Source organism: Heloderma suspectum, chromosome 3 (assembly GCF_057233095.1).
Source record: "Heloderma suspectum isolate Gila_16-S chromosome 3, 16-S_ref, whole genome shotgun sequence".
NCBI classification, from domain to species: Eukaryota; Metazoa; Chordata; class Lepidosauria; order Squamata; family Helodermatidae; genus Heloderma; species Heloderma suspectum.
In genome coordinates this window covers 260,550,310-260,790,422 of record NC_139460.1, presented here as the reverse complement: position 1 = coordinate 260,790,422, position 240,113 = coordinate 260,550,310, and the positions used below count along the sequence as shown (strand labels likewise).

At 43.7% G+C, this 240,113-nt stretch overlaps 4 protein-coding genes across 10 annotated transcripts; 3 read left to right on the top strand and 1 right to left on the bottom strand.

Moving 5' to 3' along the window:
* Positions 1 to 31,093: 31,093 nt before the first annotated feature.
* Positions 31,094 to 51,228, top strand: FGF8 (fibroblast growth factor 8). The gene is made up of 5 exons (XM_084846504.1): positions 31,094 to 31,125; positions 31,298 to 31,334; positions 33,491 to 33,671; positions 45,611 to 45,717; positions 49,694 to 51,228. The coding sequence occupies exons 1-5, from the start codon at positions 31,094 to 31,096 to the stop codon at positions 49,979 to 49,981; spliced, it is 645 nt and encodes a 214-aa protein (XP_084702630.1). The 3' UTR covers positions 49,982 to 51,228.
* A 58,221-nt stretch (positions 51,229 to 109,449) lies between these two features.
* On the top strand, positions 109,450 to 206,623 carry FBXW4 (F-box and WD repeat domain containing 4). Of its 2 annotated transcripts, XM_084846498.1 has the most exons (9): positions 109,450 to 109,782; positions 129,819 to 129,914; positions 131,394 to 131,579; positions 134,587 to 134,719; positions 140,114 to 140,208; positions 182,531 to 182,596; positions 204,816 to 204,956; positions 205,073 to 205,214; positions 205,930 to 206,623. In XM_084846498.1, exons 1-9 carry the CDS (start codon positions 109,559 to 109,561, stop codon positions 206,044 to 206,046), a joined length of 1,200 nt encoding a protein of 399 aa, XP_084702624.1. In that variant the 5' UTR covers positions 109,450 to 109,558; the 3' UTR covers positions 206,047 to 206,623. The 2 variants fall into 2 exon arrangements, with proteins under 2 accessions (XP_084702624.1, XP_084702625.1); XM_084846499.1 differs by lacking the exon at positions 129,819 to 129,914.
* A 1,979-nt stretch (positions 206,624 to 208,602) lies between these two features.
* Positions 208,603 to 217,514, bottom strand: DPCD (deleted in primary ciliary dyskinesia homolog (mouse)). Of its 6 annotated transcripts, XM_084846501.1 has the most exons (7): positions 217,430 to 217,514; positions 216,368 to 216,448; positions 214,590 to 214,714; positions 213,256 to 213,389; positions 210,828 to 210,854; positions 209,472 to 209,574; positions 208,609 to 208,782 (listed from the first exon to the last, which is right to left on the bottom strand). In XM_084846501.1, the coding sequence occupies exons 1-7, from the start codon at positions 217,491 to 217,493 to the stop codon at positions 208,678 to 208,680; spliced, it is 639 nt and encodes a 212-aa protein (XP_084702627.1). In that variant the 5' UTR covers positions 217,494 to 217,514; the 3' UTR covers positions 208,609 to 208,677. The 6 variants fall into 6 exon arrangements, 4 of the variants coding, with proteins under 4 accessions (XP_084702628.1, XP_084702627.1, XP_084702629.1 ...); XM_084846502.1 differs by lacking the exon at positions 210,828 to 210,854 and having other exon boundaries at positions 208,603 to 208,782; XR_014789515.1 differs by lacking the exon at positions 217,430 to 217,514 and having other exon boundaries at positions 213,256 to 213,385; positions 216,368 to 216,656.
* POLL (DNA polymerase lambda) lies at positions 217,225 to 233,647 on the top strand. Its single transcript, XM_084846496.1, has 9 exons — positions 217,225 to 217,629; positions 221,079 to 221,226; positions 221,523 to 221,820; positions 223,413 to 223,590; positions 224,746 to 225,054; positions 225,650 to 225,823; positions 227,159 to 227,287; positions 230,121 to 230,289; positions 230,984 to 233,647. Exons 1-9 carry the CDS (start codon positions 217,492 to 217,494, stop codon positions 231,346 to 231,348), a joined length of 1,908 nt encoding a protein of 635 aa, XP_084702622.1. The 5' UTR covers positions 217,225 to 217,491; the 3' UTR covers positions 231,349 to 233,647.
* The last annotated feature ends 6,466 nt before the right edge of the window (positions 233,648 to 240,113 follow it).

The window sequence follows — 240,113 nt, the reverse complement described above, 5'->3', positions numbered from 1 at the left end:
CCTGTCCACCACCACCCCACCACCACAAAAACAATATTGCTTGCACATAATATTGAGCCTCCAGAGATGAATGTAGTCCAGATGACAGCTGTCATGTGCACAAAGCAAGAACTGAAAGTGCATGCTGAGCAGATAGCTCAAGCAGGTGAGTTCAGATGCGGACTACACATTAAGGCTATGCAGCATGTTATGGAATTAAGTATGTAGAAGATGCTGGAAAACATTCACTTTACAGATGAGCAACTGAGCCAAGACTCCCTGTATCTGTGGCAGAGAATTCTGTGCAAGCAGTGCAGGTATTGCAAGTGAGTAAAACCATAGGCTGCAGTACCAGTGTCACACAGATGCATCATATCTGGTTAAAAAAACAGTTCTGCAAGCCCCTTTTACACACGCACTCGCATGAGACAGCAAACAAGATCCAGGGATGATGACATACACATTTTCTTAGGCAAGAAACCAACTAAATGTGACCTATATTTATTCATTTATTTACAATACTTCTATTCTTCTTAGGGAGCAATCCTATGTGGATCGACGGTTGCCTCCAACCCCAGGGGCGACCGCCTATCCAGTGTAGGGTGGGAGGAGTGTTGAGGAGCAAATCTCCTCACTCCCCCTGCCCTGCTTTCACGGCTAGACAGCCGATTTTGGCTGACTAGCCACGGGACTGTGGAAAGCGGTGGCTGGACAACACATAGGATGTGTTGTACCAGCACTTCCAACCTCCCCCGCCCACCCCCAGGAACGCCCCATTTCCCCCGCTCCATGCTGCTCTTCTGAGCACAGAGCGCAGGGCTGATCCACACTGCCTATGAGGCGGTGCAGGAGGGGGGTGGAGGTCGGCTCTCCAGGAACCAACCTTGGAGTGCGGGCTCTGAGGTTGGTTCCCGGGAACTGACCTATCCTATGGCCGTCTAGCCGCTGACTAGCGGCCATAGGAATGTGCCCTTCATGTACTAAAATCCCTCAGCAGTTTACATTAAAATACAACATAACAAGATAAAAATAATAAACATAGTTAAGAACATTTTTTAAAATTACATCATAACAATGTGGTTGTAACAGGGTGGTAACAAAGTCTCACTGGACAGGGAACGCCTGTGTAAACAGCTGTGTTTTCAAGAGGCATTTAAAACTTGCCACTGTTTCTGCCTACAAGATCACATGTGGGAGAGTGTTCCAAAGGGTGCGTGCCACCACTGAGAAGGCCTGCTTGCCACTATCAGGTGACATTCTATCTATATGGTGATTGTAGGAGATTGTTGTAAACTGCTTTGGAATTTTTAAACTGGGAAGGATATAATAATTCACAAATTCACTACCCACCAATCTCCACCAATCTTTCCTATGTTTGGTGGCCTCCACAGCAGTCAAAAGAGGTGCGCTGGCAGGTAAGTGGATGTGCTTATTTTCTCCCTAGCCCTGAACAGATACAGTATTCAGCCTTCCCCAACCTTCCAGAAGTGTTATACTACAGCTCCTATCATCCTCAACCAGTATGGCTACCAGAGTTGTAAAATAACGCATCTGAAGTACGGCAAGTTCGAGAGGGCTGCTATATGGCTAAAGTATCAAGAGTCCTTAATGGGTGGTTTGGGGTGGCCATCTTGTTAATCAGTAGCTTTGCTCTCTGGTTCCTTTAAAGACACAAGCCTTGAGAGTATTTCATTGCAGGCAGGGGCCAAGCCTTTTGATGAGAAATAGGTACTCCAGTACAATACCTCCTCCCACCTCCCCAGTGTAAGTCTTTTGGTCAATATATTTCCTGAGTCAATATATTTCCTGTTCAGCGACAAGACATAAGTCCCCATCCCACCAAAATCAAACGTCAAGCCTTGTTGATTTGGTGGCTGTATGTACTATTCCCTTAAACTGGAAACGCTGTATGTGGGAATGCAATGAAATGTTGTTGGGGTGTATTTTTAACATGGGGTGTCGCTTGTTTTCAAGCGATGACTTCTTGATCAGTCTTAAGCAGCCTTCCCGGCCAAGCTGGCTGGGAATGATGGGAGGTGCAGTCCAACACATCTGGAGGGGACAGGTTGGGGAACGCTGCACTAAAGTGCCAGAAATCACTGTGGGCACTTCCCCTGTTTCTAGAAGACTGAAGATGTTGCTATGATGAACAGCATCTAGAATTACCTCCTGCTTCATTAATATAAAGACTGCATAATTTCTCTCTGTGACTGACTGGCAAAAGGAACCTTCTTCAGCCAGGATGGAGAACACTCCTGAGAATAGCTGGGCTTTGTATTTCCCAGAATGGAGGGTGCAACATTTTTCCCCACCCTCCTTCTTCCCAGTGTAACCAGGAGCAGCAGAGCTCTCCTGTAACCATCACATGACCTGCAGACTCCTCCTCCCACACTACACCGGGGACTAGCTAGTCTGGACTTGCAGTCAAAGTCACTTCCCTATCTAGTCACTTTCTTCCCTCCCCATCCCCCCATCCCAAGCCTTTTTAACATCTTGCCTGAAGAAGAGATTTGGGGAGCTTGAAAACTCACACAATCTTTTGCGTGTGATCTTTTGGTTGGCCCAATAAAGAGCAACATGGATTTTGGTGTTTTTCTTATGGTCAACATGGCTACCTTGGCTAAATGGCACCATTCGCGCATGCGCATGCGCACGTACACACACACACACACCATTTTCAAATACTGCCCAGGGCTTTGATCAGCTAAGCTATAGCAGTTTGTCCCACCTTTGAAAATTGCTCGAAATAGAGCACGAAAGTGTCCAACTTTTTGTGTGTGAAATCAGTGAAGTTAGGACCCAGCGTATGGGGAGCTGCAAGTTTCTTAGTGCATCAGCCAGTTATGTCCATGCACACACTTTGCCTCCAGCTGGACTTGGTGTATTCAGGATGGAAGAGGTAATAGTTAATTAAAGCATCTATGTTGAGACTGTCGGGGTTGGGGGGAGTGAGTGTGTGTGAGTGTGTGAAAGAGAGAGATCACACATATAGACTGTGTCTAAGGGGGAAGAATAGGATTAGAGGGTCAGGCTAGGGCAATGGGTACTCCTCTGGAGATGATGCTATCAAAACGGATCCAAATACCTTGTGCAAACAAACAGGATTGTCTAGGGAGAAGAGAGCTTGCTGTCACCATTTCTTTTGGTAAGCCTTTCCAAGACAAGGGCTGTTAGTTTGTTTTTCCCAGGCAGAGGGGCAAGGTGCATATGTGTGTCTGCCTTTTACTGAGATTTTTTTTTTTAAGGGGAACCAAAATAATTTTTTCACGAGCATGTACAGATACCTTGCAGAAATACTATATGGCACAAACAGTGAATGCAACCCCTGATGTGTTAGCAGGCTCATGCGAAGGGCTTGTGTGCCCCCTGTTTGGAAAGATGCTTCTGGGATTCTGGTACCAGTAACCACATGTTTAAAGCAATGTTGACATCTTGGTGAGGATGGATGCAAAGGCTAGAAGAATAAACTGGAAGCTGGGAAATACATATTGGCAGCAAGAGATCTGAGAAACGCCCTCTGACACTTTATCATCTTTAAGTGGTAGAAATTTAAACTTTTCAGAGGTAGGTAGAATAAGAAACAAGTGTTACAATTTTGCATTAGGAATAAGGACTCTTTTCTGTATGTATCACAGAAAAGTATTAGCAAAATCTTTTAGCAATGGGCACAGCAAAATGTATTAGGAATTTGGCATGGATGGGAAGGGCTGAATTTTTCAGCACTTGTGACTTGCAAAGCAAGGCTGGAAAGGATAGGGGTTACAGTCCAACACATTTGGGGAAGTCTGATATAAGTGAACATCCAAGGGCTGATGGACCCATACATGCACATTACTTGATTTCTCATCACATCATGGTTGTGTGAACTGAATCCAGTGAAAAGCCTTGCATTCGAGGTGACCTCCAATGATATGTGAGTTCTGTCTGCTTTAGATCTGTGATGGTCTGTTCACACATGTACATCATTATGTTGGAAGGAAGGAAGATGCATGTGGAAACCTGCCCCAAAAGGTGCTGCTTCAGGGTCTGAAGGGTAACACCTGGAAATTACAAACCTTTGTCGAGATTCTTTGACTTGGAATCATGTAAAGAAGCCCTTGAGTGTATTTGTATCGTGTTGCCCAGAGTCTTAAGCACTTGGAGCCACAAATTCGTCTGCCAAAGAACTAGCAAGAGGACCAGCTATAGTGTGCCACACTCCAAGAGGGGAGAACTCTTGACCTTTGGTGCTAAGACTGGCATCCCTTAATTTTGTTATTGTCCGTAGCAGGATTACACATGTTTGCCGTGAGTTCCAATAAGACTCCATCTTCCTGCTTAGGGAGCTGTTGTTGATAAGCTGCTGTTTTGTCTTTTGTTTGGGTGTCGATAAAGTCTATCATAAGTCAGTGGGAATGGTATAACCTCAAATATGAATGGTCTGATAAGTTTAAAGTAATTTAACGTACTAAAATGTAATAAAATGAATGACAACTGCTTGTCATTCATCCTAGTGCTTTGCATTTTCACTATAACAGCAAAGTAGAACACTGAACTTGAATGTACGCTCAACATAAGACTTATATCTGCATTACAAACTCATGGGGTAGCCACTTATGCAATGTCAAAAAAGAGGAACCACATAACCAAAAAAGAGGGCACTCATTTTCATACAGTTCAAATATGCCAATGAATGTATATAAGTAAAAAATTTTTTTGGGGGGGAATTAGGCTTTAAATAGAAATACAAAACATCTCACCACAGTTGGGAAGACTGACCAGGTGACCTGTGTGCTGTCCAGGTGCTAACTCTTGAGGGGCAATGTCAAGGCCCCTGTGCTCCCTTCTTAGGATTATCCTTACATTGGACTTGGACCAAGCAGCCCTTCAAATACAGGTCAGCTTCCAATAGAGGACTGTCCTCTGACAGCCCTTCAAATAGAGGACTGTCCTCTGTAAAGTAGGACACATGGCCACCTACAAACTGATTTAAAGGAAAGCTGATTTAAGCTTTGTATTGCAAGTCCATTTAAGAGAGATGCTCTACCAAATCAACAGTACCAGCCAAAACAAGCACCCCTCTCATACAGATTCCATGAACTCTGTTATAGATATCCTTCTCCTCCTCACTGCTCCCTCCTTCAAAAACACACAGTGTTAGCTAGTCAGCTTTAGTTAAAATGGGGCTGTGTCTGGGCTCCTTGGGACCCTGCCCTGCCCCCATCAGCATTTTCCTGATTTGGTGTGAGGCAATAGATGTAAGCACCATGAATTGGGCTTGGCAATGGGGTATTTCCTTGAGAAGCAGTATCACCTCAAGGCTAGGATGTCAAGAGTGCAACCTCAGTGTTTTGCCAACTCCTCAGGGTCAGTAGTTCAACTGCTGCTGTGGCAAGAGCCCCGAAGGCCATGTGGTAAAGGTTGCTTAGGCCTACTGGTAAGTAAACAAACATATCTAAAGTTACAGCCTCCCCTGCTCTGAAGTTTGCCTGAGCCACCCTCCATTCCAGGTTTGATGACCTATACATTCCCAAACACTGTCACCCCAATACAGTGACCTCCATGCAGGGTCTTCAATTGCAGTAAATATGGCTGATTCAGGCTGAATCTACACATAGGAGTTATACCATCATCATACCGTTAGCATAACTATTGGTACACATGACACCAATGGGCACCAATAGTTACGATAATGCTATGATAATGGTATAACTGCTATGTGTAGATTCAGCCTCTGTGAGATGGATTTGAACCAGTTCAAAATGCTCATACCTCAAAAATGTCCCTAAACGAGTTCCAGACTGTACTGAAATGGGTGTGAAGACAGCAAGAACATGGTCATTCTACTTGCTATTATGTTTCGTAATCAATCCAGGATTCAGAGGAGGGGCGTAGTTTAGTTAGCCTTATGGGCATGTCAATGAAATCTCAAAATCCCCCAATTCCCCATGTACTTGCATAGATTGCTTACTTGCTTTTTGTAACATCTTGCATGGTGAAGAGATCTGGAGAGCTCGAAAGCTTGCACATATTTTGTGACCTTGAGTGGGCCTAATAAAGGTATTACCCTAATACATTTTTTGGCATTTTTTTTATGGCTAACACAGCTATCTTTGCTTTTGATAATAACATGGCGTTCCTGGCTCTGTAGAGCCTCCATTATTGACACAATTCAACATAGAACAGGGTGGAGAGTAGCAAGGCAACTCTACCATTTCAGGCAGCTGATGCCTTACCTGGGAATCGCGGCTCTTGTGTTCTCCTACTGATAATCAAAGAGCGTAAGCAAGACCTGCACCCATGGATGGCTGCTACTGCTGCCCCAGGCCAGATTTGTGCTGTGGGTATAAACAACAAAGTCATTCCCATGGAACATGCCCTGGAAGGCTGGGTGAGGCAGGTCTCTGAGCCTGGGAGAGAAGGGATGTTAATTGGGTCCCACAGTCTTGCCTGGGGCAAGCTGGAGCCACCCAGCTGTGGCAAAGGTGCTCTTGTCACTTAAATGCTGCATTAATATGGATTGGGGGGGGGCTCCACCTGTGCTGTGAACTCTGAGATTGTTGTTTTCCTTCCTCAAGTCCCATTGCCAGCTCAAGTACCTTCCTTGCCCAAGGTATAAATCTGCCTTGGTTTGCCATTGTCACACCCTCTGGCTTTTTATGGGAGAGGTGTGTGGGAAGAGGGGGGGAAGGTGAAGGCCGCAGTGTTGTAACACCAGGACTGACACCCATCTCCCTGAGAGGTCTAGGGTGCAATCCTATGCATGTTTAGACAAAGAAAAGGCCTACAACTCACAAGAGGGGAAATACAATCACCAGCGGTGGCTGTTCTGCTGGTGGAACTACACTGTTGGATGCAACCCATAGCAAGAGACTACTCACGAACCACACATTTTTTATAGGTTTACTGGGAGTAACTGTCAGAGAATTTGACACTTTTTAAGGAAATTTAGTTTTTACTGAGGTATAACTGGTGTTGTGTCTAGCATAAACAGACAAAAATCCCCATCCCTGTAAATGTATCCCCCTCCCCAAGTGAACTTCTCTAGGGGAAATTATCTGGGTATGACTGTTTTGGGTAAAGACGGAGAGTCCTGCAATATCTTTTCTAGTGAATGCTAAGTTTCAGGATATACTTGAACAGGGCAGGGAAGGTTTAGACTAGATGAATATGGTCCATCTCAATTGTCTCAAAAGTGGAAAGTGTAGTATTTATCTATCTAAAATATTTATTGGCCTCCTTTCAGGGCAAAAGCCCTCCCAAGCTGGCTTACAGAACAGAATACATAAAAACAGTAAAATATTAAAAGCGATAACAACAAACACAATAAAATAGCAATAAAAACAACAATAAAACCAGCAGCAACAACGGCAATAGCAGCAACAATGGAAATCGTATAAAGAAAAGGCCAAGGTAAAATAATATGCTTTCAAGGCCTTCTTAAAAGCCTGCAATGACAGAGCATGGTGGACCCCCAATGGCAACTTGTTCCAAAGGTGTGGGCCTCTGCAGAGAAGGCCCTCTAATGTGTGGTCACCCACTTAACTGCTCTCACAGGTGGGCAAATGAGAAGGGCCTCTCTTTCTGATCTTAAAGTGTAGGCAGGCTGATTTGGATGAAGGCAGTCCTTCAAATAACTTGGTCCCAAATCGTTTAAGGCTGTAAAGGTCAAAACCAGCACTTTAAAACAGTCTCAGAAACACACCGGTAACCAGTGCAGCTGGTGCAGTGTAGGCACTGTATGATCAAAGCGCCTCGCCCCCACCAACACTCAGGCGGCCGCATTCTGCAGTAGCTGAAATTTCTGAACTTTCTTCAAAGGCAGCCCCATGTACAGCGCATTACATTAGTCCAGCCTGGACATCACTAGTGCATGGATAACTGAGACAAGGTCCATTCTCTCCAGATAGGACCGCAGCTGGCGTACCAGCCTAAGCTGGTAAAATGCACTCATGGACACCACAGCCACCTGGGCTTCCCCAGTTAGCGCAGAGTCCAGGAGGACTCCCAGACTATGTACTTGGTCTTTTAGGAGGAGTGCAGTTGTAAACCTCCATCCAAAGTAGTTGGTTTCCCAACCCACAGTACCTTCATCTTGTCTGGATTAAGTTTCAGCTTGTTCACCCTCATCCATCCCAAAACAGCCTCCAGACCCTGGTTCAAGATTTCCACAGCCTCCCTGGGATGTGCAGATGGAAACGAGAGGTAGAGCTGAGTATCATCCACATACTGGTGACATTTCAGCCCAAACCTCCTGATGACTTCCCCCAGCAGTTTCATGTAGATGTTAAAAAGCATGGGGGACAAGATAGAACTTTGCGGCACCCCACAGGCTAACAGCCATAGGGTGGGACAGAAGTCCCCCAGCACCACCTTCTGAGACCACTCCTCCAGGAACGACTGAAACCACTTTAAAACCATGCCTCCCAAATAAATAATCTAGAAGGATACCATGGTACTCTAGCACCTTGCTCAGGAATGGCAAATTTGATACTGGACAGTAGATATCCAAAACCATAGGATCTAGATTTTGGTTTCTTCAACAAGGTTTCTTCTTTCAAAGCAGTGGGAACTTCACCATCCCTCAAGGAGGGATTTACCACCTTGGAGGTCCAGATACTCAGCCCAGCTCTGACAGATTTCGTAAGCCAGGATGGACAAGGATCTAAAAGGCAAGCAGTAGGCCTCAGTCCTCCAAGCGGTTTGTCTGCATCCTCAGGTTGCACAAGCCAAAAGGTATCCATAACATGACTAGATGGTGCACTAGCCTGTCCATCTCGGACTCTGTCAAAACAATGGCATCCAAGTCAGCATGAATACAGCAGTTCCTGAACACTGCTGGTATGCCCAAAGTCCATTCTGAGAAAAGATTGGCCATGATAACTGGGAATTATGTTGCAGTCCAACACATCTGGAGGACACCAGGTTGGGGAAGGCTGAGTGAAATGCTACTACAAGATAATGGAACTAAATGTTCTGTAAGAGGGGAAAAAACACTTCTGAGCATCATTTTGAGCTTTTGCTTTTCCACTGTTTTCGGTTCGTTATGTGGAATTTTTTTTATAGTAGAGAAAGTTATACAATTGTAAGGTGAGTAAGCCATAGGTGCATGGAAAGAAAGCACCCTGTGTTGTGTGGTGAATATACCAGCTAGGCACATTGTAAGAATCCATCTTGGGATATAGCTTTGTCCATATAGCTTTGTGTTTGTTAAACAATTTTGGTCTTGAAATTCTAAATAAAGTCCTTGACAGAGCGAAAATATATTGTCAAAACAGAGAAGAACTAGAAATTTGCCCTGGATGTATCAGCTGAACGTTGTTGTTAGATGGTGCCAGAAACAGAAACCCATTCAACATTACGGAGTGCAAGGTTAAACATTTTCACTGCGGCAAGTGCATCATTTTGCTACACACTCAGATCCTGTAATTGCAAAATGGGAGCTAAAGGAATCCATTCTGCCTCTGAGCTATCCAACATCATGGGTGACCATAAAACCCATACAGGCATGCAGCTCTTGGCCACATCCTGTGCTGCCTGCGGAGCTCTGGGGTGCCCTGCCCAAATTCCCCACTACCCAGTTGATCAGCCACCAGCTGGTGGGTGCAGAGCAGGTCACTGTTCCCCTGCTGCTAACAGCAGCAGGGAAAGAGCGATCTGGGTCAGGATCATGGGCAGGAGGAGAAGCTTTAACCCCCAACCTCAGCTTTGAACCTCCCATTCCCTGCACACTGAGATGTGGGGGGAAGGGCATGTGTGTGCTTGCACACATGTGTGCCCTTCCACATGTGTGGCCTCCAACCCATCACTCAGCACCCTGTACAGCCCCCAGGGCGGAACAGGGTTGCTCACCCTTGCCATAAAATGAATTTCCAGTATAGACCAAAAGGCCTTGATAGTACAGTATGAAGCACTGGAAAGGATATTGTATCCACTGCACACTTTATTGCCTCACATCTTCCATTTGTTTGAATTTCTAACATGATGTTTTACCTAACTGCATCCTTAATATAACTTACAACATAAAATATCGAACAATATGACTAGATAGAGTTGTATGCAACAAGGTGTTGTGTTTACATATAGCTAGCAGCCGATGATATTAAGTAAGATTATGCTTTCCCATTTGCCTTGCCAATGTATCCCTGTTCACATGGTGCAGTATCACACTTGGTAACTCACCTCTGGATTTGCAGCTGATTTGTATGCGTGGATATAATCCAGTAAAGCAATGTCCTTTACTGGACTGGGGTGGTTCTAACTTCCCTTGCCCATTTGTTGCTTGTTGCTCTTTTGTTCCTCTAGCCTTCTAAACTAGCAGCTAGGTAGTGGGCTCTCCCACACCGGAGGCATTCAGGATGAAGCTGGACAGCCATCTGTCAGGAATGCTTTGACTTGGATTCCTGCACTGAGCAAGGGGTTGGACTCGATGGCCTATAAGGCCCCTTCCAACCCTACTGTTCTATGATTCTATGAAAATAGTAAAGTGCTTAACTGGAGGGAGATTCATTCTAATTTCAGGGGTATTTGGATATCAGACATAGCAAGTTTGAGTGGGCCCTGCAGGGCTGTTGTCAAGGGCACCTGCCAAGGCCCATACTCCAGCAGGGGTCCACTGATCAGAAGAGCCCCCTGGAGTGGCTCCTCTTCAACATTGCAATATGCTTGTTCACGTGCCTCTCGTTCCGGCCCAGACAACAATGGTGGTGAGAAGGCGGAGCAGTAGATGCCCCTACCTACTTGCTCATGGGCTCTCTGCCTATCAAGCAAGCAAGTGGTAGCAGTGATGAGAAACAGAATGAGGAGCAAAAGCAGCTGGTGACAGTGGCAGTGAAAAGGTAGATGCACTGGGCAAGGGGGCCCATTGAGGGTGCCTTGCCCAAGGCCCTCAAAAACCTGGAGCTGACACTGAGCCCCTGGTAAAATGCCTTCTGCTGGACCCCCTCCAACATCAGTGTCGCCTTCCCCAGTGGGCTGTGAATTGCCTGCCATTTTAATCACCCACAGTGCCCCAGCGGTAGATTCACTCCAGAGCATTGTGGGAAATTTAAATGGCAGCACCTTACAAATCTTGGACCCAGGACCGGTGTCAAGAGGCAGGCTCTGCCAGGATGCTGATTCCAGTCCTGCTTATCATGAAAATAACTGTGATTTCTTAAAAATAGAATGAACTTCTGCTGGTGACCACACCAAAAACAAGGGTTTGCTCAAAATGAAATCATTTATCTTGAGACTTGCAGATGGAAGGCTACTACAAGCTATAAGTAAGCTGTGCGCGTATGTTGAACAGGATAGGTTCGAGGAAGAAGAACATTTATTATGCTAAAAGAAAACTGAAGTAAAAGAACAAATGGCTACAAAACTGGCTTTGGATAAATGTAATCTAGAAACAGGAATAAGGCATTTGATCACTGAACTGGCCTTGTGGAACATATCCCAAAGACAATAAAAAGAGCTTAAAACACGTTGTTTGCTTTTGTGGCTCTGCTTTGGCTTACATGATTTCTTTAGAGAGATGTGAGCACCACCTCGTGGACATAGGCTGAATGAATTACGAGAGTGCCTTGCGCACTGTAGATATTGCAGAAAACCCCTGCTCTGCATGTGCTAGGAAAGTGACCTAGTCTGTGAAGGGTCATGCGCATTGATGGTGGTGTTTATATAAAATAAATGTGGCTACATTTCCTGGAAAGATCTCTTGAAAGCAGATCCACTGAAAGAGCTAAAGAGACATGTCTGATTTCCTAGGGACCATCTCTCCAGGGGATCCAGCAAGTCGCATACCTGGAGATTTTAATTGAGCTTAGGTGGGAGAGCAAAACAGGTGGGGGGCTGTCTCTTCTTGCTAGGTTATGTCCCAGGGAGCCACAGTCCAGCAGTCAGGAACTACAGTATCCTCTCCTTTCCCTGCAGAGCCCGATGGTGGGGGGGGGAGCTGGAACAGGGGAGGCCTTTGCTGCCAGCTAAACATTAGGACCCCTTCATGGATCACTGCCTTGTTGTGGCGAAGGGGCTTGCGTAACTCAGTGAAACCATAAGCTATGCCGTGCAGGACCACCCAAGACGGACAGGTCAGTAGCACTCATAGTCAATAAAAGGGTGGGAAAAGCAGTACTGGGGTACAATCTCAAAAACGACAGAAAGATCTCAGTACGAATCCAAGGCAAACCATTCAACATCACAGTAATTCAAGTCTATGCCCCAACCACCGAGGCCGAAGAAGCTGAGGTTGATCAGTTCTATGAAGACCTACAACACCTTCTAGAACTAACACCAAAAAAAAGATGTCTTTTTCATCATAGGGGATTGGAATGCTAAAGTAGGAAGTCAAGAAATCACCAGGATAACAGGCAAGCATGGCCTTGGTGTACAAAATGAAACAGGACAAAGGCTAATAGAGTTTTGCCAAGAGAATACGCTGATCATAGCAAACACGCTTTTCCAACAGCACAAGAGGCGACTCTACACATGGACATCACCAGATGGTCAATATCGAAATCAGATTGATTATGTCCTTTGCAGCCAAAGATGGAGAAGCTCTATACAGTCAGTAAAAACAAGATGTGGAGCTGACTGTGGCTCAGATCATGAGCTGCTTCTTGCAAAATTTCGGCTTAAATTGAAGAACGTCGGGAAAACCACTAAACCATTCAGGTATGACCTAAATCATATCCCTTATGAATATACACCCCTTCATGGATCACTGCCTTGTTGTGGCGAAGGGGCTTGCGTAACTCAGTGAAGCCATAAGCTATGCCGTGCAGGGCCACCCAAGACGGACAGGTCATGGCAGAGAGTTCTGACAAAATGTGGTCCACTGGAGAAGGAAATGGCAACCCACTCCAGTATTCTTGCCAAGAAAACCCCATGGAACGTATCACAAGGCTAAAAGAGATGACGCCGGAAGATGAGCCCCTCAGGTCGGAAGGTGTCCAATATGCTACTGGGGAAGAGCAGAGGGTATTTCCAAGTAGCGCCAGAAAGAGTGAAGCGGCTGGGCCAAACCCGAAAGGACACTCAGCTGTGGATGTGTCTGGTGGTGAAAAGAAAATCCGATGCTGTAAAGAACAATATTGTTTAGGAACCTGGAATGTCAGATCAATGAATCAAGGTAAGCTGGAGGTGGTCAAACATGAGATGGCAAGATTGAACATCGACATCTTGGGAATCAGCGAACTAAAATGGACAGGCATGGGCGAATTTAACTCAGGTGACCATCATATCTACTATTGTGGGCAAGAATCCCTTAGAAGAAATGGAGTAGCACTCATAGTCAACAAAAAGGTGGGAAAAGCAGTACTGGGGTACAATCTTAAAAATGATAGAATGATCTCAGTACGAATCCAAGGCAAACCATTCAGCATCACAGTAATTCAAGTCTATGCCCCAACCACTGAGGCCGAAGAAGCTGAGGTTGATGGGTTCTATGAAGACCTACAACACCTTCTAGAACTAACACCAAAAAAAGACGTCCTCTTCATCATAGGGGATTGGAATGCTAAAGTAGGAAGTCAAGAAATCACCGGGATAACAGGCAGGCATGGCCTTGGTGTACAAAATGAAGCAGGACAAAAGCTAATAGAGTTTTGCCAAGAGAACATGCTGATCATAGCAAACACTCTTTACCAACAGCACAAGAGGCGACTCTACACATGGACATCACCAGATGGTCAATATCGAAATCAGATTGATTATGTCCTTTGCAGCCAAAGATGGAGAAGCTCCATACAGTCAGTAAAAACATGACCTAGAGCTGACTGTGGCTCAGATCATGAGCTGCTTCTTGCAAAATTTCGGCTTAAATTGAAGAACGTCGGGAAAACCACTAAACCGTTCAGGTATGACCTAAATCATATCCCTGATGAATATACAGTGGAGGTGAGGAATAGCTTTCAGGGATTAGACCTGATAGACAGAGTGCCTGAGGAACTATGGACGGAGGTCCGTAACATTGTTCAGGAGGCAGCAACTCAATCCATCCCAAAGAAAAAGAAATGCAAGAAAGCAAAGTGGCTGTCTGATGAGGCTTTACAAGTAGCTCACAAAAGAAGGGAAGCGAAAAGCAAGGGAGAAAGGGGAAGATATACCCAACTGAATGCAGAGTTCCAGAGAATAGCAAGGAGAGACAAGAAGGCCTTCTTAAGTGAACAATGCAAAGAAATCAAGGAAAACAACAGAATGGGAAAGACTAGAGATCTCTTCAAGAAAATCGGAGATCTCAAGGGAACGTTTTGTGCAAAGATGGGCATGATAAAGGACAAAGAAGGCAGGGACCTAACAGAAGCAGATGAGATTAAGAAGAGGTGGCAAGAATACACAGAAGAACTATACAGGAAAGATCTGAATGTCCCTGATAGCCATGATAGTGCGGTCACTGAACTTGAGCCGGACATCCTCGAGAGTGAAGTCAAGTGGGCCTTAGGAAGCATTAGTAACAATAAAGCTAGCGGAGATGACAGTATTCCAGCCGAGCTATTTAAAATCCTAAAAGATGATGCTGTTAAAGTGCTGCATTCAATATGCCAACAAATCTGGAACACTCAACAGTGGCCACAAGACTGGAAAAGGTCAGTTTACATTCCAATTCCAAAGAAGGGCAATGCCAAAGAGTGTTCAAACTACCGCACCATTGCGCTCATTTCACATGCCAGCAAGGTGATGCTCAAAATCCTACAAGCTAGGCTTCAGCAGTATGCGAACCGAGAACTACCGGAAGTACAAGCTGGGTTTAGAAGAGGCAGAGGAACTAGAGATCAAATCGCCAACATTCGCTGCATCGTGGAGAAAGCAAGAGAATTCCAGAAAAACGTCTATTTCTGCTTCATTGACTACGCTAAAGCCTTTGATTGTGTGGATCACAACAAACTGTGGCAAATTCTTAAAGTGATGGGAGTACCAGACCACCTTACCTGTCTCCTGAGTAACCTGTACGAGGGTCAAGAAGCAACAGTAAGAACCAGACATGGAACAACCGAGTGGTTCAAAATTGGGAAAGGAGTACGACAAGGCTGCATATTGTCACCCTGCTTATTTAACTTATATGCAGAGTACATCATGAGAAATGCCGGGTTGGATGAATCAGAGGTCGGAATTAAGATTGCTGGGAGAATTATCAACAACCTCTGATATGCAGACGATACCACCCTAATGGCAGAAAGCGAAGAGGATCTAAAGAGCCCCTTGTTGAGGGTGAAAGAGGAGAGTGCAAAAGCTGGTTTGAAACTCAACATTAAAAAAACTAAGATCATGGCATCTGGCCCCATCACTTCCTGGCATATAGAAGGGGAAGAAATGGGAGCAATGACAGATTTTACTTTCTTGGGCTCCAAGATCACCGCAGACGGTGACTGTAGCCATGAAATTAAAAGACGCTTGTTCCTTGGGAGAAAAGCTATGGCCAACCTAGACAGCATAGTAAGAAGCAGAGACATCACCTTGCCGACAAAGGTCCTCATAATCAAAGCTATGGTTTTCCCAGTAGTAATGTATGGATGTGAGAGCTGGACTATAAGGAAGGCTGAGCGCCGAAGAATTGATGCTTTCGAACTGTGGTGCTGGAGAAGACTCTTACGAGTCCCCTGGACTGCAAGGAGGTCAAATCAGTCCATCCTCAAGGAAATCAACCCTGAGTGCTCATTGGAAGGACAGATAATGAAGGAGAAGCTCCAATATTTTGGCCACCTAATGCGAAGAGAAAACTCCCTGGAAAAGACCCTGATGCTGGGAAAGACTGAAGGCAAAAGGAGAAGGGGACGGCAGAGGATGAGATGGCTAGATAGCATCACCGATGCAATGAATATGAACTTGAGCATGCTCCGGGAGAGAGCGCAGGACAGGAAGGCCTGGCGTGCTATGGTCCATGGGGTCACGAAGAGTCGGACACGACTGAACGACTGAACAACAACAACAATGAATATACAGTGGAGGTGAGGAATAGCTTTCAGGGATTAGACCTGATAGACAGAGTGCCTGAGGAACTATGGACGGAGGTCCGTAACATTGTTCAGGAGGCAGCAACTCAATCCATCCCAAAGAAAAAGAAATGCAAGAAAGCAAAGTGGCTGTCTGATGAGGCTTTACAAGTAGCTCACAAAAGAAGGGAAGCGAAAAGCAAGGGAGAAAGGGGAAGATATACCCAACTGAATGCAGAGTTCCAGAGAATAGCAAGGAGAGACAAGAAGGCCTTCTTAAGTGAACAATGCAAAGAAATCGAGGAAAACAACAGAATGGGAAAGACTAGAGATCTCTTCAAGAAAATCGGAGATCTCAAGGGAACGTTTTGTGCAAAGATGGGCATGATAAAGGACAAAGAAGGCAGGGACCTAACAGAAGCAGATGAGATTAAGAAGAGGTGGCAAGAATACACAGAAGAACTATACAGGAAAGATCTGAATGTCCCTGATAGCCATGATAGTGTGGTCACTGAACTTGAGCCAGACATCCTAGAGAGTGAAGTCAAGTGGGCCTTAGGAAGCATTACTAACAACAAAGCTAGCGGAGATGACAGTATTCCAGCTGAGCTATTTAAAATCCTAAAAGATGATGCTGTTAAAGTGCTGCATTCAATATGCCAACAAATCTGGAACACTCAACAGTGGCCACAAGACTGGAAAAGGTCAGTTTACATTCCAATTCCAAAGAAGGGCAATGCCAAAGAGCGTCCAAGCTACCGTACAATTGCGCTCATTTCACATGCCAGCAAGGTGATGCTCAAAATCCTACAAGCTAGGCTTCAGCAGTATGTGAACCGAGAACTACCGGAAGTACAAGCTGGGTTTTGAAGAGGCAGAGGAACTAGAGATCAAATCGCCAACATTCGCTAGATCATGGAGAAAGCAAGAGAATTCCAGAAAAACGTCTATTGCTGCTTCATTGATTATGCTAAAGCCTTTGATTGTGTGGATCACAACAAACTCTGGCAAATTCTTAAAGAGATGGGAGTACCAGACCACCTTAGCTGTCTCCTGAGAAACCTGTACAAGGGTCAAGAAGCAACAGTAAGAACCAGACATGGAACAACCGATTGGTTCAAAATTGGGAAAGGAGTACAACAAGGCTGTATATTGTTGCCCTGCTTATTTAACTTATATGCAGGGTACATCATGAGAAACGCCAGGTTGGATGAATCACAGGTTGGAATTAAGATTGCTGGGAGAATTATCAACAACCTCAGATACGCAGACGATACCACCCTAATGGCAGAAAGCGAAGAGGATCTAAAGAGCCTCTTGTTGAGGGTGAAAGTGGAGAGTGCAAAAGCTGGTTTGAAACTCAACATTAAAAAAAACGAATATCATGGCATCTGGCCCCATCACGTCTTGGCATATAGAAGGGGAAGAAATGGGAGCAGTGACAGATTTTACTTTCTTGGGCTCCAAGATCACGAAGATACAGCTTCGTGACTGTAGCCATGAAATTAAAAGACGCTTGCTCCTTGGGAGGAAAGCTATGGCAAACCTAGACAGCATAGTAAGAAGCAGAGACATCACCTTGCCGACAAAGGTCCTCATAATCAAAGCTATGGTTTTCCCAGTAGTAACGTATGGCTGTGAGAGCTGGACTATAAGGAAGGCTGAGCGCCGAAGAATTGATGCTTTCGAATTGCGGTGCTGGAGAAGACTCTTACGAGTCCCCTGGACTGCAAGGAGGTCAAATCAGTCCATCCTCAAGGAAATCAACCCTGAGTGCTCATTGGAAGGACAGATACTGAAGCTGAAGCTCAAATATTTTGGCCACCAAATGCGAAGAGAAAACTCCCTGGAAAAGACCCTGATGCTGGGAAGGATTGAAGGCAAAAGGAGAAGGGGACGGCAGAGGATGAGATGGCTAGACAGCATCACCGATGCAATGAATATGGATTTGAGCACGCTCCGGGAGAGAGTGCAGGACAGGAAGGCCTGGCATGCTATGGTCCATGGGGTCACGAAAAGCCAGACACGACTTAACGACTGAACAACAACAACATCAGGAAGTGGATCAGATGCGTCTGAGTTGTCACCGTTCTCTTCTGCCAGGCTCCTGTGCTTTGAACAGGTGCCTGGTGAGCAGAAATTCTCCACATGAAGCGCATCTCCATGCCTAAACAAGGATTGCTTGTTGCATACGGCTTGTTACAAGGCTGTTAAAATCACAGGAAACCTGCAAAAAGAGAAGAGCCAAGGCTGGCATGCCTAGTTTGACTTTTGACTTTTGTAGATCCTAAAATGTATATTAAAAGACTTGCCTGTGGGAATTCAGAGATCCTTCAGCAAATCACTTGCAGTAATTTAATCTGAACATCGTATACAGACACTGAGTGATATGGCTCAGTGCCAGTGCCAGTGTGGTGTAGTGGCGAGAGTGTTGGACTGGGAGCCAAGAAATCGGGGTTCTAGTCCCCACTCGGCCATGGATGCTCACCGGGGTGACTTTTGGCCAGTCACAGCCTCTCAGCCCAACCTACCTCACAGGGTTGTTGTTGTGAGGATAAAATGGAGAGGAGGAGGACAATGTAAGCTGCCTTGGGTTCCTGGCAAGAGGAAAAAGGCGGGATATAAATGCAATTAAAAAATGGCTGGGAATGTGATGCATAACAATACATATATGAATGCAGGAGCTCAGACTGCACAACCAAACTCAGAAGACATGATGCTATGCTAGGAGGAGGAGAACACCAAAGCCATGAGGAGTACAAGCAATCCTTGGCCTTAGCCACTCTAGAGGGGCAGGTACGAGGACATTCCTCAGCAACCGTTAATATTTTCTTCATTTCTGCATCTGCCATGCAACACTTTGCTTTCGCTTCTCCTATGGATCATGTCAGCGAATCTATGAATGACTGTTATGTCTACACACACAAAGTCTGGCAAATAAGGATCCTGACCAGTAAAAGTTCACATCTTTGGCAACATAACCAATTTTTTTCAGTCTGTTGTTTCAGTTACTTATGTGTAGGACTTCCGCTGGAACAACGGGACGTCTGTGTCCTCTCCCCCCCGCCCCGCTGCCTCCCCATGGGCCCGAAAACAGCTCCTGGGGTCCCCAATTCTCCAGAGAAGATTTTTGGGGTAGGGGACATGCAGGGGGCTGCAGGTGGAGGGGAAATCCAATCCATTACCAGTTTCCATTTTGTTAGTGGATGACCAGCATTGGATCCAACACTTGGAGTCTAGTTTAAAAATAACTGCTTACTCAGTCAAAAATATTACACATGATGTGCACTTTTGGGGGTCAGCTTTTATTTGCCACATTCAGACCCGTTAACTGTAGCGTACACACTCAGTAGTTCACTTAGATTTTACCCAATACTAATATTCTGCTTGGAATGTTTTCCTATTTATTATGATGTTTTGCCAGGATATTGTTGCATTTTTTTTACTATATATTCTGATGGTTGTCATTTATTTCTTGCTGTGTTATTTGTAGTCCAAAACACCTAGAAGGCACCAAGTTAGGAAATGCTGCTTCAAGATGAAATCAGGTACATTTCCTAAATAAATAAACAGAAAATAAATAGCAAGGAAAGGACAACGTGGACAAGCATCTGTCTGTGCATTCCCTGTCAGCAGGGAACAGCACCACTCTCGCTTCTGGGTCCATTTCTTATCTGTGTCTCTATGAGCAGGAAACTCAGCACCCTTCTCATTTCCATAGCCATTTCTCCAGATCTCTAAGTTTTTCGGGAGAAATGGAAAATCTGCCATTTGGTAAGGAGCAGCAATATCAGCGCCAGCGTCAGTATCATCAGGCAGCTGCCAAGGCAATGGTGTTCCAGGAGGGGCCACTGCCAACTCCTGACCTCTTCCACCCACGCACCCACGAGCCCTTTCTTTTTCCCTTTGGGTGGTAGGGGAATTGTGCCCCTCTCCCAGCCTCCCCTTTGTGCCATGCCACTGCCTGTGATGGCATGTCTCCGACTCCTCCTGCCTGGCAGAGGAGATCTTGTGGCAACAGTTACTGCTACCGCTGCCATCCAGTCTGCTTTGCCGCTGCCTCTCCCATCCCCAAATGGGAGATCACCGTAGAGCAGCCTTCCCCAACCCAGTGCCCTCCAAGTGTGTTGGACTACAACTCCCAGCATCCCTCAGCCAGCATATACCTGGATGCAGCCCAACACATCTGGAGGGCACCAGATTGGGGACGGCTGCGCGGGAGTCCTCTACCTTGCCACAGTCTGGGGGGTAATTTCTCACTTTCCAATCAGGGGGGCAGAGGTGAGAGTGGAGCTCTCATGCTGGGTAGCCAAATGAACAGAATATGCCAATAGGCAGATCTTCCATGCACCCCTGGCTCTGTGTCTGTACATTTTCTTCTAGACAGACAGACTGTGATGCAGAAATAAATCATGCACGCCTTCAAATGTTTAGACTCATCAGTTTTGTAGTTGGTGGTGGTGGTGTGAAATGGGAAAAAATACGTTATCTGTAATCACAATAAGCAATAATAATAATCTTTAGGATTTGCTTAGTCCAAGTGGTCAAAGTACTTTACATAAAGTGTTTCAGTAATAGCAGTCCTGTAAGGAGGGATAGCATTCTCCCCATATTATGGGTGGGACGGCCTGAGGAAACAAAGTTTTGCCAAGGTAAGATTTGAGATGGGGACTTCCCAGGTAGATTCAAAAGTATAGAAAATGTTTGTTAATCTAAGACATTTTTCTTTCAGACTGACAAGCTAAGGGGAAGATGTGGATCACTTTTTATTTGGTGGTGGAGGAAAACAACAAAGCAATGGTGAAGGGGTGTGTGTGTGAGGGGGGGGCACAGTCGCTTTAATCTGTCGCTCATGGCTCAGGCTGACAGGGGCTGTTCTGGTGGCAAAAAGCACTGATTGCTGATTTGAGGAAACAAAATAGCAATTGTAATTATGGGCTTTGATAAGATAAGGTTTTGTGTGTTTTGTGGAGGGAGTCCTGAGCAATCACTAACCATTTACACTGAATTAGCAGCTGTCACTCATTCTGGACTCAGGCAGGGGTGGCAGTGGTGGGAACATTCTTTACTGGATAATTTATCTGTAAAGCAGAAGGGCTAGGGGGCATTCTGACCACAACAAGCTTCCTTACATCCCCTCCTTCTGACCCCTCTGTGTTTGGGCTTATTGTACAAATGTGAAGGGCCCCACACCTGATCTGTGATAGGTAGGTAGATAGACTGTGCTTACTTGTGCGTGTTCTCTGTCTGTCTGTCTGCGTCTCTGTCTCTCTCTGGGAATAGTGGCATGCCCTTACGTGATTTTTCACTGGTTCACCCACACCCATGCTGCTGCCTTCTGTTCAGTGATACTGCCTGCATGTCTTCATGAAAGGTAAGCTATCCTCTGTCTTTTAAAAAATGTGTGAGAAAGACCTCCTTCTCTATGGACTTCTAGGTAAGCTGGCAAGTGGGAGCTGATTTTTTTTTTAAGTTTTATGCAATACGTGCTGGAGGCTTTGCAAAATCAAATCTGCTGTGTGTATTGTGTGGGTCCCCTTTAAATTACCTTCTTGCTCTCATTTCAATACTTATTGTTATGTTACATCAGTGCTAAACATATTCTAGTGGGTATTTTATTTTTCTTCTCTGAGCTTTGAAATTATTGTTCTACGGTTATAAAAAACTTTGATTCAAGGACTAGAGAAAAGGTTCTTATCTGATTTGATAAAAGTAGTTGCAGAGGTGGCTTCTCTTGAGTTCCACAGAAGAGTTGCAAATATAGGTGCCCAGATGGTTGCTTGAGTTCTCTTTTCCCCTTTCCCTTTGCATTCCAGCCCACCTCAGTTCAGCAGATGAATGGCCTTTCTTTTGCTGCTTTTGCTGTCTTCTTCTCCATTTTTTTTGGTATGTAGCCTGCTGCACAACGCCATCACTTGCTTGCAAAACCAGGTAATAAAATTTATTTTGTTTTAAAAAATACAAACAACCAAATCTTCAGCTGCAATCCTATGAGGGCCAGCCCTGTCATTAGGCAGAGTGAGGCAGCTGCCTCAGGTGGCTGATTTTGTCATGAAAGGGCAGCAAATTGGTGGTGATATGGCCAGGGAGGGGCTGCCCAAATCCTTGCTTGTGAAATTTTCTGCCTCAAGTGGCAAAATTACTTGGCTGGCCTTGGGTACTATGCACCTTGACTGGGTTGTGTCTGTGGGGATTGTTGCTTCACCACAGGCAGCAAAATGTCTTCTAGGGGCAGACCTGAATCCTATACTCAAATTACCTAGGAGTAAGTCCCATTGCTTCTGCCAACCTAGCAGTTCGAAAGCAAGAAATTGCAAGTAGATAAATAGGTACCGCCTCGGCGGGAAAGGTAACAGCGTTCCGTGCACCTCGGTGTTCAGTCATGCCGGCCACATGACCACGGAAGCGTCTTCGCACAGCGCTGGCTCTTCGGTTTAGAAACGGGGATGAGCACCGCACCCTAGAGTCGGACACGACTGGTGGGGACACCTTTACCTTTTACTTAAGTCCCATTGAGTTTTTCTGAGTAGACATATATAGGATTATGCTGTTAGTCTGTTTGACAACAGAAGAAGATAATGTTTTTTAAAGGAAATATTTCTTTAAGGAATTTTTTGTGTGCAGTTGCGTTTTCCCTATGCAGTGAGTATAGGGAAACCGATATACCATGCCCAGCAGATGATTCCTTGTGTGGCCTGAGGTTGAGTGCAGAAAACATTCACTCTCTAAGCAAAGAAGGAACTCAGCCTGCCATTTAAGCAGCTTACACTTGCCTTGCTTTACAGCCTACTGAAAAACAGGCTTGAGATGCACCAAGCTTAGCTTAGTGCAGAATGCCACCTGCTCTGATAACCTGGCTCCCACCATGTGCCAATTCATTTCTGAGTGAAATTGAAGGTGCTGGTTATCACCTGTCAAGCCCTAAACCACTTGGGACCCAGCTACTCTAAGGACCATTCCCTCCCATGTGAACCCACCCATCCTTTAAGATCAACTGCTGTGCACCTCCTCCATGTACCCATTGCCTTCAGAGGCATGGCTGGAGGCAACCCACAAGAGGGTTCTTCAGTGACAGCACCCAGCTGGTGGAACTCCTTGCCCCAGGAGGGCAGGCATGCTGGCTGGGGCATGCTGGGAGTTGTAGTCCAACACACTTGGGGGCACCAGATTGGGGAAGGTTGAGTTAGGTCATCTTCCTCTTTATCTGTGTTCTGCCGATAAGTGAAGACATTTCCCTTTAAATAAGCATTTGCTTCTGCTGTTGCTTAATTCTGTTTGTTCACTGTTAGTTTTGGCTTTTTCTGTTTTTGCTGTTGCTTTTAGCTCAGTAATGTGTCTTAATTATTAGGTATTTTTTATATGTTGTAAGCTGCTTTAAGCATCACCTTTTCTGGAGGAGAAAAGCAGGTATTCCTTAAATAAATAAAATAATAATGTGGTCTTTTTATACTGGATGCATTGGTGTCCATTTATTTGTCCTAGTGTAAAGTTTATTTTTTATCTACCACAGCAAAGCTCTCTGAGTCATCTACAATGAGTTGAAGTTAAGCACAATACATTACTATATGCACCATTTTTTATTTCTTTACAGTGGGTTGGATCCAGAATTAAGCACGTGCAACTGGGCTGATGGAAGTGGACTTCCCCACCCCTTCCTCCCCATGGTAGCCCCTCCATCCCTCTGAAAATGCTAGGTACCCTGCTGAATGGGATGAGCTGGCATGCAGAGGGAGGGGGGATCTCTGAAAACTGGCCAGAGGCATCTTCCATGAGTGGGGCCCTTCTGTTCATGGAAGATAGATTCTAGTAACAACTCCATATTTATATGCTGCCCAATAACCAATGTTCTCTGAGCAGTTTCCAATAAAAATTAAGACCATAAAATGAAGGAAAGCACACTTATAAAATCTTAAAACAAGTGAAAACAAATGGCATATCACCAGAGTGTAGACAGCAGCAGCATGTAGCCTTTGTGTCAGGTCTAAAAAGCAATGAAATGATTTTAAGATCGAAAAGCCTGGGAAAACAAAAAGGTCTTCATCTGGCACTGAAAGGATCTCCATGTAGGCACCAAGTAAGCCTCTCTTGGGTGGATGTACTACCGCTGGGGTATCACCACTGAAAAGGCCCTCTTTGCAAACATACCAAAAAATATTAAAAACCAAGGAAAAGAATAAAAAAGAAGGCTGCAGCTTACAACAACTCTAAGGGTGCAATCCTATGCATATTTAGACAGAAAAAATCTTACAGCTCTCAGCATTTGCCAGCCAGCCATGCTGGCTGGGGAATGTTGGGAGTTGTAAGACTTTTTTCTGTCTAAATATGCATAGGATTGTGCCCTAATTCAATTACAAGCTCTTGGAAATAAAAAGTGATTCATCTGTTGCCAGAAAGATGGTTAAGGAGGGTACCAAGCAAACCTCCTTGGATTGTTCAAGCAATAATCTTACTCACTGGTCTCTATAAAAAACAGTCCCAATAGAGGTAGTTGTGTGAGGTATATAGCCACATGAAGCTGCTCCATTGTATGATAGAGACCTTAAGGCATGTAATGAAACCAACTCACCAGTGGAATAGCAGTGCTTATTGAAGAAGCTACTCTAATGTCATGATTTCATTTTCAATCCGTATTGTTGCTCTAATTCCCTGGTGCCTCTTTCTCTAGAGAGACAACTGGTTAAAACCCTATCCCGATGTAAATTGGAAACAGAAAGCTAGGAGGCTGAAATTACATTGCATTTTTTTTAAGTATATGGGTTGCCTTCTTACAATATCTCTACTGGGAGTTCATTGAGAATTTATGATCAAATGTTTTAACTAGGGTCCAAGGTGTCCCTAAATCTTAAGGAGCGACAAGCAAAGGATGTCTCTGATGGCCCTGTGGCTTCTCATAGATTTTTTTCTCAAAAGTGTCAGTGTATACCACTGGAGACAGAATACTTGGTGTTGAGTGCTTTGAACTCACCTGGCAGGAAATATTTCCTTTTAAAAGGGTCTTGGCTTTGAAAACAAAAGAGAATAGTGAAAACACAACTTCCAATGTCAAATACAACACTGACTAATTTATCCAACTGGCCAGAGGATACCCAACGAAAGCATTCATATGATCAGATTTGGACAAAAGGGAGTGCTATTCACAGAGTGTTATATCGGTGAAGAGAAAATAATACAGTATTGTGGCACCTTAAAGCCTAACAGATTTACTGTGGCATAAGCTTTTGTGGGCTAGAGCATATACCACAATAAATCAGTTAGGGCACAATCCTATGCATGTTTAGACAGAAAAAAGTTCTACAACTCCCAGTATTCCCCAGCCAGCATGCCTGGCTGGAGAATGCTGGAAATTGTAGGCCTTTTTTCTGTCTAAACATGTATAAGATTGCACCCTTAGAGTCTTTAAGGTGCCACAAGACTTTTAGGTGGTGGCAGCAAAAACAGCAAACATGGCTCCTCCTCTGGAAGTTGGCAAAGAGCTACATGGAAGAGATTAATAAGTTTAGATAAATAGTTTTTAATAACGTAGGACTGGATCTATATCAGATCTGGGAGGTGTATGTTTTTGCTACTAGGCAAAAAGAAAAAAGGTTACAGTTGCTAGCAAACACAAAGCTACATAGAAGACAACCTCCTATATTTCTATGTACTCCCCTACCTTCCTCTGTTTCCAGTGGAGTGAGGCTGCAACATTTGGCCTTATCAGTATACAGAGCAGATAGAGTTACCTCTCAAACAGAAGGTGTCCGGCTTCCGAACCGTCCTGGGGCTTTCACCTCACTAGCTGACCCGCTCTGTTGCTTGGGCTTGGCTACAGAGAGCAGCAGGCCAGAAGGAGAATTACTTTGGGGAACTTTAGTGGCTTTGTGGGTGTTTGTGCCACCAGTGTTCTTTCTCCACCCCCACCCCCCAAATGGCTTAGTTTGCTTGAAAGTGGAGGGAGAGAGGAAGGTAAGCAGATAATGGGACTTAGTGAAGATAATTGGCATGGTGGCTTATTTATTTGTTTAGTGGTGTGTTTTTCCCCTCCTGAAACTCTTGTTCTTTACTCTAATCCTTTTAATGTCTCTCACTTGCTGTAGTTAGCTTGCACTGTGCCTGTCCCAATCCACAAAATCAGATTTCTGCAACTCCATGCATAATAAGGTGCCCTTCAGATGTGCTGGACTGCAATTCCTATCATATGGGAGTTGTAGTCCAATAAATCTGGAGTGCACCAGCTGGGGGAAGGCTGCAGTAGAATGACAGGCCACACACACACACACACACACACACACACAGCGGTTATTGCTTGTAAGTGAGCGGGCATCCCACTTTGGATGGGGATTGCTCATTATATTCTCTTTGTGGGCACATGAACACCCCTCCCCAGGACACTTGGCTGCTGGCCTTACCAGAAAAATAAATTGCACTTGGACAGCAAAATGAAGCAACAACTGCACCTGAAATCACATGGGGCTGCAATCCAAAGTGCAGAAGCTGTGCAATAGGTTCTTAAACTCATCCTGGAAAAATTATGCCTGAATTTATTATCCTACCTATCCTGTGAATGGGCTCTTGCATTCTTAATAGATGTTGTTTGTGGGATTGTCACTGGGGAAAGTTTCCTGGCCCTTTCTGATGTAATGTTGGGGTGCGTGTGTGTGTTTTCACAGGATGATCTCAAAAAGTGAGCACTGGCTGCCAGGCCAGGAGAACCTCACAAAACATGGCCTTTGGGGCTGATCCATAACAAATGTCCATACCTCTAGCAACCAGGGTGTTGATATGGGGCAACCACTGGCTTCTGAGTCCTGTCAACAGGACTGTGATTTAGGTGCAAGAGCGCCTGATTTAAGCACAACATGGTTGCTTTCCTGCCAGGGGGGAGGGAATGTAAGCTTCTCCCTGGTCAGCTAAGAATCTGGAATTGTGAGGTTCCTAAAATTCATCCTTGCAAACCTGATCACAGCTCATCTTTGCTCACAAATATGCACTAGCTACACATTTGTTTCTGGGTGCACTTCTTAGCGCTCGGTTTCACCTTTAAAGCCCTAAACCAGGAGTGGGGAACCTGCGGCCCTCTAATGATGTTGGACTCCCATTAGCCCCTGCTAGCATGGCCAATGGTAAGTGATGATAGGAGTTGTAGTCCAATGACATCTGGAAGGCCACAGTTGCTGCCCTACCCCTGCCCTAAACAGTTTGGATCCAATGACTATGAAGAACTACTTGTTCCCATATGGACCTACCTGTGTATTAAGATAATTGAATGCAGCCTTCCCCAACCTGGTGCCCTCCAGATGTGTTGGACTGCAACTCCCAGCATCCACCAGCCAGCCATGCTGTGCGTATTCCCCCCCCCCCTTGCACACGCACACAGAGTTCTGTGGAGAGAATGGTGGCTTCCCTTGGAACATGGCCTTCCCTGTGGTGGCATGCCCATGCTGTGGAACACACCCTACCCAGGCCAATCATCAGGTACTACTTTCCTATCTTTTAGGTCCCAACTAACATTTTTATTTGCCCAAGCTTTAGGTGGCATTTCACTGTTCTTATGCTGTATTACTTTACGCTGTTTCTGGGGGAGTTCTTACATTTTGTTTTTATTGCAGTGTTTTTGTTTGCTGTAAGGTCCTTTGGAGGACAGGATTGGTGGAAAGGCAGCATATAATTGTGTTAAATAGAGAACACCCTTTCCTCCCCTTCCCCTGAACAGCCCTGTCCATTTCTTCAGAGTTTGTTGTATTATCTTTATGTGTTGGAAATGTGTTTTCCTCCTGCTTTTGCCAATATCCCCTGCTGCTTCTATCACCTAAGACCATGGGAAGAGCAGTCTGCTGGATCAGGCTTGAGGTCCATGTAGTCCAGCCTCTTGTTTCCTACATGAACCAACACATCTGCAGGAAGCCCAGCACCAGAGCATGAAGACAGTAGTCCTCTCCAATCATTTGTCCTTACTATCTGGCAGTCAGAGGCATACTGCTCTAGCCCATGGAAGTTCCATTTAGTTATTATTATTAGTAGCTATTGACAGACTGTCCTCAGTGTGTGTCTAATTGCTTGCAACTAGGGATGTGGGAGAAACCCAGAATGGATTAAAATGAGTTTGGATTTCTATGAATCCAACCTGTGGATTCCACAGTGGGCTGGCTTTTTCCAAGTCACATGGATTCTCCAGACTTGCAGACTGTTTTACTTTGGGGTGGGGTGGAGGTTGCCCAAAACTGCAAATTCACACTTGTATGAATGTGCATTAGTGCTATTTCACACTTGTGCTAATGCACAATAGCACTAATTTGCATGGGCATGAGGAATGAAAATCTCATACATTCCTAAAAAAGTCTGATTCAATCAATGAACAAACAATGGAAAGAAAGACACCTGACAATCTGTGAAACACAGACAGAAGGATTTTAAACATATGTACACCCCAACCTGCAACTATCACTGCATCTTGTGGCAGTGAAGTCAATGATGCATCCTGTGAAGAAGTACTTCAGTTCTATTTCTCTCCCAAACGCTTTTGGTCTTGATAATTTCAACCCAGGATGGACCAGTTAAGAGAGAAGTAAACTGTTCTTGAGTCACCTAGTACAAGTGTCCACCTTGCCCCACCCCTTTTCCCTTTAGCACTTTCTCCCTTGTATTTCCCTCATCCAGTCTGGAGATCCTTGTGCTTTAGATGGCTTGGCCATTCTTACAATGTCTCTCTTTCAAAGTGGTTCCTCTCTGAAATGAAAGGTGTTAGGCAGGTGTGGGCAACTTGTAGGCCAAAACAGCTGGAGGCCCACAACTCCCATCAGCCCTAGCCTGCATAGTCAGCAGTGAGGGATTCTGAGAGTTGTGGCCAAAACATCTGGGGGACCACAAGTTGCTCATTCCTGTTAGGGCTCAAACATCTCTGAAAGCTGCAGTTTCTGCTCTGACACCCTTGTCTTTTCTCTGTAGTGTAGCTTACATATCACCCTTCCCCAACCTGGTGCCCTGCGGATATGTTTGACAGCAACTGCCATCATGTCCAGCTAGCTTTGGCCCTAGCAGCTGGGAATGATGTGAGTTGCAGTTGAACACATCTAGAGGGCACCAGGTTGGGGAAGGCCATTACACATTGTTGATGGAAAGGAAATCTGTGCTAGCTCAGTGGCGCTCAAGTGCTGCAAATGTTATAGGGCTGAGCTGTGGCATCAAAAACAGGTTCAAGGGTTAAGCACCAGCCTTGGCCCACATGGAGTCCAGAGGAAGAAATCATTAGTCTTTGTGGGTTCGGTATTGCCTTTGCCTCCGTCACACAGACTCACAATTAACAAAGCATCATTGGTTCCTCCTGCACATAATGCATATACCAGCTAATCAGAAGTCATACCACATTGGATCCAGATTTGGCCATATTTAAAGTAGACCCATTGAAATCAATGGGACAAGTAAGTCATGACTAACTTAAGTCCCATTGATTTCAAAGGGTCTAGGAATGACTAAATCTGGACCTGACCCACTGTCACTTTATATATTACTTTCATGATTTAACTATGTCTAAAATGTTATTAAATGTTTTCTTGCTGTGTTAAGTAGTCTCTCTAGCAAAGTGGAATATAACTATATTGGAATATTAAATGCTGGTGCTCATTCTGTACAAGAGCTCTGAATATGCTCAGGGTTAAACACCTTCATCTGCACACACCCCATTTTCCTATGCAAGTTCCAGATTCTTCACCTGCCAACACACCCGCTCCCATCTCTAATGCACACCCCTTTTAGTCTACAATAGGCCGCTGAAACCATCTATGCAGATTTACGATCCCTGGAGGAAGGGCAGGAGAGCAACGTGTATGCTTGAAGATTACATCAGTACCCTCTTCATACCCTCACGTATATGACATAAGGTACTTTTATAGCGCTTACTATGAAAGCATACCCTAACATTGATCCCAGTCTTTACACGCCATCTCTCCCGAGAACATCGATTCCTACACACACACACACACACACACACACACCGGCCACACAAAGCAGATGCTTAGACACACTTCTATCGCTCCACAGCGATTTGACAATTCTAAGGCGAAATCTCACCAGAGGGCTTCACCCCCAAGACGGGCGTACACTTAAGCTTCGTGTTGGGCACCTCTACCATGGGCGCCGGTATTACACACACACACACACACACGTTGCTGGTGTGAAAGCGTAGTGGATATATACGCCAGGGAGACCTACAGCCTCTTGGGACACAGGTACATTCGCTGGCGTCACGATAAGGCAGAGAGATGCGCTTGTATATTCTGCTGTGCGCACACGCGCGCGCGGTAGCTTCTCCAGCGGCCTCCCATTCACACGCGCTTCCCTTGCAAGATGCGTGTGTGAAAGAGAGCGCGCGAGAGAGAAATTCCCCTGAAGGCGCATCTCAGCCAGCCGGCGTGCCTTCCAGCGCTGCCTCCCGGTCCCGCCGGGGGGCGGTGGGGGGGTGAGAAGTGGTCGAGGGCCATCCCCGGACAGATGAGAAGGGGCTGGCACATTGGCGAGCAGCGCACAAGAGGAGGGACCAGGGCCGGGCCGGTGCGTACTGCCCCTCGGGCGCTCCGAGAGCGGCGCGCACACCCACCCACGCTCCCGCCGCCCTCCCCGCCGCAGCGCCAAGCTCTCCGCTCCGCCGCCCGCGATCCGGGGCTGCGCGCGGCCAGCCGCCCCCGAGGCTCGAACCGCCGCTGACCCCGGTTGCTCTCCTGCCGGGCAGGAGCTGTCAGCGCAGCAGTCTGTGCGGGGGTCGCCGGCCTCCTCCCTGCCTCGCCCCCGGCTCCTTCCTGACAGTCAGCGCCCTGCTCCTCCTGTCCGCCCCACAGCCTCACCGGACAGCCACCGGACCCCCCCCCCCCATCTCTGCTCCCTCTCCGCTTCTGCTATCGCCGGCGCGTAAGTTTTTACGCCCGCTGGAGACCGCGGAGCAGTCCCGCGAGGGCTCTCCCCTCCGCCCCCTTCGGACTCTCGAGGGCATGGGCTGGCCACGCAGAGGGAGCCCCTTGTAGCACTACTCAAGAGTCACTGCGGCTTGGGGATCTGCGGGAAGACTTGGCGAGTGGCCACGACGCGCGAGGTAGAGAGGAGGCGACAGCCGCCCAGCCCGGGATCCTGCAAGTTAAAATAAACAAAAGGGGAGGAAAAAAACACCCACCCACCCCGCACTCCAAGCCGGCGGAGCCTCTAGCTCCTGTTTCTGCTCCGGTAACCGATCAAGTTACCCTGTAGAATCGCTCAGGATGAATCTCTTCTCTTCCATATTTAGCTATTTGTAAGTAACCGCTGATTAATTTGTTTGGGTTTCCCGGCTTTCCCTTCCCCGCCCCCGAAAAACAGCTTCCTTGATTTTCCATCTTTATTTCTGCTCCATTTCAAAGGCAAAATCATCTCACCATCTACTTTGTTTTTTTTCCCCTTTCCTCCCTCCTTTTCCATTATTCTAGGCTACTGCACTTGTTTGCTTTCTGCTTGCAGGCACAGGTAAGGAACTACTTTATTATTTTTTAAATTTCTTCTTTGGTTTTGTATGCAGTATATAGCCAAATCTGACTTTTTAAAGCTTTTTTTTTTAAGTGAACATTATAAAAGGAGTTTTATAAAAGTATAGCTAACCAGCTGAAGTGTTTGAGCAATTAAATACATGCAGCAGAGAATGAAATGCAAAATGCTAGATTGAACATTGGTGTTAAAGTAAAAATAGATGCATACTTAGCCAAAACATGGAAAGAGCAGACATGAGGGAAGAGTTGTACAGTGCTGCAGAGTACAAGGCAGGAAATGGATTCTGATTAATTTAAATTGCACTGAAATATTTCTCAAATTTTATATCTTAAATTGTCATCACTTTTGTTCAGGTATTTTGATTTTTTAAAAAAGTTTTAAAGTATTGCAGAAACACACATTCTAATAATGATTTCACAATATAAAAGACTTCCATATTATTAATTCTTCTGTGCTAGAAATTAGGTGTCATTAATATATTAAACAACACAGACTGATACTGTGGAATCTATAACCTTTCTGGTCAGTATTGATTGCAAATCCAGAGAGCAAAAGACAAACGCTTTCAGAAAAATTCCCCCACAAGAAAGAGAGAGAGAGAACAGGTGTAAGCTTTTGCGTTTAAATTACAATTATCCCCTAATTCCCTAATTCCCTAAGCCTAAATTACAAAGATTGTTCTAAATGTGAGGGAGTTCTGTAAAAGCAGTGTTGTAGTATTTTGGGGGTATCAGATGGAAATCAAAGAGCTGTACGGTTGTCCACATGGTCTGCTCATCAGAGCAGGCAAGGGAATCCAGAGGTATTATCAAAAGAACCGTCTATAGGAAACACGCGTGCACACACACACACGCACACACACAAAGGAAAAGTGAGCTAAATTGTCAAGGGAAGACCTCTATAAACTCCCCCTTTGAGAAGGAGGTTGCTTTCCCATTTGTATGGAAGAGCCATAGCGTTTGACATGGGGGCTGAAGGTGAGGAGGAGGAGGGGGAGGAAGAGGTTACTTCATGCACGGCCACCCCATGAGGTTGAAAGGAACAAATCTCCTCAACATTTGCTCAGAATACGTCTTTATAAATGTCAGGGGCAAACTAACCCCCTTCAGACTTAAAAGAGGAATTGGAGATGTAGAGGGGGTGGAAGAATTCTCCTAAGACCAGGCTGCGAGAGGAGAGAAACAGATTTGGGTAGTGGCAAAATCATTGTATAACTAACTGCAGTTACGCGGCCCAAATCATTCCATAACAGGCTTACAATTTACTTTGAATGTGTGTGTGCGGGGGTGAGGGGGTGGGAAACCCACAGCCAGCCTCTGTGTATGGAAGGGCTCATAAATATTAGCTGGAAAGACAATTCCGAACTGCCTCGACTGCTGACACAACTGATCCCTGTTTAAGGGGGATAAAATATGGCTGCCCCCCCCCCCCGGACACTAGTTACTTTGGTCCAGGGCATAGGGGCCCTTGCAGTCCTACAGGGCAAAACTCAAATGGGCCAGTTGAAATAGCGGGAAAGCAAATACTAAAGAAACAGAAACAAGTCCAGTAATTGAAAGCCATAGGATTGTTACCTAGCTAGAGATGTGCATTGCACGGTGTGATTGCACGCAAGTCGTGCCGGCGATTCTAGTGTCTTGCATCAGATGGATCTGCATGATGGAGCACGTTCATTTTTGCGCTTGTTTGTCTGGGTGATCTGGAGTAGTCTCAGCAATTCCTGCTGAGTCTTCCTGGATTTTAATTGGCACAAGCTGGATTGGGACCATGCTTGATACAACTCTATTGTGTTTGCAACCTGGTTTAACAGTGCATAAATCTGGAGAGGTCTGTTTGAAATTTGAGAAGCCATGCTGGTTATAAACCAAGAGCCAAAGGCATCTGATTCTGGCCCAGTGTTCCAGGAACACCTTTGTTCCCTTTATTTCCACACTAGTTTCCCAGTGATCGATGTCTGGGCTGCATTGTAATTTCTCAGTCCCAGATAGAATGCCAGAGTTTCTCATACCACCCCCTGGCTTTGCACTGCACCAGTTCGGTGCCTTCTCAAAACACACCAGGAACATGGCAAGATAGTCTTTCTCAGAGGAGTAGAGATTATAATGGTGTGTTGTATATTTTTTAATTTCCTAAAGGTAACTGTTCAGTCCCCACCTAATTTTACACAGCATGTGAGGGAGCAGAGCCTGGTGACCGACCAACTAAGCCGCCGACTCGTCCGGACCTATCAGCTGTACAGTCGGACCAGTGGGAAACACGTGCAAATCCTGGACAACAAGAAAATCAATGCCATGGCAGAGGATGGAGATGCTCACGGTAAGGCTCTATGCGCGGGCAGCGGGACTGGGGGAGGGCGTTCATGCAGCCCAGTAATTGATGATTTTCGTCCCTTTTGTTAGCCAGAAATCATTACAAGCGTTCAGAAGGCAGGGGGCTTGTGATGGAAGAATGTGGCAATCAATATTTGTAATAATAGTACATTGCTTTCCCTCTGAGAATCAGGATGATGATAGCCCTGCTTATGAGGAGGGATGTGGGTTTTGTTTTTACACCTGATCTTTGACCACTCAAATGCGGGGGAGGCAGGGGAAGGAGGTGCAAATTAAAAAATATATACATCTATTTTGTGTGTGTGTGCGGGAGGGGGGGGCAGGAGAGATACCCAAACTGCTTAGAAGGACTGACCAGTTGGTGTGTTCCTACAATTTAGCCATAGCATCTCAGTATTACAGAAATAAGGCCTTGTGGAAGATGTTTTCATCTCGGGACACAAAACCCTGGAGTTGTGCTGTATCTTAGGCAGAGCTTGTCCCTCCCTAACCATGTTCTGAGTGCAGCCTGGGAGCTGAGCTCTGGCAACATAAACCCTTGGAATGCATGATAGGACCTGGCAGGCAGCGGTTCTCCTTCTTTAGGAGAAATGGGTATGACAGGGGAGTCCTGGGCAGAGGGAAAGCTTTAAGCCCTTTAGTTTTGAGTGTTAGCTATCCTTTCAAATGGTCAAACCATATACAAGAAGACAGAGATGTCAGCGAAACTGGCTGCAATAAAGGCTTTTGGCCTCCTCTGTGTAACATGCCTGACATACATGAGACACTGTACAAAGCTAGGTGAGATGCTAGGAGCTTAGTCTTGCTTTGTTTTCAGTTTATTAGTGAAAATGTGCATCCTTATGTTGCAAGCACATATTTGAACACATCATCATTAGGGTTTTTTGTCTTCCACATCAGTCACAATTTCCTCTTCTCACTTAGAACTATTATGCCAGAAACAGGCTTGATCTCATAGCTTTGGGCTGACTGAAGATTTCATGATGAACTCTAATAGCTGGGGGGATTCCACATGTATATAAATATATTTGAACATTTCAAGCCAAATATCCCAGCCATAAACCAGCTATAATTTGAGGGAGGTTAGTTTGTTTCCATATAGTAAAAAAGTCATCGTCCCCTTAAATACCTTATATAAAAAAGAGAAGTTACTTTAGATTTAAATAACATTAAGAAAGGGTAGAATGAAATGAGGGGAGTGGCTTGACAAAGAAAAGACCTCTATTAAAACATAATCAAAAGGTTAAGGAGCTAAGAAGCAAACTGAGCAATGATCTAAAACAGAAAGAGAACACAAGCAGTTTTTCAGATGTAAAGTTTTAAAAGAGTTGCAAGTCTGTAAATGTTAAAATAGAGGTTCAGGATTGTTCTATATGAATCTCTGGAGAGACCCCCATGTCTGGAAGAGCTATTAAAACTCTTCTTACTTTCACCTTTTTTAACATTTCCTGAATACTTTCTCCTCTTCGCAGTCCAGTTAGGGGATCAAGTGTGCCTCGCTGCATTTTTTCTGCATCTACGTAGCCACTTTCCCTTCAAAGTTTGAGCATGAAACATAATTTTACTGGGATAAATCTGTCACTGAAGTGAAAGAATAGAGTTGAAAATGTTAAGTTTTCCCCCCACCCCAAACAAAATCAACCTTTCACACCATTAACATCTTATATTAAAACCTCAAGTTTTTATAATTTAAAAAAATAGTATTGATTTGGCTTCTTTTTTTTTTGGCTGTAGATTAAAAAAAAAGTGATTTATTTCCACCAATGACCATTTTCTCTGCTGTGACATTTTTACGGCTGACTTAATGTCAGGTCCATTTTTCTTGGTTATCTGTCTTGATTGTCAATACCTGACTCAATTTTCTAATTAGGAGCAAAGCCCCATGGATCATAAAGCTTGGTCCACCTCTGAGTGTTGTTTAGCGATCTATAATCTGGATTAAAATGGTCTTTATCTGTATGAGAGGGAAATTGGTTTGGAAGTGAATGATAATGGCTGTGTTTATTTCTGGTTGTGCCTATTAGGGGATTGAGGGCTAGAATTTGCTACTGTGGAAAGGCTGCCCTACATATTTTGTTACTTTGGGATTGGGATGTGTCTTCCACTGGTATGTCTTTTTGTAGCCAGGTTGTCCTTGCTCTTCGCATTTACTGCCCCACTGTTCATCCACATCTCTGCTCCAGAGCAGAGTTCCAGGCCAGTGGGGCCTGCCAAGCGAGCAGTGATTCAGCGCTGGAGGCCGGTCACCAAAGAGGCTCGTGTGGCAAGGCAAAGCCCACCAACAGGCAATAAATCAGAAAGAGCCTTTGAAAAGGTGGAAGAGAAAAAAGCATGTGTTGTTCTGCCTCTGTTCAGGGCTGCTTTTCTGTGTCTCTCCATCAGTCAGCAGAGGGAGAGCATGGAAATTGATGCTCTTTAAACCTTTTACTGCTCTCTTGATCGACCTCCCTTGCTCGTGCCCCCCAAAGACAGATAAATAAGGGGACCTTGTCTATGTGGCTCAATGAAGAGGAGTCGGGGGTCCAATTGCTGTTTGGCAGGGGGAGTTCTGCAGATGTTAATATTTTATAGGCAGGAGAAGTGCTAAAATTAAAGGGGTTGTAATGGGTCGGAAGTAGTGATGTGATGCTGTAATTCATATATAGCCCAACATGCACATGGGAGAGAGAGAGAGGCAAGATTTGGAGCACCAAGAGATGACAGTGTTATGTAAAGGCTCCAGGCCTACTTGAAAAGGTTTATCTAGGTAGCTGTATTAGCAAAGTACGAATCATCTCGTTATTGCTCTTGTGTCCCAGGCCAATGATATGGTTGTTTTCTAGCCCGTCCTCTTCCACATGTATGGAACAGTTGTTCATGTTGTGTGTGGTGGCCCCTTGCTGAGGGGCAGAGGAGGGGATAAGCCTTGTGGAAGTCAGGCCCTGGCCTTCTACAGGCAGAACATGTTCACTTGAAGAGCTGGAACCGCTGCCTACGTGCAGAAAAGGGCAAGCAAAATAATCTTGGGCCTAGAACAACTCCCCTACGAGGAAAGGTTACAATATTTGAGGCTTTTTTGTTTTAAAAAAAATGTGAGTAAGAGGGGCCTTGATAGAGATGTATAAAATTATGCATGGTGTGGGGAAAGGAGAGCGAGAGAGCAAGATTGAGAGAGATTTTTCTCCTCCTACAACCTGGGGTCATCCCATGAAGACAAAACTTCTTCACACAGCGATTAGTTGAATTATGGAATTTGCTATCACTAATGACCATCAACTTAGGTGGCTTTAAAAAGGGGATTAGAAAATTCATGGAGGATAAAGCTGTCAATAGCTACTAATCATGATGACTATATGCTACCCCCAGGAGCAGCAATTGCTGGCCAACAACAGTTGGAGAAAGCTATTGCCCTTGTGTCCTGCTTGTGGGCTTCCCATAGGTATCTGGTTGGCCACTGTGGAAACAGGATGCTGGACTAGAAAGGCCTTTGGCTGATCCAGCAGGACTGCTCATATGTTCTTATGAGAATGAGGGTGGAATAATACCCTGGTGTTGGATATGAGACAATCTGTGCTTCTGTGGGAAAGAAGGCTTCTACCATGCTCTTTATTTGGGCCAAATCTTCAGGGCCCTTTGCTTTAGGATTCTGTCCAGCCAAGCGTAGCCTTCCTTGTGCCTGGCTGCACTAATATCTCACACCCCGATTCTTACCCAAGGAAAGGACTGTTGCTCTCCACAATCAATCTCAAAGCTTACTCCAGGCCCATTATTGACTTGCTGTATGGCAATATTCAGGGTGGTAGTGGTATGCGCTCTCAGTGCCTGTGAAATAACACACCCCTTGCATAATGTACCTTCCATTAGCTCAAGGACATTTAAGGCAGTAGGCCAAAGATTGTTATCCTATTTTCATCTTGGATTTAATTCTTTATTGAAGGAGCACGGGAGTGCCCCTTTAGTTAAGGTGAGTCACAACCACCACCCACCACCCCATTCTGCCATTATAAGCCTCAACATTCTACTGCTTATAAAAATGACACTGTTTAGCTAATAACATGAAACTGGCATCCATGATCTGTCCAATGAGGTCTACGGTTGTTTTATTTTAGCTCCAATCAAGTGGCAAACCACAGAACAAGCCCTGTAAGCCAGCTCTGGATTGAAAGATGTGATAGAAATCAAACAAACAAACTGCTCCCCTGCAAGCTAAGGGCAAAAGGGAGAGGGTGGGGTTTGATAAAGCTATCAAGTCTTCTTCAAGGATTACTAAGAAAGAAGCATTAAGGAATGTAGTGACCTTTTAAACCAACCATCCCCAACTTGGTGCCCTCCAGATAAGTTGGGCCAGATCTTCACCTCATGTTATATTGTTATGATCCCATCATGATGATGCTATATCCCTCTTGTGCATTTATACCTCGTAGTGCACACAAGGACATCTGTTGCGATATTTTGGATCATACAGAATAAAAAGTGGAAAATAACACTGGAAAAGAGGTAACTGGAATGTATAATGATACCAAAGGTTATCAGTGCACTTCAATACTGATAAAAAGCACTGTGTTCATCTAGCCTTGAACTGCAACTCCCATAATTCCCACCCAGCATGGGAGTTGCAATCCAACACATCTGGATGGCATGAGGTTAGGGAAAGCTGCTTAAAGTATTGACTTCATAGCCAAAGCACTGAAGGATTTCCCACAATCCTAGTCAGATAGGACACACCCCATCCCTTTGTCCTGGCTGAGGACACCAAATCACAGAGCAAAAGGAGAGGTCTGCATACAGCCAAAGTCAAGAGTCAAAAGCCCTGTAAGGGCCAAAAATTATTTTATAAATCAAATAAAAAGATCTACACCTGCAAGTGTCTGGCTGCTCTGTTGAGCTTGAAGCCATAGCTCAGGTGTGGGCAACTTGTGGCCCTCCAGATGTTTTGGCCTATGACTCCCATAATTCCTCACCATTGGCTATGCTGGCTAGGGTTGATGGGAGTTGTAGGCCAAAACATCTGGAGGACCATATGTTGCCAACCCCTGCCATAGGTCAGTAGTAGAGAACATGCTTTGCATGCAAAAGTTCCCAGGTTCAATCCCCAGCATCTCCAAGTAGGGCTGTGAAAACTCCTGCCTGAAACCCTGGAGAACCACTGCTAGTCAGTGCCGGCAATACTGGGCTAGATGGACCAATCATCCTATACTAAGGCAGCTTCCAGTGTTCCTACGCAGACAAAAAACTCTTCTAGAACTTATTTAGGCAATGTTTATACTAGGGTATCAAATGTGCAGTATGTGCTTGGATGGGACCTAAAACATCTTGCCTTCAGGAACACCTTCTGTTTCACTGATAATACACATTTTCCTAGTTTTCAAACATATTGTCACTGGGACGATATACTACTTCCTCCCTGTTAGCAGGACCATTGTGATCTAGAGTGCTGCTGTCTGGAATATGGTTGTGTGTCATGGTTGGCTAGTGGATAATCTCCTCCCACACACAGTCTTACTGATAATGAGTGAGGCAGCCTGAACACAAGTATCCCTTGCCCCATGCGTCAACCATGTGGTGATGTGAACACTAGTGCTCAGTGTGCCACAAGGGGAATTGCATGACAGCTAAAATGAACTGGTATCAAGGCAAAGTGGGACAAAGTCACTTATCAGTTCTATTGTCCATCTGCTCCCCTGGCAGTAAGTTTTCATATTTTGGTCACTGGACACTGGACATTTTCACAACTGATGCTTAAATAATTCCTTTGATTGTTTGCTGTGTCTGAAGTTCAAATGAGAAAGCTTTGTTCACTAAAATGTCTAATCTGTTTAAAAATGGCTCTTTTCCTTTATTATTAGTAGCACAAACAAGTGTCACGTTGGGGAAGAAGTCTGTGTTACCTATACAAATGTGCATTCCTAAACTCACATTTACTAAGGCAAGACAAGTGCAAGGGTGTTGGGGGAGGACTGGTTGGAGGGAGGAAGAAGGGGTTTATCCCTTCCTGCATCCACACTGCCCCCTGCAAATGCCCTTTCCAAGTTTTCCCCCCACCCAGGAGCTTACTTTTAGTATTGGAGACTGGCTGGGGAAATGGTGGGTTAAAATGGCTGGCAAGGGGGGCGGGCAAGGAGAAGGACATTTGCAGGGGGAATTTGTGGGTGGGGTGAGGGTTAAGCATCTCCTGCCAGTTCTCTTCTACACCACCCTCTATTAGCATTATGAGGCAAACATAGGGTTTGAAACCCGTGTTTGTCTCCTTTTGTGTATTTCCGACCTAAGTGTCACTACTGATCATGTCCTTTTGTACTGAAGGCTTCAGGTGGATTTACTGCCTGGGGATGATACTGTCAGTGAGCTTCTCCAAACTTTGCACTGGGTCTAGTCAGTTTCAGTTCTCCTGCAAGCCCCCCCCCCCTTTTGATCAAGATAAGGAGGGCACCAGGTTGGGGGCTGGACTACAACCCTCAACCTGGTGTGTAGTCCAGGTATGTTTGAATACAATTCATTGGCTAAGAATAATGGGGTTTGTAGTCCAACACACCTGGAGGGCACTAGGTGGGGGAAGTCTACTTTTGATCATCTGAATGCTGCTCCTTCTCCTTTACATCAGTGTGCTGTCAACCAGTCTTTAAAAGGGTGTGTGTGTGTGTGTGTGTGTGTGTGTGAAGGGGAAAAAATGATGGCTCCTCCCTGTTGCAAGGCTATTCTGCTCCTTCTCCAGATTCCAGCACAGGTGAATTTTGTGCTACTGCCTTTGACGGGGGACTTGCAGAACTATCCCACAAAGGTTGAGGTGCCATAATCTGGTTGGCTGAGCATGGGGAATAGAGCAGGGGAGTTTGTGTTTAATGATTAGAACAAACTCAGTGAAGTAGGGTCTGCACTTGGGGGGAAAATCACCCAGGCACAAAGGGGATGCACAAGAATGGCTTTTCCTCATCAGTTTTCAAAGCTCTTTAGATCATCCTGTCCCATCCTGGAACCCATGCTGGCTGGGGGATGCTGGGAGTTGGTCCAACACATCTGGAGGGCATCCAGTTGGGAAAGGAAGCTTTAGATCCTCCTTTCAAGTCCTTACAGAGAAACTTTGTATTTGTGGAAATGGTGGAGCACACAATGGCTAGAGGCATGGATGCCACAAACCACATACAGTTTGAGAAGGCATAACCTTGGTGTGAGGAACTCTACAACACCTCTCCCCTAGAGTGGCTTCCTATGCTTCTAGCTGAGCACTTGTCATGTACAGTAGGTCTCGAACTCTGGACTCTAGAATAGGCACTGGCTCACTGTTTCCTCTACTACTGTAGCAGTTGTAAATACTTGCTGCGTCTGGAGACTTTAAGACAGAGAGCTGCTGAGTCAAGGTGGGGTCCACAGGAGTCCCAGAGACTCCAGTAATATGCCACTCCTGTAAAAAAGCACACAACAACAACAGTGTAATTGAATCTCTCCCACTATTCAGTTTGATCAACTTGTCGTGTAGACTTGACCTGAAACCATTTTACTGAGCTCTTGCTACACCCTTCCTAATTCCCAAGGACCTGTCCTTCCTTTCTGACCTACACTCACTCTCATTTTACTAATAGATTATCTACTGTGTTTGAGCTTCATGGCTTACCTTTCAACCTGTCCATCCTATGCTCTATCCATCATATCACCTGTTGGAGCTTATTTCTCCTTTACAATTTCCACCTATAGTAGGGTATGGCCCAGTCTGTAATCATTATCCACTTGGGCCCAAACAAGGCTGGTGCCAAGGGTAGGTATGGTTGGGCACCTGCCAGGGGCCCACACTCCAGCAAGGGCCCACTGACAATAGCCCCTTGGAGTTGCTCATCCTTTTCACCACTGCAACCTGCTTGTTCATCTGCCTCTTGCTCTGGCCAGACAATTATGGCAGAGAGGAGAAGCAATAGATGCCACTGCCTACTTGCTCATTGGCTGTCTGTCTGTCAAGCAAGCAAGTGGTAGGAACAATGATAAAGAGGATGAGGAGCAATAGCAGCTGGTAACAATGGCAGTGAGAAAGTAGACTCGCTGAGGGAGGGGGTCCAATGAGGATGTCTTGCTCAATGGCCCTCAAAAAATTCAGAGCTGGCACTGGGCTCAAATTATGCAGATGCATAATTTAAGTGGTTTAAATCTGGTCTGGCCCCAATAATGTAAGAAGTGGGAGGGGGGCAATTCTAAGAGCAAAAGGGACATGCAACTCAAGGGAAGTGAACCCTCCCCCATCCTGCAGCCTATCTCTCTGTTGTCTGTTGCTAGAATCCATCCCCACCCAGACAGGCTCTGATACTGGGGTGGGGCTGCATCCCTTTTGCTATTATTATTTTTAATAATTAATATTAATATTAATATTAATGTTTATTTATTATGTGATATTATTATTTATTATGTGATAAATATTATTATTTATTACATTTCTATACCTCCCATAGCTGAAGCTCTCTTAAAATTGCTCCCGCCAGCCCTGCTTTCACTATGGATATGGCAGACCTGTGCTTAAACAAAATAGTCAGCCATTTTGGTCAGCCACCATCTGGTGTCCTTTGAATCTCTCCATACCACTGCACCTGGACCCCTGTAAGAGCTTGGTAGCATGAAATCAGAACCTGCCCACATCTAGTCAAAATGTCCTCTCTAACCATGAGGGCTAGGAATAGGGTGGCCACTTGTGAATTGCCAAGAAAGAGGGCATCCCTCACCAAAAAAGAGGACAAAAGAGGACACATGTTTACATAAAATATCCATATGCTAATTTATATGTATAGATGCAGATGTAGAGATTATTATTATAATAAGTTAAATAGAAACACAGAACATCTCGCCATAGTGTGAAACCTGAGACCAGGTGACCTGTGTGCCTTGCTCAGTCTGCTGCTTAGGTGCTGCTGATGGGTGACTGCAAGGCTCAGCTCATCTTTCTGATGGTCCTTTTCCTTTAAACTGGATTTGGACTGGACAGGTCAGAAGCTAAGCAAGGTCAGCCCTGGTTAGTACTTGGATGGGAGACCACCTGGGAATCAGGCTTCCTGCACTGAGCAGGGGGTTGGAGTCGATGGTCTTGTAGGCCCCTTCCAACCCTATGATTCTATGATATTTTCTATGATAGCTCTTCAAACACAGGATGTCTTCAAAATAGAGGACAGTCCTCTGGCAGCCCTTCAAATAGAGGACTGTTCTCTGTAAAAGAGGATGCTTGGCGACCCTATTTTTGTAGGAACTGTAGCTGAGCAAAGTAGCTGGGATTTTGTGCCCCAAAGACAGGAGCAGCAAGTTGGACCTAGCTCAAGCCTTGGTGGAGTCTCCTCCCAGTTCTGGTGTGCATATGTATGAGAGAGAGAGTGACAGACATCAAGATCAAACATGGAAGAGCTGTTCTGTCTGTACCCAAGACATGATGAATTCCATTCACTGACATGGCTAGAATTTAAATTCTCATAACTTGTGCTGCTTCAGCAAAGGGAAACAAGCTCTGCAGTTGTTCAGGCATCAGCAGAAAAATGGCTGCTTGAGTTCCAGCTTAGGAATGCATCCTCCTTTTAAGGTCATAAAAGGGAAAACCAGATTTTCAGTCCTTCATCAGACACCTTAAGTCCACAACCACGAACACGACAAAACTGCTGCACAGAACAAGAATGTTCTGGGGTTGTTATTGTTGTTTTGCCTTTTCTGGGATGGGGTGGGTGAAATGGCCCCCTGGGGCTGGTCGACCAGCCAGCTCCGGCTCTTTGGGGTTCATGCAGCAGCAAGAAGAAGGGGACAACTCATTGATCTGTGATTTGCATAGCTGCTTCGAAAGTCAATCAATGCCTCCATTAAAAAAACTGAGACTAAATCAATATGCCCTCTCAACTCTCACGAAGGTGAAACGCATTAAGGGGCCGGCCTTACCCTTCATGGCTTCCTCTACCAGCTGCAAAGTCAGCATTGATACAGAGCAAGTCAGACCGGGGACTTAAACCAGCACGTGGATCTTCTGACCTACACAGAAGAGAGATGCAATGAGAATAGGAGGGCCAAAGAGAATATCAAATTAGAAAATTATTCTCCCACTGTTACCCAAATCACATTCCTTTCTTGTAAAACAGGAGGTTCCTAGGCTATCACTGACCAGGGCTTTGTGTTCTGTAGCCCAGACTTTCCCAACAGGGTAATCTCCAGACATTTTGGACTTCAACTCCCATTGGCCCCAGCCTGCATGGCCAATGGTCAGGAATCCTGGAAGTTGTAGTCCAAAACATCTGGAGGGTACCAGGTTGGGGAAGGCTGCTGTAGCCTCTCTGAGTTGTGTGCCACAGTCATATGCTTCATTCTTTTGCCACAGCTAGTGGACTGAGGACTGTTTGTTGTAAATAACAGCTGGGAGGCCCTGGGTTTCAGTAGCTGAAGCAATAAGAGAAGCATCCAGTATTGGGAGACTTGCAGGAGTCACCATTTTTGGCTACCTTTTGAAAATAGGTCTGACTCTGACTCTTGTTTGTGTTTAGGACTGTTTTCTGAAGAGGTTTTGTTAACATGTGAATAGAAGTGTGTGCACATGTGTCTGTCTGTCTGTCTTGTTGCTGCTATGGGCAGACCAGCCTTCCCCATCCTGGTGCTCTCCAGAGGTTTTGGACTGCAATTCCCAAGATTGCTGGGGCTGATGGGAGTTGAAGTCCACAACATCTGGAGAGCACCAGGCTAGGGAAGACTGTGGTAGGCAGATCAGGGAGTGAGTACATATAGTGACTTCCCAATCTTTGCATACAGTATTGGAGGGGGAGCAGCATGCAGGGGAATCCACGCTGTTATCTCTGATCTCAGACTGAAGATAACAACGGGATGCAGGTGGTGCTGGGAGAAGTGGTTGCTCTTCCCAGCACTGGCTGAATCTGTTTGCATGATGCTCCCATGGGACTGATGTATGCTGTGTGAAAATGGGGACCCAGCAGACGCTGGGAGTGGCGGTTCTTCCCAGCACCAGCAAAGTCCTTTCATGAAGCATGTGTCTCCCCAGCCCCAAGCTGGGGACTCAGCAGTTGCTGCTCCCGGTACTGGCTGGGTGTGTTTCTCCATGCTGAGAGGCTGGGGATTCCATGCCTCTCTCAGCACGGAGACAGGCAAAATGGGCAGGGCAATGCCAGCAGCAGTGGCCACCACCACTGATATCATCCAACCCACAGAGGGCCTAATGGTGGACAATTCAGCCCGTCACCTAAAACTTGCTCCCCATCCCTGACATGCAGAGTGAAAAAGACACTCAAGTTGCCATTTGTGCCTTCTTCTATTGACTCTGACTAGCATCCATGCCCAAGAAACAAAGTAATGTGTGAAGTGGTTCTGGGTTACCTGTAAAGCATTGTTCTACCTGCCTTTGCTTCCAGTACAGAATCCAAAATGATATCTTCCCCTTAGTTCAGAGTACAAGTTATCCTTGCATTATATAATGGATTGAGTGTACTTTGCACCCACATTCCAACGAACAAACACCTAATGCATAAATTTAACTTGCCATAACATTTTTCATATTTCCATAACATTAGGATTGCACATATTTTGGGTTTTTAAAAAATGGGATAGATGAAGAAGGTGGGTGGTCATGGTGTTGGCCAGGTAATACAGTAAAGGGATGGGCAGGGACCAGAAGCTGCAATCTGTTTGCATGTCCAAGACCTCCTTCAGCATATGCTGCATGCTCGTTATCAAATGTTGCCCCTTATCACAAGAATCATAAGTATCCCACACCTGAACTCCATTGGATTCCTATTCTTGATCCACCCTGATCTCACAGAACACCACTACTGCATCCTTACACAACAATAGTTACACAGCATCCTTGGCCTTCGTTGTGTGAATCTTGCTGCCTCAGAAAGTGCTCATTCTGGGAGACCGCTTTTCCTCTTGGAACTCTGTGTGGTGTCCATCTTGTAACATTCACCTGACTTCTTTTGTCATCTTTTTACCCTCCAGCCAAGCTCATAGTGGAGACAGACACATTTGGGAGCCGAGTGAGAATCAAGGGGGCTGAGACAGGATTCTATATCTGCATGAACAAGAAAGGAAAGCTGATTGGCAAGGTAAGGAGACAAGCAAGTGAAGTTTACAAGGCTTCCTGGGGCATGATAAGAGTGTGGGTAAGATGGCTTGCAGTCAGACAGAAGGAGGAGCTGAATACCCTGGGAGAGCAAAATATGTGGATGGAATGGCAAAGGGGCATACAACTGAGCCTGCAAGTTAGCCCATTTGAATACATTGGTTCAAGTTCCATATCTTTCAATAGCATCTGGAAACGACTGCCACTAGACACAGTCAGTGCCACACACTCAGTAACATTCAAACACATCTCTGTAGATGGGGAGAGGGAATGGGACTAGACCAATGCCAGCTCCAGATCTTGCAGGGCCCTTGGACAAGCCACCCTCAATGGGCCCGCTCCTCCAGTGAGTCCACCTTCTCACTGCCATTGCACCAATTATTATTGCTCCTCATCCTCTTTCTCATCATGGCTACCACTTGCTTGCTTGATAGGCAGAAAGCCAGTGAGTGAGTAGGCATGGCATCTGCTGCTGTTCCTCCTCACCCCCACCCTTGTCTGGGCCAGAGGCAGGTGAACAAGCAGCCCTGGATTAGACATTCATGCATTGTGATTTTGGCTTCTGGCATCCCACAGCAGCATCTGGTGGAGAGGGGGTTGACTGGAATTCTGAGAGCATCTTTAATGTTTAAGTGTTGCCTTTTTTGGCAGGAGGATCGGTTGTTTTCTTTAAAGGACAGCTTTTTTTTTTTACCTCATGATTAAGGAAAGAGAACTGAGACATTGCAAACAGATTTTGCTTTAATGGTTCAGAAACAGGAAGGATTCTAGATGTGGGATTGTGTGACCAAAGGGAACTTTCACAATATTCACTTCTGTTACCATGGTCCCTTCCCACAACATAGCTATTGGCGCTAGTATCGCATGCACTCTATGTCTTCCTGCCTCAGCCTTGATAAAAATGACAAAGGTTGAAGCCTTATGTGTGCTTACTTGGGAATAAGCCCCATTGAACTCAGTGGGATTTATTTCTGAAGAAACATGCACAGGCTTACGCTGCCCATTTTGCCAAAAAGTTTCTAATAAAGTATACAGTACATGTTTGCAAAATGAAGGTTTGCATCTAGATGACATCTTTGCATGGCGTCTCCAATGTGGGGGAAGTCTCATTTTCCCAGCACTTGAACAGCAGCTCTATATTGTGAAGAGACACTGTGCTGCCAGCAAATGCTTCCATTCCCCTTGAGATTACAGCTTTCCCCAACTTGGTGTCCTCCAAAAGCACTGGACTATGACTCCCATCATTCCCATGCTATCTGGAGATGATGGGAGTTGTAGTCCAATACATCTGGAGGGCACTATATTGGGGCAGGCTTTAGTGTGGTTTTGAGACCATCATAAGCACCCATTAGAACTAGTACCTGTGATGTAACAGGTGACAAATGCAGCTTCCCCTGCCTCGTGCCATGCAGTTCTGCACGTTGTTAACTGTACAGTGGTGTAGCGGTAAATTTGGAAGTGCAGGTGCTCATCATGACAATAAGCCCATAAGAACATAAGAAGAGCCCTGCTAGATCAGACCAAGGGTCCATCTAGTCCAGCATTCTGCTCACACAGGGGCCAACCAGCTGTTGACTGGGAACCCACAAGCAAGACATGAGAGCAGCAGCACTCTCCCGCCCATGTTCCTCATAGCTACACCCAGCAAGGAGAGTCCAACAATTCAGGCAACTGTGGATCTACAGCAATACAGCAGTCCTAACAATGTTCATCTCCACCTGGAGCAGAGCTTTTGGGTCTTTGTTACCCATTCAAGACCCAGCCACCCCAAAATACTTTGCTTTACAACAGGGAACAATATATTGTTGCTGGGAGACTTCATTTTCCCCAACTATGGTGAGGATTGCAGCTAAGCTCAGAGGGAACAGGGAAGTCTGAATAGGATGGCAAATGACATCAGCATCCCTGCTAATAAAAAAGTGATGGTGTTGTTTACCTGCAAGCCCTGGCTCCATTGCACCATTGTAACTATACACTGATATTATATGCTCGAATGAAAGAAAATGTAAGAATTGGCATGGAAAACCCTCCACATGAATACAGCTGTCAGCAAGCATCCTCTTTTCCTGTCATCTCCTTATCATCTAGTTCAACCTGCTGGTAGACATGCAGTACTTACTGGTGCAGGATTTCACATCTTGGGCAGAACTGCACAAAATGTTAACTCCCCCCCCCCCCACCGCCCATAAGCCAAGCCAAGCCAAGCCACAAAGTAGGGGAAGCATCACAGCGCAGTGGTGCATATTTGGCATTCAGAAGGTCCCCGCCTTAATCCAAGGGGTCTCTACATAAAGCTGGGGAAGACCCCTGTCTGAAACCTGGGAGAGCTGCTGCCAGTCAGGGTAGAACAGCCTCCCCCAACCTGGTGCCCTTCACATGTTTTGGACTAAACTCACATCAGCCCCAGCCAGCTTGGCCGATAGTCAGGAATTCTGAGAGCTGCAGCCCAAAACATCTGGAGGCCACTGGGTTGGGAAAAGCTGGGGCAGACAATAGCGCGAGATGGACCAATCGTCTGACTCGGGCTGAGGCAGTGTTCTGCATTCCTGTGTAAGCACTGATTTTGCTTTATTAGCAATGACCTTACAGTTTCCCCTCTCTGTAGAATTACTGGCTTACCCACGAGTATTGAGCTGTATGACCTATAATCATTCTTGCTGTCCTGCTCACTTAGATGTCCTCCAATTTCTTTCACTTTTGTCCTGGATGTGCTGTAGGTGTGACTCGTTCCAGACTAGAACCAACCAGGGACAGAGAGGAATGGGTTGCTTGTATTCCGAGGCCTATTTGAGTGCTTGTTGGTTTTGCTTTGTTTCTCAGGGATGGATTGGGGTGGTAGAGCTGATGGGGCTTGTACTTGAGGTGTACACCCAGGAGTCTAAATATCTGGATCAACCAATAGCAGCTACCAGTCCCAACCTGCAGTGAGTAAGCTGCAGTACGTGCTGTCTCCTCAATGGGTCCATGCTGTGCTCATAGCTCCAGAGTTCTTTGCAGTTCCAGGGGGAACATTTTCAGTTAAACTGAACATTCTTCTTTGCACATAATCATACACTTGCTAGCTGTCTTACATTCTCTGTCCTGGTGGAAGGTTGAGGATGTGTGGAAGACTAGGAATTCATGATCCAAGAGGTTTCTCTTGGGTGGGGGTGGCCCTGTGAGTTTGCCAGTTGGTGCAAAGTGTCAGGTTGAGGTTGAATGTGGGGCCCCTAACAGTCCCATTTGAATCTCTAATGAGTTGGGCTGCATTCAAACAAAGTGACACTCATTAGCAACATCCCAGGTCTGCCAGGTTTTCTAATAAGTGCTAAGGATACTTTGCACCTTCAGGAGGTGGTATCTTCTCTATCAGTTTAGGTCTACACATTAAAGCAGTGAAAGATGCACTTTAGCCAGACACAACTTCATCAACTAATAAACAGCTAGAGGAAACAGATAGGTGTGTGTGTGTGTGTGTGTGTGTGTGTGTGTGTGTAGGAGGGAGATCTCAGATGTCCTTCTCAATTTCCAACTATGGAATCAGAGATTTCTGGAAATATATGTTTATTGAGTGTTCAGTTAGCCAAATATGAATTATTAATGCTAGTGGATACCCCTAGTGTTATAATTCATACTTATCGCAAACTTTGGATTTGATGTCTTGATTGTTGTGGCTTGTACAAAATGGAAAATAAACTTTTAAAGAGCGTTATTTAAAAACTGTGCCTTTGGTGCATAATTAGAGAATGCCGGTTGTTGTGTTAAGGGTGGCTGGCACAAGGGCATGCAGTGGATCTAAAGCCAGTTTAGTGGTTTCGTGCCCTTGTACAAAAGGAAGCATGAGACACCTTAAAATGTGTACCAAGAGGCTTAAGCTAGCTTTTGAGCATCGCATTTGAGCTGATGAAGGAAAAGATGAAAGGAGTGGGATCTTCCATTTTTAAATATATTCTATTGTCTGCTGTTGTTTCCATCTGCAGAGCAATGGCAAAGGCAAGGACTGTGTCTTCACTGAGATTGTGCTGGAGAACAACTACACGGCATTGCAGAATGCCAAGTACGAAGGATGGTACATGGCCTTCACCCGAAAGGGGCGTCCCCGCAAGGGCTCGAAGACACGTCAGCATCAGCGTGAGGTGCACTTCATGAAGAGGCTGCCCAAGGGCCACCAAACAACAGAGCCTCACAGACGCTTCGAATTTCTCAATTACCCGTTCAACCGGAGGAGTAAAAGGACTCGGAACTCCAGCCCCAAGCCAACTCCCTGACCCGCCCCTCCTAGTGCCACTCAGGTCCACCTTCCTTTCCCTTTTGCTGGAGGACGTTGTGTAGAGACTTAATTGATGGACAATGACTAGAGACTTACCCATGATGATGATGATGATGATTTTAAAAGGGGATGGAAGAAGAGGAAAAAAAACTTGATCTAGTTGTGTATAATTCTTTGTTTTGTGTTTTTTAAAAAAAAACAAAAAGAGGCTCTATTTTTGTATTCCAACTTTATTGCTTTTTAAAGAAAAAGCAATGTAATGTTCAAAGACTTGTGGAGGGATGCTCTTCACTTAGAAACATTTTGAGTCCGTTGGGAGGGGGGCCGTGTTATGTTTTAATAGACTGCTGTTTTTTTAAATGTGGGGTGGGTGTGGGTAGGAGATAGTTGACCTAGGGGTAAACATAGCATATTCCCTCTTCAATCAAATAAATAGATTTGGGACCAAATTTCTACCTCAGACACAACAAATAATTTAATAGAATGCAATCCATCAGGAGCATTTCTGCAAGTTCCATTTATTTCCATGGGTCAGTGCAGGAGATGTTCCCTGATATTTGCAGACTGCAGTCTTGTGCGGAGTCAAATTTGTACAACTCCCTTTTGAAACCAATGAATCTTGCTGGGACTACCTGGGTGAGACTTGCAGTTGCTGTTCCACTTTTGAATAAAAGAGAGGAGGAGGAGAAAGAATGACTACCCAGTGGTGCAGCTAGGTAATTTTAGACCCTGGACTTAACAGTCTTATGCCCTCCCCCACTTTAGATGGCCCTGTGTATTACTTCAGTTGTGAAACACACAACTAACCTTTCTCTTTCTCCTCCACTGCCATTCCATGTTTTACAACTGCATTTACATTCCTTATATGTTAGAAAGTTTACCAATCCTGACAAAAAAAATACTCTGAGCATGTGCAGCTGTGCATTTTAAGCTCACCTAAATCATAGCATCATCATGAGTACAGGAATAATGCGGAGTTTGCATCTGCTGCCCTCATCACCTGTCGATCTCTGGGTGGTCATTTGCATACACACATGGGGCCCTGGACGTTGACTCCAAGCTGCAGCCCTACCTGCACCACTGTGACTACTACCAATGAGGTGGTACTGAGGTGAGGGCTGCTAGTTTTGCTTTGTTTGTTCTATCAAAGGTAATCATCATGTCTCCAGTGGTCTGCATTTTTTTTTTATTGCTGTGTAGACATTTTTGTATTATTTGTTCTGACAATAAAGTGCCACTGAGTTCAATTTTTCCCCATTACACCTCAGTTTCTAAGGTACTTCTTTGTCCTAAGCCTCCCATCAGGCCAAGTAGAATTCTCATGCAAATTATATTCATGGGGAAGCTGAGGTGTGCTCTCCAGGAAGTCATGAGGAGAACAAGAAAGGAAACTATGCTCCCCTTAGGCTAGGCATTAGCAAGTTGGGAACCTGTGGCCCAGATCTGGTCCCCTGACAGATGCTGCTTGGCCCTCCGCTTACCAACCTACAGTTTGCAACCTTGCCTACAGTCTACACTTTGTCAAAATGACCCTTGAGGAAAACTAGTCACTGACTAGTACAGTGGCCTGATCAGTGATGATCTTGCCCCAGGGGTAGGCAACACGGTGCCCACAAACCTGCTTTTCAGCTCCTGCCAAGGTACCCTACCCTTCCCACTTCAAAGAAAAAAAACAAAACAACTAACACATTTTCTTACCGGTTGCTGTGAAATAAGTTTCTGATAGTCTTGAAAACTGGATTCAAAGGAGTTGTTTAGTGTGTTGGGGCTCAAACCCCTCCTCTCCCTTCTACTCAGCCTTTGGGCAGGTTACTTATTCTTTGTCATGCCCCCCATGGCAGCCATGTGGTGGTGCCCAGGACAGTTCCTTAAATTGCCAAATGTGCCCATGGCCCAAAAAGGCTGCCTACCCCTGCCCTACCCTCTTCTGAACAAGCAAACTGTGGTTACCTTTCTCGCTTCTTTGTAAGGGATGCTGGTGTTGGTCTTTAATCCCACTGAAAATATTGCCTGCCTACTGCCTGCATCCCAGTTTATTTCTCTGCAGGGAGCCAGAATGGGTTCAGCCACACAAGCCTATAATGGGCTGTGATGGCATCTTTTGTCAAAGCAGGAACTTCAGAAGGCTTAACTAATACTTCGAAAGGTGAGAAGGAGGGAGAGATTCTGTGCCAGACTTTTGATTAAAAAGGAGTACTTGCAAAGGATTATTTAAAATAACAATAGGGAAAATACTTTTAACAAGTCAGTGTATGAAAACTGGGAGCTGACTTGCTGTCACAGAACATCTTTTTCTGATAGTTTGCCTTTCATCACCTTGAGGGTTAAAAAAAAAGATTACTGTATACAAATTAAATATGAAATGGCTTGAAATATTTATTTAATATGTGCATTAAAAATTCTACTAGTATAAATGAGGCTTGCTCTCTGGCTGTGTGATTTCCAGCAGGGACAGGAATCTTCCAGGAGTGAACGGTGAGAATTGGGAGGGGAAAATCTGCAAACAGGAGAGGTGAGAAAAAACTCTGGGCTGTGAATCCTTTAAGGATTGGCACCTGGCTTTGACTCTCCAGGGGCAGGTCATCACAGCAGCTGTTTGGAATGGAGTTGTGTTTCTTGTGGACATTTTAACAATGTAACTAATTGTTTGCTTTGAAAAGACTTAGAATGGAAGTATTTCTCAAGGCTTGCTGTGGTATCCAGATTCTTAACAGCTTTTGAAGAGTTGTATGTGTGGTTACTAGAAACTTTGAATGGCTGACTTTGGATAAATTCTTGATTCTGGTTCTTGTTGGAAATGGAAGAAAATGATTTAGAATAGTTTGGTAGTTTAAAAGCATTTTGTTTCAAATTATTGGAGGAGGTTGGTCAGCTTATTTTACAAGCATGTTTAAACTGACAGCATCTGATAGTTTGTACCACAAAAGTATTGGGGTTGTATCCAAGTTAGTCTAACTTGTCCATTAATTTCAATGGGTCTACTCTAAGCAGGACTCACACTGGATACAACCATAGTTTTGGATATTTGTTAATATAAAGTGGTATAAAATATTTTAAATAAAATTAGGCTGCAATTCTATACCAACGTACTTGAGAGTAAGTCCCATTGAGCTCAATGGGGCTTCATTTTGAGTAAACATGTATAGGTTTGCACTGTTAAAGGAGTTGATACTCTTGTGGTATAAGCTATAAGAGATTGGTTGCCTCCAGATGGAGGGCTTCTAGCAATACTAATCAAAAGACATTGTGTAGCTACCCCTCCTTAATGATTTATTTATTTACTATTTTTTTGTGGTAAGAATAAAGACAGAAGAAGTGGTTGGAAAACATGGGAGGGTTACAAATGGAAGATGCTGTCTGGACACCTCCCTCCAATAAAATTCTGTGGATGAGGCAGGGCAATTTGCATAATAAAAGCCTCATCTAGAAGCACCCCTTAATTATGCAGCATCCCTGCATAATTACAGAACTCACTGCCATAAGATGTAATGGCTACTAGCTTAGATGTCTTTGAAAGGGAATTAGACAAATTAATAGAGGGTAGGTCTGCTGGTGGCTATTATGATGCATAGTGCAGAGGTAGCATGCCACTGAATACCAGTTACTGGGCTGGCATCAAGGGTAGGCATGGTTGGGCACCTACTGGGGGCTCACACCCCAGCAGGGGCCCACTGAGAAGAGCCCCCTGGAGTTGCCCCTCCTCTTCACCATTGCAACTAGTTCGTTCCCCTGCCTCTCACTCTGGCCAGGCAATGGTGAAAGTGAAAAGGAGAAGTAGATGCCACTGTCTGCTTGCTCAATGGATCTCTGCCTGTCAAGCAAGCAAATAGTAGCAATAAAGGGAAAGAGGATGAGAAGCAATAGCAGCTGATGACAATGGCAGTGAAGGCCCATTGAGGGTGTCTTGTCTGAGGCCCCTCAAAAACCTGGAGACAGTACTAGTGGGAGAATACTGGGAGGCTGGACTAGTTGGGTCTTTGATTTGATGTAGCAGGGTTCTTAGTAATGAACTCCCTGATTTTTTTTAGTGAGGAGCAGGTGAATTTCCCAGAAGATGTGAACATGCATAATGTTTGTCAGTATAATTAACTGCATGTATTCTTCCACTTTGTTTTTCAGAGAGAACTGGACTGAAGGACTTGGAATTATCATTCTTTTCCCATGGTCTACTTAGGCTGCAATTCTATATACCCACTTACCTGGGAGTAAGTCTCAATGAATAGAATGGAGCTTACTTCTGAGTAAATAGGATTATGCTATTAGTTGGGTTTCTCTGTTTCAAATGTAAGATGTAGACTTTCCAGGCCTTGGTACTGAAATATGGAGGTCATGTGAATATGAAGCTGGCCTGGTAGGGAAACTGCTCTGTGTACACAAAGAACAGGTTGATTTTCAGCTTCCAGGTGAGACATGCTGGGCTCCAAGGTACTGATTTGTGAGTTCTTGGGAGTCTGCACAGGAATTCTACTGGACTGAATTGTCAGGACCCTAGGAATCCAGGGCACAGAGTGCTGGCAGATTTCAGGGCTGACCTGTGATGTGCATTTCAGGGCAGGGGGAGCCTATTGTAGGCTTAAATCACTGATGGACAAGGAAAAGACTGGAGAGTAGGGCTGGTCCAAGACATCTTGTTGCCTGAGGTGAAGGACAAGATGGTACACCCTCCCATTCCATGTACAACAGCTGACTGAACTGGCAGATTAATCTGTCTTCAACACTAATGATGGGGCAACATTCTCCACTGAGCTTGAAGGCAGCAGGCTAACTTAGGAGGTGTAGAGTAGGCTGCGAGGCATTCAGTCCTCTCTTTGAACACCTTGCTGCTGCCTCTCAGCAGCTGCCGCTTGAGGCAACTGCCTCACACCCTTCCTAATGATAGGGCCGGCCCTGCTGGAGAGTCATTTAATTCAGCACATTCTGTTCCAGTTATGTTTGAAGGTCCCTTTCTCCCCTTTTCAATGTCCTCCTGTCTCCACTTAATTCAGTTGCAATTTTTACCCACCATACCCTCCCCTTCACTTGTGCACGGATACTTATGCTACTTGAATGGGTTCTGAACATATAGCATATGTGTGTGTGTCTGTGTGTGTGTGTATGGGGGGGTTTGCCCATCCTCATGCATCCCTCCCCAACCTGGTGCCCTTGAGATATGTTGGGTTGAAACTTCCATCGCTGCCACCGCCCACCAGCATGGCCATTGCATGGCGAACTAGCATCCCTCAATAGCCATGCTGGCTGGGGGATGATGGGAGTTGCAGTCCAGCACATCTGTGGGGCGCCAGGTTGGGGAAGGCTGTTTTAAAGATGCCAGAGACATCTTGTTTGCTTATGATAATCACTTGAAATTATCTACAGTGCACTGTTACTAACAATGTCTTTATTAAAGCTTCATAAGGAGGACAAACCCAGGTGCCTGAAAAAAGATTCTTCACCATCTTGTTTCAAGTCCCCAACAAAACTGGCCTCTTTGACTATCTGCACCTCCTTTCAGAAATTCTAGACCCTTTTTCCTGGACTACATTCAAGAATAAACCCAGATTGCTGTCTGGAGCAAGCACCTCCTATTGGCCACTCCATTCAGACAGTTCAGTTTCTCTCCTCCTCTACCTTGTACAATGACCAGTTGCTCTTAGGGAACTTGTGACCTCACTACTTACTATTTAATTCCATTATCTCATTAATTCTTAAGACAATAGTGCAAGACAGGTCAGTGTTATGGTCCCAATATTACAGATCAAGGGGAAGAACACTGAAAGACAGTGCCTTGCCTAAAGCCACCTACTTGGTTCATAGCCAAGGTGCAATTTGAACTGAGACTTCCCAGCTCGTTCTCCTAGCCACTGTGCTGCACTAGCTCTCCTGCAAAGTTTGCGGGGTGGAGAAGCAGCCCCACAAGCAGACATTATTTTATTTGCTTGTACTCTGCTCATGCTATCATTTTCTACAGTGGCGAAACTATGCTGAGTTCTACTAAAAGTGGCCAACAGAGACATCAGGAAAAGTATAGACATTTTAAAAGTCAGCCAGCAATTCTAAGATGCTGTATGTATGGGCTAAAACTCAGGTGTAGATAATGGCAGCTAGAGTTCCATTTGTTTTCTTTTATTTCTTTTTCTGTAGGATCTGTTGAAGAGCTCAGACACTAACTGAAGAAGTGACGCTTCCATAGGCTTAAGTTTTCTGGCTGCAGTGAGCCTTTGATTAACCACGAGCTTGTTACAGCCACGAGTCTAGTGCTAGTTTTGGATCTGGTGCCCTTGGGCAAGATGCTCTCAGTGGTACCACCACCCTGAATGTGGCAGCCACAATGGCCTTGACACCATTACCACTGACTGTTTGCATGTCATCTCCCCTGGGCCCAAGCCACATCACCTGCCAGAGCTAGAGGGCAAGATGTGTGGAGGTTACTGCTCCTTGTGCTGCTTGCGTGTTTGGTGAGGGCAGATGAAGAACAGGCAGAAAGAGAAAGGAGCAGCAGTAGCAGGGCAAGGAGGCTCCTGTGATCGGCTGTGGGCTCCCTATTGGGAGCAGCTGCCCACGATGCTGACTCTGCACAGATCACCACCTTCTGAAATACAGGTAGGAGATGGTGAGTTTCAATCTTGCTGTGTGGATGTTACTTGGTGGTACATTAAAAAGAGTGATCACTGTCCCAAGTATTATTGCACAGCATCAAATCACACAAATGCCTTTACTACCTCAGCTGTTCATCTAAACCCAGCCTTTGCAGCCATTCTGATGACCGTTAGTTCATCCCCCTGGTACTAAGTGAAATATTGCCCTGTTCTCTCCTCGCCCCAGCATAAGCAGGGCACTCAAGGGAGCAAAGTGCTCTTGATATCTGCAACATGCTTTGAAGATGTGATGTACTGCCATTTGGAAGAGTGTTCTGTGGGAGAATCTATATTTTTAAATTTTATGTATTTAAAAATATTTCTTGGCCGCCTTTCAGGGCAGAAGCCCTCCCAAGGTGGCTTACAGCAATAAAATACATAAAAACTTAAAAGTTAAAGTATTAGAAGTGATAAAAACATAAAAACAATAAAAACAACAAAAGCCAACAATAAAACCAGCAACAATGTTAACAGCAGTAACAACAACAATAGCAGTCATATCAGAGAAGACCAAAGTAAAATAATGTTTTCAAGGCCTTCTTAAAAGTCTGCAGTGATGGAGCATGGTGGACCTCCGATGGCAGCTTGTTCCAAAGGTGTGGGGCCACTGCAGAGAAGGCCCTCTCATATAAATATTTTCCTCTCTAAAGGGCGATTGGGGAGAGGGTAGGTAAGAAGGGTCACTTACTTTTTAAAGTCTGCATGTGAAGATGCTGTAAACACCACTGGAGATGGTTTGGATCTTTGGCCCAACTGTTCCTGTTGGCTTAGTTTTCCATGCCAATGCAGTGAGAACATTCCTGCAATTTGATCTGACAGTCCTGATGTTCTGACACTACATTCGCCACCATGAGTCCACATGAATTATAGTGTTGGTAGAAACTGGGATGGGGACAGAGAATTGTGGATTTCAGGGTGTTGAAGCCAAGTGACCATTTAAAACCAAGGTTTCTGCACTCAGATCACTTCTGCTTTGTACAGGGGGAAACCAGTTAGGTCTTCCTTCCCACATTCAGCCACTGGAATCCCAAGTATCTCTGTGTCTCATTATGGATAGTACTGTGTGGGAAAACAACATTGATCATCTTTTCACACTTTGCTTTGTGCCTTTCTTGTGTCTGAAACCCACAGTGTGGGTGGATATGGTCATTTGTTAGGCATAATTAATAGCCTCCTTGCAAAGTGCTTCTTGGATGAAAAGGGCTACAACATTAGCAGAACTCTGTCATTATATTATAGCCGAAACCCACAGTACAATCAGTATTAGCTAAAGCTGACTAGACTGTGGCCATTGCTACAAAACTTTACTGAGACCCCTTCTCTCCCCCCGCCACATATTTGTTTATGTTCCCTTTATGATTGCAAAATCGCTTGTACAATTCTAACACTAGTACTTGTATGGAGGATGCTACGATTTCTGGATCAAATGATGAGTTGAGCAATATTTGGAAATAAGGGAAACACACGACCATTATGTTCTGTGAGTTTCTGGAATAGGGAAAAAAAGCCTGCATCAGGCTGTCCAGGTTCATACAATTATCTGGGGTAATTTTCCATTTGGGGTAGCCACCACTCACAAACATTTGTTTTAGGTACATTATCAAGAAATCCTATACATTTCCAGGATTGCAGCTGTAATCTGGTATAAATGTCTCAGTGTATCCCCCCTGCCCTGCCTCATAACCACTAACATGAGTAAGAGTGACCACTCCATAGTTTAGGATGTGCCCTCAGTGTAATGGCAATGCTTAGCTAGCTTGGTATAGGCTTTACCTATCCATTTGCCCACACCTTCCTTAATAGTGACTTAATAAACAGCAATGTTCTCTGCAGAAGCTGGTACATATTCAAAAGTCGCTCTAGATTTTATAAATGTATAGGGGGGATCACATTTTTATGAAGAGAACTCTAATTCAGATGTGTAATGACTTTAATTAATTTGCATATACTAGTCAGTTGAATTTTTAGAGGGGTAGATATGTTAGTATGTTGCAGCAAAAACATCAAAGAGTCTTCTTGCACCTCAAAGACTAATTTATTATATTAAATAATTATTATATTATATTATATGCACAAATATTATTATTATATTTATTATTCATCCAAATTTGCTAGTGTTCAAGGTGCCTGAAGACCCTGGCAATGTTTGAAATTTCTTTGGTTTCTTATAGCAAAGTCTCCTTTTGAAAGACTCCTGATTCTTTGAAGGTTCCTTTCCCTCTGAGGGAAAAGATCTTGTCTAGTTCCCTTCATGGAACTTTGGCCCTCATTAAAATGATCACTGCCATACAGCTCAAAGCAAACAAAGATGTGCAGTTCCATTTACTTCTGCTGGGGTGCAGGAGTATGCAAGCATCTCAATTACACAGAACTCTTTGTAAGACAGAATGAAAAGCAAGGTCAAACCTCAAGTACTATTCCCAGGCCTGGATGCTGCTCAGTGGGAACTCAACAGAATGGAACTGGTCATGATGTTGGTGCCACACGGCAAAGATGGAGGCTACTGAGACAATCTCCAGCATGGGCCCAGAATGCGTATGTATTGCACACGGCTCAGCTTTCCAACCTTTTCCCTCCGTGCCTGGTGCCCTCCTCCCGCTCCATTGGCCCTCCCCACTCCTTTAATTAATTCTAGTTACAAAGTGCTGCCTTTATTATGCCGTGGAGCAGAGGGCTCCCCCGTGGGAAAAGTCACACCTTCTGAACAGCTTCTGATGCCATGCAAATGAAGGAGAAGTCCAGGAAGCGCTTTCATGTGGGACCTGTCCAGCCCCCTGGCCCATTAATTACACACATTTCATTTGTTTGAGAGCAGTTCCAATTGAGGGGGGGAGAGGGCAAAGGAGGTAGGGAGGTCCTGGGGTTTGCTGATAATTTCTGCTGGATTCTCTGAAGACCCCCCTCCTTTTAAATGGATTTATAGCTAAGAAGGGACTCTGTAAAAATCCCAGCAGGAGGATCCCGTATTAATTCCCTCCTTCCATTACTCTAGATCAAACTGGCTCAGCTTGCAAACCCTTGGCCCAGGACTGCCAGCTGCTGAATATTCCCAGCTGTTATTGTGCTCTGAGCACCTGTCAGGATGGAACCTCCACATTGGTTCTTGCCACAGACTCTCTTCACCACCACCATTAAAACGATGGTTCTGAAAGTGTAGCTGGGTTCATCATGCCAAGGTTTACCAACGCAGACACATAATCTGAATGGAAATACTTGACTCTTCAATCAAAGTAATGATTCTTTAGCTGGCCAACTAATGTCTGCACATCTCTAGTGCAATATAGGGATGGATGGCAGGCATTATGCCCTTTGTTCTTCATAAGAAGCCTAGAGAAAAACAGCCAGCTTGGTTTCAAATTTATTAATTTATTATAGAATGTATAAACTGCTCCACATCAAGAGGTATTGGAGCAGTGTACAATAAATTAAAATACAAAATAAAGTTACAGTAAAAGCAAATAGATCAATAAAACATTGTCTGGAGTTTATTCATCAGTCTGGAAATGCTTGCCTGAAAAGTCTTCAGCAAATGCTGAAGACAAAGTAGTGTAGGTGCATGCCAGACCTCAATTGGAAGGGCATTCTACAGGCTTGGAGCTGCCGCAATAAAGGCCCTGCTCCTAATGTTTCTAAGCGATTTGCGTTTCCAAATTGGTGCACAACCTATGAAAACTAACACAGAGATTGCCTCTGTGATGACATAGATGTAATTCCTCTTCCTCACATTGAGATTTCCCATCATCAGCCTCAGTTTCTACACAGCTTCTCTGAAGCCCTTGCCAGCCCTAGCCCAAGACATCAATCTCTCACAGCTAAGTAGTTACACCAGGGGTAAGCAATCTCGTGTCCTCCAGATGGACTACAACTCCCAGTAGTGCAAGACAGCATGGCCAATGGTAAGTGATCATGGGAGTTGAAGTGCAAAACATCTGGACATCACCAGTTTGTCAACTGCTGAGTTACACCACTCAGTCCAAGAGTCCCACGCCCAGTGTCCTTTGTAACATTGGAAGGGATGCTGTGACTGCACACTTTTATTAGGGTCTTCCAAAATAGCGCCACCCCAAATGGTGGCTTGGACTGCTTGTGCAGTTGGGCCAATCCTTGTGCACCTCCCGATATCCTTGTGAGAACAGCAGTATAGGAAAAAGCTAGATCGTTGGGAGAAGGGATGGCCCAATGGGTGAACCCAAGCTTGGGTTTGATTCCTCACTCTGTGACCCAAGGCAAGTCATTTTCATCCCTGTCCTTGAGGGTCTCTCCTGGCACAAGTGAAGTGAATGGGTTTGTATTGATGAGGTGCTTGGAGGCTGCCTCTTTGGAATGCTGGGGAACGCATGATGGGAAGGTTGTGACTAGGGATGTGAAAATCCCTGTTTATCTTTCTCCAGCATTCGAATTTTTAAAATCTGAAGTTCTTTCTCTCCCAAATAGGAAGAGCTTTGCGAATTTCGGTAAATTCTGATGAAAAATGGACTGAAGTGAAATTCTGCACCAGCCAAATTCAATAGGCACAGCTATCCCCAGAATGGAGAGGACCATGTTGTACCTGTCTGCCATAGAGCTGTTAAAGATGAGGAGCCCATCAGACAAAAGAGGTGGCAATCCCAATTAAGCACTAACATGGCTGAATACACTGGGATTCAAACCCAGACTAAGAGCTAAGTGCTCAAAGGCCTGGGCCTGGATGGAAGAATCGGTCAGTTGCAGTTTCTCCATTTTAAAATCTTGAATTCTTTTGGCCCCAACCATGAAGAATGTTGCAAATGTTGGTAAATCCTTATAAAACTTGAACTGAAACTAAATTCTCACCCATCCCTAGTTGTGACATCACCCCAAATGGCAGAAATGGGGCCAGACAATGCGGATTTGAAACTGCTTGTCCCAAATGTTATATTTTTTAAATTGAATTTATCTGTATGCCGCCCTGAGATCTTAATGATATAGGGTGGGATACAAATGATATAAATGAATGAATGAATGAATGAATGTGTGGTATGTCATCTTTCACTCGGCCTTTTGCTTTCCCCATTTCCTAGCCTGGTTTATTTTTACACTTACTCTCTCTCCTTGCCCCTCTCCAGCCTGTTTCTCACTCCCTCTTAGTTCCTTCAAGGCAAAGGTGTCCTGATATGGATTGGGATTTTCCTGCAGCATCTAGGGTAGCAGCAGGAGGTGTTCCAAGCATGCGGTTTGACTGGTGGGGGGATGTGGAACATGCTGGTGTTTTCACAGCCACTTTGCTAACATTTCTTAGTGCTTCCAGTGTAAATTAAAAGTGCCAGGCCATCATTATCTAATTACTTAGCATGAATTGCGCCCTCTTTTCATCATGACAAAGGCTAAAATGAAGTTAGAGGAAGTAGGGGACAGGCCCTTTTCAGACAATCGGTTTCTAGCACAACGGATTTACAATTCCTACCTATTTGTTACGTAGAGAGTCTAGATGTTTTTCCTCTGCATTGCACTTTGGTTACAGGGATTCTATATTTTGTGTTGGAAAAAGTGATTTTGTTTCTCCCCCACTCCAGTTAGTGCACCAATTGCTATTGCGATTGCTGCATGGAACGTGGTTTCAGAAGGGTTACAAACTATGGGCTGGATCCAGATTTCGTCACACTTAAAGTAGATCCATTGAAATCATTGGGACTTAAGTTAGCCAGGACTGACTTAAGTCCCACTGATTTCAGTGGGTCTACTCAAAATATGGCTAAAACTTGATCCACTCCCTGTATTGGCTATATATGATGTCATCTATGATGGTGACACAACTCCATTCCCTATTCTCTGCACCATTTATTTTGCTTCCCTCCTCCCACACTTATTCAACCCCTTTCCATTTTTAAAGTGTCCTTGATGTCTGGGCACTCCCTCAATGTATTACCATATTGGGGTGATCGTCCAATATTAGTTTTCAAAAAATATTTGAAGAGCAGCATGGCTACTTCTTTGCACACCCACATACTTTCATGTGTTGCTCTGCCATTCAGGCATTTTTACTTGAGTGGGGGGAGAGTGGCTGTGTGCAAAACTGCAGTGCTCATCCAAGGTGTTTGTGAGTGACTCTCCTGCCCCCCAGCCAAGCTGTCAAACAGCAGCATGGCTATCTTCCTGCCTGAGGGAAGGCTATCCTTCTTTTACATGCCCCCACATGCATGGCTGGTGGCAAGGGTAAGCATAGTCAGGCACCTTCCAAGGGACATCACCCCAGTAGTTGCTCACTGAAAGGAGCCCTTGGAGTTGTTCCTCCTCTTCACCACTGCAACCTCCTTATCCACCTGCATCTTGCACTGGCCCAGACAATAGCAGTAGTGAGGAGGAAGAGTAGATGCCACTGCTTATTTGCTTACTGGCTCTCTGCCTGTCAAGCAAGCAGTGGCAATGATGAGAAAGAGGATGAGCTGGTGACAATGCCAGTGAGAAGGTAACCTCACTGGGAGAGGGGTCCCATTGAGGGTGTCTTGCCCAAGGGCCTTCCAAAGCCTGGAGCCGGCATTGCCAACATTGAATCTACACAAGGGCAAGGACTATAGCTCAGTGGTAGAGACCATGCTTTGCATACAGAAGGTCCCAGCATCTGCAGATAGGGTTTGGAAAGACCCCATCTGAAACCCTGGACAGCTGCTGCCAGTCAGTGAGCTAGGTGGACCAGTGGGTTGACTTGGCAGTGGGCAATTACCTATATTCCTACTGTACTGAAACTACTAGTAGGAACATAGTACTAAGAATGAAATCCATGTTTTGTTATCCAGAAAAGGCTTTTAGTGTGTGTGCTTGGGCTCACACAATTACTTACTCCTCACACACACTCTCTGCCATTTTGCTCACACAATCAAAACCGGTAAATATTTTTTTTAAATTGATCTCTCCCAGCCTTTCAATCCATTTTCATGGCCTCATCTATGAAAACAGGACTTAGGAGTAAATGAGGATGGAATATAACTGGGAATACAACTTCTATTCAGAGTAGGGGTGCTTTCAGACAGAGGGCTCCTAGTACTACTAATTAGAAGGCACTGGTCAGCTACTTCTTTTTCTCTTTTACAGATTTTCTGTGGCAAGGGATAATACAGAAGAGGTGGTGGGAAAACACAAGAGGGTTATGAACCCCCAGAAGCTTTAGTGAATGGGGAAGGGTGATGGCATGTTAAAAGCCTAATCTGGAAGCACCTTGTGTCCATAGCCTTGTATTTGTGGTCTTGGTTGGAGTCTCCTTTTATATCAGATCTCAGAATCAGGATGCAATCCCTTACAATGCAATCCTATGCATGTCTACTCAGAAGGAGCTCCCATTGAGTTCAGTGGGGCTTACTCCCAGGTAAGTGGGTTTAGGATTGCAGCCTTTGCAACTCCCCACCCCAACCTAGTCCAGCCTTGGTAAGTGTTGTCCATAAACAACCTGTTTGAAACAGAAAACGTTGGGTGAGGAACATATTCCATCTTTGAGCTGAGTTCAACACAAAGAGGGAGATTTGTGGCCTTCCTTGGATTTTGGAAGGGAGAGAACTACCACTTCTTCACTCTGGTCCATGCAGAAATGTGTGTCTGTAGCTCAAAATGACTTAACCATTTCACCAGACAAAATGATAGGCTGCCATTTGTTTAGTTAACTCACCATAAAAAGGTAAAGGTAAAGGTGTCCCCAACCAGTTGTGTCCGACTCTAGGATGTGGTGCTCATCTCCATTTCTAAGCCGAAGAGCCAGCGCTGTCCAAAGACGCTTCCGTGGTCATGTGGCCAGCATGACTGAACACCGAGGTGCACGGAACGCTGTTACCTTTCCCACCAAAGCGGTACCTATTTATCTACTTGCAATTTCTTGCTTTCGAACTGCTAGATTGGCAGGAGCTGGGACTGAAGACGGGAGCTCACTCCGTCACATGGCACTCGGGTCTTGAACTGCTGTCCTGCCGACCTTCCGGTCTGCAGTTCAGCGTCTTAACCACTAAGTCACCGCGGCCATGAGCAGCCTGCCAGTGGAATCAAGGGTGGGGCATGGATGCAGAAGGGAACTCAACTGATCACATGCCAGCCCAGGGCTGGCCCTCCCATTAGGGAGAGTGTGACAGCCACCTCAGGCGGCAGATGCTGGGGGAGTCAGGAGTGGTGGAGAGCTGTTGGAGGACAGAGCAATGTAGGTCATGTAAATAAAATGCCATATGCCCCCTAAGCTAGCCTGCTGTCCTCAGGAGGACAATGTCCCATAGCTAGTGTCAAAATAAGATTCAGCTGCTAGTCTATTCATCAGTCTCTGGGCATGAAAAGAGGAGGCCATCTTGTCCTTTGCCTCAGACAGCAAACTATCTTGGGCCAGCCCTGTGTCAGGGGTGGGAAATAGTGATCCTAGAGTCTGCTCAAAGCTGGTGCCAGGTTTGGCAGGACCCTGGACCAGGTGCCCTCTGGTGCCTGCACACCACCTCTGTGGTGACTCCAGAGAGACAGTCTGGGATGGCCAGTGGTGCTGCCACCAGCTCCAGCTGCCCAGTACTCCCTCAACCCAACACTGTAAGGAAAAGCACTGACTGAAGAAGCCACAGATGCTGTTCCTGCCACCACCATCATATTCCTTATCCTCAGTGCCTCTAGGTCACATGTCAGGGGTGGGGCCAGAGACAGTGAGGACAATGAAGTTAGTGACTATGGCCACCTGGCCCAGTGCTGGATCAACTGTGCTCATGGAAATGGACTTCCCCACCCCCTTCTCTCCATGGCAGCCTGTCCAGCCCCCTGAAAATGCTACACAGAGTCAGGAGAACCTGCTGAATGAGATGAGTTGTGGTGTGGGGGGATCCCCAAAATAGGCTGGAGGGATCTTCCATGGGGATAGCCCTGGATCCACCTCCCCCCCCATTAAAAGGGGAGATTGGTGTCAGTCACAATGGGCCCTCTGGAGTTCATGGACCCCTGGCATTTGCCCCACCATGCTGGGAGCTGAACTAGGACTGCCTCTACCCATGCAACCATTTTTCACAGGAATGCAACTGCGAAGACTTGCATTGGAAGCAGCTCTTAGGACATTCTGTGGTGACAAAGCCCATCTTACTCTGGAGCTAGTAAATCTCTCCAAGTGACAAATCATATCTGCATATGCAGGCAGTCATAGTTCATTGCTGCTGTTAGGTCTTTTTAATTATTGTTTAATTGTAAATTTCAAAAAAACCCAAAGCCATGGAAAGAAAAAGGAAGAAAAAAAATCTAACTACCTGATTTGAATATATCAGTTTAAATTGATGCACGTGAAATGTATGAAAAGACAGCTTTCTAGAAAAATATATATACATAAACTTTGACATATATGGATAAAAAGTCAAAGCAGCATCCATGGAGTTCCCAAATGGTCTCCCATCCAAATGCCCAGGCCAATACTTTCCTAGCATCAGAGATGGAAAGTTATCTGATAGACTTATTTTAACTTTGGACAGAATCGCATGTGGAAATGATTTATGTTAGGAGGTTCTGGGGATAGACAGGGGAGCCCAAGGAGAGGGCTTATTTACTCCTCTGGTCACTTTTAACAATCCACAGTAAAGCAATCAAATACACAGGGATTCATCTTTCATCTTTAAGGCATCAGTTTGTGGGTCCACATAAAGTGACACCCAACTGGGAGAGAGAGACCGTTTGCTAATGGCTTGTGAACCTCCCTTTATTGCCGGTTATCACTGCCTTGCCTGCTGATTTCAACACAGGGTAAATTGCTGAGCACCATGGCCTCTGTGAAGCAACCGCTGGAAATCAGTCGTTACCGCAATTAACAACCAGTTTGGCTTCAGTTCGGCCTGTTAACTATCAGGCCATCGAGAGTTGGTAATGATTGATTCCTTGGCAGTTGTGGCTTAGATGGAGGAGCCAAAGACCCGGGACATGAAACTGCATTAGCTAGCCCTCTATGAAGGGCAGCTGGCTGAAACATAAACACTGTAGCCAGAGGCACAGGTATGAGGCCCAGGAACTCTGCACCACACCTTTCAGTTAAGCCAGAATAATTCATTATTCTTATTATGTAATTTTCACCATGCCCCAGCCAGGCTAGTTTTTTTTTCCTGTTGTGGCACCCACTTCCTAGAACTCCCCTTCATGGGAGATTGGATTGGCTTCTTTCCTAGATCATTTCTAGTATAATGGGTTAAAACTTTTTCTTTTCTTTTCTCCAAAGCCTTTGCTGCTACTAGCTAGATGGTTTCTCCTTGGGTTTATATGCTGTGGTTGTACTGACTTTTAGCACCTTTCATGTTTTTAGTGCTTGGGCCAGTGTAACTGTGGTTTTCAATGATTGTTGGAATGGTTTGTTGCTAAGTTCTTCGGAGTGCTCTTGTTGAATTTCAAAAGTGAAGTGCACAGATTTATAAATAAATGCATTCAAAATTTAGAATCTCCCTTTCAGTGAGATCAAAGAAGCTGAAGATTGCAACACAGTCAGATAGGTTGCTAATGGATTACCTTGCACATGGTGCATGGAAGAGCACATGAGAAGGGCTTGGTTTCTCCAGCTTGCAAACAAAGGCAGGTTTTGGCCCTTGAATTTTGATAGAAGACAAAAACTGGCATGCAAATGTTAATTCTACTGAATGAGCACTATGCTAGGTGGGGCAAAATGACCCAGCACTGTATTCCGGCATAGAAATGTCTTGGAATAAATGCCTTTTAATTAATTCATTAATTAATTTCATGGAGTCAAATTACACTACTCATTACCTTCAAGGGTGGCATGGAGATTTCAACCCAAGTCTCCCCAATCCTAGTCCAACACTCTAACCACTACACCACACTGCCTCTCCATTAATATTTCATGAAGACGTTGGACTGTTGTGCAAAAATTCCACTTCCATTTTGAAATGTATACTGTTTTTACATATAATACAAAAAAACCTGAAAATGGCTTTCAAACTTCTGAGAAACCATATGAAATCTATAATGTTGCATATGTATATGTCTGCAAACTGAAGATATTGTTTATTCCTCTGGGTAATGACCTAAATTGTTCTGGTCATCTATGATGTATCTATTGCAGCTTGACAAAACTACAGTATTTTTTAGATGTTTTCCTAACCACATTTGAACCACTTATTGGTGAACAGTTCCTAGGATGGTGCTGGTACTATAGGAAAGATCCATGCGATTGAGCCCTGTCTAGATCTATAAATCTATAAGGATCTATAAATAAACTTGACTTGATTTTATGAAGGTTGGGTTGAATTTGCCACATCTTCATCTACCATTGAAAACATAAAAGAGTGCTAAACTACGGTTTAGCAAGCTGGGAATATATGTCCCACTGTATGAAAACAGGAGCTTCAGCTCTGCAATGCACATACCTAGACATATTTTGTGTGTGTGTGCAACTTTGTGATTGAGAACAGGCTATTATGAGAGATTCCTGCAGGCCTCAAGAACAGATGTGATCATAATATGAAGTTATTTGTATTCCAGAACTTGTCTTGATCCAGGAGATACAGAGGTATTGGCAGAAATGAGCTCCGTTTTTATTTAAACGTTCTTTTAACATTGTAAAACAAAACAAAAGGGGGGGTTTGGTGGGGAGGGGGGAACTTCTGGTCAACAGTTAATCTGTCCAAACCTGTTTCTTTTCCCTTGTCTCTAGCTCTACATTGTATTTCTCAGACTGTTTAGCTCTACAACATTGTTTCTGGTACTTAACGGCTTTGCTTACACACATGATCAAAGCTGCTGGTTCAAGCTGTAGCATGTAAAGGAAAGAGGCTGACACCTGTCTGAAAACACAGAGAATGCACTACAGTGATGGAGTATCCAAGATCTTGTGAAATACACACACACACACACACACACACACACACACACCATCAGAGAAAGACCGAGAGGTAGAAGATGCACATTAGAATCGGCACAAATCCAACAACCAAGTCTTGGCTCAAAATTTCCCAAGCCTTGTCTTTGTGAACACACTGCCATGCTCTGGGATGCTTGGTGGAAAATGAAATAAAACTGCTATGCAATTAGTGGCTTCATTTTGGGCAGGAAATATTACATATCTGAGGGTTGTTTTTCACATTAGATGGCAGCAAACCCGGATGTAAATTTAACAGGGATTAGCAGCCAATCCTGTCTCCCTGATCTGTTTGATAAACATGTTGCAAACATGTGCTAGTCACATTCCTATGTTCTGTTTTTAAGTTTATACTTAAATCATCTTAGGATTGCACCTACAATCTAATGGGCGATGTGGCCCTGATTTTTCATATTTCTAGTGAAAAGGATCCAATGCTTTAGATATTCAAGGAAATTAAATCCACAGTGTTGATTAGAATTCTATACATTAGATCATGCTAGACATCAACTTTAGATTTCAGTGCTCAAAAAGGTGCATTTTGACTGCAACATTGTCTTGGGAACAGGGCTTGAGTCCTATGCCAATCCCTCCATGAATGTGTAGCTGTGACCATGTGGGTATGTATGATGACAGATTTCTTCATGGGGGGGCTTCCACCAGCAATTTACTCTGAGCTGGCTGTATGTTGAGGCCATTAGGGATACATGACGTCATGGCCATCCAGCAGGCACCCCGGAGCTTATCAGGGAAAAACCAGATTTCCTGAGGCTGCTTAAAGTCCGATTCTTTTCCTTAAGTCGGGTTCTCCTCGGTATAGTCACTGTGTGCGCCAACCCCTGTATTGACCTCGGGTATGCTAGCCCTGCCCAGGGGTATGCCTTTCACCGTGACCCTGGTCAAGGGGTGTTTCCTGTGTGTTTCCCATCCCTGCACAAACCAATTAGTGTTTCTTCAGAACTGACTCCCATTGTGCTGAATGAGGCTTACCCTCTGAATGCCCACATCAGAACTTACGGAGTACCCCCTCAATTGACATGGTACAGTTTAAATCCCAATTCCCTAAGTGCGGTAAAGCATGATCTCTAGGCTCCGAATCTCCTTTTTTGGTTGAATAGAAATTCTGCAGGTTCAAATGGGGGCTGGTTTCTGTCTTTTGTGTTTACTGCTCTTTCCTGCAACAAACCAATTAGCGTCTCCTCAGCAGTAGCTCCCCTTGTGGTCAATGAGGCTTGTCCTCTGAATGCCCACATCAGAACTTACAGGGACCCCCCTCAGTTGACATGGCACAGTTTAAAGTAGGGCTGTGCACTGCTTCGGCCAGAACCCCGAGTCAAAGCGGGCTGCTTCGGGCCACTTTGTGCCCCTTCTGAGGTGAAGTGGAGGGGGCACGAAGTGGTCCGGAGTGGGTCGGGGGCTTGGTGCACTTTGCCCCCCCCACTCCTCCAGGTCCTTACTTGAGCCACCTTCTCCTTGCTGCCACCACTGCTGCACCGCTACCGCTGCCACCGCCACGTTGCCTCCTGAGGCCTGGACGCACAGCGACTCTTCTCCCAGGGAGTCGCCATTTTTAAAATGGCAGCCTCCTGGAAGTTCCAGGAAGTTGCCATTTTAAAAATGGTGACTCCCTGCAAAAAGAGCCGCTGCACATCCAGGCCTCAGGGGGCGGAGGGAGTGGGCTTCTCCCGCTTTCACCGCTGGTGCCATCTCCTGAGGCCTGGACATGCAGTGACTCTCCTTGCAGGGAGTCACCATTTTTAAAATGGCAACTTCCTGGAACTTCTAGGAGGTTGCCATTTTAAAAATGGCGACTCCCTGGAAGAGTCGCCGAGTGTCCAGGCCTCAGGAGGCGGTGGCAGTGAAGACGGCGCAAAGACAGCAGCAGCGGGCAGTGGAGAAGGTGACAGCGGCAGCAGCGCAACAGAGAAGGCAGCAGCGGCAGAGGAGGCGGCAGCCCAGGTAAGGAGCTGGGGGGGTGCGTGGGGGCATCGGGGGGGACCCGCTTTGGGTTCGGGGCCGATTTGGGTCAGGGGCCCCTGAATCTGCCCGAGCTGGATTGGGCCCGTCTTGGAAGCCACGAAGCAGCTTCCGAGTCGGATTGGGGTGTCCCTGCACAGCTCTAGTTTAAAGCCCAATTCCCCAAGTGCAGTAAAGTGCCAATTCTCCTTTGTTTCGTTTATTGCCTTAGGAAGTAATTACTTCGACCCTTCCTTATAGAGATCCTGTGGGTTAAAATGGGGGCTGGTTTCCTATCTTTGTGTTCTTGCCCCCCCCTTTCCAGCACAAGCATATGTGTGTCTACTCAGAAGTAACTCTCATTGTGCTCAAATGCAGGTGCATCTGGACTTTCAGGGGAAAAGAGAAAGGGAAGGAGGGGGGAAGCCTCTCTTATTGGTTCAGCAGCCCCTGCCAGTCAGATGACGTTCACTCCAAACCCCACCCCCATCAGGAAGTATGTTCTGTGAAGCAATTTTTACTGGTGCGAACAACCTGCTCGTGGAGCCCTGCATGGACCAAAGTGCAGCAAATCTGATTCCTTAAAAAAATCCAGTACTCCTACATTCACTTCTCCTTCTGTTGTCATGGAAACATGGCCCATGAATTCTGGATGAGAAGCATGCTGCCATTCTATTTTCCCACAGGGGACTCACCAAATGCAAGACGAGCCCTGCTGGATCAGACCAAGGGTCCATCTAGTCCAGCATTCTGTTCATACAGTGGCCAACTAGCTGCCTGTGGGAAACCCACAAGTAGTTCATGAGTAAAATAGCACCCTCCCACTTACATTCCCCAGCAACTGGTGTACATAAGCACACTGCCTCTGATACTGGAGGTACCGTACAGCCATCATGGTTAGTAGCCGTTGATAGCCTTATCCTCCATGAATTTCTCTAATCTCCTTTTAAAGCCATCCAAGTTGGTGGCGATCACCACAACTTGTGGTAGTGATTTCCATAGCTTAACTATGCATTGTGTGAAGAAGTTTCTGTCCTGAATCTCCCACCAATCAGCTTTATGGGATGAACCTCGGTTTTAGTATTATGAGAGAGGGAACAACCACCACCAGCAGCAGGTACTTAATGAGTTCATTATAAATTAAATTAAAGGAGTAGCACCCACAAAACATTTTTCTTTGAGTGTACCATCTGTGATGCAGCATCATAGCTGAATACCTTACTCCAAAATGGAATGACTGGGAATTGAATGGGAGTTACTTCCAGCTCCAAGTAAACATATTTGAAGTCAGGATGCACTGACATTCCATAACGTCTAGGTTGGGCCTTATTTTAATGCCGTCCCACATGGAAGTTGTGCCCACAGCCACAGGTCATAATTTTTCTGTGGTCTAGGTGGATGCTACGGAGAGGCAAAAAGGGGCTGGGCCCCTGTGTCTTGCCTGCAGTGGCAGAAAATGGAGACCCTTAGACAAATCTTCAGCATTCACCAGAGTATGAGGAAGCTCAACCCTCTATGGAAAATCTGACATGTTGTCTTCTAATGATTAAAAAGATAAATAAAATCAAACAGCAACTCCCCAGATGAAAAAGCGGTAGTACAGTCATACATGAGTCCAGTGGCAAGTAATTATTTGTTCCTTTAACAAATGTGAAAGGAACAAATAATCAGAAAATAACAGGAGAAATGTATAGGCTTCTGAAAGTAGGTAGTATCAAACAGATCTCCCCCTCCTCCTCCTCCTGGAATGGGGTTCCTAGAAAAAGGAAATGTACTGGATTGCACCCACTTGGATTTTACTAAGGTATTTGGTAACACAACAGAAATTACTACTCAAACCATGTTTAAAAAGGTTTTGCTGAAAGTCAAACTTTCTAGTACCAAAGAAATCATCAGTTGAGTCTCTCGGGGATCAGTCTTTGGGTCTGTTATATTCAGTAATACTATTCTGGGGGAGGGAAATGGGTTGATGAAATCTGCAGAGAACTAGGCGGCATTGTGACTGCAGTGAAGGACCAGGAAATTATGCAGTATGGATCAGATGATCTCATGAACTGGAGGAAAAGAAACTGAATGAAATACAGTAGCAAAAAAGTGTAAGGTCATGTACAATTTTCATCAACTGGGGGCTCATCCGCTGAAAACTATGGAGGAAAAAGATCTTGGGAAACTGGTTGTTCACAAGATTACCATGAGCTCTCAAGTAGGGTTGCAAAGAGGACAAATTGGATTCCTGGTCCTTTCTAAGTTAGGATAGAAAACCACATGTGTACAAGGCATTGGTGAGGCTGCCTTTGGATTCTTGTATGCAGTTTTATTTTAAACAGGATGACTTCAAGGAGCAAAAGGTGCAAAGAAGAGCAACTAAACTGATCATAACGAGAATTTTAGTTACTCTTCTTTGCACCTTTTACAGCTTATATTTATTATTCCAGACCAAAATGGGATACAAGAATCTAAATGTGGCCTTACCAGTGCATTGTACACATATGGATTTTCTATCTTGATTAAAGCTGCTTCCAGGTGAGGCTTTTATGGCACCATTAACATACCCCATTCATGGAAGTTTACCGAGGTGTGTGTCTGTGTCCAGACATTATTGTCATCTACTGATGAACCTCCCATTTTTTCTCACCACTTCTTCTGTCTTTTTTCTTAACAAAGAAAAAGCACTAAGGATAAAAAGATGGAAGAGTTGCACAGTGCCTTCTGATTGCTAGAATAGATAGAAGCCCTCCATCTGGAAGCACCCTAAAAATGCCTCACCTAATATAATCTCACAGTTATCTGGAGATTAAAGATATTCTCTTCCACTCTTCTTCTTTCTCCTAAACTCAAAAGGTAGAGTTCCTTTCACCTTTCCCCATGTGATTACAGGAACTTTTCTAATTTAATTTTAAAAAGAAGACTGATTGAGGATGTGACTACAAAGATATTTGGGGTGGATGGGTAATTCAAGAGAACAATTAGCTAGTTAGGGTTAAAAGACTATGGTACATGAAGCAATACCTAAAAATTAGACACTAACAATTATGGATTAGAAATAAGAAACAAGCTTTTAAGTACTGAAAATGAGTATTTCTGGAATAATTTCCTGCAGCAAAAACAACAAATAGTCTTGTAGTCTAATACGTCTTATAATCATAGAAACCAAGAGATCAGAGCTCTAGCTTTTGTAAATTGAATAGAACACCTTGGCTTCCAATATGCATTTGCTGACCTGTTGTGATGTCATGGAATGTTCATAAACATTCTGACTGTGCAAGCTGTTTGTTGTTGTTGGGGAGAGAGGCAGGGCAAGGATAATTTTTTTGAAGCATGTTGTTTTTCTTGGGTACTTGACTCACCATCTGGTGTCATTAGGGGGAAACTGAGCAGTGTTCATTTGTGAGAATCCTTCAGCAAGTGTGCTCATGTTATTGGTAAGAAGTGGTATGGAGAGAAAAAGAAGGCTGAATTTAGAATAAACAAAAGTAGATTTATGTAGGCTTCTGTTTGTATAAATTGATATCTAATCTGTGTTCAATATTCAGGGTGGGAGTTTTCCTGCATTCCCCCAGATCTGTTCCACAGGGTTGGGGGGTACCCTCCAGAGCAGATTTGGGGCACAAGGAAGAGGGGGGAGAGTAAGGAGAAGTCCCATTTCACAAGTGGAAGTCTACTCATGCGATGATTGATGTAGCCTATTATAAATCAGACAATGTGCTACATTGTGTTGTGGAAACAGCAGAAACACTTCAGAGTTTAACCAAGAACTATTAATTTGTTACAAAAATATCTGAAAGATCTAAGACAGAACTTGGATCTAAATCTAAAACGAACCCCAACCCCATTTTTATCTTAGCTCATTCCCAACTCCATGAAAAGATGAATTAGCAAACCTAATGGCCTGAAAGCAAAGGGTATAAGCAGCATCCAAGTACTGCAAAAATGCTTGTACACAGTAGTGCTGGCATGAAGTATTCTGCCATAAAACCTGCTGAAAAATGTGGTAAGACACAAAATGACCCCAGTAAATTAGGTCCCTTGCAATTGTGCCTCAGTGTATTCACTATCTATAACAAGGGCAATGGCAAAACGAAGGGAAACTAATGACACCAGGATTGATGTGGCTCTCATCTTAGTCAAAGAGGAGATGTCAAAATTTTATTCAAATGAATAATTGGTTTACAAATATCACTAGTTCCATCGATATGGATCTGTAGTAATTGACAGTGGCCTACTTGGATTTTTATCAGTTTAAAGGAAGGTAGAATCCATTAAAGTGAAAGCAACAGTTTGCAGAGAACTGCTGTACAGGAAATAGCAGTAAGAGGAGGGAGCTTCAATGCTTTATAGAAGATGAGAACCTCGAGAGAAGCTTATACTAACCTCCAAAGACCTGACATCAATCTTCAACCCTCCTCCATGATTAACTGAACTAATAAGGGATTGGAGTGCCATAGAGATGGGGAAAGCTAACATGCTCTGGCAGCAGTTGTTAAAATACAGGACCATTGGCACAGATTCCAGCGAACAAGAGAGACAGCATGGGTAAGATGATATAACTTCTGCAGGTAAGAGTTTGCAAGAGTCTTAGTTTCAAAGAGCTCTGTGAACCAGCAAAGAATGCAAACTCTCACCATAGAAGTCAGTCCAATAAAAAGTATCGCTTTCCAGGCTTTTGTATCTTACAGTTCCACTGAGCAAATGGAAGCATCTTGAGAGGCTGAGCAAGCTCATACAAAGGGAGGGACAAAGAGCTAGCAAATCTTGCAGAGGCCACAGCAACATGCCTCTTAGCTGGAGCCTCTTAGCTTCCTGCCTTGGGGGGTGACCAGATGCAGTTGAGGTGAAGACAAGGTTCCTGAACCTAATTATAGTATTTGTATGGAAGAGAGGATTTTGACATGGCATGTCAAGGGGAGAAATGTTGCATTTGCTGAAGGCTGAACCTCTTCTACACACAACTGTTAAAAGTGAAGGAACCTTGTCCTTCTTTACAGCTGGGCAACCCATTGCTGCTCAATGAGGCCACCTGTTCTGACACTCTAGGCACAAATCAACAAAGTTTCAAAATCCATGTAGTGTAATATCTTTATTAGGTCAACTGAAAGATCACAAAAATGTTTAAGGTTTTGAGATGTCCAGATCTCTTAATCAGGCAAGATGTTGCAAAAAGCAGGTTGGGGGCAGATAAGGGATAAAAAAGGGCTGACTAGATGTTGTAGCCAGGATGTCCGCATAATAAGAGTCTTAAGATGATATGGAGGAGCAGGAGTTGCAGATATTCAAACTGGGCTCTGCCAGATGATGTGATCGTTTCAGGTTTCAGTATCCCTAGGATCACTGGGTAGAAGAAAGCCTCAGACAATTGTAGATCATCCATTTTTGAAAAATATAAACTTCACCTGTTAATTCAAAAGTGCCTCCATCCAGGGTGAACCAGACAGGTTCCTTGGTTGGTGGAGAACACAAGTGGAGATCAGCTAAATAGTCTTTGTATTAACAAAGCTAGAGATAAATTTAGGTGCTGTGCTAGGTAAAGAAGAGTCAATAGCAGCCAAATTGGGTAGTTCTACCCAGTAGTTGGAGGAGATGAACCCTCAGAGAATAAAGTCCCAGCTTGGGTGGTAAAATCCTCTTCCTCTGGCATAGCGTCCTGCTATTGAACAGGTGAATTTGGTATTCTCTAATACAATGTAATACCTTTATTAGGTCAACTCAAAACCCACAAAAATGAACAAGCTTTTGAGATCTCTGGATCTCTTCATCAGGCAGTTAGCAAAGGTTAGTCATGATGGATATCTACTGAAAGCAAGTGTGGGATACTACTTAGTTGTGACACATGCAAGTCTCATTGATTTCAGTGGCACTTAGAGTCATGATGAATATCTGCTGGCTTGTGCTCTGTTTGGATTGCTGAGAGGACAAAAAACTGGTGATCTCTCCCAGATATAGTTGTTAGTTTCTTCTTTTTTGTTTCAGGCAGGGCACTAATGTCTCTATATGAAAATACTTAAATTAACACTGACACTTTTAACAGTTGTTAATGCTTTTCTCTGGGAGTTAACTTGCCAACTTTTTCCCTGGCAAGGCTCTTGTGACTTTAACAATGGTATGACAAGGAGAAATTTAACATACAATGCTTTACCCAGCATGGAGATTCAGTGACGTAGGAGGGGAGATCACCTGTTGAATTTCTCCTTGTCACACAGCTGTGAAAGACTCAAGAGACCTGCTGGTGGGGGGAGGGAGGAGGTCTCTCTCTCTCTCTCTCTCTCTCTCAAAAAAAGAAGTATTAATCATTCTTAAGATCCATGTGTTAATTTAAATATATGCAAATTCAAAAATTACCCATTGATTCCTGCATACAAATTAGTAGCATTTTTTTTTAAAGTGTAATCTCAGTGCAAGGGGTACCTTCAGAACAAGTTATTATTAAAAAAAATTCTATATACATTTATCAATAAAACAAAATAAACCTTATAAGAGTCCTATATGGCAATTTTTGTCATTTTTACAGGTGATTCAGAATAATTTCTTTAGACTGCAGGATGTCTATCCTCCTCATTAGCCACAATTCCTCCCTCTTGGGAGGCAGTGGAAGGGATCTGGACAGGGACTTGTATTAAATGCTATTCTCCATATACAGAGCTGGGGAGGGGCACTGGGGAACAAACTCAGCATGAAAAAAATTCACCTCAAAGATCAGAAAGTGTGCTAAATTCTCCTGGCACTTAGAGAGTTCTTGCAAGTGATAAACTTGGAAGCTTAGCTATTGAAAACCAGATGCCTCCAGTAGGGCTCTCTAGGAGCAAACTGAGGATAGGAATTAGGAATCAACACCCTTGAAGCTCAAAGACCCTGGGAGTTTGCCACCTGGAGGCTAAGGTCGAACGGAATGTACCACTGAGTGGATCAGAGATTTGCTTTCCTGTTTCTTCTAACCGAAATAGTGGACCACACTAGTAAAACTAAGGCACAAGGGTGAAAACAGGTCTATCCACAGCACATACTTTGGCATCCAAATTTGTCATTGATTTGTCAATCTGAGGAAAGATGGAGTATGTTGATGGATGGGTAGTTATGTTTATGTCTAATTTTTGAGAAGCTAACATTGCTACCTCCTTACCATCAATAGTCCTCCTGCTGTGTGTTGGGTGAATACATGCATCACAAAACCAGCTGGTACCTAACTGGAATAATGTTCACAACATAGCACTACTCTTGGTAGAGGTGATTTTTATGTGGAATGCTTGCACACTGTGCTGCAAGTAAAGCAATGTTTTGAAAGAACATTACACTTTGATTTTACCTTAGCGAAGCCTGTTCCATCAAAATATCATCCATTTCTCTTCTAACCTATTTTACAATGGATTTCCTACAGTTAGGGTGCTTCTAGATGTTGTGCAATTGCCCTGACTCGTTCATGGAATTCTAGAGGAGGACCAGACATCATATGTGTTTTCCCACCACTTCCTCCATCTTTTTTCTTACCACAGAAAAACATTTAAGGGGGGAAAGACAGAACAGTTGCACAATGTCTAAGGATCTGTCAGGAAGAATCCTTAGACTGGATTCTCATTTGTTCAATTTTGTACTGTTATTTGTAGTGCCCCTCTTAGTTCTTCTTACTCAAAGGCATTGGTGTACCTCCAGTACTCTGAGCTCTCCTTTCTCCTTGAATAACTGGATGTTGCCTATATGCATTATGAGCATAGGAATATGGCTTGCAATGAATTTGCAATTCTACTCCCCCCGCCCTTCAATCAGCACTTTGGAAGGATGGTCTGGTCTTGAAGCCCTCACTGGTTAAAGATTTCATCTTGCCTCTGTGGGAATGAGAGTGGAACTCTGAACATTTCTGTCCAAAAATATTCCAGGGACAAAGGATTTCAGCCTAGGGTTGGGAAGAGAAATTGCTAAAGGCACAATCCTATCTACAACTTCCAGCATTCCCCAGCCAGTGCAATCCTATGCACATCTACTCAGATGTAAGATCTAAGTCTTACATTCACATGGTTATTCACATGTTTTGCTTTCGATCCATACAGGGGCCCTCAACTTCTATTTGCAGGGGGGAAGCCCCGATTGATGTGAATGGGAGCCTCTCCTCCCATGCAAATAGTGTGTGCGGGGGGAATCAGGAGCAGGACCACAATGGGGGGACAAAAACGTTAAAGCCCCCCTCCCCAGTATGGTCCTAATCCAGCTAGCTTCCCCCCACTCTCCACTGGCTATTTGAGAAAAAGTATTGCACTCAAGGACAAACTACGGGCATGTCATGTGTGGTCGGGCATGCTCTTTCAGTGCACTAGAGACCCACAAAACACATATTTTGCTGTGTTTTGCCAAATCTATCCTCAGATTTTCACTTGTTACCTGAAAGATGTGGGGAAGAGGTGATGCGGATACATAAAGTCTCCATGCCATGTTGAACCTCTTCCACACAAACAGGTACGCATACATGCATGCATATGCTGATACTGCTTTTTGTGCTTCTGGTTATGTGCTAGAACCAAGGGTAGGGAAGCTTCTAATGTGGATGCACCGTTAGCTAAAGTAACACATTCAACTGTTATTGCCCCGTGATAAACTCACATGGCAAATGGTAGGGAACCATCAGCTGGAATTATCTTTAGAATTTTGGGATGATAAACACAAGTGGGAGGGGGTGGCGAGCGTACAGAGAATGGAAGCATTATCCAGTAGATAACCTACTAAGAAAAGCAAGAAGTCAACCATATTCGTAGATTATGTTCTTTGCCAGCAGAGGGAGCACTGCATCATTGACAAATATCCATTACCCACACTGACGCTTGTGTGACAAACTTGAGAAGCAAAGGCTGAGAACTCTAGAGATAGACCATTACTAGAAGGCAGCTGTCAAACCCTGTAGTTCTGGGCTGTGTACTGTTGAGCTGGGTGTGAGGGAGAAAAGCCACAAAGAAGCAATACTGAGTGTGAACCACAATCAATAGGATGGAAAGCTAATCCATCAACAGTTCATGCATGTGGCTTAAAAGATCCTAAAGTGCCCCAACTCCGTAGAGACCCCAAGAAGCTATCAAGTTCAAAGATTAATGGGTCAAAAAAAGTACAGACAAACATTGTGGAAATGGGAAAGACAAGACTAGTCATAATGGTACAGATACAAATTAACTATTATTGTTTTAGGGTGCTTCCTTGCACCAGCTATTGGTACAAACCATTTGCAGGGTTCCCTTCCACCACATTTTTGAACCATTTATTCAATATCTCAATACCCAGAATCATGAGATAGGAATCAGGGTAATTAGAAAAAAACCTGGGTGGATCTGCCATCCAATTCTTTGTTCCCCTGATATCGCCTCAATTTTATACCCTGCCCCCATTGTTCTCTTATCATGTTTTGGGTTATTGTAGATTAGGTTGGAGGTGGGAGAGAAATTTTGGATTTATTACCAGCCACATTTTAGCTCATCTTGCTATGACAAACTTAAACTCAATGTTTAAAAAATACCAATTAAAAATAACAAATATGCATGTTGGCTGGCTACTCAGGTTCACCTCCAGAGTCTTGATCTATCATTTGTTTATCTCTTCAGCCATGGAACTAGACGTTTTGTCTTCCCATTTTAAACCAGGAGAGCACTGTCTTGGAGTGGGTTCACTTCACATATCATATTGCAATGTATTTCGCACCCCCCCCCTTTCTATAAAATAGGCACAGGGGTTAATTTGGTGCTCAAATCTCAGATAAAGAATTTTGCTGTACAGTCACACCCCACATTTCATTGTGATATCTCAATGCTTAACAGAAATATCGCATTACTGTGGCTTTTACATATTCCTTGGCCTTGTTGAAAATGGGTTGAGAGCTTGGATTTGATCATGAAAAGTACATGCGTATCAACTTTAATTCCAACTTCTCAATCTTTGGGGGAACGTATTTTGCATTTTCTTCCAAACATTGACGTTTAACTGGAAACATGTGTCTGGGGTATCAGATTATGAGAGATATTGTTATGGTGTTTTGTGTTGCTATATTTTTGATATTTTACTTGGAGATTGAATTTTTAAAATTGTGATATTTTTGTAAAACATTCTTGTTAGATATTACATTAAATGCTTATTGATGTCATTACTGTTAGATGTATTATTATTGCTAACTTGATAATTATATTGATATTGCTCTACTGTTGTGTCCATGTGTCCTATTGTTACTCGCTCTGTGTTTCTCTGGGAAAAGAAAAGTGAGGTGTAGGTATGAAATGAAAAGAAACATACAATTGTGTCCTGAATGTGTGTATCAAATTTCATTCAAACAACTCAGTGTTCAATAGACTTATCATAATATACAGAAACAAACTTACAAACAAAAGGAATGCCAAATAGGTGGGCTACAGCAAAGGCCTTGCTTTTCTTGGCCAATGGAATGTGTGCTCATATCCTCACCATTTTGAATAATCTCAGTCTTACAAGACTTAACAGCGCAATCCTATGCATATCTAGTCAGAAGTAAGTCCCATTTTGTTCAATGAGATTTACTTCCTGGTAGGGATGTACAGATTTTGTTGAATTAGTTTCATCTGGGTTTTGTGGATTGTCAGGCATCTTTCATTCCATCATCTGCTTACTGACGGAATCAGATTTTTTTTAGGGTTGTACGAGAACTTTGTTGCACTTGCACAAATGCACATTAGTGTGAATTTGCACACCTTCCCACTCCCCACCCCCAAATAATAATAAAAAATCAGTCCACAAGTCCATGGAATCCTCATGACTCAGGAAATGCCAGTTTGCTGTGGAATCTGCAGGTCAAATTTATAGAAAACTGAACTCATTTGAATCCATTGCGGATTTCTCTGACATCCCTACTCCCAGGTAAATACAACTTACCTGGAGCATGACCCAATGGGACTTAGTTCTGAGTACACATGTATAGGATTGCACTTTTACAGTAAATTCACCTGAGTTGGCAGCAACATATATCTTCTTTTCTTTCTTCTTGAGGAATAACCAGGTGTAGACTAAGGACTTCCCTAGTTCACATCAACATATCACTTGATACTTAATCTGCTTCCCACCCAATCCCTAAATTGGTAAATAAGTGGCAATGTGATAGAGCCACTGAAACGGACAGTTCTGTTTCCACTCCGATGGGCTAGAACCTGCTGTTAGCATGCTAGAGTTGGGGAGCAAGCACCCTCAGTAATCGAGCTTTATGATTTGACAACACTGGCTTATCCTGATGAGAGTGACATGGGAAAGCAAGGAACAATTCTCTTCTCAGAATAATGTATAGACTTAAATCCTGAAAGTTTCTCAATTCCTGAAGGCAAAGACTAGCTGCCAAACTAATGTCTATTTGTACAAGAAGTCATTTGTTAGGATCTGGATCCACATGCCTGTTGCCTCAAATACTGGACTAATACCCAAACTATCTCTAGCAGGTATTTACCTATTTGGGGGTGGGGAGCAAATAAATGTGAGATGATACAGGCTCACCAGGCTTCCTCTGTAATCTGTTTCCTTTTCTTCCTCACCTGTTTTACACAGAAATATTTTTTCTCACATTTTAAAATATGTTTCGGAGTCAATCCTTGACTGCTGTCAAAAATGATAAAACTCATTTGCTCAGTAGAAACACAGATGCACAATAAAGGAAATGCCTTGACAGAGAATAATCTAATCCATCTAAAATGTTATTCCACAGTAAGATTAATTATGTTAAGCCATTCTTAGGAGATCTTTGTTCTTTTGGGGTTGGATCCAGGGTTAAACAGGATCAACTGTGCTGGTGGAATCTCTGCCCCTTCCTTCCCATGGCAGCCCCTCCCATCTCCTGAAAATGCTATGCTGAGAATCAGGAGATCCTGCTGAATGGGGTGAGCTGTGGGAAGTGAGGATCTTGAAAAATCAGGTAGAGGGACTTTCTGTGAGCAGAGCCTTTCCTCTTGCAGAAGACAGATCCTGGATCCAACCCTCAGTATTTCAAAAGCAAAGAGTAAGCTCCACAAACCTTCCTTGGTATTGTGTTCCATTGCACCACCTTCCTTTGTGTTTGAGTAGGGTGGACACATACAGAGGTCATTATACACACTTACAATAACCAATTTGATATCTGATGGATATGTTAATACTTCCACTCTAATTTTCACATAAACTGTCTTTTGGCTGGGGCGACTGGGAATACTGTTAACTTAAAGGCCCATTCAAAATACCATGGATAGCAACAAAGAAACTCACATTAACTTGAATGAGCTTAATCAAGTCAACACTGGGCCCAGCTAGACATTATACACAGATGTGTGTAGCAGCATTCCTCCATGTATTCCTTAAAAAAAAAAAAAAGGAATAAAAGTACCTTCAGTAGGGGATGAGCAGGAGTGGCTGAGAGGGAAGGGGGCTTAAGAACTTCTCCACTGGCTACTTTCTCACTCCAAATCAGCCACCCCCTTGCTGCCATTTTCTCCCCAGTGGAACTCTGAATATGAGTTTGACCTCCTGAGTGTTTAAAGATTATAATAACAAAATGGGCATGCATATAGAATAGGCACGTACATATACAATAGGTATACATATACACCTTGGCACTTCTGTTGTTAGATCACGCTGAACGCCTGGTGTGCATGCACCCTCTGGGTGAACTTACACCCGTAGATCCAACATTTGGGCCTTCATAATGTCTCCATTCATGACTCCCTCATGCCTTGACCAAGCTCCAGGCAGGTGGCATAGATACCAGGGGTAGCTTAAAGGAAAATAGTATTTCCCTCACCTCCCCACCAAGTCCTTATGGCTAAATCATGTGAAATGCAGCCAGACTCAGGGGCTAAAGCGGAAGCAGTATCAACAGTGTGCCTGGGGAAAGGAGCCATCTCTTTTAGCCCAAGTTCAGCCATCTCTAAAATGGGCAGAGCAAAGGGAGGTCATTTCCTGCTACAGATTAGCAGGTGGGAATTTCAGGATGGTAGGGGGCTGCAAAAAAAGGGCCTGGAGTTGCATGCAGCCCATGGGCTGCATGTTGCACCACTCAGTCTTAGACCATGCAGCAATCTGGAGAGGGAGTGTCGTAATGATACCATTCTGTGTTTGCAGCAAGCAAATCTGGAGAGGGAGTGTCGTAATGATACCATTCTGTGTTTGCAGCAAGCAAACCAAGGGGAAAGCAGATATGCCCATTATATGTTGACAGTCTTCAGTTAGCCTAGATATAAAGGTGCTAGAAGTAGGGCTGGCACCTGATGTACGTATGTATGTGAGTGCCATTCTTTTAACAGTCCATTCAAAGTCAGCATTACACTGTCTTAATACACCTTATATTCTGATGAAAAGGTTTTATTTTGTCTAAATATTACAAATAAATCACATTTGTTTTGGAAAATATCCTACCCAACTTACTTTGATCCAGAGATCTATTGTGGGCTATTGTATAGAAGGAGCTTCTGCACTTACAAGCTTCTCCATTCATTAATAGTAGGAGCAGCTCTACACATGCCAAAGAATGCATGGAGGGAGCTACCCCCTCCATTGAAATGAATGGTGATAACTTTTTGGGTGGGAAAGTTTAGTGCCTGTATCAGAGAACTCTTTGCTATGGACCGTTGGATCAGGATAAGTATGTTTTTTAAAAGCATCATTTTTTCTATAATTGTTAAGCTTCCTCTAATGAATATAAACTTTTAAAAAATTAGCCTGAAGTTAATTAATTCGTAGGACTACTAGCAGATTAACCATGTAACGCTTTCACCCGTTTCTACGAGGGTGTGAAACAGCCAGACAGGATGGTAAGCAGCAGATGGATGATTTTCCAACCTGACTTTTGAAAGGGTGGTTCAGTTTCTTCAAAATAAGATGAGCTGAAGTGAGCTGGAATGCCTCGCTAACCCCTTGAGTCCATCCCTGTGATAACAGCTGTTGTGCTGGAAATCTAATGCCAATGAAAGAGTTAAATGCTGGCCAATGGGCAATATCAGTGACATGCCTCTGAATTGAGCATGCTCCCGGAGTGAGACTGTGGACTTGTGTTCCTCAATGAATAGGGGCCACTCCAAGGGAGTTTTCCCTTGAATAGAATGGGGTCAGGGAGCCGCTTTGGGGAACAATGGTTACCACCGGCAAGCTGAATTTCTTACAATCACACACCATACCCACTGATCAAATAGCTCCTTTGTCAGCCTGATATAAAAACATGTCATACAATGATGATCTGGAAGAATGACATGGGCTCGCCTTTCACGGAGATCAGAAGGGCTTGTTATGCACAAAAGGGAGCCCCAGTCAGAGTCAAGAAAGGGGGAAAAGAAACAGAGAATAAAAGGGGGGAGCGAATGGAAACAAACAGTAACAGCAACTGCAACAACAACAACAACAGAGAAGGGAGCGAGTCAGCAAGCCATGCCTGGTTTTGCTGCAAGGTGCTCTGCCGGATTGGGAAATGCAGCAAAATTGTGCAAATCCCACTATGGCAATGTAAACTGGGGGTTGCGATGGCTCTGTCCTCCTTGGGATCCCATTGTCATTCTGCACTGGGACAGAAGAAATTGCTGGATGGCCAAAGGTCAACAGGCCCAACAAACCTGCCCCAACCTTATTTTTAAACTTTGGATGTTTCTAATGCTCAGAAATCAGCAATGAAGAGGATAAAGGGAGTGGAGATGGCTGGATAAGGGAGAAATTGCTTTGCCTAGAGAAAAGTTAGCAGTCTTTTAATACTCCCAAGTTTGATAATAAATTGAAGAGGTTAAACATTAGGCAGTGGTGGGGGCACAGTCTGAGAAAGGCCATATTTTTTCAAGCTAAATTTGGACTTTCTAAGACTCCATAGCAGAGTGCTGCTGAAATATGGCAATAAACTGGTTTTTTGTTTGTTTTTTGCTGCTACCATCATGTCTCCAAATTTGGTGGTGCAGCAATGGTAGGAGTGTGGGCTGTGGGGAGGTCCAAGGAGGTGGAAAGTAGCCCCTGGATTCCCCAAAACTGCCCAACAAGGTTAATCTTTGTTACATTTTAATGTCTTGATTTCTTACACAGTTTTCCCATCCTAACACCAGAGACAGTTCAACACAGTTTATTGCCTGAGGCAGAAAACCGCAGTAATAAAAAACAGAAATTCTGCTGGCTGAGATAGGCTGCCTCACCATGCCTAATGACAGCCAGCCATGTTTAACCCCACCAATAAAAGGTGTATCATTTTTATTTATTAAAGAACTCATCTTTGCACAACACTAATTGTAGATTGTTGGGATAAATTAGAAACTTAGCATGTGCAGTTGTCTTGAGGCTAGACTACTGGAATGGCCTTTTCTGGGGCTGCCCCTAATGGTTATTCTGCAGCTTTAGCTGATGCACAATGCAGCAGTCTGCTTCTGATAAAAATGAGCCACTTGGAGCATCTTGGAGGAGGAACTGTAGCTCAGTGACAGAGCACATGCTTTGTATGCAGAAGGCCCCAGGTTCAATACCTCGCATCTCCAGTTAAAAGGATCAGGTTGTGGGGTGATGTGAAAGAAATCTGCCTGAGATCTTGGAAAGCTGCTTCCAGACACAGTAAACAGAACTGGGCTAGATGGACAAGTATGGTATGAGGCCGCTTCCTATGTTGCTCCAGTATTTGCTTAGCTAATTATTATTTTTAATCTTTTATTTATCATGTTTTTGTCCCAACCTTCCTCTAAGGAACTGAGAGTGGTTTACATGGTTCTCTCTTCCCTATTTATCCTCAGAACAACCATGTGAAGTAGGTTCAGCTGACAGATAGTGGGTAGCAAAAGGTCACCTAGGGAGCTTTGTGGCTCAGTGAAGATTCAAACCCAGGTTTCCAGCTTTGGCCCAACTTCCTTATGAGGATCAATCCTTTCTTATACCCTCTCACAGTTTCTAAGGTTGATCAAGAGATCCCTCTTTAGATTATTATCTGTACAGTGTTACGACAGCAAAGATATGCAGAAACATTTTTGGTAGCTGTTTAACCATTCTAAAACTCCTGTCCCACGAAGACTCACGAAATCCACGTGGTGGCTGTGGTTAAATGAGTTAGGGAGTGGGGTTTTAGCCTTGTGAAATAACTGGGGTTAGCTCTAGATGTAGTTGTGTGTAACTGCACTGGAGGAAACAGACTTCTCTACAGTCTCCTCTCCACAGCAACCTCTCCAGCCCCCTGAAAATGCTACAGGGAAACCTGCTGAATGGAGTGAGCTGTGGTGCATGGGAGAGGGGGATCTCCCGAATTGGACAGAGGCACCTTCTGAGAGCAAAGCTGTTCTATCAATGGAAGGCACATCCTGGATTCAACCCATGGATTGTAACTGGATATTTTGTTGGGTTTTTTATTACAGTCTGAAGATTTCAGAATGTGACAAGATAGGATAGAAAATGGATAGCAAGGCTACACAAACAATTTTAACGCTACCTTCTTTCTGTGCTTGCACAAAATTTTTATCAAAAAGTGAAGCTGATTCTGATCCACATCATACCTGCCTGCTCTCAACAAACAGTTACTTTCCCTTCCCCACACCCCCATATGCTAAAGGAAGGAACTAGGGCCAAATGGGCCATGTTGCTAAGTTGTACAAATGTCTTCATTCCTACTTCCATAGCTCCAGTGTCTCCAAATCAGCACAGGTATGATGATAATTGTTAACTAGCACTGGATTACCTTTCCCAATCCACACACACTTTAAAAAAAACAACAATGGGCAATTTCACCAGTCATCCCAAATTGTATTTACATACAGGTGGGGTTTTGGTGCTACATACCTGTTCCACTTTTGCATCAACACAGCACCAACAGGACCAAGTTCACATGCAGTGCACAGCATGCCCCGTTTTTTCAAGGAACAGGTTGTTCTACAATGAACCAAACTCAAATTTCTCTTTCCTATTCAAGTTTCTGTACTACTCCTATATCATTGTCTAGCCCAGGGGTAGGCAACCTAGTGCCCTAAAAATGTTTTGGACTACAATTCTCATAAGCCCCACCCAACATGGCCAATGGTCAAGAATTATGGGAGTTGTAATCCAAGCCATCCGGAGGGTACCATGTTGCCCTACTCCTGTTCTAGATTGCCAAAGGGCAAGAAACATTGACTACAACAGATTATACATTAGCCTGAGACAGACTTATTTATCTAGTTTAATTCAGATAATGGTATCAACTATGAATATGTGGGTTTAAATGTTCGCAGTATCAAATTACTGCAGTCAAATATTAAATCCATCCCATTCAACTATGAATTTTACACTGGCTACAGTAGGCTCAAAATATTCGCGGTGCAGTGGAATTTTAAGCATGCTTACTTCCTAAGCACATTCAATGGGAAGTAAGTCCCATTGAGCTCAATGGGGCTTACACCCTGGTAAGTATCCTCGAGATTGCACTATTAGACATCAAATTGTGCACACGTGCACACACACATACACACAGTTGCATACTTATTTTCTAGTAACTCTCTAAGTAATTTTCTAGTAAGTCTGATCTGCAGTTCTATACCACAATGGATGCCTGGTGTCATGTATTATATTGATACAAAAGCACTCAGATACCATGGTGATGAGTGCATTAGAAATCCTTAAAACAGCTGCATTCTGATTCTGCAAACTGCACCCCCCACCCAATTCTCTGGGCATTTTCAACTGATGAGGCACTTGAGCCCCATGAAAAAGACCCTGTGTTTTTACAAGAAACAGAAGCTGCTGGACACTTCATTGCTATGGGGATGTAACTAAACTGGGCTTGCTTAAGGCAGTGGGCACAAACTAAGAGGAACAACAACAACAAAAAAAGACACAAGGGAGTGGGGCAGAAGGAGGGAGCTGCATTGATTTCAGTCTGTTCAGGTCTAGCTGGAAAACACAATGCAACGAAACGGTTCCTTGGTCGGCAAGTCTCTTTAGCGAGGTTTTTCCCAGGGTTTGAAGTGGAGTGGGGAGGAATTGTGCAAGAGAGATGAGGCAGAGAGATGAGAGGCATACCTTGGAAGGGTGTAAAGCAGTACCTTCCTTCTGGAAAGGGGGGGGGGCAAACTTTTACATCAGTGCCTCTAACCTTCAAGGTGCAGCTATAGGTTATAATTCAGCAGATCTGGCAAAGACCCCCATATTTTCTCATTATATGTAGTGTATGCACCTTTTTCAAGATCTGACATCTCTGAGCAAATCTGATTTGGTCAGGTTTGCCCTTTAAGAGTCCTATACAGGACTATGGCCACTGAATACATATGTTAGGTCTGATTTCTATTACATGACTGTGGAGACAACAATGCATAGGAAACAGCTGGAATGTGTCATGGTTCCATGAAAACACACACAGACTTTTAGGCTTTTTTGAATTAAATAATTAATTATTTCCTTATGCTAGATTTGCACTAGCATGAAGATCGTGCTATGGGGAATGTGCAGGCTTTTAGTCATCCAGAGGAGACCCAAGTTTAGCCAGGGCTTTCTCCAGTGGTTATAGAACAATCATAACTATTTCAGGAAACTCAGTTTTAGTTTTGGGGAATTTTGTTCCATTCTAACAATCCCTGAAGCCTGTTCTTTATCTCTGATGCTCTACTAAGGCTTGCCCCGCTGCTTCCCCATTTCTCATTTTCTACCCAGAATTTATCTTCTTTCAATGTTAAACTGAAGCTATCCACCACAATCTCTCTATCACCCTTCCCCTATCTCTCCCGTACCTCTGTCAATCCTCCCCCCCCTTTCCCCTAGAATCCCTTGATGAGATGGCCTTTCTGCTGTCCTCATCTAAGCCCTCCATATGCCCTCTTGATCCTCTTCCTTCCTGACTCTTGGCTATTTCCCCTACTATTACTTCCCTCCCTCCACCAAATCACCAACTCCTACGACTCTCTCCTTGCTGTGTTGAAATGCACTGTCTCCTTCATTCTCAGAAAACCCTTCCTTGACTTATCCTTGCCCTCTAACTACCAGCCAATCTCATGCTTTCCCTCTGCCTTCAAATTCATGGAGCATGCCATTCACTCCTCCAGTCTTGACCTTCTCTCTTCTTTTGGCTAAAGTTGGCTTCCACCTTCTATCCTCCACTGAAACTGCCGTTGCTAAAATCATTTATCATTTTCTCACTGCCAAAGTGAAAGGTCTCTCTACTCTGTGTTTGTTCTCCTTGACTTCTCTGATGGCTCTGACAAAATTGCCCATCTTGTCTTCTTTTAGGTCTCCCTGCCTTGGGCTTCCAGAAATCAGTCATTAGCAGATTCTTTACCTTCTATTTGTCAGATTGTTTATGCAGCGTTTCCACTGGCAAAAGTTCCTGTCTTGACTACTGCAAACTTCTTATTGATATTAATTAAATTAATCTAGGACAGCCTTCCCCAGATGTGGGTGCCCTCCCAGATGTGTTGGACTATATCTTCAACACTTTGGAGTTGTAGTCCAACACATCTGGAGGGAGCCAGGTTGGGGAAGGCTGCTCTAGGAAAAGTATGGCCTGAAGTTTCTTTCGTCTTGAGGCTCTCCCACATTATTGTTGTTGTTGCTGCTGCTGCTGCTACAACTACCACTACTGAATATTTATTCAGCACTAATAGTTCTAGGCCACATAATAGGAAACCTTGCATTCAAGATATAACTTGCATAGGTAGGAATGTAACATTGTCTAAGCTATTGTTGTAAATGTTGTACTTTTGCTAGCCTTGTTTTTTTTTTTTAGAAAGGCAGGATACAAATGTCAAAAATAAACTATACAAATGTTATGCACACTGGAATTCTTAACAGTATATATACACATGGTTAATATATGTAAGATAATGCATTGAGGTGGGATCAAGAGCAGTGAACAAATGTATCCAGTCAACAACAGATCTGATATTAGGGTCTTGTTGGACTTAATATAAGAATTCTGGCATGTTGCAGAGATTCAAGGAAGAGACAACACCCTAAGTTGTAAAATTAGAGGAGGAGAGTTGAATGGAAACCTCAAGAATTCAACATCCCCCCCACCCAGCTTTGTATATGTTTCTGTTCCAGTAGAAAGATTTAATGTAGTCAAGGGTAGGCTAGGAAAAGGGGCCTCATTAACCTCTTCCAGAATTTATAATCTGACATGCTGCACACACGTGCGTGTCCAAAAATTGTGTGAGCTGCCCACCCATACTGGACAGCAGACGTTAAAGCCATCAAGAATGTTTACAGTACTCACCATCCCCAAAGCAAACATTCTCCATTTAGGGATGGGGGTTCTACTCTGATCTAAACAAACAAACAAACACAAAAATAGCTTGCTTCTTCCATGGGAGATTTGATGTGTTACATGTCATGATTGTAAGAAAGCTGTGTACATTTATTGAGGACTGTCTCTCAGCTTTACCATCAACTGTTTTCATCCAACCTACTGCTGAACAATCAGAGGCTGGCTTGGACAAATGTTAAAAATCAAGGCTACTTTCACAGTAGACTCCACCAAGTACCATGAAGTCTATACAGCCTCTCATAGAGAAGAAATGCTGATTATTCCATTAAGCCCCATCCTAGCCCCATTCCAAAACTATAAAGTGTCTAGGAAGATATTGTTTTCCATGAAAAACATTTTAAAAATAGTTTATGAAAGTAGCCAGGAACATGGTTAAACTGACTCCTTTTTTGCCACCTGACATCTGTTCACGGCTTGAACAGATATGTTATTGGTATTTTAATAATGTATCCCACTTTACTGAAGATATCTCAAAGTGGCCCTGCTCAAGCATTACCTTACCCAATACGGATAAAGTGTGTGATTTTTTTTTTTAGCATTGATAATATGTATCCTACTGTCTCTTCAGTATTAAGCATACATTCTACCTATTTTTTTTCAGATGTAATTTACTTATGATTGAATTGTTTTGATCCTATTCTTGTAAACAAATCTTTAAAACCCAATCATTAAAACATTAAAAGCACATTAAAAACACTAAAACATTAACATTTAAAAAGTTTGTGAATATTCACTTTGAAAAACATTCACTTTTGTAAACTGCCCAGAAAGCTGGCTATTGGGCGGTATATATATAAACTCCTCCATAACAGAATTAGGGCTCAAATTAAGAGCTAGCTACCATGTATATAGAATGGAATACACCTTTGAATGGATATTCATATATTTTAAAAAAGAATGTGGCCACAATCCTATACATATTTACCTGGGAATAACTTCCACTTAATTCAGTGGGACTTACATCTGAATAGATGCATATAGAATTATGGTGTCAGAAACTCTTATGCCTTTCATCCTAACATTTAAAATATGTTTTCTTTTAAATGGAAGAAGGTTTCTAGGGGAAAAGAAGGCAGGTGACAACCACCTCGATAAGCAAAGGTGATCTTGGAGAATACACACAACCACATTCAACTATTCATTCTTGGGAAAGTACAGAAAATGCTAGACTCCAGTAGTGAATCAATTCCTGTTTCTTATAGGCATTTGTAAATCAGTCATGCAACACACAAGGTTGTTGCTTATAATTCTACATTTGAAGAAGAGGCATCAAACAAAAGTAACCCAAATGAGTAGCACTGAAAGGGCTGTAGCTCTTGGATGAAGAAAAAAAAATCAGTCTATGGACTGTTTCTTTGACTCTTGCCTTTGCAATAAATAAGAGGTAGGCTCAAACAGTCTTTCTATGAAGTTCTAATTGTTCATGACAAAAGCTTTCAGCAACCCCCCCCCCCCAAAAAAAAACCCACTAAGGGAAAAACCCCATAAAGAATGTTTCACTGAAATGGGCCCCAATTCTGCTACCAAAGGAGTAGATGGGAGTTTTGCTATTGATTTCTAGAAAAGCAAGGTCAGGCTTCAAGTGTGAAAGGAGAGAAAAAACCCTTCTCCTAAAATAAATATCTTTGTAAGAGACCACTAAAAAGACCCAGGATTCAAACACATTCCTTCTGGAGATCAAGGATGTCCGGCCTTTGAAGCCTGAAGGGTTGGGGCGTTTCGCAGTCTGTGTGGCAGTCACACTGTGGCATTAGAAATTGTGCATTTGGAATTGTAAAGCATTTTAAATGGAATCTTTCAGAATTCCACAGCTGGCTGGTGAGTGACAGCCTGATATAGCCTGGGGCAGGGAGAGAGATGACATTGTTTGGATTAAAGTTAAAATGATCTCCTTGTGAAGAGATGCTTAAGAACATTTTGGTGAAAAGAGACAATAAAATACAATTCAATAAATGGGCTGAATTCAGGTTTGTATGATAGTTAAGGAACTTGGTCCACAAATAAATTAAGCTGGAGTACTTAAATTTATTCCAATTTAATACCATTTGGCAGTTTATGGTGCAATTCTATGCATGTTTAATCAGAAGTGCTATTATATTCTATGGGTTATTCCCAAGTAAGTGTGCATAGGACTCTTAGATAACTGCAATTAGGTTGCAGTCCTATACATGCTTACCTGAGAGCATGCCCCATTGAACTCAATGTGATCTACTTCTGAGTAAATATGTACAGGGTTGTGCTGTTACAGCACAATCCTATAATGTCTAGTCAGAAGTAAGCACCATTCACTTAAATGTCAGGATTGCAGCCTTAGGGTGCAATCCCATCTAGATAGGCAGTCGCCTCCGAACTCAGAGGCAACCGCCTATCCAAAGCAAGGCAGGAACAGCACAGGGGGATCATTTCCTCCGCACCTCTCCTGCCCTGCTTTTCCTGCTTGACAGCCGATTTCGGCTGTCTAGCTGTGGGGGGGGGGGAGCAGGAGAGGCAGCTGCGTGTACAACACATACGATGTGTCGTACACACAGATCCACTCTTCCCACCCCGGAATGTCCCCAGCCCCGCCCCTTTTCAGCTGCTCCGTGCCCCTTTTCCGAGCGCGGAAGCTGGGGCTTCTCTGCGCTACCTCCAAGACAGCGTGGATATGGGGGAAGGTCGGTTTTCTGGGAACCGACCTCAGAGCGCGGGCTCTGAGGTCGGTTCCCAGAAAACAGCATATCCTATGGCCGTCTAGCCGCTGTCTAGTGGCCATAGGATTGCTCCCTTAGTCTTTTTAGTACACTGTTTAAACTGACTTGTGGAATGAAGCCCAGGGGTACTTCCAGATGAGCTTTTATTATGCCATTGCTATTATTATTATTATTATTCCTTTCACGGAATTTTACAGGGGGACCAGATGTTGCCATCTTCCACTCATAACCTTCCCATGTTTTCCCATCACTTCGTCAGTCTTTTTTCTTACTGCAGAAAAGCCATTCAGAAAAAGGATAAAAAAGACGGAAAAGCTGCACATCGCTTCTGACTGTTAGCACTAGGAGCCCTACATCTGAAAGCACCCTAAGGGTGCAATCCTACGGCCACAAGACAGTGTCTAGACAGCCTTAGGATTTTTGGGTTCCCAGAAATCTGACTCCCTGCCCTTTCCCCTGCCACCTCATAAGAGGCGTGGGTGGTCCCTAGCTCTATGTTCGGAACAGCAGCGCAGAGTGGCTGAAAAGGGGGCATTCCTGGGGGTGAGGAGGGGACTGTGGAAGCACCATTACAATACTTCCTATATGCCGTCTGGTCTCCCCCCCGCCTCCAAGGCGCCCCATTGACACAGCTGAAATCAGCTGTCTAGCTGCAAATGCAGGGCAGCCGGAGTGCAGAGGAGAAGATCCCCTCTGCGCTCTGCCCGCCCTGCATTGGATAGTTGGCCACCTCCGAGTTCAGAGGCGGCCGACTATTCCCATTGGATTGTGCCCTCTGTCACTCATAGGCTTTTGCTCATACAGTAATTCTGGATGATCTATTCCACTTTGCCATTGCTACAAGGATGTATCAGGGGATAGTATCTGAATAACTGGGAGACATTACATACCAGGATGAGAGGGGCTATATCGTATCTTGGTTACGATAGTCTATATCAAACAGACAGTCTGTTTGATAGACTTTTGTTGTACTGGTTGTTCTCAAGAGGGCAACAAAATGGCAATATTTATTTTTTATCCAAATTTTGTTGTCACAGGTATATTCCAGATTATAAATTTGGTGTGTTTTTCACTGGATGGCAAGAGCAGAAGTTTATAATTATTTAACTAACGAAGTGCACTATGAGTCAATAATAGGCCTTGTCGTACTCTGCTGAAGTCACTCACTACTGTGTAGTCATTCAACACCTCACAAGACACGACCCAACAGACCAGTTGGTTTTTTTTTTGCTTTTTTGGTAGCAATAAAAAATTCTTTCCAATAAATGCATATATGCAGAAGAGCTTTTTGCTCTGATTTGTCTTGGGCTCTTTCTGTGGAGAAGTAAAACCCATGAAGCATGATTTGGAGAAGACTGCACCCCAAATTCAATGAAACCTTTTTTATCCCCCTTAATCCCTTGATAATTTTTTGTGCTTCTCTTGTAGAAAAGCAATTTTGCTAATCACCTTTGTGCCGATGCCTGCATTCCTGACAATAGCGTGAACAACTTCCATCAAAGTCTTTGATGTGGGAAAGACACACACACACACTTGCACACACACTTGCGCGCGCGCGCGCACACACACACACACACACAATCTGAAAACAATTCCATTCCTTGCTCCTCAATGGAGAGCACTCTGCTTTAATAGAGAGCTGATTCTGTGGAAGTTTTCTAATCCTTTCTGCCAAAGAAGAGAGAGACTCAGCCAGGTAGCCCACCTTATTCAGGAGTTAAAATAACATGGTTTTGCTCTCAGAGAAAATCAAAACAACTCAAGATCAAAACCAGATTTCCCCAACCCTAACGGGACAGCCTCTCTACTCAGATAACTCTTGATCTAAGTGTGTAACAAGTAACTGGCTTTAATCCCTCAAAGTGATGGCGTTACAGATAAGTACCTCGCTAGTATCAGAGGTGTCTTGAATTTCAGAAATACACAAAAGTGTTAGCTGGAAAGAAAAACAAAACAGAAAAATCTCATCCGCGTGACCTATGTCTTTTGCTGAAAAGGTACAAAGCTGAAGCAGCATAAAGAGGAAGCCTTTGAAAAGGGGAGTGCAAATAAATGAATGAAGAGGTACTTTTTTGATACTGTGCCTACTGACTTTTGGTTAGGTTAGAAGCTTTGCAAACCACTTTGTGTTGGGACATGCAGTCTATCTATGATCCTATTAACATAGGACAAGCACTATGAACAAAATTCTAGAAAGGTAAGGGACACATCGAAGTATCTAAAGTCAAGGAAAGTACCTACCTATCTACCTACCTGGAACACAAATGGGATTACACCTCCAGGCAAACTGATATTTGGCTCCCTTACCTTATCTGATTTAGGAAAGACAAGTCAACTACTCCAGAGCAGAATCAAAAACTGGTCTGCTGGAAATATGAAGAGTGGCCTTTCCCTACTTATTGCTGTCAGTTTCTATGGTTTCAGTTTGAGGACCAATAGAGCTTTTTAAGGGCTCAGATCTCTGAAGGATGCAAGAGTGCATCCTGACAGGCTGTGTAGCTGCAACCTACCCTGAAAATCTTGCTCTTGGCTGAGAATTAGGCTGGGTCAGTTCCCCATTCAGCATCAGAAAATTCTATGGCCAGTGGGAGCTCCCACTTGCCTCAAAAGTTGTCCATGTCTGACTGGATGAGGACAAGGACAGATCCCTCATTCAAAGTTAGGGGATCAAAGTAGGCATGGAGGGGGAATTTAACCCTTTCCTCCCCTGCTGGACAGAAAAGTCCCTTTTCAGAAGCTGTTATTTGCTGTGGGGAGAAATCCCCCAATGGTGGAGGAATTCCTCCCCACCCAAATATTATCTTCAGAGGAGAAATTTTCCTCAGGACCACAGCATGGGAGAAAAGGATTAAGCTCCCCTCCATGCCTGCTCTGATCTGATTGTATAGCTCCTGTTCCCCACCTCTGCTGATGTCATGTACATTTTTTAAACCCTGCATGTTCAATACAAAAGTCACTTGTAGTTTGGCCCTGAGAAACATGAGGGAGGTAGCAGCACGCAAAGGGGAAGGAACTCCAAGGTTTGCAGATGTACAAAAACTCCTTAAAAAATAACTTCTCCCCCACCACCCACAAAAAAAACACTCTCGAGGATTGAGCATGCGTAGACTTCCAGAAACCATGGCATGTTGAATATCCGCTGTAAAAGAAAAATGGAAAATTGGGGATGGAAGGAGAGAGTGAATTGGCCTGCTTGAGTGCCTTACTGCTTATAATATTCTGGAGGAGGGCATGGTTGGTTGGCTTGAACCCTGAACAGGAGCATTCCTGTGAGGATACACTGTAACATTATCTCACAGCTCCATTCTTCGTTAAATGTTAATAAAGCCTTCCCAGTAAATTTCTCCCATAGAGGCTAGCAACTCACTTTGCCTTTGTGACAGACATTTGTGGGACTGCAACTGGGAAGACCATTAAGATGGGGGCAAAACCTGCCTTTCTCCCTTGACACTGGGGTAACCGGTATGTAAGGGTCAACTTTTGCCCCCATCTTAATTGATTGGAGCCCCTTTACTCTCTCCATAGGAGCCAATGGGAACTATTTCCTTCCATGAAAGAAAGTGCCTACGATCTATGACACTGCTGAGGTGTGGCAAAACCTGCTTTTTGCTCCAGACATGAATGACCCAAATGTTAGGAATGGAAGCCAGGTTTTGACTCATCTAAGCTATGTCCATGATTGTAGCTCCTTTACTTTCTCCCATAGAATACAATGAAAGACATTAACGTACTGGGAGAGAGTAAATCTACCCTGTCATATTGATGGCCATTTTGTTACTGTTTTAACAATAATGAGCTAGATTGTACTTGCTTCCAGCCTATGAACGGAGCTGGTTTACTGGGTTGGTAGTGGGGATATATGGTAGAATCAGCTGGCAGCAGCATTCACTTGTCTCAGAAATATACTTACTAGACACATGACCACTTAAGTATAAAGCTGTAGAAATGCAAAGGAGTACATTTTGTTGTAGATCCCACTTGTGATATCTTATTTAAGAATTAAGAAGTTACCTGTGATGTATGCTGGTTACTGGTATATTTATCACTCTCGTGAATGACTGCTGTTTGATTTGTTAAAGTTATTTCTGTCAATGTACTCTAACAACTTTGAAAATAATATACAAACATTTTTTTTAAATCACTGAGCATGTTCAAACTCTCCAGCATGCCTAAAATAGCTCCTTGAATCCCAGCATTGAAATGGAAATTAATGTAAGGTAGGGTACCAGTGCAAACAAATCCTTAAAGGTACAACAAAAATATACAAGTGAAGCATGAAGCTCACCTATGATGGACAAAATTTTAAGTTTTATGTTGAAAACAAACTTTTAAATGAATAAAAGAATTCCTTTTTATTGTGAAATGTATAACAACACTTAAAACACTCATTTTGTCCTTAATGTTTGCTTTTTCTTTTTGCTTTGGGGTGATTTTCTTTTTCCTTTCTTTTAAACCAGTGAAAGGACCGGGCTTCACATGGGTTGGAAAAACCCTTAATTTGATACAGCAAAGCCTTCAAGCAGTTACGCAGCTATCAGGGTTGGACATATTGTGCCTGCCCCGTCTTGAGTAAAGCCACAGCCACTGGCACACCTAGGTATGGCCCATACCATGGTGCACCCCTAAAGTCCACTGAGAAAAGGGTCTGTCCACTCTACTCCCTTGGGGGGGGGGCTGCCCCACAGTAGGGGGAGGGGGCTGCCATATAACTCTGTCATTGGACTACCTCCCCCTGGATTCAAACTGTACTGACTGTAAAGCTATGCACTGGTTAGGGAAGTCTGCCACCTAGTAACTGAAGATGGTTCTGCAGGCTTCAAACATACAGACACATTAAAATTAATTAAAATTAATCAATATGTTAAAAAAAATCCCCAAGGTGCACACACCTAGGGTTCCCTTAGTATGCATGCCAAGTTTCATGTATCTAGGTTTCATGGGCTTCATGCTACGGCATCCTCAGGCAGACACACATCCTCTTTTATTAAACCACAGACAATCTAAATAATTTTCCACAATATTACAGCACACATAACTATGACACAGTTCTATTTACTAGATCTTCAATAGTCACCCCCCAAAAAACATTGTCTTTCTAACTTAAAATGATTATTCAAAAATTATTATATATTTTTAATATATTTGCGTATATTTAAAATATATATGTGTATATATATTTAAATAATATACTTGTGTATATATATATATATAAAAATATATATTTGCGTATATTTAAAATATATAGGTATATACCCCCCTATCTGCGTATCCATTATTCCTACTATGTGCTATATCTGTCAGTTTATCTGTCCATACAATTTCTAATGTTTTAAATAACCATTCTCTTATAGAAGGAGTAATTGGGTTTTTCCAGTAACTGGCCAAAGCTATTCTAGCTCCCATTAAGAAATTTATGATCAAAATAGCCTTACCATGTACATCTTGAATATAATTAATTAAATATGACAACACATTGTCCTGTAAATCAATGCCCATGAGAAACCAATCGCCAAAACAAAACACTGTACATCAGGACAATCCAACAACGTATGATATAAATTGGCATCTAACCTACTGCAATTCTAACACCCAAACCCATTACTTTTCTAACACTGAATTCCTATGTGTATCTACATAGATGTAAGCCCTATTGAGCCAAGGGGACTTACTCCTAGGAAAGTATGTATAGGAGTACAGCCTAAATCCTATTTGTTTCTTGTGAAGTCATGTACATATGTATGTATGTATGACATTTCTATACTGCCGAATAGCCGAAGCTCTCTAGGCAGTTCACAAAAATAATCTATATTCGATTTTAAACCGTGCGTCCTTCAGAGAAGTACAAACTGAAAACTGTGCATTTTATATAATTACTATCCAGACCTTTGAACAATGGGAAATCCTACAGCTCTTTCTCATAATTTCCTATTGGATTGCAGTCTTCAAAGATCTGATAATTTGATAAAGATAATTGGATGAATTATTTTTTTCAAAACAAACAGTCCAACTATTTAATCCTATGCACATCTATCAGAAGCGAGATCCATTGAGTATGGTGGCCCTATTCTCAGATTAAGGATGTAGGATTGCGTCCTCAGGCAATCCTACATCCTATACTCATTTACCTAGGAGTTAAGTCCCTTGGAATGCCTTGAGACTTACTTCTGAGTAGACCGTATAGGATTGTGGTGTGTCTCCTTATTTTTAAATCTTGTAAAACAACATTTCTAATTTAAAAACATTGATACCATTCACCCACCCAAGTTATCCACCAACTGATCTCTAGATGTAACATCACACTTATTATTAATCATATCTTATAACTTGAAGCAGTTACTTATTTCCCATTGCTTGAAATGATCTCCAAATATATTACATTTTTCATGCCTAATTACTGCAAGGTAAGGAAAAAAATTAAAAGTCTGAATTATATGAACTTTATTAAGTATGCATCCCAACCCCCTGCCCATATAACTATATCACACTGTGAGTCACAAATGTATGAAACAGCCCACATAATTCTAGCTATTTTGCCAGACCTATGGGAACAAAACTTAAAAAGAACATCTTTTTGGCAAACACACCTCCACAGCACAATCCTATGCATGTCTACTCTGAAGTGAGCCCCATAGTGTAATGAGGCTTACTCCCAGGTAAGTGTGTATAGGATTGCAGCCTCAGTGTAACAACACTGACTGCCAAACTGTAGACAAGACACAATGTAAGCCACTCTAGATGCTTATTATAGAACTATAAATAACCTTAGTTATCGCCTGACTAATGGGAGCAAGATGAAGGCTACTTAACCTCAGTGGATATCTATCAGCCAGTTTCCAATATCCCATCATATCAGATTGACCAAGAAACAGAACCCCTTTTGCAACTAGAGACAGATCTGTACCGCTAGTTTACTGATGCTGCTTGCATAAAATAATAGCTCATGTTTCTCTTGTCATGAATCTATCTTCTTTCAGATTTTTAAAAGTTACTCAGGGTTACATAGGTGGGTGTGGGCCCCACAGACCTCACAACCACCCAGCCCCTTTTGGGCCATTATTTTGGAAAGTGAAGCTAACCATCTAATACTTGTATTTTCAGTGTTGATTTATTCTGTTTTATTGCTGCCAACACCACTGGTGTAAGAAAAGAAGAGCATTATGGTTAGCAAACACTTCATTTATTATTGTTAGACAGCATAATGTGTCAGTATGCATGACTGAAAGGTAAGCTTAAGAAATAATGACAAATGTTGAAATAGTACTGTGCTAATGCAAATTGTGTGGAAATAATCAGATAGTCTAAAGTACATTCTATTCTCATCTTCTTGTATTTAGGAAAGCCATTCAGAATCATCACCTGTAGCATGAGCTGCTCTCATATCCAAAATCTTCACAATCAAATTGTCTGAGCTTGCTGAATTTTACCATTCAGATTCCAGGATGTCATCAGATGCACATTCAGCTATCTTTGTAACTAACTTTTCAATTTTGACACAAATGGTAATCTCTACTCATTTTCTTTTGTTTCTTCTAATGGTTATTTTTGCTTAAGATAGCTCTTGATGAGCCTGTTAGTAGCCTTCCTTACTTAAAGCTTCATCTCTTCTGAAGAGCCAGCAGCTGTTTACCAAATAGGCACCAAGAGGTGATCATCAACTTTCCAGCCACTTTCAAAAGGATATATTTTTGTTTAAGTAGTAATCTAGAATATATTAAATGGTATGGAGCAAGATATGCACTCTTGATCAAACACTTAAGACTATCAGGAATTATACTTGAGTGTTTATATCTTCTGATTGCTTTCTAGAGTATACTGTGTGTTGGATGAATGTGGTAGCATTCCTCTCTGTATCTGAAGTCAAGGTTTTATTATCTCAGAATTGAAAGTAGATTGAGTGTATCGGTTCACAGAACCTTCCTGAAGAAAACGTATTTCTTTCGAGACTCTGTAGAATTAGCTTCTGAAATTAGAACCTATTAGAACATGGAAATCAATTAAGTTGAAAGAGGCCAAAATTCTGATTTCAGCAACAGTCTCCCTTATGCTGACAAACCTGTTGAAGTTGATCTGCATAAATAAATCTGTTTCTGAGTGTAACAAGATGAGTTTGTCTATATACTCCACATCGATCATTACCACATCTTCAAGAAATGTATGTATCCACATCCTAGTAGTTACAAATGAAGAGCTCTTTAATTTCTTCCCCTGCAGTGAGGAAAGTTACCTTGAAAATTAGCTTCCAGTGGTTGATGGCATATGGGGTACTCAGAGTGCTTATCTTGCATGAAGTTAGGTACTGGAAGAATTGAGTGTATAAGTAATCTTTGTTGTGGTTGTTACGTAGGAAGTTCTAAAACTGCTTCTCTGGTACCATTTCTCAATCATTTGTTCCCATGTGGATTCTGATGCGATCACCTCACTCCTGCTTTGCTATCTCCTTCAGGAAAAACTCCTGGTCACCCACATAGTTATAAAACACTATTAGTGTCTCCTTAGTATTCCATTTGACATATGGAAGGAATAATTTCCGCAAGTTATCCATGTACTAGCCCCATGTAGCTGTAACCGTAGATGCTCTTATATCTTATAATGGCCACTCCAGTGTTATTATTCCATCAATTAACTATCTGCTATATCAAAGAAATAAACTTCTTTTCTTGACTAGTTAGTTACAGGGATAAAAACATGAAGCTTTATTTGCAGTCTCTGCAGTAGCTGATGTCTCTCCTATTTGCTTTCAATCCCCGCCCCACCCTCCATGCCACTGAATCATCATCACAACCCAACGTAACAGTTCTGTACAAAGGAAGCTTCCCTTTCCATCCAAGTAGTTGCATGGACAAGGCAATGCCTTTCGTCTGCTGCCTCATTTGCTGTACTTTCTGCTATCTGACTTGAACCCACCTAAGTCCCAAGATTCTATAGTGCTTATAGAAGATTTAACTACTCTTCTAATCATGATAGAGTAGAAGCCACCTATCAGTAATTTCACTGTATCATATTTTTCTGGCTCTTTCAACATAATTTGAGCTATTTTGGAGTAAAATGCATGGTCACTGTGTACGAATATATGTTTCAGCTGAAGGTCATTTTCTACAGATGGTATGTGGAGCATGAGATATATTAGGCAAATATTCATGATGCGATTTACATGTATTTATTTTGGTTACTTTCTTGTTAAATGTTGTCTATGAATGGTATGATTCAGTTTCATCACCTTCAAAACCTGTTCTTTCTACGTCTACATTGCTTAGTCTTTGTATAAGCTTGCAGGAATTACACCAAATAAATGGACAATGTTTCCATGAGTACACCAATTTTCCATTCTATCAAACTGTATATTTTCCCAAAATTTATGTGCTATTATATAGTCAGGGCCAGAAATATTAGAACAAGGATAACTGTTTTGGCAGTTGGCCTCTGTACACCACCACATTGAAGTTGAAAGGAAACACACCCAGATGGGAGCAAAGTCAGGACTTTCAGCTGTAATTCAAGGGGTTTGACAAAAGTGAGGCACTAAGCATTCAGGAAGTACAGCCAGCAGCATACTCCCCCCCCCCCCGCGTTGGTGGCTCATAAGTAATGGAACGAATGGCTGACAAGCAGCTGCATGGCCAGGTGTGGCCTGTTTCCTGGGTACCCCATGACCAATCAAGCAGATAAAAGGCCTGGAGGTGGTTCTGAGTGTTACATTTGCATTTGGTAGCTGTTCACTGGAACTCCCAACATGAGGTCCAACGAGGTGTCCATGCGAGTGAAGGAGGCCATCATTAGGCTGAGGAAACAAAATAAACCCATCCAAGAGATAGCAAAAACAGTGGGAGTGGCCAATACAACAGTTTGGAACATCCTGAAAAAGAAGGAATTAACTGGCCAGCTCAGCAACAGCAAAAGGCCTGGAAGACTATGGAAGACAACTAAAGTAGATGACCGCAGAATTCTGATCATGGTGAAGAGGAACCCTTTCACAACATCTAGCCATGTCAAGAACACTCTTGCGGAGGACAGCATGTCATTGTCAACATCTACAGTTAGGGATGTACGAAACGACTTACCTATTTTGCTTCGTGACATCTGCAGTGGGGGGGGAGGAGCTCCGTCCCTCCCCCTGAAATCCTCGCTGGCCAGCTCCGCGGAGCCGCCGCCCGGGGCCACCCGCAGCAACATCCAGCCGCTGCTGGGCTGCGCAGGGACGCAAATGGCGGCCGCCGTAGCCGCCGCCATTTATGTTCCTTTTTTTCCCCCATGATAGGCTACTTAAATATTTACGTAGCCTATCACGGCCTCCGCAGGGACGCAAATGGTGTCCCTGCGTTAGCCGTGATAGGCTACGTAAGTATTTACGTGGCCTATCATGGGAAAAATCATGAAGCGAATGGCGGCCACAGACACGGCCGCCATTCACAAAGCAGCGCAAACGGTACCAGGTAAGTGCTCCGTTTCGCGTGCCTTTCATGGGGCGGGGGGGCTTCGTTCCACCACGGATTTCGGGGGGCTGAATGCGCTGGCATTCGGCCTTACTGAGATCCGTGGTGGAATTCTCCGCCATCCCTATCTACAGTCAAGGGATGGCTTTATGAATGTAAATACAGAGGCTTCACAACAAGGTGCAAACCACTGGTAATGCTCAAGAACAGAAAAGCCAGATTAGTCTTTGCCAGCAAACACCTAAAAAAGCCTGCCCACTTCCAGAATAAGATTCTTTGGACTGATGAAACCAAGATTAACTTGTGCCAGAATGATGGGAAGAGAAAAGTACGGAGAAGGAAAGGAACAGCTCATGATCCAAAGCATGCCACATCATCTGTCAAACATGGTGGAGGCAGTGTTATGGCATAGGCATGTATGGCTGCCAATGGAACCGGGTCACTGGTGTTTATTGATTACCTGACTGCTGATCAAAGCAGCAGGATGAATTCTGAAGTGTGTAGGGCTATACTTTCTGCTCAGATTCAGCCGAATGCTGCCAAACTGATAGGTCACCACTTCACATGGATAATGACCCAAAACATACAGCAAAAGCTACCCAAGGGTTTCTGAAGGCAAAGAAGTGGGATGTTCTTCAATGGCCAAGTCAGTCACCTGATCTCAACCCAATAGAGCATGCTTTTCATTTACTGAAGACAAGACTGAAGGCAGAAAGACCCACAAACAAGCAGCAGCTGAAGGCCTGGCAAAGCATCTCGAGGTAGCAGTTACAGGAACTCTGGGGGAAAGCGACCATGTTGTACTTGAGTTCTTGGTTCTAAGGGAAGCAAAAGCTGAGTGTAGTCGAACGCGTACCCTGGATTTTAGGAAAGCTGATTTTCATAAACTCAGAACAATGATCAGTAAGGTCCCATGGCAAGCGACGCTAACGAGAAAAGGAGTCCAAGATGGGTGGGAGCTTTTAAAAAAGGAAATTCTCAAGGCACAATTACAAACAATTCCAACAAGAAGAAAAGGTGGAAGACAACAGAAGAAGCCAATGTGGCTTCACAAAAAGCTTAGGGATGACCTGAAAACAAAAAAGGACACATATAGGAAGTGGAAAGAAGGCCAAGCTACAAAGGAAGAGTACAGGCAGGTAGCACAGAATTGCAGGGATGGTGTCAGGAAGGCTAAAGTTGAGAACGAGCTGAGGTTAGCAAGGGATGCTAAAAACAACAAAAAGGCTTTCTTCAGATACTTGCATAGTAAAAGGCAGAGGAAAGAAATGGTGGTTCAGCTATTAAATAAGGATGGCAAAACGATAACAGATGACAAAGAAAAGGCAGAGGTGCTCAATTCCTACTTTGGCTCAGTCTTCTCCCAAAAGAGGATCTATGAGCCCCCTGGCAAAGGTGAAGTACAGGCTGAAGGGGCAGGACTGCAGCTTGAGATCGATAGGCATATGGTCAAGGAACACCTAATTACTTTGAATGAGTTCAAATCTCCAGGGCCAGATGAACTGCATCCTAGAGTAATAAAGGAACTGGCAGAAGAACTCTCAGAACTGCTGTCTATTCTCTTTGAGAAATCATGGAGGACGGGGGAAGTGCCAGATGACTGGAGGAGGGCTAATGTTGTCCCTATCTTCAAAAAGGGTAAAAAGGAGGAACCTGGGAACTACAGACCAGTCAGTCTGACATCAATCCCTGGGAAAATTCTGGAGCAGATGATAAAGCAATCCACCTGGAAGCACCTTGAAAACAATGCTGTGAATACTCAAAGCCAACATGGATTTGTCAAAAACAAGTCCTGCCAGATGACTCTGACCTCATTTTTTGATCAGGCAACCTCCCTTGCGGACTGTGGGAATGCTGTAGACATCATATACCTCGACTTCAGCAAAGCTTTCGACAAAGTGCCCCATGATATCCTGATGAGCAAACTAGCTCAAAGTGGGCTAGATGAAACAACGATCCGATGGATCCACAGTTGGCTACAGAATCGGACTCAAAGAGTGCTTCTCAATGGGACCTTCTCAAACTGGGGAGAGGTAACGAGTGGGGTACCGCAGGGCTCAGTCCTGTGCCCAGTGCTCTTCAACATTTTTATTAATGACTTGGAGGAGGAGGTGCAGGGAATGCTGATCAAATTTGCAGATGACACAAAATTGGGCGGGATAGCTAATGCTTTGGAAGACAGAAACAAAATTCTAAATGATCTGGATAGACTGGAGCACTGGGCAGAAAACAACAGAATGACATTTAACAGGGATAAATGCCAAGTTCTGCACCTAGGAAAAAGAAACCAAATGCACAGTTACAAGATGGGGGATACGTGGCTCAAAACACTACAAGCGAGAAGGATCTTGGAATTATTTTCGATCACAAGCTGAATATGAGCCAACAATGTGATGTGGCTGCAAAAAAGGCAAATGCTCTTTTGGGCTGCATTAATAGAAGCATAGCTTCATGATCATCCCAGAGTGCAGGACACGGAATCATGGGCTCAAGTTACAGGAAGCCAGATTCCGGCTGAACATCAGGAAAAACTTCCTGACTGTTAGAGCAATACGACAATGGAACCAATTACCTAGGGAGGTGGTGGGCTCTCCCACACTGGAGGCGTTCAAGATGAGGCTGGACAGCCATCTGTCAAGGAGATGCTCTGACTTGGATTCCTGCATTGAGCAGGGGGTTGGACTTGATGGCCTTGTAGGCCCCTTTCAACCCTACTATTCTATGATTCTATGAGGGAGGAAACTCAGCATTTGGTCATATCCATGGGTTCCAGACTTCAGGCAGTCATTGACTGCAAAGCATTTTCATCCAGGCATTAAAGGCGATCCTTAAGTTTGAAATGATGTTGGTTTGTTCCATTACTTATGAGCCACCAATGATGGGTGTGTGTGTATGCCACTGGCTGTACTTCCTTTTGTGCCCCACTTTTGTCAAACCCCTTGAATTACAGCTGAAAGTCCTGACTTTGCTCCCATCTGGGTGTGTTTCCTTTCAACTTCAATGTGGTGGTGTACAGAGGCCAACTGCCAAAACAGTTATCCTTGTTCCAATATTTCTGGCCCTGACTGTATGCTTAATGTGCTGTGTAAACCGTTTTTGTGTGTGACTCTTTATTTACTCCATGAACACCATATAGACACTGGAGTCCTCTAAGATTTCCACAAGAAGGTAAAAGCATTTCTCACCAACAACTTTCCTTGCAATGATCTCAAGAAACTCTTTTCTCACACCTCTCTGCAACACTTTCTGAACTTGTTGGAGCTACATATGTTCGTTGACATGACCTATGAAGATCCTAGAACTACGGTAGTAATTTTATTTTTCATGCAAATGCATTTCCACTTGCACAATGAATCTTACATCACTTTGCGGCCCGCTGCATACCTGGGTTTGCTTACTTATTACATTTTTTAGGGTGCAGTCCTATGGCCGCTACACAGTGGCTAGATGGCCATAGGTTTTTTTTCAGGAACTGACCTTGGAGCCCGTGCTCCAAGGCTGATTCCCTGAAAACCGCCTCCCCTCCCCTGCCGCCTCATAGGTGGTGTGGATCATTCCAGGCTCCCACCTGGAAGAGCAGTGTGGAGTGGGAGGAAAGGGGGCATTCCTGGGGGTGGAAGTGTCATTATGATGCTTCCTATGTGTCTCCTCCCCCCCCCCCAACCGCTCTGGCTAGACAGCTGAAATCAGCCATCTGGCTGGTAATGCAGGGTGGCCGGAGTGCTGAGAATATCCCCCCCCACACACACACTCCGCTCGCCTGTCCTGATAGAATTGCTCCCTAACTACCAAATAGTAGTTGCAGGGTAACGATCATTTAAAAAACCTACTAAAAGGAACTGGTGATTTGCATTCCATGTGGCTTCATGGAATCTGTGGAATCTTAGGATATCTGTTCTACTGGATTGTTTGATTCAGATGTGCAGTGAGGCTGTGAAAGAAGGGAATGACCTGGGTTCTTTCACCTAAGGGATATCTTATTTTTATGGGTTGTCTCTTATTCCAGTGTATCAGAGATGACAGAATACAAAAGAAGTCATTTACTTCACAGAACATACGTCTGTCCCTTATGCAGTGGCTCAGAGTTGGTTTGACACTTTGTGGCCTAAAGACCTCTGCTTTTATTAGCAGTAGCAGAAGTCAACACCTTTACAACAGGAAAAGTTTCAGCAGTTGAGTTCTGCCTACTTACTGCTATTAAAGATGCTGAGGCTGCAATACTGCACACACTTACCAGGAGTAAGGACTCTTTCACACCAGGCTTTTATCCTGCGATTGAGATTGCCCCTTCACGGAAGTTTGTGGGCTCTTTACACGATGCAGTGACCCTGCCGTGACCCTCCTGCTGTCAGGGTGAACACTAAGCCCATAGAATCCCAGAGTAGTTCTGATTCTGAGGAAGAGCAGCCGCTCCTGGGAGAGGAGCGCGCTCATCCTTCCCAGGGCCAACAGCTGACAGAGATTCCTCCCACTGGCATTCCTAGCATAGATAGCAGTCCCGGGAGTGAGAGAGCGTGGGAAGCAGACTTGCTGGACGCGTGACGCCAACGCAGGGAGCGGCGCCAAATGGAGGGCGCGGAAAGGAGGCGTAGTGCCCAGTTGGCACGCAAACAACGGTTGCGCCCAGAGGATCCAAGGGAAAAGGGGAGGGACTCTCCCTAGCCCATAAGTTCAGGGTCTGACAGTGATTCTCCTTCAAATGGGGACCAACTGTTCCAACTTAGGGCATAGGTACTCTGCTGCTCATATCTAGTTGCTACCAGTAGAGTTGTTAAGTTGTAAAAGAGGAATAAAGCTTTGAAAAGAATCCCTTTGTCTGTGTCTGGACTTGGCTACTGGATTAGACTGAGAGAGGCCTCCAAGGAGCCCTTGACATCTGCACTAAATGCCCTTTGTTCCGTTTTTAAATAGATCACAGATTTCCGCTTCAGTTTCCTCCATCAAAACAGTTAAAGTTGGAAGAAGAGGAGAGAGATAATGGAAGACGCAGACACGGGGAGAAGCAGGGGGAAGGGGAGCACATGTAAAGGCAGCCAGTTGTGATCTTGCATTTAAAACGGAAGCAGAAAGCCTTGTTTTAAATGCAGGATTTTAGGCTGGTGTAGAAATGCCCTGAGTCTCACTAAGCTCCAAGCTCTGTTCATAAAATAGGTATCAATTCTACCCAAGAGTTTTAATTTACTGTGACAAAAGCTTTCACATCCTAGTTCATCTGGTACAGCGCTGGCTTAATCCTGAAACATTAGTCTGGCGATCCAAATGAAGCCAGATACCCACCTCCTCTTTGGGTACCTAAATAATTGAAAAGACCTGGGCTGCAATCCTATACATGCTTACTTAGATATCAACTCCACTTACTTCAACTGAAGTAACCATGCATACAGGATTGTGCTGTTGAGATAACAAACCATGCATTTATATAGAACTGTACGAGAGTTCAAAGCATGTACATTATCTTTAAAAAAAAAGTGCAACCCTGTACGGCAGTGTAAACAGTGTGCGTGAGACAGACCTGCCTAAGCCCATCTAGTGAGGTTACATATTACCCATATGATGCCCTTCTCGTGGCCTGCATGCGCAGGCTGTTACCTTCAAGCAGCCTCTTCCAGAGAAAGAGAAGTTTTCTGATCGTAACTTGCCAAGATGTTCTCTATGGAGAGAAATGTGTCACCACCGTAGAAAAAGAACCCTACTCCGCTTCCTTCCCTCAACCTGAACTCCTCGCAGAGCCAATTAATACATTAACGAGGGCCGGTCTCCCGAGGGCGGGACGCGCCCATGTGACTGACCGACCGGGGAGAAACGGCCGCCCCCGACGAGCGGCGGCCTACCCGGGCCCAGCGGCGGCGACTCCGTTTTTGAGTTTGTCGCTGCCGGGCCCGGGCGGGCGAGGCCGCCACTCCATGGGGAGGCCCGGTAGCCCCCCGCAGGCCGAGACCCGTTGTCCGCTGTGGGCGCTGCCGGAGGAACTGCTGCTGTTCATCTGCTCGTACTTGGACGCGCGGGCCTTGGGCCGCCTGGGCCAGACCTGCCGCCGCCTTTGCCGCTTCACTTCCCGGGATGTGCTCTGGAGGCGCCTCGCCCGTTCCTGCCTCAACGCAGGCTTCAGCGCGATCGGCGCCGACCTGTAAGCACCTAAGCTGGGAAAGGCCGGTTGGGAAAAGACGGGGCTTCGCGGCCTAGCCGGTTGCTAGGGAGCACCCCTGTAACTAAGGCCACGCCCGCTCTGTCAAGGGAGGAGGGACGTTCCTGAAGCGCCGGTGCCGCGGGAACGAAGACGGAGGGAGGAGGGGGGCGGGGGGAGAGTGCCGCTGTGGATCCCCTGGAGGATTCGAGATGACTTCGCGGAGGGGCGGAGATCTGTGTCGGGACTCGTAATAAGCACGAAGCAGCCTGAGATATCCAATTAGTTCAAGGGTCGAATTGTGGTCAGGTTTTTTTGTCCTGCTGGGACGTATTAGCCTGCGTCTGAGACGCGTTGGGTTGTGCCTGGGAATAGCCTGACACATGCATGGATCTGGGCCATCCGGTGTTAGTCCACACACAGTCTTCCCTCTGGTATCCCGCAAGGGAGCGGTCGTGACCCCTCTTACTAAGGAACATTGTGCCCCCTCCCCCTCCCCCATGTTAAAAGTGGAGTGACATTTCAAGTTACACTCAGAAATGTGTTTTTTTTTTTCTCATTAGCTCCCAGAACAAATGAGTAGGTATTCTTCTTAGGATAGCCCAGTTAGGCTTCAGTCCTACATACCAGGGGTGGGGAACGTGTAGCCCTCCAGATGTTGCTGGACTATATGTCCCATAAGCCCCAGCTGGCATGGTCAATGGTGGTGGGAGTTGTAGTCCAACAACATCTGGAGGGGCACAGGTTCCTCACCGCTGCCATACATACCTAGGAGTAAGTCCAATTGAACTCAATGGGACTTACTGTTGAGTAGACATATTGCTTCCTGCCCTCCCTTTTGTCCAGTCAGAGATGGGACAGTTTCTGAGCAATGGTGGTGCTTCAGGGATTTCCCCATCAGCTGTAGCACAAGTTCTGTGCTTACTCTGTTTCCTCAGGATGATAAAGCAATGTCCATATATTTGCAGAGAAAGGAAGCAATCAATGCTATATGGTGCCTGGCTTTTTCAAGGCTGTAGAGGGATGGATGTATCCACTTCAACCTCTCTTATGGCATGCAGTTTGGGAATTTCTGAACTAGGTTATGTTCTGTACAGCTGTTGGACTCTACAGCTGTAGTTCTGTACAGTTAAGGCAACACCTTGAGATGCATAGACAAACTATTTTGCTTTGAACCTCTAATAGCTGGTGACTAACATGATTTCACATGATTTTGGTGTTGTGTATAAATTCCTGAAGATATAGTAGCTATTGCTGTGATTGTTCAAGGGGATGTTCACCCAGTGTAGTAATGTCAGGTTGCTAATTTGTGTACTTAACATCTGAATTAAGGCTGGGGAAAGCTTTTCCAACAACTGAATTATATTGGCTCTTCCCAGGCCCATGGTTAATGGCTGATCTGTACAATTCTTTAAGCACCAATTCTTTAAGCAACTCTTTTTAATGGATGGGGTTCATGTAGCCTTGCAATGTTATAAGAACACATTTAGTGCATGTCAGCACAGAATTTACTGGGCTCCTGGTTTACTTCTTAAATTTATAACTGAAAGTGCAGAAAGCAGTTGCAAAGAAAATAAGCTACAGCAGCCTTCCCCAGATTGATGTGTTGGACTACAGCAGCCTTCCTCAAATGTTTTGGACTACAACTCCCAAATGGTTTGGGCCCAGGTTACCTGAAGGATTGTCTCCTTCCACATATATCTGTCCAGACACTAAAATCATTCTCAGAAGCCCTCCTCAGGGAGCTTGCGCTGAATGAGGTGAGGCCTTTTCAGTGGTGGCACCCCGGATGTGGAATGCCCTCCCCAGAGAAGCTTGCCTGGAACCTACATTGCGATCTTTTCAGTGCCAGGTGAAACCCTTTTTCTTTTCCCAGTTTTTTTTTTTTTTAGCCCCTTAGTTTTAAAAAATGCTGTTAGTGCATTTCTAGATTTTTGTGCTGCTGCTGGTTTTATCCTGGTTTTTTCTTTGGTTTTATTGTTTAAAGTTATGGTTTTTATACTACATTCTTCTATGTTACTGTATTTTATTATTTTAAGTTTGCTTTGTAAACCACCCAGACAGCTTCAGCAAATGGGTGGTATAGAAATGTAATAAATAAATAACAATCATCCCCAGTCACCATGGCCAATGGCCTTGCTTGCTGGGCAATGATGGAAGCTGTAGTCCAATCAGGGTGGGGAAAGCTGAACTACTCTGTAGCAACTACACTGTAGCATGGAGTTTCTTTAGTTGGTGTACCTTCCTGTATGTGCATGATTACATTTGTAGTAGAGTAGAAATGAGTTGTCTGTAGCATCTGGCAATGCGGTGATAAGAACTTTAGCACTGCCCTGCTTCCTTTGATTTTTGATTAGATGTTTCACAAAAATACCTCATGGCATAGCTGGATGCTAAAGATACAGCATAATGTTCCAACTGTTTTAACTACTAAGAGAGTAATCCTATGGTCCCTGAGTGAGCATCCCAGTGAACATAGGTTTGTTCAGATTCCCCCTTTTGAGGGTGGAGACAGAGATCTGACCTTGGAAGGGGGAGTTGGAGATCCAACCCTCCTGCCCCGCCTCCTTGTAGCCAGCGTGGAAAGAACTGTGCCAGATGCCCTCTGAGGTTGGAAAAGCGACCTCAGAGGAGGAGGAAAGGGGGCGTTCTGGTGGGAGAGGAGGAGACTAGAGAGCCTAGGATATTATTTATCCTGAGCCGCCTCCAGGCTAAAAAGCCCACCTAGCGAAATCTGCAGTGCGGGAGGACAGGGAGGCGAAGATCACCTCTGCTGCTCCTTCTGCCCTGTATTGGATGAATGGATGCCTCTGAGTTTGGGGGCTTCCAGTCACCGAGGCTGCAATCAATAGGATTGCACCCTGATTCAGTGGTCAAAAAATCTGCCAGTTTAAGACCAGAGTTAAGGCTATATCATGTTAGCTCAAGCTCTACAAAGCCAGGAAATTGGTAGCTAAGGCCAATGTCTTAAGATATGTGCCCCATGATCAGTGATGATGTTGTGCAATGTCAGAGATTGTGCCTGTTTACAACTTACCCTCCATTCACCCACACCTTTCCTTGGTCTTTCAGGCCCAAATCCAGATGGGCAGGAGTGCCTGGGACCAGCAAAGATGCCCCATGTTGTTCTGTATTGCCTTATGAGTATCTTACTCTTTTGCTAGAAGAATCCTCCTGTGAGTTGATCCATGACAGTTTCTTGCTTACTTCAGTAGCTGGCAGGATGTGTTAAATAGTGAAAGGAAGCCTTCTTCTAGCAGTAAGGCTCGATGCTTCATAATGCAATACAGGACCAGGACAACATTTGGCATGTTTGCCGACCAAGGAAAAGTGTGGGTGCATGGAGGGTAAGTTGTAAGCAAGCACAATTTGGAATTTTACCAAACCAATGAAAGTCACACCTTCTCAACAAGCCAGAATAATGTACTTCAGTAGATTCCAACAAAATTAGAAAGAAATATGTTATGTTGAGCCGTCACTTGAAGTAAAAAGTACAAATGTGTCAATTTTCAGCACTTTTTAACTTGCTGTACCTGTAGCCATTTTATCAGGTTGGTTTGACATTTTGTACAATTGTAGACCCCATTGGGTAGATCATGGATGCCAAGTTTCAAGTTATTAGCACAACAGGTGTCATTTTTGTAAGCAGTAGAACTTTGGGGCTTATAATGGCGGAAACCTTTTTTTGTGACCCACCTGAACTAAAGGGGCACTCGTACCCTTTTAATAAATTCAGTTTATTGCAGTGGCAATGGAATAAATAGTAATTTATGAATGAGTATGGGGAGGAACCATAGCTCAGTGGTAGAACACATGTCCTTTATGCAGGTTCAGTCCCTAACATCTCCACTTAAGGACCCCTGCTTGAAACCTTGGATTGTTTTTGCCAGTTTGTGTAGATAATACTGGACTATATGGGCTAAGCAGGTTTCTCCATTTAATCAAGATTCATAACCAGCGTCAAATCATGGTTAAATGGGTAACCTGGTTAGAGGTAAATGTTTGTTGATATATCCCTTAATTGCAATTAAGGAGGGAGGAAGTGGCCCACCTCTGATTTCTTAACCATAAAATAACTGCATACACTCTTTTGGCTGTTATCAATTGTAGTATTTTTTTAAAATAGTTGCTGCTTTTCTTAGCAAAAAACCAGGACTTTATGGATCATTTTTCTGGAATCTCAATTTGCATTTGAATATAGATTCTAGCTTTTGTGGATCTTATCATCTAACGTGTTTTTTACAAATAATTTTGAAGAATTTGACTGAAAAACACTGAAACATTTTCTCTTTATTGTGAGCCGAGAGCCATTAAATCATTATTTAAGTTGAAATAGGCATCATTGGGTTTAAGTAACATTATTTTGACTTCATTATTGAAAAAAAGTAATTTGGATGGCCCTGAACAGTTGACACTAGCTTGAAACTTGACCACTCATTCCAAAATCTCCTATTATACGAATCTGTTTAAGACCAAGGAGACCCACCAAGACCTGGGGTTGTGGGAAGTAGTAAGGGAAAGGAAATTCCCTCTGCATGAGTGTCTAGCTGCATTGAAATCGGCAGGGGTGAGGTCTGTAGAATTGTTGTACCTTTCAACACCTGGGATCTGCTTGCTGTGCTATATTGTGTTTCCTTCTGAGGAAATGAATATTTGTATTTTTCATTAAGAATAAACTCCACACCGGACAAGGAGGAGTCAGGTGTACAGCACAATAGGTGCAGTAGTTGGTAGGGCTGCTACTCTTATTTCCATAGTGAAAGACAGAACAATAAACTAACATTTCAGGGAGCTGAGGGGAATGAACCAATTTTGGAGAAAGCATATATACATTTCTGAAGGTAACTTTAAATGTTCATGCAATTTACTTTAAGAGTCTCTTTGATTGCATTTTTCTATTGTATGGCCTCCTTTTAAAAGACCTCTGGCATTATGAGTTTGATAGTGGCCCAGATTGGATACAATGATAAGCCAGTGTTCCAGAGAATCCTGCCTTACCATGATGTCTGAGTCGTGAATGGTGGTGGGGAAATGGTTAGGGTTGGCCTCTTCCTGGTATGAACTGAATGGCATCATGAGGCTTCCTAGGTTTGAGTGACTGACGGATAGTAGTACTGCTCTTTCAGCTTTCTCACACAGTGACCCTGATTAAGATAGCTATTTCCCTGCTGCTAATAGTTGTCTCGAGTCTCTTGCCCATGCAGCTTTTCTTAGAGTAACAATACGTATTAGACAAGGTTCTAGGGTGATTCAAACAAGAATACAACATATAAACTACATGTGAATAAAATCATCATGGCTGAGCTCGGTAACAGGATGGTTCAGAATGCTGCAGCCAGTCTACTTACTGGGGCTGGTTATGGGGAGCATGTGACTTCACTGGCTACTGGTCTATATCTGAAATGCTGATTATGACCTATAAAGCTCTAAAAAAAATTGGGACCGGGTTACCTGAAAGATGACATTCTTCAATATGAGCCCGCCCAGGTTTTAAGATCTTCAGGAGAGACCCTTCTTTCTATCCTACCAACATCTGAAACATGTTTTATGGGAACTCGAGAAAGAACCTTCTTGGTGGCTGCTCCTAGACTCTGGAACCCCTTGACAATAAGGGTCCATAGCCTCTTCTCTGGTGACCTTCTTGCCAGTAGGCAAGAATGTTTTTATCCAGGCAGGCTTTTGCCTTCATAAGCTGACTGTTACAGCCAATGTAAATGTTATAGTATGGGCAACAGGTTGTTTTTATTAGTTTATTGAAGTTTTACCTGTTTGTAAGTTTTGCTTTTTTATTTTACTTTGTATTTTACTGTTAGTTGCCTTGAGTACCATTTCTGTGATATTAATTATAGATGGGTGTATGTGTGTGTACGTCTCTTCAAGGCTGCTTTTTGCAGTGGAAGCAATGTGTAAATTTAATAAAAATAATAATTTGGTGGAGCAACAGTATACAAAGTAAATTAACAGACAAGCAAACTGTGTATTGGACTAGGAGTTTAGAATCCATCTTAGCCAAGAACATAGTAGTTTCTTGCTCTAGTAGCTTTATTCTGAGTTCTGTTGTCATTCTTTAAATGGGAATTCCAGCTTCTTATAATATCATAGGATAGTTGGGAAGATTATTAAGACAGATTGTTTTGAACTCTAGATGTGTTATAAATAAAATCATTCAGCATTTGTGTTCAGAGAAATAAAAAAGAAAATGTATCATAATTCATATAAAGCCATTTGAGCCCTATGAAACACAGAAAAGCACAGGCTAACAAAAGATCCAATTAAAAGGCATTCACATTCAATAAGACCCGTAACTTAGGAACTCTCAAAGGCCTGCCTATATAAGTTTTATATTGTTTTCAGAAGACTAGGAGAGGTAGACAATGGCAGATCTTTGGGGGGCAGGCAACGCCTTTACAAGGATGAAAATGTTAGAACGCCTTGGATCAAGCATCAACAGGTGTTGGGGGGGGGGGTCCAGCCCTGTATACAACTATCAATATTTTCCATTTGTACTGGAGTTGCTGTATGTAAGAACCATAGAATGTCACTGGCCCTCTCTGTTACTACACATGGGTAGCTTCTTGTTTTTATATCAAAGGCTGCCTATTTTTTCTTCTGCTCTGATTCTGTGAATCCCTAGGAGACTGACATGGATTTAGCTTCTGTACTGTGCACAGCAGTATATTGCAGGTAGGGCAGATTGATTAATCAATTATCTTTTCAACATGATCTAGCGTGGATCGTGTTATGCTCTAATAAATGGTTAAAATCTGTTAATGTCTGCATTTGTATTTGAAGTTCCTATTAAGTATGGGATTTGCAATATTTGACTTGGAGCATATGGAATCTTGCAAGGCCAAAGTTCACAACTGTATTTATTGTTGTCTTCAGAAGTTTGCAAAAGGTTTTGTCCAGTGGTTTCTGTGAGATGGTAAAAACAGAGTTTAACTTCCCATTAAAAGGGAGGGAGAGCAGAGAAAATGAGATCAATCACCTACAGGAGCAGGAAACGATCATATGATGTTAATATAGTTTGTCCAAATGTAAATTGCAGCTAGGAGAGAGGCCTTGTCTTACAATATATGGTGGGTGGGTGTGCACATGCAAGTGTAGTCTCTATTTATTTGGCCGGGGTGGGTGGGTAGGGAAGTATGCTGAGAAAAAGCTCCCTTCAGATCTTACAAAGCTACATCTCTAAAGTGCTTCCTGGTGCTGTCAGAAATGATGGGTTCCCTTCCATGAAGGCCAAAGCAGTCTTTGCCATTGGGGTTTTATGACCAGCAATGTAATAGTTAACTTGGACTCTGTTTTATCCATTGTAAACTTTATTGTCATTTTACTCCTGACCCCAGCTCCCCTTTTTAAAGGAGTCTATTCCAGAATAAAATATACCTGTTAAGTTTAAAAATTGCAAATCATGCATTGCATAGAAAAGCATTGCTGTAAGCTATTTCTACTTTTACGAAGGCAGTCTAGGAATATCTTCTCTCCCCCTGTCCCCTGTCCCCCTTCCTCTATCTTAAAAATGTTGAGACTAAAGTGGGTAGAGAACTTTGGGTTTTCAGTTTCTTAAGCAACAGCATAAGACCATTAGGCACTTTACAAACCTGCTTTAACCTATTCATTGTGAACAAACACTTGTCTAGTTGCATGTGATGAGTAAGAACTAACACCAGGTAATCAGAAAGGGAAGCTTTACGAAAGTGGATTCCCTCTCCTCCCCCTGTTTTGGAGGCCACAAATGATTGACCTAGGTATAAGTAAGCAGGCTGGCTAGGAAAAATAAAATTGTGGGCTAGTGACTTATTTGCTTGACTGAGTTAAAAAAAAATGGATTGGGGTGTGTAGACAAGCCTTTTATCATTGGAAGGAAAAAGGCCAATTGGAGTTGTCAGACGCAGAATCTTTTTGCTAGGGGGCAGGGAAGACAAAGAGTAAGCCCTTTGGAAAGGAATGTTAGAATTTTGCACTGGCAGTTTGTCATCCAAAGTGGTAGCTCTGAAGGGACTTTCTCTAAGGGCAGCTACAGACATATGCAATAAACAAGAGTAGCATGGGTACACCAGGTTTCCTATAACAGTGTGGACAACTAGTGTGTGTACATGCTGATGGGTACCCTGATTGGCCCAGCGTTCTCAAATGTGTGTACCCAAATGTTTAAATATTTGAATTATTTGTTTAATAGGTTTGTATCCTGCCTCTTGAAAATAGTTCAAGATAGCTTACAAGAGAACCCATGTGTATTGTTCATGTTGCTGTAGGAAACGCTAGGATGTATATAGTCATTTGTATAATGTGTGTAGCTGTCCTAATTACAGCCCCTGGAAAATGCAATCAGTAAGAAATATTGCTTTTTTCTGGTGAATCTGTCAGAATGAGAGAGGTAAGCCATAATTTCAACAAATTCTATATAAGCGAAGAAGCAGCGAGATAAAAAGAAAGTAAATCTGTCATAGATTTGCTGATTATATTACACCTGTGAAGTATGTGTCACAGTTTAGTAAAACATTTTTGTGGGAGAGAATCTACCAAGTTCAGGGCACAGGTAAGAGCAGAATGATTCTACAGTAAACAACAAGGAGATTGAGCATCCAAAGAATACTTCTGATGTTACAACTCCAATTATGCCTTGTTCTTGTGTTTATGAACACACATCTCCTCGGGAGTGGGCTCTGCTGCTCCTATCTCCAACATTATCACACGATCTCTGCAAAATTAGGCTAGTAGTGCAATCCTATATGTATATGTACTCAGAAGTTAAATCCTATTAATTTCAATTGGGTTTACTCCCAGGTAAGTAGATATAGGATTTCAGGCTGAGTCTCATCCGAAGCAGATGATCATGGATTCATTCTGAATAGGAATACTAATGCCTGTGGTATTTCTCAGGTGTACTAACTCCCGGTTATGTATCTGTGGCCATCATTGCTAATGGAAATGTTTGTGTATGTTAGTAGGCATGGGATTAGGTGCTTCAGTGAGGTTTTAATTTTTGTGAACCGCCCAGAGAGCTTCGGCTATTGGGTGGTATAGAAATGAAATAAATTTTAAAAAAGTGAGCTGATACAAATGTACAGTAATTTTTCCGTTTAAAAAAGAAAAGGCAAATTTGCATATGTGGAAGGCTAAGGAATCTGAAGGGGCTTTGAAGTCAAAATAAAAAGATACATTTAATCTGAGGCTTTCATCACTTGTAGCATATAGTGACACTTCCTTTTACATTCTGGCAATGATCCAAAGATGTTCACATGCAAAAACTCTTCTGCTTTGTGTGGATAGATCTGTGTGCAGGACTACAAAAAGGGCTGACAGAGGCTGTACTGCAGATTCAGATTTGGGTAGGGACAACATTCCACATCTTAAGATCAGATGCAGGTAGCACTTTCTTTCTGTACTCCCTTGGTTCCGGGGGGTGGGGGGCAGAGATTGGGCATACAAAACCACTGTTGAGCACAGTTGGGATAACTGGATGATGTCATTTAACTTTCTGTGGGACCTGTTTGTAGGGTTATGAGGGTTGCATAGAAGTTTAATCGTTGACTATAACTGACAAGCTTTGTGAAATCAGTCTTATCCTTTGTAGGGCACAGCTTTAAAATAAACACCTTGATCCTAAGCATACTTATTTGAAAATATTTTTTGTTATTTTGATGAGACTTATGTCCAAATGGAAAGAGGTATAACTGAGGTATTCCCCATGCAGTTTGCAGGCTACGTATAGCCCAAATGCACTTTAGTGTTATCCATGGGTTCTTGCAAGATAACAGCAATATAAAATAACAGCAATAAAGTAAGATCTAAAAGTAAGGGCTTATAAAGTACCGACTGAGAAGGTATTTTCAAATGTGTTGCTATTATGTGGTGACTTGCTTGGAAATAAGGTGGCAAATAAAAAGAAATACTCTCCCACCTTGGCTTTCAAATATTTTTAGACCTATGTCAGACTGTTGAAGGGGCTGATTTAAGACTATTGCAGAATAAGTGTAACATATCTATAAGCTATGGTTTGGTACTCACTAGGTTATGCAGATTATATATTATTATGCTATTGACATGTGGTATATGTCCAAGGTGACACATCATTATAAGCAAGCGAATAAACTAAGGGGTGAATATGCCTCGTGAATAACCCAATCTTCATTCCTAACATACCAGTTGCTGCTTCAGATTATAATCACAAGAAACCTGTAGTGTGAAAGGGAAAAATTAAAATTAAATCTCACATTTCTGTGCTGTCCTCTATCTTGCCTTCCTTTCTAGGTTCTACCAGTTTGGGACATCTGAGCTGTGTTGCTTAAACATGGACTCTTGGAAAATAAAGGAAAAGAAATATTTTTGAGTTCTATTGAAATGCAGCAGAGCAAAGAGCTCTTTGGAGTGACAGGATGGATAAATGGTAGATAAGAAAAGCCCCTGCCTTTTCCTAATGGGGACAACAGCATGGTGCCTGAGGGTATGGTAGGCTTGCACTCCTTTTTGGTTCAAGTACAGTCCTGTCTCTAAAAACATCCTAACATGGTGCTTTAATAGGTTTAGGTTTATTTGTTGTGTTAACTTAGCACCATAATACAAGGGAGACAGTAAGGTAATAACTTTCAGGCCAGCTTCTGCTAGTGACTGTGGAGGCAGTGCCTGAAGAAGTCTGAAAAGCTGGTGCATTCACTAGGAGAAGTAGATCCAATAAAAACTCACAGAGCTGGTTCAGACATGATACATCATGGTTTATCACAAGAACAAGCTGCAATGAGTCTCTGGTTTCTGTGCTTCCTCCTCTCCTCCGGTGTGGCCTTGAGGAGGAGATTGGAAGTTTTTGCTTCTGTTTTCAGTTAACCACAGCATGTGTCTCTTAACTATGGTTTGCTTGAAACAAGCCAACTTCAAGCCATGGATTATGAAGATGGCTTGTTTCAACAAAACATAATATTAACCACAGTTTAAGATTTGGATGTAACACTAAGGGTGCAGTCCTATGGCCGCTAGTCAGCGGCTAGACGGCCATAGGATAGGTCGGTTCCCGGGAACCAACCTCCACCCCCTCCCATGCTCCCTCATAGGCAGTGTGGAACAGCCCCGTGCTCCGTGCTTGGAAGAGGAGCATGGAGCGGTGAAAACGGGGCGTTCCTGGGGGCATGCCGGGGTGGAGAAGGTGGATCTGCCCCCGCCCCCTCTGCCTTCCTGTGGCTAGAGAGCAGAAATCGGCTGTCTAGCTGTGAATGCAGGTCAGCTGAAGCGTGAAGGGGACAATCTCCTCCGCGCTGCTCCTGCCCTGCATTGGATAGGTGGTTGCCTCCAAGTTCGGAGGCGGCCGCCTATCCAGACAGGATTGCGCCCTCCACTGCACTTAATCAGAAATGGAAGTGAAAGCTTCTGATCTCATGGTTATGCCAGAGAAGAAGGGAGGGGGCTACATGAGCCCAAGGCTAGCTGGAACTTGTTCCTGTTACAATAAACCATGTTTTATTGTAATGTCTGAGCTGGCCCACAAAGTGTTTGTATGCCTGGTTGTGTGGGGGCCAGGGGGAAGAGAAAAAGATGCACTTTGGGGAAGGATATGTCTCCTTTTTAGCTGTGTTTAGCAGTAACATCTGTGTCACTGGACTTACAGGTGGCCTCCATGGTACAGAGTGCCTCCTAAAGCTCTCCATGGCTTGGGCCCAGGGCACCTAAGTAACTGCCTGTCCCTACTTGTGTCTACTTGGACCCTAAGTTCTTCATTAAAAGCTGTTCTCTGAATGCCCTCATGAGGTGAAGTGCAGCAAGTGGTTATGGAGTGCTCTCCTCAGAAAGGCTCTCCTGATGCCTGCTTTAATGTCATGTTGGTGCCAGGAAAACACCCTATTTTCCCAGGCCTTTTAACTTGTTTTAGCTTCAAATCTGATTTTTATCTCCTTTGTGTGATTTTATGCTGTTTTTGTATATATTTTAATTGTTTTGGTATTGCCTGACCATGTGAGTCAGCCTGATGATTCATTGAAGGGTGGTATATACATATCCAAATATAAAAATGAAAACCTTGCAACAGGGTATATAGAATAACCTTAACTGACTCCATGGTAATTAGATTTAAGACATGAAGGTGCAAATTAATACTTGGTCCAAGACCTTATGCATGCATGCACACACACATATATATATATATAGAGAGAGAGAGAGAGAGTGAGAGTGAGTAGTTATGAGCAGATTCTCTAGCTTCTCTTTTCCTGATTGTAAACTTGTATGGGGAAGAGATATCTAGGTGATAGAAATCTGTGTGTTTTTGTTTAAAGTGGGTCACATGCCCAAGAATGCAGTCAAATTATAATGGTGACAAGTGCCAGAAAGGGGAGGGGGACTGAGGAGCAGGGGAGGGAAAGCCACAGGCAATGGGAAGAGAGCTGGGAATGCTAGAATCTGACCAGGCCTCAGGACCAGGTTAGAGATTCTCCCATGCGTTAACAGCCACGACAGATGTTTGTTTAAGGGGAGGTTTTTTTCTTGTCTGGGGTGCTTTGTCATTGTTTAAACAATACTAGTCCTAGGGAAAAAGAGGGGGACAGGTAAGAAGGATAGTTCCATTCCTGGATGCATGTGCTCTTGTTTCTTCCACCATGCACCTTATCAGATTTCTTCAAATTTCATAGTTAAAAACATTATCTTGATAGAGAAATCCCAGTTCTATCTTTAATCAAAAAAGACTTGTGCAGTTGTCACCTCACTTGAGAAAGAAAGAAAGAAAGAAAGAAAGACAGACCATAATCCTAAACACGCTTAGAAGGGAGTAAGCCCCACTGAACACACTGGGATCTACCTCTGAGTAGATATGCATAGGACTATGCAGCAACACACTCTTTTTGTGTGTGTGTTTTTAAAGTCTGAAGACAAATGAGAATAGGTTAGTTGCCTAAAATACACAGAAAACGTGACAGGTTGGAACTGGTGTAAGATAAACATCCCATGCTCCCGAAAATTAATATGAAAACTTCCACTGCTAGACAGGATCAGGATCAAAGCTTAATTGGCTTGTTTAAAATCCTATATTGAAAAATCAATATATTTTTTTTAAAAACTAGTTATGTGAGAAGCTGCCCTAAAGCAACTGTCTGGCTTGAGTAGCATGGAACTTCAAGTCCACCAGTGGCCAGTGATTAATATCCCTCGATATCATTTGTTCTAGCATAGCTTATTAGGATAGGAAAAGAAACTGTTTAAAAGCTGCCCCTTACTGTGTGTCTCTGTCCATTGTTTTAAATCTGTTCTGTGCTTCATAGTTTTTGAGTTCTGTCCACTGATGCATGAAAGGAGCTTTCTTCTTTGTTAGCCCGCACAGCTAATGGGGAACCAGACATCTTCTATTCAGTCTTGTGTTTGATGGATGGAATTGCTAGCAAATCTCCAATTGCAGACTTCTTTTTTTTCTTGTTGGGGAGAAGAACCTAGTTCATGTTTCCATTGCTATCCATAAGGATTAGTTTAGTACGCTCCTGTGATTTGCGAGAGACAGAGCTAGCTATATAGTCTTACATTTCCAGGGTGAGAGGGAATGTAAGGTGATGTCATGGGAAGACAGTTTGTATCTATTTGTCTTTGTGGAGATGTCCAGACTCTGGCCACAGTCCAAGTTAAAGTTAGGGGCAGTGAATCCCCATGGATTTGGGTGGGACATATGTGCATCTAGTTGTGTATTGGGTAGAGGCCTCTGTAAGCAAGCCAAAATGGTCTCCTGTTGGGTGTAGAGCAGGGGTCCCCAACCCCCGGGCTGCGGACTGGTACTGGTCCATGGCCTGTTAGCAACCGGGCTGCAGGGGTGCGCGAAACCCCCTCACCTTGGGTCCGCAGGGGTCCGCGGGGGTGTGTGGAGGCAATCCATCCCTCCCTGCCCGGAATCCTCGCCGGCCCCGGCTGGCTCCGCTGCGTGGCAAGTCTGCAGAGCTGCTGGCCAGCTCCGGCCGCTGGCGGACTTCTGGCTGCTTACGCGGACGCCATTTGTGTCCCTGTTCTTCAAGTAATAGGCTACATAAATCTTTACATAGCCGATTACTGCAAAGAATAGGGACGCAAATGGCGTCCACTATGCGGATGCCGTTTGCATCCCAGCGGCTGGAAGTCCGCCAGCAAACACACACACCCCTGGTCCGTGGAAAAATGGTCTTTCACGAGACTGGTCCCTGGTGCCAAAAAGGTTGGGGACCGCTGGTGTAGAGTGCTTAGCCACTGGTGTTTGTGCTTCAAGGCAGAAATAGATCATAAAAGTTTTAATGGAGAGTGGATTTTCATATAAATTAACCTGCATCTGTAGTAGAATTGGCCTAGATTAGTACCTATCTAGTTTTGCTAGCCTAGAAGATTTGGCCAAAGGAATTTAAGGCTCCCCCTAACACTGTGGTCTTTTATTTCCCCCTTAAAAGCCAACTTCATAGAATCATAGAATCATACAATAGTAGGGTTGGGCCTATAAAACCATCAAGTCCAACCCACTGCTCAATGCCGGAATCCAAGTCAGAGCATCTCTGATAGATGGCTGTCCAGCCTCATCTTAAATGCCTCAACAGTGTGGGAGAGCCCACCACCACCCTAGGTAATTGGTTCCATTGTTGTATTGCTCTAACAGTCAGGAAATTTTTCCTGACGTTCAGCCGGAATCTGGCTTCCTGTAACTTGAGCCCATGATTCCGTGTCCTGCATTCTGGGATGTTCGAGAAGAGATCCTGGCCTTCCTCTCTGGGACAACCTTTCAAGTACTTGAAGAGCGCTATCGTATCTCCCCTCAGTCTTCTCTTCTCAAGGCTAAACATGCCCAATTCTTTCAGTCTCTCTTCATAGGGCTTTATTTCCAGTCCCCTGATCATCTTCGTTGCCCTCCTCTGAACCCTCTCCAGCTTGTTTGCATCCTTCTTAAAGTGCAGTGCCAAGAACTGGACACAGTACTCCAGATGAGGCCTAACCAGTGCCGAGTAGGGGGGAACTAGTACTTCCCAGGATTTGGAAGCTATGCTTCTATTAATGCAGCCCCAAATAGCATTTGCCTTTTTTGCAGCCACATCACATTGTTGGCTCATATTCAGCTTGTGATCAACAACAATTCGAAGATCCTTCTCACTTGTAGTATTGTTGAGCCACGTATCCCCCATCTTGTAACTGTGCATTAGTTTTCTTTTTCCTAGGTGCAGAACTTGGCATTTATCCCTATTAAATGTCATTCTGTTGTTTTCTGCCCAGTGCTCCAGCCTATCAAGATCACTTTGAATTTTGTTTCTGTCTTCCAGGGCATTAACTATCCTGCCCAATTTTGTGTCATCTGCAAATCTGATCAGCATTCCCTGCACCTCCACCTCCAAGTCATGAATAAAAATGTTGAAGAGCTCTGGGCCCAGGACGGAGCCCTGCGGTACCCCGCTTGTTACCTCTCCCCAGTTTGAGAAGATCCCATTGATAAGCACTCTTTGAGTCCAATTCTGTAGCCAACTGTGGATCCACCTGAGAGTTGTTTCATCTAGCCTACTTTTAGTTAGTTTGCTAATGAGGATATCATGGGGCACTTTGTCGAAAGCTTTGCTGAAGTCGAGGTATATGATGTCCACAGCATTCCCACAGTCCGCAAGGGAGGTTGCCTGATCAAAAAATGAGATCAGATTCGTCTGGCAAGATTTGTTCTTGACAAATCCATGTTGGCTTCAAGTAATCACTGCATTATTTACAAGGTACTTACAGATGAATTGCTTTATCATCTGCTCCAGAATTTTCCCAGGGATTGATGTCAGACTGACTGGTCTGTAGTTCCCAGGTTCTTCCTTTTTACCCTTTTTGAAGATAGGGACAACATAAGCCCTCCTCCAGTCATGTGGCAATTCACCCATCCTCCATGATTTCTCAAAGAGAATAGACAGTGGTTCTGAGAGCTCTTCTGCCAGTTCCTTTATTACTCTAGGGTGCAGCTCATCTGGCCCTGGAGATTTGAACTCATTCAAAGTAATTAGGTGTTCCTTGACCATATGCCTGTCAGTCTCAAGCTGCAGTCCTGCCCCTTCAGCCTGTACTTCATCTTTGCTCATAGATGCTCTTTTGGTAGAAGACTGAGCCAAAGTAGGAATTGAGCACTTCTGCCTTTTCTTTGTCATCTGTTATCATTTTGCCATCCTTATTTAATAGTTGAACCACCATTTCTTTCCTCTGTCTTTTACTGTGCATGTATCTGAAGAAAGCCTTTTTGTTGCTTTTAGCATCCCTCGCTAACCTCAGCTCATTCTCAGCTTTAGCCTTCCTGACACCATCCCTGCAATTCTGTGCTACCTGCCTGTGCTCTTCCTTTGTAGCTTGGCCTTCCTTCCACTTCCTATATGTGTCCTTTTTTGTTTTCAGGTCATCTATAAGATTTTTGTTAAGCCACATTGGCTTCTTCTGTTGTCTTCCACTTTTTTTCTTGTTGGAACTGTTTATAATTATGCCTTGAGAATTTCCTTTTTTAAAAGCTCCCACCCATCTTGGACTCCTTTTCTCATTAGCGTCGCTTGCCATGGGACCTTACTGATCATTGTTCTGAGTTTATGAAAATCAGCTTTCCTAAAATCCAGGGTACGCGTTTGGCTACACTTGGCTTTTGCTTCCTTTAGAACCAAGAACTCAAGTATAACATGGTTGCTTTCCCCCAGAGTTCCTGTAACTGCTACTTTATTTCCTAAGTCATCTGTTGGTTAGGATCAAGTCAAGGATAGCCAATCCTCTAGTTCCTTCCTCTACTTTCTATAGGAGGAAGTTATCCGCCGCACAAGTCAGGAATTTCTTGGAGGGGCCATGTTTTTCAGAATTTGTCTCCCAACAAATATCAGGGAAATTGAAGTCCCCCATTACTACTACATCTTGCTTCCTTGAAACATTGGCTATTTGCTTTTCAAAAGTTTCATCCTCGTCTTCTCCTTGACTGGGTGGCCAGTAGTAGACTCTGACCACCATGTCCCTTTTATTCTTTGCTCCATTTATTTGAACCCATATGCTCTCAATGGGGCTACCAAGCTCATCCTCCTGTATTTCTGTGCAGAGATATGTATTTTTCACATATAGTGCAACCCCACCTCCCTTTCTGTTCCTCCTGTTCTTTTTGAACAAGTTATATCCTTCAATTGCTGTATTCCAGTCATGAGAGTCATACCACCAGGTCTCAGTTACCCCTATCAAGTCATAATTTCCCTCCTGTATTAAGAGTTCAAGTTCGTTCTGCTTGCTTCCCATACTCTGGGCTTTAGTATATAGACATCGAAGACCATGTGCTTCATGCTCTGGCTTTCTTCCTACATGTTTCTGAATATTATTATTGGGCACTCTTAGAGCTGTTCTCTCCATTGCGGTGCATGAGCCTTTGTCCATTGTTACCCCCAACTTTACGTCTCCCTTCCCCATAGGATTCAGTTTAAAGCCCTCCTGATGAAGTTCTTCACGTTGTGGCCGAACACATTCTTCCCAGCCTTTGTGAGGTGCAACCCGTGCTTTGCCGACAGCCCATCTTCCAGGAAGTATAGCCTGTGGTCCCAGAATCCAAATCTCTCGCACCGGCACCACCTTCATAGCCAGTCATTCACCCAAAGTATTTTTCTTTCCCTTTCTGTCCCTCTTCTAACTACTGGAAGGATGGATGAGAAAACTATCTGGGCCCCAAAGTTCTTAAGTTACCTTCCCAAAGCTTCAAAGTCTGCCATGATTTCTTCGTAGTTCTGCTTGGTGGTATCATTTGTTCCCACATGGATGAGAAGAAAGGGATACCTGTCAGTGGGTTTTATAAGTGCAGGCAACCCTTCAGTCATGTCTCTAATCCATCCTCCCAGGAGACAACATACCTGGTGAGTCCATGGGTCTTCACGACATACTTGGGTTTTGATCCCACGCAGCAAGGAGTTTCCCACTACTACTACTCTTCCTGTTGTTGTAGGCCTTGGTTTCATTGCCTCTGCTTGACTGACCTTCCGCTTCTTGCTCACTCTCATGTAGGTTCCCCCTGTAATTCTTCCTCTGCAGGCTGTCTTCCAGTTTCATCCTCAAGTACCTGGAAACGGTTCCATAGCTCCACTGCTTCCACTGGTGCAGAGTGGCTTCTAGTTCTTCTGCTCCTAACTGTCACCCTTTTCCAAGGAGTATCCTTTACTGCATTTTTCCTCACCTCAGCATTTCTCACTTCTGCCTCAGCTTGCTGTTGCTCTTCAAGCTTCTGTTCTTCACTTTGCTGCTGTAGTTCCACCGCTCTAAGAACTGTTCATGTTCTCTTATTCCCTGGAGGGTCGACAGTCGCCGCTCCAGTCCTCTTAATTTTTCTTCCAGCAGTGTGATCAACTTGCACTTGTTGCATGTGTAGGCCATGTTGTTCTCAGGCAAAAAAACAAATATTGCACACACCTTGCAGGTCACCACCACTGGAAAGTCATGATGGCAAATGTGAGGTGTTTTGGCTAGGTTATTGGAAGGGAAAATTTGCAACAGTAGTGCAGAGTATATCATGACAAAGGCACTGATGATTGGTGCTGCAATACAGCACCATCAAATTACATTAGTGCTTTACGATACAGATTGGCAATAGGGGGAAAAAGTAGTCTCTGCCACAAGTAGTTTATAGTCAGAATTTTAACAGTGGAGGAGACCACAAAGGGAGGGGAGGAAAGGGTAAGGAAAAGTAATGGGGGATGGAACATAAACAAATGCAGTTACACCTGCTTAGTCTATCCCACTGAAGTGGGCACTAGCTAACTAGTCTGAACTCACCTTTCTAGGTCCATGAGAACAAAAACCCCTTCCAAATTTGTGTTAATAATAAACAGCCACAATAGTAGTGCTGTAACCTGCCGTGCATTTGAAGGGTCGGTGCCCATGAGCCTGGTGCTGGAATGCACGGAGCTAGGACAAAAGCATTCCTGCAGTTTTGTTCCTCCCACTGTTGCACATGCCTGTTTAAAGTAGCTTTCATTCATGCAGAGCTCTTAGGGGATTCTCTTTCTTTACTTTATCAGACCACCAGGTGCTAAATTTAGACTTTAACCACTCTCCTGGTAGCGTTGATTAAAATAAACCTCCTTAGGCTCTCTGACCATATTCTTGAGTTCAAAAATGAAATGCATGTTTCCCTCCCTGTGTAGTGCTTTGGGCTGGTATCATCGTGCTGTCTTTTCAAGGATTCATTGGAAGCCACTCACTTTGAAATGGGAAGGAAGGGTTAGCTGTGGCTTAGAAACCAGGGTGATGAAAGTTACCAGAAAAATCAAGGGGTGAGTTTGAAATTGACTAGAAAAGGCAAGTCGGTCATTATCTTAGCTAGGTTGTGGAACTGTCCAGAAAAGCTCAGGATTTACAGCCCCAATTGTAACCATGTTTACTCTGAGATAAGGCTGCAGATCACTTGCCATGTGGTTCAGGCACTCTTTTTAAAAATATTAAAAACACACACACAAAACAGGGTCCTTAAATAGTGCTGAGAAACACCTACTTCAAAATGTTGGAGGAAGGATGGATGGTGACCATGATGGATTGGGAAAAGGGAGGGGACGGTGCTGCTCACTTGGCCTGGTTTGCATCATGTGCCAGGCTCACTGTGGGTTATTTAGTCTACATTGAGCTGTGGTGTGTTCCGGGCGCCATTTTGAATATGCAAATCCCAATGGACTTGTGGTATTTCATACAAACCCAGCCATCCGGTGTTATGTGAGGATTAAACCACCCTCACACAACCCTCAGTTTGTGGATGGAATGTAGTGAGATGCACACACCAAAGAAGCGCTAGGCCTTCTGAAGTGTGGACAGTCAATGAGAATTCTGCTTTCAGCTTTAAGCAGAAGTGTAACAATTGGCAGTACCAGCAGCCCTCCTTCTGGAAGCACCCTAGGATATATGACAGGGCTGCAGGTGCTAGGACAGCAAATATGAATAGAAAGTTCCTGTCTTCTAAGGAGATAAAATTGGGTGACAAGTTCTGTCTCCCCTCTTCCTTCAAACATGCAGTGGTAATGGAGTCACCTGATTCCTTTGAGTCATGTCAGTATTTTCATGGAGTCCTACCTGGCCCTGACTTTTCCATGTTTACTTTTTCTCGGCAGAGTGGCTGGTGTTCCAGTAAAGGAGAGGGTCAAGGTTTCTCAGAACTGGAGACATGGGCGCTGTCGGAGAATCTCGCTCCTCAGATGGAAGCGCAAGCAAGTGGCTCTTTCTCTTTCCCCAGTATCTGCAGCCAGAATTGTCTTTCTGTCTTTGGAGTTCATCCCATTCTTGGTCACTGTTGAGCGCTAACATCTGTTACTTTACACTAACTTTGGACATTGTAAGATTGGATAGCTGCTGCTGCTGCCTTGTTTGTACCCTGTTATCATCCATCAGTCTTACAACACTCCAACTCTGTTAATATTCTTCCTGTCCACATTCCCATTGAAGTCTAATTATAATTTCTTATATGACAGTTCTGAGTTTAAATTGCAGAATATCTACAAGCAGAAAGTGGTGGATCAGCTGCCTTTCAACAGGAGTGATTAAAGGTTGTTGAGAAATTGCTTCTCTTCCCCCTTGGTTCCAAAAGGACTAACCGTTTTTCCATGTACTGTGTTTTGTTTATACAACAAATACACAGTTGTTATACATTTTGTTTCAAGGGAGTTGGACATCTTTCTTCAAGATGATACTTATGTTGTGAGGAGATTGCATTGGCCTAGTACTCAAACAGCAATATTTTGTGGCTGAAAAAATTGGATATTTTCCCTCAGCTAGCATATGAATTCTGACAGGTAGCTATTGGATATTACCTGTGACACTCCTAGTGATGGGCTGCCACCACCCATCCACCCCAATGTCTTGACCATTTTATGACTTTTAATAATGGTATCTTTTTTCTTTTTTTTTTTCTTTTTCTTTTTGAGACTGCTCTCTGTTTCTCCATTGTATACAACTTCCCTGTAGAAGTGTCTGCCATTACATGGATAGCTTTCTGTCACAATATTTTTCCGAATATATTTATTTGAATATTTTTCCAAATATATTTATTTGAAGCTTGTTTGTTTCCACATCTCTAGCGCTGCAGGGCACATTCCCACCTACCTCAAAATATCTGATTTAAACAGCAAGGCTGTCCTCCCATTATGTTGTGGCTGGGTCAGCATTAGTAACCAATGTAGCATGTGGGGGGTGGCGGGTACTAAGAATTTGGAAAGATCTGGAGTTTTAGAAATATCTGGAGTGTTAATCTAGGATGTTTGTTAATTGCCAGTACAGTGTTCAACCAGATAAGCCTGAGGATTTCATTTGGCCTTCATTTCACAGTGAACTGACCTAATCTGTACTTCCTAGACTAATGTCTGGTATGGAATACAGTTATTCAGATTTTGCACTTCTCCAGATTTTTCAGTGTGGTTCTCAGCTCAAAAAACAAAAACAAAAATGTGTATAAAAATGCATATGTTTAAGAATGCATACTTTGAGAGAAAATACATTTAGAAATGCATATTTTGTGTCAAAATAGGTTTAAAAACCAGTATTTAAATAGGAATTTTCATGCAGGTTTTTTTTTAATGCAGATTCATGTGACAGTGTGGACTTACAAATAAACACATGCAAAACTGATACAGACCAGAAATAGACTGAACCTTCCATCCCTCTTTGTAACATTTAAATATTTCCCCCTCCAGTTTACTGCCCTGGATGCAGCTAGATGGCGACTACCTCTACTTATCCCAGGCAGAAGACATTCAAGCCTATTGGCTTCATCCCAATGGCTCCAGCTTGCAACGCTGTCCTCAGGCAGTCTTCTCTGGCCACCAGGAGGACGTGTGCCGCTTTGTGCTTGCTAATGGCTATATTGTCAGTGGAGGAGGGTAAGCTCTTTGTTGGAGGAAAAAAGGGAGGAGGGTGACGCTGCTTGAGCATCCAGCATTGGTTTAGAGGAGCACTTGAGCTGGAAGTGCTGGCTTCCAGAGCCCCCACATTGTGTGATTTGCTCTTATTTTGGAGGATCCCTGCTTGGAGATCACTTGGCAAATCATTCCTCATGGCCAGGTGTGTGTGTGTGTGTGTGTGTGTGAGAGAGAGAGAGAGAGAGAGAGAGAAGAATGTGATATTGGGTTTCTTGTGAATTGAAGCTTTCATTTTTATGTTTTTTTTTACAAAAAGTGGCAGTTTCTAGACCTCATGGCTGCAAGGAAATGCTTGACAGTGCGAGGCACTGCCTGCTGAAATCTCAGAGGCCAGAGAGGTGGCCAAAACATATTTTTAGTGATTGAGGATAGAGCTTCAGTGGCCTGCATATCTTTTTCCCATTGTTACCAAAACTAGAATAATTATGCAAAACAGCAAACAGTGTAGAATAAATTATGCAAAATAAGAGATTCTGAACATTTTGCTCAGTTTGCATAATTTATACAGGTAGCAGAATTCTGCATTTGTTGGTGCAGAATATGGATTTGCCAGGTGTAACCACAAGACCCAGAGTAAGGTTTAAGAGAACAAAAATGCTCAAGGACTGGTTAGTGCATCCAGAACACACATGGAACACAAATAAGATCGTGCAACCAACAGTGTTTCATATACCAAGGCCAAAAGGACATCATCCATGTGGCCACTGCACATACTGCAAGTTCTCCAAAAAGAAGACATCTTTTGCCAGTCCAAGTACTGTGTTGGACTGGGAGCTGGGAGATCCGGGTTCTAGACCCCACTCAGCCATGGAAGCTCACTGGGTGACTTTGGGCCAGTCATGGACTCTCAGCCCAACTTACCTCACAGGGTTGTTGTTGTGAGGATAAAATGGAGAGGAGTAAGAGGATAATGTAAGCTGCCTTGGGTTCCTTGCAAGAGGAAAAAAGGTGGGATATAAATGTAATAAATAAATAAATGAATTAATTAATGAATGAATGTACTGGAAAACTTATTCAAATCTCTGATTTCCTAACCTGTAACTCCTTGGGAGTAATCTATGCCATTGTATCCCCCTGCCAAAAGATCTATATTGGTAAGACTTTAGGACCTCTAAAGCTTAGAATAGGGGAACATTTGTATAATTTAAGACATCAAAGGGCAGGAGCACCAATGGTTAAGCATTTTAGTGAAAAACAACATAAACCAAATGATATCATTTGGGGGGCTATTGAAAAGGTAAATGGAGATGATAAATTGTTAAGCAAAAGAGAACTATTCTGGATCATCTCCCTAAAAAGTATCTGGCCCATAGGACTTAATGAGGATTTAGATTTCTCTGGGTTTAAAAAAAGGTAGCAAAAGATATGGGATCAGTCAAAAGATGGATTTAATAATTTAATAATACAAAATGAATATAGAAAATTGCAAGAACAAGCAATATTAACCACTAATATTATGTGCAAAAAGTTAACTGTAAGTTGCAACAGGAGCAGGATATGGTGTAAGGGTAGAAAACACATTGGGGTGGTGTTCAGCTTTAAACCATCCTGGGTATATAAGACGCATCTCAGGCTCTGCACCTGATGTGAGAACAATAGGCGTTAGGAGTAGTGTGTTCAAGCATCTGGAGGAAAGAATTATTGTTAATTTTAGAATAAGAGACTGAACGGCTTGAAACAGGTCAGTTTATGCCCAGGTATTTATAGGGAGGATAAGAGCTGGTATAAGGAGTATTCATTTATTTGTTAAAACCTATGCAGCTGCAAGAAGGTCACTGTTTTTGTTATCCTTTGAGTCAGAAGTTAATATATGGGAGTTTATACTATGTTTAAGTAGGATTTGACTTATGAAGTTATTTTAGGTTGTGGAATTTTAATGTTTTAATATAGAAATGTTTTTTGAACTTTTGTAATATGGAATAGGGTGTTATCCATAAGATATTATTTTAATATAAATGTTTTATTTGATTTATAGCTCCTGAAGAAGGAGATATTCTGAACCATGTAGAGCACAATAAGTTTTGTTTTTTCAAGCACCGGAACCTACCTCACCCCTCTTTGTCTCAGAATATGGGTTGTCTGAGCACAGAATTCGTTTTAACATAGAGTACACAAAGTCCTCTTCAGGCTCATCCCAATGCAAGACTGTGAACAAGGCTGGAATCCTAGTTCTGATGTTTTGTAACACCACCACCCCCTTTCAGTGAAATATGCCTTTTAGGAGAAATCTACAGATGCTGTACTTCCCACACAACATATAGTTAAAGAATGCATTGTATTTAGAGAAATGCTCCCTCAATATCTGTTTATGCAGATATTGCATAAATACATGGGGAAAATGGCAAGTGTAATCTGTGTATGAGTTTCTGTCTTTATTACTAGGGCTGTGGTTTCTTAAGGCTTATCAGTCTCAGAGGTGAGATCTCTCCTGGTTCATGTGCTGGGTTGAAAGCATGTATAGATAATGAAGTGAATGTGTTTAAATATATTAAGGAACAGAAATTACTGTTGTGCTAGTACACATAACATAACTCCAGCTAGAGCCCTAAGATCTCTAAGGAGGGGCTATGGCTCAGTAGTAAAGCTCATGCTTTGCATGCAGAACGTCTCAAGTTCAATCCCTGGCATCTCCAGGTAGGGCTGGGAATATTCCTTCCGGAAACTCTGGAGACCTGCTGCCAGTCAGTGCTGATAATACTGGGCTAGATGGATCAGTGGTGTGACTCAGTATAAGACCGTTTCCCATGTTCCTGGCTCTTTTGCCCCTGTTTTCCTCTTCCTCCTGTCTTGCACGTATTTATTGACTGCCATCTAGAATAATCTGAAGTGGAATTTGGTAAGTTGGCTCATGCTGTAGGAGAGTAGGTGTCTTGTTTGGATATGACTAGCTTCCATGCTGTATGCCAGAGTGTTATGTGATACTGTTCTTAGGAGATACACCTTCACACTTGGTTTTTTTATTTTTCAGAGATGGCAATATTGTCCTCCATAAACTGAATGGCTCCTTCAGCTTCAAGTTCTTGGGGCATGAACAGGAAGTGAACTGTGTAGACTGCCAAGGAGGCATCGTTGTGAGTGGTTCCCGGGATAGAACGGCAAAGGTGAGCTAATATGGTGGCTTGCCTTACCTCTGTGCTTAACAGGGGTCTACATGTGGAAAGAAAGTTGTAAGATGGACAAGAACAGTGCTGTTCTTATTCCTCCCTTTGGGTTACAATTAAAACAAAACAAAAAACCATTCAAATACTTTTCTGCAAAATTGTTGATTATTTAAACTCTGTCTTATACAAACCGATCCCATATATTTCAAAACATGTATCACAGAACCACCTACCCAAAGTAGAGTAACTACATTTCTGTTGTGATACAGTTGTGATATACAGTGGGTGAGATTTAAGATATACCAAAATCAAAGTACAGAGTCCTGATAGCATTGTCCTTTAAGGCTTCTGGGCATAGCTGTTCATCAGTTATTTCAACTGCAAAGAGTGTGGGTGAGGAATCCATGGAGGGCAGAGCGTCTGTATAGCTACTGCTTCCCGCTTCCTTGTAAGATTATTCTAGATAGTTTGCCATTACTGGAATGCCCCAAACACCAGAGGTGCAGCACATTTAAATAGCATAGCATTCAGGCTTGCTGCTTTCCTGCACCTCCACACTCTTATTGTCAGCCTTAGCTCTGGGTGTTGTCAGAGCTTCAACCATGTTATGAGCTCTTCCCAATTCCTCAAGCACTTGGAATTTTAAGGCAACTTTTCCAGAGTTGGTGCTCTACCAGGTAAAACCAACATACTGGTGGGTTACCAGAAAGAGGGCCTTTTCTGCTGTGGCACCCCAGTTGTGCAATGAGCTTCCTAGAGAGCCTATGTTGTGCTCTTTCTGGTGCCAGGTGAAGACCTTTTTATTTTCCCAGACATCTTAGCATTTTAGTCTTTTAGCTCTGTTGTTTTAAACCTTGTTTAAAGTTGTATTTTAAATCACTGCATTGCTGCTAGGATTTTTTTCTGGTTGTACTTTTATACTGTAGTTTTAAGCTTTTATATTTGATATTGTATTTTATGCTGTATTTTGTGGTTTTAATTTTTGTGAACTGTCAGAACTTTGGCTGTTGGGCAGTAAATAAGTAAGTCAATAAGCAAGTAAATAAATACATGCCTTTATGGAATGAAATGGATAGGAAGCAGTGGTCAGGACAGACAATGTCAGCCTAGTGTAAGATCAGTGTGGGCTCCAGAGTCCAAGAAGCTCTGAGTCTCAGCCCTGGCTGCTTATGACTGATATTTCACATCCATTTAATTGTTTGCCATACTCTTGAGTGAACAATCTCTCAACTACTTCTTTTCCACAAGTGAAGAATGGTGCTTTCAGCTTTTAATGATAGTGCTAACTTGGCCATGGCTATCCACATAATGAACAGAGAATAGTTGAAGGAGAGGGTCAAAGCTGGTAGTGGCTGTGACTTAATTTGTATGTGGAAGGGCTAAAAGAATATGATACTTAGCTTAGAGCCATAGCATTCACAATGTGAGAGACATATTTTCCTAAAGAGGTATAGGGAGATGCAAGACACTCCCAGACTTCTCAGTTTATGTGTGTTTCAGCTTGGAGTTGGAGTGCTGACCTACCACCTCCCTGAATGCACACCTATCAGTTGTGCTAGCGGTACTGTGGGATAGCGGAGCAACAGCTTCTTTTTAATGAGCTTTTATTTTGGGCGTGAGGGGCTCAGGCAACCAGGGAAAACATGTAGCAGAGAAGGATTTGGTGTTTTAACCTTCTGCTATCACATTTAGAATGGAAGGGCCTGGTTTGGGGTGATGGCCAGGGTTACCCTTGAAGACGGTTCGGAAGCTGCAGCTGGTAGAGAACACGGTGGCTCACCTGATTAAAGGCAGCCGCCGGCGAGATCACATCACTCCAGTGCTGAAGGAGCTGCACTGGTTACCAGTTCTTTTCCGGGCCAAATTCAAGGTGTTGATTTTGACCTTTAAAACCCTATACGGTTCTGGTCCAGCCTATCTTAAGGAGCGCCTCCAGCAGCACCAGACAGGCCGCTTAACAAGATCAGCCTCAGATGGCCTTCTCTCTGTCCCATCAGCCAGGACAGCTAGGCTGGTGAGGACAAGGGAGAGGGCCTTCTCTGTGGTGGCCCCCACTCTGTGGAACTCCCTCTTTAATGAGCTTCCGCCACGCATTAAAAACGTGGTTGTTCAGGCAGGCCACCCCGCTATAGTCTGCCATGAAAATGCCAGCGTAAGCAGTGTCCCTCTAGGGGTCAGTAATGACCCGGTGCTTGCACAGGGTAATTTTAGAAATGTGATGTTTTTAATGTTGAATTTTATTGTTTTAAACTGTTTTTATTGTTGTACATCGCCCAGAGTGGCTGGGTGACCAGCCAAATGGGCGATTAATACATTTAATAAATAAAATAAAATAAAAAAATAGTCTAACTTCAGTGAATTGTCCTAGCTTCTTCCATATTTCATCCTGCAGCCCTCCCTAATCTTGGTTTAAGATTTGGAGCAGGAATATCTTTAGGGCTACTGTTCTCAAGGAGCAGAGCCTTGTGCATGCAATAACCAACCAGTAGAACACATTTTTTTAAAGATACCTTATGAGACACTGACCAAAGGGCTCTGGCATTTTGAGGAGCATTTTTCAGAAGATATATTACATTAACCTGCTGTAATTGACAGAGTTTTTGCTGGTAGCAGAGTTTTTGAAAGAAAAAAATGCATGAAAAATGCACTGGATATTAGCAGAAGAATTTCAAAGTTGAGTAGCAGCAGAAATAGTCTATTTACACTGTTTATATTTTGTTTCATCATTTATTTGTAGGTTGCTTTTAATCCTGTGAGAAATGCAAACAGTAATTTTCTAAATAAATAAAGTCTCCACTGGCGAGTAGCTTGATGTCATCACCCCACATATTTTTGTTACAAAAAAGGAATCTATGTTCCTTCCAATATTTCAGAAAGTGCTATACATGCAAACTGTGGATTTAATGGGTAGTTCTGGATGGTATGCACTGGGCATTTGATGACAGCAGCTCATCACATTTCTGCAGGAGGCCATGAACACATCAGGATAAAAGATATTCCTTATTTTAAGAAGTTGGAAGTCTCTTTCTGATGGCTATATGCTTGTTCCTTCAATAGGTCATCATTGATGTCAGTTTCTGGAGCAGGCTGTAGTACATGTGGCCTCTACCAATTAACACAACTCATGTGGGCAAAGAAGAAGGCTTGAAACATCTTCTGGTTTGGGGTAAAGGCTCACTGCCCAGGTGTTTGGAACCCTGGCACAGAAAAGCGACTTGTGATAGTTGGTCCACAGTGGCCTATATCAGCAAATGTCTTATACTGACGGTGGTGGGGTTAAGCCTAATAAGGGTAGGAGGAACACATGTAAAAGAGAGTAATCAAAATTAAAGTGGATTCATTCGGGAGGAAATATCTGGGTTCTGGACAAGTGTTCTTAAAGATGAGTTGTTTGTTCTTCCTCTGGAGGAGGTAGAGATTTAAGTGAGTCTGGTATTTTTTTTCTAATTAAGATTGTACTGTAAAAATATTAATTTAAAAAGTTACAGCAATATACATTTACTTTCTAACTGCTGAACAATAAAATGCTGGAGCTCCTACTGTGTGCTCTATGTAATTTGTATCATGATGGGTAAAGATTAAGCTGTGTAAGCATTTGTTAGGATGCCTTAGGTTCAGGATTTTCTGCCACTGGGTTGGCACTTTCTTGTCCCAGTTCCAGCATTTGTCAAATAGATAAGTTACCTGGAGAAGCAACTGCTGTGTTTATATAGGTGAGCATCAATTTCTCTGTTTCTGGACAAACAGTTCTGTCTAACTTGGAAGTTTACGTATTCTTCCACAGAAGCTGTTGCAAAAACAGCTTTGTCTTTCTATTGGCACTTACAAAGTTAATAATTACACTGTTAATAGGTTGTGGAGTGACATTCCTCTAACAGAAACATTCCTCATTAAGTTCAGTGTAGCTTATATCAGAGGAAGTGTGTTTAAGATTGGGGCCTTATTCTGTTTCTCAGTTCATGTGATGGGATTTTGCTGTCTCAGAGCAGTGTTCTTGTAAGTAAACACAACTTTTTGACTTCCTGTCTGAATGAGAAGATAGCTCAGATAGCTTCTTGAATTTAAACCTTGAATGCAGGATTCTGTGATGGCCACATGTGTCTGGCCTGCCACTGGGAGCTTTGAAGACATCTCATGACCTTGGAGGCAAACTCCTCAAAGTCAAAGGGAATTCTGCTTTAATTGTGCTTTTTTTTTTTTTTAGCAGAAATGGAATCTGTCTCACCTAACACTCTTCCAGACGGATCCTTATGAGCAGGGAATTGCTTTTATTTTTACCAAGTGACATTTTCCTTGTGTTGACTCCTAGCTGGAAGGGAATCCCTAGTAGGTCTCTAATGGGAGCTGTAAGTGCATTGGGTGCTTTGGAGGGATAGTGAGTGTTGATTAGGGCTGAGCTTTGAGTAGCTGCTAATGCACATTCCTCATTGATAGGCACCAGATAGCATGCTTCCAGCAATATTTTTAACCTGTATGAGATAGGGGTGCATTAAAAGAGCTCAGCTTTTCTGCTGCTTTTGCTGACACTAGGTGCCAAATTCCCCACTGACACTGAATAGCCTGCAATCCTGAGCATTATCAACAAACAAACAAATACAACACTCCCAGCTTTGAATTCCCTTAAGACATTGGGGGATAGTTGGAGAGGGAACCAGAGGCTTTGAACTGTAGGATTCAAAAATGGCAGATTAGTTCATTTGGAAGGATGGAGGAAAGAAGGGTTTGGATCCAAAAGGATTTCAGGAACACAAGCTTAAGCTTTTTCCCTATATGAGTAACAGATGTCTGAAAGCTCATAAATTTCATAAACAAGCCACTTCATCCTGGTAATAAACAATACATATTGTGGTAGAATAAGTACTATGAATCTGCATTAAGGGGTTTGTGCATGTTTTAGCAGTTAGTAGAGAAGCGCACACTGCACAGGATTCTCCATGTATTTCTATTGTTTTGAGAAAACTGGGGAAGAAGGCTGTAAGCAATTGCCCACACAAAGACCTGTAGAGTGAAGATGAGATAAAACATCAGCTTATTCTAACACGCAGACTCGCAAGATAATTTAAGCAGATACATATCAGATGGTTATCCTTTGCCCTCAGAGCCTGAACTGAGACTGATTTGGGCAGACACTACTACTAATCTTTTCTACCATTTCATTGCTATGAATATTTCATACCATTTCATTGCTAAGATATTTGCCCAGAAAGCTTGCAATCAGAGTATTGGGGTGGTGTGGGAAGTAATTTAAGCTTACTCTGCTCATTTCACATTGTGCTCAAAAGATGTAATGGGGAGTGAAATTATTTTCAAACACAGCTGTTGTTAACACCTCCATCTTTCACCTTTTATTGCATGTAATTTATTCTTTCTGTGTCTCCTCCCTTCTCTCTCCAGGTTTGGTCCCTGTCACCAGGCAGAGCTGGGCAGTGTCTTCACACAATACAGACTGAAGACCGGGTTTGGTCCATTGCCATTAGTCCACTATCAAGGTAACAATGAGGTTATTTAAAAACTGCATTGGAATATATGGACACCTCATTTTTAATGTGGTTTTTCTTTATTTGCAAAGCTGCTTATCATACAAGTATGCAAGAGGTCTATAACTCTGTGCCAAAGTATCACGAGTTTTATGACCCAAAAACCTCATTTGCCAAAATGAAGTAAGTTATGCAGAGAGATACAGCATGTTTGTTGAAAAATGTTTAGGTTTTATGGAATTTGGAGGATTTTCTTTCCCTCCTGCCCCCCACCCCTTAAGATCTAGGAAAGGAAAGTTTTTAACTTGTGGAACACGTTCGGCTATATGTGGTTAGATAAAGTTATGCAAAGGCTTAGAAATTGTACCAAATTTAGCACTCAATCCTCTTTTTCACTGGAAAATGTTCTAAGATGTCACTGGTTTTAAGCCCGTTCTTCATGAATTCTGTACATCACACATAAGGGTTCTGTGCCTGTGCAGCCCTCCATTTGAAATGTTTTAGAGCTGAGATTTTGTTCACTTTTTAAAAATGAAAACTGAAGGACTTTTAGCACATTCACCCAAAGCTTGCCCCTGATACATTTTAGACATTGTACAATACTCTTGCAAGTCCCTTAGGCAACAGTATTATGATATCTAGATAAATGTAAGCATAAAAGGTGTACTCTTTTGGTGTGTGGGGTGGTAGCTTTTTTGCTGTTCACCAATTTTTAATCCACTGTTTCATTTTCTGCACATGAATTGTGCAGTAGGGAGCTACACACACTCAAAGTGACTTAATTGCAACTAATGGAATGTGATTGAACACGGGAGGAGCTCTGTCACTCATCACTAACTACGTCACAGACTGTGTCCAATTGGTGCCACTTGTACAACCACATTCCACATTGCAATTACAACCTGGAAAGAACTGCATTTTCTTAAGTACAAAATACAGTGCTTTGCTCAGGTGATGCAAGTCAGAGAAGGCTTAGGATACAGAACTGGATTAGCATTAGCAAATTGGTTATTTGAAAGATTTGATAACATGGAAGCTGCCGAGGAATGTTAATATGATCTCATGCCCCCATCTCCAGTTGATGTGTTAATGCAGATGATTGCTCATGTGCATGTCCTTGTTGAAGGGGGGGAAATCTAATGAATGGGAGAAACTGAAAGCTGTGGCAAGAGCAAAGAGTACATGTACCAATTCCAACATTAATTTTAGAAAATCTCAGTACAGTTGGAAGACAACTGGAGTCTTCCCGTTAGCTTCAGCCAATCTATAGAAGCCTTATGGAGTGGGAGAAATCGGCCATCCTTTAAGTGCAGTTTACTCACATCTTAATACTGTTGTAAGAGGGAGAACCACATTTTTAATTGAGACTATAGCACTTGTCCTTAGAGTATTGTGATTACTGTAAAAAATATTCCATGTTGATGCCCTCTATGTATGTATTTTCTGTGTGAGCTATATTCAGCAAACACTACTACAGTTTAGTTCCCTGGCAACACTTCAAGGAAAAACAAAGTAGATTTGAGGGTCACAGTTTGCTTCTGTTTCAGGCAGCCTCTTCTGCTGGTGGTGCAAAATGAAAAGGGTTTCTCTGCGTTTTCTGAAGCTGTATTGTACTGAAAGCTACTGGAGGAGCACTCATTTTCTGTGGGAATGTTGATGAGAGTCACTAAAACACATACGAGTATATTCTGGGCTCCTGAGAACACAGACTGGATTATTCATATACGGAGAAATAAAACTGTCCTGATAAGTGAAGTTTTTGGTAATCATATTGCTGTTCTGCTGATGTTAAGAATGGAAGGCCAGTGAAAGTTTATCATTCTTAAACAAAAGAAACAAAACTGAATTACTCAAGCTTGAGCAGTGTCCAAAGAATTCCTAATGGTTTTGTATTCTGGCCCAACTTTTATTTTGGGGCTTGCTACTAATCATAGTAGAAGATTGCAGCAAGGCAGTTGTACTTTGAGGAAGCTCATTTTCTGTTCTGAATTATGAGCTTCAACTTGTGAATGTTGCTGTGACAAACTTGCCTCAAATTTTTGGAAGTTTATTTTAGGCTGAACATTTGGCCTGTTATGCTGACTGATCCTGTCTCTCCTATAGCCTGGCCTTGTTGTCGTTTTCCAATTCACATCAATAGTTTGAATTAGTGAGCACATGAGTGAACCTTGTGAGCCTCCAATCTATTGAGTGAGCACCATTTGACATCCCTTTTGAATTAGTAAACATAAGAACTATCATAGTGGCTCAGTATTGTCAGCACTAACCAGTGCACACAGCTTGTTAAAAACTACTTTTGCGTTAGTCAAACCAGTACTGAGAGCCTTCACGCTGCTTGTGCAGAGCTTTGGGAGGTATGCACTGGATGTGCTGCTGTGACTGGGAGAACTCTTGTACAGCACGCTGTTTTATCCTCCTAAGTGATGACCTGCAGGGTTGGCCTCTTGTCAGAACACTGACTTCTCTCCCTGGAGTGAACACACACTCTCTGTCACAATATTTACCTAGCGTCTTTTTCCCCCCACTGGGTGATAAATGGAAACTTGCAGAGTGGCTTCTCCATCAGTGACCAGGTTTGGATCACTTGCTTGCTTTATGAGACTGCTGATGCCGCTGCACCTATTTTTCCTCTCCACCCCCAAGTATTACAGCCGATTAGCCACGTCATTAATTCTTCAATTTGATGGCTGATATACCAAGGCCTGAAACATGCTGCTGACCCCGTATAATAGAACCCCTGCTCCTTAACATATTAACAGTGGGAGAAGTTAATTAAAATTCCACAGAGCGAAGGTGTCAGCTAACCTATAAACCTGTCACTTCCAAGAAAATGTCTCTGCCATCCTAGAAGAAACAGTTTGGGGGCAAGAGGGGCACTACTAGTGCAGGGTGAAATCCCCCCCCCAGTACCTCAAGTTAAACTGATTGTTTGGGTACTCGGAAAGAGTTAGCTTCAAGGTGGCTCAATATCTCTGTCTAGTTTTAGGGCCCTGTTATCTTTTCCTCTGAGTAGACAAATGTAGGAGGCTGAATTACTGCCTTTCTGAGGGAGCAGAGCATTACTATTAATTACTAATTGCTGGCAAGCTGATTAGTTTTGCTTCACTGTAAAATGCACTGAATGTTTTGTCCACTTGGCTTTTCTCCTATCTATCTATCTATCTATCTATCTATCTATCTATCTATCTATCATCTATCTACAATATTTGTATATGGCTCCATATCTAAAACAGATTTCAGAGCAGTGAACAAAAAAGATGAAATAGTAAAAGAATAAAAGGATTAAAACACCACCTTAAAATCATGCTTTTTAAAGAACAGAACACCACTAGAAACCGTGACTGGTCAATTAAGGAATGCTTCCTGGAACAGTGCTGTTTTCAGAAGGCACTGGAAACAACACAGTGTTGGTGCCTGCCTGACCTCCAGGGGCAGGGAGTTCCAAAGAAAAGGGGCCACCACACTGAAGGTTCTTCTCCTGGTGGACTTCGATCAGGCCATAGGTCCATGTGGAACCACCAGGAGCAAGCCCTCCAATGACCTCAGTGACTGGTGAGGTTGGTAAGGGAGAAGGCGCTCTCAGGTATCCTGGTTCCAAGTTGTTTAGGGCTTTGTACATTAGTACTAAAACTTTAAACCTGGCCTGGTAGCGGATAGGCAGCCAGTGCAGTTCCCTCAGCAAAGGAGTTACATGCTGGCAAGGGGCAGCTCCCGACAACAGCTGAGCTGCTGTGTTCTGCACTAGCTGCAGCTTCCGGACCAGCCTTAAGGGCAGCCCCACATAAAGTGAATTGCAGTAACGCAGACTTGAGGTTACTAGTCCCTGTACTGCTGTGGCCAAGCTGTTCCTGTCCAGGAGAGGCTGTAGTTGACAAACCAGCTGAAGCTTGTAAAAGGCACTCTGAGCCGCCGCGGCCACTTGGGCCTCCAACGACAATGATGGATCTAGGAGTACCCCCAGACTATGGACCTGATCTTTCAGAGGGAGTGCAACCCCATCCAGAACGGGCAATGAGCCTATCTCCCAGACTTGGGAACCACTCACCCACAGGGCTTCCGTCTTGCCAGGATTCAGTTTGAATTTATTGGCCCTCATCCAGCCTTTTACTGAGTTCAGGAACTGGTCCAGGACTTGCACAGCCTCTCCTGATTCAGATGCCACAGGGAGATAGAGCTGTATGTCATCAGCATACTGATGGCACTTGTCTCCAAACCCCTAATGACCACTCCCAGCAGCTTCATATAGATGCTAAATAACACTGGGGACAAGATGGTACCCTGCGGCACCCCATAGCTCAAAAGGGCCAAAGCATGGTCACCCAATGTTACTCTCTGAAATCGGCCGCTCGGGTGGGATGGGAACCACTGTAACACAGTGCCTCCTATACCCATCCCACCGAGCCAATCCAGGAGGATACCATGGTCAATGGTATCAAAAGCCGATGAGAGATCAAGCAGAATTAACAGGGTTGCACTCCCCCTGTCTCTCTGTCTTCTAGAGCTTTTGCTGGTTGTGTGATAGTTTTTCGGTAACCTGCTCTCCTCAGTTAGGGCACCTAGCATTGATATGCAGCTACTTCTGGGAGAGAGGGGTTTGAAAGCCGAACAATATCCTGAAGCCCAAACGACGTAGGTTCATGCTAGCTGCGTTGGTCCCAGTGTTGCCCCCTTTGTATCTGTGATGCAGATGGACAGAAGATCAGTGTAGGCTGAAGATCCAGGTGTTGTGTATGGCAGGGTTTGGATGTGCATCTGACCTCCCCCAAGCCCTGTACTGGATCAACCTTCTTCCCCTTTCTTATTAAATAAATGACAGGATGCATTCTTCTGTACTATGGGCTAATCTGTTAAGGCTGTTTTACATCATAGAAGGATTTGCTGTATATAGTGAATACTAAATGTTCTTCTGATTTTGTTCCTCTAATCCTTTGTAGTCCTATAATTCTAGGATATTGTGAGCTCCATAACGTCAGTATGGTGCTAGGATTGTTTCTACCTGCTTCCTCTGCCTCTCCAATGAAGGAACTGAAGTGACGTGTGTTATCTGAAGGGAGGTTTAAGTTGTCACTGATGGTGGCAAATGCACTGTCAAGATCCCAGCTTGATTTTCAAGGCTCAGGCTTAGTTTGTAGAGCAATCTGCTCCCCAAACTGGACCTGTGAAACCTCACAAAGCTGTTCCCTGCATAATGTTATTTAGTTACTTTTTCCCTTTGAAACTAGAATGGAATAATTTTTCCTGCTTGATTTCCTCCCCCCCACACACACACACATCCCTTTCTTATGATGGAAGCGAGCTAGTTATGTATTTCTGCTTTGACCCTGCTCATGTGTTTTCTTGAAGCAATAGCTTTAGATTTTTGTCATGATGGGCTCTTGTACAGTTTTAAATACTTATCTTATTCTGTATTTTGTTTTCTTGAAGACTATATAGATACATGCTCTTTCATCATGCCAACAAATTGTGTGTGGTGTTGGCATGTTGGAGGAAAAATGTATTTAAATTCAATTCCCTTTCTCTATTGAGGTTGTAGGCATGTTGTAAAGAGGAGACCATCCCCTTGAAAGACCTCACTCTATTAGGAAGTTAGCTGCTATGTCAAATTCTCATTTAATTCAGTTCCTCAAGTTTATGTGGTTATTGCTGCTGCTGTGATTTTAATTATTTCCAAGGGCAGAGGAGCTTCCTGAAAGGCTAGGGGAGAAACCTCTCCTACCATTTTGCACAGTGAAGGAGAAAATGCCCATGTCAGTTTCTCCTGTCACATTGATTACAGTTCAGGGGTCTGGCCATCATAGGACTGCAGGTTTCCATTTCCAGTTAGTGATCTTTCTCCTCCATTTTTCAAACTTCCAAGGGGAAGGATGGAGAAGGTAATTTTCCTGGGCCATGGCCGCTGTTTACTTTTGCTTGGCTGTGCAGCGTGCCTTTGTTTTTCCACCTTTGATCAGTGTCCTGCCAGCAGATAATTTAGCAATTGCATCCCAGGGTGGAAGTGTGGAGTTAATGTTAAAATTAGTTTTTTTAAAAACTTCACTGGCTGATGAAGCAGGGATACCAAGAGGGGAGGCGACGGGGGCCATAAATTTTACTCCTGGTGTATCTGCCTCTCGCAAAAAATGTAACCCTCTGATGTCTCCACAGCACTTTCATTAACATTTAAATTAAGGGTTTGTTTTTCAGTGACTAGGCCTTTCATGGCCTGACTCGTGCCTTACCAGTCAGCTACAATAGTAATCACTGCTTAATTTTTTTTTCATCTTTTTCTGGGGAGGGCAGCGACCTGACAAATGTTCAAAGAGAATCCGCAGCAGACCTGCACAGGTACCCAGGCAGCAGGATGCTAGCTTCTTTCCTACAATTAGAGAGCTGTCTATGTTTCTTATCTTTTTTCCTCTCCCCTCCATTCCTCTTCAAAGACTTGTTTGGAGCCCATTTGGTATGTGATTGCCTCGGGTGTAACCAATATGAGACACTCTTCACCCTTTAAACAAGAACTTGTGGGGATGAAGGGGGTATATTAAGAGTGGGAAACAAATCTGTAATACCCTTCCACAACTCTGTCTCTGTCCCACTTCTCTGCTGAGTGCTACTTCAAAAATGTTGTGTTAAAACTGTGGTGTGAGTGAGCTTTTGAGTGCGATAAGTTGTGGTGGTGGGGACTGTATATTAAAGTGAGCTGAAGAAATGAGTGAGTGAATTGAGCTTTGATGTATGTAACTTGCACAGACATTTTGGTAGCGTCTAGTTTATGTCCAGAAATTATGGCTTGCTTAGCAGGCTATATGTGTTGGGATCATTTTAGAAGAAAGGCCCTTGTCTAGCCCAGTAAACAGTTTGTGAAACATGGACATAAGGAAACTGGGGTGCAGATCCCAGTTCATCCATGGATTCATGTCATGGCCTACAGCAAGTAGCTAGCTCTCAGCTTGGATTTTGCACTTGTAAACTGAAAATTGCTTCATCATCGGCTGGGAGCCCAAAAGAGCTTAAAACATTAGAAGTATTACATAACTGATTTTTTTTTTTTAAAGACTTAAGCTGTTCTATCAAAACACCTTAATTTTGTATGTCCTGCAGGAATCTAAGAGCCGCTTCACATGTTATAGTGGAAGCTGCTGCATATTTAAAGGGTCAGAAGATGGTACATGGAAAACAACTACATACCTTTCCTCCTACTGTTTATTCACAACAGAAATATGCTAGAAATATGCCAGAATGGATACATGCTAGTATTTAGGTGTGTAGCTTATTGTAATGTAACATGTGAAGCAACTGGAAAAGCTCTGGTACTTGTCATGGTATTAACTGCCTGCTGTACAACCTTATTCCCTTTGGACCTTTGTGGCTGCGTAATGCTAGTTGCCCTCTAAAGTAGTGTCATTTAGTGAGCAGTGTCATGTGGCCAAACTGTTTTGGTAACCCACATGTTGCATCAGTTCCAGGAAACCTGATCAGAAGTGCAGGCACTTACAGTAACAAGGAGGTGAAAGCTGCCAGCCTGTGTCTCTGCAGGTGCTAGCTGGATCGAATTGCAGGGCTGCCATTAAAACTATCCTGGCTGGTGATTAATGCAGGGCACGGGGCATACTCATTCTTATTCTGGCAATGTGAAAACCTGTCCTGGAAGCTAAATTGGTCTCTGAATCTCAGAGCTGTCCTACTCTTTTCAGATTGTCAACTACTTGTCTGTCTTGCGTAAGTCTTGTTGAAGACCTTTGTCTTCACGTGTGTGTATTAGGATAAGAAGTGGACAAACAGTTGTGTAGGCATTCTGAGATAGAGCTGTTAGTCTCTGATTTTCTCTTTTGAGAGAGACAGGCACTCAGGTCTTAATTTCTGAGGTTTGGGACTTGTGTATCTTTGATTGCACTGTTCTACTATATTTCAGTAAATCCAGTAATAACATTCTTAAATGAAGGAACTTCAGATGGAGTCTCCATTGTGAAACTGCTGAATTACAACTCATCGAGAAGTTCAGTTGTATCACCTGTGGCCTAAATCACAATAACAGGTTTTATCCTACGATTACAGGTGTTAATTAACTTAACAATTCCAGGATATGTGTGATACCATTAACACTGCTTTGCAGATTGTCACTGTGCTTATCTTACATACATTTAAGCTTTAAAATCATTGTTAGTCTGTATTTTTATATTTTCACTTTTCTCTGACCTCACAGTTTATCATTTTTGCCTCTAAACGCATGTGTGTGTGCATGCATGTGTGTGCGTGCGTGCGTGCACACAAATGTGATATATGCCTACTGAGGATAACACTTCATGCATCTGATGAAGTGTACTCTAGTCCATGTCATAATAAATCTGCTGGTCATTAATTAAGGTGCAGCAAGACTCGTTTTTGCAGCAACAAACTAGCAGAACTCCTCCTCTGGAAATTAATAACTTTATTTCTCTCTGGATTGTTAGTCTGATATTTTCTGCAACAAGTGGCCAGTGTTAGATGCCTCAGAGAAAAGGGTATATAGCAAGCCTGCACAACATATGGCCCAAAGGCAAAATGCAGCCCTAGTTTCATAAGCTTTCTTCAGCCACCTTGCTTTATAATCATGATTGGAAAGGAAAGTGCATTGCATTTAACAGATGCAAGGTGCTGTTTTCTGCAACTCCACTAGTGAAAGCAGTGTAGCCATCAGCAAACAGCATGGTTGTTGTTGTTGTTGTTCAGTCGTGTCCGACTCTTCGTGACCCCATGGACCATAGCACGCCAGGCCTTCCTGTCCTGCACTCTCTCCCGGAGTGTGCTCAAGTCCATATTCATTGCATCGGTGATGCTATCTAGCCATCTCATCCTCTGCCGTCCCCTTCTCCTTTTGCCTTCAATCTTTCCCAGCATCAAGGTCTTTTCCAGGGAGTTTTCTCTTCGCATTAGGTGGCCAAAATATTCTTTGTTGGAATTGGAATGTAAACTGACCTTTTCCAGTCTTGTGGCCACTGTTGAGTGTTCCAAATTTGTTGGCATATTGAGCGCAGCACTTTAACAGCATCATCTTTTAGGATCTTAAATAGCTCAGCTGGAATACTGTCATCTCCGCTAGCTTTGTTGTTACTAATGCTTCCTAAGGCCCACTTGACTTCACTCTCTAGGATGTCCGGCTCAAGTTCAGTGACCACACTATCATGGCTATCAGGGACATTCAGATCTTTCCTGTATAGTTCTTCTGTGTATTCTTTCCACCTCTTCTTAATCTCATCCACTTCTGTTAGGTCCCTGCCTTTGTCCTTTATCATGCCCATCTTTGCACAAAACGTTCCCTTGATATCTCCGATTTTCTAGAAGAGATCTCTAGTCTTTCCCATTCTATTGTTTTCTTCGATTTCTTTGCATTGTTCATTTAAGAAGGCCTTCTTGTCTCTCCTTGCTATTCTCTGGAACTCTGCATTCAGTTGGGTATATCTTCCCCTTTCTCCCTTGCTTTTTGCTTCCCTTCTTTCCTCAGCTACTTGTAAAGCCTCATCAGACAGCCACTTGGCTTTCTTGCATTTCTTTTTCTTTGGGATAGATTTAGTTGCTGCCTCCTGAACAGTGTTACGGACCTCCGTCCATAGTTCCTCAGGCACTCTGTCTATCAGGTCTAATCCCTTAAACCTATTCCTCACCTCCACTGTATATTCATAAGGGATATGATTTAGGTCATACCTGAATGGTTTAGTGGTTTTCCCTCCGTTCTTCAATTTAAGCCGAAATTTTGCAAGAAGCAGCTCATGATCTGAGCCACAGTCAGCTCCAGGTCTTGTTTTGACTGACTGTATAGAGCTTCTCCATCTTTGGCTGCAAAGGACATAATCAATCTGATTTCGATATTGACCACCTGGTGATGTCCACGTGTTGAGTCGCCTCTTGTGCTGTTGGAAAAGAGTGTTTGCTATGATCAGTGTGTTCTCTTGGCAAAGCTCTGTTAGCCTTTGTCCGGCTTGATTTTGTACACCAAGGCCATACTTGCCTGTTATCCCGGTGATTTCTTGACTTCCTACTTTAGCATTCCAGTCCCCTATGATGAAGAGGACATCTTTTTTTGGTGTTAGTTCTAGAAGGTGTTGTAGGTCTTCATAGAACCGATCAACCTCAGCTTCTTCGGCATCAGTGGTCGGGGCATAGACTTGAATTACTGTGATGTTGAATGGTTTGCCTTGGATTCGTACTGAGATCATTCTATCATTTTTAAGATTGTACCCCAGTACTGCTTTTCCCTCCCTTTTGTTGACTATGAGTGCTACTCCATTTCTTCTAAGGGATTCTTGCCCACAGTAGTAGATATAATGGTCACCTGAATTAAATTCGCCCATGCTTGTCCATTTTAGTTCACTGATTCCCAAGATGTCGATGTTCAGTCTTGCCATCTCATGTTTGACCACCTCCAGCTTACCTTGATTCATTGATCTGACATTCCAGGTTCCTAAACAATATTGTTCTTTACAGCATCAGACTTTTTTTTCACCACCAGACACATCCACAGCTGAGTGTCCTTTCGGCTTTGGCCCAGCCGCTTCACTCTTTCTGGCGCTACTTGGAAATACCCTCTGCTCTTCCCCAGTAGTATATTGGACACCTTCCGACCTGAGGGGCTCATCTTCCGGTGTCATATCTTTTAGCCTTGTGATATGTTCCATGGGGTTTTCTTGGCAAGAATACTGGAGTGGGTTGCCATTTCCACTAGTGAAAGCAGTGTAGCCATCAGCAAACAGCATGGTAGCAGTGGGCAAATAACATATAGTAAAACAGGCTATGCTTTTGGTCATCTGTGCTTCAGATATGGTATTTTCAAATCTGCATATAGAGAAAACAATGAAACATGAATCTATACATGGTGTTTTACGACAACAACTAAAATCCAAAATTCAACCACAGCTAATTCCCAAAGATAATTTAGCAAAGCATAAAAGCCATTCAGTTTGTGTCCTGATTTTGTACTGATCTGGCACAATATTAAGTAGCCTTAATATTGTTGATGGAATTGGGCTTAAAACCTACAGAAATGTTCATGCAAGCTTGGCATAAATAGTGGAGAAAAACATTGGTGCCAATTTTGGACTTGTGGGACCTTAAAGCTGACTCAGTTTGGAAACTGTTAGATATTTTTCTACCAGTCACAATGTTGACAACTTCTCTCATAATATATTATATACATATTGATGACTCTGCTATAGGACTGAGAGTATACAATGACATATTTTCGACCCCTTGAAAATCCTCCTCCAACAATCCTCCAGAGAATCGTTTCCTCTGTATGTAGAAGTGTTTTGTATGCACTTGTCTTCATAATTCTTCATGTTCTTCATAATTTCTGTGGTGATACTGTGCTGTATACCTTGAGAGGCACAGCTTTGGGGACTTCAGAAGATTGTATCCCAAGCATTTGTTTGACCTGTGCATGTGGTGGGAATTCTCCAACTTTATACCTGATCCAGTAGTGTGAGTGAGTTGTTAGAATTTGAACTATAGGAGTATGTGCGTGTTTCCCCTGTATGGCTGTGAGCAGTTGTCATGGGGCTTCACTTGCTTCTGACCTAGCCTCCCAGTTCTGGGGAAATGCTTGTTTTTTCCTCTTGATTGAATACACTGGTCACTTACTGCAGCATAGCTTAATTGACTGCAAGAGAATGACTTCTTGGCAGGCCTGGTTTCAGTAGCCAGCCTCCTTGGGCAGCAGTCGGGGCCCTAGCATCCTGGCAGGACATATCAGTGCTGATCTTTGTCCTTGACCCCCATGCTGGGCAACTTTGAGCCACTACATTAAATTTCCTACCATATTCTGAAGCGCTGAACATGGCATGCTCCTGGAAATTTAAGATGGCAGCTTCCCAGCTGACTGCTATTGCTTCTAGGTAAGCCTGCAGCCAGCGGTGGTCCACCAACGTAGGAAATGTGGCACTTTTCCAAGGGCTCCCTCAACCTTGGGCCTAACCCTGCTTCTACAAAAAGCAGTATCAGAGTAAGGGCTGTTCCACCATATTCGTGGCATGTTCCCACCTTCTTCAGTGATATATAAAGGTCCAATGAATCTTTGATTAGATGTAGGTCAAGATTTTCTACATTGTGACCTTAATAAGTGGGGATGATTGGCAGACCGCCTTGGCAGAAAGGGTGGCCAGTGCCTTTCATCTCCTCTAGGGTTGCTTGGAGACAATGGGCTCAGCATATTTTCCTTGTTGTTCCTTCTTTGAAAATGGCCTGGTATCTCTACTAGATACCTGTGACATGGGGGTCTTGATTGGGGTTTCATAAAGGGCCTTGCCAGTGTGTCTAAAGGCCAAGAAGACAAAAGCGATCAGTGGGTGGGGGTCTCAGCTGACCGCCAAAGAAGGGAGGGGAGGGTCCTGGAGGCAGTGAAGGGAGAAGCAGTCCCTGTTGGGAGCTCTTCAAGAGGGGAGGGGGAGAGGAGTGGCCCATTTTTGTCCCAAACTCATCAAGCACATCTGCAGAATTGTCCCAGCTGCTGCCTCCCAGTTTCAAAAGAAAATGATCGTTTGATAAACCGGCCTGATTTACCGCTTTCTCACAAGGGAGGGAGGCCCACCTTTGACCTCTATGATTTCACATCAGACTCAGCTTTTCTTTTCCCTTCCAGTCCTTGGAGAAACTTTGAAATGCATCCCTTGCTTTCTCTCTCTATCCCTTTACTCTTCTCTGCCCCCTTTTTTCTCTTGTTTTGTTTGGGGTGGGGTGGGGTGGGGTGGGGGGAGAACAGACGTGCAGCTCTGGACTTTAGGCAAGTAATTAGTAAAATCTTCCTGCAGCACAATAAACCCAAAACACCCATCATGTATATTCCCATCATTTACTTGCTTGTGAGCATCCAAGAGAACAGGTGGCATTCTTATTGCAGCATATCTTGGGCTGGCACCCTCCATGCCTCTGTGCCTGCTAACTATAGGAATGCACATGAATATATTAAAATATTTTCACACAATGCATGTATTTTCCAGTGAGAAAGGGCATATCCTGGATGAAAGGCGGCAGGCCCCACTGGGACACTTGTTCCCACTCAGGCGCTTGCTCACATGGACGAGATAGAAAAGGGGGACTGGATTTCCTCTGAGGAGAGTGAACTTTTGTGTTCCCTACCCACTCCCCATGATTTTGAGGAGCACGACATAGAGATTTGGGCATTGGATAATTTTCATTATTTTTACAAGTTTCTTTTTGGGGCAAGAAACAAAAAAGCAGGAAATCAAAATAGTTCCACAATTCTGCAAATCCTCATTTGATGGATAGAACTAGCTAGTTCTCAGATACACCAGTATATCGGGGCTCTTAATGCTTGGTTATTCTGTTAGACCAGGACATGTAACAGCAGAGGAAATCTACTCAGTGCTTTCCATTCTCATAACTGTGCATAGAGGAACTTGTAACTGTGCATAACAAATCAAGGTACATATAATAATCATGCAGATGAATTAGCAGCTATAACAATTAAAATATCTATTTGCAGCTACATAGAGCTTTTAAGCTATTCAGGAGAATCCAAAACCTCTAGCTAAGCAGTTTACATGCCCTTTTCACTCCAGAACTTTCATTTGCTTAGGAAAGCAATTGTTGAAAGTAGGATTTTCCTGTGGTTCTCTCTGTGCATGTGTAAGGATGCTAAGCAAGATCATGTACTTGAAGATTTGCTCCCAGAACTTACATGGAGCAAGGCCTGGTTGTTGCTATGCAGAACAGTGTTTCCCCATCACATGGAAAGTAAATGTCTATGGTTGACAGACCCTACTGAATTTTTATGATTTGCATAATAATAAATAAAATACTTTACCTTTTGTGTCATATTTATAATAGTTGTTCTCAAAAGTAATATTCCCCTCAACTTTCATTCTCTTAAAATCTGCTTTTCTTTGAACTCGGTGGACCTTTTAGCTCAGTGGTAGGCAACATGGTACCCTCCAGATATTTTGGACTATAACTCCCATAATCCTTGACCATTGGCTATGTTGGCTGGGGCTTATGTGAGTTGTCATTCAGAACATCTAGAGGGCACCAGGTTGCCTAACCCTGGTTTTAGCATTATATGAATGATCCTTGGGCTTGCATATTCCCTTATTCTCATTTGGTGCAGCCATGAGAAGGAGATTGGAAGCATCTATGTCTGTTTTTAAACTTACCAGAGTTATGTCCAAACTTGGAAGTATGATTAGATCAAACAAGCTAGGATCAACCCAAGGTTTATGATCTTGTCCTGTTCACTTGCCAGAGTTTTAACTAACCAGAGTATCATGAGTTTGGATGTAATGAGGAAATCTAGTTTAAAAGCTGAAGCAGATGCTTCTGATCTCCTCGCTGCCATACCATCAGAGGGAAGAGGAGCACATGAGTCCCAAGGCTCATGCAAGTTTGCTTACATAATGCTAAACCATAGTTTAGTGCTGCATCCAAACTGGCCCCATGTGGTGTTAGAAGGTCATGGATTCAGTTTTGAGATGCAAGCATAGACTTGAATATGTTTTTATTACATTCATATATTTTAATCCAAATGGCTTTTAAGGGACATTTAATATAGCTGAAATTAAATTTTTTTTAAAAAATACAATTGTTTTGTTTTTTCAAAACAAACCATACAGAGGACATCTTGAAATCATTTTTTAACACAATGAATATTAAGCAATACAGCACTGGAAATATTTGCAGTTAGCTCCAGTAAACTCCTGAGTGAATTCAGCTACTTTTCTTATCTGACTTAGAGGTTTCCCTAGAGAGGCTGCTCCGCTGACAGAGCAGAAATGAGAACTAAACACTGCTTGCCTATTCCACTTTTAAATTCTCTTTCCCATGTTGAATTGCTCCCTAAGCTTTGCTGGCTGTAGAGCAACAGTATGGAGCAAGTAACGCTCCCTGAAGGGGCCATATTTTTCTTTCCTTGAACCTTGAAGAGAAACACTTCTGCAGAAAGTAAAACAGCACCATAATTTAGAAAGTTTTTTTTTTAAGTGTATAGATGTGGTTTACTTTTTACTACATCTCCTTACAGGCTCCAAAAAAGCAAGATTCTTTGTATATGGCCCAGGGCTGGTCTCTAATGGAAGATAGGTGCAGCACATAAACTCCAAGTGAAAGCCCATGACCAGGATGGGTCTTCTCAACCCTGGGGATTGTTCTTGAGACCTCTTTAATGTTGTTGTTTTTTTTTGCTTTAGGGTTATGATGCTGCCACGTGATACATAGTTTAGAATTATAGTAGACAGTTCTAGTCTCTGGCATACCATTTTGCATTCTGGGAATGTCAGCTTTCCTTTAAACATGTTTTTGAATAATTCATGGTAGAGTGAAAAGGCTGGTGATGTATTGGCAATTCCTTGAAGGTTCAGAAAATAACTTGGGGTTGGACAGCACTTCTAGTGGTTGGGAGGTGAGTCATAAATGCAATGCATAGCTTCATATCTTTCCCTCATGTGTGTTTCCCATTCAGGATCCCTACTGGTTATATATCCCCAATTTGTAGGCTCACCCTGACATCCCAGTGCTTAGAAAAAACAGTCACATGCTTGAAACCTCACACCTTCAAAGGGAATTAAATTAGCCTAAGAAAATTAGCACCATCTATTTTGAATGTAGAATTTAGGTTTTCCTTTTCACAAAACTTGATTATTTGGGGGAAGGGAATGCAGACTCAACACATCCTCCAGCATAATCTTAAAACTCTCTTGGTATAAACAGTTGTGGGATACTCTTCAGGAGGATTAAGGTCTTTGCACTGTCATACATTTACCACAAAGAAGAAAACCTGACTTTTGCCTGAAGGAGAGCCCTATAAAGCTTCGGAAACTTATACTCTTTCACCAATAGGAATTGCTAACTGAAAGGTGTTGCCATTCCTACTTAGAGAATTAATGAGCTTCCAATGTGGCAAAGTCGATTATGACTATGATTATTTATTATTTTTCTTCAGATTCTCCTGCCTTCACTCCCTTCTGCCCCTCCACAAGGCAGGAAAAAATAGCTTTGTTTTTTGTTCAGGACAGAGGTTAGAAAGGTTGCAGGGGGCACATAGCCCTCTCATAGGGGTGTCTTGTCAGGGCGCAGCATGAAGGGCACAAACAGATCATAACCTTTAAATGAAAATGCAATGGAGGGGAGAGATGAAAGCATTGAAACAAATTAGATACAACTATAGGGGGTGCTCAACTGGAGAAAATTAGCATTTCTTCCTAATTGGAGTGCAGGGCATGCCATTACAGGGATTCATTACCAGGGGGAGAGGGTGCTGGGCCTCTTCACAGAATGCCCCTTAAAGCAGACAAAAAAAGCCCTCTCCTGGTTTTTATATATTCATAAATGTTTTAAAATAGTGGGTAAAGAACTGGGGAGTTGGTCTCAGTATTTCTGTGCTCATAAATATATACAATTCCTAGAAATCTGAACTTTCTGGCAGAGTGGGAATGGGATGTTTGTATTTTTCTCAACTCGACCTTTCCATTCTTTGTGTGTGTGTGGGTATCCATTTTAGGGATGGACAAATTAATCTATTTCTGGTCCATGTTAGTTTCACATGAGTTTAGTAATAAATCTGTTCCATACCATTTTCTTCAATTAAAAACATGAAAATTTGCATTTCCTCCCAAAATACACATTTTTGTACACATTTTCCTTTAAATATTAATTTATCTTTGATTTTCCCCAAATTACACATTTATTTATGCATGTTTGAACCAAGAACTGCATTCCAAAATGAAGGATAACTGCTTTCTGATCCACATATTAGTCTGGGAAGTGTGAATTAGGTCAGTTGCTTAAAAATGTGAACTGAAGAAAACTCTCCAGCATCCCTAGTCTACGCTAGAGCACATTTGTGTGACAGATGAATATAAGATAAAGGGCAACATGTAGCAATCAACAGTTCTGAAAATGATTGCTGCCAAACTATTATGTGTTTAGAAATAACTTAGTTCTTGCACCTGTCTGTATATAGATACCATATATAAGTGAAGCCCTATAGTAACAAGTAGCCATCAGGCAGTTGTGAAAAGCTGAAGCCAGTCTCTACAGGAACTGAATTAATTTCAGGCCATCACACATTCAGGGTGGATGGGCAGTTTTCCTCCCCATGTTTCCCCTGTTTCATTGGGGAAATGTTCTGTGGACTATATTTGCTAGAAGGTAGATTAGACTGTGTTCAGACAACATGCTAAACCATAGTTAAACTCATGTGCTCCCCGTCCACTCTTCCAACACAGCTATGAGGAGGAGACTGGAAGTGTTAACTTCCCATTTCGATTAACCACAGTTTAGCATGTCCACTGAACCATAAACTGTGGTTAATCTCAACTGTGGTTTGTTTAAACAAGCCAGCTTCATAACCCATGGTTTCAAACCCATGGTTTGTTTAAACAAGCCAGCTTCATAACCCAGCTTCATAACCCATGGTTTCAAACAAGCCATAGTTAACATTAACCACAGTTTGTTGGAATAATAAGCCGCAGTTAATTTAAACCGAAAGTGAAAGCCTCTGAATTTCTCCTGTTGGCCATGCTGGAGGAAGAGGAGAGAAGAGTGTCTGAGCCTGAGGCTTGCTGTGGCTTGTTCTCCTCATGGCCATGATGTCCAAACTGAATCATTATTGACAACACAAAAAGAGGGGATCATAAAAACATATAGTAACCTTGTGAAACTATGTTTCATCTTCCCACTCTCTACTGTATAATGTTTCTGGGACAAGAAGAGCAACAAATGTGTCTGGGAAATCCTTTACATTTTTGCTTTGATTTCGCTGTCATCCTACTGCCTTTCCTTCTCCCAACTTTGCACCTTTCTGTCCTTTTGCTGTCTTTTTATAGAAGAGGTTCAATGTGTGACATAGAAGAGAGAATGTTGCAAGCACAAGCCCAGGCTAAATCACATGTACACAGGGGATTAATGGGTCACAAAGCTGCAATTTTAACACCTGTTCTTGAATTGCATCTGAAAAGGACACTGAAATGGTGCTTTCCAGTTAAAATAACTGCAATATAGGTAAACTTTAGATGATTGAAAACCACATGTTAAAAGGCTTAGAAAACTTTATGCATTGTCCCTGTTTTTCCTCTTTGAGCCATGACCCCAGTAAAAGTCAAGTAAGCATGGTTTCTTCTATATTTGATCAACAAGATAGTACCCAGTTCTGACTTAATGAGAGGTGGTGTAGCATAGTGGCTAAGTGTCTAACCTGTGAGGCAGGGTATCCTCAATTCAAATCTGACCTCAGCCATAAACTTGCTAGGTGGATTTAGACACGCCATTATTAATTCAGCTTGCCATCGGCAATACGGGGATAATAATACTGGCCTGCTGTAGAGGACAGTTGCAAAGATTACTGAAAGAATGCATGCAAAGTGTTGTTAAAACTCAAAATACCATACGTGAATAAAGTATTACGCATATGAAAAAAATAAGTTCTTCTGCTGAAAAGTCTTAGCAGAGGCTGGGGAAATATGACACGCTAAAGGAACTGATTATAAGACTAGACTGGTGTTGCAGAAAAGTTTAGATCACTTTAGAGTTCTTTGTAGTGAAGGGTGCAATGTGGTACGGGGGGTAAATGGGGCTTCACCAAAATGCAAAACCAGTTCATTGCTCTCGCACAAGATCTTTGATGGATTGGGTGTTATGTAGAAATCATGATGGTCAGATCGGTGTAGGTGTGTCTGTGTCAAAATATAGCTTAGCATTTTCTTCGCCTAAATAGTAAACTCTTATCCCCTTCCCCATCCCATAAAGTGGCAGTGCCTGCTTTTGTCAGCCTTTCCACCTGTTGGAGGAAAGTTAAATGAAGACTGTTCCATGGTTGGTGGGCACAGGCTGCTAATTGGAGGGAGAGAGCCCATTTCCTCTAAGGAGCACAGACTGCACAGAGGTGATGGATGGGCTGGAGATTTATTAGCACATGGTTGGGGGCTTAAAGCTCAGCACCAGCAGCTTGCTTCCCTCAGAAAAGAAGGCAGGAATCAGTGCCTGTTGCCCCTCCCCTACTCCAGAAAGAGGGGTGAAGAAAGAAACAGGGATAATTGGAAGGAGCGGTTTGTTTGAACATAACCACAAGACTGCGTTTAATTCTTGGTCTCTTGCATTTTGAGGCTGATTCTGACATTTCAAAGTGAAGGGCAGCTATTTGGTGTCACACCTGTTGCTTGTATTGTAGGTTGTTTCCTAAAGTCCAACCTTATAGTAGCAGTGGAAGAAGCAAGCCTTTTATGCCAATCTTCTGCCTGTATGTGTGTTTCTCTCTACATTGACCTGTAGAACTGTGCAGTGCTGGGGCCCTTGCAGCATTGTACTAGATTTCCTAAATTGTTCTGTGGCTAAAAGAACTTGTTCTAGGATTGAAGAGAACATGAATACCTTTACTGTGTGTATCTCCAAATCCTCTGAATTTGGTAGTTGTTATGGGACTGTAGTGGGCTATTTTGTTGCTGTCTGTTTTCCATTTAAGTTTTTCAGCTCTAGAAAGGAAAGCAATTGTATACACTCTGCATTGTGACACACCAACTTTGTGCTGTCTGTGCCAAAACCTTTTAGCCAGCTGCAGGCTAGCTAGGTTTACCAGAGAAGGAACACAGATGTTTATAAAGATCATTTAGTGTCTCCAGACAGAGGGCTCCTAGAACTAACTACCAAAAGGCATTGTACAGCTATTTTGACTTTTCTTCCTTAACAGATTTTTTTCTGACAGGATAAATGATGGAAGAAGCAGTGGGAAAACAAAAACAGACTACAAATCTAAGATGACGTCTGCCCCCGCCCTAAAATTCTGTGAATGAGGCTATGACCCAATTCACATGATCACTACTTGGTCAACAAGCCATGGTGGCTTGCTTCCTCTGCCGCACGTGCTAGTCAGATTTCCTTAATTACCCTCGCTGATGTGGCTTGCCATGTCTTCCAAAGCTGGATGACATAGCTTATTTGAGGAGGCAACAGCCGTCCAATAATCCATGGGCTGTTTGGGGGTTATTTGAGGGGAGGTGCCCCCTGCAAGCAAGCCATGCTGCCCATGGTCAGATGACATGGCAAGCCGTGCCAGCAAGGGTAATTTAGGAAATCTGGCTGGCATGCACAGTGGGGGAAATAAGCCACTATGGCGTATTTCCACCGCGATTGTGCAAACCAGCCTAGTGTGAGAACACAATACAGGCCTCATCTGGGAGCAACTTTTCTCTTTGCTTGATTCCGGTTAGATGTTTCCACCAAAGAAATGCAGTTGCTCAAAATGCATTGGGAACTGGAATGGCTTCATGGATCTTTTAAAACATATTTATTCATTACATTTATATCTTGCCTTTCTTCCACCATGAAACTTGAAACAATGTACACAGTGTTTCCAGGCAGACTCTGACCTAGGCACTGACAGGACCTAGACTTGCTTAGCTTCATAAGAGTTGCTGCATCATGTACTTTCAGGACATACCTGTAATGGTTTGTTGTTACTTGTTACATTAGGGCCTAGTCTATTTGTTGCTGGATTGCCAATTTCTGCATCAGGAAAAAAGATCCAAAGTAAGTAGATTAACATAGATTTAATACTACCGCATATCCTATTTTGCTGCCAAAATTCATGCACTCAGAGAACATGGGTTATGATTGCCAGCTGGAACTAGATTAAGTGTGGCTACTGAAATTGCATTGTATCACACATCACAGGACTTTTGGTTTTGGAGGAGTTAGTTATGTTCCCGTTTAAATCTGCTGCAAAAGAATCCCCCTTTTTTTGGGTACCATGTAATTTTTATTTTACCTGGAGGAGATATCTCAACAAACTGCTTCATCATTCCATTTGTGTAGTAAAGGACAGAGTTGTGTTTCTGACAGAATCTGAATATTCTGCATGCAGAATATCTAGGTAAAGTTGTAAACAGAAAATGAATACGGAGGTCACATTATGGAACCTGCTTTGAATTTTGGGCATTGCTCCAGGAATTGGTCCAATGCTTTTTAAAGCCATCCAAAGTATGTGGCCATCCCTACTACATATGGCAGCAAATCCTGCATTGGTACAGTGGAGAGCCAGGGTGCTGTGATAGGAGGATGAATGCGTAAACAGCCATTTCACGGCTGACTTGAACACAGATGATGTCATCCTCCGCAGCAGCATCTGGGACTCTCAACACCTCACCGTCCTGGTCCCTTTCAGCTCTTTCTCTTTGATACAGTAGTAATGTATCACCTTAACTAGTTGTTGAGTTTCTTTAAAATAACCCCTTTTTCTTTCGGTTATTACCTTTGCTAATAGAGGCTGAAGCAATAGGTTTCCAGATGAGAAATAGGTAACAAAACAAGCAGGGATAAATGCATCCAGCTAACATAATTAAACTGTGTCCCTATTTTACCCAGGTCCTTTCCAAGCACTATCCTACTGTCATTGGTCCAATTCTCTCAATCAGTTCTCCAGTTCCAGAAACTTTGACCCTCCCTCCCTCCCTCCCTCCCTCCGCGTTTTGCTTTTATTGTTTAAAATTAGTTTTTTTTCCCCCTCTCCCCAGTGCTAGGGATGGACAGTCTCACCTCAGTCCATCCTTGCTGAGTGCTCACCGAGCTGCTGCTGCTGTCCACCACATGAGCTGCTGGATGGCCCAGCAGCCACCTGCCACTTAGTGAGCTACCATTTTGTGTAAAAATGGCCACTCAGGTTTTTCCATAAAAGTAATGCCGCATAAATGGCAGCCATAAAGGGGCCATTTATGCAATATTACAGGCATAAATCCCCTTAATGGATCACTGCCTTGTTGTGGCGAAGGGGCTTGCGTAACTCAGTGAAGCCATAAGCTATGCCGTGCAGGGCCACCCAAGACAGACAGGTCATGGCAGAGAGTTCTGACAAAATGTGGTCCACTGGAGAAGGAAATGGCAACCCACTCCAGTATTCTTGCCAAGAAAACCCCATGGAACGTATCACAAGGCTAAAAGATATGACGCTGGAAGATGAGCCCCTCAGGTCGGAAGGTGTCCAATATACTACTGGGGAAGAGCAGAGGGTATTTCCAAGTAGCACCAGAAAGAATGAAGCGGCTGGGCCAAAGCCGAAAGGACACTCAGCTGTGGATGTGTCTGGTGGTGAAAAGAAAATCCGATGCTGTAAAGAACAATGTTGTTTAGGAACCTGGAATGTCAGATCAATGAATCAAGGTAAGCTGGAGGTGGTCAAACATGAGATGGCAAGATTGAACATCGACATCTTGGGAATCAGCGAACTAAAATGGACAGGCATGGGCGAATTTAATTCAGGTGACCATCATATCTACTATTGTGGGCAAGAATCCCTTAGAAGAAATGGAGTAGCACTCATAGTCAACAAAAGGGTGGGAAAAGCAGTACTGGGGTACAATCTCAAAAACGATAGAATGATCTCAGTACGAATCCAAGGCAAACCATTCAACATCACAGTAATACAAGTCTATGCCCCAACCACCTATGCCGAAGAAGCTGAGGTTGATCGGTTCTATGAAGACCTACAACACCTTCTAGAACTAACACCAAAAAAAAGATGTCCTCTTCATCATAGGGGATTGGAATGCTAAAGTAGGAAGTCAAGAAATCACCGGGATAACAGGCAGGCATGGCCTTGGTGTACAAAATGAAGCAGGACAAAAGCTAATAGAGTTTTGCCAAGAGAACACGCTGATCAGAGCAAATACTCTTTTCCAACAGCACAAGAGACGACTCTACACATGGACATCACCAGATGGTCAATATCGAAATCAGATTGATAATGTCCTTTGCAGCCAAAGATGGAGAAGCTCTATACAGTCAGTCAAAACAAGACCTGGAGCTGACTGTGGCTCAGATCATGAGCTTCTTGTTGCAAAATTTCGGCTTAAATTGAAGAACGTAGGGAAAACCACTAAACTATTCAGGTATGACCTAAATCATATCCCTTATGAATATACAGTGGAGGTGAGGAAAAGATTTCAGGGATTAGACCTGATAGACAGAGTGCCTGAGGAACTATGGACGGAGGTCCGTAACATTGTTCAGGAGGCAGCAACGAAATCCATCCCAAAGAAAAAGAAATGCAAGAAAGCCAAGTGGCTGTCTGATGAGGCTTTACAAGTAGCTGAGGAAAGAAGGGAAGCGAAAAGCAAGGGAGAAAGGGGAAGATATATCCAACTGAATGCAGAGTTCCAGAGAATAGCAAGGAGAGACAAGAAGGCCTTCTTAAACGAACAATGCAAAGAAATCGAGGAAAACAACAGAATGGGAAAGACTAGAGATCTCTTCAAGAAAATTGGAGATCTCAAGGGAACGTTTTGTGCAAAGACGGGCATGATAATGGACAAAGAAGGCAGGGACCTAAGAGAAGTAGATGAGATTAAGAAGAGGTGGAAAGAATACACAGAAGAACTATACAGGAAAGATCTTAATGTCCCTGATAGCCATGATAGTGCAGTCACTGAACTTGAGCCGGACATCCTCAAGAGTGAAGTCAAGTGGGCCTTAGGAAGCATTAGTAACAACAAAGCTAGCGGAGATGACAGTATTCCAGCTGAGCTATTTAAAATCCTAAAAGATGATGCTGTTAAAGTGCTGCATTCTATATGCCAACAAATTTGGAACACTCAACAGTGGCCACAAGACTGGAAAAGGTCAGTTTACATTCCAATTCCAAAGAAGGGCAATGCCAAAGAGTGTTCAAACTACCGCACAATTGCGCTCATTTCACATGCCAGCAAGGTGATGCTCAAAATCCTACAAGCTAGGCTTCAGCAGTATGCGAACCGAGAACTACCGGAAGTACAAGCTGGGTTTCGAAGAGGCAGAGGAACTAGAGATCAAATCGCCAACGTTCGCTGCATCATGGAGAAAGCAAGAGAATTCCAGAAAAATGTCTATTTCTGCTTCATTGACTACGCTAAAGCCTTTGATTGTGTGGATCACAACAAACTGTGGCAAATTCTTAAAGTGATGGGAGTACCAGACCACCTTACCTGTCTCCTGAGAAACCTGTACGAGGGTCAAGAAGCAACAGTAAGAACCAGACATGGAACAACAGAGTGGTTCAAAATTGGGAAAGGAGTACGACAAGGCTGCATATTGTCACCCTGCTTATTTAACTTATATGCAGAGTACATCATGAGAAATGCCGGGTTGGATGAATCAGAGGTCGGAATTAAGATTGCTGGGAGAATTATCAACAACCTCCGATATGCAGACGATACCACCCTAATGGCAGAAAGCGAAGAGGATCTCAAGAGCCTCTTGTTGAGGGTGAAAGAGGAGAGTGCAAAAGCTGGTTTGAAACTCAACATTAAGAAAACGAAGATCATGGCATCTGGCCCCATCACTTCCTGGCATATGGAAGGGGAAGAAATGGGAGCAGTGACAGATTTTACTTTCTTGGGCTCCAAGATCACCGCAGACGGTGACTGTAGCCATGAAATTAAAAGACGCTTGCTCCTTGGGAGGAAAGCTATGGCAAACCTAGACAGCATAGTAAGAAGCAGAGACATCACCTTGCCGACAAAGGTCCGTCTAATTAAAGCTATGGTTTTCCCAGTAGTAATGTATGGCTGCGAGAGCTGGACTATAAGGAAGGCTGAGTGCTGAAGAATTGATGCTTTCGAACTGTGGTGCTGGAGAAGACTCTTACGAGTTCCCTGGACTGCAAGGAGGTCAAATCAGTCCATCCTAAAGGAAATCAACCCTGAGTGCTCATTGGAAGGACAGATACTGAAGCTGAAGCTCAAATATTTTGGCCACCTAATGCGAAGAGAAAACTCTCTGGAAAAGACCCTGATGCTGGGAAAGACTGAAGGCAAAAGGAGAAGGGGACGGCAGAGGATGAGATGGCTAGATAGCATCACCGATGCAATGAATATGAACTTGAGCACACTCCGGGAGAGAGCGGTGGACAGGAAGGCCTGGCGTGCTATGGTCCATGGGGTCACGAAGAGTCGGACACGACTGAACAACAACAAACAGGCATAAATAAACCATTTATGCCTGTAATGTTGCATAAATGGCCCCTTTACAGCCATCATTTATGCAACATTACTTTTATGGAAAAACCTGAGCAGCCTTTTTTGTGTGTGTGCAAAATGGCGGCTTGGTGAGGGGACGGACAGCTGCCAGGTGCTTGCAGACTGCATGGCACTTGGTGAATGGGCTGGTAAGCGTGTGGCGGCTCAGTGAGTGGGGTCCCGGAGGCTGAGCCGGGGGGAGGCTGCCAGCCTCCACCACCCTCTTGTGGACTCCCATGCAATCCCTACCCAGTGCCACCCAATGAAATGGGTAGTTTCGTGTTCATTTCTGCCCACTAAGTTTCTTTTTCCTGAGTTCAAAGACCCTCCGTTGAACTTTATAACCTCCTGCCTTGTGAGCAAAACTTCCTCACCTCTATATTTTAACTAAACCTTTGACCTACAAACTATTAACCTTTTGGCTGAAACAGACTAGCACATGCAGAAACCGAACCCCATAATATCCTAAAAGCAAACTAAATACAAAAATGGGAGACATTTCTGTTCCTTAACACGTGTAAAGGGCAATGGTTTTTTTTTTCTTTACAGCACATATAGAGATTTGAATCTATTACATTGTTTGCCCAACTTGCATACCTGTGTAATTCTACTGATTGTGCTATTCATTGAATATACCACCATTGAATTGGAAGTAACAATTTCCAAAGGGTTGCCAGAATAGATTTGTAGCCTTTAAGGTGCCACAAGACTCTTTGTTGTTTATACCACCAAGTGCTACATACTTCCTTAGTGAGGAGTATCCCCAAACTGGGAAGAAATCACAAACTGAACACCATATATGGAATGATTCTGTCAACGGAAATAAGGGGATTTGTGTGTCTTAGCCTGTTGTATACAGGACCGTGTGTATTTTGTACCAAGAAAAACCAGTTCAGTACAAATAAAATTAAATGCATATATTTATGTACTTTGCATATGTGATTTTGTTGTCAAATAACTTTTAAAAACAAGGAATAGTGGGGCAAAAGGGATGTGGATGGGCAATGGAGAGAGACGTTATGGCTACATGGTTATTAAAGCATAGGGATGAGAAAAGGGATCAAAACCAAGAGGAAGGGCAATAAAGCTGTGCAGGGCGCTTGGCATTCACCCTCTGACTTCTAGAAACCTTGCTCCCTGCTTCTGAATTTTCTTCAGACATTCCCCACGGGTTACTCAGTTTATATCTGCAATCAGGAGTAGCAGAAATTTGTTTTAAACAACAGCAACAAAAATCAAATAAAACCCAGGAATCTCAGGATACTTAATTCCTCACCATGCCATTCCCTCATTCTGCCTGCGTGTGTTTATTAGCTATAAATCAATATGCCACATGGATATTTCTAGCATATGCCAGAAAGAGTGGCAGATATCCAAATTAGATTGTAATTTACACTTACAGAGTGTATGTTCGGGGTGAGGGGGTACCTGGTCTGGTTCTTTTACAGGATAGATTTCAGAATGAAGTTTGGGACAGGATTGCTTTTTCAAAAGCATCTTTGTCAAAATATCCTTGCATGTGGACAGCTTTCACACCAAAGAGAAGGCTATAAGTAAATTTCTAAACTTTCTTTGATCCATGTTGATTTGCAACTAGAAACTGCTATTTTTCAAGCACTGTTCTTTTGCTCCAGTCTAGTAGTACATTATCCTAAATGCTGCCTCAGAAGGACCAGGTAATTAATGCACCTTCATTGGAGAACAACCTTCCCACCACAGCCCTGCTTTCTTCCTTTTAATCGTTCGTGTGGGGGGGGGGGGCGGGGGTGGTGCTGGCGTCTGGCACTCGCTATAAAGGCCAGGAGAGGCCGCATTTCTGTGGTGGTACTGATGCTTCAGCTTTTGCAGACAGAGCTCTCTGGGTAGAGGTGCTGCTTCTCCTCACTCCCCTCAACAGGTTGGACCCCCAGGAAGCTTTTGTCTGTATCCTGCATGCATGTCTGGGCCTGCCATTCCCACATGGGGCACCCTCCCTTGGCAAAGTCCCACCATTCAGTGATGGTGGCTGAAAGAACCTTGGCTAATTATGCTGGACTGGAAATTACCACTTCGGTGTGTGCTCCTGCTGCTGGGGCTGTTTGTTCAGGGGCTGTATTTAGTGTGAACAAAGCCCCCCTGCAGAGTGGGTCCAGCCCCAAGTGTGAAGCTACAGGTAGAAGCTTAAAATAAAGGGGGTAATTACCAATGTCTCCAGGTGAAAGCCCCACTAAACTTCAATAGACCAATATAGATTTGCAGGGTTGGGGGAGGGGGGAGAATCCCCCTCCCCAAATAAACGATTCCCACCAGGCAATTAAGGAAAAATAATTTCACCCAGTGAAGGGGGTAGTGAGCTGCTGCTTAGAAATTGTGGCTTTTTTCTTGCCCTTATTTGTCACTGGGTGGGGAAACAAAGTGCCTTCACTGAGGAGGGAGGGATGATTCCCACATATATACCCCAACCTCCCTGCTTTGTTAAGTGGCTTGAATGTACCTAGTGGGGAGCAGGAGAGGGAGAGAACAAATAAGTCAGAAAAAGGAATCGCTGGAGCTTTACACCTGAGCAAGCTTTGGAAAATGTGACAATGCCATTCACAGTCTCTTGTAAGGTGTGTGTGTGTGTGGGGGGGGTCCCATCTGAGCAGTAGAACAGGAATTGTGTTCTTTGTCCACAAATCCATTGAAGCCTTAAAACAACCCATATTCCCCTCTACTGTCTACTGGGTAGCTGTTGTAGCCACTGTGTATGTGAGTGGAAGAGAAGCATTTTCTGTGATATTAAGCTCTACCTAGAGGCCAGAAGGTGGCACATTGGGAACTGAAGGGGTTCCTCCTTTTCTATGCAGTCTGACATTGAACAGAGAACATTGCAGGCCCTTCCTGTTTTATCTAGGCAGTACAATCCTGCAAGTGAGCCATACAAAACTTGCATGGGAGTTTTTACTTTTTTCAGAACCCATATCGTAGGATACTAATGACAACATAACCTTATAATTAAAACTACAATAAAACTTTCTCCCATATACAAGTTAGGAATTTCTCCGAATTTTCTCTGCATATTTCTCAGAAACTATAACAGTCAGAGAGATGCAAGAGCACTACTTTGGAACGTAATAAAAGAGCTCGAATTTTCCATGAGAGATGATAGGAGATACTGACTAGAATATTTAGCTGATTTAGAATATTTTGTTCATTTAGAAAAATGCTTTATGTATTTATTACATTTCTATACTGTCCAATAGCTGAAGTTATTAATCATTTTGTAAAGGGAGATTCCACCACTGGTCCCCCTTTCTAAGTCCAGTCTTTAGCACACTTACTTTCTGATTTACTCTGAGTGATATGCAAACATATCTGGGTACATATCAATTACTGTTTTCTCAACTTAACATAACTATATCCATATTGCAGCAACTTTGCCATCTGTAATGCCTGCATTTGGACATATCATTAAACCATACTTTAGTGCAACGTGAGTGAGCTTCAGGCCTATGCATCCCTCCCCTTTCCTTATCTGGCATGGCCACAAGGAGGTGATTCAAAGTATATGCTTTTGTTTTAAACTAAACCACAGTTTGTCGTTTCATCCAAACTGGGACAAATGTTTGTTGCTTAAACCATGGTTTTTCCAAACATGCCAAGTTAAAATGTTTCTGATCCTGGATTGTTGGGATAAACATAGTTTAACCACAATTCCAAGTTTGGATGAAATAACAAAGTATGGTTAGTTTAAAATAGAAACTGTTGTTTTCAATCTTCCTGTAGCCACTTGAGGAGGAGAGGGGAGGGAGGGGAACAGGACCTTCCATGTAATGCTAATCTATGGTTTGCATCCAGATTCAGTCATTGAACCGAAGCCTGCCCATAAACCATGGTTTGTTTGAGGCTGACAAACCGAGGTCTGAAGCTACTGTTTGAAGCTAGTTTGGAAACCACTACTTGTTCTAACTGTGGTTTGCTGTTATGTCTGAGTTCACATGTCACTGACAAATCATAGTTGGGGCCATTGCCTCAGCAGGCTGCTGACTGGAAATGGAAGTGAATTTATGAAGCTCAGTCCTGAGCTGATAGGAAACAAAAGCAAGCTTGCTCCTCAAAACTGTAGTTTGCCTGTAGTACGTCTGGAAGCTCACACTATGGTGTGGTTTCTTTTTCTTTATAAATTTATCAGTCACCTTTCAGCTCAGATAGGGCTCCCAAGAAGTTTTTTTGGATAGATACTTAATCTCAGGGTTAGGGTGAAATTGTGTTGGCATATGTGGGAAAAGAGCCCAGTACATTTAATCCTGCAAACTGAAGGTTAAATGTGAGAGTACTGTGTAGTTTAATGTGATTTATCCATATCCGTTTTGGCAGTTGATATATGGCTTTCCAGCCTCAGTCTATGATTCCTTTATCTATTATTTTTTGAAGTCATAACTTCGGGCATTTGCCCAGCAAAAGCTAGGGCAACTTTTACAGGATGTATGTAAGCAACAAACTATATATGCCCAATTTGCCCTGGTTTTCTGCCCCATTTGTGTCATTTCACTGCAGAGCATTCAAACCTGGTCTCAAATGGAATGCTTGAGTCTTTGAGACACTGAGTAAAAGCCTAGTCTCAAGACAGTTCTCTCATCCACTCATTCATTGGAAATTTGTTTTAAATATTTTCCTTTAGCCAGCAGTAGGTTGGATTCACTTGTACAACAACCATCTACAGTTTCTTAATAGCTTATGACTAAATAACAGGTCTGTAACTGAGATGGCTCTAGGAATGTGGTGATATAAAATGACAGTATTTATACAAGCTCCCCCAGTAGCCCCTGTCAAGATTTAAGCTTAGCTAGTACAGGCACAGAAAAGCAACCATCTGAAAAGACACTGGGTTGGTTCAGCTGTAACACCAAACCATGTAGGGGTGCGCAGATGTTGTTAAATCCATTCTGTCTGTGTTTCACAGATTGTCAGGCATCTTTCATTCCATTGTCCACTCACTGACATAATCAAATGTTTTTACCAGAATTTTGTTCTGCTTGTGCAAATGCACATTAGTTAATGTGAATTAGCACTAATGCACACTGACTGATGTGCATTTGTGCAAGTGTGCATTAGTGCTAATGCACACTTGCGCTAACGCACATCAGTGCACATCAAATTAGTGCAAATGCCTCCCAAAAGTGAAAAACTGGTCTGCAAATCTGCAGAATCTGTGCTACTTGGGAAAAGCTGTTCTGTTGTAGAATTCACACATCAGATTCAAAGAAATCCAGACTCATTTGAATCTATTGTGGCTTTCTCCAACACCCCTAGTTTGCTGCTGTGTGAATGATCCTTGTGCCTGCACCTGCTTTTGTCCTCTTGTGTGCTCCTAATTTAGCAGCGAACGATATTTTGCCATCACATCTGAACTAGGCAAAACAGGATTGTGAACCCAGTTGAAACCATGGCTTACAACCCTAGTTTGTGGACAAATTATAGTTTTCCCAGTCCAGCAAACCATGTTTGCTGATAAATCAAAATGGGTGGTGGGTAGAGGGTGGGGGGGAGAATTGGCAGGAATAAGAAAAGGCAGGAGAACATGAGAATGCTGCTGCTTCATGTAGTGCCAAACCATGGTTTGACATTATGGCTCAACTGACTTGCTGTCTAGCCCTAACCCTACTGACATGATAGTCAGCTGAAAATTGCTGGATACCTTGTGAAGCTATCCTAAACTATCTGGCCCCATGGTTGTGCTGCAAGAACTATTTTGGAGCTATCAATAGTAATGACAGAAAAATCTGTAACTAATTGTCTGGGTATGCTACTAATGTTGTACTTGTTCAACACATATGCATCCTGTTTCCTTTTCCATGGGACACCCAAATGCAGCACGACTGCCTTGTTGGGTGGAGCCTGGTGTCTTTATTGGGAACTGTTCAGATGCAGTCAAGCAGGAAACAGTATAATAGCCAGAGAGTTACTGCACAGGGACAATAATTTTGGTGCTGGCTGGCCACTTTATGTGCCTTTTTTGTTTTAAGTATCCCAGATGTAGTCACTTCTTTCTCGTATACAAAGCAGGACAGAGCTTCACTTCCTACATTTTGTAACAGACTGATGGGAGGAATGGAAAGAGCTACATTTAGTACTGAGGACTGCTTTGAAAATATTTCGATGATGCCATATGACCAATCTCTGCTTGACTTTCAGTTGCATTTTATATTCAACCAACAGTTTTAGGCATATTGGAAAGTATGTCAGTTTAGAACTAGGCCAGTTTTTAAACTTTTGTGTTCAGGAATGGGTTCTGTCTTTGGATTTCAAACTCAATTACTGTAATGTCTATGTAATTATGAGGCCCTCAAAAATGAAAGCCAAGATACTTATAATTCTCACAAGAAATTAAAAACTGCAAAAACAAACAAAACCCTGCCTTGGAGAGGATCACAGACTACCTTTGGACTTACAGGAATAGCCAGGTAATGCTGTATGCTGAATAACTTGTAAATCCATTTTCTGAACCTGGTGAAATAGTTGGCTCTAATCTGTTTAATATAAGGGCAGACAAATGTTTCATATTTTTGAAGTCCTGCACTAGACTGAAGAAAATGTTCTGAATTCCTAGAAGGCAGATCTAATTTTTAGGCAGTTAGGTTCCTGTGATTGCTCCCTGCTCCCCTGCTGAGCTTTAAAAGTTTGGTATGGGACAAATTCTCATACACAGAAGCAGTGTGTGTACCATAGGCTAAAGAAGAGGATTTTGACCAGTACTCTGGGCTTGAAACAATGAAGCAACTGGGGCTTGGCCTTCAACCCAAACTTCAATGTGAGGCATCTCTGTTCTAACCCTGTCTTCAGAATTATGGCTTTCCCCACATCTCACAATGCTCTCCTTAGTGTGAAATGCATACACCCTTTTCCCAGGGGCCAATTTTCCAGCCAGGGTGGAATACAGCACTCACATGAATTATTGGTATCTTTCCATGCCTCTGTTGTTGGTGTTTCCTACCATTTCCTTCTGGGGGGGTGGGGGAAAATACTGTAAATCCTGGAAACACACTCTATGACCTTGCTCACGATTTCTTCTCTCTTTACATCAAATGTCTCCACACAGCACCTGGAGGGACCAGGCAGAGTTCTTCTGTAGCTCCACTGTGTACAATTTATGATGCATGCCTAAAGAGCAATTGACTCTCAGTCTAGCTATGAAACTGGTACCATAGCAGCGCATAGACCTGTGTATGTAAAGACTTTCAGAGAACAGTGGCTAATAAGCTCATTGTCTATAATTCTACTAATGTGATGGACTTTCCCATTTGCCTCTGCATTTTGGTAATAAATTAGCATAATAATCCTTGGCAGGTAAATTTAAAGAGCTCATTTGGGCTTCACCAGAGAGTAGTAGGAACTGTTGCTTGGGATTTGGAGGCCACCAGCAAAGCTGGGGAAGAGGCAGTGTTTTAGAAAAGGGAAGAGCTATGGGCCCTAGGGTAACTGTTGGGTCGAGGGGTGTTGGCAGGACAGCAGGAAGAAAAGTTTTGGAGCAGTAGTGATCTGAACTAAGATTGAGGGCTGCAGACAGAGTTAAAAAAATATGGAAACAGGGCTGGGATAGCAGGAAGAATGTTTTTATTACATTTGTATCTCAACCTTCTAGGAAATTAAAACTAGAATTTTAGCCTTGCAACAATGTGCACTACTGTCAAGTACATGTTTGGCAACTTCGAGATTGGATTATTGTAACATGCTCTGTGTCAGACTGCCCTTGAAGATAGCTCAGGAACATCAGTTGGTTCAGAACAAAGCAATGTGCCTATGCTTGGACCATATTACACTGTTGTTAAGAGGTGCTAGTACTGAACTTTATTAAAGTCCCAAATGCTCTGGTCCAGCTGTCTTAGAGAGTGGCTGCTCCCTGCACATCAAGATCTTCAGGCATCTGCTTGTCAGATATCAGGTTGGTATCTAGCAGGAGGAGAGTTTTCATGGCAGTGGTACCTCCTTTTTGGAACATTTTTCCCTACAAAGTCCAGATGTGTTGTATAGAAGCTTTTGCAGGCAGAATGCATTGGCATCAAGGGGTCTATATTCTGAAAGAGCTTAATAGGTATAGAATCAGTAGCTAGGGGTTTAAAGTTATATACATTCAGAAAAACAAAGGGGTTTTAATGGAAGAGAGCAGTTTAGAGAAGAAAGGGTTGGGTTCTCCACATTTCATGGCCTGCAAATGAAAATGGGTTTAATTCAGGGGTTGGGACTCCTATTTCAGCATTTCCAGCTGCTGTAATCCAGTGTGTGGGGTGCTTCAGTTCATGCTGGTCACTATCATTTCCTGTGGTTGGCAGGAACCAGTATGGACTGCATAATCATCCTGCACTCACCACAAGGGGATGTCCTGAATAAAAAAAATGGATTGCCATTGCTTGGAGTACCTCTCATGCTACCAGCTCTGGCCTACAGGAAACTTCTGTTTTAGTGAGCCTTGACCGTTGATTATAGGATGCTGCCTTATAACAGGTCAGATTATTCGTCCACGAGCCCAGTATCGTCTATTCCGATTGACAGTGGCTCTTCAGGGACTCAAGCAGAGGTCTTTCACATCACTTGCTACCAGATCCGTACAACTGGAGATGCCCAGGATTGAGCCTGGGACCTTCTGTATGCAAATCATGTGCTCTGTCACTATGCTGTGCCCTCATTTTATGAGCAAGATAGAGGCCCAATTTAAACCTGATGTTGCTGCACAAAGAGCACTTCCCCATGTAGGTCCCCCATGCAGCAAATGTCCCATTTAAAAGTTGCTTGCTTCATATTCTGTTCCAATCATGTGCAGGGGAAGCATGTCCATACTGCATTTGCTGGGGCCACAGATTGCTATTCTGCAAATGCTACATGCGTATGTGCTGGTTTTTCATGTGGCAGCATCAGAGTCTGGCTGTGGAAAGAAAATCAAATAAAAATTGCTGTGGAGAATCAGTGGGTGGGGAAACATTAAGCACCTCCTTCCTTCTGCTGGCTAATTATTCTCTGCAAGCACTCCCCTTGCATTAGCTCTGTATAGGTTGGGAATACTGTGATTCCCACTTAACATCTAGTTTCGCTCTGAGTTTGACTCCCAATGGAATCTTATTTGGGTCAGGCCTACACATACAGCAGAGTAAGGTGGTAGAGACCTGAGGTGATTATGGTCTGTACCACTTCAGGCTGGAAACTGGGTTGGAATTACATTTCTGAATGTGTTTTACTAAAACAACAACAACAAAAACCCAAACTCATTGCAAGTAGGAAACTAGTCCAGCAGGGAGTGGATTGGGCTAGAACGTGTCTCCTTAATGTGCTGTTTCTTTTCTTTTTTACTTGTGGGGTGTGTGTGTGTGTGTAAGTAAAACAAGGGGCAGCATTCCAAAAATTGTATCCTCCACCTACAGCTTGTCCATTCTTCCACGACTTCATTCTGCTGCATGTATAGACCAGGCCTTATTTTGGCAGGGTCCCAAGTGGGTGTTGCTTGTTATAACCAGCTATATATATGGAGGGGTATTTTCACTTTTGTATTCTGCTGTATTCTGATCCTTCAGAGCATATCTGTCAGGCCCTCTTGCTGCCTTTTATTCTTTTTTTCCCCATTCATGCTCCTGCATGAGTACATGAGGACTGGGACTGGTCAATTAAAACTGAACTGCTGATAGTTACATTTGTCCCATGTGTTGGTGGTGTTCCCAGGAGAGATGAACATTCTCTCACTATCCAATCAACTCTGGGTATGTGTGCACAGTTGGAAAGGCTTCACGATGTAGACACTGCTCGAGACCATCCGCTGTGCAGTGCCCATGTCTCTCCTACTCTTTGCTATGTTGCTACTGTTGGGGGCCCTCCTCCCATCACTCTCCAGCAGGGGGGAAGCTGTGAGTTTGTGTGACCTTAGCACGAAATTCAGACTGCAGGAGTTACCTTCTATAATGATGTCAACTGATTAGGTTAGCGGGGCTGGTGGCAGCCACGACAAGACATGACATGTTCTAATGATTCGCTTTAGCAGGGGCACCAGGAGCAGTGAGGAGGAAGAGGCAGGGAAGGCGGGAGGCCCACAGGTGCCGACAAAGACTTTGACCTTTGCTGCTATAATATCAGTGTTTCACAGGCTAGGCGGTTCGGTAACCCACTTCCAGACCATCAAAAATTGATTTAATTGCAATTTCCCCCCCAATTTGGAGCACTGGAGCTTGACTAATTGGAGTAATAGAGAGTAATAAGGCTCTGATTAAAAAAAAGCTTTCCTCTGCCTCCTTTTGTATCCTGTGTCATTGCCTGTCAGAGGTCAGGGAGCCTGCATATTCTATTAGGCCGAGTTGCCTTCATTTGGACAAATTAGTTTACCCAACAGTAATTAAAATGCCAATGTGGGTCGGGAAGCGCTGAATGCAATTGATGGGCACGTTGGTGAAGGATTTGACAGCTTTGGTGGCTGCCCTTGCCAGAGCGTGTCGGTGCAGACTCAAAGGCTGTAGAAGTTTGGGTCTATGTGGCTAGCATAGCTCTGTGGTTGAAAGAGGCTCAGTCCAAGTGTCCTTCTCTTTGGTCTCTTCTCTCCTTCTTTCTTTATGACACTTGGGTTCATTCCTCCCCCACGCCCAGACTCTTTGTCCTAGCAAGACCGCCCTCAGCCCCCTCTGCTGTACCCTCCATTTCCCAGCTGCAGGGCTCTTGCTAAGTAATAGCTTCTTTGTTTCTTGGTTTGATGATTCTTCAAATAGAATAATTTCCAACATGGGATAATAATATCACGTTTAAAGGGTGAGGAGTATGGGGACTGAGATTGAAGCATTCATGCATGTGTCAGCCAGATTCTGGAATCCAGAAGGTAAAGAACAGTGTAGGACCTAGACTTTAAGCCTTGGAAGAAACTGTTGGTTTATAGAGTAGATCTGGGTAAAATGGAAAGAACTGAAAAAATTGTTAATTGGATAATTTTTCGGGTATGTATGCAAGAGACAGAATAGCACAATAAGCCCTAAATCTGAAAGAAGTGACAACTTCAAAATGGTCTAAGTATTTGGAAATCAAGAGTGATGCCTGCTGTGCATGTGTTATATAAGAGGTGCTTCTGTTTAAGTCCATTTTGATCAATGTTGGGGAAATCCTAATCTGGTTATGCTTTCAGCATGTGTGTGTTTGTGTGGTGGTGGGTGTGAATGGAGGCTTTGCTTGATATGGCTATTGGACATTGAATTGGATAGTTTTCATGCCAGTGCAAATCCACCTAAATATGGTTCCGTGGTACTATGCAAAACAGACTGGTTCCGCATATGACAGCAGGAGTTGCCATGCTTCATCTGCATTAATGTTTAAAAGATGTTTTAGTTGCAATTTTGATATTTATTTCCCTTTATGGTAAATGATGAACAACATTTTCCTACTCCTTTTGGCATGTTTTATATAATTGTAGTGCATTGTACTTCTTGATTCCAGAGCTGTACATACTCTGCCATCCCAATTCTGTATCAAAGTAAGCCAAGTACTGTGCTCAGAACTGAGTGTGAAAGTTGATTTTTTCATATATCTTTTTTGCATGATTCTTCTTCCAGGGTTCAGTTTTCAAAGGGTTTGGAATTGCTTAGCAAGTGCTGAAGGACAGTGGAGGGCTCAAGCGAGACTGAAGGCCAGTAGAGAAAAGGAGTAGTATCCATAAGAGAGTTAATAGAGAGCACTCCCTCCCACGGCCTTTGGAAGACTTTTCCACCCAGTCTTCAGCATATACCTACACATCTCTAAGGTTTTCTTGCCACTTGTTAGGGCTAGAAATATCTTGATACTTTAAAAAGAAATCTGAGATTGAAATTTCTGTGATTTCTCTGTTAGGTACCAGATTCTGCATGTATGAGTTTTATACTGGCATGCAAATTATGCCCAGCTGTGTTTGTATTCTCACAATCAAGACTAAATTGCTTTTATAAACTATTCACTTAGCATTGCTTCCTCCCATTCTCCATCTTTTAAATTATTGCCACGCTGTTTAAGTACTTTACATACATTATATTGTTTCCGTCCTTACAACAGCCTTGTAATGGAGGTCAGTGTTATTACCCCAATATTGCAGACAGGGGGTTGAGATCGAGGAAGATATGGACAACAGTACAGAAAACAGTCAGAATACCTACATACTGTTTCTTCTCCCCGTTTTCTTTTTCTTTTTTTTTCGAAGCTAATGTTATATATGTTTTATTGTTAAGGCTTATTACTTGCAATCACTATATACTAATGATTGGCTTGCATACGGGCACCTAGTGAATTAGTAGCAGAGATGGAGCTGAACACAAATTTCCTATGAAAGTAATTTCAGCCAATAGTGAAATTTCTACAGTAGAAATTTGCTCTTCATGGAGAGGCCATTGGTTGGGATGGGATGTTCATTCATGTTCACACTGCCATTCTTCACATAAGAAGAATTGCTGGTGTAACAGAATCCTTCTAAACACTGGAATATTTATAACAGCATTACTTCATTTGAAGAAAGTGGCAGTGCAGCAATCATAGAGGCAGTAGCATCTGGACATCAGATTCTGTCCTGAGCAATGTTATAATTCTTCTTTCCACTGGTGCTTTGTCCTGCAGGTTTCTTCCACAAGGATGCTTTTCACTCCCTTATTACAAAAAAGTCCTTAGTGTTGGAGGGAGCACAGGGCTTTTCCTTCTCAGGAATGATGTTTCAGAAATTTGAAACGATAAACATCCCTTTTACGCTCCAGAACAATAGCAACAAAGTCATAATTTAGAACTGAAAGGGCATAAAGTGACTTCATTCTCTTCATCCTCAACATTAGAAATATTCTAATTATGAGAACTACAGACTCTCTTCTGGAGTAGGATGGCAGGGTGAATTGGTGGGTCAGAATCTGTGTAGCTGGAGGGAAGTGGCGCTAAGCTAAGGAGCAATTTGGAAGCCGACTGCCAAGAAATTTCTAATCCCTACCACAGACTGGCTTGAAGGCTCTACCGGCAGAATGGCAGGGATTAGTGCTGGTGGTCTCCACCCACCTCTCCTCTCCTATTGACATACCTTGATGCTAATTTAGACCTGTGCAGCCTCTGGAGGGATGTTGCATACCTTCTTCTGAAAGATCTGTGTGACTGTGTAGAGCAAGGAAGAGAGAGAGAAAATCTTAGAAACCCAATTGCCCACTTCAGTGATTTCCAAGCTGCTATTATGTTTCTAACCACGGTAATTGGCTTTACCATTTATTAATGGCTTATGGTAAAGAGAAAAAAGAGACAAAACCCAGCACCTACCTTTGTAGTTCTGGGCTCCATTGACTGCAAGACTACTTGCTGACTTGGGGGTCAATTGATGTGCCGCTCTATACTTAAGAGCTTGTCGGTGTTTGACATCTCATCTTCGATAGCCCATGAGGTGTGGAGTGGATTCTTGTCTCTAGCATCAAGTAGGCAACTTGGGACTCCAATTTGTTTGGTCAAGAGAACATGTTGCCAGCCAACACACACAAAGTAATATCTTTGTTGTGGCTTTTAAACTGGCATCACTGAACATGAAGAACATATGTTAAAAATGCTTCCCTTGAGCTCTCCTAAAGTTACTCTGCCAGCCACTAGCTTATAGAGAGGAGAAGGGGTAGGTCCAGCTTTTCCCAAACTGATGCCCTCCCTTGAGATATGTTGGACTACAATTCCCATAATTCCCAGTCAGCATGGCCATGGTCTGTTGGCTGGGGATGATGGAAGTTGTAACTAGAGATGGAGAAGAAATTAGTTTGGTTCACATTTTAATATGAATTGACCTAATTCTCACCTATTGAACTAATAAGCACATCAATATGCAATTATCCTTCAGTTTTCACACTTCTCCTAATTTTGCGATAAGAACATAAAAAGAGCCATGCTGGATCAGACAAAGGGTTCATATAGTCCAGCATTCTGTTCAAACAGTGGCCAACCAGCTACCCAGAGGAAACCCACAAGCAGGACATGCGTACAACAGGACCTTCTATTATTTATTTATTTATTTATTGCATTTATACCCCGCCTTTTTTCCCTTGCAAGGAACCCAAGGCGGCTTACATTATCCTCCTCCTCTCCATTTTATCCTCACAACACCAACCCTGTGAGGTGGTTTGGGCTGAGAGTCTGTGACTGGCCCAAAGTCACCCAGTGAGCTTCCATGGCCAAGTGGGGACTAGAACCTGGATCTCCCAGCTCCTAGTCCAACACTCTTGCCACTACCATGTTCCCCAGCAACTTGTGTACATTGGCATACTGGCTCTACTATTGGATATAGCCATCAGGACTAGTAGCCACTGATAGCCTTTTCATTCATGAATTTGTTGAGTCCCCCTTTAAAGCCATCCAAATTGGTGTCCATCACTACATCTGGTGGAAATGAATTTCATAGTTTAACTATGCCCTGTGTGAAGAAGTACTTCCTTTTATCTGTCCTGAATCTCCCACCAATCAGCTTCATGGGATGAGCCCCAGTTCTAGTATTATGAGAGAGGGAGAAAAATGTCTCCCCATCCACATTCTCCACACCATGCATAATTTTGTACACCTCTATCACACCTCCTCTTACTTGCCTTTTTTCTAAGCTAAACAATCCCAGGTGTTGTAACCTTTCCTCGTAGGGGAGTTGCTCCAGCCCCATGATTATTTTAATTGCTCTTTTCTGCCCTTTTTCCAGCTCTACAATATCCTTTTTTAGGTGCGGTGACCAGAACTGTACACAGTATCCTAAGTGTGGTTGCACCATAGATTTGTATAAGTATGATCTTGGAATTTTTATTTTCCATTCCTTTCCTAATTATGCCTAACATGGAATTTGCCTTTTTTTAAAGCAGTGGGTCGATATCTAGCTGCCCACCACAACCCCAAGATCTCTTTCTTGGTCAGTCACTGCTAGGTCAGATCCCATCATCTTATACTTCAAATTGGGAGATTTTCCCCCAATGTGTATCACTTTACACTTGCTTACATGGAACCGCATTTGCCATTTTGAAGCCCATTCTCCCAGTTTGGAGAGATCCTTTTGGAGCTCTTCACAATCCCTTTGTAACCACCCTAAATAATTTGGTGCCATGAGCAAACTTGGCCACTTCACTGCTTACTCCTAATTCCAGATTATTTATGAATAAGTTGAAAAACATTGGTCCCAATACAGATCCCTGTGGGACCCTACTATTTACATCACTCCATTTGTCATTTATTTCTACTCTCTGCTTTCTGTTGTTTAACCAGTTACTGATCCATAAGAGGACCTCTCCTCTTATTCCATGACTGCTGTTTGCTCAAGAGTCTTTGGTGGGAGACTTTGTTAAAAGCCTTTTGCAAGTTCAAGTAAACAATGTCTACTGGATCACCCCTGTCCACATGTTTATTGACACTCTCAAAGAACTCTAAAAGGTTAGTGAGACAGGACTTACCTTTGCGGAAGCCATGTTGATTCTTTTTCAGCAGGGCTTGTCCTCCTATATGCTTAATAATTTTTTCTTTAATAATGCTTTCAACCAAGTTACCTGGAACAGACATTAAGCTAACCAGTCTGTAACTTTCCAGATCCCCCCAGATCCCTTGTTTGAAATTGGTGTTATATTGGCCATTCTCCAGTCCTCTGGTACAGAGGCTGATCTTAGGTTGCATGCTTTGGTTAGAAGATCAGCAATTTCATGTTTGAGTTCTTTAAAAACTCTAGGATGGCTACCACCTGGGCCGGTGATTTATTAACTTTCAATTAATAAATTGAAGGTTGACAACTTCATCTTTTGTCACCACTATTTGCCTCAGTTCCTCAGACTCCTTTCCTAAAAACATCAGTTCAGGCACAGGTATCTGTCCCATATTTTCTGCAGTGAAGACAGATGAAAAGAATTAATTTAGCTTCTCTGCAATCCCCTTATCCTCCTTTAGTACTCCTTTAATTCTACTGTCACCCAGTGGTCCAACTGCCTCCCTAGGTCCAAATGCATGGTTTCCTGCTTCTGATATATTTAAAGAATTCTTTATTGTTGGCCTTGATGTTGTTAGCGATATGCTCCTTAAAATGCTTTTTCCATCTCTTATTATCTGCTTGCATCTCCTTTGTGAAACCTTGTGCTCCCTTTTGTTTTCCTGTTTTGGGCAAGACTTCCATTTTCTGAAGGAAGCTTTCTTTTCTCTGACAGCTTCCTTGACACTGCTCATTAACCATGCTGGTGACCTCTCGGACTTGGTGCTACCTTTCCTAACCTGTAATATACATTCTATCTGAGCTTCTATTCTGTGGGTTTGAGAAACCTCAAAGCATTTTGAAGGGATTTAACCCTCTTGATTCCCCCTTTCAGCTCCCTTTTTACCAGTTCTTTCATTTTAGAGGTTTTCTCTTGAATTCAAATGTGACTGTGTTGTACTTCCTTGGCAATTTTCAACTTAAATATGTATTAAATGTGATAATGCTGTGGTCATTGTTTCCAACTGGTTCAACAGCACTCACCTTTCATACTAGGTCCTGGACAACACCACTTAGATACAAATCTGGGGTCACCTCCCTCTGATTGGTTCCATGACCAACTGTTCTAGGGCACAGCCGTTTAGGGCATCAGGAACAACAATGCAGTCCTCTGATCAAAAAATGCGCACAAAAATATTTGCAATGTTGTATGCATTTCTGCAAATGTATGCATTTCTATGTAGCAAAAATGGGTACAAAAATGTGCTGACTTTTTACCAAAATGTTCACAGAGTGATGTAAAACAGGATAAATTTGGACTTCAAAAAGTTCAAAAGTTGTAGAAACCTAAACAGACAGATTTATCCATCATTAGCTCCCAACATATATTGAGGGAACCAGGCTGGGTTAGTGCATGAATGGATCTTGTTCCAGTAATCTTTCAAAACGGACAATAAACGCCATGTGACCACATAGAGGCTTCTCTCATAGCGGAAGCCTCTTCACATTTTTACGTTTTCTGGTACGGAGGGTATAATTTTGTGACAGTGCCTTCGTCTTTGGGCTTTTCTATGAGAGGCTTTTGTTGTGCGCTCATCATTCCTCACTCATGATTGTTTATGGGTGCTTTAGAGGATGTTGTGAGTCTCCAGTTTCACTTCTGCTTTTTCAGAGCACTTTTGCTGATTTTTTTGGAGCGGGGAAAATGCAGTATTTTTTTTCATCCTGAAACAAAGGGTAAGTCCCCACTAGTGTAATGACGTTATTCTGCTATACCACAGCCCCACCTACAGGTTGGAAAGGCAGGAAAGGAAAAGCTCTTTGTGTAGAGATCCCATCTTAATTCTGTGATGAAACTGGAAGTAGATACAACAGGTTAACGATCTTGTCTAGAAAAGCTCCTAGATGTGTTTTTGTTTTTTTACTATGTATATATTTGTAGTTCATCTGCTTGTGGTCATACAAATATTTACTAGTGATACAAGAAAGACAGCTAATGTTTGTTTTCCTCCTTGATTGACAGTTCATTTGTGACGGGAACAGCATGCTGTGGACATACTTCACCTTTGAGAATCTGGGACTTGGGGAGGTAAGAGTCTCCTACACTGGTGGTGGTGGTGGTGAATAGAAGAATTTGCCTGTGGAATGAATGCCTGTGGAAACCCTCTGACCTGACTGTAGTTCCAAGTTAATGTTTACCAATAACAAAGAAGTAGATGAGATGTCAAGCCATCAGTTCTATGCATTGAACTCTAGACTTAAATCTTAAATTAGAGATGTTTATGGAATTTGTTCTTAACACACTCACCAGCCAGTGAATATATTTCCACACCTTGCCAATGCATTTTCTCCCACTGACCTATTGCATTTTCTCCCATTGTCTATAGTTAGGACATGTTTCCTAAACGTTGAATCAGATCTGTTTACCAGCCACCTCACTTCAGATATGGGAGGACTTGGAGCCTTAGGGCCTCAAAAGCTAATCTTAATGTCCAGCAGGTCCACATTAGTACTTTGGTCTCAAGCAATTTAGAACTTTATAGGTTGAAACCAGCACTTTGAATTGTGCTTGGAACCTGACTGGGAGACAGTGTAGCTCTTTAAAAACTGGTGTTCCATGTGCCCAAATTAATAAGAGCATCACTATATTTTGCATTAACTGTGGTTTCTGAACAGTACTCAAAGGCATACCCATGTGCAATGCACTGCAGTAGTCTAAACAAGATGTTACTAGAGCATGGATAACTATGGCCATGCTCTCTGTCCAGGAGGGTTTGCAGCTGGTGCCCCAGCCTAGGTAATAAAAGATATTTCATGCCATAGGGATCACTTAGGCCTACAAAAAGTAATGGGACCATAAATCATTGGTGCCATTTCTCCCCCCCACACACACACACCCCACTTGTGCAGAATTATCTGGGCATCAAAGAGATGGGACAGTCCCTTGACTCAGCTTACTTGTGACCAGCTGAGTGAAAGGGGCGTGCTTCATTTATAAGGTTGCTGCCCAGTGATGCCATCAGAAGGAAAAATCCCAGGGGAGGACCACTTTCCCATTTTTAAAATCCTTCCACATTTAGGGCACGATTGATATCATTTCAGATGTATATAGTTTTAATGAGACCTGAGGGTTCTTCTCTCCAAGTTCTGCCTATGGGATAGCATGCAGTCACTTAAATATCTCCAGTTAATAATATCCTATCAATTGGTCTTTCATTGGTCTTTCCGAGAGGAGACTTGTATAGCTGCAACCTCCCCCCACCCTTTTTTTGAAGTGCTGTAATATCCCTCCTGTCACATTTCCTTAGCCATTGGAATGTTGTCTCCTGCTATCTGTTCTGCTGTCATGTGTAACCAGTGAGTTGTCATCTTCTCTGTTCTATTCCTGCCAAATTACTAAACTGTTGGAATAATTTCATTAGCCAATGGTCCAGATTAGCCACTGTTGCTTTCCTTAATCAATATTATTGAATCTACATCCATCAGTTTATAATTCATATCTAAATGTAGTGTCTCTACCATATGTTGTAGCTTATTGTGTTTAGTTATTGGGCAGTTTAAAATGAAATAAATAAATAAATAAATAAGATGTTTTGTGGCTTTCTCATTCTCTCAAATATGTGATTCAATGGATAGTGTTAGATGGACCAGGGAATGTGTGTGTGATCAGGTTTGAACCTCTACTCAGTCATGAAAACTCAGCTGGACTTTGGGCAAGGTGCTATCTTCTTGCCTCATTTCACCATCTGTAAAGTGGTGACCTACATTGTAAGGTTTCACAACTTTTGCATTTCCTCTAGTCTTCCAGGACTGAAGTGCTGAATGTTGAATGTAATGTGGATTATGTGTAATGTGGTTTCTGCATTTAAACTAAACGAAGAATGATTTTCAGCTTGTTTTCCCCTCCCGTCCCCACCCTCCTTGTCCATGAACTTGTCCTGGGTTACCTCAAATAGAAGCAACCCTTAGAAGCAAGCGGGGAGTGGCTCTGTCACCTTCTCTGCCTTTCCCAAGGAAGCCTCCACAGATAATAAAGCTATGTAGAAAATAGGATTAAGGTAATGAACGGGCAGGATGGAGTTTGATCTTTCAATAAGGCAAAAGCCTGACTGACAGGCAGAGCTAAAGCCTGGAATCATCTAGCCAATGAGATGCTACCTACAGTGGCTGCTGAGTGTCACGGATTCCTCCCTTTTCACTCGTTGTAGTGGAATGCAGTGTGCCACTGGGCTGCCCCTCTCAGGCCTCACACATGGGGAGGAGCAGAAGTTACACAATTTGGGTGTCTCACATATATGTATTAATTGGAAGTCCATAGTTGGTGGGGCACCTTCACATGAGAAGTGGAGGTTGGTGTATTTTCAGTGATAACAGAGGGCAAGGATCAGAAGTATGGCTCTCTATCTCTCTCCACCATTCCCCACTGCTATCTTTATTTTTTCATTGTTACTTGCATTTCTTTCTCCAGCCAAGGGTTATTCTTCGTGCGTTTGTGTTCTCTTCCAAGCCCACCCGTGTAGCCTTAACACCGTCCAAAGGAGTCACTCCATGAATAGCTTTAAGCATTCACCCCATACAGACTTTGGTTCACTTATTGTACTCTAGAATATGATAGACTGTGGTAAGGCAACAAGTGGTAATCCTCTCCCCCTCTCCCATTACTATAATATGCAAGAAATAAGACAGAATTATATGCTAATTGATTTTGTGATGCCAAAAGTTTATGCATTACCAGAATGCATAATGGTTTCCTGATTTTATAGAAACCGGTATAGAAATAAATAAATAAATAAATAAAATAATAAATATTTTGGAATATTTAAATGGAAATGCATTGTGCGTGGCCTGGCTTAGAGACTTGAGTATTCTCTTTATAGCCCTCCTGCTCCTGGCTGCTATGCCACCTCATTGCTGGTCCTCACTTCTTCCTCACTCTCCAAAAGGCCCTGTTCTACACCACAAGTCCTATCCTTCAACTCCCAAACTCTCACTCTCTTCCTTCTGCTACTCCTATATCGCTCAGGCTCTGTAACTTTCTTATTTTTCCTTAGTCCTCATTGCCACATGCATTCCACTCTTATTGACAAGCTCTTTGTACCTACTTTTTCTGCTTTGGCAGTTCCAGGTAGATAAAGATATAACCCTGTTGCAAAAGCAACTTCAACCAGATGGTTTGCTCTGTTCAGTGCTCAGACCTCTCCTTTATCCTCGCAGGTTTGCTGAAGCTGAAGAGTACCCTTGGGTGGTTGATCATTGTGATCCAGTTGCAAGCCTTAGTAGAAATCGAAGGACTGTGGTCAAAGGAGCAGGCACATTCAAGGCATCTTTGTGCTAACCCCATCATTGTTTTGTTTTTTGTTGTGCTTCCTTATTCTCCCTCTTCCTCCTATGGTCAAATGTTGGCCTTACAATGGCCTAGATTCTATTACCTTACTAATTATGTGCCTTCTAAGCCCATTTGCTGCTCATCTTTGAGCTGAACTGTGGTGGTCCTTTAGGTGCTGTTTTCCCAGAGAGATGTTGGGGTCCCTCTCCTTCTGATCCATTGGTTTAGTGAATCGGAATATGCTACAAAATTACACCAAACGTGTAGCTTCTGTTTGTGGCTTTACTTGGTTGGTGGTGAGATGACCTTTGTTTTTCTCTGACCCTGTGTTTCTAACACTTTGGATGTGTGAAAAGCTATGCTATGCTGTTTGGACACCAAACACCACAGAGTCTTAAGGGAGGTTGGATGGCTCCCACCCTCAGGAGGATGGGAAACAGATGTTGTTCCTGAGAGTTGCTATTTAGCTCCCTGTGCACTTCACCACTTCTGGAGAAATGTTGCAATGGTAGCCCATTGTGTTTAGTGCTTAGCCCCATGTTTCAGCTCCTTGCTCTGCCACTGTCATCCATGCAAGACCTTTGCCATTGTAACTTGTTCCGAGTTTACTTTCTCTTATCTGTTCAAAAGAAATGCAAAACAGGGAAGTTGCCCAGAAGAAAGCTGGTAGATACGTTTAGATAGCAGTTTGTGCTATTTACATAAACTCTGTCTATGTCAAATCAAACCATTGCGTTGAGATACTCAAATACTTTAGCAGCCCTGATGTAAACCCTTTATAGCATGTCTACAGTCCTAGAACAGTTCTGGTCACCTACTTTAAAATATGTATAGTCTAAATAGAAAGGCCCAGGGGAGGGGAAGAATAAGTATCAGGTGTGCAAAATGCCTTCTGTAGGAAAACAGGCTAAAAAGATTAGCACTTTTCAGCTTAGAAAAAAATGTAGCTGAAGGGGAATCTGGTAAGAGGCCTGCATGATGATTGACTAATAGGGTGAACTGGAAAACAAAGATGTTTATGTGTTTTTTTTAAGTTGCTGGACAAGCTTTGGCTACTAGTTCTAGTATTACTTAAAACAGTAAATAATTGTTTTTACACTGTTCCCAATTGGTTCATGGATCTTGTTGCATGGGATGTAATAATGCCTAACAACATGTCAGGAAGCTGAAAAACAATAATCAGAAAAAATGATTAATGACAGGAATTATGACAACGCATCCTTCTGCAAGCTGTCTTTAGAGAGAGGCTGGAGATGAACGAATGAAGGATGTGAGGTGTGAGTGCATGTGTATACACTTGCATCCATGTACTTTTTTTCTTCTCCTTTAAAGGGTTCAGTGGTGGTAGAACTGGCTACTGCTGAATACTGGCCTGGATGGACATTTGTCTGATCCAGTGAAGTGTTTCTTATGTTCCAATGTGCACCTTGATCCATAATTCAACAAAGGTCCTGTGAAGACAAGTCATATTAACTATATTATCATAAATTAGCTATATTCAGCTAAACAGTCATTCTTTCTCCCCTTCTTCTAAATCATCTTTTTTCTTAAAAGTACTTGTGACAGCTTTTATAAAAAAAATAAAGAACCCTCTAATTTTTCCTCTTTAGTTCCCGATCTTTTAAACTCTTTGAAATTGGCTTCATGCCATCTCTGACACCAAACCGACACCTTTGCTGTTCCCCACTTCTTATCCCTTTATAGCAACAGATGTTGAAATTTTGTATCCCTTTTATCTGCCCCTCTTTAACCTCTTCCTGTAATTAGGGTCCCCTTGTTAGCAGTACAAAGTGGGCTGGTCCGCTACCTACCCTGCCTTTTGAGCCATTGTGTCTGAGCACATGTGGTTTTGGGTTGTTTAGAAAAATCCCTTCCCCCTTAGGTAAAAGCGGTGGGCGGATGGACAGAGATCGCCGCCTTTTTTTGTTGTTCTTCATTTATCTTTGCCAAAGGAGGAAGAAAAAGGGAGGAGGGCTAAGAAGAACATGTGAAGGGGAAGCCACAGACCTTCACATCTCATCCAGTTGGGTTTCCTGTTCCTTTGCTCTTTGGTGTCTTTTCTTTCTCCTTCATGTGTTTAGAGCAGGTCCATTTTGATGTCTTCAGGGAGCTGATATACTACTCAGCCAGTTAAAAGGTGTATATGCGTTTGTACAATGAAATGAGCACACATGTATGTTTGGCTTTAAGAAAACTACAAGTTGAGTTTTAGAGTGACTTTTCATATGCACTTTACACATTACAGTTAAGCAATACACAAGACAGAAAACAGAAAACTCTGATGTGTTAAATACACATGCAAAGCAGCCCTGGAGTTGGCTTTGCATGTTACAGAAGCATTGGCAAAGGCTATACAAATGACTCCGGTGTTCTCTTGTAAATGTGTGAAGATAAAACATGTGCATCTGCCCTGAGGAGAGATCTATAAGCACCACATGAATTTGGAACTTGTGTATATCTTTGCAGTGCGAGATGTAAAAGTGCACTCTTTGTGTACTACATCAAAACCACGAAAAGATGATGCATGATTCACATCTTCTGTTTCCACATCTTGTAAAATGCAAAGCTGCTCTTAGGCGAACATACAGGGCATCTCTACACCAGCCTAAAATTCTGCTTTTAAAACGGGGCTTTCTGCTTCCATTTTAAATGCAGGATCACAACGACTCCCTTTTTCATGTGCTTCCTTTTCCCCCTCCACTTCCGACTTCCTTCTCCCTGTAGCTGAGTCTTCCATTATCTTTCATTGATCTTGCTCCTCTTCTTGCTGCTTTTCCTCTTTTCATGGAGGAAACTGAAGCAGAACAGAACGGGGTAATTTGATAGCTCATTATCTGCGATCTATTTAAAAACGGAACAAAGGGCATTTAGTGCAGAAGATGCCTTGGATGATCACGGTGTCATGTAAAGAGCCCACAAACTTCCCTGAAGGAGCAATCTCAATCGCAGGATAAAAGCTCTGTGTGAAGAAAGCCACAGCGTGTCCTGTATAAGAGAGTGCAGCATATATAAGCAGAAACCAGCCCAGTTGCTGGTATTTGTCTCTACCTGCCCCTGCCCCAAACAGTGCTGGGACATTGCATTTTCTCATAACAGGGTGGAAGCCATGAGTCTTCAGACATTTCTTTTTACTATTTTGTTTATTTTTCTTGATTTCTGCTCAGATCAAGTTTAGTATTTCTTTAACAACGTCTGTATGCAACTCTTCTCAAATACAACCTATAGGTTTTCAAAGGAGCTGGGATTACTGTGCTAACCACTTTCCTCCTCCACCACCACTACCACCACCTTGTATATTGGTGTTGTATGTACTATACATTTTTCCAAATGTCAAAACTTACAGCACTTGTGAAGCTAAGAGCTGAAAGATAAATGACAGAGAACTGTGTTTATCTGTGGTGCCCATTTATTGATATTTGGGAGCTTAAATATAACACAACATTTTTAACCATGTTTCAGTTTCATAGTACTAATTTAAGGCTAAGTGGTTCTCAATTTTCTACTATCCATTCAAGCTTATTCTGTTTTTTTGATTTGTAATTGCAATATGAATACATCTGTAATTATAATGGAAAGCATAATTTGTATTGCTTTTATTTTACATCTAATAAAGATATATGCAAAGAAGACCATTCTAAGGTAGATTTCTAAACAAACGTCATAACTTCATTATTTAATATTTGCATAAGTATTGTGATGAGCAGTCTGTTGACATTGCAGGGATGGACAACTACTTTTGTTTGTTTGTTTATTACATTTCTGTACCAATAGCCAAAGGTCTCTTTTGTTGACATTTGCTGGTGGAAATGCAGCCCTTTCAGGACTGGTGTATGATCCTGCAAAAGTTTAAGGCCAGTTCTTATTTATTAATTTATTACAGTTCTATATCACCCAATAGCCAAAGCTCTCTGAACAGTTCACAGTTTGTTCTTATGTAACAAATTGCACACATGAGATGAGGACTTCTGGTACAATTTTGTAGACTTAATATATATGAACTTACCTGTTGGTTAACCTGTGAGCTGAAGCTATATTCTGTTCTGAACCAGTCTTTAGAAGTCATGCTGGTAGAGAATGGCTGGGGTGTAGAGGGGATTAGCCTGCCTGTGATCGATAGGCTCTCTGTGACCTGTCTGATGAGGTAAAGAGCCTTGGGGGTACTGTTGGACCCAGCACTGCTTCTTCACAAGCAGGTTGGAGTTGTTGCCAGAAGTGCCTCCTTTCATCTTCAGCTAATGAGTGCCTCCCCCCCCCCCCCGCCCGGACAGGTCAGACCTTCCTATGGTGATCCGTGCCACTGTAATTTCCAGGCTTGACATCTGCAATGGACTCTACATGTAGCCTCCCTTGAATATGACTTGGAAGCTTCATTTGGCATAGAATGTTGCTGCATGTCTTCTGTCTGGTGTTGGAAGACTTGCACTTATTCAGCTTGTTCTGTGTCAGTTGCATTGGTTGCTAATTTCCTTCTGGGCCCAATTTTATGGTGTTGGATTTAACTTTTAAAACTTTGCATGGCCTTCGACCCTCATATTTCAAGGACCCTATGAGGTGACTTGCTAATCGAGCTTGTCTTTAGGTGCTATTGTCTGTGCCAACTTTGTGGCAGATTCAAACACCAACTGCTCAGAGCAGGGCTTTTATGGTGACTGCTCCAAAATTGCGGAACCTCCCTCCAGAAGAGGGGAGGGAAACTACCCTTTTGCTGTATTTTGAAAGAGTTTGTAAGATCTTCCTTTTCCCTACTCCTTTTGATTGAAGTCCTGTTTCTACAGCTGCTTGGATTTGTTTTATGTTTGATATTTGTTGTTAGTGTTGTTTTTGTTTTAAATGTGTCTATTTTATTGTGTTTGATGTAAACTGCTTTAAACCTTTGGCAAAGCAAAATAAAATGTTTTAATACATAAATGATAAAATAATAAACATTTCCTACACTGATGCTGTTTGTAGAGTCCTCTGTAAGAAAATTGCATTATCCCATTCCTCATCTCCTATTTTCTGCTTCTCTTGCCCTCCCTCCCTTATTTTCCTCTGACATCATGCCGATTTTAGATTGTAAACCATCAGGTTGAGACTGTTTTGACTGACTTGTTCAGTATAGGACCTGTACCTATCTGTATAGCATCTAGCTGCTGTAGGTACATGATACATTTTTGACTATTTCAACAAGAACTATAGATAGATGGCACATGGAGGAATCAGAGATTACAGTTATTCATTTTAAAACCCACATTTTTAATTTGTGGGTAAAGTGATCAGCTAGTTATACTGATTGATCCATTACTTTCACACCTAGTTAAAAGGACTATAAACATATGTGCATGGCTGTATGCCATGTATGTGTGGCATGGCTGGCTCAAGGTAAGATGGAGGGTAATTTCCTGAAACATTAATGTGCTCTATGCCAGGGTATGTATGAGAAGAGTAAATGAATGTTCTATATATTAATGTATTGTTTAGTATAGTCAATGGTTGCATCTCTTTTGTTGATGCTAATACTGATGTTACTGGTTAAGGAATCATGATCAAAATGTAGACTAGTTTTGGGAATGCAGTCTGATTCAGAGATCATGTGCAAAAGAAACTTTTCTTTCTTGTCTCTGTGCTGGTTTGTATATTTCCCCCTCTAAAGCTTTATGCAGTTGATGGTTAACAGGGAAAGTGTATGGGTTTATCTAATCGGTACCTGACTCAAGTTAAGAGGAGTCTGGGAAACAGGGCTTTTCTTCAGGTATATCTGGAGAGGCTAGTCTGACTTGAATGTTGGATACACTTTTTAGAGGTTGATGAATAATCAGTTGTGGTTTTGCTTTGCATTTTGGGGGCATTGTGCAAGTACACTTTTTGGATAGAGTCAAGCTCTAATAATTTGGATATCGCCCACACTAATGTATATCCAGAGCCTGATGTGCTGTGTGCCAAACTTTTCTCTCATTCCCCCATTATTTGACTATTAATTATATCCTTAAAATAGAGTATGCATGTTTTCATAAATGTCCAGTTTTTGCAAGCTTTATTCTCATTGTAGAATTTGTATCCCCTTCATGGATCACTGCCTTGTTGTGGCGAAGGGGCTTGCATAACTCAGTGAAGCCATAAGCTATGCCGTGCAGGGCCACCCAAGATGGACAGGTCATGGCAGAGAGTTCTGACAAAATGTGGTCCACTGGAGAAGGAAATGGCAACCCACTCCAGTATTCTTGCCAAGAAAACCCCATGGAACATATCACAAGGCTAAAAGAGATGACGCCGGAAGATGAGCCCCACAGGTCAGAAGGTGTCCAATATACTACTGGGGAAGAGCAGAGGGTATTTCCAAGTAGCGCCAGAAAGAGTGAAGCGGCTGGGCCAAACCCGAAAGGACACTCAGCTGTGGATGTGTCTGGTGGTGAAAAGAAAATCCGATGCTGTAAAGAACAATATTGTTTAGGAACCTGGAATGTAAGATCAATGAATCAAGGTAAGCTGGAGGTGGTCAACCATGAGATGGCAAGATTGAACATCGACATCTTGGGAATCAGTGAACACAAATGGACAGGCATGGGCGAATAAAATTCAGGTGACCATCATATCTAATATTGTGGGCAAGAATCCCTTAGAAGAAATGGAGTAGCACTCATAGTCAACAAAAGGGTGGGAAAAGCAGTACTGGGGTACAATCTTAAAAATGATAGAATGATCTCAGTACGAATCCAAGGCAAACCATTCAACATCACAGTAATACAAGTCTGTGCCCCAACCACTGAGGCCGAAGAAGCTGAGGTTGATCGGTTCTATGAAGACCTACAACACCTTCTAGAACTAACACCAAAAAAAGATGTCCTCTTCATCATAGGAGATTGGAATGCTAAGTAGGAAGTCAAGAAATCACCGGGATAACAGGCAGGCATGGCCTTGGTGTACAAAATGAAGCAGGACAAAAGCTAATAGAGTTTTTCCAAGAGAACACGCTGATCAGAGCAAACACTCTTTTCCAACAGCACAAGAGATGACTCTACACATGGACATCACCAGATGGTCAGTATCGAAATCAGATTGATTATGTCCTTTGCAGCCAAAGATGGAGAAGCTCTATACAGTCAGTCAAAACAAGACCTGGAGCTGACTGTGGCTCAGATCATGAGCTTCTTGTTGCAAAATTTCAGCTTAAATTGAAGAACGTAGGGAAAACCACTAAACCATTCAGGTATGACCTAAATCATATCCCTTATGAATATACAGTGGAGGTGAGGAATAGATTTCAGGGATTAGACCTGATAGACAGAGTGCCTGAGGAACTATGGACGGAGGTCCGTAACATTGTTCAGGAGGCAGCAACGAAATCCATCCCAAAGAAAAAGAAATGCAAAAAAGCCAAGTGGCTGTCTGATGAGGCTTTACAAGTAGCTGAGGAAAGAAGGGAAGCGAAAAGCAAGGGAGAAAGGGGAAGATATATCCAACTGAATGCAGAGTTCCAGAGAATAGCAAGGAGAGACAAGAAGGCCTTCTTAAATGAACAATGCAAAGAAATCGAGGAAAACAACAGAATGGGAAAGACTAGAGATCTCTTCAAGAAAATTGGAGATCTCAAGGGAACGTTTTGTGCAAAGACGGGCATGATAAAGGACAAAGAAGGCAGGGACCTAAGAGAAGCAGATGAGATTAAGAAGAGGTTGAAAGAATACACAGAAGAACTATACAGGAAAGATCTGAATGTCCCTGATAGCCATGATAGTGTGGTCACTGAACTTGAGCCGGACATCCTCGAGAGTGAAGTCAAGTGGGCCTTAGGAAGCATTAGTAACAACAATGCTAGCGGAGATGACAGTATTCCAGCTGAGCTATTTAAAATCCTAAAAGATGATGCTGTTAAAGTGCTGCATTCTATATGCCAACAAATTTGGAACACTCAACAATGGCTGCAAGACTGGAAAAGGTCAGTTTACATTCCAATTCCAAAGAAGGGCAACGCCAAAGAGTGTTCAAACTACCGCACAATTGCGCTTATTTCACATGCCAGCAAGGTGATGCTCAAAATCCTACAAGCTAGGCTTCAGCAGTATGCAAACCGAGAACTACCAGAAGCACAAGCTGGGTTTCGAAGAGGCAGAGGAACTAGAGATCAAATCGCCAACATTCGCTGCATCATGGAGAAAGCATGAGAATTCCAGAAAAACGTCTATTTCTGCTTCATTGACTACGCTAAAGCCTTTGATTGTGTGGATCACAACAAACTGTGGCAAATTCTGTGGCAAAGGATTAATTGGGAGTGGGGGATGGGAATAGGAAGCAGAGGTGAGAAATTGAGAATAGTGCAAGGAGCCCAAGCCCTGTTCCTGATTTCTTACTAAGATTTATTAATTTCCTATGAATAACTGGAACCCTGCCTGAAGTCTCCTTTTGCTATCAGAGTCTTTATCAAAGGTTTTCTCCCTAACCAGAGCCATACAAATTGAAATTCTCAGTCCGTCAAATTTTGTGCCAAAGCATTCCAGAATGTGCACTGTATGTGGATGAACATGTAGAATGCACACATCAAGCAACTCTCCTGCTGTCTTTCTCTTTAGTGCAACTTATACCTTAATTCCAATCACCTTTATTTGGATGTAAATTTTATTGATTTCAGTGGAATGTATTTCCAAGTAAATGTGCTTGGGACCACAGTTTTAATGTGTTTCAGGTGGACTTGCAATTTCCATGTTCTTAGTTCCTCCTTGTAGCACTGGGAGTTCTTAGTATACAAATGAAGGAGCAATGTTTATCCTTGGATCTGTCTTGGACTCATGATATCTGATTATTTTTGCTTCCCTTCTTATGTTCATACGGCACCTGTGCGACACCTGTAACAAAACCCTCCAGTAGGTGTGAGTGGAAGCCCTCTGGCTCTGATCAGTTTCATGTTCATGAATTGTAAGACCATTTTTATTTTCCTCTAGGTGGCAAGATAATCAACAGAAGTCATAAAGAATAAGAGCACCTAAATGTGGGATGGTGACACACAAACACAGCACACCCCCTCCGCCAGTTTGGGCTGGCTCATTTAAACGGATGGCTTTGTTTTGATGTGGAATCTCAATTTTTCTCTTTCTTTCTTTCTTTCTTTCTTTCTTTCTTTCTTTTTCCTTTCCTCTCCTTTCTTTTTTGTCTGCTGGCCGAAGGAGACCTCCAGAGTGCTGTCTGTTCAAAAAGAACCTATACAGTGGCTTATTCCCACACAACTCCCTGCCGGTTCTCCTTACTGCCCCCCCGCCCCAATTTGAGAGAATTTCCCCCACCTTTGAGACATTCTTCACATTCTTTGCAGAGAAAGGGGGTTAAACGTCTGAATTTGGGGGTCACCATGTTATACAAATTGCAATCTAATCGTTTTTACAAGAACACACGTGTGCTAAGAAAAAGAACCCTGAACAAGAAAGACAAGGAGACAGACAGCTTGCTTTGTCCTTTCTTCCCCCGAATGTTTCGTGCCATTGTCATATTGCCGTGTCTCTCTCCCCTCTTTGCCTCTGGGAAGGAGAGAGTTGGTTTGATAGTTAAATTGGCCTGTAAAGCAGAAGGGCTTGGTGCCATTTCTGTTTGTTTTCCCAAATAAAAGCCCCAGAGGGGTCTCTTTTGCACCGTTGTGGCTTTATTTGAGGAAACTGGCTTTTTCCCATAGCTAGCTTGTCAGTTTATACTCTGAACTTAACCTTACGACAACCCGGACAACAAAAAACTTCCAGCATCCCAGAGCCAGGAAAGGTAAAGAAATTGTATCTCGTTATTGGACCCTTTAAAGTGTGTGTGGGCTAATTCAGAGTCACCGAAGAAAAGAGGGCAAAGCTTTCTCCACCCCGCCACCGCCACTATCACTGCCACCCCGGCTGAAGTGAAGGGCATGCTTGGCTCCAGGTGGCACAGGAAGCATTGCAAGCAAGGTTAACTTTTTTTTCTTGCCTGTCACAGGAAGCCAGTTATTGTTGCACCCCAGAGCGCTTTTCATTCTAGTTCATTTATAAATGGTCCAGGAATATATATTGATTCTTTATTAATAAACTCTTAGTTGTGAGTTCATCAAAGCAATCAACTGCTTGCTCATTCTGATCTGCTTCTTGCCATTATATGTTGCATTCCTGTAATATTTATTTGCACCTTGTAAACAAAAGCAACAGCGTGACCTTTTCCCCCCAACACAGGAATTTGTCAAGAGAACACAGACATTTGTCAAGACCTTTAAAAATAAGGGTGGGCACAATGGGTAAAATCCAACATAAGACCTACTTATAGTAGACCCATTGCAATGAATGGAACTTAAGTTAGTTGGGACTAACTTAAGTTGCGTTCATTTCGATGGGTCTACTCTCAGTAGGATGTACATTTGATTTTACTCAATGTGGCCATAGGTGCAATTCTGTATGGCTCAAAGGCTTTCGTTAGTATCCTAGGTTCATTTTTATTTAATAGCGTTAGGCAACATTATCTTTGTGTTCTAAATTGTCTTTGGAAAAAGACATTTGAATAATGCTGGTTAAAATTAAGCAGTAGGTAAATTGGCATGGGTACTGAATTTCTATATTGGCTCTGGAACTGTATAGGTCCTGGCTCTTCTTCAGTTGACTAATTGCAGTTGGTTGAACCAAAGGCCCTGTTCAGATGCATATTGGGGAAGGGCAGTTAGCTTAACCATGGTGCAGGGTGGTTAGCACTAACGACTACGAGAGCCCCTGCCACATGTGCAGGTAACCATGGCCTGCAGCATGGTTAGCCTAACTATTCACTAACCACCATGGTTACTGCTAACTTCTGCAGTCCTCCAGATGGGCTGCCATGCTTCCCAGCAGCCTCAGCAGATGCTGCAGGCAGCCATTTTGGAGCCTCAGTGGAGGAAGCTGTTTCAGGTGGCTGTTTTGGAGCCTCAGTGGAGAAAGCTCCTGCAGGCAGCCATTTTGGAGGCTCAGTTGAGGAAGCTGCTGTGGGTGACCATTTTGGAGCCTCAGCAGAGGAAGCTGCTGTGGGTGGCCATTTCATGGATGCTGGGGGGTGCAGGTTTGGGTGCAGGGGTACCATTTGAGGCAGGGATGATGTTGTTTGGCCAGCTGCCAGCCAGCGGGGATGTTTTCCCTTATCACAGCAGACACAGGTACTTGTGCCTGGGAGAGCTAAGTGCTCAAGGTCACTGTGCCAATAACAGTGATATGGGATTGAAAGCATCATTTCTCCCCACGCGCTTCTCCAATTTTCGTATTCAGGTGGGGACAAAGAGTGGGGAGGCTGGCTCTTGGCTGCCGTGTCATGTGTTGCTCGGCGGATTTTGACCATGGAGATCTGGAGCGCTGGCAGGAGTGGCTGGGCCGATTTTGGCCGCTCCTGCCACAGAGCTCTATGGTAGCACTCAGTTAACCATGGGAGCTTGTTCAGCTGTCACGCTAAGCCATGGTTAGGGCTGCTATGTTGCAGCGAGTGGTTAGTGAGCATGGTTAGTCTATGGCTAATAAACCACCATGGTTGGGAAAAGCACCCTTAAGACATCACATTAAGCCATCGTGGATAGCTCAAAAATGCTAACCATCATGGCTTAGTGTGATGTCTGAACAGGGCCACTGTGTTTGGCAGTCAAAAGCCTAACCTAAACTGTTCCTGCTCCTTTTAACTACACATGCATTTTTTCTTCTCTGATTGGGTCAGTAGGAATCATAAATAAGGAATAAGTGCTAAGCTTCAACTCCAAAGTTAAGCCTGTGTTAGAAATATTTTTCTGACCAGTGTCACACAAGGATGATATACATGCTTAAGATCATGAACATGTTTATTTTAACATGCATGCACATGATAAAATAGAGGCATGTGTGATCTTCTCACAGCATCAGCTTAAGACAGTGGAATTTATAGCCTCCTTATGAGACTTGAATGAGGAAGAGCTGCAGGGAAGCTGGTGCTGTTGTAGAGTTTGTATGAGCCAGATTTGTTAGAAAAATACTGTTTAATTTTTAAACCCTTGGGAAGAGGAGAGGTTACTTGATTGTGCTAACTTACTTTTATCAAAATCCTTATCCTTACGTGTTCATATTCTAATTTAGGATATGAATCAATTTCATATCGCATTTGATTAAGATGGTGGTGATGAGCAAGAAAACAATGAACCAATATACAATTACTTCTGCGTGTGCACAGAAGCTCTGGCTGCCTTGGCAGACAAAAGGAGAGAAAGGGAGGACATGCAGGTCAAGTAAAGCCTCTTCCTAGTGACCCTCCAAATGCTTGGAAAGGGGAAGTTGGTGCTCCTCCAAAAAGTCTGCAAAATTTTATGTCGTCTCTCAAAAAACAGCTTGCCACTTCTGTCTCTAGGTCATGCTGAATGTTTGGTGTGTGCACACATTATGGGTGAGGAAACAGTAACCCCACCACTGTTCTGGCCAGCCCAGTTGAACATCCTCTGCTGCAGCCTGTCAGTAGCAGCAGAATTAAATGCATGTGATTTCTAGCCAAGAGTCCATGCCAGATGCACCTACTGAAGTAGGCCTTTGCCTATGAAAATTCATGCCTATATTTGCTAGGCATTAAAGTCTGCAAGACTCTTTGTGGCCTCTGGCTGGAGCCCACCCTGGGCAGTAAAGTGCAGATTGAAGACTGGGCTTAGAAAAGAAACCCAGTCAGGGAGCTTCCAGGTCATATGATTCTGTTCTGGCATTTTAGTCTTGGCTATGCCACTGATTTTCCAGTATAGGTTGTGAGATTTGTGTCTTAAATGCTGTTTCAGGAAAAGTATTATGGCAAAATAGGAGAACTGCTGACAAAATAAATTCCAGCCCTCATCCCAGATGATGATGTGTATTCAGCACGCAAACTGTTGAGCAGGCAGCCCTCAACCTAGTAAGACATCTATGACACTTGGAAGGGGCTTGGGTGGTAGTGAGAGATACAGGAGTCTCTTGCCAACTGAAGAAGGGCATTGTTGGTTGGAGTCCAAGTGTCTTCATGTAGTGTTATGAACAGAAGAGCCTTTCAGTAATGAGTGTGTAGTGGTTTGAATCCCAGAGTCTTGCTTTCCATACAGACCTATCCAAGTGACATTCAGCCAAATTAGGCTGAATTGGGACTGAGTGCTAAATCATCTGTGGAGTTGGAAGGATTGCTGAATGGGATGGTGGTGGAATGAGTGAATTGGCTGAACCGGTGCAGATGCTGCTGCAGGCTGCTTACTTGTGGAAGTAACTGTTCACATGAATGGTCTAGTCATACAAGTAGTGAAATGAGTAGACTGCTCACACAAGGAGTTATTTCTGTGGGTAAATCAACTGCAGTAGTGTCTGCATTGGCTCCTACATCCAGGCTTTGCATTTGACCCAGGACACCTTAATACTTTGGAAGTCAAATGGGCACACTTCCAGAAATAAAGAGTCTAAAGAGAAGATGCCTCATCATTTGTCTGCCAGTGGTACTAGAGGGAGGAAACAGAGAAATGCTTTCTCTGTTTCATCCCATCCCACACAAACCAGTGCTAGGGTGACCTCTCCAGTTCTCCTACAATTGTTGTTGTCCTACAATTGTTGATTGCTTCTTCCTTGGCAGGCTTCCTTTTGTGATGGTACCTACTGTGACTTGGATCCTGAATTCCATCTGTGCTCTAGATAGGACTAGGATACACCTACCATTCTCTTGAGTTTTCTTTGCCTTGTGCTCCATTGTACCACATTGTGGCTTTGTTCTTGTTTCTTTTATCTGTATCCATCTGTGTATGGGCCTACAAAACTCTTCAGAGCACTCCATGCACCTGATGAAATGGGCTATAGCTTAGGAAACCTTATGACACAATACATTTGTTACAGGAGAGGCTGTTGTGTTTGCTGCTACAGAGTAATATGGCTACATCCTTTGAAATCATTTTTCTACATAAATGAGAGGGGACTCAGGGTCAAGTCTAAGCAGAAGAGGTTGAATAATCTCCATCTGCCAGCACGCTTGGATTTTATCCTTTCCCAGCCTAGAAGGTAGGTGAGGTGCTGATGGAGGAGTTGTGTCTCAGACACAAGAGGGAATGTGTGGGTGAGGGAGTAAATGTAGCAGTTGTAAGTGCTAAAGATCCCATGTCAGAATAAAAGGTGAGGTGGCAAGCTCCTCTGGACCCAACAACATAATGAGAGCTCATTTGCACTAACAGGTTCTCCTTATAAATGGGGATATACTGGTTTTAGAATGCTTCCTGATTGTTATGCCTTCGCAATTTCTTCCTTGATGTGTCTTGTAAATGTCTTGGGGTCGGCTACAACATAACTGTAGCTCCCTGAAGATCACCTCCATGTTATTTCAGATGAATGAGGCCTTACCTAACTATTTTCCCTCTCTACCCAATATCTAGGTTTTCTAATATGCATAGAACGTTGGAAGAGAACCTATGGCCCTCCAGACCTTGTTGGACTACAACTCCCATTATCCCTGACCATTGGCTATGCTCTCTGGGGCTGATGGGATTTGGAGTCCAACAACATTTGGATGGCCACAGGTTCTCTTCCACACCCCTGATACAGAAGCATCTCTATAGATCATGCTCTGCGATTGGCATTTGTCAAGTTTTTAACTTGGAGAGTTTCCCAATTGGAATATATAGTAGAGGAGAGCCTCTATGCAGTCTAGCCATGACCCAGGGAATATTTCTGAGACAATTCTTTCAGTTCCACAGCTGCAGTATGAATATTCAATGTGGATCAGTTTGAACAGGCAGGAAAAAGCCAGAGGAATCAATCCAGGTCTCTAGAGAGCCAAATGCAATTCCCAGTCTGTACTGATGCAGAGAGTACTGTGTATTTGCACATTTGGCCAGCATCACTAAGCATGATACCTGTAGCTCCTATCCACCTAATTCTGTGCTTCCAGTCCCTTCCCTAAATGGCTAGGTGGTACTTGAGGGCCCAGTTTCTTTTCATGGCTAGGAGTCTTGCTTTCTGTAGATGATGAGAGGCCTGCCTCTCACTCCTGCCCTGATCCTGTAAATGTCTTCACCTCCTGATGCAGGTTTTATAAGCCAGACAGACTACACTCCTTTCCTCCAAGGGTTAATGTTTTAAGAGCTGGTCCAGCAATTCCTGCCTTGAGAAACACAAAAGTAAGTGCAATAACACAGCACCCCTGGATTCAGGTTTTGGGGGCGGGTGGAGGGATGAGGATTAATTCCTGCACTTGGATGTTAAAGCTTGTCCGAGAGGTTTGCCTTGGGGGGAGCATTGCTAGGGCCGACTGGTCTTGTTAAATGGTTGCTAAGGCCCTGGCATTGCGGCCCGACGGAGTGGCCCACAGTCACGGTCACGGAGGGAATTACACAGTCACAAAGAAATTGTTATTCTCCGTAATCTGCTCTTTGGAGAGTGACTGGGGGAGATGGGCTGGCCCCAGCATGCCGCCAGTGCTGTGATCACAGAAGCGTGTTGGCTCTGGCAAGCGGACAAGGCTCACCTTCTGATCTGGGGGACACCAGTGCTGCTGGCGCTAATCTGCTTTCTCAGCAATTTTGCTCCTCTGACACAACGGTGTTTACTTGTTTGAACATCTCCTGGGACTCTATTTTGCCTATTGTGTGGTCTTTATCCCCCCCACCCCCATGGGGCTTTAGCCCAGATTACAGATGGAATTAAGGCCTCTGGCTCGGGTGCCCCAGAAAGACTGATACGGGATCAAGGAGGAGAAAGTAACAAAATAACTGGAAGGAGGGGGAGGTGCTAGTTGCTTTAGGGAGTGGAGGCTGCATTGTCCCATGAAGCGAGAGCCAGTGCAGTAGTCTGAAAAGCAGGCGTTCAGTGCTTTGTGTCCAGTTCTGATTAGACCGTTAGGGAGGAGGAGAAGGGCTGGGAACATGTGGGTCTTTAGTGGCTGAATGGGCTTCATTGGATGCTGTTGTCTGAGTGGTAGTGAGAACTGTGGCAGCCTGGCTTTCTCTTGTAAGGGAGGTGGGGCGGGGAGGGGGGAGGACAGATGGAGCATGTTCCTCCTCAATTAGGAGCGTGTATTAATTAATCAGAGAGCCCTGTGCTAGACAGACCTTCTAGTTGTAATGAAGGACTACTCAGCTGCCTTATTCAAAGTCTCTTGTTCCTTGGATCCTTTTGCTTTTCATGCCCATTTGGTCCTCACTGTCTCTTGATAAAGTTGCGTTCTCTTTTCCTGTCTGTGCATGTATCCCCTATATACTATAGGGTAGCCTGTTTGTGACATTTCCAGAAGCCATTGTGCTCTTTCCCGTTCTGCAATTAGCGTGCTCCTCTTCAACACACCGTGTGACAAAAGCTCCAGAAGGCTGTCTAGCCTGAGCCATGGCTGTGAGATTGGGTATCTGTGAAAGAAGCTTTGGATGGTTCTTCTAGAGTGAAAAACCAGATAGTCTGGTTCAGGTGATGGGAATGAACTCAGCCTCCCTTTCGGTCTTGGTTATGTGGTGCAGGGGGAAGGTAGGAGCCCTTAATGAAATGTATACGGTCCATCCCCTGACTCTCCGAATTTTAGCCATATCATTCCTCTCCCTACTCCCCCTACAGTGATGTGGGGTGGAAATTTTTCCAATGATTTATTTTCCTGTGGAAAATGTTCCATTTTGTAAGTTCACTAGTACAAATGAATGGATGCGAATTGTAAATACAATATTAGGCAAGCTTGGCAGTTTCAAAGTTGTAATTAATGTTTTTCAGGTGATTATCCTTAGCAAGTATGTGAGAGAATACATATATGTCATTGAAATACATATATGTCTCAGAATGAAATGGAATTTATAAGTAGTGACGGGAAAACTGAAGGTGCCCCAATAACCTTAGTGGAAGAGAGTTGAACTCTGTTGAAATAGATGAGTGGTTGTCAGCATATCATGTACATCGGCTGCTAAAATTAATTAGGGCTTCAACAGTTTTCAGTACCTTTGAGGGTTTTTTTGTCTTAAATGTAAACAATGTAAAGGAAGTACATGCTATTACCTTTACAGTTTTACAAATATTCCAATAAAAATGTTTACCTTATATAACATTTAAATCACAGTAAGTGTGCTTTAATCCCCCCCCCCAAATACTTCAGGTGAAATACTTGTGGTGTATTGGGACAAAAAAATAACATAGGGTACTTTTTCTTATCTTTGTTTGTAAGTAAAATAAATATGCTAAGGTAGATTTCTCTAGGGCAGGGTGAGCAACTCGTGGCCACCCTCCAGATGTGTTGACCTACGACTTCCATCAGCTCTAGCTAGCATAGCCAATGGTGAGGGATGATTGGAGTTGTAGGCTCAAACTGCTGGAGGGCCACAAGTTGCCCACCCCTGCTCTAGGACATCAGAATATTTTCTGATACAAACTGAAAGTTTTCCTAGGCAAATTAACTTAATTTGCATTGGAAAATTTTCTAATTCATCACTGCCCTCACCCCACAAACCTTTCTAAAAACAGTAACTAAGGAGGATGTCAGGAAATATGGAGGACAGCTAGATCCCCTGTAATTTGAGCACTAGAAAGGTCTGGATGGGCATGATGGTTTTGTAATTCATAGAGTTCACACCTGAGCAGGCAGTTTGTGGTAGTGGTGAAAATATAATAAGTGCTGCCACCTTTGGCACTAACATTACATGCAAGTGGCAAGCTAGAAAGAGGACCAAACTAGGTGTGCCAAAAGAAAGGATATCCTGAGCGTGCAGCATATCTGGAGTGTAGAGGCTGTTCAACCCATCTACCTTTGAGAGGTGTGAACACAGTAAAAAAAAGGGAGAGAGCCTTGGAGAAATGAGGTGCCTCTGGAGTTGCTTTGCAGTATTGGAGAGAAGCTTCCTTAAAATGTAGTGAGCTGGGGAATTTTTCCCAGAAGCATTCCCTTCTGAATCATTCAGAGCAGGACAGAATCAGAAACCAAGGGATGCCTTACACACATTATGTAGCAGCAAACACATTTTTGCCATCATGTCTGTGTGCAACAAGGGGAGCTGTGGTTAATCCTGGCTCCCTGGCTTGTGCATCATGGAGATGCTCATGTTTCCAAATGCTTGCCATGTTCAGATTTTATGTTTTACACGTATAATAAAATAGTACGCATATGCTGAAATAATGTAATGGGCAAAACTGTTTTAGGGTTTGAGCTGTAGAATGCACTTCATTGCTGTGACCCATAGGCTTCATGGGGAAGTTGCTTTTCAGTTTTGAACTCTTGTATTTACAATTCCTCATTGACTTTCCAGCCAAAAGGCAGAATTGCAGTGATTGAGTGCCTCTTTCCTTGCTGTGCTGGTATCTGAAGACAAGAGAGGATTGCTTAGGGCTATTAGCATAAGGACAGAAGACATATAATTCCTGAAGAAGCACAATTGTTTCTAGCAAATTTGTTTTTTCACTATATCAAGTACATGTTCCTTCAATCTACCAGGGATGTCTTTTGCGTGAGATCTTGTTTTTGAGAGCATTACTATCCTTGGCAAAGATTAGCTGCATGACTTGTTCACTGAACAGTTGCATTCCCTGGCAGGGGTTGCTATGGCTAGTCATAGTAGCAGAGTGCTCAGAAAATAGTGTAAGTATCCCAAAGAGAAAATCATACTCCAGCCTAGTATATATTTATCCCTTCTTCATGTCTGTAGAGTTACAGTAACAACCACTAGGTAATGCTACGTAGTGTGGCTTCTATTGATTCTCACACATGACAGCAGAAATACCTAGTGTGTCATCTACATTTAATCTCCAGCTTTGCTAATATAAGGACCGCTTACCTCTGCTCTGCTTTACAAAGACACATGAGTTCTGATTAGTGCTAGAGACAGAACTGAGTACTGGCTTTTATACTTTCAAAGGGAAAGTAACCACTTTCCTTATTTGTCCTGTTATGCTTTTGTACAAGCTGTGTTCTTATTTGACAGGGCACAAACTAATCTGCACTTGGCTGGTCCTTTAGCATCTTTGTTCCACTGACATATGCTCTGACAGAAGAGCTCCATTGAAACAACCATAACACGATACTATGTGGTGTACAGATATTCAGTACCATGATTTAGTTCCTTGTTGGGTTCTCTTTTCAGTGGGCAACTGGTCACCTGCCTTGGGACAGACTTCCACCGAGGAGCTGGAGTCTTGGATATTTTCTATGAAACGCCTTCCACCTTGCTCTCTTGTGGGTATGATACTTACATCCGGTATTGGGACTTAAGGACAAGCACAAGGTTAGTGGCTTGCTTTGACAATCAAGAAAAAAGGACTGGTGAACTTGTATTTCATGAAGAATGCTCTAAAACTCTCGCTTGTAACGTTCTCTCTCTCTCCCCCCACCCCCTTGCAGGGAATGTGTGAAGAAATGGGAAGAGCCACATGACAGTGCTCTGTACTGCATTCGGAGCAACGGAAATCACATGATCGCAAGTGGCTCTTCTTACTATGGTGTGGTCCGTCTTTGGGATAAACGGCAAACTAGGTGCTTGCAGGTGAGGCACCATCACTTGTGTTCCCAAAAGCTGGCTGAAAGTGAACTATACTGAGTTGCCCCACTGGGAATAATGCGTATGGGGATGTGTATTACTTCTGCTTGCATCATAGAAAGAGTGATAGATAAGAGTGTTGGACTTGGACAGGGGAGGCCCAAGCTCAAATACCCACTCTCACTCATGATGCTTAGTGTGTGCCATTGGGCAAGTTACTAACACTTGGCCTAACCAACTTGACAAGGTTGTTGAGAGGACAAAACGGGAATGGGGGAAACACATGTACGCTACCTTGAGCTTTGGAAGGGTGGCATACAGATGTAACCATCACCAGGCCCTATCCTTACAAGGCCAAAACAAGCCTACCTACTAACATAGTACTAGGACAGGGAATTCTCTCTGTGATTTCATGAGATCAGATAGATCGGGACAGTAAGTAATTACCTGTAGGGATCTGCTATGAAAGCTTTAGGTTCAGCCCAGCTCCAAAGACATCAGAAAGGCTATGTCTGTGCAGTAGTGATTTCTTAAGGTATTACTGCTGCCTTGAGCTAGTTTTGTTCAGAAAGTTTTATTATCCCCTTGCTGTGATGGTAGTTGCAGGTTTACAGAGCAGAATGGAATCTTGTGGGTGCTGCATGACTGCCATCTAGTCCCTGGCTCTTACTGTGGAACAGTTTAAATCACATATCTAGAATTTTTCATTATTACTTTACAGAGCTTCTCCTTGTCATCGCCCATCAGTAGTCCTGTGTATTGCCTACGCTTCAGCACCACCCATCTCTATGCTACCCTGGCATCTGCACTGTATGCTCTTGATTTCACAATCTCCTGACACAGATTGGCCTGGACTCCAGATCTGATACTCAGGTCAGGGAGCACAAAGAAGAAATGTTACTGAGAAAACAAGCAGCCTGAAAGTCACACTTGAGTGCTAAGGAGGACCCCATGGAGGGGATTTCACCTGCCTTCTGATTTCAATAGAAGCTAATGTCTCCTTCCAACTCTTTTATTTTACACAGTTTGGGGTTCACTGTTACCTTTAAATTTCTGTGAAGTCATTATTCAGTAAACTTGAGCACGTGTGCATTTTGGGGAGGTGGGGTATCAGTACAGATGGTATTTTGACCTGTGCGTGCTACAGGTCCAACTGTAGTTCATGAGTTGGATTTAGTTTAGGAAGGAGTGACTGTATCCTAGACAGTGAAGTCGAGAAATAGCCTTTTATTCCTGCTTTCCTGACACTCATCACTGCCTCATAAATGAGAACTGTGCTATGAGTGAAGCCTTAACTGGCTCTGTGTAAATTGTACCAAATTAACTATTGCCATCTGGCAGCATACAAACCAATTCATTAGATTGGTTCTGTCACGTCTATGTGCTGAATAAATTGTCAAAGTGGAATGCAAAAAGTCTGTGATGCGAGTCTCTTTGATTTCAAAAGCAGTAACTGACTATTGGCAACATATTTGAATTGATGTCTGTGATCAAATTTGTTTACCCACAAATCAAGCTATTTCTCCTACAAATGTGGCATCCTGGCAACAGTTGACATAATGGAACTCCCTTTATATGAGCTGGAAATGTATACCTATGACATGCAATGAAAGCTGAGAATGGGATTCACTCCTAATCTAAGAGCAGCCTTAATGGGTCAGACCAATAGATGATCTCTCCCCCTAGTACTCTATGCAACATCCAGCCCCAGAAATTTCTAAGAGATGGGGCATTAGTGGAGTATCCTAGCCCCTGTCAGCCACTCCCACCAAACACCTGTATTTGTGATGCATTCCCTGAGCATCCTGCTAACCAGCTGATGCCTTTCATAAAGGTATACAATCCTTTTTGAAGCCATCACTCACTGTAATAGCAAACTCAACTGGTGTCAACAAGATTGTAGCAAAAACAGGGCCACTGAGATACAAAAGGGAGGTATCAGCACAAGTACAAAGAAAATTAGGGAAAAAATGAAGGGGGCAAAAAACCAACAACAGCTCAGCCACAGAACACTGAGTTTCTGTAGGGGAGAAAGAACTGAAATTTCGAGGAGGGAGAAATGGAATAGACTTTAGTATCCTAGAGGGGGCATGGTTCGCTGACACACTGAAAAGCACTCCAAACTATAAAATTGTGTTGATTATCCTATTTGCAATAATCACGTATAGCAGTGAGTTCCATACAAGGAAACAGATGGCTGTGCTTATACCGCTGGCAAAGCACCAGAGCACCTAAAACTTGACATTGAGACACTAAGCAGCTTAAAGATAGGCATGCACCTTTTCCTTGTTAATACCTGGCCTGGTTTTTTTTGTCAGGTGTGCATTTTTTTTTTAGTCTTCCTAGCTGCTACTTGCATATGACGTGGCATGATTGAAATAGGGGGGAATTGTGTTTCTAGTAGAATGATAGAAGGGGCAGATGCAGTTACAAGGTCTGGGTATTCTTCCATGTATGTGGGACTAGAAAACACCAATAGAATCAATAGAATATTTTCTCTCTCTTTTTTAAATGCACAGAGCTGACACCTTAAATTGTGATGCAAATGATGGTATGCTGCGAGACATAAAAGAGGCCTCACAATATACTTTTAAAAATCCTTCATGCTTTGTTTGAAACATCAGGGATGGTGTGCAGTTTTGGGGGCAAACCAAGGAAGATTCTTGTGAGCAGGGGTTGGAAGCTGGTACTGATTGGGTTCACACAGCAATCCACACTCAAGGTTGAGTGTGGATTGTCACTGAACTGTGTGTTGTGTGAACTCAGCCACGCTAACAAACCATGGGTTGTTAACCATGAACAAGCCACAGCCACAAACAGAAACCATGGTTTGTTTTTGGGTAGTGAACTGTGGGTTGTTTGGTTTGTTAGTGTGGCTGAGGCCACACAACACAATTCATGATTTAATGACAACCCATACTCAACCTTGAGCGTGGGTTGTTGTGCTGTGTGAACTCAGCCACTGTATTTATGTCTACTTAGGAAATTCAAAGTTAACTCCAGACAACTTAAGATATTGCAGCAAGTTCTTATTTGGCTTTTGTGCTTGCCTTTATATCAATTTGAAATGCTGTAGAGTCCAGGAGAAGAAAGCAATTGTGACCATCATCTGTCTGTGAGCCACCTCTTTCCATCACATTCTTGAAGACAAGAACCCTGACAAGCCTCAAGACCCTTTTCAGACTCTTTAAAGCAATTCACATATAAAGGTGCTTGTGGATTATATGATTTTGCTCACCAAGAAGTGTAGAAAGCATATTTACAAAGGCCTCAATTCCTAAGAGACTGGTGCTTCTCACTTGGACTGAGTGCCATCAGGCTGCTGGGGAGCTCTAAAACATCTGTGGGGAATTCTCCTGCCAGGATATACTAAGTTCACCAGGTCTTTCCCAAACACATTAACATCAATTTAGTGCATTTATTTGTTAAAGTAGCAAAATATGTACAGACGACATTCTGCAACTGTTGGCTATTGTGTCTTGCACTCTCCATCCCCATTATTTGCTGCCTTGATCTTCTTTAGCTCCTTCTGCAGCTCCTCCTCTGCCGCCAGAATCTCGGTTGGCTTCTGATACTGTGGGGAAAAGAAAATTACCTGAAAATACCCCTAGCAAAAACAGAGCCACCATTAATACAGTGCCTTATTTTCAAGAGAGGCTAGTAAACAAGGTAAAAAGCATAGGCAAAGCCACTGGGCTGCCATGAGATTCTCACACTCACGTTGTCTTTTGAGCTGCCTAACATTTAATGAAACACTGAGCATAAGGCTGTATCTCAATGCACATTATTATTTCTGTCCTCTAGTCTTGGAATTTGCCTTACTTTTAACCCCAGTGAAACCTGCTGGACTGTGCTATATCGCTTGGCAAACAGTGCACTTAACTTTGCCGGCTGTTAGATTCAGTGTATTCCTCCCTCATGTATTCTAGGGGTCTGGATTTCTACACTGAACACCACAGCTTGAGAAAAGATTTGAAATTCAAAAAGGTGGTTGCTGGTGGTGAGGTGAAAATGTATGGAACTTAGGGAGTTCTATCACTGAAACTCTGAAGCAGAAATAGCAATAGTAATTCTGGTTTTTTTTTCTGCTAGGCCTCAAGAGCCTAATTAGTATAGCTCTAACTTTGTAATTTCCAGTCTTAGGCAAGGGGCTGTTTTTTCTGTTTTGTGTATTTCTCCAGTTTTTACAAAGACAGCAATGCCAAAAGGCGGCTGGGAGAAGTGATATCTCGATGCTGATGAATTAGCTTTGTGAGCACTTACCGTGATGATCAATGTGTTGTTGGCATGAGTGAAGCTCAGAGCAGTACTCTCCACGGGCAGCTGGAACCTGTCTAGGTCAGGAATGGAGAACTTCTTGTAATATCTGAAGGCAAGCATAAGAAAAAAGATGAAGATAAAACCAATTTCTATAGTGATTTCCTGTACTACTGGGAATGCTAGCTTATAAAGATTTAATTCTAGACACTTCCCCTCTGCCAATATATACCTTTAAATTAGAGAAACAGCATGGAAGTGTATTATGCCGATATATTCTATCTGAGACATATTCTATCTTAGCCAAGAATAGTTCCAAGGCTTAAATGCTGAACACTCTCTAAAAGGGTTACAAGATTTCATGGATTTAAAAAAATCTGATTGAATTAAAGAATGCCCTGGTTATCTGGCAGCAGATTGTACAGTTTTTATTTTTAATATGAGGATGCCCCTTAAGATGATGCCTGCTGCAACAGCACGCATCTACAAATGAAGCAAGCATGCTTTTTGTCTTTAGAATTTCTGATATGCAGCTTTAATCAATTCTTTTATTTTGATTAATCAACTAAGATTCGTACTAGCAACTGACATTCCATTTCTTAATCAGGTGACAGCTGCACTTTCAAAACAAGAATGCAGGGTACAGGGTTCAGTCCCTTGGCTCACACAAGAAAAAAGGCAGGGAGAGAACCCTAACAGCTTGAATACCAGCTTAGTGTTGATCACCTTGAGTCTACACTGTCTCACACACCTTCATTATATCCAACCACAACTTAGCCAAGCTGGAAGGACATTGTTTTTATTCCCCACGCCCAGCGCTATCATTGCTGCCATTTAGCCCCTTTGTTACTTGGAGCTCTTCCCTTGTGAAATTCCCTCCATCTCTGACTTGTTTCTGGTACTCCAAATTGAACAGGAGAATTTATTTCCTGGTGTCAGACCCATGAGCAATCCTTCTCCATTAAGCTAGTTTTGCTTGGAGGTTGACTGCTTGAACTGCTGCTGCACAAAACATGAACCTTTATTTTCGAAGCCTTCACGAAAAACGCATACAAAGCCTAACCAGCCCTGGCTGCTTTGCTTGCTTGGGAGGAATGTTACCGCAGGGCTCAGAGCCTTCTGCGTGTATTTGGGAAAGGTGGCAGACATGGATAATAATGGGGGTGTCAAAGGTTAAACAGCAAAGATTAGATGAACACAAAGACATGTTAAGGAAGTGTTAACTTCTTACTGATTGAGACAATAAAAAACAGGTCCCAAAAGAAGCCCAGTGTTTCAAAGAGCCTAGGGAGCCCTCATTGGGAACACCAACTTTGCCCCCCACCCCACCCTTCCCCAGGGCTGAAGCAGTGGGAAAAATACCTGGGGTCTGGTCTCCAACTGAAATCTCTGAAAGATCAAAGGAAAACAGATCTGCTGCTTTGCCCCCTTTCCAGTGTAACGTTAACTGCTACCTCGCCCTGCCATAATTGAATCTGCTGTGGCCAAGGAGGCTTTGCCTGTTTGTTTGGAAAGTTTGCTTTAATGGATTTGTTTTACAGCAAGAGGGCTGGAGCAAATCCCACTTGAGCAGCCTTTTGCTGTGGCTGGAGGGGACAACAATGAATGAGCTGGAGCGGGTGGCAATATTTTCTTTTAAAGGTCCCTTGGGGCAGCTCTGTGTTCTGGCAGGGCTCCTGTGCCTTTAACAGCTGTGTTGCAGCCATTCAGTATGTTCAGCTTTCTCCCTTGTTGTATCTCTATAGCAGGAAAAGTTTCATCTGTTGAGTTTCTGCCTGTCATGCAGCTGTCAAGGCATTAGGCATCTCTCCCCTTAAAATTCCACCTAAGTGTAGGCAAGGAGCCATTATTAACCATGGCCACAAGAACTGGCATGGAGAGCTGATATCTAGCCTAAACAAAAGCTTAGTTTCAGTAAAAGTACTACAAGCAGAATAATTGTACAGAAGACCAAATACACAGATGCACACACACGCTTGCAGAACCTCCACTGTTCTCTGTAAGAACTATGCCACTAAGCAAGGGCAGGGAATCTGAACTCAAGTTATTTAAACCCCCCCATCCACCTGCTCTTCAGCCCAAGAGACCCTCACAGTAGTACCAATAAACAAGGAGCTACAATAAAGACATGGCATATGGTAAAAATAGAAACATCAGACTTATAAATTAAAGAGAGTGTGGAAAGAGACCACCATGACAGCCATCAGTAGGCCTGGAAGCTTTTGAAAAATAAAGAACTTCACCTGCATTCCAGAAATTATTTGTGAGTTGAAGTAGGGGTGGATGGCAACCTGGCAGGCCTTGCTGGAGAGGGGATTCTTGTAAGGAAGGTGTCCAAAAGAGAAGGGCTACTACTATATGAGTGAGCCTATCTTGCATCTGAAGGCAGTCCTATTTGGAGCAGGCCCTCTCCTGCAGATCACAACTACAGAGAGGCAGGAGGTACTCCTTGAGTGTGTTACCCTTTTAAGTTTAAGACACAGAAGCTGAGTCAACTCTTTCTTACCCCACCCAATACGTGCCTTGATGTTAAACTGTGGGCATTCAATCCTGCACACAATCAAAGGTAGTTCATTTTAAGGTATTTCTAATGTGTATCTTGCCTCACCATCCTGTTCCTGATGACATAGATGCAAAAGCCACAAAGGTCTCCCTGACTCCCAAAATGCTCTGAAATTGGAACGCGCGCATTTTTCCTGTTTTTTCGCAGGCCTTCACATCTCTAGTTGTGTCATAAGAACAGCACTACTAGATCTGCCCAAGGCTAGACCAGCATTGGCCAGCAGCCCACAAGCAGGGTGTGAAAGAAACAGCCCCTTTCCCTGTTCTTTGCCTACCAGCAACTTCTGACTGAGGACATCCCTGGTATGTGCTTTTGAATACAGAGGTTCTGTTTAGCTATCATATCCAACAGTTGCTGTTAGACCTATCCTCCATAAATGTGTTTAATCCCCTTTGAAAGCCATCTAAGCCAGTGACCACCAACCCATTTTATGGCAATGAATTCCGCAAGTTATTTATATCTCATAGTTATATCTCATAGTTAGTCCTGTAACACTCGATTTCAGGGTCAGCCAATGAAACTGGCAGTAGATTTCAGGACTACATAAAGGTCCTGCAATCTACTGCCAATTTCATTGGCTGACCCTGAAATCGAGTGTTACAGGACTATGTGATTCTGCAGAAAGCTGAGGATATTCAAGGGCTGCTCAAATCAACAAGTCCTTAAGCATCCCCATACCTATCAAGAGGAGACCACTGAACAGCAGGAACCTGATCCTGCACCTTCCAATTGCAGCCAGATAACAAAGATGCCAAGTGGAAGGATCTACAGGGTTAATGTAGTCTGGCCTTCATTGTGAAGTGTTTGACAAGTCCTGACCACATCCCTAGTCCTTTACTGTCACTGATTAATAGGACTCTTTGCCCTCAGAAGAACTTTAGCTAGCCTTAACATAAATAGCCAAAAGAGCAGTTCTTTGCCAACAGCGCCACCTCTAGGTAATTATCAGGGATAGCACAAAACTGGATTCAGATTTCAGACTTGGAGCCAGAAAAGAAAATCAAATGCCATTTGTTCCATGGCAGTATATTTCTCCCAACTAAAAACTGGGAGTAAGGAATGGATTTGCTTCAGTTTGTAACTTAATACTGTCAGCTACGAAGGAGAGAAGGGCTGGAATTTTGCAATAAGGTGTGTATACTGTTGCCTCCTGAACCTGGGTCTTATCTTGAGTTTGAAAACTGCACTAACTTCGCCCCACCTTGGGTGACCTTCAAGCTTACTGACTTCTTATTTGTCGTACGGACCACACAGCAGCGCTGATCCTTCTCCGCTGAAACACTGTAAACATCTTTAGGATATGGCAGGTTCCGGATCCGCCACTGAAAACTGCTCTTGGTGTCTTTTCGCATAAAGACTGGCTAGAGAAAAGACACATGTAAGTCAGCCTGGTGCAATGGATAGCAACTGTATATAGCTTTCCTTGCAATGGCATGAGGATTCCTGGCTTTGACATTCAGATGCTTGGTCTTGTTACTTTGATTCAAATCGCAGTACTGAGGCTGGAGTCTTTTGGTGTTCAGCTCCCTCCCATGTGCTTATATTTCTTCATATGTATTGTGAATTCTATAGGTGGGAATGTTGCCCAGTCTTTGTATTTTTCATTTATATTATTTCAAGGCATCCAGGGGGTCTATCCGGGATACACAGAGGTAGAGTAAAGGGGTAGAAGAGAAGGCTACAATGGATTCAGGCCACACAAAATTCCACTCCTCCTTAGCCCAAGCTCCCTTCATTTCATCAGTTTAATTTAGGGATGGAGGGAGTCATTTTATTACTTCTATTGTTAAACAACTGGGAGTCAGACATTCTTGCAGGTCTAATTCACCCACAGATCTACCAGTAGCGGCAGAGCACATGACCTGTATGCAGAAGGTGCCAAGTCCTGTCTCCTTCAGTTAAATGGTCTTAACTGGCAGTACAGGGAACAGATTCAGTGGGTAGCTGCCAGTCCAGTATTGTGGGACACCTTGCTCTGTGAAGTACGGGATGCCCTTCTCAAGAGGTTGTTCACCAGTAGGTGAAGACATTTAAATTCTGGCAGGCTTTTGCCTACTAAGCGTTGGTTTCGTTTAAAGGTTGTTCTAGATATGGTCTCTGCCTCTGTATTTTTATTGACATTGTATCTTTACCTGAATGCATGATGTTATATTGTATTGTGGTTTTAAATTGTTATGAGCTGCTTGGAGTGGTGCACAGGCACCTGGGCAAGATATACATTTAAAAATAAATAGGCAATATTGTGATAAATGGATTGACGGTTTGACTTGGTATAACATAGGTTCCTATGTTTATACCATCAATCAAGTCATAGCACAGGTTCTCCAAAAAGTCGCAAGTTGAGGTTTCTCTGTCCAGGAATATCGTCAAAGGAATAGAACCTGTGTGTTCCCCTTTCTTCCTCTCTCTGCTCCCAAAATGATGACATGCCAAACCCTAGATCTCATGTGTTTCAACTCATCTTAAGAATCCAAACTGCAATCTCAGAATTCATAATGGGAGGTTCCAGAAAACGAGCCTCATCCAAATTTTAGATGTGAATGCTCTGGACAAGGACTTACATTGGTACTGCTCTCCTTTATGAGCTCACGATCCAGTGCTCCTGGAGAAAGCAAGTGTGGCTCTCCCACTTCAACCTCCCAATTGCCACAAGCACCCAGAGCATTCTTTTCTCTCCATTTCCTCACTGCAGAGAAAGAAAAGGGGGAAAGTAAGCACCACCTTAACTTGTTCTTTCAGGAAAGCATCCTCAATAAATGTATAACAGAGGCTGAATTAGTAGGCAGGGGATTTTCTCAATACCTCAAGGAGTAACAATAAGATGCTGTGTGGCTCAGCATTTTGACGTACAAGTAAGACACTCTAATTAACAAGTGCTCTAGGAGGCAGTGATGTGGGTTTTCTTGAAAAAATTGAATCAGAAAAATGTCCAGTGCCCCCAAACCAACTGGGATCTGCTTTAGCAAGTTTGGATTATATGTAGTTCTGGTTTTAATTTATCCCTCTGCCCCCATTATGCCCCTCCCACTATTTGCAAAGAAAAAGACAGATCTAAGCCTTTTTCATGCATTAATCACATAAAGAGGGTCTATGGTTTGAAAGGAGCAGCAGGGTCATGTCCCTGACCCTGCACAGCTCTGCAGCATTGCCCTTGATGTCCATATGGGCCTAGGGAGCCAAGCACCCTTGGAGTGGGCCTAGTGTGTTCCAGGTTCCAGCTTCTTCAGAGGTCTACATGCATAGGCTTTCCTGGATCAGACATCTGTGCTCAATGCACGGATGCTGGGAGGTGGGGCCAGAGAGCCATGCAACCTCAGCAGCGACGCCAACATGATCAGAGTTCCAACTGCCATGGATGTCTATGCAGCTTCCCTAGCTCAGACAGCCGCACTCAATGTGTGGCTATCAGAGGCTAGGCCAGACAGCCATATAACCTCAGCAGTGGGACCAGTAATGTGGCCACACTGGCCTTTGAACACATGGATGCCTTTCACACAATTAATGCACGAAGGGAGCTCTTGTGTTTCTGTAGTGTAATCTAATGTCTAAGCAAATTCCTTGGAAGAATCACAAAAAAGCTAATTACAATTGCCTAATTTGACTGGTATTGTATCCATTCATTCTTGTACTTGTACTTAATTTTTTTTATGAAAATGCTAAGAAAGGAAACATTTTCCATGGAAAAATATAGTAGCAGGAAATTTTTCTGCCCGCATCACTACTAAAATGTAACACAGAAACATATTCTAGAAGAGCAGTCTTTTCCATGGTGCTGTCAAGTACACATTACCTCCTGACTCAAGGGGCAATTGTATTCTGCCTCGCTTGTGCTGGAAATATTATCGTGTTGGCTGAATGGGTAACCTGAGTCACAATTGCCCTCATTTGAAACCACACAGTGACTAAAGACATAAGAACATAAGAGGAGCCATGCTGAATCAGACCAAAGGCCTATCTGATCCAGCAATCTGTTCTCACTGTGACCAACCAGCTGCCTGTGGGAAGCCCACAAGCACGGCGTGAGTGCAATAGCACCCTCCCACTCATGTTCTCCAGCAAGTGGCATACAGAGGCATACGGCCTCCAATACTGGAGGTGATATATAACCAGCATGATTAGTAGCCATCAATAGCCTTGTCCTCCATGAACGGGGCCCGGAGCAATTGTGAGATTGGGGTCCCTTCTGCCATAGTCGACACGAAATCCTTGCTGACCTGCACTATGTGCAGCAATTACTCAAGGGAAAGCTGCTACCTGTGATCAGCCTGTACAATGTGCCATTAATAACAAGTACCTTTCACCAATATTAAACTCCAACATAGAAAAGGGACTGGCTTACCTAGCAGCTGATTAGTCTTCATGTCATACTCCTCTGCCATCTCCTTCCCGTTGTCAAACAGGTAATGGATTTTTCGTTTACCTAAACAGAGCACGAGGTGAGCAAGTCCACAGAAATGATGCAGAGCAGGAGTAGGCAACCTGGTGCCCTCCAGAGGTCTTGGACTGCAACACCCATCAGCCTCAGCCACCATGGCCAATGGTAAAGGATTATGGGAGTTGCAGACCAAAACAACTGGAGGGTATCAGGTTGTCTACCCCGATGAGGAATTGCCCACCCCACAACACCCCTACCGGTCCCAATTTCACCCGCGCCATGCCTGGCTGGAGACCACAAAAGACTGAGCCATGGCATCCGTTATTGTGGCTTTTGTAGCACACCCCCCCCCATGCCTTCTCCCTCCCAAATCGTACAGCCCGGTCCTATATGCATGCTTTGTCGGAAGTAAACACCCATTTCAATGGGGCAGATTCCAGACTTCCCAAGCGTACACAAGAGTGCAGCCCGGCACAGTCCAGTCCTATTCACATTTGCTCGGAGCTACGTCTCACGGATGGAGTTCATTTTTGTATATATTTAAGGGCTTTATAACCTGCCCTTCAGCCGGTTCGTGGGGGCGGGGGGGGGACGGGGGGGCTTCCACAGCGCGGACTCCCAAGTATGCGCACACAGGACCTCAGCCTCAATTGTGCAGGGGGGGGGCTGCACAGTACCCCTTTCACCGTGACCAAGAGTTTTAAGCATCTTGCCCCAGCCCGGTGCCCTCCAGATGGTTTGGGCGACAACTCCCATCAACCCTGACCATTGGGCCTGCTGGCTGGGGCTGATGGGAGTTGTAGTCCGAGACATCGGAGGGCGCCGGGTTGGCTAGGCTGGTGTTCCGCGTCTGGCCCGAGAGGCTCCGCCGCCTCTTGCTCCCCGCTCGCCCGTCATCGCGGAGCCCGTCGCTTCCCTCGCCCCGGGAACCGTCCCCAGTCCGTCAGGGCCGCAGCCCCGCTGGCTGGCTCCACGCCCCTCGGAGGATTGGCGAACGCGACGACCGGCTCGCTCCCTCCCGGTTACCATCCCCGAGCAGGGCGGTCTTCCGCGCCGCGCGCAGCTGCTCCAGCCAGCTCGGCCCAGCCATGACGCCGCCGGACACATCTCCACGGCAACCGTCGCACACTTCCGGCTCTGCTGGCCTGACACGGAAGAAAACGCCGGGAGCCCCGCGCCGCCGCCGCCGCCGCGTCAGCGCCTCCCCCTCCCCCTCCCCCTCCCCGGTAAGTGAAAACGGCTTCAAAAAAGCACCCCTCCCCCACGCCGTGCGTAACGCCGCAAGGGAGCTCCTGAGCCTCCCGCTCCTCCTTCGCCTCCCGCCCGCTGGGGAGGCGAATGAGCAGAGCGAGTGGCTCGTTGCAGCGCCGACGCCGGCAAGCTGTGGCGGTGGCCACTACTTGTGCTCCAGGGGTGCGGAGCTTGCGGCCCTCCAAGCGCCGTTGGACCCCAGCACCCATAATCCCTGACCATTGGCCATGCTAGCTGGGGCGGATGGGAGCCGGAGTTCAGCCATATCTGGAGGGCTACAGGGTCCCCACATCTGCTCTACTCTGTGTGAGCACGCTTTTTCTCTGGGCGGTAAGCCTCTGCAGAGGTACCAGCCTTTCCCAACCCGGCACTCTCCAGATGTGCTGGGACTACAACTCCCAGCACATCTGGAGGGCACCAGTTTGGGAAAGGCTGAGTTAAAACACGTTAGTGGAGAAGGGTACAACTGCAAACAACCCTGCAGCTTGTTTGCTTGCGCGCGCGCTCTCTCGGTGGTGTAGGATAGTGGTCTCTGGACTGCAGTGCTTCCGATCCTAACCACCAGACCACTCAGACAGAGAGAGAGAGGGAGAGAGCACACACCCAGGCAAGCAGGGTGAGGCAATGTGGCTGCTCATGTTCTCCATCAGCTTCTTGACCTAATCTTCTAGGTCATCTTTCTCCAACCAGATGCCCTCCAGATGCTTTGGATGCCAACTCCCATCAACCCGCAACAGCATAGCCAATGGTCAGGAATGCTGGAAGTTGTGGGCCAAAACATCTGGAGGGCACCAAGTTGGGGAAAGCTGCCCTAGGCAGTGTGGTGTTTATTTATGTGCTGTTGTAATTCTACATTGCATCCCACATAAGAAGGACTGTGTTACCTACTTAAAAATTTAAGTAGTCCCAAGTTTTCCTCCCCGCTCCCCATTCAATCTATTGCCAAATCATGTTGTTTCTCCTTATGCAGCATTGTAAGAATGTGGCCTTTCCTCTCCATCCCCTCCACAAAAACTCTAGTTCATGCCCATGGTCATCTCTCATCTAGACTACTGCAGACTCCTCCTCTCTAATTTTCTGCAGTCTTACCTTGGCCACCTCACATCTGTCCAGCACTCTGCTGCCAAAATCATTCACCTCTCTCTTATCGCTCTGATCATATTACACCCGTTCTTAAATCCCTACTGGCTTCCTGGCTGTACCTGGATCCAGCACAAGCTCCTTGTTTTTTACCATCAAGCCTGCCATGGCTGTGCCCTGCTTTATCTCTCCACTCTTATATCTTGACACATCCCTGTCTCAGGACCTTTGCTTCTCCAGCTCCACCACCCTCCATCATCCAAAGGTTTCCTGCTCCCTCAAAAGATTCTGCCATATCTCCTTTGCTGCTCTGCATGCTTGCAACTGCCTCCCAAAACGCCCATCTGCTGCCACCTCTCCTACTTGCCTCACATCAGCATCACGAACATGGTTGATACACAGCAATTCAAAGCCAGGCTTTTAAGAGGAAAGCACTCAAAGGCCTGGATAGATGAATCTGTGAGTTTTAGTTCCTCCCACATTAAAATTTTAAAAATCTCAATTTCTTTCCATCCCAGTTATGAAGAAATTTGTGAATGTTGGCAAGTTCTTATTAAAAACAAACTGAAGTCTCACCCATCCTTATATTCCAAATAAGGTCACTGGAGCCAGGCTCCGAAACTAACTCTGAGAGTTCAAAAAGCTTGCCTCGAAGGAGAGGCATGGTTTTAAAGCTTCTGAACTCTTCTCCTGCTCGGATCCAATATCTCCCACTGATCCCTGCTCCCTCCCCCTATCCCCAGAAACACCTTTTGGCAGCCCCCTTGAAGCACACTCCCCCCTGCCCTTCTCGTTCAATAGGCATGGCAGTGTGAGCAGTGACAGAGATGCATGGTGCAGGGAGAGAAGATGGTTGATGCCGTGGGATTATGGAGCCCAGGAGCTCATCGGCTGCAGTTTCAAATTAGCTTTATTGAGTTAGCCTTTTGGGGAAAAAACGATCCCTGAATCTGAAATTCTCACAAATCACAAATGAGCACACAGACAAGTATATAGCTGTCCTCAAACAAAGTGATTCTGAAAGAGAAAGTGTAGAGGCAATCCCGGAGGTTGTTCAAGCTTCCTCTCCCCTTGGAGCGTTGTGTCTTATTAAGATGGCTCGCAGCTGCAGGAGCATCACCACCAAGGTATCCAAGTGGTGGCAGGGGGTAGGGGGCTTGGCCAGCACTGTGAGGGGCCACTGAGAGCAGCCTGCACAGGGGCCCCCCAAATCCGGAGCCAAGCCTATTCCCCTGTGTCGCAACTCATTGGCAGGAATCTTTCCTATTGTACTCTGTAAAGCATCATGCATGCTGATGGTGCTGTATAAATAATGGATGATGATAGAGTGGCATCTATGGATATGTTCCAAGGATCTATGGAGTCCTTGGAGCTAAGTGGCATTATATGATGATGATGATTGTGAAGCACCAAGTCTGCTGTTTTTTGGATGTACCAGATTTTGTAAACTGAAGAGAGTAGGGTCCCATTAGTGATTGGGTAGGAGAACTCTCAGGGCCTCTCACCAGTGGCAGCCTCCAGATGCCCAGCTGAACTGGAAACGTTGCCGTATGTCTGGGGTGGGCAACGTTTTTCAGCCCAAGGGCTGGATTGCCACCCGGGAAACCTCGTGTCAGAGCCCAAAGTGGGTATATTCATCTCTCTCTCTCTCTCTCACACACACACACACACACACTGCATTCTCACACACACTTTCCAAGCCCCTGATCCAGCTGAAGAGCTGGGGTATTTCACAGCTCCCTCCCCGCTCAGCTGATCCATGCAGATTAACTGAAGGAGAGACTGGGGGGAGGGGGAGATTTTCCCTGCTGAGTGCTGAGAAAGTCTCCCTTTTTCATTGCTGACTCGGCAAAAGCTGCTGATTAGAGTTAAGATCTTTTCCCTGCTTAACCCTTTCTCTCTGTGCATCAAGGAGAAGCTGTTATCTCTGATCAGCAGCTGATCAGAGATTAGAGCTTTTCCCTGCCTGGGGGAGAAGGGATAAGGCAGGCATCAGGGAGAAGCTGGCAGATTGGATGGGAAATCTTTCACTGGCCATATTGGGCTCACTGGCTATATTGGGCTCAGAGGCTAGAGGTTCCCCATGCCTGCCATGGGGGTTTCTTTTTCTGGAGGCTTGTTGGTCATTAGAACAGATCATAAGCTAAGACCCCCAGAAGCTGAAGTTATCCTATTGGCCTTGCACCCCAGTAATTTCAACCTCCTGACTAAAGTTGCTTGTAGAGCTGTTTCATCTGTTGCTGTGGATCACAAAGTAGCTTTATTTTCAGAGAGGGTCTAGAAATCCCTCTGAGAAACATCCACGAGATAAATGCTTGCTGTCTTTACCTTCTTCTTTATCAAGACTGCTTACTCCTGCCTTCGAAGGAGGTATCAATGTTCCATGGAATCCCAAGGAATTGTCAAAGTTTTTCCCAAACAAAAGAAATTAAGAGTTGATTCACGGAAGACAACACTACCAGAGGTACTGAAAGAAGCCAGGAGCAAGCAGGGTGAGTTTTTTTGTTTCCTTAGCTAGGTGAAGCTATGAGATAGCCTGCCCTGCTCTGTCATAGATTACTATGGGCTAGTTTTTAGTGTAAATAGTTTGCTTTGAGAGAAATTACTGAAACCTGGAAGGATCCAATCAAGTGGAGGTATTGTGCTTTGATATCCTGGTTATGTGCTACAAGTCAGCTAGCCTTCTCTATACTAGTTACAGTTTCAAGCTGTCAGATTCCCATCATTCAGATAAGGCATGAAACCATCTTTGTTTTGCTTATCCTCTTTTCTCTGTGGCTTTCATTAGCAGGGTGGCTGGAGCCAGTGACGGCCTATGTTCTGCAAGCAGGAATTGGCCAGGCCAGGGCTGAGATCTTCCGCAAGCAGATCATCCAAAATGGAGGAAGTATCTGCAGTCAGCTTTCCCCAGATGTGACACATGTAATAGTGGATGAAGACATGGACTGCGACCGGGCTTTCCGACTCCTCAAACTAGCCAAGCTACCCCAGGGATTGCTACTGGTGAAGGCATCCTGGCTGAGTTCGTGTATTACAGCACAGCAGATTGTGAACACTGCCGGCTACAGCCTCTTCATCCCAGAGAAGTAGGGAACTCTCTTATACACTTTATCCAAACTGAGGTGGCAAGGCTTGTATAGAAACTGATTTCTCATCTTGGGAATGCACAGAGAAGAGCTTTATTCACCATCTGTGGTTACGGGACCAAGAAATCCTTACCCGTCTGCTTCCAGACGGAAGTGTGTTCCACCCACACCCAAACACCCTGAATTAAAATTTCCCCTCAGTCCTCTGTGATGGCAGAACAATAGAGATTTTTGTTCAGACCCTTACCTTGCAGTTATAGGAGTCCAGAGTAATTTGGTGGAATTCTAAGTGCTCCTTATTGTCCTACTTGTTATTGGGGCAATCTTGGCTGGCTTCCCTCAGTAAGGATGACATCATCATATTCTCTGCAAGCCCTATTATCACCCATTTCTAGGGTTGCTGTTTCATGGGACCAAACTATGGTGAAAAGAAACATCTTTAAAATGGGGAAGATAATTGCTTAGCCTGGACAGGAGTGTATCCAGGCTAACATTGTATGATGAATGTTAATAATTGAATTGCAGTGTGTCTTCAGTGGAGATTCAAACTTATCTGGTAACGTATGTGTAGGGACAGTGATTTTCTGTGTGGCTGGATCAAGTTATGAATCACAGAAACTGTCTTCTAATGCATTAATCAAATCCTAAAGAAATCTCAATTTTCTTGTCTCTTGTTATTTTTCTGTTGTTAAATTAAAACACATCCATGCTAGGATATCCACATTAGTCTCATGATTCAGTTTCATACAACAAGAAAGAGGATGTGTGATAGAGTCATCATTTGCAAGCTCAATAAGAGTTCATAGAGAAACCCAGGGTATTTGCTACATCCAAAATATTAAAAAGACCCCTCCAACCTCTTATATCAAAATCAGATATTGTACGGTCTTCATGTATAAAAATCTTTTAAATGGTGAAGGCAATATAGAAGGGCATATTGGTGGGGTTTCTAGTAGCTAGAGAGAGCTTTTTGCCCCAGTTGCCGGGCCACCTGGAGGATAAGTGGGGTCTGGGCTAGGCAAGTATGATGTTGGGGGCCCTGCCATAGCCCCCTACAAGGACCCATGGGGGTGAGCAATGTAGCAGGGCTGGGCAGGGGCCAACAGTGCACACAAGATCTGAGACAGGACCCCCCCTTGCTTTGTGGGGGGCTGGGGCAAATTGTCCAATGACCCCCTCCGGGGCAGTTGCCTCATGTGTCCTACATCCCACCAACAAATTATGAGGACCTTTTGCTATTGTATGTTTGTAATATTTTTTCAATTGGAGTAGGCTACCTAACCCAGTAAAAGAAGCCATGTGACAACTAAAATGCTACCTTACCTGATAATATTTGCATCCCAGCATTTCTTTCTTTAGTAGTTAAATGTTAAACATTTGAAAATCACAGCATTGGGAGGGCAGGGTTTTCCCCAGGGTAGGCTTTGAAAAATGGGCAGTTCTGGCTGAAATAGACAGTTGGAGAGTAAATGACACCCATCCACAGAGTTAATGTATGGACTCCACAAATCCCCTTTCCTAATTTCTCAGGTTCTTGTTAGGGGTAGGATGGATGCTTTCAAAACCAATTACTGTACATTGATTCTTGGCAGGTATCTGGATGCGGCCGGCCTTTCAAAGAGCCAATCACAATTTCCAGATGAGGAGAAGATCCACCCTCAAACGGAGAGGTCAGCCATGGGGCTGAAAGCTGAACCACAGACAGGGGCCAGCTATCTGTGTAGTGCAACAAACTCCTCAGGACAGCAGGAAACCAAAGGGGTGGACCTGGTTAGTGGCTTCCCACTTTTGTGCTTTTGAGCATTTTTTATTAGGTTCAGCCTAATGGTTTTTTAAAGTTATTTCCTAATACAATTAATCAGCATCAACTTCCATCTAAGCCAGTTAGGAAACACTACCCGTGTTTAGGGTTGGTAACAACAAACTTGTCCGGTTAAATCTATAGATACAGCCCTTTTTTTCTTTTGAAAGGGATAAATCCCCCCCCCCCCCATCATGGGTGTCCTTGTAGGAACTGGCTCATAACATGTGCCTCCCTTGATTACTCTGAGTATGTTCCTCTAGCAAGCTTGAATTCAACCCACCTGAAAATCAAAAATATAGGAAAAAATATATATATATTTTTTGGCAAATTACTTTGATGATTAGGATGCATGAACTGTGTACAGCCATGCTGCTACATTTATGCTCTGTCCTCTGAAAACGTTGTTGTTGTTGTTGTTGATATTAATATTCTCCTTCCAAAGAATCTCAAAGTTTTGGCAAAAATGTTCCCTGGCCTCAAAGCCCTATACATCCATTTGCCTCAAATTTCATTTCTTCTCTCTCTGAAGCATATTAAAATCAGCTTGTAGAGTATTACTGCTACAGTGTATTAAATGCCCGAAAGCCTGTTCCCTATAGCATCTTGACCACACTGTATAATGAGTGTGAGCCATTGTTCAACTTCTTAAGTATTCCTTTATGTTCTGTACCAATCAGTGGAATACCCAGTGTGTCCATTATGGAATGTTATCGCCCCCTAGTGGCTGTGGCATAAGAAGTGGTATATTGTGCCATTGTAGTTGCTGTATCCTGGGACAACATCTTATTTATGATGTATCTTTGCCATCGCCCCAAAACTCACACTCACACCAAACACCGTCATAAGTTGTGATGGTCCATAGCATTTTAGTCGCCCCAGAGACTCTGCCATCATCTTGTAGATGATCACTAAAGAGAAAAATGTGGAGATGCAAGTGTAAGTATAACTAATGTTTGCTGCCTTTGACGCTGAACTCTGCTAATTATTGCTGTGGATCTCCTGGGGATTAATTGAGTGTTTTAGAGACCCCCTGTTTGGCTGCATAATGAGTCTGTGCCTTATAATTGTTAGGATCAGTGATAGCTGCATTTCATGGCTTCCTGTTCTTCCTCTCTCCTAAGAGGATCGTGGATGGTGAGGAAACTGAAGCAGAAGGGCCTGCTGTCACCCTGGGAGAACTGCAAGCCCTGAGGTCAGGTCGGGACCGGAACACTTTGTCAGGAGACTCGTCAGCGGCGCCTCTCCCTGGCAAGTGGGTTTGTGCTCAGTCCTCCGAAAGCAAGAAAATTAATCATAATCAGTGCATTACGGAGAAGCTGGAGCTACTGGCAAAAGCCTACTCTGTCCAAGGGGACAAGTGGAGGGCTCTAAGTTACTCCAAAGCCATTAATGCACTCAAGAGCTACCCCAAGCCAGTCACCTCTTATCAGGTAAATGGGAGAGATCTCTTCTCAAGCAAACTGCTTTCCTGCTACATTTCCCCCTTCTCTAAAGTATCTGCACCTTGCCAGTTGTGGGAGCAGTTGCTGAGTGCCAGAACGGCTGGCCTTCTCCTCTGGATGCATTGCATCCTGTGGGGATAGCTAGCAGTTATGCTGCACTGGCAAGTTGTAAGATCAAAGTCGCCTGCGGCATACTCCCTGCTTGCTTGCCAGTATTATTCACTTGCTGTAATTCTCTGCTGCTCAGAGAGTATTTCTGAGTATGGAATTAGCAAAGGCTACACTTTTAATCTTTTCGAGAAAGTCTGTGATTGCCTTGAGGGCAAGACAAAGGACTGGTAGCGAGAGAGTAAAAGACACAAGATTTTAATTGCAGGGATTTCATAGGCTTCTAAATCCCAGTTTAGGAAGGTGGCTTCTTGGGGAGGTGTCTGTGGTAGAAAGTTGGCAGCACCTCAGGAGTAAAGAAAGCCATTGCTTGGAAACTGAAGTTAGCCCTGTCCAAGCAGGTGAGACATGTCCAGCGTAAATCAGCCTTACAGACTTCCTTCTGGCCAGCTGTTGCTTTGTGGGTTTCTTTCAGGAAGCCTGCAAGATCCCTGGAATTGGGAAGCAGATGGCAGAAAAGATTGTGGAGATCCTGGAGAGTGGGCACCTTCGAAAGCTTGACCACATCAGTGAGAGTGTCTCGGTCCTGGAAGTGTTTTCCAATATCTGGGGAGCAGGAGTGAAGACTGCTCAGATGTGGTACCAGCAGGTAATTTTCTCTCCTCTTTGCAGCACTGAGCACAGCAGTAATTGTCATTATATTTGTTCGTCACTTTTCTTGTACTGCAGCACTGTTACAAGGCATACATATGTGAGTTTATATCTTACAGTAGTGATGGGCAACTTGTAGCCCAGCAGATGTTTTGGCCTATGACTCCCATCATCCCTCACCATTAGCTATGCTGGCTAGGGCTGATGAGAGTTGTAGGCCGGAGCAAGGAGCTAGTGCTTAAGCTCCAAGGTGAGCTGCTATTGGCTAGACACCTGGGATGCTTCGATCTTATGTGCTTTGTTGAGGGGAAGAAATGAGACCACCAACAGCAAGGCTTAGAACAGTGATGGGGAATGTGTGGCCCTCCAGATGTTTTTGGACTGCAACTCCCATCATCCCTCCCCATTGGTTATGCTGGCTAAGGCTGATGGGAGTTGTAGGCCAAAACATCTGGAAGGCTGCAAGTTGCCCAGCCCTGCTTTTTAGTCTTGGTTACTGGATCTGGTATGGGAAATAACTTCTAATGTGCTCAAGAGAGAAACTTCATTGGTGTTTTCTGAATGACTGCTTAGTTACCTAGAGTTGTTTTGCTAGTGAAGTCAGAGAACTGAAACTAAAATGGATTAAGCAGGAAGACTCTCATCTGGCCATCTTTACCATAGCTTATACTGGAGTGAAAAGGGACAGTGTGACCTCTTTGGTCCAAGCGTGTGTGTGTGTGTGTGTGTGTGTGCGTGTAGAATTATTCTGATGTATCTTGACTACAAGTACATAATGTAAATTCTGTTTACAGGCTACTGTGCAATTTATTTGTGGGGGGGGGGGGGCTGGGGGTTACGAGATCTTCCATGAGCAAATAATGGCAATATTTGCCCCCCCGCCGCCTCCACATAGTGTGCACAATGATGTCATGCATCATTACTGCTTGCATCAGCCTTGTTTTCTTATCAGTATCCCTGTGGTGTCATTGCCAGTTGTGTCACCCTTGGCTCTCTATCCAACTTCTTTGCAAAGGGCTCATGTCAGGTCAACACCTGACATGTTCACTTCTAGCCTTTCTCCCAGAGCAATACCATCATTGTGTATTTTTGTGGGCTATGGGGCGTTGCCCCAGCTGAGCATAGTGATGACGGGGGTGGCACTCTGTAAGTATTCTGCAAACACTAGGCTGAAGAGAGGGCAATAAGACAAGGAATCCTATTACGATTCCTCACTCCAGTCCCACACTGCAGGTGACATTGCTGGGCTCCAGATAGGTGTGAATGGTACCTCTTAGCAGGGACGACTGAAAACAAGGTTCCCCTGTCTGAGTGTCCTGTGTACTCTGGGCAGGGCTTCCGCACTCTGGACGACATCCGCACTAAAGCCTCTCTCACCAGTCAGCAAGCTGTTGGCTTGAAGCACTACAAGGACTTCTTGGAGCGCATGCCACGGGAAGAAGCTGCCGAAATTGAGCAGACAGTGAGTACCCCAGGGAGGATGGTGGGCAGCCACTGGCGAGACTTCAGAGGCCACGTGGCACTCTTCATCGAAGCTCAGTAGAGCACGACTGACCTGCAAGACTGATTTAATCTCTTTGTGTTGATGGCTTAAGGGACATCAGTTTTCCTAATTTTCTAAATACATGTTTTCCCTTATATGTTCCAGTTTGGCAAAATCGAAATCCCACTTGTTTTTTTTTCAGTGGCCACAGGGGGTTGGGGTGGAATTTGCATAGAAATTGTTAGCTTGTTTGGGCTTTGTTTCTGTTCCCCATCAAGATCCTGTTTGGGGTGCCAAAACTGGGATTTACTCTGGCCTGTGGAGCACCAGATGCTGTAGGAAGTGAAAAGCGTGTATGTGCGCGCATGCATGCTCTTCCTGGTCTTCAGCATCTCAAAACGGTTGCTCGACTATGTGGGAACGGCCGCTGCCCAGTTCCTGTGTTGCGCCAACTGTTCCATCCAAACCTCTGGTCAGAGCGTTGCCTTCAGTGCTGCAGGGTGCTCGCCCTCTGGACCTGAAACCTTGACTCTCAACAAAACCTCTTGCCTGAAGGCAGGGCCCTGCCGCCTCATCTGCTGGGAGGGAATGTAAGAAACGCGGAGTTAATGTCACCATGAGGATTCTGTCCCAGCCTTCTGCCTCCCAGAGACAATTCTCTTCTACGAGCATTCATTGCACAGCATATCGGGGATGGGTCCTGGTAGGTTCCCACATGATGTGATTAATGTGAGGTTCCCCATAGTTGGGCAAGAAGCGATGTGCAAAAAGAAGGGAGCAAAGCTGCTGCCTGTCTTACCCTCCCTCCAGGCTGATGCTCGGTAAACTTTTACCGCTGATCTAGGATTCAGCCTGTCTTACTGGTATTCCTTTGTCCTAATCTTCTTACTACCAACTGGCAGCTCTCATCCCTGTTTTTGTAAACTCCCAAACCTGCTATGGCAGCAGTCCTCTAAAGGACTCCCAGACTGTCTTATGGCAGGGCAGCCTTGTGAGTCTCTGTGGTGCCCCTCATGGTGGGGGAAGGGGGCGTTGCCAGCCCTCCAAGCAAGTATCTTCTCCTTGTCATTATGGCTTTGGCCAGGATCATGCCCTTCATAAGCTCATAGAATGTCACATTAATAAAAATGTTTGAGCTGTGATTTGCAGGCTCATGGATCTAAGCCACATGAAACCCTTTTTGTTGCTTCTCCTGGATGCTGAAATCACCATGGCAGCGTCGGGCAGCATGACGCTGTCACTCAGTCACACTGCCTGGCCCTGAAGAATAGGTAGTTGCCAGGTAGGGCATCGCCCCTTACACAGAATGAAAGTTCTTTTGGGAGCCTCCACCCTTGGGAGTGGGCCTATTGTGGGTTTGATGGGATTACCCATCTCTTGCCCACCTCGGGGGCGGGGGTGGGGGAAGAGGCCAGAGAATGAGGGGATTAGCTGCTGTCTGTCCGAGATCCAAGATGCTGTATGAGGCTGGCTGCTTTCAAGAAAACTTAATTGAGGATGCGAAGGGGGCAGATCTGCATTAGAAAAGCCACTGAGGCTATTCCAAATGTTGCAGGGCAAAGGTTAATGGGTTTATCCCTCGCTAATGAAGGATGATCCTGAAGACTGACAAGGGATGCTCACCCTCCAAGCTACCTCCCCCCACATGCCATCCACTATGCTCTGAACCAGCAATCAAGTCTTTGTTTAGTAAAATGGATGATTGGCACCATAATGCCCATAATCCTGCATACTGAAACCACCTTCAAACAATGCTTTAATGAAGCCATCAGAGGGATGCCAGTAGGGATGGGGAACTCAGGTTTGGGCCCAACTTCCTACTGGGTTGTGAGTTCCAGCTCTTGGCCTGTTTCTGGGGTTTGATTGCAGTTGGGAGAGGACTTGGAGCTCCCCACTCTCCATTGAGCCCAGCTGGAGCTCCCAGCCATGGAATGGAGCTTCTAAAGAGGCCAGAAGCTGGAGAGTGCCAGGGGGCCAGGCCTGCATTGCTGTGCCATGCTTCATGCTACCAGCCTGATTTTCTCTTCCTGTTTAAAGGATAGTCAGATATAGCCACCCCACCCCTTTGCACCTTGCTTCATCACAGATTTCCTGCTGCAACGTTGGAGAGAGCACTTGGTTTCATTTCTTTTTCTCCAGCTCTGCAGCATGATAACATCCCATAGTTTGGAAGGTTTCTTGTTATCAGGCTGCAAGTTACCAAAAGAGCAGCTGGGTCCTGAGACAGCTAAAACCAGGACTGTGTGTATTCTGTGTGTTCCATAATTCAGTATCCTGAGAATCTTAGTATTCACTTATAGCAAGGGTAGGCAGAAAGCAAATCGCCACATGTTTGGACTTCAACTCCCAGCATTCTTGACCATTGGTCAGGTTGGCAGGGGCTTCTGGGAGTTGAAGTCTAAAACATCTGGAGATCTATTTTCTGCTCACCCTTGACATATAGCCATTGTGGGCTTGAAGGCAGGCTTGCAAGCATACGGACAATTCATAGGGAACTCCCCCAAATTGGAGTAGGGCTCAGTAAAATGTTCTCTGCTGAAAGGGCATGGCTCCTTGCCCTCCCCGTGTCTGGCAGAAGCAGAATAAATTGAGTAGAATGTTGCATATGCAGGATTTACACAGACAATAAAATTCAGCTTTCTTGCCACAGAATTCGGATTATGGTGGCATAGAATTTTAAAATTTGTATTTTTTTTTTTTGCATCAAGCCCATACAGTGTTGGTTAATTGTATGACCTCCACAGTGGGTGGCAGAGACTTCAGATTGGCAGATACATTTCAGCCCATTCCTCTAACCTGTCTTTCCTAGTAGGTCAGAGAAACAGCGCAGTGTATCAAACCCGGACTGGTGTGTGTAGCATGTGGCTCGTTCCGGCGGGGGAAATCCACCTGTGGGGATGTGGATGTGCTAGTGACTCACCCCGATGGGCACTCCCACGAAGGAGTATTCAGCAAGCTTCTTGGCAGCCTCCGGAAAAGTGGTATGAATGGGTGGGATAAGGGGCCCACATCCTTGAATCCTTTCACACCTCGGAAACCCTTTGTAAAAGCAAGTATACATCATTGCCAGGTACTGTCATGTCCATCTCAGTCTTGGCAGTCCATCCTGATGCTAAAATGTCCTGTATCTGATGTTTCATTGGAAGCACCAGATAATTCTCTTCCTGGACACAGCTGGGAATAGCTATTGGGCTCCCTGCATGAAGAACCTAAAGACCATAAATCTGGAGGGCTTATATTGTCTGCCACAATTTAACGGTGTGGATGATTCTTTTTCTTGGAATTACCCCACTATAGAAATACCAAAGCCCTGAATCTCACCTCTTCTTCACCGCTAACATCCTGCCAATACAAGCCCACAAGCTAATGGGCCAAACATGGCTTGATTAGCTGCCCTGTTTTATTTTGGTCTTTTTGCCCGCTGTACCCAGACACACAAGGCAACTGAGCTATCCTCCCTATCCAAGCTTCTGGAGAGAGCCTTTATACTTGCCCTCCTCCAAGGTCCTGGTTTAGCTAGGCTCCTGGCTATCTCCCAGGAGAATCCCCATGAATCGGGATTGGTCAGGCTGGACCCCGGCACTGTTGCTAGCAAGCAGGGAGCCCCCCTAGCCCAGGCTTACAACGGAGTGGGGAGGGATTTACAGCTCCCCTGACATGTTCCTTTCCCCTCAGGCTTTCTCACAGATGACCTGGTGAGCCAGGAAGACAATGGAAGCCAGAAGAAGTACCTGGGGGTCTGCTGTCTGCCAGGCCCGGACCGGCGCCACCGGCGCCTCGACATCATTGTGGTCCCCTATGGCGAGTTTGCTTGTGCCCTGCTCTACTTCACCGGCTCGGCTTACTTCAACCGCTCCATGCGCGCTCTGGCCAAGAGCAAGGGCATGAGTCTGTCGGAGCATGCCCTCAGTAGTGGCGTGGTGCGCGGGCCTGGCGGCCTCAAGACAGTGCCCGGCCTTGCTCTGGCCACCCCCACTGAGAAGGATGTGTTCCTGCATCTGGGGCTGCCTTACCGGGAGCCACACGAGAGGGACTGGTGAGAAGGAAAGGAGCAACCCCCAGATGCCTCCGAGTGGTGCACTTACATGAGACGCATGAGAACATAAGAAGAGCCCGGCTGAATCAGACCAAAGGCCTCTCTAGCCCAGCATTCTGTTCATGCAGTAGCCAACCAGCTGCCTCTGGGAAGCCCACAAGCAGGATATGAGCACAACAGCATCCTCCCACCCATGTTTGCCAGCCACTGGTGTCCATAGGCATACGGCCTCCAGTACTGGAAGTAATATGTAGCCATCACTGCTAGCACCCATTGATAGCCTTATCCTCCGTGAATTTGTCTGAATTCCTGTGGGCAGTCTCACTGGCTGCCTTCAAGCATAGACAGACGTGTCCTGCTTTCCTTGGCAAACCCCCCTGGCTATGGAAGGTGGGATTTCTGTGAGCAGCCGAACTTTTCTGGCGCTACTGGGCATTGAGCCTCCTGACTGAGAAAAGCCCAAGTCTCTGAACATACTTCAGTGGTTTTGAGGGATTGCAGTGAGAGGGGCTGCTGGGGAAGATTGAAGGCAAAAGGAAAAGGGGACGGCAGAGGATGAGATGGCTAGATAGCATCACCGATGCAACGAATATGAACTTGAGCACACTCCGGGAGAGAGTGGAGGACAGGAAGGCCTGGCGTGCTGTGGTCCATGGGGTCACGAAGAGTCGGACACGACTGAATGACTGAACAACAACAACAAGTGAGAGGGGCGCTAAGGGCAAATAGCCTACCTCAGTGGGCAATTATGAAATGAATGAGGAAATGATTGTAAAGCGTATTGCACACTGAAAATCCTATATGAAATGGGAGGGAGAGCACAAAATGCATAGATTTTAAAGAATGAGTTTTAAAAACACTTTTGCAAAGGTACCAAAGTTTTGATAACTTTGGAGGCTGCTACCGGCTCCCAGTGGGGAAGGCTGCTTTTCTTTTGAAGGTTGTACTTCTGGTACCTTGAGGTCTATTGCAGGGATGGGAACCTTATTTCTTTTGACGGCCGCATTCCCTTGGGAGTAATCTGTTGGGGGTTGCAGGCCATCAGTGGGTGGAGCTGAAGCCAATGCTGGGTGAGACCAGAGCCAAAAATGGACAATGCCACCCCTTTGCTCTTTCTTTCTCTCCCTCTCTCTTCCCACCTCTTCCTCCCTGCCCAGCAAGCTGCTGGGGAAGGCACAGATTACTTTTGTCAGAGTCTGTATGAGCATCTACCAAGAATGCCTTAGATACAGTTTGCAGTAAAAGATTAAAATTCTGTGCCAAAATGAACATAATTCTGGACAAATTAGTTATTATAGCCACATAAATTTGCTGGGCTCTGAGACCCTCTCCCCAGAAAAGCTGTTCAAACACAGATGTTCTACTGAGATTCCCCAAGGTATTGCTTTAACGCCTATCTTCATAGCCTTAAGGGCTAGAAACGTGCTTCTTCCTTTAAAAAAATTGAGCTGCAATCCTCAGGGTGTTGAATTCTGGTCCAGTACCACATTCTGCAGCTGGGTGGTTTGATGAAGATGCAGATAGAGGATGCACTGTGCCTTGGGTGATGATATAGAACTTCACAGAAACATAAGAAGCTGCCTTCCTCCAGATTTGTCCATCTAGCCTAATTTTGTCTACTCTGACTGGCAGTGGCTGTTCAGGAACTCAGGCAGAGAGAGGTGTCCCCCATCAGCCGGGTCCTGCTGCATGCCAGAAATGTGTTCTGCCACTGAGCTAGGGCCACTCCCCTAGGCAGAAGGTAGATCTGGATCTACTGAAAGATCTCTGGGTGACTTGCAGTAGATTGGCAAGGGTTTTGGACTCTTCAGTTGTTTAACAGTGGCAGCAACAAAATGGCTGCCCCCTAAATTAAATTGCTGAAATAAAGAGAGCTTGGAGTAGCCAGGTGTGTATTTTTGCATGGAAGGACTGTGAGCCTCATTCAGTTCTGTACTCAAAAACACACTCCTGGGCTCAGAATCCTTTCTAAGTGTACGTGTTTTACACCAGGCTCCAGTTGGTGGATCTTGGGGTTCTAGTAAAAAAACAAAAACAAAGTAGATCCTTCAAGTTTGATGTCTGCCCATCCCTGTTTTAAAGTATTAAAAACTGAAGTGGAGTGGGTAGCATACAGCTCAGAGTTCCATGCTAGAAAGTCATAGCATCGCTACAGCCATACCAGTTCCCATATCCACCTTGAACATATACCTCTGCAGTATATCACTGGGAATCTAGGTAACAAGGTTTCTTTGTGCTTTGTAACTTTGGAAACAAATATTGCTGTGATCTCTGAAAGGCAATAAAATCTGTTAACGTATTTTAAGTTCTTTTATGAATCTTTGGCTGGCGTAATGATGGAGCAGGGATGGTATTTTAAAGCTGCCATTGTGTTAATTGGGAGTAGTACTATCAGGATGATGTGTAAAGCTCCCACCTCCCCCGACCTGGTGTCTTCCAGATCTGTGGGGCTACAGATTCCATCACCCCCAGCCAGCATGGCCAATGGGAAGGCTCTTTTAGAAGATTTTGGGACAGGCAGATGCAGAGAAGAACTTCAGGAGAAAGCATCACAAGAGACTTTAGGAATGCAACTGGCTTCACTTGGCAAACAGTCTGAAAGGTGGCTTGAGCTGGTTGTAAAGAAGAATTATTTTCCCAGGGAAGGGGTTATTGAGCAACCAAGTGACTCTTTGATCTATCAGGGAGATGCAGAACAAGACCTTTTATACTTTAATTGGGCTAATTCAGATTGGATTGTGTGGGTTACTCTGTTGGGGACTGATGATACTGAATTATTTTTTGATGTGAATGCTTGGCGGCAGTTGGAAGGTAATTCCTGGCCTACCCAAAGGTAAGGCTAGATGATCTCATTGACTATAATCCTGCTAGCTTTCCATGCCCCCTGATTCCCCCTTGATCCGAGTTCAGAAGGGACAACTCTTTCCCTGTCCTTTGTAAGTGCTGGTGGCAGGGAGCCACAATTCACACCCAGGCACTAACCACAGCTCGAAATCATCAAAGCCTCTAGCTCCTGCAGGGAAGGGGTTTTTACAAGTGACTGGGATGGGCAGTTGGGCAAACAGGTGGCAAGTGAAGGGATGGGAGCAGAGGTAGGCTTGCAACTTCCCTAGACCTCAATGGAACCCCTGCCCAGTATTTTATTGGGGGAGGGGGTCTCAATTCAACCCTGATGGCTGTAATTCTCTTTTATAATGGATTTTTTTTTCTTCCAAGAGATTTGGCCTATGGTGAGGGAAGAAGAGAGATCTGGTCTCTGTGAGAAAATTCACAATGCCAGATCGCACATAGTTGTCAAGTCATTAGCCACTAGTTGTATTGTCACCGAATCATGGGCCTCCCCGCCCCAGTCCTTCAGTGGGCAGCTCCCCACACATACTGGAGTAGTGAGGCCCAGGGAGGTTTTACTGGCTGTGCAGGTTACCTGGGTCTTGCTGCAGGTCAGAAGGACACAAGCACCCTTCCTCAGGTATGTATCAAAAGATGCATCCCACATGTGATAATTTGTTTTCTATGGCCAATGTTCATGATAGTCCTTTCTTACTTGAATGTCTGAATCGTCAGTGTGCTGCAGCTTCCTAAGTACTGGGACATGTTTTGTTGTCACTGCCTAAGGAAAACATCAAACTATTCTAGAACTGGCAAAAGAACATGGCGCAGGGAGCATGAAAACAATGCCTCCGTCAACTGAGAGTTTTCTCAGCAAGTCCACTCTCTTCCATTTTTTTCCCAGTAGGCGTAGCTATCTCTGACACGTAAAAGAAAATGTGGGGGAAACTTCCTGGGCCTAATCACCCAATAATGAGATGTTAGATTAAGAAAAGTAATCATCTAACACTCTTCATTAGCCAGTGTCAACATGGGGTCAACCAGTGCCACCTTCTAAGCCAGGGATGGGGAATGTGTAGCCCTCCAGTTGTTGCTGGATTGCACCTCCTATCCACCCTAGTCAGCTTAGCCAGTAGTGAGGAATGATGGGAGTTGCAGCCCAAAAACTTTTGGAGGGCCACACGTTCCCCACCACTGTTTTAAGGCTTTCTGTCAGTGGTCATGTTTCTTCCCCTCAACAAAGCAGCTAAGATTGAAGCACCCCAGATGTCTAGTCAGTAGCAACTCACCTTGGAGCTTGAGCACTAACTCCTTGCTCCAGAGTAGTCCTGTTAGCTTTGGTCAAGCATGGGGTGAACAGCATGCGTGTCCTACTTTAGAGAAGCCCTTTTGACTTCAACCAAGTGGCAAGCCACTTATGCCAAAGAATTCTTCGAGGTTTTAATTTAACCCCAAGTTGTAAAGTTTGCTCTAGAATAGCTCCACGGGTTTTGTTCCAAGAGGTGTAGCAAGCTGTTCTTGTACAGTGTGACAAACTGGTTAGAATGTTGAATTAGGACCAGGGAGACTGGAGTTCAAAATCTGCTTAGCCATGAAATCCATTGGGTGAGCTTGTTCAGCCACCACATCTCTGCCTAACCTACCTTACAAGGTTGTTGTGAGGATAATAGGTGAGAGGAGAGCCACATATCCTGTCCTGAGCAACTTGGAGGAAGGGCAGGGTATAAAAGTAATAATGTTCTAGTCTAGAGTAGCCTCCTAAAAGCCAATAGACTCTAGAAAAGAATGGCGCATAGGAACAATGGCTTGGATTGCAACTAAACTTCCACAAATGGAAGTACTATATACTTTGAGCAATTTGACATAGTATTTGAGGAAATGTAATTTCCACATTGTTTAAATTACAAAAAAAAAGGTTGACCCTCATTATCTGAGGTAATAGTATAAAGATGTTACCTTTAAAAAAAAACTTTTTACTAGGGCTGTGCATGGACCCCCCGCTTTGCTTCAGATGCTGCTTCAGACCTCCTGAAGTGGCCTGCTTTGCTTCAGACCAATTTTGGACCCCATCTGCTTCACCTCTGATCCAAACTGAGATTCAGACATCTGGATCACTCGTTTTTGGCGTTTTCCCATTGACTTGCATGGGAAAACACAAACGGCCATAACTTTCTCAGTTTTCATGATCTCAGCCCCCTTGGAGGACATCCCATCTGCCAAATCTCAGACAGTTTGGCCCACTAGTTTTTGTGCAAGGCGCAGGCGAAATTTGATTTTTTTTTCAAGGACTATAACTTTTCACTGCTTGCACAGAAGTGCATGAAAGCTGGGGAATGCACCGCCCCCTGGAGGGCATCCCACCTGCCACATCTCAGACAGTTCGGCCCACTAGCATTTGTGCAAGGTGCAGGTAAAATGTGCTGTTCTAATGCAAACCAAAGGCCATAAAGGGATAATCAAGTTGGGTGTTGAAGCAGTGAGGCGGTCACTATCCCTAAGCTATGCTGTAGGTTTCTTTGAAGTGCAAATAACCCCTTTCCCCTAGCACTACTTTCCTATTCACAGTCAATAATCTCAGGGTCTCTTTGGGTGAATGGCCTGGGAAAACACTGGCTAGTAGGCAGGAAGCAGACAAAGACAGCAACCCTGCCAGCAGGACACAGCAGCACCTTGCCCACCTCTGTCCTGCCAAGACCCTGAAGATGCCTCATATTGGGCTTGCTTGCTTTGCAACACACAGTGTAGTATATTATTTAAATAACAGCTGTTAATGTGTATAGTGCTTTGCCCACTGTTTTGGGAAATGCGGACTGTGTGCAGTCCTTTTACACACACTGTTTCCTTGTCCACACAGCACAAGTGTGGTATGCACGCACACACACACACGAGCGAAAGAAAAGCAAACACTACAAGCAAGGGGTGAAGGCGCTAACTATAATCCTAACAGAAGAAAAAGGGTTTTTTAATTTATTTTTGTAAGGGAAAAGAGATAAAAAATGGGAAGGGAAGAAATACAGGAATTGAGAAGGGGTGGTGGTGGAGGGGAGCCAAGAACAAGGAAAGGAAAGTACTATTTTTATGCATTTATTAAAAAAAATCTAGACAGAATCATAGTATGGGCAAACTAATGGTTGAGAGATAACTGAAAAGGTGTGTGTGGGGGGGGAGATAAGCAACTACAGTGAAATTTTCTGGATTTTTAAACAAACAACAAGAATGAATGGTAAACCTATTAAGTGGAGTGGGGTGGGGAGAGACTAACATAGCTGTCATAGCACACACTTTCTTCTCAGCTTTGTTCTGTTCTGGTGCCGCAGCTCCCTCCGCCATGCCTTGCAGAGAGTGGCACAGTCACTTTTGGTGGCCACAGCAGAGGCAGGATAGGACTGGAGCTGAGAGAGAAATTCCATGGAGCTTCCCTCTTGGCTCCCATCTCATCCTGCTGCTACTGCCTCCACCACCATCACTGCACACAATGGCAGCTTGTCAGGGCAGTGGGAGGCTGCTCAATTATCAGGCGGCTCGTGCACCCCAATGGATTGTCTTGCACCACCCTGGGATGTGTGCACCCCACTTTGGAGACCACTGCTCTACCAAATAACGTTCAGAGTCCTGCCCTCTCCAGTAACACCACCTCTCTCACAATGAGCAAACGAAGGTTGACTCACAGCAAAGCTCCCTCATCCCTCCTCCTCCTCTGCCTCCATGTGATCTTTCACAAGTTGATACATTTTGGAGACAGCCTGTCTGGGCTGCTCAGAAGGCATAAGAAGAGCTAGGAATGTCCGAGGCAGATGAGGCACCTCGTCGATGAGCTGCTTTGCTTCAGGGGTGCCTCGTTGCTATTCTGATCGCCTTCTGATCGCGACGAGGCACCTCTGAATCAGCCTGCTTCACCCCATTATTCAGTCTTCCGACCAAAGTGGTGCACAGCCCGACTTTTTACTTGCTGGTTTGTCTCTGTAAAAAAGAGAAAATGGGAGAGAAAATAACTGTACCAGCTTTTTCCCACATTCTGGGGAAATGAGGGCACTTTGGATGCTCCCTACCCCGATCCATCCCCTTCATGGATCACTGCCTTGCTGTGGCGAAGGGGCTTGCGTAACCCACTGAAGCCATAAGCTATGCCGTGCAGGGCCACCCAAGACGGACAGGTCATGGCAGAGAGTTCTGACAAAATGTGGTCCACTGGAGAAGGAAATGGCAACCCACTCCAGGATTCTTGCCAAGAAAACCCCATGGAACGTATCACAAGGCTAAAAGAGATGACGCCGGAAGATGAGCCCCTCAGGTCGGAAGGTGTCCAATATGCTACTGGGGAAGAGCAGAGGGTATTTCCAAGCAGCGCCAGAAAGAGTGAAGCGGCTGGGCCAAACCCGAAAGGACACTCAGCTGTGGATGTGTCTGGTGGTGAAAAGAAAGTCCGATGCTGTAAAGAACAATATTGTTTAGGAACCTGGAATGTCAGATCAATGAATCAAGGTAAGCTGGAGGTGGTCAAACAGGAGATGGCAAGATTGAACATCGACATCTTGGGAATCAGCGAACTAAAATGGACAGGCATGGGCGAATTTAATTCAGGTGACCATCATATCTACTACTGTGGGCAAGAATCCCTTAGAAGAAATGGAGTAGCACTCATAGTCAACAAAAGGGAGGGAAAAGCAGTACTGGGGTACAATCTCAAAAACGATAGAATGATCTCAGTACGAATCCAAGGCAAACCATTCAACATCACAGTAATTCAAGTCTATGCCCCAACCACTGATGCTGAAGAAGCTGAGGTTGATCAGTTCTATGAAGATCTACAACACCTTCTAGAACTAACACCAAAAAAAGATGTCCTCTTCATAAGTAGGAAGTCAAGAAATCACCAGGATAACAGGCAAGCATGGCCTTGGTGTACAAAATCAAGCAGGACAAAGGCTAATAGATTTTTGCCAAGAGAACACGCTGATTATAGCAAACACTCTTTTCCAACAGCACAAGAGGCGACTCTACACATGGACATCACCAGATGGTCAATATCGAAATCAGATTGATTATGTCCTTTGCAGCCAAAGATGGGGAAGCTCTATACAGTCAGTAAAAACAAGACCTGGAGCTGACTGCGGCTCAGATCATGAGCTTCTTATTGCAAAATTTCAGCTTAAATTGAAGAATGTAGGGAAAACCACTAAACCATTCTGGTATGACCTAAATCATATCCCTTATGAATATACAGTGGAGGTGAGGAATAGATTTCAGGGATTAGACCTGATAGACAGAGTGCCTGAGGAACTATGGACGGAGGTCCGTAACATTGTTCAGGAGGCAGCAACTCAATCCATCCCAAAGAAAAAGAAATGCAAGAAAGCCAAGTGGCTGTCTGATGAGGCTTTACAAGTAGCTGAGGAAAGAAGGGAAGCGAAAAGCAAGGGAGAAAGGGGAAGATATATCCAACTGAATGCAGATTTTCAGAGAATAGCAAGGAGAGACAAGAAGGCCTTCTTAAATGAACAATGCAAAGAAATCGAGGAAAACAATAGAATGGGAAAGACTAGAGATCTCTTCAAGAAAATCGGAGATCTCAAGGGAACGTTTTGTGCAAAGACGGGCATGATAAAGGACAAAGAAGGCAGGGACCTAACAGAAGCGGATGAGATTAAGAAGAGGTGGAAAGAAAACACAGAAGAACTATACAGGAAAGATATCCTGAATGTCCCTGATAGCCATGATAGTGTGGTCACTGAACTTGAGCCGGACATCCTAGAGAGTGAAGTCAAGTGGGCCTTCGGAAGCATTACTAACAACAAAGCTAGCGGAGATAACAGTATTCCAGCTGAGCTATTTAAGATCCTAAAAGACTATGCTGTTAAAGTGCTGCATTCTATATGCCAACAAATTTGGAACACTCAACAGTGGCCACAAGACTGGAAAAGGTCAATTTACATTCCAATT

Excerpts from the sequence above, each read along its gene's own strand:
- FGF8 (XM_084846504.1), top strand. The coding sequence starts at position 31,094 with ATGAATCTCTTCTCTTCCATATTTAGCTATTT. Across the intron at positions 31,335-33,490 it reads CTTTCTGCTTGCAGGCACAG|GTAACTGTTCAGTCCCCACC; the intron begins GTAAGGAACTAC and ends AATTTCCTAAAG. Across the intron at positions 33,672-45,610 it reads AGAGGATGGAGATGCTCACG|CCAAGCTCATAGTGGAGACA; the intron begins GTAAGGCTCTAT and ends TTTACCCTCCAG.
- FBXW4 (XM_084846498.1), top strand. The coding sequence starts at position 109,559 with ATGGGGAGGCCCGGTAGCCCCCCGCAGGCCGAGACCCGTTGTCCGCTG. Across the intron at positions 109,783-129,818 it reads AGCGCGATCGGCGCCGACCT|AGTGGCTGGTGTTCCAGTAA; the intron begins GTAAGCACCTAA and ends TTTTCTCGGCAG. Across the intron at positions 204,957-205,072 it reads GACTTAAGGACAAGCACAAG|GGAATGTGTGAAGAAATGGG; the intron begins GTTAGTGGCTTG and ends ACCCCCTTGCAG.
- DPCD (XM_084846500.1), bottom strand. The coding sequence starts at position 216,560 with ATGGTGGCTGAGGCTGATGGGTGTTGCAGTCCAAGACCTCTGGAGGGC. Across the intron at positions 213,390-214,589 it reads TAAAGGAGAGCAGTACCAAT|CCAGTCTTTATGCGAAAAGA; the intron begins GTAAGTCCTTGT and ends TCTTTTCTCTAG. Across the intron at positions 209,575-213,255 it reads GTCCGTACGACAAATAAGAA|ATATTACAAGAAGTTCTCCA; the intron begins GTCAGTAAGCTT and ends GCTTGCCTTCAG.
- POLL (XM_084846496.1), top strand. The coding sequence starts at position 217,492 with ATGACGCCGCCGGACACATCTCCACGGCAACCGTCGCACACTTCCGGC. Across the intron at positions 221,227-221,522 it reads AGAAGCCAGGAGCAAGCAGG|CAGGGTGGCTGGAGCCAGTG; the intron begins GTGAGTTTTTTT and ends GGCTTTCATTAG. Across the intron at positions 230,290-230,983 it reads TGGCAGCCTCCGGAAAAGTG|GCTTTCTCACAGATGACCTG; the intron begins GTATGAATGGGT and ends CTTTCCCCTCAG.